We start from the raw sequence: 221,571 nt of genomic DNA on the forward strand, positions 1-221,571 counted from the left end.
TGGATCTGGACTTTATCTAGCTCATCCATACTTGGGCAGTCTGGATCGATGCTACTGAGTTTCTCTTTCTGTAATTGCTATAAGGCTGATTTTGGCGTTTTCATTGCGTTTTTGTAGCAATTCCTTAAGGTGCTCTGTTTCCCTCTGATCTCTCTTACACCTCAGAGAGTTGGGAGCCTGAGCACTTGATGGAATTTAGATGGTACGTACTTCCCCCATGCTATGGATCCATGGCCTACCAAGTATGATATTTATAGGCAGAAGGGTAGTCCAGTACAACGAACACAATTCTAAGGTTGACTCCTCATGCGAAGATGAAAAGGGTGACTTCTCCTAACGTGTGTTTCTGTTCTCCACTGAAGCCTACCAGAATAGTAGACGTCGACATATGCAAGATTCATCTAAGCCCATACCTTGCAAAGCATTCAAGAAAAACACATTATAGATGATCCATTATCGATTAAAATACGCTTAACTAAAACAGTTGCAATACTAAAAGAGATAACAAGAGCGTCATGATGGGGGTTGACGAGCCCTGTGGCTTCATTGTCTATGAAGCGTATTGTCTGGTTGGTGTAAGCATGAGGAGTAGCTTCTGTAGAGTGGGCTAGAGGGTTGGCTGTAATTCTAACACTTCTCTTGGCGATAGAGTGGCTGACTCCACTCACTTCTGAACCTCTTGAGATTACTAGACACGTCTTCGTAGGAATCGGCTGCTCCAGTTCCTTGACTTGGGTGTCTCGATGTGTCAAGGTACTCTTTCCTTTGTCTGTCAACAAGTCGCTAAGGTGGCCTCTTTTCAGCAACTCCGCAACTTCTAGTCTGAGGGCTATGCAATCTGTAGTGTTGTGGCCGTGATTTCCGTGGAACTCGCGCCACTTGGTTGTGTCTCTTTTCTCGTTAGGAGTCTTTGTCTTTCCTGGCCATCTTACAGTACTGCGCATTGATGTGACACTAAAATGTCACATTTGGAGAGCCTAACTTAGACGAATTATTCCTTTTTGAGTGTTATCAATAATATTTTATGTGTTTTTCATGTTAGGTACTTATTTTTGAGTTAAGCATGTGATTCGGAATAAAAGGAGCGAATTATCACTATCATTTCATGTGCCGAAAATGAGAGAAAAAGACTTCAAGCAAATCAAATGACAAGTATAGTCAATGACGAGTCCGACGGTGAAAACGGTATTCAATTCGGAGTTCGGACGGGGAAGATGTGGAAGAAAGAAGTCCGAGGGTATTCTAGTCCTTTGTAAGAATTTGAAGATGTAGAGACAAGGATGGAGGCACTCTCTTGGTTTCTAAATCAAAGCCCAAAACCAAGTCCAAGCCCAAGAAATATTAAGAGAAGAAGAATTGGGTAGAGATTTTATAGGCACCCATTTGTGGTCTAAAGACTTAGTCAAGTTTGACTAAGTCTAGGGTTTTGACTCAAGTTAGAGTAAGGGGTCAAAGGGTCACTATTCATCTTCTTCTTCATTTTTATCTTCAAGCTTGGGGGAAAGAAAAAGAGAAAAAGAGGAGATCTAGGGTTTCAAGTTTGGAAGTTCAAGGGTTTAGAGAGTTAAGAGGAGCTTGAGAGAGAGAGCAAGAGAGAAGGAGGGTGCCGGCCAAGTTGGCCGGCACCACAAGAGCACGGGCTGGACAGCAAGGGGAGCACGGGCAAGTCACGGGAGCACGAGCAGCAGCAGCGACCGGCACCAACAACAACGTGCACAGCAGCTACCCTTCACGGCCAGCACGCGCACGAGCAGCACGCACAGCAGCGACAGCAGCTCAGCAGCTCGGGCTGCAAGCTTCTCCGAGCTCGGGACGCCTTCACGGGATGCGGCTGCGGCTCGGACGTGCATGGGACGCGCGCACGGGGCACGGGACAGCTTGGAATAAAAGGACATGGCCGGATTTTGATGATTTTTTGGCCGGAAACCTAGCTTTCTTGATCGGATTTTTCATGGTTTTCCGGCAACTTTCTTGAGCCGAAACCTTAGGGCTTTTACTCCCCATGTCTTGATCTATCTTCCCATGAAGTTTGATTTGATTTTGGGTAAGAAATCTCTAGAGAGAGAAAGCTTGATGAAGCTTTAATGGAGTTTGGGTAAAAAATGGAGAAGATGATGGTGGTCGCTATGGGGAAATCTGATTTTTGCTCGGGGACACCCAAAGTTCACTATTAAAGGGAAATCCAGAAAATTGCTACGGGGAGATCGACTACACTTAGAGACTCAATTTTCTCGACGAACCTAGCCTCGAGCCACATCGAAAAAGGGGGATTTCTTATCATCTTCTTTTCATTTATCATTCAATCACCATGTTAGCTAAATCAAGTGTGTCGAATATATGAGATGAAATGTGATGAATTCGTGATTATGTTTAATATGATTTGATGTTTTGATTATGAGTTGATGTTCATTTGATATGACTCGGGATTAACCGATTTAGGACGTTTATTTGACTAAGTATAATTTCCGAATATACGTAGTACTTATAGACATCACCTTAGGAGTCGAACATTGCTTGTATTTGACACATTAAATCGGACAATACATAGTTGTAGATTATCATTATAGATTCTCGGACTTCGATACATGAACTCTCGTATTCGGATACTCTTGAAGCATGATTTGAATGTGATGATTGACTTATTATTTGTTTACATGTGAGTTTAATTGTCTTCGTCTAGTTTTATAAACTAGAAGCCTTGATCGTAATCGTCTATTGACACGAACTTTGATAATGCGTACTTAGTTTGATAATCGATGTTTAGTGACGTTTGATCGATTATACTTAGTTTCACGTATTATGCTTATTAGTGTCATACTTGTTCATTCTCAATTCATTAGATGGTGTGTGTAAGTTTGATAGTCGATGCTTAGTGACGTTTGATCGGTTATGCTTAGTTAGACACATGATGCTTAGGATTGTCAATGTGGGTGAAGTTAATTACACTTTCATGTGAATAGATACATAGTATTTGTCATTGTCGATCTTGTGGATCGAAGTAACCGTCTCAATTAACTTTTACCCGAATCAATTCTTACCGTCTCCCAACTCTTGTTCCTCCAACTCTTCTCTCGAATCTCTCTTGCCCGTTTACTTTTATTGTTTAGTTTAGTTTATTTTACTTGTTTGCTTTATTCTCTTATCACCTTATTCAATCCAAAACCCCCGTTTACCTGTATTCTTTTCCTTTTTAGTCTAAGTTAGTGATATCTAGACCGGCGAACGAGACCCTTTCGATATCCAAACTACCTTCCTATCCTTGGATCGATCCCGGCTTTGCCGGATTACTACTTGATACCTCCGCTTGGGTGTGCAACCTTTTCGGGTGCATCAAGTTTTTGGCGCCGCTGCCGGGGATAGGTTTAGTAGTTAGGATAGCGTTAGTTGTTTTGTTCATTAGTTTAGTGTTAGTTGCTTCTTAGACGTCTTTATTTTATTTTGTACTTTCTTAATTTCATTTTTCTTTTAGCTATCATTACAAGAAAAGAGCCAAAAGTGACATAAAGGCGAAGGGAAAGGAAGGAATCGAGAAGCGAAGGAAAAGGGCGAACGAAAGGAGAGGAGCACTCGATAGTATCACATTCTATCTCTTCCTTTTTACTTGTGTGTGATTGTTAGTCTATAAGTGTTTGTTCTCATTTTGCGATTGTGTGTTAGTATCCTTGAATATTGTGAGATCATGGCAAGTTGGTCATTTGATGAGAATGACCTTATGCGAACTCTTTCCAACACTAGTCGACCATCTACAAGTCATCAAGACTACTCAAACTTATATAGGAATGGTCCGACTAGTGATAGGAATAGGCGAGTTGAACCTGACCGACCTAGGATGACCATGGGTGAATATCGACGAATGTATGGAGTCGGTCAGACTCGTCATGAACATGGTTTTAGGAATTATGAGCATGAGGGTAATCAACCCCGTAAGAGTCTTCGAGACTATCAACAAGAATTTGAGATGACCACACCTTCATGTATGAATTTGTCATTTGATGAGGACCGTAGTTCTATTAGTATTGATCGACCACGTCGAAGTCTTCGTGACTATCGACAAGCATATATGAACGGTTCACTTAGTGATGACAATTCCCGACTCGATGATTCCACTCAAAGAGTCGAGTCTAGGTATCTACATGAAGGTAGTGAAGAAAGGACCATGGAGACCATTAGCCCGGTTTGTGCTATTTGTGCGAGCTTAGACCATTTGACCGACTATTGTCCCATGATCCTTGTTCCGCGAGAGTCTTAGTCTAGTTATACTCATGTGCCTTATTACGAGGAGATGTCTGAAGAGACTCTCCAATTAGTTTTAGAGTATCAAACTAGATTCAATCGAGATATAAAAGAGATCACGGAACGGCTTCTCAACATTGTTAATAGACTTGAGTCAGAGCCTATCATCGACGAGGAAGGGGTTTGCGCACCCCAAACTCAAGAAGAGACTATGAATGATGGTGAGGGTAATACACCTAACTCTAGTCTTAAGTTAAATGTCGAAGAAACTCCTGATAGACCTTTTGAGATGGAATTGACCGATGACCCTTGTTGCTCACTCCCTCGACCATTGTCATCTCACCATGATCAGATTACATTAGATTTTAATGTTCAGGATGATAGCTCTAAGAGCAAGTTTGGGGATCACACGTTATTGAACTTTCCAACTTTTACCACTTGTGATTATCTGGATGGATTATGTAGAATGGAAGGTGTTATGCCTAACTTTGAGACCCCCGATGCCTTTAAGGATGTCGATAACATAGTAGTTGAAGAGATAGCGGATAGCTTGTTGGATTACTTACCTAAGGAACTTATGAACCGAAGAGGAAAAAAGAGGAGCAGTAGTAGAGTGTAAGGGCAGAGTAGAGTGTAAGGTTAAAGCAGAGTTCTGAAACGAAGGCATAGGCGTTGTGAAGGGCGTTGTAGAGCCGGCTTGAGTTATAAGAGGTTGCATTGATGTAACTGGAGCTCGAAACCTTAATCCCGTTGATCTTGGTAAAGAGAGCTCAGGGATATTCTCTTGAAGTAGTTGGTTTTTTGTTCTCATCAGTGAGTTCTCTTCTTCCAGGGCTTTGAACTTCTGGGCATTCTCCTGCACTAGGGTTGTGAGAGTAGCTATTTGGACTGAAACGTCGATTGGAGAGGCTACCATGTCATCTGCAATTGCAAAGGTCGTCTTTGATAATTGTTGTCGGGGACCCACAGTGGGCGCCAAATTGTGGACGGGTAGCAAGTCACACGGTTAGAGAGATCGTTAGGTGGGCACCAGCAACTAGGCTTCGGGCCTTCAAATAGACGGGCGAACAGGCAGACGGTCGGTTCTGGTAGTTGGGTAACTGGGTAGGCGAACGTCCTGGTAGGAAATGGGTACGTGTAGACCGACGTCTGGTAGGAAACGGGTACTGGTAACCTGTAGACCTGCACAAGGGAAACAGAACCCTGAAGTCCAAGGACACCGGGAAAGGTGTCGGCCAAGGACCCTCCGACGACCAAATCAGTAACTTAGTTCGATAAAATAAAGTAAATAGATCGAAGATAGAGTTACTAATGATGTTAGTGTCGTTATAGCGTCGGGGTGGCACGACTCGTAGAGTGGTCGAAGCTCGATTCTACGGAATGATGAGTTGGGGAAGCTTCTGGACTACTTGATCAGCAGAGTAGACTTCTGGTTATAAAAGAGTAGGGTTCTGCTTGTGGAAGGGTAGACTTCTGCTTACAGAAGGGTATACTAGCAAGGTATGAGAAAAACGAGAAGCCTCTACAAGTTCTGATGGAGTTTCGTAGTTACTTCTAGCGGAAACCTCTGTCTTAGACTAGCTTAGATCAGAGGTTTGTCGAACGAGGTGACTTCTAATCGGAGCTTAGTATAGAATGAGTGAAGTGATCGGAGTAGAGCTTCTGGAGTGCTAAGTAGAGAATGAGTAAATGATTTCGAGTGAGAGTCAGATGATCTTTTCAAGAGCAAGACTTCCTCTATTTATAGAGTGTAGAGGATAGTAACCGCATGCTTGTTAGATCCGCAATAGTAGGATCCCATTAGACTGTTTTTGTAGCCATTGATCTCTTGAGAGGGAAGGGTAGTCCTATGATACACGTTACCCTAGCCTGTTCCTTGCCAGTAGAAATGGTCCACTACTCCTTTAAAGTAGCGCAAGACTCGGTCTTCTACTATGATTCCAACGTGTAGCGAAATGCTAAAATTGGGCTGACCCAATCTCTAACGACTTGGCCACGCGTACGCACAACTAGCTGGAGTGTGGGTAGATTATCATGGTAGACCATATCCTAGTATGTCAGAAGCATGGGCTTGCGTAAGCATGCTAGACTTTCTGGGCTTACGAGGCGTGTTGGGCGTTCAATGGGCTTCCTTACTAGGTCGTCGAGGCTACTGAAGGCACTCCTCTTATGTAGTGCGAGGGTGGGTGCGTAAGGAAGGCCGAATGCTATTTTTTGCAAATACACTATCCATGACCCATTGGGTATCTTTACCAGTTATTATTAGCTGACCTTTTGGAGAAATAAAAAAATTTCTAAAGTAGAAAATTTTAAATAGGAAATGTAAATTTCTACAAATTTTCAGGGGTATTAAATTTTCGTATAAAAACGACACAATTTATTTATAGTTCCGTATAACAACTTAATAATACTATTTCTAACCCTTCACATCTGATTATCTTTGGTGCTAGAATTTTAGTGGGGTTAGGTAAGACCATTATTAGAAGTAATAATCTTAAACTGGAGATTTCAATATGTGTCAGAGTCCATAACTTCATTGTCCAAAACCAAAACTTTTAAGAGTTTCTGTACCGGTTCCTAGCTATTTTTGTTGCGGTTCTACAATATAAAGACAAGGAACTAGAACCTATAAAATAGTTGGTGCCCAATACTACCCATGCCCCATTGGGTATCTTTACGGTTTCTTATTTTACAATCGCAGTATTTGTCTAAATGAAAGAGGACCGGTAATAATACATAACTAAAACCAATACCTACTGTGTCAGTCAAGGACGTAAAGGAGCCATAAGTGTTGAGTTTGAGTGAACTAGAGGATAAGGATTCCAAATCTTGTTCATCTTTTTTTTTTTTTTTTTTTTTTCGTAATTTGCTTTCTTACCTAAGTGATTGATTTCTTTATTGGAATCGACACTCTAGCAGGAGCATTTTTTGTCTTTTAAAAAAGATTTCGATTGCTGAAACAACTTAAACAATGTACCGTTGTGTTCTTCTCGTCGAGGGCTTGAATTTCAACTTTGGTTTGTTTAAAACTGATTCTGTACGAATAAGATATTAATTTTCGAAGTTTGGATTTAAATATGAAAATATGTAAAATATTTAAGGAAAGTCCCATATCGGGCAATTAAAGGAAGATGAAGGGTTTATAATAAGTTGCTCTCTCATACTATAGTATGAATGAAATAAAGGCTCAACGCTTTGCGTGATTTGCACCGCGCACGCGCGTGGGCGCTTTAGAGGCGCTTGCACTTTGCATCGTCGCTAGGAGCATATGAGTCTTTGTTTTATTTTTATCCCAAAGACAGTACATATGAGCGTTTGCTTTTATTTTTATCCCAAAGACAGTCCGACGGACAAGATTAAATCTAGATTCGACGGACCAGATTAAACCCGTGGATCAGTACCTCCTCCCTTCAAAAGGGTTGTGACTGCTCCCTCCAAATGTGACTCTTTGTCAACAGTCACCTCTCATCTTTAAATAAGCTATAAATCAGACTTCAAACTGACTTCAAATTAAGAGAGTTTGAGGCATTCAAAAGGTTTCAATACTTACTGACGTTCGAAAGATTTTTAGATCCAAGTAACTCTGATCCAGAAAAGTAATCCGTTGTATGCTGGGAGACAAATCACCTATACTGTTGGTACAATAAACATGGCGAATTATTGTCTTAAGGAAAGAGATCACTCGCCCCGGTTCTAATGAAAATAGTTTCTGTTCTTTATCCTCTTTATTAATTTAGTATTTGAAATACAATTCGTATCTGGATTTAAAACAGAGTACTAACAGTTTTTTTAAAGGTTTTATGTTATTTTAAAATACCACTTATTTATCTCTGATCAGTTTCAGAAATTTGTTGAAAGAAACGAGACGATAAAACAATATACAAGTTTAAACAACAATTTTAAGACAATAATTATGATTTGTATACTGAAAGGTGTATTCTGTTCTTCAGAAAAATGGCAAGCAATGTTGAGTCAGGAATGAAATCAGTTGGTCCATCCACTCATGCTGAAAAACCCGAGAAGTTCTGCGTGATTGATTTCAAACGCTGGCAACAGAAAATGTTGTTCTATTTGACCACCCTTGGGTTGGTCATATAGTTAACAGAAAGAAAATCTGTGTTGAACTAAGATGGTGATGTCCAACACGTATCAACAATAGAAGCATGGCACCATTCTGATTTCCTATTCAAGAATTATATCCTTATTTCCTAGATAATGGATTGTATAACGTTTATTATGTTATTGATACAACAAGGAATTATGGGAAACTCTAGCAAATAAATATAAAACAGATACTGCTGGAGTGAAAAAATTTATAGTAGGGAAATTTCTTGAACTTAAGATGACTGACATAAAGTCAGTAATGCTACAAGTTCAGCAATTTCAACTCATATTACAGGAACGAAAATCAGAACATATGGTGACAAGCGAAGCCTTCCAGGTCAGGGCCATGATAGAAAAATTACCTCATGGATGGAAAGACTACAAAAATTATTTACGTCATAAAAATAAAGACATGTCCCTTGGAGAATAATTCTAAAACTCCGAGTGGAAGAGGACAATAGAGTTACAGAAAAGAAGAATGAAAAGCCTTCTTCTGATTCTAAGTTTAATATGATTGAGGGTGGTTCAACACCCAAACCAAAGTATATGTTATTTTTCTTATGTTCATCTACTGTTCTCTATTTTCTTATTTTTCATATTTTTTTACAAATCTGATTTTTTCTTATGTTTCTTTACAAATCTGATTTCTTATTTTATAGTATAGTATAGTATAGTATATGTTATAGTATATGTTATAGTATAGTATAGTATATGAATGATGGACATGTGTTATAGTATAATATATGAATGGTGATCTATGTTCTCTGCTTTTTTATTTTTCTTTACAAATCTGATTTTTTCTTATGTTTCTTTACAAATCAGAGTGTGAACGTATCATTCACATGAGGAATGGGACTACCAAAATCTGGAAAATGTGGGACATAGTTGAAGAAACTGATCCTGATAATGTTGGGAGAACTAAAGAAGTCGCGCACTGTAAAATTTGTGGTGAAAGAAAGATAATCGAATATAAGAATGGAACGAGCGATTTCTTTAGGCATACTCAAATTTGTTCAAAAAAACACAAGGTGGATTTTGAAACAGTCTGACAATGGTCTTCGATAATCGCGTGCACTCAATGATGTTAAAATGGCAAACTTCTGATGAGCTCTTTAGTTATGTTTTAAGTTACATTGAAAGTCATTTTGTTATTAAATGTATGTTGAAAGTAGTTATGTAATTTTCCATAAAATGTGATATTTAGTTATGTTTTAGGCATTGAACCTGATGCCCGGCCGACCGCTGTCCGGCTGGTCCGACTAAAAAAACGGTCATGGACGGGTTTTTTCTCTAAGTAAATTCCGTTTAGTCCGAGCGGTCATTGATGACATGCGCCCGTTCCGCCCAAACCGGGAGGATGGTTGTCCGCGGACTGCCCGTCCGGTCCGATTTCCCACCCCTATCCTGGACCCACTAACCTTGAATTTTTCATGCTTACGTGGTATCTGCGACTATGACTTGTTACGACTTGTTCTCTAATAACCAACACGTCTAAAAGACTTAAAGTTTGACTGCACTATGATTTTTTCTAGTGCCATTTCACTTAACATAAATGGATCCAAATTTGGAGTCAGACTATAAAAATGAACGTTGGTGTGGTTGACTCTTATAAGACGGATTGTGTAGAAAGAAAAGTAGATTTATTGGTACGAGTTGATCTCATCAACTTTTTATTTGTATCCAACTCTAAAATTCAGGCGGATATCGTTTTTTCTTCATTTACGAAGAAATATACCATAAATGATGTTGGATCATTGACTTTTTCTAGGCCAGCGCTTTGGGGAAAGCAAATTAGTTTCCGGGGTGTGAAATTTTAAGGGGAATTTGGCAAAAACTCCCTAAGAAATTATGACTTTGGTTAAAAAGGATTCATCAAAGTTTTTTAGGCTTCACCTCCCTGATGGCAATTATGTAATTTTCAATTTCAGTAAAAAGACCAACCTAACCCTAGTCTAAGAAAATACCTTGCAAACACTTTGCACTGCCTTGCAAAGCCTTGCAAACACCTTGCAGAGCCTTGCAAACACCTTGCATGGTTTTTGCAAACACCTTGCAGAGCCTTGCAAACAAATTGCAGAGCCTTGCGAACACCTTGCAGAGCCTTGCAAAAACTTTGCATGACTTTTGCAAATACCATGCACAACCTTGCGAACACCTTGCAGAGCCTTGCAAAGCTTTGCAAATACCTTGCAGAGCCTTGCAAACACCTTGCAGAGCCTTGCAAACACCTTGCAGAGCCTTGCAAACACCTTGCAATGCCATGCAAATGGTTTGCAAATTATTTTTCGAATTGATTTAACATAAAATTTGTTACAAATTATTATATTTTGTCTAATAGAATGTTGTATCGAAAAACTAGCTAAAACCCCTACAAATTCATAATAGTCATTTTATAAGCTCTAGCACCATCATTTTACATTTCTTCGAAAAACTTCAAAGCTTTCATGAAATTCTCAATTTGAACATAAATACCAATCATGATTGTCCAAGAAAAAATATTTCTCATAGGCATTTCATCTAACAACTTTATAGCTATTTCAACCAACCTAAGTCTTGTATAACCAACTAAAGTTGCATTCCAAGCAACAACATCTCTTTCAAGCATTTTATCAAACAAATTGCTTGCATCAACTATACTTTCACAACTTCCATATAAATCCAACAAATAAGTTTGAACATAAACATCAAAACCAATAAATTGTCATCCATCATTCATAACTCAATGAAAATAAAGCAATGAAGAAGTTGGATTATACCTTGAAACACTATCAAATTCTCCTTCCATTGAAAGTATATAAAACTTTCTCTATCTAGAATTTAGAACAAAAAACTAGATCAAACCCCTTAAAAGCCTCTTCAAACAACAAGCAAATAGATTAAATCACCAAAACCTAAAAACATCAAACCTATCTTATAGCCAAAATCGATTCAAACCCTAGAAATTCTAATCGGCATCGACAATCCAACTCGGTTCGTTCATGAGAAAAACTCAAATTCTTGATTTATTAGTTAGATTATTACTAGGTATTTCTAATTGAATAAAGGGTATTTTTGACTCTTAAAAAGTCGGTGCCTTTAAAAATGTCCTTCAAGCCTATTTTGATAACTTACTTGGGGCCTAGCTAGTTAAAAAGATGGGTTGTCTTTTTAACAAAAAAATACTAGAAATTGGGCCTCCGGCTCAATTTCCTGAAATTTTAAAGAGAATATGTGAAATTTTAGAAATTTTTCGGGGTAACAAGTTGTAAGGGGAAATCAAACATTGCTTCTTCCTCTTCTTCCTCTTCTTCTTCATCCTCTTCTTCTTCATCATCATCTTCAATTCCGGCCACCATCTCCGGCCACAACCACCACCATTTTCTTCCTCCTCTGCCATTGGGTTATGTAGATCTTTGACATGGTATGTGGAGATTACAAGGATCTTTGGCTGTATCAAGAGCAATTGGCGATCGACACTTGAAGCAATGGGTAACAGCAAAACCAGAAACTAACATTCTTAGGATTAACCCAGATTGTGGATCCTAATCTACACATGAAGGCTTAGATTGAGAGAGAGAAAGGGCGAAACGGCTGAAGCATCTTCCACTTGGTCCGACGAACCAAAGAGTAAGTAACAGTTGAGTCCGATTACAGTCTGAAATTTCTTGAATAAAATGAAATAACAAAGCTGATTTTTTTTTCTTTCTTTAATTATTGAAGGTGGTGAAAGATGGGTAGATAAAATCTCATTCCTAAATGGGTTTTAGGTTAAGAAAAGGTTGGGTAAAGCATGATTGTCTGTAAATACCTAGCAGCAGGAACTATAATAAGGCGTTTCTTCTCCACTTGTTCTTCTTCTTCTTCCTATTTTGAGAAGAAGCCATGGTTGTTTGTGGGTTTGGGCAATCCTGGTCAGAAATACCAAGGCACAAGACACAACGTAAACTACCTATACCCTATGCTTCATTCCATCATTTGTGCTCATTCCTTTTCATCTTTGAAACCCCTTACTAACATCAATCTATCTATATCTTTATTTTTGGTGGAAGCAGGTTGGGTTTGAGATTGATTTATTTGCATTTGCACAATCCCATGGAATTTCTATGGATACAGTTCATTGTAAAGCTCTCTTTGGGCAAGGTCGGTTTGATTTCCACTACTAATTTTGGATCAATTTAAGCCTTCATGTGTAGTTTCATAAACACAAAAAGATGATTGAAATTGCTTTCCTTCAACATGTTGAAATTTTTTGCTTTCCCCGTAACATTTAGAAAATATACCGGTCAATTAAATTTGACCAGTTTTTTACAAAGTCTTCACACCCCAGAAACTATTTTGATTCCCCCAAAAAGTTGCCCTTTTTCTAACATGGACTTGAGAGTCTTTACATCAACATGATATGATACATCACCAGGGCCGTGGCTGAATTTTTAGGGGTCCCGTGCAAAATTTGAGTGTGGGCCTTTTGGAAAACAAAAAAGAATTACGAAAAAAAATTTTAGACAAGGTATAGTTTCTTTGTTAAAGGTATTCGTTCTTTGTACAAGATATAGTTTAGAATCTATAAGCGAGTATCTGAATGTAAAATTTTTGTATCGTGATTTTCACATACATATTTTAGAAATTTTTACAATTATTAAATTTCTATTTTTGAAAAACACTTTAAAAAATGGAAGAAATGCAACCAAATAACAAAATTTTAAAAAGAAGTGTAACAGAGTAGAAATAAAGGTTCAATTACCAATGGTATCATGAACATCACAAAAGGAGGGGAAAGAACAAAATTAATATGCAAGTCGTGAGTTTCAAACCTGAGCCACTGGCACAAAATACAGCTACCTAACCATCTCGACCAAGAGACTTCTATTGATTATGTTTGCATCTTTGTACCTATATACGTTAACTGTTAAGACATTATCAGAAATAGGCCCTTTTAGGTGGGGGCAAGTGCAAGCGCTCTGCTCGCACGTGCCCAAACACGGCCCTGTACATCACCAACATACCACTTCTTGAATTGACTAAGTTCTGTGACTATCGTCACAAAACATCTTGGACCTTTAGAGCCATGTATAAACATCTTGAAAGACATCACATAAAGCTTATTCCTACCTCTTCCATATTCAAACATTAGTCTAATAAATTGTAGATTTCAATTTCTATGGAATTGCTGTCTAACCAGTACACCAAGTGGTGTTGGACACGTTAATTCATTATCAGAGTGAGGTTCTAGGTTCATAGACGAGAGTTCTCGATTTTTTTCTCCAATCCTAAAACAACATAACCAATTAACGGTCCCGTCTTATAAGGGGTGCAAATCGTATGTATATGTAACATCACCTATCGATAATTTGATATAACAATGACGCAACTAGTGAAAAAGGTGGTTACAATTCCTTTTGAAATCGGTTTTCAAAATTTTCCCAATTCCTATGACAACAGAACCAATGAATCCCCCCCCCCCCCCCCCCCCCCCTTATAAGGGGTGCACATCGTCTGAAATTACTCATAATTTTATCATATTTCTTTATGATCCATCTCTATCTGTTCTTCTGCAGATCCGTGATACAAGTGTGCTTGTAAGGTTGCGGCCTGAAGTTATCTAATTGCAGGTGGACGCAAGCGTTTTGAGGTTTATGTTTGTACAATGGCTGAAAACGATTATGCTCTAGAAATGTGGAGGCTCCTTGATCCCGAGACACATCTGATAAGCTTAAGGCAACTTGTGGATCGAGTTGTGTGTGTGAAATCAGGCAAGTGGCTTACTTTTAATTAGATAACGTTGTAGTTTGGCACTTTAGCCTGTGTTTGGTATTATGTTTAAGAATTCCAAAATTTGTTATCTGCATTAGTATCTTAGTTGACTCATTTATCCCTTTAAAAATGTAGACTGCTGTTTAGGCGATGACTTTGATGACAAAAGAAAGAAAATAATATTTTATTGATATACGAGTTCTTTGACTTGTTCAAAAGAAAGGAAAAAATGTGGATACCTCATCCCATGGAGATGCCAATCCAACTCATTGTACTTCAGAACGGTGTTTTTTTTACTTTTCACCTCATGAAATCACTCATAATTTTATCATATTTCTATAGTTATAGGTTGCAGAAAATCCTTACGAAATGTTTTTCACAACTGGACGTGTCATCCAAAGATGGCAATGGTGATTGACGACCGGTTAAATGTTTGGGATGATAAGGATCAGCCTTGAGTCTATGGTGTACCTCCATTTGTACCATATTGGGTTCCTCAAATGGAGGTAGTTAGACTTTCTTCGAAGCTTTTTGTAGAGATAATTAATATTTTTAACCTAATACTGGTATTTCCATGGTATGTTCTTAATAGACAGAAAATCCGTTGCCGACCTTACAACTAGCGAGAAACGTTGCAAGCACTGTCAGATCTGGGTTTTTCAAGTAAGTATGCTAGTTAATGTTGTACAGAATAATTGGTGCAATCTTCACATATATATGTATATGTTTGTGTGTGTCTGTGTGTGTATTTATTTCTTTTTGTGGGCATAGTTATCAGTTATCACTCTGTGGTTTTTGACTTTGTTAAGAATATGATGTATTTGGCAGAGAGTTCGATGAGAATCTATTAAGAACAATTTCCCCTGTCTGCTATGAAGACGACACTACAAATTTACCTTCTCCTGATGTTGGCAATTTTTTAACGTCAGAGGTAATCAAGTTGACCATTTTGTATGCAAATGAGTTTGAACTTTGAAACAATACTTGCCCTATTGGTATCTCTATGCTGCAGAATGCTGGTTTTGTACGTAACGGGGTTGTAAATGCACCTCTCTACGAGGGAATAGCTGGTGCTGAAGTTGATCGAAGTTGGAATGTAAGTTCTGAATTTCTTATATCTTCATATGCTTGATGACGTTTTTATTCCTATAACGTCTTACAGGATACAGTTTGGCCTTCGTATTTGATTATCAAATGCAGCAAATTTTTTTCTGCTTGATTAGCTTCATTTAGTTGGTAATCTAGTTTTGATTTCTGAACCCGTCTTGGTAATTTGAGGAAAGTTCCCAACACTAGTCAATTTTCACTTTTTCAGGATCACAAGAACACCACGGTGGATACATCAACACCTTTTGGCAATAATTATCGTGATCCAAGGCCTGGCGCATCTCTACAACCTGTGACCATCTCACAGAATAGTTTTGGGGATGCAGCATATAGAACATTTGCTTCGTTACAGAGTATACCAATAGTACATGACATACCTTCGGACTGTGCCCGTTGTATCCGACAGATGTACAAACCCATCATCACCAGCCGTCACCAAAACATGGCGGCTAATTCGAGAATAATCAAGCACTCGCAATACCTAGAATTCAGAAGACCATATAAACAAAACTTGTAACACCAAATACTTGTTAATTAGGAATACACTTGAGTTGAGCTCCAACCTCGAGGATTCTTGGCACCCGAACTCTGTTATGGATTAATAGTAAGGGAAGAGGTGGATCTGAGTTCGCTCTGCCTCCTGACCCTACTCTGACAAAGAGAGATAGAGTAGGAGGTTTGTAGAAGGGACAACTTTGACATTTAAGCTTTGCCTAAGAGACATGTGGAAGCATGAAAATAGAAATTACGCTCCACCAGCTGGAATCGTCACCGATAGGGGTGAGTTTTTCATGACGACCATGCCAAGTGGTTATCATCAAGGTTTTTTTTTGTTGTTGATGAAATTGTTATCATCAAGTTGGTGTCTTACAAATGAATTTTTTTCCCTAAAAAGGTGATCAACTCTGGTCTCAACCACAGTTTCATTGATTTATAAACTTGCACAAGGTTTGGACCAATCACAATTTATCACCACCTTGTCTGCTTCCATTTGATGACCGGCTATTATATAAGTGTTGACCTAAGCCCTTGCGTTGGGGCTTGGCTCCCGAACCGTACGTGAGCTGCCTCGTACGACTCTTCCTTAGAACTTGAAGATTGCACTGACCTGAGAGTCAGAGTGTCTTTCTTTTTTGAATTGTTAAGCGTGTGCCTCGAACCCTTGACCTCTAAGGTGAAAGATTATACCTCTTGCCACTCCAACCATGAGTTGTTGGCACAAAGTCAGAGTGTCTATGCAGGTAGTTTCATTTCTCATCTGGAATCACCGTTACAATATCAGAAAGAAGTCAAATCAAAATTTACAAAGTTGTTTTCAAAGATAACTGAAAAAATCACTTTTAAACATTATGATCTTACTTTAACTTTAAAGCCATAAAAACAATTAAAACTTCCAAAGCTTAAATGAAGTCAGGAGTGCATCCCACTCCATCTCATCCTAAATTAAGTTCTTTTAATGTTGTTTTCGTGTACTCAAAATAAATGTACTTACCAGATATATCATGTGCCCATAAGGCTGTCTGAATATTCAACATTCGATCCGTAGCTTTATTCAAATTTTAAAAAAATATCCGAAGTTTCGAATACCGGATACATATTCAGGTATTCCTTATCGGGTATCTGCTAATCGAATACGGATACAACAATATCCGATCCGATAAATATCCGTCTCTGATAAATAATATAATAAAAATAAAAATTTATTATTAATAATAATAATATAAATCTTGAGATTTATTATTTAGATTTAATGGTTAAAACTTTAAACATAAAATATAAAATTTGTTTTTGTTTCAGACATGGAGTATAATATCCGTCGGATAATCACGAGAGTTTGATTCAAATGCTAATAACAAACAACATGGGGATTTCAGCGGAAAAAAAAAACAAAAGAAGAAAAGCTTTATATGGCTAAAGTTATTTTTTTTAGCAGTATAAAACCCATTTGATGAAAATAAAGTAACATAAAGTAGATGAATAATTGATTATCACTAACCATTGAACCCACATAAGTTCCAGTTTAATATGATGTTTCCAAATCGAGAGAACTAAAACCATTTGAGCATCATACAAGCTGTGCCAGTCAACCTTCTGGCTGGATACCTCTCCTCAGTAATTGTGACAGACGAAATAAGAGTTATTTTTTGGCAAAGAGTTATTTTTTGGCAAAGAGTTTGTTGAAGGCTTGAAGTCTTATTTTGCTTACTTAAAATGCTTTTTGATGCCTCAAACGTACCATTGCTCATACCTTTACCATTACCAAATCCTCTCTCTCTCTCTCTCTCTCTCTCTCTCTGAGAAATCAAGACAAGAAGGTTAAACATTTCATATCTTAAGGTAATCATCCCTGTCTCTAAATCGTCAACAGGTACTTAGGATTTTTGATGCCTCATCATTTTCGTAAAGAAAATGTTGTTACTCCTAGAAATTTTTTGTAATGCAACTCTTTTATGTGAAATCATTTACCTTTTTTTTTTTTTTGATAGATCGATCACTTGCTAGTTTTTTTTAAAAAAAATCACTTCCTAGTTTTTTTTGTTGCAAGAAATCAGTTAATAGTTTAGCATTTATATCCGATTTTAGTTTAAATGAATCTTTTGTGTATGCTATTGTGTATGCTTCTGTGTATGCTTTTGTGTATGCTTCTGTGTATGCTTTTGTGTATTGTATTGAAGTGTCAAGAAGGTTAAACATTTCATATCTTAAGGTAATCATCCCTGTCTCAAATGGTCAACAGGTACTTGGGATTTTTGATGCCTCATCATTTTCGTAAAGAAAATGTTGTTACCCCTAGAAATTTTTTGTAATGCAACTCTTTTATGTGACATAAGTTACCTTCCTTTTTTTTGATAAATCACTTGCTAGTTTTTTTGTTGTTGAAAGAAATCAGTTACTAGTTTAGCATTTATATGCGATTTTAGTTTAAATGAATCTTAGAGAACTTTGTTACATAAATCTGAAATTTGTCAGAAAAGTTCCTTTAACTTTAGCCTCTGCTGGGAGCAATCTCTGAATCTGCCACCGTGTTAAATCGATCATAAACTTTGAATGCTTCATCCGGATCTAGATTGAGCCTTTGGCTTCTCCTTTACCATTGTTTTTTGAAGATCTCTTTCTCTGTTTAACACATGCAGATGGCTTCACCACCTCCACCACCTCCACCACCACCTGCTAGGTTTAACGGAGTCCAACGGTCACTGCCGGAATACCACAGCAAGAGTCTGCCATGGTGGGGGTGGTTCTTGGTGGCTCTAGCCATCATAGGATCCATATATGGTGTAGTCTTGTGGACCTACCGTCGCCGACTGTTGAAGTTGGAAGAAGAAGCAAACAACCATCGTGCAGCTCCACCAGCACCGACAACCGAAATAGTCAATGTTGAGGCGACGGAGCTAGAGTCAGGCGGGTCTGTCTCCTCGCATACCATACACGTTGGAGGGTAGATGAAGTGGTGATGGATAAGCCTGGAGTCGTATAGTTCCTCGTGTTTTAGTTGGTGTTTTTAGTTTTTGTCAAGTTAGATGCATATGTTCTAGTTCGTTGTTATTGGTCTTGGTAGTTCCTGTTATTTAGTCCTGCTTTCTAGTTGGTCACTAGGTTTAGTTTATTGTTAATTCTAAACCTCTTTTGTTGCTGTGGTGTAATCCTATATGTAGGATTTCTTTTGTTATATGGATTGTAATACCTTAGTGGTCCTGTCTTTATAGTACTGTTTGTACTGTTAGGTTTCATATAGTATCTTGTTAATTATTTTGATTTTACTCGCTTTGCCCATCATTTCAGTCTACTTAAATCGTTTATGCAGGCTAGTTCTGATTAACAGAGGTCTTCTTTCTTGTTATATTTTGTGCTTCTCTGGTTTTTCTTTCCTGTCTTAGGTTTTTCTTCCCTTGGTTTATCCCTGCTCACCTTTTTATTCTTCTTTGGCTTTCCCTGGTTTCCTGTTGGTAAGCTGGGTGTGACCTGCTGGTTTATTCGCTTACTAGACCAACTAATATGTCTTCTTTATAATCTTTTAATAAATTTGGTCGTGTAAATAGCTTTCAAGACTCCTCCAATGTCGTAGTGGGGGACTTATCTTACTTTCGTCTAGTAATTTATTTATTAATATCCATTACCGCTTGAATAATCTTATCCATTCCTCTATTCAAACAACCATTAGTCATACAGTTTGGGGCCTCTTTTGCATGTTTGGACCTCCACAGATCCAACGTCTTCAATCCGTATCTAATCCAACATGTTGTATTGGTGATCTTAATGTCATAAGATCAGAGAAAGACAAATAGGGGAGGATCTAATTACTTTCCTTTTTGAACCAGTTTCAGATTTTCATGCAAAACACATCTCTCTTGGACTTTGGGTTTGATGGTCCTGAATTCATGTCGACAAATAGTAAAGCAATACATCATCTTACAAGGGCGAGACTTGATAGGGTCTTGTGTAACGCCTCATGGTTACTGGAATTTTTCGGAGGCAGGAGTTTTCAGTTTGCCTCGTTACAATAGTGATACACTCCTATATTATTGAAAGTGAAGTTGCAGTGTCAAGCACTAAACACTACAGTCAAATTTGAAGTCTTTTGGACTAAACATCGGGATTACTGGGACAAGTTTTAATCCGAATAGGAGGCTAACATGGAACCATTCTATACAAATTCAAAAGGTGAAGGACTCTATTTACTCATGGAGCAAGCAGGTTTTTGGTGTCTTGTGACATAGACTATCCATTCTGCGTGAAAGACTGGGTGACATCCAATCCCTAACACCTACAGACTTAACTCTCAACAACGAGAGTGACATACATAAACAAATAATCCACTTAAAAGAAACCCACAATCAAAGGTATGACAGAGAACAAAGTCGAAGTGGACTCAAAAATGGCGATCACAACACAAATTTTTCTATTTCACGTCGCTATGTCCCATCGTCACCAAAAAACCGAATCCACCAACTAAAGCTACAGTTGGGGAAGTATCTATCAGAGAAGACGAAATATCGAATGATCTAACATCCCTTTTTCAGAATTTTTTTGATGTGGAACCAATCACTCATCCGCATGTTGAGATTTTAAATGCTTTCAAGGTACTCTCGGAGGAAACTCTTAGCGACATCTCCAGAATTTCAACTTTGAAAGAGGTAAAAGTTGTTATGAAAATGGGATCGTTTAAGAGCCCGAGACTTGATGCCCTTAAAATAGACATGACCAAAGCATATGACAAGTTAGACTGGGGTTTTCTATAAACCATATTAAAGGTTACGGGCACTAGAGGGTGTATACTTAACCTAATTATGTCATGTATCTCTACCCCACGGTTCAAGGTCCAAATAAATGGTAGGTTGTTTGGGGATTTTTAAGCATCCACGGGACTGAGGCAAGGGTGTCCTTATCACCCTACCTTTTCATCCGATCCTCACCTCCCAATCCCTCTCCCTTCTGATTTCTCATTATGGAACACAAAGTAAATTTACAGGCTATAAGATCAACATCGTCAACCCAAGTACTACACATTTTTCCGACCAAATGGTCAATTTTGCAAAATCCTCTATACTTCCATCTTTGGTGTAACTCCAGATATTAAGGAAGCATACATAAACTCCTTGCATGCTCCTGATCTGATGAATGATCAGGCCAGATACATTGGTACTCTTATTTTAAAATCTGGAAACAGAATCCAAAGTTACCGATGGTTAAAAGATAAATTTACCAATTAATGCTTTGTCAGGTCAGAATGCGAAAATGTTTTCCCACGTAAGGAGGATATTATTAATTAAATCAATATTAAATTCTTACTGCAGTTACCCTTTCAGCTTTCAGATGTTACCAAAACAGGTTATCTAACATTTAGAACGAGCAGAGCAGAGTTTTTGGTGGGAAACATGCACAAGACAGTAGTCCATTTCATCTATTGGGACATATTATGTGGTCCTAAACAACATGGAGGTGATCTGGGCATCCGTTCACTTGAGCAAGTGAAAGAGGCACTGATAGCAAAAATGGCTGTTAGGATTATATTGAATAAGTGTTAGAGGAGTGTATGTGTAGTGTAAATGGAGTGTAAGAATAATTGAGAGAATGAGAGGTTTTTAAAAGTTTGTTATGACACCTAAGACAGGAGAGAGAAAGTTTGTTATAACAAACTTTCCTCTTTCTCTGTCTTAACTGACTTCTCACTCTCTCTCTACTAAGGATCGAATGGCTATATATAGCTGTGTAATCAACTTGTTTGGTTAATGAGAAAATCACCATTCACTCTAGTTTCTCTCTCTAAACATCTCTCTTGATCCCTATCTCGTTTTCTCACATGGTATCAGAGCGTCTAGGTTAGAGAAGAAATCAATCAAATCTTCATCAAAACCAAATCAAATTAGCAATCAAATCAGAGAGAACAATAACAATTCGTTACTAAAACTCAATGTCTTCGTCTAATTCAGAAAATTCATCATCTTCAATCTCAAGATCGTTTCAGACCTTGAATATCACCAATTATATCTCAGATAAGTTGGATGAATCGAATTACTTAGTTTGGAAAGATCAATTTGAATCAATTTTGATCAGTAATGATCTTTATGGATTCGTTGATGGCTCGATCATTCAACCTTCAATGTTCATCACTAATTCAGAAGGAAATGAAGTCACAAATCCAGAATTTTTGAGTTGGAGAAAGCAAGATCATCATGTTAAATCATGTCTCAAAGCAACCTTCTCAAAATCGATCTCATCTGATGTTTTAGGTTTGCAAACTTCACATCAGATCTGGAAGTTCATTGAAACAGTCTATGCTGAAGAATTTGAAGCTAAGCAAGATTTGCTTCGTCGACAGATTCAAAATACTAAAAGAGGATCAGCTTCAGTTAGTGAGTATCTTAGAAAACTTAAAACTCTTTCAGATTCATTAGCTGCTGTTAAAGATAAGGTCTCTGATAGAGAGACGATTAGAATCATACTCTCTGGTCTAGGAAAAGAGTTTGATCAATTCGTAATATCAATTCATAATAGAAACGAGCAGATCTCACTTTCAGAACTTCGTTCAAAAGTTCTTCATCATGAACAATGGCTATTGTCAAAAGATCAGGAAGATCAGACAGCCTATTATGTTCAAAACAATACAAACAAAAACTATAGATCCAGTTCATATAAAAATCAATCACAACCTGGTAAAAGATCGAGTTATAATAACTCTTCATACAAAGGAAAAGAGAGATTTGTTCAAACTCAAGGTTCAAATTCTAAAAGGTCTGACAAATCTCAGATCAAATCAAAGTATAACAATGAGAATTCAACATCCAATTCTCAAAATCAACATCAAAAAGCTGTAAATTTCGATTTTACATCTATTCCTTGTGGAATTTGTCATAAATGGGGACATCCAGCTCATAAATGTCGATATAGATATACTCCTTCAACACCAAATTTTGTTGGATTGCATATCTTAGAAGAAAAGAAAGGTCTATCTAGTGATGATTCTGATTCAATACATGAAGAATGTAACCTAGCTCTTGAAGAAGAATGTTACAATACAGAAGTAACTCAGAAAGATACTTCAGCAGCAAAGTGGGTTGCTGATACAGGAGCATCAAGCCATATGACAAACAGTAACAAGGTAATTGCTCATCCTAAGCCTTATCTTGGTTCAAATTCAGTATTGGTTGGTAGTGGAAAGTCTATACCTATAGTTGGATCAGGTGATGCTCATATGGTTACTTCTTCACATGAATTTTCTCTTAAAAACATACTTTTGGTCCCTGATTTGAAGAAAAATCTTCTTTCCATTTCAAAATTTACAAATGATAACAACTGTTCAGTTGAATTCTTTCCTTGGGGTTATGATGTTAAGGATTTGAATACTCATACTATTCTCACTGAAGGACCAATGATAGATGACTTATATCCTATTGAATTTGAACAATCTCCTATACTTGAAGAAGCCTATGTCTCAGACTTAAAAAGTTCTTCAAACCTATGGCATAAAAGACTTGGTCATACTGCTCATGGTATTCTAAAGTCTCTTCATAACTCAAATTTGATTCAATTGGATTCTTCTGAATTCACAAAAGTATGTGAATCATGTCAACTTGGCAAAAGTAAATGTCAACCCTTTGAATTGTCCACAAGTCTGACCCTAAATCCATTACACATGATTCATTGTGACATTTGGGGTCCTTCTCCAATTCCATCCAGTTCAGGTGCAAAATACTATATTCTCTTTGTTGATGATTATAGTAGATTCTTTTGGCTCTATCCTATGAAAGCTAGATCAGAGAGTCTCTCATGTTTCAAGCAATTCAAAGTCACTTATGAGAAGTTGCTCTCTTCAACCATAAAAATCTTCCAAAGTGATGGTGCTCCTGAATTGATAAAGGGTGATTTTAAGAGATTTCTTGATGAACATGGAATCTCTTTGAGGTGTTCCTGTCCTTATACCCCTCAGCAGAATGGGAAAGCTGAGAGGAAAAATAGACAAATCACAGAGATGGGAAACACTATGGCATTTCAAGCTTCTATGCCTAAAAAGTATTGGTTTGAATCATTTGAGACTGCTTCTTACATTATAAATCGACTTCCTACAAAGTTACTAGATGGCAAATCACCATATGAGGTATTATTCTCAGAACCTCCTGATTTTTCAATGTTCAAAGTATTTGGTTCTGCTTGTTATCCCCATTTGGCATCAATTAGACAAGACAAACTCAGTCCCAAATCCACAAAATGTGTTTTCTTGGGCTATAGCAACATTTACAAAGGGTACAAGTGTTTAGATTTCACAAGTGGTCGAATCTATTTTTCTAGACATGTTGTCTTTGATGAAACTTGCTTTCCCTTTTCTGAAATTCAGAGTTCTTCTCGAGCTTCTGTTCCTATTGTGTCTCAGCAAGTAGTACTCCCTTTTGTTAATTCATCTCCTACTTGTGTATCTCCTGTTCCTGTTGCTTCTGTACCATTGGAACAATCTTCAAGTTCATCCTCAAATGGTTCTAGTTCTAATCATCTTCTTGAGCCAACTACTACCTCGATTGAATCTACAGCTCCTCCTTGTCATCAAATGACAACAAGATCAAAATTGGGAATTCATATACCCAAATACTTACCTGATTATGTAGCTCATTTTTCCATTTACCATCCTCTTCCTCAAGCTTACTTGACACTTTTAGACATTCCAACAGAACCTACAACTTATAAACAAGCTTCTAAACATCCTGAATGGTGTCAAGCTATGGAAGATGAGATTAGAGCCCTAGCACAGAATAAAACTTGGACTCTTGTACCTGCTACTCCTTCTATGAACATATTAGGATGCAAGTGGGTTTTTAAAACTAAACTCAAAGCAGATGGGTCTATAGAGAGACACAAAGCTCGATTAGTTGCCAAAGGTTTCCATCAACTTGATGGATTAGATTACTCTGAGACTTTTAGCCCAGTTGTTAAAGCATCCACCATTAGAGTTGTTCTTACTATAGCTGTCTCTTGTGGTTGGATTATAAACCAATTGGATGTTTCAAATGCTTTTCTTCATGGGGTTCTAGATGAAGATGTTTTTATGATGCAGCCCCCTGGTTTCATAGCTCCTGATAAGTCTTCCTTTGTGTGCCACTTACATAAGTCTCTATATGGCCTGAAACAGGCTCCTAGAGCATGGTTCACAAAGTTCTCTGACTTCTTACTTCAATATGGGTTTCAAAAGAGTGCTACAGATCACTCTATGTTTGTCTTTGCTAAAGGAAAGGATGTTTTGATCCTATTGCTTTATGTTGATGATATCATATTGACTGGATCTTCTTCCTCTCCAATTCAAAAGTTAATTACTCAGTTAAGCTCTGAGTTTGCTATGAAAGACTTGGGTACTCTTCATTACTTCTTGGGAATTGAAGTCAATCCTTCTCAATCTGGTCTTCTTCTTACCCAAAAGAAGTACACTATGGAATTACTTCAGAAAGCTGATTTAACAGACTGCAAGCCAAGTTCAACTCCTATTCCTTTTGGCAAGAGATTATCAATCTCTGATGGAGAGTTACTATCTGATCCTACATTTTATAGGAGTTTGGTGGGTGGTCTTCAATACCTAACTATGACAAGACCAGATATTTCCTTTGGAGTCAACTATGTGGCTCAATTTATGCATGCTCCAACACCCATCTTCATTTGGTTAAGAGAATTCTCAAGTATCTAAAAGGGACTCTGGGTGCTGGTCTATCTATCTCACCAGGTGACTTAACCAATTTAAGAGCTTATAGTGACTCAGATTGGGCAGGTTGCCCAGATTCTAGAAGGTCCACTACTGGCTTTTGTGTGTTTCTTGGAAAAACTCTAGTTGCTTGGTCTTCTAAGAAGCAACCCACTGTTGCTAGGTCAAGCACAGAAGCTGAATATAACGCTTTGTCTGTAGCTGCTTCTGAGTTGTTGTGGGTCTCTTATGTGCTTGAAGAATTGGGAGTTGCTTTATCTCCTCCTTTTCAGCTTTTCTGTGACAACCTAAGTGCTAAAACCTTGCTCTGAATCCAGTATTCCATGCTCGAACAAAGCATATAGAGATTGATTATCATTTTGTTCGAGAATTGGTTGCTGCTGGTATGCTCACTTTGGAGTTCATTCCTTCATCTTCTCAACTGGCTGATGTGTTTACTAAGGGTCTCTCCAACCCTCTATTCTCTTCATTACTCCTCTCTTTAATGGCTTTTCCCTCTTCCTCAGTTCAATCTAAAGCTGTTCCTGCTTTAGCTTGAGGGGGGATGTTAGGATTATATTGAATAAGTGTTGGAGGAGTGTATGTGTAGTGTAAATGGAGTGTAAGAATAATTGAGAGAATGAGAGGTTTTTAAAAGTTTGTTATGACACCTAAGACAGGAGAGAGAAAGTTTGTTATAACAAACTTTCCTCTTTCTCTGTCTTAACTGACTTCTCACTCTCTCTCTACTAAGGATCGAAAGGCTATATATAGCTGTGTAATCAACTTGTTTGGTTAATGAGAAAATCACCATTCACTCTAGTTTCTCTCTCTAAACATCTCTCTCGATCCCTATCTCGTTTTCTCACAATGGGTTAGAGACTTTTGACAGAATCAGATGCAGTCTGGGTCAAACTTTTGAAAGCAAAGTACTTTACGAACGATGATTTTTGGACTGCCCCACGAACCACTTCCTCTTCTCCATTTTGGACCTCATTACTAACAACTCGGACCACTTTGCAAGCTAATGTGATATGGTTGGTGCGAGATGGCTCAACTATTAACATAGTTACTGACCCATGGATTCCAGAAGTACCAGGATACAAGCCCCCTCTTATAACAAAGTTACTAGGAAATATACAGAAGGTTTCTGACCTAATTATCACGAACCCTAATAGATGAAACCTAGTAGTTATCGAGTCTTATCATCAGAGGCTTATATCTTCCCCTGAAAGAAGTTCTGGAAAGTATCTGCAGAGAAGCCTAAAATCCAACTATTTTTATATTGTAAAATGATCCACAAGTCCACAGCAGACAGGCAACACTGAGAAATATAAGACAAAGATTACCAAATGTACCTTAGTTATGCCAGGAGAGATCGAAACAAACTTTCACCTTTTTGGAGCTCGTCAAAGATTCAGATATCTGATCTCTCTCGCCGATAATAGAGATCTACAATATACATGGACCCCATTACAAATCTGTTTAAATAAAGGTGACTCCGGTAAAAAGAAATGGCAAGTTTATACTCATATGCTGTGGGAGTAGTGGAAGGCCCGAAATGATCTCATTTTCAATAATAAAACCATCACTACAAAAATCCGTATTTTCCGTGACGGACTATTTCCGACGGAACACTAGGATCCAATGATAAAATACACAAGCTAAATGAAGATGTGATTTAATTCTAACCTCTTCCCATCTTCTTTGTAGTTCAAGAAGTTCCCGACAGCATGCTAGCTAGACACTCTGCATGGTATACAGCAGCTAGGTCTTTTATCATGGCCTTCCTTCTGATAATACCAATCACAAAACAATATTAAATGAACAAAACTAAACATGTTATTGCCCTTTGCAGGATAAAGAGTGCATTAGTAGTGGAGAACACACTCCATTAGGATGGAGAGTTACCTCATATTATTGGTTATTCTTTCCGAAAAATTAAATTTTGGTTTCCGTCAATAATTTCGATTTTCGGCAAGCATATTTCGATATTTCGGTCAAAATAGTTTGAAATTTAATTCCTGACACGTACCAGACAGTGTTATTCAATAATTGTAGTTTATAGCTTAAGCAACGAGATTGCGTTTAACTATTCTTTTCTCCTCATGTTTCTAATGTACTAAACAAGAGATTCTTGGGTATCATACTTGAAGAGATAGGAGGAATTGTAAAGTTAGACTACTGGATTTGAGGACTTTAAGTTAAAGGGAATGATCCCAGTAGAAGTAGGTCAAATGCATTAATTTAGCACTTGTGGGTATATTTTTAACTTATGTTGATTAGGTTCTTTCTTGTATTTTGGACTGGTAAGTAACAATAACTTTCACGGTAGTGTCCCCACTGAGCTAAAAAAGAACTCATTATTCAATGTTGCATACTGAAGTCGACATTATAAAGATCTTATCGGTTTTGAATATTATCTGTTTATGAGTAATAATTTGCATCACCGGAGTTTTTTGTTAATGACAGTGAACCGGTGGGACTCGGTTAGAGTCTCACCCAAGTAACAATCTTGGGAATATCCTTTGAGATATTCTTACATTTCTTGTATATCAAGTCTTTCCTTTATGTATATCCCTTATTATGTAAAGTTTCCTTTTAATTGTAAACCCTAGTAGTATAAATATAATACAAGGGATTGGTATACAACCATCCTGTTTTACGGTATCTATTGAATTGTTTCATGGTATTAGAGCCGTAAACTATTTTACATAAAGTATTGTGGTTTTTTTTTTTTCCGATCTCTAATATCGGTTGTCTTCTCCGATCGCTAATATCGGTTGTTTGTCTGGTTTCAAGTACTCATCTTGTACTTGTTGTTTGGTATTTGGTATTATTTTTTATCGGTGTTCGTATCACTTGTCTATTATTTCTCAGTATGACTGCTCCTGTTGAATCGACTATGTCGATTGGTTCCTCTTCATCTCCTACACCCACTATGGTATCCTTCCCGCAAATCAGTTCCATGATCAGTCTTAAGTTGTCATCCGACAACTATCTCCTATGGAAACCACAATTACTATCCCTATTGGAAAGTCAACAATTGCTGTCCTATATTGACAGCTCGGTTATTCCCCCTTCTACAACTATTCAGACAAATGACGGGTCTCTTGCTATCAACCCTATATATGAATCTTGGAGAAAAACGGATCGACTTGTGTACACGATTCTTTACAGCTCGTTAACTCCGGAAGCCATGACTGAAATCATGGGCATTACAAATGCAGCTGAGGTCTGGTCTCACTTGGCTCAGACTTATGCCAATCCTAGTGTTACTCGTTCTCTGCAGCTTCAAGAAGAAATTCAGAATCTACGAAAAGGTACTGCCTCTATTACTGACTTCTCTCGCACCTTTCGTACACATCTTGAATCGCTTGCAGCTATCGGAGAACCTTTATCAGACCCGAAGAAGGTTTTCTATTTTCTCAAAGGGTTGGGACCCGACTATGCCTCTCTTGCTGAATCTATACTATCTAAGAGTCGTCTCCCGACATTCAAGGAACTTCTACCTATGCTCCAGTCACAGGAAGCACTTCGGACATCGTTTCGATCCTCTCAACCAATCATTGAAGGTGCGTATTACTCTCAAACATCTCGGACTTCTAACCGCTCTCAAAATTCGAGACAACAGTCTACATATCGGTCTCAATCTCCAAATCGTGATCGACGACAACAACCAAAGTTTCGACCCCCTTTAACTATTGATAGGAGGGACTCGGGTTCGGCCAAACCCGTAGGTCCTCCGTATCTCTGCCAATGGTGTGGACGTAACGGTCATACTGCCGACCGATGTTATGACTTGATTGGTCGCCCACAACGAGACTCCTCTCGCCCTGCTACTGTTGCTCGTCGTCCGTCTTCTAGTGAAGCCCATGTGGCTGAGCACACGGTCTCGGAAGATGTTACAACAGCTCTAACTGCACTTCAAGTTACCGATCCCCGAGACCCAGCCTGGTATGCGGACAGTGGTGCTTCTAACCACATGTCTTCTTCTTCTGGTATGTTCACTCATATTACTCCTTACACTGGTCAGAGTCATGTCAAAATTGGTGATGGTTCTCCTCTCTCTATCTCTCACGAAGGGACTCTCACTCTTACTACTTCCCATGGAACCATTACTTTACCTAATGCTCTTCTTGTTCCGTCGCTCAATAAAAATTTGTTGTCCATTAGTCGTTTAACTGATGACTTGGACTGTTTCATTCTCTTCTCTAAGACTGGTTTTGAGTTATTTCAGGCGAACGGAAGGACACTGGGAACCGGCAATAGATGCGGCAATCTTTACATATTAGACTCTTCACACCACTCCTCCTTATTCAATTCAACCTCCATCTCTCTCAAGGCACCTCCAGAAGTTTGGTATTCACGTCTAGGGCATATCTCTTCTCGCATTTTAGAACTTTTAGAAAAGCAATGTTTAATTCAGTTTTCGTCTAAGTCTAGTCCGATGACTTGTACTCCTTGTCAAATGAGTAAAAGTCATCGTCTTCAGTTTAATTTAAATGAAAAACGTGCGGATTCACCTCTTGAACTTATTCATATTGATGTATGGGGCCCCGCACCAGTTCTATCTTCTCATGGTTTTAAATATTACATTATTTTTGTTGATGACTTCAGTAGATTTTGTTGGTTCTACCCTCTTCGTTTAAAATCTGATTTTTTATCTGTCTTCATGAGTTTCAAATCGTTAGTTGAAAATCAGTTTGCTACTACTATCAAAACTCTTCAACTCGATGGAGGAACTGAGTTTTTAAGCTCTAACTTTTTAACCCTTTTAAATAAATGTGGTATTGTTCGACGTTTGTCTTGTCCCTACACTCCGGCTCAAAATGCTAGAGTTGAGCGAAAGCATCGACATATCACAGAAACTGGTCTCAGTCTCCTCTTTCATAGTAAACTTCCGTCCTCCTTTTGGGTGGATGCCTTTCAGACTGCTGTTTATCTCATTAACCGCATGCCTACGCCGGTTCTCCAGGATGCCTCTCCGTTCTCCACTCTATTCGGTAAGTCTCCCTCTTATTCAATGTTACGTACTTTTGATTGTCTTTGTTTTCCTTATCTACGTCCTTATGCTTCTAACAAATTGTCTCCTCGTAGTCTTCCATGTGTCTTTATAGGTTATAGCCCTCACCACAAGGGTTTCAAATGTCTTGATCGCTCTACGGGGCGTGTCTATATCTCCCGTCATGTAGTATTTGATGAGTCTGTTTTCCCGTTTCACACTGGTAATGTTTCCTCCACCTCCACAGACCTCTTAAGCTTTACTGATTTACCAGATTTGGCCTTACAACCAGATCCGACTCCACCATCTGCCTCAGTTGAGACGACATCACCGTCTCAGACAGTTCACCTTGACTCGTCTGTCCCTCTACCCGACTTGGCCAGGTTTGAGAGTCCCAATTTAGCTCCACCACCCTTAGCTGCTGATAATTTAGGGTTGGATCCAGATACTAACCCGATCATTCCACAACCAGAATATGTTCCTCAAGGGCGTGGACCAGACCCGCCCTCTCCTCGGACACCTGGTCCGTTGTTTCCATCGTCTGTATCTTCCCCGGTTCAGTCCGGATGTGGTTCGACTTTTACTGCCTCGTCTACCAGGTCTGGCTCGGTCTCGGTGCCTTCATCTGTGCAACCCACTACTGAGTCATCATCGCAGGCTCTGTCCGCACCATCTCATGGCCCACGGGGATATCGTGATTTGCAACAGTTGCTGGACGAAACGTCTCCTATGGTGGATCAGTCTTATCTTGCTTTACAGGTATTATGTCGTTACCCCATTCCTCCTCGAGATTCTACAATTTTTGGTGATGTTGGTTCTTATTTCTTTGCTGCACTTTCGGCTATTAAGGATCCACGAGGTTATCGTTTGGCTTCTTCTTCCCCTCATTGGCAGTTGGCCATGGAAGAGGAGATGGCAGCTCTTCGTAGACAGGACACTTGGACACTTGTTCCTCGCACCCCCTCTATGAATGTGGTTGGTTGTAAATGGATTTATCGGACGAAACTAAAATCTGACGGGACTATTGATCGATATAAGGCTCGCTTGGTGGCTCAGGGTTTTACCCAAAAACCGGGACTTGACTTTGATGAAACTTTTAGCCCTGTTGTCAAACCCACTACCATTCGTATCATTCTTTCACTCGCAGTTTCCAATAGTTGGCCTATGTTTCAGCTGGATGTGAAGAATGCTTTTCTTCACCGGGAATTACAGGAGGAGGTCTATATGGCTCAGCCGCCTGGTTTTACTGACCCATCCTACCCGGAATATGTTTGTCGCTTTAAGAAAGCTCTATATGGCCTCAAGCAGGCACCCCGTGCTTGGTATGATCGTTTCAGCACTTATCTCACTCGTCTTGGTTTTAAGACAAGCAAGTCTGATACATCTTTGTTTATTCTATCTACCGCTGCTGGATTTGTTTACTTACTTTTGTACGTCGACGATATTATACTTACTGGTGGGAATTCTTCTGTCATCTCCGATATTATATCCTCTCTAAACTCAGAATTTGATATGAAGAATTTGGGCTCTTTGCATTACTTTTTGGGTATTGAGGCAACTCCGAATGAGAAGGGTCTTTTACTTACAAAGTCTAAGTATGCGCTGGATATTCTTAAGTTTCTCAACATGGATGGGGTCAAACCGTCACCGACTCCTTTGTCTTCTGGCTGCCATGTTACTGTAAGTGGGGCTCCCTTCAGTGATCCCACCTTATACCGTAAGATTGTTGGTTCTCTTCAGTATATGACGTTAACCAGACCAGATCTTGCATTCTCCGTTAACATGGCATGTCAGTTTATGCATTCCCCGACTCAGGATCACTTTCAGGCGGTGAAACGAATTATTCGCTATCTCAAGGGCACTATTCATCTTGGTTTACAAATTTATAAGGATTCTTCTAGTACTTCTCTTTTGGCGTACTCTGATGCTGATTGGGCTGGGTGTCCTGACACTCGTCGCTCCACTACAGGTTTTTCTATTTTTCTGGGCTCAAATTTAATTGCTTGGAGTGCGAAGAAGCAGCCCACAGTCTCTCGCTCGAGCTCCGAAGCTGAATATCAAGCTGTTGCTGCTACGGCTGCTGACTTGACGTGGATAGGTTTTGTTCTCATGGAACTTGGTATCTCACTAACTTCACCTGCTCGAATTTTCTGTGACAACAAAAGTACGATTCAGATGACTGCAAACCCGGTGTTTCATGGCAAATCTAAGCACATTGCTTTGGATTACCACTTCGTTAGAGAAAAGGTGGCGGATGGTTCTCTTCTTATCAAGTTTGTTCCGTCACAGGATCAGTTGGCCGACATTCTCACCAAAAGTCTTTCTCATTGGCGTTTCCTGGATCTTTGTCCCAAATTGAATCTCCGGTCCAGTCCGGCGTTCAATTTGCGGGAGGGTAATGACAGTGAACCGGTGGGACTCGGTTAGAGTCTCACCCAAGTAACAATCTTGGGAATATCCTTTGAGATATTCTTACATTTCTTGTATATCAAGTCTTTCCTTTATGTATATCCCTTATTATGTAAAGTTTCCTTTTAATTGTAAACCCTAGTAGTATAAATATAATACAAGGGATTGGTATACAACCATCCTGTTTTACGGTATCTATTGAATTGTTTCATTTGTTTATGGGTGATAATTTCTTCTCTGGTCTGAGTACTTGATATGGACAACTGTTATGTTGAGTTCACGCTTGACTTTGAAATCTCCGTGATGGCGGCCATCCTCCTATGGGCTTCACGGCTAGCCCAACTATAGGCCCACCGGCCTAGAAGTTATATTATTATAAGTTTCCTATTTTATTATTTAGGGTTTTTATGTTTAGGAATATTAGCAATCAAGGAAAGTAATATTAGTAGTTATCTTGTTTCCCACTTTGAGTCTAGTTAGGAAAGTATAATCTCTATATAAGAGAAGTTCAGTTTATCTTGTAAGACATTGAATTGAGTTATAAACAAATCCCTTGATTGCATCTCCTTCCTTTACAGTTATTTTAGTTTATCTTTAGTTATTTCTTCTCTCTCTTCTTAATTCTAGTAATGAATTCTACTTCTTTTACGCTTCCGCAACAATCTACATCAGCTGGTATCATGAGCCTTCAAAATCCTGAAATTTTTTTTCCAACAAATCATCCAGAGAGGAATAAGGTGTTCAAATCAAGACTTACAATCAATAAAAAGGTATGTGATTTCATCATCGATAATGGTAGTGAAGAAAACATGATTTCTCAACGACTCGTTAATGCACTTCAACTACCTACAACTGAACACCCAAATCCTTACAAAGTTGGTTGGATTTCTAATAAAAAAGAATTAGCGGTAAGAACCCAATGCACATTCCCGTTCTCCATTGGCTCTTATTATCGTGATTCAATTTGTTGTGACGTCGTCGATATGGATAATTGTCATCTTATTTTCGGAAGACCATGGATTTTTGACGTCGACGCCACATATTATTGTCGGGCAAATATATTCGAGTTTTCTTGGTCAAACCGTACCCTTAAACTACTACCGTTAACGGAGAAGACCGATCTCTCGGTTCAAACTTCCAACACGGAACCACCACGGCAAGCCACCAAAACTATCACCGATCATCACCAACAACAACAACCGCAACCAACCACCACCGAAACACCGTTTCCATCCATTATACCACACCGAAACCTCACCGATCACCATCACCGAACTCCACCTACACCACAACCGATCACCATCACCGATCACCGATCGATCACCATCACCGATCCCCACACGGAAACTTCACCCATCACCGATCAACACCTACAACAACAACCAAAACCCACCACCGTCACACCACAACCGAAGCCTACCCCTACCGAAATAGCCCCACTTCGCGGCTTCTTGCCAGCAACCAAAAATAATTCCACCACACCCAACCGACCACCACACCCATCCGTTAAACCCCTTCTTGACGAATTTCATGATCTTATACCATCCATCATACCACCTTCTCTTCCACCATTAAGGGATATTCAACACCAAATCGACCTTATACCGGGAGCTAATTTACCAAATTTACCTCACCACAAGATGAGCCCTCAGGAACATAAATTACTCCAGGAACAGGTAGAAGATTTATTATCTAAAGGCTTTATTCGGGAAAGCCTTAGTCCATGTGCAGTCCCGACACTTTTGGTTCCAAAGAAAGACGGTACATGGCGTATGTGTGTTGACAGTAGAGCTATCAACAAAATTACCATCAAGTATGGTTTCCCAATCCCTCGTTTAGAAGACATGCTTGATCACCTCACTGGGGCTACAATTTTTTCCAAAATCGATCTTAAATCAGGTTATCACCAAATAAGGATTAGAGAAGGAGATGAATGGAAGACTGCTTTCAAAACAAAGGAAGGACTTTATGAATGGTTAGTAATGCCTTTTGGCCTCTCTAACGCTCCTAGTACTTTTATGCGTTTCATGAATCAAATTCTTAAACCTTTTTTGAACAAATTTGTGGTCGTTTACTTCGATGATATCCTCATCTTTAGCAAATCAAGAAACGATCACTTGGACCATATTAGAGCAGTTTTTGAGGTTATGAGACAAAACTCACTTTTCATGAATATTCCCAAAAGTTTTTTCTTCTTGGATGAAGTTTATTTTTTAGGTTTCATTATCAGTAAGAGCGGTATGAAGGTTGATCCTGCTAAAGTCCGAGCTATTTCTGAGTGGCTTGTTCCATCCTCTCCGTCAGAAGTTCGTAGCTTCAATGGTTTGGCCTCTTTTTACAGACGTTTTATTCGGGATTTCAGTACGGTTATGGCACCACTTACTGATTGCTTAAAGAAGGGTAAATTTTTATGGGGACCTGAACAGGATGAGAGTTTCTCTACAATTAAACAAAGATTATGTTCGGCTCCAGTCTTGGCAATCCCAGATTTCTCCAAACTTTTTGAAGTGGAATGTGACGCTTCAGGTTTAGGTATTGGAGCAGTACTGTCTCAACATAAAAGACCTATTGAATTTATGAGTGAAAAATTAGGGGACGCAAGACGAAAGTGGACGGTCTATGAATCCGAATTTTATGCCCTATACCGAGCACTACGTCATTGGCAACGTTTTCTCCTCGGGGTAGAGTTTGTCCTATATACGGACCATAAAGCGTTACAAACACTTAACGATCAAAGAACCGCGGACCCTATGCATATGAGATGGATTTCGTTTATTCAACGTTTTAACTTCGTTATCAAGCATAAATCCGGGTCTTCTAACACGGTAGCCGACGCCCTTAGTCGGAGAGCTAGTCTGTTAACTACCATGTCCGTTCACGTTCCGGGGTTTGAATTATTACCCGACCAATATAAAGATGACCCCGATTTTGGTCCAATTTGGGATTCATGCAGTCAAAATCGTTCTTCAGGTGAGTTCTTTATCTCTTCCGGGTTTTTATTTCGTGGTAATCAATTATGTATTCCTATCTCTTCTCTTCGAGAACATATTATTCGTGAATTACACAACGAGGGCCACGTAGGACGTGACAAAACATTCATGTTAGTTTCGGAAAGATTTTATTGGCCTAAGCTCAAAAGAGATGTCTCCCGAATTGTCGAACGTTGTTATGTTTGTCAATCAAGTAAAGGCAAAACACAAAATTCTGGTCTTTACTTACCGTTACCCACTCCGGGAACTATTTGGGAAGATTTATCGATGGATTTTGTTCTTGGTCTTCCCCGTTCTCAGAAAGGACGAGATTCAATTATGGTAGTCGTTGACCGTTTTAGCAAGATGGCTCACTTTATTCCATGCAGGAAGACTGACAATGCTTCCAATATTGCGAATTTATTCTTTTGGGAGATTGTTCGTCTTCACGGGTTACCTAAAAGTATAGTCTCTGATCGAGATGTGAAATTTCAAAGCCACTTTTGGCACTTTTTATGGAAGAGACTCAATACTAAGCTTAATTTCAGTAGTACTTGTCAGCCTCAAAGTGACGGTCAAACGGAAGTTGTCAACCGTTCTCTTGGTAACCTACTTCGTTGTATTATCAAAGATAAAGGTATCAATTGGGAAACCGCTATTCCTCATGCAGAGTTCGTTTATAATAGCACCGTTAACCGTACTACGCGAAAGTCACCTTTTGAGATAGTATACACCTCTCGGCCGAACCATGTGGTCGACCTCGTCCCTCTCCCTTCTATTGCCGAGTTCGACCCTCTTGCCGACACTTTCGCTTCTCATATCTTAGCTTTACATGATGAGGTTCGTCATAATATTTCTTTGGCCAATTCGTCCTACAAGGCGTCCGCCGACCGTCATCGTGTTCATAAAGACTTCAAAGAAGGTGATTTGGTAATGATTTATATTTCGAAGCAACGTACTCCCGTGGGTTCTTTCAAGAAGTTAGGCCAAAAGAAATTTGGTCCTTTCAAGATTCTCCACAAAATCAATGATAATGCGTTCGTGATTGATCTTCCATCAGATTTCAATATTTCCAACACTTTTAATGTTTCCGATATTTATCCATTTTTTCCGGACGAACCAATTTATGAAGACACCAACTTGGGGGCAAGTTGTTCCACGGAGGGGGAGTATGATGGCGGCCATCCTCCTATGGGCTTCACGGCTAGCCCAACTATAGGCCCACCGGCCTAGAAGTTATATTATTATAAGTTTCCTATTTTATTATTTAGGGTTTTTATGTTTAGGAATATTAGCAATCAAGGAAAGTAATATTAGTAGTTATCTTGTTTCCCACTTTGAGTCTAGTTAGGAAAGTATAATCTCTATATAAGAGAAGTTCAGTTTATCTTGTAAGACATTGAATTGAGTTATAAACAAATCCCTTGATTGCATCTCCTTCCTTTACAGTTATTTTAGTTTATCTTTAGTTATTTCTTCTCTCTCTTCTTAATTCTAGTAATGAATTCTACTTCTTTTACGCTTCCGCAACAATCTACATCACTCCGTATGTGGGTCGACATTATAAGAAAACATCAGTTCTCAATATTTTCCAGTAATCGGAAATGAACTGTTATGTTCAGTTCGCATTAGCTGATTTTTGCTATTGCTTACAGGTTGCCTGAAGGAATAACTCCTTGAATCATCACATATATCTACATTATAAAGCGGCCATGATTTGAACAACTCTAAAAGCAGCCATTGAAGGAGGTAAGCCGGTCAAATTGATCTCTGTTCTCTTCAGACATCTATCAGATACTCAAATTCGTTTATCTATATTTGTATTAATTAGCTCAGAAGAGATAGTTCAAGAAATTCAGTACACATAACACAGAGTAGCCAGTATAATCACAGAGTAGCCAGTATAATCGTTCGAGGTAATAATGATTGAATTGGCTTCTAAAAAGCCATTTCGATTGCCTAAAAGCTTCTTTGATGCTGTTAACTATTGTTACGATTACTGAACTTAGGTGTCAGCCATGGCTAATAAAGCACATGATAGAGTTGTATTTAAAAATTTCATACTTGCAGGTACTTCAGTGAAGAAGAACTCGAATAATCCAGCCGAGGTGAAAAGATCACCGGACCCGAAAGACGAATACTGCAAACCTACCCAGAAGAAAGAGATAGGCAGTGGTTCTTTTGAGTTGAGTAGAGATCCAAGTTTTTCTTTTTTTGATGAAATAGATCAAAGTTAGTTGCTGCCTATTTTTGTTTCACTTCAACTAGACCTCCTCACCACTGCCTATAATCCACATTGTATGCCCTCTCATTGTATCCCTAACTTTTAGTAATGAGCTCCAAAAGGGTGAGCATTTTGTCTTCCTTGCTACAGTCCAGAAGTCTTCATGTGTGAGGCACTTTGCTTTTATTAATTTGACCCACATAGCATTCTTATCAGTGAGTAGTCTCCAAGCCATCTTGGCTACGAGGGACTCATTAATTTCTGATAAAGATCTGACGCCTAAACCCCCATACTTCTTTGCACGGTTGATTATCTCCCATTTATGCATTTTATGATTTTCTGTATCATGCCCCCACCAAAAACTTCTTTATTCTCTTTCAAGTTCGTTTTTTTTATGAGAGCTCTTTCAAGTTTGTTGATAATCGTTTTTGGAGCTATTTAGTAACTAGATGGGTAAGTGCAATAAGAACCAAATACCGATTTAATGAGAACTGTACGACCTGCTTGTGACAATCCTGGGGGCTAAAGGCCCCGACGTAATTGTTGTAGGTCCTTGGATTGCACATGGGAGTTGGGACCTCTCAAGACTTGTGCTTAATTTGGGGACCTACAACAGTCACCTGTGGGGCTTTTAACCCCAACCTAAAGATAGTGGGGTAAGCAATATATTTAAACTTGGCCCCATCTAGAGCAAAAGTTTTAGAGGTCGAGCAAGGGTGAAATTTAGAATTTTTTTTGTTAGATTTTTCACAGCGATGTCCATCTTCTCTCGTTTCAGCCGATAATAAATAAATTTATGTGTCTTTGTCTCCGGTCAAATGAAACAAAAGATTAGTGGGTACATTATGAAGGCGAAAACGTTGGGTACTTCCAAAGTGTCATTTTACCTCTACCTTCGGTGGGTGCCACAGATATCCATTGGGGTGGACGTGTAAGGCGTGGAAGTGTGGTGAGCCTAACCCCAGAGATGGGAAGTGGATATTGGCCAGATGAACATTTTGATCATGGTAGTCTTATTGCAAATATGCAATACTTAAATGACCAAAACTTATTAAAAGACGTAGAAGGAAAAAATTTTGAAGACCGATGGTTGTTATTTATATGGTGTGGAATACCAGGGGTACCACTATCGTGTTGGGCAACTTATGTCCTTTCGAGGATCCGGTGGTTGTTAAATTCGATAGAGTTAGAATTTTTTTTTTCTCGAAACATTCTTATATAGTTAGTAAGAATGTCATTTGAATTAAACCACAGAATGAAGTATGTTCAAAAATAATTTTAAAAATCTAATGTTTTCCTGAATCAATCTATAGTGAATTTAAAACAAAATTTTCATGCTCACAGTATTTCAGTGGTGCAATTTAATACAAAAGATAAACAAAAATGCTAAACTGAAGTTTTTGATGGGCCAATCAAGACAACTCTAAAACAGTGTGGAATGTAGAAGCTTAGAGTTTCTCAAAACTCTCCTCGTGGTCAAGCTCTCAAGGCAGAAAATGGGCTGAGTACTAACTGTTGGAATCAGATCCAATCTTGACTCGTCAAACTCAAAAACAGAATGCGTCATTGCATTCGTCTCGTCGAGCTCTTCAACTTAGAACCAAGATTCACTCTAATTCGATTCCGGATGAATGAGAAATTCAAGTCTAAAGCTTTTACGAAGTTTGGCTAGCTAAGAGAGGGACTAAACAAGCAAACGGGAAAGTCCATTTGGGGGCATTTGGGTGAAGCGAGCGCGTCCAGATCTGGACGACTCTCGTTTAACCCGAGCCCATCCGACGGTTGCAAGCTAGATGCTTCGGGATTTCGATCGGACGCCATTGCGGATCCAACGATGGGCGTTGAACCCGTATCGGGCAAGCAATGGGATCTCGCCAGATCTCATCTAACGACCATCTAGTTCGTTGTCGGGACAACTTCGGGTTTACTCCAACGGGTCACGTTCTGTGAAAAATAAGTAGCCAAATCCGACGATCGAGAACCCAACTTACAATTCCAATTATTAAACCAAATCTTTCTCAAGTGTCCCAAAATAAAAGGGATATGTCCCAAAAATTCAATAGATATGTTCCAATTGAAAAGTCTATTCGATTACTATTTAAACAAGTTAAACCCACTTCATTTATAATCCAATTGATTTTCTTTTTCTTCTCTTCTAAATTAGTATTCTTGTGTGTCTAGAATATAATTCTAATTTTAGAAATATTCTAGTATATCTAGGAATTTAGCAGAAAGAAGTCTCCGACTGAATTCTGTATATTCTCTTATTCTCTTCTCTACTATAATCAGTATTTTGGTGTGTCTGGAATGTAATTCTGATTTTAGAAATATTCTGGTGTGTCTAGAATTCTGAAGAGAGGAGATCTGAGTGAAGCTATAATATTCAAGTGTTTAGAAGATCTATTCGCATCAGTCCAAGAGCTCATATTATGTAAGAAGGTTCGCCCGCTTTCAGAATATAAAAGTACCATCTTAAATTCTGAAAGGATAGTCATTGTAGCCCGAAGGCATACACCCTAACTGTTGGTATTGTTACGAGGGTGTAAAATGTCTTAAGAAAAGAGAGTTTATTCTTGGCTCGACTCCATAAATTATTCTTCTTATTTTTTTTCTATCTCGGATAATCCGAAACATGGACTACTGATTAGTCAAAATCTGATTATTGTTTATCTTTCTACAACCAAGAGAAAGGAAGTTCCCTACTTCAACTCAGACTCTGTCTTAATTAAGACGAGACAGAGATAAAGTAAACTCGACACAACCACAGGAACAACACTAACATATGAAGAACTTAGATTATCTCCAATGCAAAACTCAACATTAAAAACTCATATCGCCACGTAGAATTTTTTTATTTTTCTAAAAAAATGTTTGTCCGATGCAAACTCAACTACGAGCTCAAAGATAACATGTCAAGAGTAGAATTGAGATATCTCAAGAGGACATTTCTAAAATGTCCTCTTGAGCAATTTCCAATTATCCAACTCATATATACTTGAATTTGAAGTAGCAGAATTCAAATTTTTGTATATTTCCAAAAGAACAAATTTTGAGTTTTGCATTGGAGTCATGGAAGTTCCCTCTTATTATACATCTTATTGTTTCCTGTCTTCCGAGCAAACAACTTCTCCAACTTTAACCACAAAGAACGAGCATTGGTCTCATTCTCAATATGATGCAACACATTATCATCTGTCCATTGGCTCACCAAACCACAGATTTGGCGATGTAAAAATGTCTACTGAGCATCAGACTTCTAATCGGGTTTCTTCTCATAAAACACCGGAACATGAAATTCCTTCATAAAGAGCATGTCTTCCATCTTATCCTTCCATAGATGATAATTAGCACCATTCAAACTTATCGTTCTACCCATATTTTCCATCACTAACACAAACAAACCAATAACCAAATTATCACAATCCAAAGAACTCTCTAACTTGGAGCTCTGATACCACTTGTTGGCAAAAAATAGGTCGAGTCGACGCAACAGAAATAGAAGTTTTCCCCCTATGTGTTTGTTTTGAGGATAATATGAAGAATAGTGAGAGCAATAAACAAAGAACATAAAGTAAATAAGACAACAATTTTTAAAGTGTAAACCTCCTCAATATGAGAAGTAAAAACCACGGGATTAGTAGTCCAACCAAATCACCTCTAATAAGTAATTGAGTTACAGACTACGCCCTCCTTGTTCCAACGAACAACACCCGAGACATAGACTCCAAAAGGAATCAATCTTAAACACGAAAACCTTCACAAGAAATATCAAAACAACCTAGACCTATGCAGTCTAAAACGATCCTAAATTCACTAGGATTCCAACCACCAATCAACAATCACACCGTACAAGTACTAGATGGACAAATTAGGAATGCATATGCCGAATTTTAGCTCAATCGGAGAAGATCCCGCCGTCGTATTTTCTGAACAACGAAAACTATGCGTGTTGAAAACGTTCAGCCCCTTCTTCTCGCCAACCTCTTTCTCTCTCATTCCTTCTCTTGTGCGTTCATAATTATGCTCTCTACTTCTAAGTAAGATTAAGGTAGTATTTATAGACTTCCCGTTAATCCTAATATCACCGACCTAAATAACAGACCCAAAGAAACTCGAGTTGGGTTCGAGTTTGGCTTACTATAGCAAACCCAACTAGGTTTCCCCACTAGGAGGAAGACCCAACAGATGGTAGTACTAAGATATATGTTGCAGTAAAGGTACTCAACCTTCAACAACAAGGAGCTTAAAAATGTTTCATGGTTGAATGCAATTCCTTGAGAAACATTCGTCCTCGAAATCAAAATCTTGACTGCTCTAGTGTTGATATGAGAAGCAATGATTTCAAAGTTCTTGTTTTTAATTTCATGGCTAATGGTAGCCTAGAGAATTGGTGACGATAGTCTTATAGTCGTCTGGGTAAGTCATGATATATTCTAAGCGTATCATTGTTTGGGTGAGATTTACTATTCGATGCGTATTGAGATCACATGCCAGCCCGATGGGCGATGATGACGAAGGGAGAGTTACGGAAGCTCTTACTGGGGTATTACGTGGATCCATGTGTACATTGCAGTAGTCAAACGTTCGATAAGGCGCCGCCTGCCTACGCACTAACAAAGGCCACTGGTTCTTCCTAGCTGAATAGTAGGTGACCCCGACTGAGGGCGTATTCAGTCGTGATCTTGGTAAGCTAGAATAATTTTCTTGCCATATTGCTTTGCTTCTTGTGCATAATGATATCTCTGCGTATATACATATCACTTATAACTATTGATATATCAAACTGTTGATGTGTGTGGTGCGGGTAGGATGTCTAGGTATCCTACTGAGCTGATCTTCGGGTTATCTCATTCCTATTTGTTGTTGTTCAGTTGCAGGTACTGGTGGCGCGGAGTGACTTAGTTTACTTCGTTGGTTCACATTATGTAAGAATATAATTTCTATTATATTTTCAAATTACGAATTTATCACACGTCAATACTATATATGTATCATCTAGAATAGTTAGAATCGTTCTCTCACTTGTCTGTGATTGTACACATGTAAATGGTATGCACACTATCACTATGAATCTGATGTTATTGATAGGTTGAAGTTTGTGAAAAATGTATGTATGTTTGACAGGTTTTTCAGGTTTGATTTGTTCGATTTATAGATGAGACTCTGCTCAAATTTATTCTTTTTTTTTTGTGAATTGTTCAATTCAAGTTGTTTTTATCTTTATAAAAATTATTATTTTGAGTTACACGTTTTCCGGACATATTTTCAAAAGGTTTAAACTATTTCAATTTTTCGCTGCGTTTGTTCTTGATTTCTAACCCGTGATGACAGTTTTGGCTTGGGTTTATATTTGAAACTAGTTTGAGTTAGAACTAGACCGAGTTTCTTTTATAAACTGCCGAACAAACCGTGATTCGGAACACGGGGCGTCACATTTGTCGCGTCCGTAATTGAAAATTTGTCAACCATATTTGTTTAACGGTTCAGTTCGGTCCCCAAAACCTTGATAATGTTATAGTGTTAGTAAACTAGACAGTTAGTCATTTCTTTTCTGCATTGATTTACATTTCAAAAAGATTCATTTTTAGTCTTTACTTCTTCTGGTTTGCGATAAACTTTCAGAAAATATCGGAGAAAATGACCAAATTAAATAACCTATTAGAACGACTAAAGGAATTCAATCAATGATATTTTTTTCGTAAAAAACTATAGCGTGTTCAAGCAAGCTAGCCCAAGCTTTACTTCCTTCCCCAAAATGAAAAAGAAGGCACATGATTTCAAAATTTTGGTAGATAACTTGAAAGAACTGATTTCATCAAAAAAAAAAACTTGAGAGAACTATTTTAGTAAAAAATGATTTATTTGGGGTCATACGAAGCTAGATTCGATTGCGGGTTACTTAGCTCTATATAAGGTCTAAGCTACTGTCAGATTTCCCCATTGCCAAATGCTAGTGTGGTGTTTGTTTTTTGTTATAGTCTAAATTTTACTCGTCTGACTTCTCTAAATTTAAGGATTGCCGTTTTGGAGAAATAAGAATATTTTCTGAAGTGGAAGACTTAGTAAAAAATTAGTTAACTTTAGTTGACCAATTTATTTTCCAATTGTTAGGGGAAATAATTTTGAGTGAAATCTTTTGGTTTTTTTTTTGTTCCTCAAGTCCACCAACATTTGTTCTCCATTACGACTATGGACGCCGCCAAATAACCATTGCCGACGATCTTTAAATTTTTTTCGAATATTTTTTTCTCTCTCATCCCCCCTCTCTTCTTACCTTTCCTTTTCGTTTCCTCCCTCTTTATCCCCTTTTTCTATTCTCTCTAATTTTTTCTGTAAAAGGAAAAAATTTGCTTCCCCGGAAGTGGTCGTGGGACTGGCCGGGGAAAACCGAAAGAATAAAGTGTCTCGGTTGAACTTCCAAATTTATTTCTAGATCAGAGTGTAACCAATTCTGTAGACTATCATTAGTCATGAAATTAAAAACAAGAACTTTGAAATCATTGCCTCTCCTATCAACACTAGAGCAGTCAAGATTTTGATTTCGATGCCGAACGTTTCTCAAGGAATGGCATTCAACCATGAAACTTTTTGAAGCTCCTTGTTGTTGAAGGTTGAGTACCATCTGTTGGGTTTTACTCCTAGTGGGAAACCTAGTTGGGTTTGATCTAGTAAACCAAACCCGGACCTAAGTCGAGTTTCTTTGTATCGTTTATTTAGGTCGGTGAATTAGGGTTAAGGGGAATTCTATAAATACTACCTTAATCTTACTTAGAAGTAGAGAACATAATTATAAACGCTCAAGAGAAGAGATGAGAGAGAAAGAGGTTGCCTAGAAGAAAGGGCTGAACTTTTTCAGCACGCATAGTCTTCGTTGTTCGGAAAATCCGACAGTGATAATCTTCTCCAATTTTGCAGAGGTATTCCTAACTTGTTCATCTAGTACTTGTATGGTGTGATTGCTGATTGGTGGTTGGAATCCTAGTGAATTTAGGATCATTTTGGAGTGCATATTTCCAGGTTGTTTTGTTCTTTCTTGCTATAGTTTCTTCTTGTTTTTTCGTGTTTGAGATTGATTTCTTTTGGAGTCTAAGTCTCGGGTGTTGTTCTTTTGATCAAGGAGGCGTAGTATGTAACTCAATTGCTTATTATACTTGATTTGGTTGAACTACTAGTCCCGTGGTTGTTACTTCTCATATTGAGGAGGTTTTCCACGTTAAAAATCATTGTCTTATTTACTTTAAGTTCTTTGTTTATTGCTCCCACTATTCTTTATATTATCTTCGTAACAAACACAAAGGGACAAAGGGGGAAAACTTATATTTCTGTTGCGTCGACTCGACCCGTTTTTTCCAACAAGTGGTATCAGAGTTCCAGGTTAGAGAGTTCTTTGGATTGTGATGATGTGGTTATTGGTTTGTTTATGTTAGTGGTGGAAAATATGGGAAGAACTATAAGTTTGAATGGTGTTAATTATCATCTTTGAAATGGTAAGATGGAAGACTTGTGATGAGACATGAAAATGTCTCAACTAGATCTTTTAACTCGGGCTAGTTAGTTCATTTTGAGTAGTTACTCTGATAAGTTAAGTGTTTCTCTTACTCAGGTATTGTCTAAGGAATTTAGTGCGGAAAACAGATAAAAGCGGGCGAAAGACACACTAGGGGTACTATGGTCATTTATGGATTCTGGTAATTTTGACCAACACTGGTGCTCGGGTGAGAAATTGGGTCGAATACGAACCCAACGGCGAAAACGAGAGTCGAATCGGATTCCTGAGGAGCAAGATAGACCAAATCCAAGTTTGGGTCAAAGTTGGAATATCCAGCGACACGTGGCGAAGATCGAGTGGGGAACTCGGAGCAATCCGGACGCAAGTGGTATAACCTCGAGCTGCTCGGGACTAAATTCGGGAATTATAATAGTAGAAGATACCGTGTATCCGAGCATAGACTTTTCGGGCTGATCTCGCTCACATATCCAGATCTGACGGACCTGATAGTCTGCTCTCACATGGCTTAATCGGGAATCGCGTCACAACCTCTTAAGCTACCTCGCGCAGTACTGAATCAATTCTATTTACAGCACGTCCCTACCTGATTCTTCACTCAAACGGTCGTTTCCATATTTATGGGAATATTTTATTCCCTTTCCTTCTTATCTCTCTATTTTTTTTATTGGCCACCGCTTTGGGGAAACCTCAAAAATTTCCGGGGGAAGACGGTGAAAAACCAAAAATATTCAATCCAAACGCACCTTTATCTCTCTTCTTTCTCTTCTTTCTCTTCTTTGGCCAACTCCATTACAACTCACCACCACTTGAAGAGAAGGTCAGTTGTTGTTCTCTTTGACATTTTCACAAACACTTTTATTTGCAACTTTGTTCATACTTTGTTTGCTTATTATATTCAAAACAATGAGTTGCTATTATAATTCAAATACTCCTCTGAACTACCAGTACCCAATGTATAAACAGGATTATGCTGAAGTACAATTTAAGCAATGGATTTTTGCCATGCCCATGCTTTATCATAAGGAACAAGTTCTTTATACAGATCAAAGCATTCACACCTGAAATTAGTTACAACCCATTATAGTGATTCAAGTTTTGCTTGTAATCAACAACTCATTGTTTTGATCATAATAAGCAAACAAAGTTGCAAATAAAAGTGTTCGTGAAAATGTCAAATAGAACAACAACAACTGGCCTTCTCTTCAAGTGGTGGTGAGTTGTGATGGAGGTGGATTTTGAAGTGTTTAATTAGCTGCTATTTTGATCTAATTTATTTGAGAAGTAGGATTTATACGATTTCCTCGGATGGGTAGTAGGGCTTGAGTTGGAGTCACTGAGATGATCATTTTGTTTGATCTTTGACACTAACTATTTCTCTCTCTCTTTCTAATTCATTTTGTTAAATCAAGCAAGAGAGATTACTTATTATAGATCCTTATTTTGGTTTGCCGTCACCCGCACAGAAATCAAATTTTAACTGGAGGAGAGAGAGAAGAATGAGAGAGAAGATTGAGGAAAAAGATAGGAGATAGAGGAAAGAGAGGGATGAAGAGAGAGGGAGATGGGTGACCGTAGTTGTTGTCGCCGGAAATAATGGCCGTCGTAGTTGATGTTGGTGAGAAGGAAGATGGTGGAAGAAGAAATGGGTAGTGTTTGGAAGAAACAAAAAAAATTTGTTTCCACCCAAAATTTATTGCCCCGGACACTTTGCTTATTTCCCCGAAACACTGGCCTTTTTATTATATCTCCTTCTCTTGTTTCCATTAACAGTAGAGATAGAAATTTATTTCTCTCTTAAACACAAAACCTTCTAATAACAGTGATGTAAATGAGGGATTTGGTTGATGAAATATTTCTAGTGAGAAGGCATGAGCTGGTGTATTAACAGAGAAGGAAAGAATGAATGGAGAGGAAGCAAGATTCGGTTAGAGCTGACAAAGGAGAGAATTCGAGATGATATCTTATAACAGAGAGAGGGAAGGAGAGATGAGCAAGATGATTTTTCTAAACATAGAAAGAGAGAAAGATTTCTTCAAGATATTGATAGAGAAAGAAGAGAGAGATTCGGCTGGAAGAATAAAGATAGAGAGAGAGAGAGGCGTTTTAGATCAGATTTTCATAAATTAGATGGAGGTTCGAATTAGAGATAGAGATGAGCTAGAACCGAGATGGAAAGAGAAGAAGACTTTGAAGATTTTCCCACTCAACAGGAGAGAAAGAGAGAAGAATATTTTCTCTCTCTACAATCTTAACAGAGATGAAGATTGAGAAATATTTTCTCAATATAATGGAGATCAATGAAGGGGAGATGGCATGAAGATTTGATTGGTTTTATTTAAAGGAATCTCGGCTGGAAATTGAATCTGAATGGAGATGTTCGATTGATAAGATTTTGAAAGAGATTTTTACAGAGAAGGAAAGGGAGCTGCTATCTTTATGTTGGTCATCTTCTCGGATATAAAAGGGAGAAGAAACAGAACCAGAAAACATTTCATCTTTGGGGGGCAGTAAAACAGGGAGGTTGCTCTCTGAATCATCTTATTCCTCTCAGGGCTTCATTGAATATTTAGAAAGAGAGAGAAGAAGAACAGAGAGAGTTATCATCATCATCTTCATCCCCTTCTGTTCTTATTTTCTTGTTTTGTGAGAGAACAGAGATTGAATAGAGAGAGAGAGAGATTTAGAGAAAACAGAGAAGTAAATTTGATTATCATACCCATTTTATTTCTTCAATTTTCTTTGTGAGAGAGACAGAAAGTTGAGTGGAGTGGATTATTATATCATTCTTTACTGTTCTTGATTAGTATAAAGGAGTAATGTTTAAAGTTTTATCTTCTCTTTATCAGTCGAATTTGTCCATGCTCTGCTAAGACAGAGACTTCATCTTCTCAACTATTTTTTCATCATTCCTCCTTCTTTGTGAGAGAGATAGAGAGAATGATTGATAAAAGAAAGAGAGGGAAAGAAAGTGATTGAAGGAGTACATGTTTTAAACAGGGAAGAGAAAGAGAGAGACAAATAGGAATTTTTCTGTTTGAGAAGAAGGACCTGTTTGGTCCTGAGTGTTGCTGGAAATTAGTTGCTGGAAAATAAGTTTCCTTAAGGGTGTGTTTGGCTGCCATAAGAAAACCAGTGAGAAAAGTTCTGTCTTCCTTCCATTTTCTCTTATTCTCCATAATTAATCTTGTACTATGATTAGCTAACCATCTCTAATCTAGGGTTCATGGTGAAACCATATATGATCTTTTAGAAACATAAGTTATTTGGTTAATTCTCCTAATATGATTCAATGTCTAAACTGTTTTAATTTGTCAAGTCGATTATCTTTTCACTATCTATGCTTTTAGGTTTGATGTATCGTGCTTAGGTTAAATCCTTTGACGATACATACTTATTGATTGATCGATAGTAGTTAAGAAATTCATTTTTTAAATAAGACAATTACAATTTCATGAGTTAAAAACCAATTTTATCGAAAACATCTCCCGGAATTAGGATAGTTCAGTATCCGAAATTCTGAGTTATAAAACGAGAGAATTAGTCAGTTGATTTCGTGTGTTTAAAAGTGAGTTATTTGGTGGATTCCAGACACCCTAGGTCATCTCCCCCCATTTGAGTTCCTTGTATCATTATTTGTTTTATTATTTTGTTTTTTATTATTTTATCACCAAAACCACAAAACCAATTTTCAAACAAAACTGTATGATTTCTAAGTTTTAGAATAAGCTTAACTAGTCTTTGAGGAACGAACCGGTCTTACCGGAATTTATTACAACTTGACACCCGTGCACTTGCGAGTGTAGACCTATTTAGGAAACTTTTTAGGCCCATCAACTTGCTCTTTGTGAAGGAATTTCACGTTCCAGTGTTTTTTGAGAAGAAACCTGATGGAAGATGATGTGGCGTGAAAATGCCACATTTATGTCACTTAACTAAATTCTCAGTGGCGATATGAGTTTTTAATATTGAGCTTTGCATTGGAGATGCTCTAAGGTCTCCATTCGAGGTTCCCACTTTGGTTGACTTTATTAACAAAAAGAGAAGGGGCCAGATATCATGCCATATGTTAGTGTTGTTCCTCTGGTTATGTATCGAGTTGACTTTATCTCTGTCTCGTCTTGCTTAAGACAGAGTCTGAGTTGAAGTAGGGAACTTCCTTTCTCTTGGTTATAGAGAGATAAACAACAATCAGATTCTGACTAATCAGTACTCCTTGTTTCGGTTATCCGAGATAGACAAAAATAAAAAGAATAATTTATGGAGTCGGGGCAAGAATAAATTCTCTTTCCTTAAAACATTTTACACCCCCGTCACAGTGCCAACAGTTAGGGTGTATTCCTTCGGGATACAACGACTATCCTTTCAGAATTTAAGATGGTACTTCTATATTCTGAAAGCGAGCGAATCTTCGTACATAATATGAACTTTCAGACTGATGCGAATAGATCTTTTAGACACTTGAATAGTATAGCTTCACTCGGATACTTCTCTCTCCGGAATTATAGATACACCAAAATACTGATTTCAGGAGTTAAGAGAATAAGATAATAGACAGAATTCATTCGCAGACTTCTTTCTTCAGAATTCTAGATATACTAGAATATTTCAAAAATGGAATTATATTCTAGACACACCAGAATACTGATTTTAGAAGAGAAGAGAAGAAGGAGAAAATGAATTGGATTATAAATGAAGTGGGTTTGGCTTGTTTAAATAGTAACCAAATAAGCATTTGAATTGGAGCATATCTATTGAATTTTTGGGGCATATCCCTTTTATTTTGGGACACGACTCTTGAGAAAGATTTGGTTAAATAACTGAAATTTTCGGTTGGGTTCTCGATCATCGGATTTGGCTACAAATTTTGAACAGAACGTGATCCGTTATAGCAAACCCGAAGCTGTCCCACCAAAGAACTAGATGGTCCTTAGATAAGATCTGGCGAGATCCCACTGCTTGCCCGACACGGGTTGAACGCCCATTGTTGGATCCTCATGGATCCAACGATCGCAATGGCGCCCCACTGAAATCCCAAAGCATCTAGCTTGCAACCGTCGGATGGGCTCGGGTTGAGCGCGAGTCGTCCAGATCTGGCCGCACTCGCTTCGCCCAAATGCCCCCAAATGGACTTTTCCCGTTTTCTTGTTTAGTCACTTTCTTAGCAAGCCAAACTTCGTCAAAACTTTAGACTTGAATTTCTCATTCATCCGGAGTCAAATTCGAGTGATTCTTGGCTCTATGTTGAAGAGCTCGACGAGACGAACGCAATGACGCATTTTGTTTTGGAGTTTGACGAGTCGGATCGAGCCAAAATTGACTCCGATTCCAACAGTTAGTATTTTGCCCATTTTCTGCCTTAAGGGCTTGACCAGGAGGAGAGTTTTGAGAAACTCTAAGCTTCCACATTCCACACTATTTTAGAGTTGTCTTGATTGCCCCACCAAAAACTTTAGTTTAGCATTTATGTTTATCTTTTGTATTTAATTGCACCACTAAAATACTTTGAGCATAAAAGATGGATTCAGGAAAACATTAGATTTTTAAAATTATTTTTGAACATTCTTCATTCTCTGGTTTAATTCAAATGACATTCTTACTAGCTTTATTAGAATGTTTCGACAACAAAAAAAACTTACTAAATCGATTTAACAAGTGACACCACCGGATCCTCCAAAGGACATAATTTGCCCAACACCATCGTGGTACCCCCGGTATTCCGCATCATATAAATAACAACCAACTCGGTCTTCAAATTTTTTTTCTTCTACGTCTTTTAATAAGTTTTGGTTATTTAAGTATTGCATATTTAAGATGACACTACCATGATCGAAATGTTTATCTGGCCAATATCCACTTCCCATCTCTGGGGTTCGCTTCACCACACTTCCACGCCTTACACGTCCACCCCAATGAATATTTTTCGCACCTACCGAAAGTAATGGTAGAATGACATTTGGGAAGTATCCAACCTTTTCGCCTTCATATTGTAACCACCAATCTTTTGTTTCATTTGACTGGAGACAGAGACACATAAATTTAGTTATTATCGGCTGATACGAGAGAAGATAAACATCACTGTGAAAAATCTAAAAAAGAAAATTCCTAAATTCCCACCCGTTCTCGACCTCCAAAATTTTCTATTAGTGAAGTCAGGTTTAGATATATTGCTTACCCCACTATCTTCTGGTTGGGGCTAAAGGCCCCCGGGGTGAACGAAAACTGTTGTAGGTCCCTGAATTAAGCACAAATTGTGAGAGGTCCCAACTCCCATGTGCAATCCAGAAACCTACATCAATTACGTCGGGACCTTTAGCCCCTCCTCTTCAAAAACCCCGCTATATGGGGATGGGCACACGCAACTTTACAAATCCCACTGTCCAAGAAACTTTCTTGACTTGGTCGATGTTAGTGGACCTAGTCAAGTTAAACACACCGATTTAGGTAAGAGATATAAATACCTGATATACATAATCTATAATTGGAAATTGAGGCCCACCGCGAACAGAAATGTTTGTCAAAGGAGAACCAGGAACAAGATTTTTTGAAACTTGCACAAACCCAGGACATAGAGTATTAAAACAACCTGTGGTTCGACCACCATCAGCCTATTGATCAAGCGGATGCACAAAAGTTTCAATTACCACATTAATACATAATAAGAAAAAACTAAAAAATAAGTTTTATTATATTAATTCATTTCAAACTTACCGTCCAATATGTGAACCCCCAAGTACTATTGTCACCAGAAATTTTTGGATTCACCTGTTAAATTCAAATTTATTGAGATAGAGTAACTAAATGTGGCAGTCATGCCAAAAGGTTAAGATGATGAAATTAGCTTTGAGTGGATTATGTTCATCCGTCATCACAAGTCGCAAGTGAAAAGAAATAAACCAAGTGATTATTTCCGTTGAGCTCACAACCCACAATATAACAAGTATGTATGTTTCAGAAATCAACACTGCTAAAAAGTAGCCTGAACAATCTAATAAGGTAAACATTGCACATCACATCCCCCGCGACATTAGTATGACGACAACATGAATATGAAATAAACATTTTACCTTGTTGCAATCACTTTTTATCAGACAAAATAACATTTTCTTTATAAATACACTTACCATCCAACCAAAACGTATCCCTGAATAGTTGTGGTCAGGACCTGAAATAAGACCAATTTCTCCCGTACTATATTGATCTTGGCCCACCTCTGCAGGATTGTATACTGTTATTTCTCCTTTGGCCCCAAAATATGTCTTCCCAGTTTCTTGATAGATTAACTCTGCTGCCTAACAATTTTTATTCATACGAGTTTAGCTACTTAGAAAAACAATAATTGGTTAAGGAAATATACCCGATGTCAAGACAATATCCAAGACTAAACTGCGGCCTGAATATGCCGCCTACTAACTAAAAGAAAAAAATATTGAAACTATTATTTGGTAAATAAAAAGTACCAAAGAATATGTAAAATATTATTAATTAAAGAACAAATACTTACAACTTCATCAGCAACTAATTGATTAGGTTGAAAGGATTTGGCTCTAATTAAATCTTCTTTACTTGTTCTTCGAATCGGAACTGTTCCTTTAAGACACCCTTCCACACGCCTTCTTGAGCGTAATTTCTTACTTTTACTAGTTGGGAAGGAAGTTTTATCTTTCACACCACTTGTGTCTAAACTTGGATTCATCTAAAAAAGATATATTACATCACTTAATAATCATTCACTTGCGGTACAGTTTTTTGTGGTCTCATATAGAGATTATAGAAAAGAAAAATAATGTGAGCTTGTTGAACTTGAATGTACATATAAGTTAAGTTGAGAATGAACTAACCTGGATTTTGTGATTTTTTAGCAAGGGATGATCAAATGCAGGTTGCTTATGAATGTTGACACAATCATAAATCTCGCCCCATTCAGTCTTTTATTATTCATAATAACAAACGTTAAATATAATGTTAGTTGTGTAATAAAAATAACATTTGGGGAGAGAATAATGGAAAATGGGTGGAGAGAAAGAAGTACATGAATAGTTTTGATAGATGGCTTATTCAAAATCTTGAGTTGTGCTTCCAACTCCAAATCTTCTTCTTTAGATAAAGTTCTTGTTAATCCCTCCACTCCTACATGATGAGGACTGAAAGATACAAGAACCAAAAGTACCAATCTTAACAAGGAGTGGACAACCTTTGAACCAATTGGAATATTCTTACAAACACTAGAAGGTGCAGCCATGGATGATTATTTTATTACAATCTTATAACTTTCAATACTATATTATACATATATATATATATATATGTGTGTATATATATATATATATATATATATATAGATATAGAGAGATATAGAGAGAGAGAGATATCTCAATTTGCAAAATAAAGATTTCACAAGATACTAGAGTTTGAATCTAGTATTGATGAATATTTGAGGTGATATCTAGTATTGATGAATATTTTTTATTCCTCCAAATTTACAAAATCTTTAGACATTGATCTAGTTTCCAAGATATGATAGAAATCTTAGGAATAATTAGAATAATATTATTCTCCATATACTTCGTTTCTAAGATTTGATAGAAATCTTAGGAAATATAATAATAACTATATTGTTATAAATATTAGATTTATGGTGGATGACCACCACCAATTGTAACTCCCACCAACCACTATAGGTTTTCCACCATTACTTTGTATTCAAGCTCCATTATTGTGTGCCTATTGGATGTGTAACTCATCTAGCTAAATGTCTATATAAAGAGGTTACTTGCTAATGAAGAAGATGTACCAAACTAATGTATCTAAGTATCAATTTACCAATGTAGAGAATTCTCTCTACAAACATAAGAATACAAATCAAGTTCTTCTTGTCTACAATCTCTTGGTTAATATATTTCCATTATCTTTCTTCTTCCCTACTTCTTTTATTTTTCACAACACGTTATTAGCACGATTTGCTCTATGCCAAAGGGAAGAAGAAATTATCAACTCCTTGATCAAGGTACAAACAAATAATTATATAGGTAAGTTTGGTCAATTGTAATTGGTAAGTTAAAAGGTATGTGGGTTCTCTTTGTTAAAGTTTCAAACTTATTATTTTTACTTATCTCTAACCATTGATTTTGTGATTGTTGAGGCATAGTGAATCATATCAAAAGGATATTAGAGTTACATAGCTGATAATGAAAAATGGTTGGTATTTCAAACTAATATGAATGTAGTGAAATCTATTCTATGGTAAGGTCAAGGTAAGTTATGCTTCAAAAAAAAATGGTATTAGCCTCATAACTAATGTTTATTTTTGTATGAATACATCATAAGTGCATATTTTGTTTTGTTAAAGAAGATTTCTCCAAAGAGGAAACTTAACCACCAGAATTTGATTAAGATCAAATTGAAGCATATATTGTATATGAGATAATCAAACCTGAAGTTTGGTGTGCCTGAAACAAGTCTTCAAATCTCAAAATTTCTACAAGAGTGTGAAGTATAAAATTTCTACGAGATGATAATAAATCAAATCTCTAAAGGGTGAAATTATATACCACTATAAGTTGGTTAATTATCACAAAAAAAATAAAATAAATAAACCCTTGCAAAACAAAATTTGTTTGCTCATTCCTGAAGAATGAGAAATATTGATGTTTTAGTATTGAAAATATCCATTGATTCTTAAGAGATTACAACTGAATTTGTGGTAAGAAAATACTACAGAATATCTATTCAAGTGGTGATAATATCTTCTTTCAGGTGATAGATTGTAAATTCTTGTAAAAATAGAATTTGTTGAATATTCGTTTTCATATTACACCTGAAGTTGTAATAACCAAAGATAAAGTGTTGATGGATTTAATAAATAAAATAAAATAAAATAAAATCACATGAAGATGATATATCTCACATGTAATTAATCACACCCGAAGTTGTGATATTATAACAAATTGCTCACACCTGAAGCTGTGATCAGATAGTAATTTTTCTAACGGAAAACATGATATGAAAATAAAAATCAAATTTGCCTAAAGCAATTGATTTTTCCTTCGTCTTTGTCACATCTTTGAAGTATGTGCTCATAAATAAGACGAAAATCTATCGACATTAGGGGGAGGAAGTCCTATATTCAATGTCGTAAAATACATGAAAATGATCGAGTTTCTCTCATTTGGAATCAATATACGGAAAACTTGTTGCCTCGAGATATTAATATTTTTCACAGCTTAATATGCTTATATCCAGATAAAGGTAATGGAAAATGATCAGAGCTGATCAAAGTGACATATACTCTTTGACACTGAAGGAATAATTTTTCCTCCTGAAGATGCTATCAAATTAGAAATGAATGTGATTTATATTCCTAATAAAATCTCCTGAAGAAGATATGTGAAAAAGAGACACCGACCTTTTACAAAGACACATATATGAGATCACTGAACTATGTATGCTGCGAAAATTTGAAAAATCAAATAAATCATTTCAGACGATGTATTTCTGAATATAGTAGCTACTGGGAGCATATTGATCCGGAATTACTCCTAGTAATATTGGTCAACTTTTGACGAGATACTTTATTACTTGTGGATTTTTTTATAAAATAATTAATTCTTCAGACATGAAGTTGAAGCACCAATTAAGAATTACCCCGAAGGTAATAAAGTAGACATGTGTAAGAAATGTCCTTTAGTCTATAAAGGATTTGGCGTCCACTTATAAAATTTCAATATGAATTACAAATCTCCGAATTATATTATGAAGTATTTATAAATCCTATTGTGACTCCTGAAGAGTTTATCAAAGTTTGACAGTAGAGTATTCAAAAAGATTATTCGAGTAAAGAAAATCTTGAAAATGAACATATTCTGAAATACTAAACGGCTATAAGCTTCAAAGCAACTCATATTGTCTTAACTTATCATATGTCATGGAAATTCAGGTCCTGAAGTACCTAATATAGCTCAGACAATACATTACGTGTGTTGTAATGTGGTTTTAGAAAACAACCATCATTCATATATAAAATGTCAATCGCGTTGTACTCTTTTTCCTTCGTCAAGGTTTTGTCCCATTGAGTTTTCCTTGTCAAGGTTTTAATGAGGCAACTATGCGTATTGAAAATTGTTATAACTTGTTTAAAAGTTGTAGTCTTTTTTCCTTCGTTCAGGTTTTGTCCCGTTGGATTTTCCTGACAAGGTTTTGGCGAGACAACTAGTCATCGAATGATCAATTTAATGTGTGTGAGGTGGATTGTGCATGAAATTTATAATGCACATTGAAATGTGATTAGTACATTGATTTCACAAAATATTATAATTATCTTATCGATGTATATGACAAATATGAATCACTAGAAAGTGAGTTCAACTGAAATCCTAGAAGGATTTAACAAGCTTCAATCGAAAGTATGCATAAACTTTAAAGCATTATATGAATGCAACTTGAAATGTCAAATGTTACTTATTATATTTATTTTATATACAAAAAGGAAGCTGACCATAACAAGTTGAACAATGTCCTCAACCTTCATGAGGGGAAGCAAGTTTATGAAGACACTGGATACTACATTTTCATATTGTACTCTTTTTCCTTCGTTAAGATTTTTTCCCACTGGGTTTTTCCTAACAAGGTTTTAATGAGGCAGATTATGTGTACATAAAAGATGTACATGAACAAAGAATTTGTACTCTTTTTCCTTCACTATGGTTTTGTCCCATTGGATTTTCCTAGTAAGGTTTTAATGAGACAATTTCTGATGTGGTGGACATCCAGGGGGGGTGTTATAAATATTAGATTTATGGTGGATGACCACCACCAATTGTAACTCCCACCACCATAGGTTTTCCACCATTACTTTGTATCCAAGCTCCATTATTGTGTGCCTATTGGATGTGTAATTCATCTAGCTAAATGCCTATATAAAGAGGTTACTTGCTAATGAAGAAGGTGTACCAAACTAATGTATCTAAGTATCAATTTACCAATGTAGAGAATTCTCTCTACAAACATAAGAATACAAATCAAGTTCTTCTTGTCTACAATCTCTTGGTTAATATATTTCCATTATCTTTCTATTTCCCTACTTCTTTTATTTTTCACAACATATATATACATATAGAGAAAAGTGTTCGAGAACAAAGACAATATAGGGTCCTAGGACGTACGTGAATACTATTAGAAAGATCAAAATCATGTGGTACGTGGACGATCAAGATTCAATGCCTTGGAGAATCAAATCCCAACTCTTACACATTAGGGCAACCTTATCTCATATTTTGGACGTGAAGTTACAATACTGCCCTTGGCATCAAACCTCTCTAGCCCACAGTTTAGGGTCCGTTTGATAATTGATACGTGTGAAAATGTGAGTAAGAAAGTCGTTTTCTCAGGAACATCAGTTTTCCGTTGTTTGGTTGGCCACTTTGGATAAGACAATCGATTTCCTAAGGAAAAAAAAGTGTGAAAGTGGTCTAATTTTTTTTCCACCTTTTAGATGGGAAAGTTGATTTCTCACTCTCTCCTCCTCCTATAACTCTCTCCTCCTGTAACTTTTTCTCTCTATTTCTCTCCTACCGTAACTCTCTCTGCTCATCTCTGTCCAATTAATAAATAAAACGAATTAATAAATAAGCTGAAATTCTAAAGGCACCCCTTAAATTCTAAAAGCACCCCTTAAATGCCTAACATTTATATATTGGTTAAGGACCCAATTAATAAATAAAGTCTAATTAATAAACATTTATCTGAAGGCACCCTCCCTAAATTCTAAAGGCACCCCCTTAAATTCTAATGGCGCCCCTTAATTGCTTAACATTTATACATTGGTTAAAGGCCCAATTAGTAAATAAAACATAATTAATAAACATTTGTCTAAGGACAACATAAGGGTGAAAATGTAAAAATATCACATTTTTTACCCTTTTATATTAGTAAAAATATCTTTAGACAACATAAGGGTGAAATGTAATTTGGACAGCATAAAGGTGAAAATGTAATTTTAGTAACATAAGGGTAAAAATGTCATTTTGACTACATGAAAAGTAGATAAAAGTTCTTAATTGAATAATATATTCGTAGAAGTTAGTTGTCAACCAAATAACAGAGTTTGTAATTTCACGGAATAATAAATGACAACCAAACGAAAGAACTCTTATTTCCACGAAATAAATTTCATTGAAGACTTTCCATTGAAACATTTTATTTCCATGAAATAATTTCCCTGATATCAAACACAACCTCGGAGGAAAAGGATTGGAAGTACCAGTACCAGTTGAACACATGGAATAATTTGGCCTGGAACGAGAGTAGGTTTCCGTTCGTACTCTACCAAGTTACCTTCATCTTCCTGTTCTGGGTAACTTATATTTTCTACAACAAGCAATTCTTCTTTCAGACCAATACTATTCTATGCTATACTTGAGTCCTCACTTGTGCTAATCGTTGTTTTCTTGTCTGAATCATCCATGACTACCCCTATGTTCAGATTAGCCACTAGGGGCGTGTGGTGGGGTGTGCGGGTTGTGCACCCGCACAGGGTCCCCCACCACAAAGGGCCTATTTTTTAGAGGGTTATTGGTTTCTGCTTTCGTTCTAATTAAGGACTAGTTGATAAACACACAATCCTTCGTCAACAAAGGTGCACAGTAAATTCGTGAATTTAACTCATGTGGGCATGGGCTGGAAACCCATAGAAAGCCATTTCCTACTCTCGTTTTCTATAAAGGCCAGGAAATATTTTAAATGTCCATTCCACTTAATATTATTTGTACAATTCAATCAGAATTTTAATAGTCAAATAATTTCTATAAAGGCCAACTCTCCATACGTGCTAGGAAATGTTTTAAATGTCCATTCTTCTTAATATTATTAGTAAAATTCAACTATAATTTTAATAGTCAGATAATTTCTTGTAGTATTTGCGTAATATAAAATACACTAGTCACTTTACCCTCTTTGATTCTCATAATTTTCGTACAAATCCGTATCTTGCAATCTTGTTTATTTTTTTTCTCTCTCACTCTATATACAATTTTTCTCATTCGCCTCTCTCTATTGAGACAACTTTATTAGAAAAAATAATTTTTTTTGTTGAAATTATTAAAAAAAATGTTATACCAATCATATAAAGTTGTTATTCATTGAGATTAGATTCTTCCAGGGGAGGAGCTATAGGTGGGCTAAGTCGGGATGCAGCCCGGGTCTTCCCACCTGTAACTTCTACCTTGCGTTGAGTTTTTTTACTGTGCTGCTCGGGTCTTCTCACCTGAATTATACTTATGCGTTGAGATTTTTTACCGAAGTCTTCAGTAGCCCAGTTTGTAAGACAAGAGGTTTATATCCATGAGGTCGTGTGTTCAAGTCCCCTTCCCATAATTATTTATTTTTTCTAACTAGTTTAACATCCACAACTATTAACATCAACAACTATAACATAAATAAAGTTCTTCACTATTTTATGGTTTAATTCTTGTGTATATTTCTCCTCTCATACTAAAATATTTAAGAAAAAATTCTTTTCGGTACAAAGATTCCTATTAGTATTAAACCCAATAATGTCTATTTTGTATAAAAGATAGATATGGATCCAATGATAGAATGATTATGTGCATGGTTTAGCCAAAATTCTAAATTTTTTCAAATATAAATGTGAACTAGCACTATGATTATGATCATTTATGTAATTCGTTTTTTACAAAACATTTTTCAGATATGAATATTTAAGCTATTAAATTTAATCGGGTGCGTATAGAAATTGAAAATTTTCGTGAACCCTCAATATAAGTTTAGCCCGCCCATACTCAAATTCCTGGCTCCGCCTCGGGATTCTTCATTGTAAATTTTGTTTACCTCGCATTTATGTAAAGACCCCGATTAAGTTTCGCCCTGGACCCAAAAATTGTCAGTCATGACCTTGTTAGCCACTGGCTCCTTAAATGAGTTATAACTACTAATCAACTCGTCTGCTGTCCTTGATTTTTCAATTGCCTCCACTGTAGTGGAACTTTGCTGACAACATATGTCCATCTGACTGTGAGTGTTTAGGTAAGAGAGAAGGGAGTGTGTGTGACTTGAAGATTACCTGAATGACCCAAAATTCGTTATTAGTGGTTAGGATTTGAGTACCAATTAAAGGATTTAATCAACAAAAAAAAGTTTAAAGTATTTAGGTGTTGTTTGTTTTTTCATTTGTGTCTGAATCTGAAATTTCTGAATCTGAATTTGCTGAACTGAAATAACTGAATCTGAATATGCATGAATCTGAATACGAGTCAGATGTTTGTTTTTCAAATCTGAATTGTTAGGTCTGAATAGGTTTTTGACTTTTATATCCCTTACAAATAAAAAAATTCTATGTTTGTCCCGAAGTCTTGGTAAAATGAGGAGTATAAAAAGCCCTAAAATTTTAGGGTTTTTTTTCTGTGTTTTGATTTTGAGAGAGAGAGAGTAGATCTCCGTCTCCTACTTCTCTCCCTCACAGTCGTCGGATTTCTCTCTCTCTCTCTCTCATTGAAGACCCTCACCAGATCTCTTCTTATGGAACCAAATACTCACGCCGATTTCTCTCTCTCTATCTAACCGAAGGCCGTCACCGATCTCTTTCTACCTAACGAAATACCTGCTCTTTGGTGGTGGTCGTGGGTGTTTGTGGTGGTCGATGGTGGCGGTCCGGTAGGATTATGGAAACTAGGGTGGTTTGCTGATAATTCCTACTGCAAATAAGTAAATGTTATGGCGGATGGATTATGGAAACTAGGGTTTTCTTCATAGTCCATCTTATTATACCCACCACCCCCTTTCTTATCTTGTCATGTTGAACTGTATATATATGTAAACTTCATCTGATAGCAATTCTATATTGATTGTTCATTTGTTTTTTCATTGATAGAACAACTTTTTGTTTGATGGATACAGTCTTTTAACCTAAAGTTTTGCATGGGTTTTTATGTTTTAGGTTATTACTCTGGTTATGATTATGGTGGTAGTGGTGTGTGGTGTGGTGGTTTTGATTTTGGTGGTGGTGGTTTTATCCGGTGGTGGTGGTTGTTTTAGCCGGTGATGGTGCTGGTGAAATTCTTGAAAGTGGGATGAATTTTTTTAAATCACAGGGTTAAAAATGTCATTAAATATAATTCAGACATTAGGCTTACCTTTCAGACTTGTTTTAAAGTCTGAAAATAATGGGCTTTTATTCAGCCTATTCAGACCTCTAACTGATTCAGAAAAAAATTCAGATTGTACTAAATAAAAAAAACAAACATCTGAAATCTGAATTGGTCGCCAATTCAGATTTTAGATCTGAAAAAATGAAAAAACAAACGGCACCTTAGTCGATCATGTCAATAATCATCTATTAAGATATTGACACGTCGGCTTGTGTGACTTTTGCTCGATCTCTGCGTTGCAATGGCGTTTTTTAGCAACTGCCTGCCTATTTTAGCGGCAACAAATTTTTTATAAGGTGCCTCTAAAAGCAACCCATCCGTTTGCTCTTAGGGAAGTTATATAGGCAATCAAACATGTTAAAGGCAATGAGCTGTTCACGTGAGACTTGGTCAAATTAAGTTGACCGAGCATGGTTTGATGCAGTGCCCAAAACTGAGAGGCAACACTTTAATGAGATTTTGGGCATTGTCAAACTTAACTGAGCTAATCTCTCTCTCTCAAATCTCTCACAGTAGCTAATCTCTCTCTCTTTCCAATTTCTCTCTCTCTCTCTAAGTAATATCCCTTTTTCATGATTCACAGTTGCAGTAGCTGTGAAAACCCTTTTTGAATCAGGTCCAATTGTACCCAAACTTTCTTTTTCACTGGAAGATCCTCTCTAAGAGTACAATTCCTCACCCCACCATCAACTCCCCGATTACCCACTTCAACATTTTCAAATTCTCGACTGAAAATTTCTCTAGATAGTTTTGGAAGTGGACGAAGTTCAGGGGAATCAAGTTTCTGATAGGACGACGAGTTAGCATCGGAGCTGCCATTGTTTCTGGAAATAACACTATCGCAGATCCCATGTGAATTTACTAGCGTACCCAGATAGAGAAATTCAGAGTTGTTATTGGAAACACCAGGTGGGAGAGTCTGGGTACTTTCCTAATGATAGAAACTAGAGAGAGAAGAATCATTTCATTAATCTCTTAATCAAGATGATTCAATTATTACAATCTAAACGAGCTTATATAGCTATCTAGAGAGTTCTGGCAGAGAGAGAGAAGACAAGTTAGTTACAACTGAATAACTAACAAAGTTAGTTATGAATCTGTTTAAGAGTTTGTCACTCATTCTTGCTATAGGCACCACCAGTACTTAGCTCGTTCTATTTGTATGTTTACACCATTGTAACACCATCTTCCACCTTCATCATTTGGCTTTAATACACTTGAGTTACACCTTTAGTGTATTCACAGTCATGCCCCCTCAAGATGATGGGTCGGGCATAACCATCAACTTGTTCCTTAGAGAGAGAAATAAATCTCTCCTGTAGCTTCTCTTAGTATGAACTTGAATTGGATCGACTTCTCAACTCAACAACAACTCTTCAAGACTTCTCAATAGGTATATCCTATTCAAAACTTGAATTGGTCGGCTTATATCTATATAACAAAACAGGGTTGCTTAGTGATGACTGGGACAAAATAAATGCTCCCTTTCGCTGACTAGGATTGCACATGTGTGAAAAGGTTTACACCTTTGAATAATAAAGCACACTCGAATGTAACGAGTGGAGATGAAGAAGGTGATGCTCTCGGTTGATGACCGAGAGAGACTATGTCTCGGTTATAACCGAGAGATATGTGAGAACTCTTGGTGATACCCGAGAGTAGTGAAGCTCGGTTGATGACCGAGTGAAGAAGACAATGTCTCGGTTTGATGATAGCCGAGAGACCGAGAGAGAGTGATGATGATCTTGAATAGATAATCGAGTTGATGAAGAGAACTTCGTGTAAGACCCGAGAAGGAGAATGGTTGATGGTGATGAGAGATAATAGTTTAGGTAAATACCTTGGTTATATTATTCACTTACAACTTGTACATTACATATGATATGAACCTCTTTATATAGGTTTACATGAGAAGAGTTTAAGGTTATCAAAACTTATCTAAAACTAATCCTAAACTAATCTAAATTACAATCCTAATACCTAAGGAATCCTAGTTGTAGTAGGATTCCTATTTGGACCAAGTCCACTCGGTTTGGCCGAGTGGAGTGGACCTTCCAACACTCCCCCTCAAGTTAGAGCGGGAATGGAAGTAACGCCTAACTTGCCAATAATGTTCTTGAACGGTTCTGCCCCAAGTGGCTTTGTGAAGATATCCGCTAACTGATTTTCTGTACTGGTGAAGCGTGTGGCAATGACGTTGTCTTTAATCTTTTCACGAACGATGTGGCAATCTATCTCAATGTGTTTTGTACGTTCGTGGAAGACGGGGTTATCAGCAATGTGGAGAGCGGCCCGGTTGTCACAGTAAACTGTCATCGGGTCAGAGTGATTGATTCCAAAATCAAGTAGTAAATACTTGAGCCATTGTAATTCGCATGTGAGGATGGCTAAAGCTCGATATTCTGCTTCTGCCGAAGATTTTGCAACTGTGGGTTGCTTCTTTGATTTCCAGGAGAGAGGGTTGGATCCCAACATTGTGAAATACCCAGTAGTAGATCTACGGGTTGAAGGACAGCCAGCCCAATCCGAATCACAGTATCCTGTAATATGGAGAGAGCTGTCTGCGGATAAGAAGACTCCTTTATCAAGAGTACCCTTCAAGTATCGTAGAACGCGATGAGCTGCGTCTAAGTGTACTTGGCTAGGTGTTTGCATGAACTGACTGAGGTTGTTTACGGCAAAGGTGATATCCGGCCGTGTAACCGTTAAGTAAAGTAATCTGCCTATGAGACGGCGGTAAACTGACGGGTCTGGTAAAGGTGTACCGTCAGTGGGACTGAGACGTAATTTTTGTTCCATGGGAAACTCAGAAGGACGTGCAGCGGTGAGGCCAGAATCTTTTAAAATATCAAGAGCATATTTCCTTTGACATAGAAATATGCCTTGTGATGAGCGAGATACTTCGATACCAAGGAAGTATTGTAGGCGGCCCAGATCCTTTAATGAAAAGGCTTTATTTAGAAATATTTTTAACTGGGAAATAGCATGATCATTATTTCCCGTGATAATTATGTCGTCTACGTAGACGAGGACATAGATTTGAGTGGAGTGAGATCTAAAAGTAAAGAGAGAATAGTCACTTTTAGACTGAGAAAAGCCACGTTCGATGAGAACGGAGGAAAATTTTGAAAACCATTGTCGAGAGGCCTGTTTGAGACCATAGAGAGATTTATGGAGACGACATACTTTAGACTCCCCCTGAGATGAAAAACCGGGGGGTAATTTCATGTAGACTTCTTCATGAAGGTCGCCTTGAAGAAAGGCGTTATTGACATCCAATTGATGGAGAGTCCACCCTTTAATGGCGGCAAGAGAGAGAAGGACACGAACAGTTACTAATTTAGCAACTGGAGCAAAAGTGTCATTATAGTCTAATCCCTCGATTTGGGTATAGCCTTTGGCTACTAGACGGGCTTTATATCGCTCTATCGATCCATCGGAATTGAATTTAATTTTATACACCCATTTGCAACCGATGGGCTTTTTGCGGGGTGGTAAAACAGTGATTGTCCAGGTTTTATTTTCTTCCAAGGCTGAAATTTCCTTGGCCATGGCCTCCTTCCAATGAGGGGACTTCATTGCTTGAGTGAAGGAGGTTGGTTCGGTAGATGATAAAACCGACGAGAGAAATTGTTGATGAGAGATTGAAAACGAGTTAATGGAAAAATAGTTTTCAAGCGGATATTTAACAATGTTAGTGTTTGAACACACATAGTCATCTAGATGACTAGGTGGGCGGTGGGACCGAACCGGTCGGCCGGAATCGGCAACGACGGAGTCGGATACTCGGACGTCGGATGGGGAAATCGGCAGTGAAGAATCACTGCTCGGTGGTGTTGATAAACTGTCTGCAGGCACAACAGTACCCGGGTCCTCATTAGGAATTCCTGGAGGCACCCCTGATGGGTTAGACGGTCCACTGTTAGGTGGACCTGAAGTCGGGTCAGCAGGGGTGTCTGAAGGCACCCCTGTCGCTGATTGCTGACTCCCGGGGACAGGAACAGCAGATTCATCAGTGAATCTGCTGCTGTCCGCCGGTGTAGTGGAATGATTTTTATCGTTTGTCGGAAAGGCAAACGTGTCGTCGTCGTCGATAGCGATGAAGGGTTCCGGACGCGAGAGAGAGGGTTGTTCCATCGGTGTGGATGACATCGGAAATCGGTTTTCAATAAACGTCACATCGCGTGAGGTAAAAATACGACGGGTGGAGATATCATAGATTCGATAACCCTTTTGTCCGTTCGGATAACCAAGGAAGATGCCGGCGGAAGAACGAGCATCCATCTTAGTTTTGACCAAAGGAATTCGAGCATAACAAAGACATCCAAATACACGTAAGTGTGAAAGATTTGGAGGAGAACCCATGAGGATTTCATGAGGTGATTTTCCATCAAGAATAGGTGTAGGTAATTTGTTAATGAGATAGACGGCGGTTAGAACGCATTCTCCCCAAAAAGAGAGAGGGAGATGAGCTTGAAGACGTAAAGAACGTGCAACTTCAAGAATGTGACGGTGTTTGCGCTCAACAACACCGTTTTGTTGAGGTGTGTAGGTACAACTACGTTGGTGGGAAATTCCCTTTTCAAGGAACCAACGTTGTAGAGAAGTATTCATAAACTCGGATCCGTTGTCCGTTCGAATTGTTTTAATATTACAATTGAATTGTGTGTGAACGTAATTAGAGAAATTCATAATTAACGTATTTGAGTCCGATTTGGAATTCATGAGAAATATCCAAGTACAACGTGAGAAGTCGTCAACAAGGGTTAGAAAATAGCGACACCCGGAGGTGGAGGGGACCGGAAAGGGACCCCATAAATCCATATGGACTATGTCAAATATACTTGAAGAAGTAGTAGTACTATTAGGAAAAGGTAAGCGACTTTGCTTAGAGAGTGGACATAATTCGCACGGTACTTTATTTGATAAAAAATTAAACTTCATACATGGAAGTCTAGAATTAAAATATTGAAAACGTGAAAAAGATGGGTGGCCAAGACGGCAATGCCATAAAACAAAAGACTCATGACTAGAATTATCTCTAACTAAATTCGAAACTGAAAGGATGGGACGCTCCGTGCGAAGGAAATAAAGGTCATCATGAAGACTACCAAGCCCAATCTCCGTCTTCGTTTTTCGGTCCTGAAAAAGACACAAATTATGGTCAAATAGGACGGTACAACGAAGGGATTTAGAAATCTGAGAGACAGATATGAGATTAAATTGAAAAGAAGGGATGTGAAGAACATCCTTTAAATAAAATCTATTCGTAAAATAGATGGTACCAATATGATCAACCTTGACTCGGGAGTCATCCGGTAATCGGACATATAAATCCGGTGGTGCAAGGGAATAAGAAGAGAATCTTGAAAGATTGGAACAAATATGTTTGGCGGCTCCTGAATCAATAACCCATGGAGGATGAGAGGAAGAAGAGTACTTACCTGTGAGATTGATGAGTGGATCCTTGGTGGTGCCGTTAGAGTGGTCGGTTGGTTGCCTATTGCGATCTAATAATGCTAAAATTCCTTGAAATTGCTCATGAGTAAAAGATGACGCTGCAGGCACCCCCGAACCATTATGGTTCATAGCCGAACCGTTAGCATCCATAACCGAGGCAGCCACGGGATCTTGGCGTGAACGGTTCCGTCCACGTTGACCGTAGTTGGGTGGATACCCATGTAGTTTGTAGCACGAGGAAACATCATGTCCATGAATTTTGCAATTTTCGCAAAAGGGTCGAGGACGTTTAGTACGTTGTCTATCGGAACCGTTGAATCGGTTATGTGAGTAATCGTTGGAACCAACCGCTAGGGCAGCAGTGTTAGAGTCAACATTCATGGGGGTAATGAGATTTTGTTGAACCTCTTCTTGCTTGATAAGTGAATGTATGCGAAGAATTGAAGGGAATGGTTCAATTAACAAGATTTGACTCCGAATTGATGAGAACCGGTCATTAAGACCTTGAAGAAATTCCATAGCTCTATCTTGGTTGGTTCTTTCAACCAAAGAGCGACCATGACCACATATGCAAGGCTCGGTGATTAGCAAGGAATTGAGTTCATCTTGAAGAGCCTTGAGATGTGTAAAATACGTTGAAACGTCTAAATTCTCTTGTTTGAGACAAGAAATAGCTCTCTTTAATTGAAAGATTTTAGGAGCATTGGTTTGATGAAATCTATCAAAGAGATTCTTCCATATATCGGATGCCGTCTCATCATATAAGATGGATGATCGAAGAGGTGGGTCTACCGAATTAATAAGCCAACTAGAAACGAGATCGTTACATCGTCCCCATTGTTCTAATTCATTAGGATCGGTGGGTTTAACGATGCTTCCATCTACGAAACCTAGTTTGCCCTTTGCCCTTAAAGCTTTTGACATTCCTCGAGACCATGAGGAGTAATTATCACCGGTTAGAAGTGGTGTAATAAGAATAGTAGTAGGGGAATCCGAATGGTGAACATCAAACGGCCCACTATTGAGAGTAGTATGAATTTGAGAAGTTTCCGAAGTTTCGGGAGTAGTCATGATTCAAGAGAAAAAAAAAAAAAAAAAAAAAAAATTGAAGGCTCTTATACCATGTGAAAAGGTTTACTCCTTTGAATAATAAAGCACACTCGAATGTAACGAGTGGAGATGAAGAAGGTGATGCTCTCGGTTGATGACCGAGAGAGACTATGTCTCGGTTATAACCGAGAGATATGTGAGAACTCTTGGTGATACCCGAGAGTAGTGAAGCTCGGTTGATGACCGAGTGAAGAAGACAATGTCTCGGTTTGATGATAGCCGAGAGACCGAGAGAGAGTGATGATGATCTTGAATAGATAATCGAGTTGATGAAGAGAACTTCGTGTAAGACCCGAGAAGGAGAATGGTTGATGGTGATGAGAGATAATAGTTTAGGTAAATACCTTGGTTATATTATTCACTTACAACTTGTACATTACATATGATATGAACCTCTTTATATAGGTTTACATGAGAAGAGTTTAAGGTTATCAAAACTTATCTAAAACTAATCCTAAACTAATCTAAATTACAATCCTAATACCTAAGGAATCCTAGTTGTAGTAGGATTCCTATTTGGACCAAGTCCACTCGGTTTGGCCGAGTGGAGTGGACCTTCCAACAACATGTGGTCCATTTGCTAACTAGATAGAATGTCTCCTTAGCAACATAAATTTGGCTCATATTCAAGTATTTTAATCAAAACTTTAATTTCATCCTTCTAAATAAATGATGTGTGGGAGGAGGTCTTTTCGGTTTCCCAATGTTAATTTCTTTTCTCTATCACCCTTTCAACTCCTTGAATTAATTTGGACCCTTAATGAGATCAACTTCCCCTTATCTCCAACTGAAACCCTTCGTCTCTGACCTGCGATTTATCTTCCATTCTTCATCCTTGTTGTTACACCCTTCTAATTCCTCACTTTGTTGTTCATTGAATCTCTTCTGCCACAACACTCAACATTGTTCATAATCACTTGAGGCCTTCTGGTTACCTGCTTCGGCAGAAAACCTGTTCATTTCATTCTCATCGACCATTTGGTTATGCAATTTGCTCGAAACTAAGCTCATGTTAGTTGCCCAATCTACTTTTTGCTAATTTTATTTATTTATGTTCTGGTTCTTTGTGTATGAAAAGCAATATTCTCTATAATCACATCTTTTTAACAATATAGGTTTTTATTGTTGTTTTCTGTTTCGAATCTTTTAGATCCGCAATCTATTGTGTAGTTCGGATCTATGGTTTGTACCAATTTCATCTTTTAGAGTTTTGTCTACATGGTTTGGTTTTATATACTGAAACAATGAAAGTGTGAATCCAGATTGGTAGATTATAGTAATTTATTTACTGCCTCTTCCCTCACTTAAATATGAAATGCTTATCCCTATTAATAGGAGTTTTGCTTTGTTTTGTATTTGAAGGAAGGGGTGAAGAAGATTGTTTCTCCATTGAATAGGTGAGCGTGTACATTCTACTGTTTTTGTTATCATACTACTTCCCTTGCTGTTATTCATAAGTTCCCGGAAGACTCATGAATTACATACTTGATGTTATTCATAAGTTCCCGGAAGACTCATGAATTACATATCTAGGAAAGCACTTCACATACTTTTTGTTTGATCAGACTAATGAGTTATTTTGCTTACTCTTTATTGTTATCACATCGTCCTAAAGTGCTTTATGAAGTGTTTTATTTAAGTCCTAAAGCGATGAAAAAATGTGCTATAGAGATCACTTAATATATTATTTGATTTGTATCAATGATGTTGTGCACTCATTAGTATCCGCCAAGCAATTTTTTTGCTTTTCGACACCATGCACTAACTCCGGAATTCGATCTTATTGTTCATTAGTAATAATTCCTTTAATTTTTTCTGCAATCACGTATTTCTGTGTAATTATTTTTGCGTATCTCTCCTTCCTTTTACTAATAACAACCTAAATGATGAAGACTTAATGGTAATCCCTCTTACTTTAGCATCGTTATATGAGTTGATATTATGTAACTTCTTGTGTTCACTAATGCACTCAATTTCATTCTTTATCATTTGATGATCAAATGATACACATCCAGATGAGTCTGCTTTCTTGCATTGTACATATTTTGTTTAGGAACAATCTTTTTTTCTTATTCGCAAATACAACCGTTTCTGCGGTGCACGAGATTTTGATCCTTTTAACTAAGAGCTCGCTTTGGTTAATAGGTTGGTCCCCTTGATCTTTTTTTCATTAGATTTTCCAGTTTTAGTTCCTCGAATGATTTCTTAAAGAGAATATATATGAAACTTTTTCAGTGCGTATTACGTTATTTTTGTAAATAGAATATGAACAAAAAGTGATACTATTCAATCCAATTATCAAGCCCGTCTGATGGGAAAGAGAAGTCGAAGATATGTATTCATGCCCCAGCTCATCGATTTTTGAACTCTCAGCTATGTTTCTAATAAATTCATTTCCTTTCTTGCTTCAAATTTTTCATTCTTTTACCATTCGTACTCTTGTTCAGGGAAAAACATCTTTAATGGTGGAAGATGAAGAAACCCTACTATGTTTTCCTCATTTATTTTTGTATCCTAAGTTTCTAACTTGATTTATGTTTGTTTTCAGAATTTTGGAATTAACCGATCACTTCGAAAGTGGTCCAGGCTGCGAGCAGACAGATATGTGAAATCAGGTTTTGGTAGATTATCATTACATTTTCCTTTCAATTACCCATCAGTTTAACATTCGTAAATTAATTTGATGTGTTGTTTCAGACTTTCAGCAACCTACCACAATTGATTTTACACTAGACTGAAATCAATCAACTTCAAAAACAAAGACACAAAGAACAATTGTCTTAGTCTTGTGATTGAATAAAAGATTCATTTCTAATTATTTATACATATTAAAATTTGAATATGTGTGGTGTTCTTAAGTAAGATGGAGATGAGTTCGGAAACTTTGGAAATTCTCGATTGTAATTCCTTTTTGAGTTCCTAGGAAATCTATTAGAAAAACTGGACCTAAGATATATATGGTTCTTTTCTATGATGACATTTCACACTACACTTAGAAACTCTTCAAGGTACATACTTTTCACTTTCACATGAAAAATGAAGGTTTCGTTTCAAATTTTGTTCTTCTACACTCCAATTGAATTCAATTAGTGGAAATAGTTCTCTTTGGTAACTTTATATGAAACTAAAGATATTTAACATGACAAAGTATAACAAAGGTAATTGCTTCCTCTACTGTTGTACCTTATATTTTTAACTTTATTTGTGATTTTACAGTTCTGGGCACTTGGTGATTATTACTACTCTAATAGTGTATTGTTGTATGCAGTTCTGTTTCGCAACAAATCTAGGGTTTCGTGAATAAGTTTATCTCGGTCAAAAAGGCTCATCTAAAGATGCAAAATTCCTATTATTCAGAGGACAATAGTCATGTGTCAGTACATTTCAGTACTCAACTCTCTTAAACAAGTAACTGGTTTCTCCATTTCCCGTTTTGAATTTTCATGAAAGCACAAACTTAGTTTAGTCATAAAAAACTTTCTCTCCTTTTACAATGTATTCTTCCCTCATCTGTGAGCCTTCTTGGTTCAAATAAAAGTATAATCTTTCTCTCATTTTAGGTGTAAAACTATTGAGATTATTGGAGACGAGTTTTCTCGATTTCCGAAGAGGTTATAAAATAACAATAGTTGTGTGATAATTGAAATCCTTTTGCCAGAAATTTTTCTCTCGGAAGCCAATATACCTGACATTATATATGTGGAGTCTGCAGAACAATTTACGTGATCTCTGCTAGCTTCGAGAGATATTTAGTTATGCCTAAATAGTTGATGAATGGTTTCAAATGTCTTATGAATGTGACCGGTAAAAGGTTGTTCAGCAAGGTACATCACATTGTAAAGTTGTCATTTTTTGCTTCTCTTGAATTCTTGGCTTGAGTTTCACTCACGAACCTTTTCATGTCTAGACACTATAGGTCCTCCGCCCGTTTGTACTCCTAAGGTAAAAATCTGATGTACAGAAACGGTTGCCTTGAAAGAAGGGTACAATACTTAAAGTAGGCATGTGTATATTGGTCTTGATGCAGTTCATCATGCTTTGTTGTAGGAGGATCTAGAAGTTGTTAATGCTGCTAGAGAGCGTAAGCATCTACTGGACATAACAATGCAAGTCTAAAAGTGATGCAATCATCCATTCCCATTTTGAGGACCTGAACCTGATTCTCTTACACTATTAAGGATCATCTTATTACGAGTAGAAAAATTTCATCTGCAAGTTATTGTTCTTTGAAGCATATGTTTTATTTTTGTTTTTTTACACCTCTTGGTTGATACATGATGAATTAGTTTTTTCGTAATGTTGTATATTGATAAATGATTCTTTTAGGTAAGCTGGTTCAAAAGCTGAAGGACCAAACTACAAGCTTACGGTATTTTCTCAAAATAATTTAGGTCCACTTTTTGTCTTAAATATCCTAAGAATTCCATTTTTGTTAAAAAAATTTGTTAAAGCGTGTTAATTTTTCCTTTTCATAATTTTTGTGAAGCTTGACAAATCAATAAAAGAGTTAAGGTCGAAACTGAGTCTTTTTACGTTCAAACACTGAGTCCTCATGTAAGCTTCAACTAAAAAACATATTTTAGAAATAAAAATAAGATCGAAGTATCAGGTGTACAAAAATCAATCATAAAGGTAAAGAAAATGAAAGACAACCTCATTCGAAAATTAAGGTGTAAAATTAATCCGAGGAGCAACTTGGGCAACTTTTTAAAGAGAATGGAAGAAACTTGCATTTCTCTTTAAATACAAAGGTAGTTTTATTTTGGCTAAAAACTATAATTTTTTCTTTTCTTGTAAGACCATAGTTTCACTATCTTGTTTTAGGTCAAGAAGCTTGATAAAAATTGAAATAACACTTACATTTGGAGTCTTCTAACACTATATTAAGAGGTTTTTGCGGTTTTTCCCATTGAAACCACTTCCAAAAAATGCATGCCGCTTGGGTTTAGACTAAATACTATTATAATAGAAGAATTGGTGGTGAATGGTGAAGTTCAATTTTTGTTCTAAGCATAATCTTCAATTTGACATTTTCTCGTCATTCAAGCATTGAGTTTCTCAGTCTTATATTTATCGAGGCAAATGTAACTAACATTGTAGAAAATTTGTTTAGTGATAATTGTGGTAAACCTGCATGATATTCTAATAAGATTGATGCTAATGTTTTTAGTTAATGGACTGATTATAAATTAAAAAAAAAGTCAAATTATTTCTATTTATAGTGGGTGCATTTGTTGTTTCGTGTTTTATCATTTCCATTTACTTAAAAATTGAATTTTTTTTACAACAACTAAGGTGGTTCAACATTTAACCATGCAAAGCACTACAATTCCATGTTCAAGTTGTCTTATGGTGTGACAAAATCACAAGTTAATCTCTTCTTCACGATCTTTTGACGCATATAAGAAATCGTCTGTGCCGAAGGCACGGGTCATGCCTAGGACAAAATAAATGCTCCTAACTGTTTAGTTCAAATCAATCTCACTTATAAGGGACCTTCAACCCTAACCCTCGATCCTATTTGACTTGGTCACCGGAACAGTGGAACGGCTACATAAACGTTCAAATCTCTTCATCTTCTCTTGGGCTCTTCCTTTCTCACCTTAACCATACAACCTCATGTGAAATCGAATACTGTCTGTTCCATCTCTCCAAACGTTTCATTTACCGCTCTCATATTTCCGTAAGTCTCCCCATTCTCTCTCTCTCTCTCTCTCTCTCTCTCTCTCTCTCTCTCTCTCTCTCTCTCTCTCTCTCTCTCTTTCCTGCAAATCAAACTATTCATTCTTCCACCAGTTTCAAATCCAGTTCCCCCAACTTCATCTTTTCAGTGTCTGATTTGTATATTAACAAAAGATAAACCCAATCAAAGTTTTTGAGTTCAACAAATAAGATGTTGTTGAGAAAGAAAATAAAGAGAGGGAAACTACATAAGCACATTTCCACAACCTAAATTTGCTGGCAACCTTGCAGAAACTACAAGTCATCAGTGATTTAACTCGACCCCTACCTATCCCTTCTTATGCCCGCCTTCTGGAAACCACATGGAAATGGGGTTGGTGTCTTAGGAACTAAAAAAGGGAAAAGGGAGGAAAGAAGAAGACATAAGTGAAAGTGCCTTGGGTGTGTATATTATGAATGAAATCAGGTAAAGTAGAGGAAATCAGGGAGAGTATGAATGAAGATCTTAAATCTTTTTAGGATATTTATTTTTCTTTCATATTAACTAATGTTTTTTTTTCCATTTTCATCATTAAATTTGATACTCTGTAAATGGATTTTTTCATCTTTTTCATTTTTGAGGTCATGTTGAATTCATTTGTTCTTATTTTTGTTTCTTTTCTAATCTAAATTATAAGCAGATTTATTAAGTGACATTTGTTAGAGTATTAATTTTGTTATCTGACATTGGATCTTATGTTTTGTAATTTTGGATGAGGTTGTTTTCATGATTCTACCAAAGATCAAATTGATATTTTCATGGATTAAATTAGTATAAGTTTCTATTTTTCTGTCTGATTCATTTGTTTTTTTACTCTGTTTTTGTGTTTCAGTTACTTCAACTACTCAGGCAGTTACTGCATTAAAGATTCTGAGAGAAATAAGAACAACTTTGATCGCGTATATGGGACATTCATATGCCACACATGGATGAATTCAAACTTCTTAACCTTTTAGGTGTTGAAATGGGCCTTCATATGATAAGTAAGACAAACAACACTCTTTGTTTGGTATTGAATATAACTATCTTTTTGCCATGATTGACCATGTAATTATCAAACTCCTATTGAAAGTTAATTTCGGTAGTTTTTAATGTTGATTAGTTTCTTTGTTTCACATAGATTTCGGGTTATTTTTGTCGTTTCGATGATTCCAATTGTTTTGGATGGATAGCTAGGTACATTTGACCAATGAAGAACAAAGCTCCAATACTTTATCATCTAGGTTAAGGTAACTTCATAATAGTTAAGAAATCAAGTCCGCAAGCTTCCCTTGTTACATATTCATTATGGGAATTTCCAGAAAAAGAGAAGAAGAGATGAATATAGTTTGTCCAAGATTTTGGTTTTGTTATTTGAATGATGGTAGTGTTGTCGAAAAACGGCGACTACAGATTTGTGAAGAAATGGGATTTCTCATGGTGCCTGGGAGGCTGGGACTACTGGTTGAAACCTCTTCAAATCGAGGAGTTCAAGAACATATTGCATCACTTAATTTGGAAAAAGATGGTAGAGTTGAAGGGCCAAATTAGTTATGAGAATTCTTCTACTCAAGGAATAGGAGAAAGTGGTTAGGGCCTGTACTAAGTGGAGGTGATGATCAAAACGGAAACTTAACAGAAAAATGAAGGAGCAGAAATGAAGAAGATAATGATGATTGTGGTGAGAATGAGAATGTCGATCCATCAGCCAAAAAGAAGCCTCAGATTGTTTGGTTTGTGGAACTTCACCAAAAATTTGTGGCAGCTGAGGAATTGCCAATGTGTCCTTCCCTTACAAGTAAGAATTTTCTTTATGTAGCTTTTCATGTGTTACTTTTTTTTTTCCTTGTGTCGTTTTTGTTATAGAGGTCGTACTTATAGATACTAGATATAATGAATGTCAACATGCTTCCAAGAGAAAATGTTGCTAGCCATCATCAATACTTCCCTCTTCTTTCTTGTTTTCGTTAGTGGCATTTGGTTTCCGAAAAAGAATTCAAAATATCCAGAACAAATGTCAATTTCGATGATTCGTTGATATTTTCACGAGCACCAAGATTCGTTAAAATTTAGTTATACTTTTTAGAGATTTGAATATTTGATTAAAACTTTATTTTGCGGAGTTGATTTTGACCCACAAGGGTCAATTCGACGATTAGCAGAGTCGTTATTATTTTATATTGGCGGAAGACAAGGATCGGCATTAAAACCTCTTTTAAATAATGAATCATTTTGACAAATTGATTCTTCCACTGATAATTTCAAGCACGAAATGAAACAAGATGCTTTTTTCATTGACATAACTATCTTATTGATATTGGTGCCACAACTATTGATGTAACAAATCATTTGCATAAGTTAAATGTTTGATTCCAACTACTAATCAGGAATAAGTGGTAAGAACTTAAAGCTCAATCACAGTTCATTGTGTTTTATGTTTCCCTTAAATGCACCTTGTTCTTCAGTTGAAACAAACAACTCCTACTATGTAGTCTGATTTATCTTATGAGGCATTTTTCTCATATCAATGCATTAGAAGTAGTTTGTGATACTTCTCAAAGTCAAACTCTTTCAGTTTTACTACACGACTATTCTCTTTTACATTTTCACTAGCACTTTTCTCATATCAATGCTCTAGGTCTTGTAATTTGTGGTAGTTACTTCTTTGACTCTTTAGCCTTTTCTGAATCTATGCATTTACCGAGTTCTTATTCTCTTTTACAACTGTGTCTTAGCTGCAGATTTCTTTGTGGGTACATATAGTTAAAGGGTGAAAAATAAAGTAGTTGATGGACCTAGAATTTTGGTATGCAATGCTTAAAACCCCGGGCACCTTTTGCTCTTCTGCAAGCAGCTCATCTAACAAGATGATTATCGGATGTTGAAATTTGTAGGGTAGTTACTAATTTACCATTCTTGATGTGAAGACCATACTTTTTTTCAAAGCGTATAGCAAAAAGTATTTACAAACAGACTTAACACCCATGTTTTCGAAAAAGTGTTTATTATTGTAACTTATGATGCAAAAGTAGTTACTAAGTATTTTCAATAATTAATTCTTACTTTTGGAATATGTATAGAAATTAAAAACTGTTTATTATTGTAACTTATGATGCAAAAGTATGTCAAAACTGGGTGCTCTGGAATACAACCCATAAAATGCTTGAAGCATAGGATCATGAACTACTTTAGCAGTGAAGATGATGACAACTTTCACAATGGTTTCTTTATGTGCCAAAGCAAGTTCATACAAATTCCTACATAGTTCTCTTTGGATGTTTAAGTACATTTTTTCAAGCTATTCAGTAATGCAACCTCCATAAACAGATTCATTACTTTTTTCTTCAGTAATTGATTATATTTATTATTTTTCTATACTGTTAGTAGTGACATGGCAATCTTTTGCTCCTCACCCCCATTCTTATGTGCACGTATGATGGTAAACTTTACAGTCTTACTACATAATTACAAGGTTTTGATCGTGAAGTTGACTACTTGATTCTAATTTGTTTTATTTGTTTGTTTTATAGGTGATTTTACAGACAATTCGCATGTTAAGTTCACTCCTACAGCAGTAACAAGAATAACGCATCACTTAACAAGAATAACGCATCACTTCTCATAGCCTAATGAGATGAGGCTCTATGTGTTGCAGTAGGATAAACACGCTCTTCACGTAAAAATCTTAAGTGAGGTTGTTTCCACAGGAGACGGACTAGGTAACAAGTCCTGAGTTTTCTCTTTTCCATTGTGTTTCTTCCACTTTTCCTAAAAAAATCATTTTAGGTGTGTATATAATTGACAAAATCATGTGATCCATTAAACGTATTTCAATGTTGATCGTTGTAATGTTGCCTTTTATAATTTCCAGTAAATTGATATTTTGCGTTTTTCTTAGGGGTTATGAATACTTGTTCATCCCAAATGTTTTCTCTCCCGCTATCAAGCGTCATGTACCATGCTTCATCCTAGATATGGAATCTTTTGTTGAGAATGTTATGTTTGTTTAAATTTGCAGAACATGTAGGGACCTAATATAACCAATTTGAATAGGAAGTTGACACACATTTTTCTTCCTGCCTCTACGGCAAAGAGGAGATGGTGGTGGGGAGAAAGAAACGTGTGAGACTGCGAAGTAGATGGAAGAACAGATGATTTTTTTGTTGAATTAAAAAAAAAGACGGTGGTTGGTAATAAGTGATGGTGATGAGAGTAGTGAAGTTGAAGATTGGCCAGTCTTAAAGCAGTACCAATATCCTCAAACATTCTACTTTAATCCAAAATTGCATTAAATGATATAAAAAATTACACTAAATGATGAAAAATTCCAAACTTTGTTGGAGAAGGAAAGATCTTATACCAGAATATAGGTAAATCCCTTTACCTATATTTAAATTTGATTTTTCCCGTGCCAGGGGCACGGGCTATACCTAGTATTATATAAATAGGAGTCTTGAGTGCTTTGTCACCAACATCAACACAACAACACAACAACAACTCTTCTTTAGAGAGAGAGAGAGAGCTAGAGAGGGAGCAAGTGAGAAAGAAATTTTGTTCATAGTTTTGAGCGGTGTTTAATTTTTCAGTCGTCAAAGATCTTGTATAGAAGGTTAATTTCTATACGGTACAATCTTGGGACGAACTTGCATGTTGTGTGAGTCGTCTTCATCTATCCTTCAATAAAGATTTCTTGTGCGCCCGAGGACGTAGGCTTTAGGCCGAACTTCGTTAATTCTGTTTGCATATTTGATTTTGGCATAACTTTTCGATTAATCTTCATAATCGGATCAATTTCTAGGATAGGTTCGATAGCTTCCGCGACGTTTAGTTCTAACACGAACAAACATTCCTTCTGCAATTGAAATTTAACATGGACAGTTTTCGATTGATCTGAACAGAAAAGGGAAAAAAAATTCATAATTGGATAATCAATGAAAGCATCACTTGAATCAATTAACTTACATATTTCTTCATTTGAAGTTTCTGCATTTACCAAATCTCCCTGGACATAATCTTCCTATGTGAACCCCCAAGTACTATTGTCACCAGAAATTTTTGGATTCACCTGATAAATTCAATTTTATTGAGATAGAGTAACTAAATGTAGCAGTCATGCTAAAAGGTTAAGATGATGACATTAGCTTTGAGTGGATTATCTTCATTCATCATCACAAGTCGCAAGTGAAAAGAAATAAACCAAGTGATTGTTTCCGTTGAGCTCACAACCCACAAAATAACAAGTATGTATGTTTCACAAATCAACACTTAACAGGGCCGATAAAAAGTAGCCTGAACAATCCAATAAGGTAAACATTGCACATCACATCCCCCATGACATTAGTAATTTAGTATGACGACAACATGAATATGAAATAAGCAGTTTACCTTGTTCCGATCACTTTTTATCAGACAAAATAACATTTTCCTTATAAATACACTTACCATCCAACCAAAACGTATCCCTGAATAGTTGTTGTCAGGACTTGAAATAAGACCAATTTCTCCCGTACTATATTGATCTTGGCCCACCTCTGCAGGATTGTATACTGTTATGTCTCCTTTGGCCCCAAAAAAAGTCTTCCCAGTTTCTTGATAGATTAACTCTGCTGCCTTTTATTCACACGAGTATAGCTACTTAGAAAATCAATAATTGGTTAAGGAAAATGACCCGATGTCAAGACAATATCCAAGACTAAACTGCGGCCAGAATATGCGGCCAGCGGCCTACTAACTAAAAGAAACAAATATTGAAACTATTATGAATGTCGACACAATCATAAATCTCGCCCCATTCAGTCTTTTATTATTCATAATAACAAACGTTAAATATAATGTTAGTTGTGTAATAAAAATAACATTTGGGGAGAGAATAATGGAAAATGGGTGGAGAAAAAGAAGTACATGAATAGTTTTGATAGATGGCTTATTCAAAATCTTGAGTTGTGCTTCCAACTCCAAATCTTCTTCTTTAGATAAAGTTCTTCTTGACCCCTCCACTCCTACATGATGAGGATTCAAAGATACAAGAACCAAAAGTACCAATCTTAACAAGGAGTGGACAACCTTTGAACTAGAAGTTGCAGCCATGGATGATTATTTTATTACTATCTTATCATTTTCAATAGTATATATATATAGTATATATAGCACAATGGTCTTTTTTGAGAAGGACCGAAGGATTTATCTCTAGATATTCATGATCGTCCTATTTATTTCTAATCTAATGACTGATTTTAAATTTTAGAAAAATAACCACCCACCCACTATTCTCTCCCTCCCACGTTTTTTTCACAACTCTCCCTTAAACATCCTATAATCTCTCCACATGTTCAGAAAATTAGTTACAAACCACCCACTAAATTCTCTTCCTTCCCATTTCCTACTTATTTTCACACGAAATAATGCCGTGGCGGAGGCACGGGCTATACCCTAGTATATATATATATAAATATACATGTACATAGATAGATATAGAGAGAGAGAGATCTCAATTTGCAAAATAAAGATTTCACAAGATACTAGAGTTTGAATCTAGTATTGATGAATATTTGAGGTGATATCTAGTATTGATGAATATTTTTGATTCCTTCAAATTTACAAAATCTTTAGACATTGATCTAGTTTCCAAGATTTGATAGAAATCCTAGGAATTAAAATAATATCAATCTCCATATACTTAGAGCATCTCCAATACAAAACTCAAAAAAATAACTCTATTCGTCTTATTTGTCGAGTTTCAATTGAGATTCTCACTCCTAGGTAGCAAAGATGGAGATATACAAATGCTTGATTTCTATTGGTTGGAATTTAAATATTGATGAGTTGGACAATTAGAGATATCTCAAGAGGACACTCTATTTCTGGAGTGTCCTCTTGAGATATCTCTATTCCACCCTCGACACATCATCTTTGAGTTCTTAATTGAGTTTTGCCTTGGAGATGATTTTTTAAGAAAAACTCAAAAAATCTTATGCGCCACTCCAAATTTCTAAGATTGAGTTTTGCATTGGAGATGCTCTTAGTAGACATGGAAGAAACTATAATGTAGAATCTTGATCATTCTAATAAATATAAATCTATTATATAAAACAGAAGGGAAAACAGAAGGGAAAATGCGGACGGGGACAAACCCCCTTATTTAATTAAGGATAGTGTGTAGAGGTAATTTGGTTTTTATTATGGGGTCCTTTTTTATTTTAACGATCCAGATTGTCTATTATATAAATTAGAATGTTCTTCTCGGGTCAGATCTATTCGGCGCCATTAGATTATATCAATTAATCTTTCCCTCATTCCCTCTTTAAGTTCTCTATTAAGCATAGTACAATAAATCTTTTTAGGCAACAGTTATGATTTAGACAATTAATCTTTTTTGAAAGTTATTAGGCAATTAATATTTCCATCTTAATTTATACTGCCCAAACTTCTACCGCCCAACAATATTTCTCTCGCCCATTATGCCTCTCTCTCTCCACGCTTTCGAAATTCATCTTTCTCGTTTCTGTTTCTCGACTAATTCTCTTATGTTTCTCCAAATCTTTGCATGTAAAGTACTCTATCTTTCTTATGATTTTATTTGATCTTTCTTTCTTCTTTGGAGTCAGTTCTCTCTCATTCATCTTCCTCTTTCTTATTTTGCTTCAACTTTTCTTTGTAGGAATTCACAACTCTTTCACACTCTTAAATTTTAGAGTTTTCTTCAATCTCTCTTCTTCTTTAGCGTAAGTCTTTTTCTTTCCCGTTCCTGTTTCTCGACTAATGCTCTTATGTTTCTCCAAATCTTTGCATGTAACGTACTCTATCTTTCTTATGATTTTATTTGAGCTTTCTTTCTTCTTTGGAGTCAGTTCTCTCTCATTCATCGTCCTGTTTCTTATTTGTCTTCAACTTCTTTGCAGGAATTCACACACTCTCTCTCACATCTTAAATTTTAGAGTTTTCTTCAATCTCTCTTCTTCTTTAGCGTAAGTTTTTTTTTACTAATCTTCCTTATCTAATATTTAATTTTTTCATAGCTAAGATTTCTGAAAGTGAAGCTTTGATATTATTACTTCAACAACAATTACAATATTACAACACTTATTATATAGAGTTTCAGAGAGAGAATAACTGATTAATTTCACTTCCGTCCTTTCTTATAACCGTCTATTCAACACTTCAACCCTCCTCATTCTTCAACCTTCAACATTAGTCCTCTTCTCTCTTACACCCCCCTCAAACAGATGTTCCATAGAAGGAAGGAAAAAAAAATTTGTTGCATACAAATTCAAAGGAGGCAAATAGTACACCTTTCGTAAAGATATTAGCCAAATTGAACACACATTTTACAGACCTTGGGCAGAGTTTATCATCCTTAATGTCCCCAAGATAAGGATAGCAAGTGGACCCCAATACTTTAATCATGTTATAGTCTGGAGTCTTATTGAATAACACTTCATAAGGAGTTTTAAATGATAATACCTTAGATGACGTCTTGTTGATGAGATAAGTGGCAGTGGAATAAGCATGATACCAGAAGTGTTTAGGCATAGATGCTTGAAACAACAATGTGTTCCCAACAGAGGTGATATGTCTGTTCTTCCTTTCAGCTTTCTCATTTTGTTGTGGTGTATATGGGCAAGAACTCCTAAATAGTATTCCACACTTATTGAGATGTGCCTGAAAATCTCCCTTAGCCAATTCCAAAGCACCATCACTCTGAAAGCTTTTGATAGAAGTTGAGAAAAGTGATGAGTTCGTTAGAACTCAATTATTTGTCGTCAATTTACGTCTGTTAGTCGTTGATTTTAATAAACTAATATAATTAATTGAGTTTTTCATGAACAACCCAAAAAGAAAGAAGAAGAGCATAAAGGGGGGCTCTGATGCATGATTTGATACCAAGTGAATTAATTCAGGAAACAAAAGTTAATTTTGGAACTATGTTGCAGTAGAGATATCTCAAAGGGGTGAATTGTAGTCATGACTCATGACTACTTTTCAGGGACTCAGAAATGAAAAGATCATAGTTATCCCAACCAACCCACGTGCATGTATGGTGGTCACCATGGCAATTGAAAAAGATTTACCTCTCTGTTGAAAACAAAAGGGTCCCACCATCCATCACATCACTTTGTGGGTATGATTCATATTTATCCAACTTATTTAATTGACCCAGTCCCCGTCTCCAACCAGATTCCTGGATGGGTTTGTTGGTGAAATTTTGAACCCTAATTTAACCGACCAAGGGGGTGATATAAAGGGCAGTTGGGAAGCAGGAAAGGGGATAATCTCTCAGGAGAAGTTGTCCGAGACTTCCATTATTTGTGAGCATGACTTGAGTACAAAATCGGGTAACAAAGGAGGAGCAAATGAACTAAGAGTTTCGGTGATATTTTTTTTTATTGTTACTTCTCTTTTGTTATCATTCTGTGACTATGACCATGATTATTGTACTCATGGGTTTCTAATCCTCCATCTAGAGAGGATGGTGAAACCCATGAGATTGCTTTTGGAGATACAGTAATAAATTAATTTGATAACTTATTGTTCTTCATGTATTGATTCCCACTTGGTATTTATTATTTAAATTAATTTTTCATTACTCATGCTTTTAGATTTGATATATCATGCTTAGATTAAGTCTTTGATGATCTATTCTTATTTGTTTGATGAGTAATAATTAAACTATGTTAAATGTTAAAACGATAGTGGATACAAAAAGCTAAGACTGTTTTAAAGAAAATATTTTCCGGACTTTAGATATTTCATATTCTAAAGTCTGAGTGATAAAAAAGTGTTTGATTAATTTGTTAGATGTTCTTTCTAAGTATTTCGTGGGTGGATTCAAAATCTCTAGGTTTTTTTCCGTATTGATTTTCTTGCAATCATTTATTATTTTCTCTATGTTATTTAACTTTATCATCAACACAAATCTCGAAGTTTCTTATTCACTAGTTTAGGATTAAAATATAGTTTCGATTTGTCTTCGTGGAATCGACCCGTACTTGCTAGGTCTACACTACATAGACCCGTGCACTTGCGGTTTTTATTACAAAATACGAGTTTATTTTAGCCAATTATTTAGGTTAGTTTAAATACGCATCAAAAAGCTTCTCATAGTGTTTTTGGAAGTGTTGAAAACACCCCAAACTATGAGACCTTAGTTTCATGGGATAAATCCAAAAGAAACTATTGAAATTATCTATGAATAGAATATAGTACCTAATACCAGACTTAGTATTAATTGGAGATGGACCCCAAATGTCACAGTGAATCAATTCAAGTGGTGCAGAGGAAGAGCTTGTTAATGTAGGGAAAGGGGGTCTCTGACTATTCCCTAATTGACATGAAGCACATACATCATAGTCGTCTTTAGAAGAAATGACAATCTGCTGACCCCTTTCCAAAATTGAGAGAACATCTTCGGAGGGATGACCTATTTTGTTGTGCCAAGTCTTAGCCGAAGCACTGACACTATAAGCTTGCTCCAGTGGGATCTCAGATGGACTATCACAGAGGCTCATTGAAAAATCAATACCTATCTCCTTATTTGTTGCAGTTATGATTTCATTTAGATTTATATGATAATTTTGAAACCCAAAACAAACGTGTTCGTGTTTTTTATCTCCTAATCTTCCACACCACCTACCATCATAACTTTTGACCACCTCCGACCACCACCACCACTTAAAATCAACGCCTACTGCCACCAATTACCATTACCAATTTTACCCATCTCCTTTTTTCTTTGTCTCTCTCATATCATCTATCCCTTCCTCTCTATTCCAACGACGGGGATAGTTCACTTTTGCTGGAACGACCAGTATAGTTTCGGGCTTTCCATTCAGACTAGATCAACTGTTTCGGTGAAAGTTCCCTTCATCAGAACCAAGAGAAAACGACATTAATAGTGGTGATTAGAAATAGTGGGTTGTGGTCGAAAGTTATAGCGGTGGAGAGAATGAATATTTATACTTCGAAATTTAAAAATCACCTGGAATCAGTTGTTGTTGCGTGTTAGAACAAATTTATTAATTAGGGTAGAATTTTTAAGTCCCTAAAGGGGCGGGCTGTTTGAATTTGATACTCCAATGTAATGAACTTCACTTCTTTTCTAAGAAGTCGACCGTGTCGCGTCGCCAGTTGACGTATCGAAGGTACAGTTGTAATTTCAGTAGAATCAAGAAATGGGCGCTGGGTTAGAGTTATAAATAGGCGAATTGCCCGAGGAGAAATTTCACCAAAAAGAAGAAGAGGCCGCGACTGTGAGATAGAGAGCAAAACTGAAACCCTCTATAGATTATCAGAAACCCTAATTTTCGAGATAATTTTTTTTAAAGGTTTTAGATCTTGATCTTCGTCAAACATTTTTAATGAATTCTCTAGGGTTTAAATCGGTGGTTTATCATGGAGATTTTTGTTTAGGAGAAGTTAAAATTTTACCCGCCAAAACTCAAAATTTTCAATTTCTAAATAATGAAATTCGCATCAATCATATATCTCAAACGAGTGATCGATGTATTCCGTTAGCAATTTTCCAAACGATTTCTTCATCTTCGATTCTATGCAAGCTGGAAACAAATTCTTCTACTACTACTACTAACGATAAGTCTCAATTGATTCGTCTTCATGCCTCTTGCTTCCATGAACGCAAGGTTTAATCTTGATCTTCGAAAAGAAAACTCTATATAAAAACAATTGTGATATTTGAATGAATTTTGAAATTTTGACATTTTTTTGTTTGGTCTTGTTTTGATTTACAGACTGCTGTTGTGGTTTTTGGAAAAGAAGAGATTCATTTGGTTGCAATGCCTAGTAAGGAGGGGAGATTTCCATGTTTTTGGTGCTTTTCTGTTCCGTTAGGTCTTTATGAAAATTGTTTAGAGATGTTAAAAATCAGATGTCTGGCCATCGTTTTTGATCTTGACGAGACCCTCATAGTCGGTAATAGTATGAAGTCATTTGAAGATAAAATTGGATTTCTTCAAAGTAGAATGGCTTATGAAACTGAACCTGATAGAATTTCAGTAATTTCAGCAGAATTGAAAAGGTATACAGATGATAGGTCACTGCTAAAGCAGTATGTAGATGCAGATAGTGTTATGGATAATGGGAAATTGCTTAGGGTTCAGATGGAGGAGGTTCCCGCAGTACCCGGGAGACAGGACCGATTATTTCGGCCTGTAATAAGATTGCAAGAACGGAATATTGTTCTTACTCGTATTAATCCAGAGGTTAATTAACTTATTATCTTATTTATTTGTTGCAGTTATGATTTCACTTAGATTTTGTTTTTGTGCAGATTGTTTACAAGAATATATCTCCGGTGTTTGAATTAATGCAAATTGATTGAGATAGTTTAGTAAAAACTTGCTTTTATTTGACGTATCTGAAGTGGAATTATTGCTAAATTATAAGTAGACGTTGTACACCGTACTTAACTATTGCTACATTTGTACTGAAAACCCGTTGTTTATTTCATTGGCTGTTCAAATCTGGTGGCACGATTCAGTTTTTCTTTGGCAAATAGTTTATGACCAATAGTAGGTATTGATAAATTATTTGGTAGTTTACAGGTTAGTTTATAAAGATACTCACTGGCCCTTATATTTGAAAACATGTATAATTAATTAACTACTAGTTTAAGTGTTGCTTCCTTGAATAACGGAATCCTCTAGAAATGGTATATGGATTTTGAAAAATTGAGGGACCTTTGTGTGGTGGAAGCGTATTTCCTACTCGGTCTTAGTACGGAGAAATGAGTTTTGCGCGGGTTTGTGATACTTAAGTGATAATAGAATAGTATTAATTAGCATATTACAAGCATGTCAAATAATAGTGTAATTTTGGCAAGTGAATTTGTATGGAGGTTGCCGTTGAGTATATTTGTTTATTTAATCCGACTTCTAACATGGTGTCACCATTATCATGTTGAAGGTTTACGCAACCTTGTTATTTTCTCGAGCCCTTTTTTCCTTCATGTGTTCCGAAAGCACATACATTAAACCATTCTTTACGATTCATCTCTATTGTTCCTATTTTGGTTGTTCAGCTTTGATAAATCAGGGTTTGTTGTCCGCTTTCTAGAAATATGAACTTTAATTTAATCTCAGTTTTATGTTATTGGTCGTAGTGTTCGTCGAACATGTGCTTTTCAGCTTCCATAGCTCGTTAGCTCACTTGTGATATTCATATGATTTATTATCTATCTGTTCTTTTGCAGATCCGTGATACAAGTGTGCTTGTAAGGTTGCGACCTGATTGGGAGGATCTAAGAAGTTATCTAATTGCAGGAGGACGCAAACGTTTTGAGGTTTATGTTTGTACAATGGCTGAAAATGATTATGCTCTAGAAATGTGGAGGCTCCTTGATCCAGAGACACATCTGATAAGCTTAAAGCAACTTGTGGATCGAGTTGTGTGTGTGAAATCAGGCAAGTGGCTTACTTTTAATTAGATAACATTGTACTTTGGCCCGTGTTCGGAATTATGCTTAAGATATTCCAAAATTTGTTATGTGCATTAGTATCTTAGTTGACTCATTTATCCCATTAAAAATTTAGACTGCTGTTTGGACGATGACTTTGACGACAAAAGAAAGAAAATAGTATTTTATTAATATACAAGTTCTTTGACTTGTTAAAAAAAAAGAAAAGAATATGGATACCTCATGTCCTCATCCCATGGAGATGCCAATCCAACTTCATTGTACCTCAGAACGATGGTTTTTTTTACTTTTCACCTCATGAAATTACTCATAATTTTATCATATTTCTATATTTATAGGTTGCAGAAAATCCTTGCAAAATGTTTTTCACAATCGGACGTGTCATCCAAAGATGGCAATGGTGATTGATGATCGGTTAAATGTTTGGGATGATAAGGATCAGCCTCGAGTCTACGGTGTACCTCCATTTGTACCATATTTAGATCCTCAAATGGAGGTAGTTAGACATTCTTGGAAGCTTTTTTGTAAAGATAATTAATATTTGTAACCTAATACTGGTATTTCCATGGTATGTTCTTAATAGACAGCGAATTCGTTGCCGGCCTTACGTGTAGCGAGAAATGTTGCAAGCACTGTCAGGTCTGGGTTTTTCAAGTAAGTATGCCAGTTAATGTTGTACAGAATAATTGGTGCAGTCTTCATATATATATATATATATGAAGAATATAATGTATTCTTCATATAATGTATTTCTTTTCCTGGGTATAGTTATCGCTGTGTGGTTTTTGACTTCGTTAAGAATATAATGTATTTGGCAGAGAGTTCGACGAGAATCTATTACGAACAATTTCCTCTGTCTGCTATGAAGACGACACTGCAAATTTACCTTCTCCTGATGTTGGCAATTTTTTAACGTTAGAGGTAATCAAGTTGACTATTTTGTATGCAAATGCGTTTGAACTTTGAAACAATACTTACTCTCTTGGTATCCCTATGCTGCAGAAGGCTGGTTTTGTACCAAACGGGATTGTAAAAGCACCTTTCTACGAGGGAATAGCTGGTGCTGAAGTTGATCGAAGTTGGAACTGGGTTGTAAGTTCTGGATTTCTTATATCTTCTTATGCTTGATGACGTCATTATTCCTATAACGTCTTACAGGATACAGTTTGGCCTTCATATTTGATTGTCGAAGGCAACTCAAAAAAGTTTCTACTTGATTAGCTTTATTTAGTTGGTAATCTAGTTTTGATTTCTGAACCTGTCTTTGTAATTCGAGGAAAGTTCCCAAAACTAGTCAATTTTCACTTTTTCAGGATCACAGGAACACCACGGTGGATACATCAACACCTTTTGGCAGTAATTATCATGATCCGAGGCCTGGCGCATCTCTACAACCTGTGACCATCTCACATAATAGTTTTGGGGATGCAGCATCTAGAACATTTGCTTCGTTACAGAGTATATATATAGCTTTTAATATCTTTAGTTGGTTATTTCGATAAACATGCATATTGGACGCTTCTTTGTTATTCTTAATTGGCATTATTAAGTATCTTATCCTTATAAGGATTTCCTTCTGCATCTTAGATTCTACCCTGCCTGGAGGTTCTACCAGAGGACATGTGAACCCCTCTGAAATAGATCCTGAAGCAAGGAGAAGATATCTCGCCATGCAGCAGGGACATCTTATGCGGAAACAAGGGTTCAAGAACCCTTTATCAAGACCACTTCCACCAGTATCAGCATTGTCAGGACAGAGTCGTGGAGGCTGGTTGGTTGAAGAAAACTCTGGTACGGGATATTCTAAAAATCGAGCTGCAACGATGGCTCAAGGTGTTAGTGCTCCTCATAAACCGCAAGATTACCAAGCGTCTAACGATATCAGAGAGATTCATACTGAAGGTAGAAAAATCTGTATGCGTCCATCTGCCATATCCACTCAAGTACTGCAGGAGATTGGTCGGAAGTGCGAGACTAAGGTATGGAAGATAACTTAGGCTCGCTGTTCCCTTATTTGTAAGTTGATGTTCTTTGTTAAACATTAATATTGTTAACTAATGCTCTGTAGGTTGAGTTCAAGTTGGATGGGAGCACCTTTAAGGACCTGCAATTTTCTTTTGAGGTCAGTAATATGTAATTTTCTGTTAGTGATGAAGTATTGGTTTTGTCACTTTGTTTTTATAGTTTAGGAAGATGATTTTGAGCACCAACTCTGGATACTCTGAATGAGTCTGTCTTAATATTTCTGTATTTTTGCGATTTCAACTATAGTTGGTTGAAGTACTCGAGTTAATTTTTTCTAATTATGCTGTATTGCTGTAGCCATTTGGAGTAATTCAATTTTATGTTCAATGCTTCTGATTGATTTAGGTATTCTTCAATGGTGAGAGGATAGGCTATGGTAAAGGCAGAACAAAGGCAGATGCCCAAAACCAAGCAGCTGAGGATGCCCTTCACAACTTGGCAGGTAAATCCTAATAATTGAGTATCCTTTATGGTTATCTTTCCTTAATTTGCTTGTCGTAGTCTTTTGGACTCGAAATCTCTTATGTGAATATCCATGGGTACATATCTAACGCATAACAAGTTTCATTAACCTGGTATAGGCTCAAATACTTCCTTAGACTTTCGTTACAATCTTCTAGGACAGACTATTTCTACCACATAACAAATCGTTAGTTGTTCATAAAAAACCAATACCAAATCAAAGAAAGTAGGAAAAATGTTTCAGTTTTGTGTATCTAACTATTTTGTGCATCCAGCATCAGTATATACACTCTGAATTTTGAATAGCACTTCGAAGAATAGCTGAAGCTAGAATACTTATAGCGTTTTGTCATTCACATGTTTTGCTGATAGCCGACATTTGATAAATGGTAATCTATGATGCGTTCTTGGGACTTAGGTTTGTTGATGTACTTGATCATATATCATACATTCATACTATTTTATCCATCTCTCAGTAATTCCTGTACTAATTAGGTCTTGGATCCAGTTATCTCATTACGTAGCGAGCTTCACTATTTAAAAAAAAGGAAAAAAAATTGTCTTCTCTTAAGCGTATCAATTTTTTCAACCAGTTTAACACATGAAGTACGAATGATATATCGCTTTCATCTTAGTGCTTTCCTCTTATTCATAACGTGTATTGTAGTCAAGTGCAATTCGTTTCTGCACTAATTTCATATAAGAATAGTTAGTAAATAAAGGTAGTTCTCTAATAATGCAGGTAAATATGCGACAATTGTTGCACCTGATCCAGTTACTAGTAAAGATTTACGTAAGGGATCCCTTGAAAACGAGAATGGTTTTTTATGGGAATAAGCTGCCAAGAGAACCCGTTATGCCTAGCTTCAGTACTTGTCCGGTGAGTGGTCTTCATAGTGAAATCGATATTATTAGGAATTCTCTTAACGAGAAGCTTACCAGAATGTAATAACCAACAAGGTACAAATGAACCTATTAAGTTTTCTTAGCTTGGAGTTGCTTGAAATGAGCTTCTTATGTCTAATAGTATTATAAGTTATGTTGTATCCATTGCCCAATACTGGGATTTGAATTTGAAGATGTAAGGTGGTGTTGTTGATGTTATTGTTGTCTGGATCTAAATTGATTTTTGAATGTTCATTCTTTTATCTATCTTGTGTATATGAATGGCTAAGTCAACCTGAGGCAAATCAGATTCATACAATAACACCACCTAGGTTAGTAGCCTTTGTTTTTTAAGGCATGTACTCCAACTTGTGTCTTTCACAGATTATCTAAATTTGATTGAGGGATTGGGCCATTGGTCCAAAAAGGGGCCCAAAATGAAAATCCCACCCAAAGTTGCCTAAAAATGAAAGGGAGGTCCAATGTGTCAGTTTGGCGGTCAAAATTACGTAAAAGACCCTTAGAAAATAAAGTATTTACCGTTCATGCCATCGAAAATTACAAAATTGCCATCGAAAATTCTCGGGAAACGATTGTTTTTCTGAAAAAGAATCTGAACAACCCGTCCATCAGAATCTGTACTGTTCAGAAAATTACGGAACTGCCACCGAAAAATTTCCGGGAAACGAAATTTTTTTCGGGAAATTATTTTATTTACTGGAATTTTTTTTTCTGTACTAGACATTTTTGCTGGGCGGGAATTTGAAATTTCGTAAAAAAGTTTGAAAATTTGGGCGGGAATTTGAAATTTTCAAAACTTCGACAAAAAAATTTTGTGACCGGAAATTATTTTATTTACTGGAATTTTTTTTTCTGTACTAGACATTTTTGCTGGGCGGGAATTTAAAATTTTCAAAAAAATTTTGAAAATTTGGGCGGGAATTTGAAATTTCGTTTGAAAATTTCAAAATTTCGAAAAAAAATTTCGTTTGAAAATTTCAAAAAAATTTGAAAATTGGAATTTTTTGTGTATGGGAAATTATTTTATTTACCGGGAAGAGATGGCTTGCTGGGTGGGAATTTGAAATTTCGTTTCAAAATTTCAAAATTTTTTGAATTTTTCGTGTACTAGTAAATTATTTTATTTACCAGTCAGTTTTTTTTTCCTAGAAAACATCAGCATGTCCCGTCCAAGGGCAAGAGGGGAATAAAAAAAAAACTGACAGTTGGACCTGCAACTAATTTTTGGGCAAGAGTGGATTTTTTTTGGGTTTACCCCCCAGATTTTGGACTGCTGACTCAAAAATCCAATTTGATTTTATGTAATCTGTACCTAGTTGATAACTACCTGTAAACCTATAAATATCCATGTATACTTCATTACTAAACACAAAGAAATACTCTCTCTTCAAGCATTCAAGTTGAATTCAAGAGGTGATTTACCTCTTCAGAGACACTCATTTAAATTCCACCCAAGCAAAGCCTATAAACGTAATCCACCCAGCAGTGGTCTATCCCTCCGCTCTTTTATAAGAACCCCAATGGCATTATTGACGTGGGATTAAAATGTGGAAGCCAAACTTATTTTATAACAGTAACATGTTCCCACATTTTAAACTTCTTGACGTGAAATAGATACAAAACTTTATAAATACGAAACGTAGTCTTCCATACACGTACTTGTAAGTAGGGTCGGGAAAGCGGTGCAGAAATTTGAAACCCGGCCCTAACTGCTCGATCCGAGACGACTCGGAGACCGAGAAGCACCCGATTAGGGTGTACTCGACCCATTGTAAGTGTGTAATCTAAATGCCAACTACGTTAATTGTTTAACTATGTATATACGATTGAAAATGTCTAAGTAAGTCAAAAATATTAATCGGTCGGACTCGAACAGAATGTCGGTTAGAGCCTTTTTTTCGTGCCCGTCCGACAAAACTTGGCGGTCCCGACGGGTAGTGTGTGTCTCGGACACCGGACTGCCACGAACACATCGGGCTCGGGTGGTTTGTGGACGGACCTGGGCTCGCAAACCTTTTTCGCACCCGTAGTTATGTCACATTCTTCGTCTGTTGGGATTCCAATGGTTAGATCTTGCAAATCTAAGGTAGGATGGGTGCTGGCCGGTCATGCTCTCCAAGAAATTCTGAAGCTAAAAAAAGCGAGACTTTGACTCCCACATTGACCACCGATTAAATCTTAACAACCACTAACATTATTCCGTTTGAGTGTATATGAGTCATCAAAGAGAGATGGCGTAGGGAGGTTTGCAGAAGGGGCGATCTTGGCATCTGAAGCTTTGCTCTGCCTAAGAGACAGGTGGAAGCATGAAAATGGAAACTACACTCCATTAGCTTGGAATCTTCACTAGTAGGGGCGATTTTTTTTCATGACGACCACACCACGTGATTATCATCAAGCCGGTGTCTTATCACCGCAAGATCTCAACTAGTGATTTTTCATCGCCCTCCAAACGTATGTAAATGTAACAAATTTTCCTAAAAATGTGATGAACTCTAATCTTAAACAATTTCATTGATTTTTAAACCTGCACACTGCACTGACATGTGCGTTGGAGTGTCTTTGCTGGTAGTTTCCTTCTTCATCTCGAATCACCGTTACAATATCAGGAAGAAGTCAAATCAAAATTTACAAAGTTGTTTGTAAAGTTAAATGGAAAAATCAGTTTCCGACGTTATCATCTTACTTTTTTTTTGTTAAAGGGAATTGATAGTACAGAGAATGGGTCTGTCATCTTGGTAGACGGAGACGGAATTGTGAGAGCCGATGTTCATTTTAGAAGGGACATTAACATAAAAGAGTCTAATACAATAAAGTAAGAAGAAAAACACAAATACAATAAGTAAAGTAGTACAACAAAATACCAGAACTGAAGAGGTACATAGTATAACTTCGGTTTGTAGAGCAGTCTTCATTCTGTAGCTTGCAAGGTTGGCATCTCTTCTTGAGTAAGATACCATATTTAATCTTGAGAGTCCGTCTGGTAGCTATAAAGATGAAGCTCGTATCTAACTTCTTGTAACACTTAAGATGGATTAAAACCCAAAATTTCTGGAAGAAACGAGGGTGTCTGCAAGATGGAATCATAGGATGATTCCAGGTTATCCCGCCAGTATTCTTCATGTACATAGACCATATCCGATCGAATTCTACAATGTAGAAACAGTTCAGACACCTGGGAAATGGGATCGCCGTCATAGCCCGAGTATGAATACCCTGCTAATCCGACAAAAGATCGCAATAAAATTACGTAAAGGGGTGGAAGTGAACATGTTACAGAACTTGGATAAGAGATAAATCTATAAGATCACCAAAGACACATGTACTCAACAAAAAGTGAGCTGGAAGATAAGTAACATAAACTGCACGATGAAGATGGATATTAATATACAACGTAGGGTGCCGACCGAGATCGAAGGGAAAATTTAGATATATGCTTTTAATTACTGGTCCGATTGAAAGGCGTAGGTGGCTAGCAAATGAACGATTAATATTCCTAAACTGGTATCGGTTAAAGATGGATGAAACTAGAATGGATGGCCTATCAAATCGATCGTAAGTAGTTCGACCGCATGGAAACTCTATATGACTAGGAGAAGTTATATGATCGCAGTGGACATAAATGTTCAACATGATAAGAAGACTGCTAGATTTTTGTTGCAAATAGAAATAAATTAATAAATGTCAGAATTGGTGGGCCGCCTAGGGCCTTCAAATTTAGGGGGCCCCAGATTTATATATAGATAGTACTTTTGTATGTATTTTTATGCATACATTTATTAAGTTTGTGTAGGCAGTAGAGTTGACATAATAGTTGGTTAAATAACCTAAAGTTAGAGGTTCGACTCCTACGAGTTACAACATTTTTTAAATATATACTCCATATATATATATTTTTTTTTCTGTGAGTTACATTAAATAACAAAGTCTATCAAGTGAAACCAATTAAAGTTTTTTTTTTTGATAATAGCTTTCAAAAATAAAATATTCAGTAACCATACAATGTTCAAGTATCATAAGCAACAGTAGGCTACAAGGAATACTTAAAGTTAACTGAAAGGACTAAAAGCAAATAGCTTAAGTCGAAGGATGTAATGCAGATTTAGCCAATTGATGAGCCTCTGAATTGCAAATTCGGGGGCAGAATTGTAACTCCACATTGCTACTCCTGATGTCATTACGCAGCATCCCTAATTCCCTAGATAAGCGCCACGGTAACACACAATCTCCTTCAGAGAGCATATCCACCATTGATTTCGAATCCCCTTCTAAGATATATAAGCCCAAACCCAGCTCAATACTGAGTTCAAACCCTAATCTGAATCCTATCATTTCGCTGTGGAGGGGCGACACCGCCTGGAATCTGGTGGATTTAGTACCTAAGATAACTCCATTTTCATTTCTAGCAATAGCACCTGCCGCTGCTAAAGGAGGTTCAAAAGCTCCGTCAACATTGATTTTGATAGGAACCTTAAAATACAAAATCATAATATTTAAACTTTATTAACTACTCATGGAAGCTTTAACATACTCCTAAATAAACGAATAACAAAAATCAAATTAAACACACATTCTTATAATTTCTATTTTTCTCTTTTTTAATTTGTTTTCAAACTTCAATCTCACATTTCTATTACATTCTCTACAAAGGTTTATAACACAATTATCGAGATAAGCTTCTTGTTCTTTTAAGTTTTCTTCGTTTTTTATTTTTTGTTTATTTTTAAATTCTTATTACTACTTACTAAAAATGCAAGAAAAAACGACGTTCAAGTAGTATTTGTTTCGCGACTAATTTTAACAACTATAAAATATCAACTCTTACATTTTTTCCAACTTAAAGTGCAGGGGACCTTCGATACGTTCGCCTAGGACCCCCCGAAAGTTAGAGCCGGTACTGATAAACGTGAGAGTTATTACAACAATAATGTCTAATAATAGAGGGAACAACCTCCCAATTACTAGTACTCATCGTCTTCCTTGCCCATTTCGCTAGAGAGTCGGCTAGATCATTGCTTTTGCGGGACAGAATCGTTCCCTGGATGTCTTCTGCAGTACCTATAGTTTCTCCTTCTTCTGTTGCTTTAGTATTAATAATAGTAGTATGGGCATGCATAAATGTCGCTTCGTCATTATGAAAGATGTTACTGATACTTGTCGGTTTCTTAATATCGATAAAGGAGACATCCGTATTTAGTTTGACAAGTGGGTTGATTAGGGGCAGGGGTGGATATGTGTGTAGGCTAACCCAGGCTACAGCCTGACTTCATTCTTAAAACTGTCGGACTAAAAGATAATCAATTGGAGGAATTTGCCTGTGGTGGTAGATGCCAAACCCTTGCGCCCATGAGGACAAGAGTTCGAATCATGCTTCGAGCTTTTAATTTTCCCAAAAATTTATCCTGCTTAGTTTTAGTCTGAGAAGGATAATTTACCTTTTCGTCCTCAAGTTATAACAGAATCCAGATTTTACCCCTAATTTGGAACAAACTAATGTCTTGGCACTCATGAGTGTCTAGGATTTCTTTTTGACCCATCTTTTTCTTTTTCAATTTTGTGCGTAATGTGTTCTTTAATTTTGTTGTTATTACATTTTTCTGTCTTTCACTTTATCCTTCTCTCACCTACACTATATATTTCTCTCCTTTATCGTCTTTCCCTCCTTCCTTTTTTCCCCTAAGGTGTTACATCGAAAGAGAGGGTTCACCTACAATATATTTCTCTTTGTGTTTGTCCATTGATGAATTGATGTTTGTTTGTCGTTTCATGGTCATGTTTTATGAATTATGATTCTTAGTTTCTTATGAGTTATGAATCTTACATAATTATTGCGAATCTAGTTGACGTCTAATTGTAGGTTGACATTGTTTATTGATTCATGTTTAGTTATTTGATTTTTGATTGATACTGGATGATGTTTGATTCATGTTTAAAATTTTTTAGTGAGAAAGTTTACATGAATATGAAATGCATCCTTAAGAATGTATAATAATCAATAGAATGTACCTTTAAATAACATTTTTACATGTATTTACATGCATCATAAGTGGAAACTTAATTTTATTGACTTTTCGATTAAAAAAATTGACTTCAGTGAAGTTAAAGTTTAGCCCTGTCCGAATGGAAATCCTGGCTCCCCTAATTGGGGGTTGCCATGAGGCCTGGTTCTTGGAAGACTATATCTTATCTTTAATATCGTTTAGATTGATGAAAACAAAGATTTTGATGGATTTCAACAAAACAAAAAAAAGAGGAAAAATTTATTTGTGGAAAGTTTCTTGCGGGTTGAAAGCGAGTCGTCCAAATCTAGGCGTGCTCGCTTCGTCCAATTGACCTTCAAACTGACTTGTCCTATTTGCCGCTTTAGTCCTTAGTTTAATCGATCTTCGTCCAAACTTGAAACTTTAATTTCTCATTCATCCGGAACCGGATTCGAGTGATTCTGACCTATAAATTAAAGAGCTCGATGAGACACACAAAAGCATGTTTTGTTTCTGAGTTTGACGAATCAGATCGATTCAAAGTCAGCTCCGCTTCCAACAAAGTTCTCATGTATGATTTTAGATGCCTCAACTTTTGTCTTCAAAATTATAACTAAAAGTTGTCTAAAAGACAATGTTGAAAGAAAATCAAATCCAGTACTTACAGAGTAGTCTACTGTTGCTACTAAGGCACCCTTTTCATAGAAACAAAAAGGAAGCTGCCTTTAGAATTTCCAAAAGCTGCTAACAAATTCCATAAGCTTGGTAATTGGTAGGATGAGGGGGGAAGACCTTGGGTGGCCGTTCCAAGCTTGAAAATATCAATATTTTGGACAAAATCCACTAGTTAAAGATGAGCTTATCGAGCAACGTGCTAATACAACAACCTGTAATTTTGGTATAAAATTTTCCCATAAAAATAACACAATTTATTTATAGTTTCTTATAACAACTTAATAATATTCCTTAACAAAAAAAAACTTACTAGTACTATTTCTAACCATTCACATCTGACTATCTTTGGTGCTAGAAGTTTAGTGGGGTTAGGTAAGGCCATTATTAGAAGTAAACAATTTTAAACTAGGGATTTCAATATGGAACAGATTTCATAAATTCATTACCCAAATCAAAAATTTTAATAGTTTCTGTTCCGGTTCCTAGTTTTTTTTGTTGGGTTCCACAATATAAAGATAAGGAACTTGAACCTATCCTATGGTGGGAACCCAATACTATCAGTGGACGGGTAGAAAGTCACACGGTTAGAGAGGTTGTTAGGTGGGCACCAGCAACTAGGCTTCAGACCTTCAAATAGATGGGCGAACGGGTAGAAGGTCGGTTCAAGTAGTCGGGTAACTGGGTAGGCGAACGCCCGGGTAGGAAATGAGTACTGGTAGACCAACGTCTGGGTAGGAAACGAGTACTGGTAACCTGTAGACCTGCACAAGGGAAACAGAACCGTGAAGTCCAAGGGCACTGGGGATGGTGTCGGCCAAGGACCCTCCGACGACCAAGTTAGTAACTTAGTTCGATATAATAAAGTAAATAGATCGAAGATAGAATTACTAATGATGTTAGTGTCGTTATAGCATAGGGGTGACACGACTCGTAGAGTGGCCGGAGCTCGATTCAACGGAATGATGAGTTGGGGTAGCTTCTGGACTACTTGATCAGCAGAGTAGACTTCTGGTTATAGAAGAGTAAGATTCTGCTTGCGGAAGGGTAGATCTCTGCTTGTGGAAGGGTGGACTTCTGCTTACAGAAGGGTAGACTAGCAAGGTATGAGAGAAACGAGAAGCCTCTACAAGTTCTGATGGGGTTTCATAGTTACTTCTAGCCGAAACCTCTGCCTTAGACTAGCATAGGTCAGAGGTTTATCGAATGAGGTGACTTCTAGCCGGAGCTTAGTATATAATGAGTGAAGTGATTGGAGTAGAGCTTCTGGAGTGCTGAGTAGAGAATGAGTAAATGATTACGAGTGAGAGTCAGATGATCTTCTCAAGAGCAAGGCTTCCTCTATTTATAGAGTGTAGAGGATAGTAACTGCATGCTTGTTAGCTCCGCAATAGTAGGATCCCATTAAACTGTTTTCGTAGTCGTTGACCTCTTGAGAGGGAATCGTAGCCCTATGATACACGTTACCTTAGCCTGTTCGTTGCCAGTAGAAATGGTCCACTACTCCTTTAAAGTAGCGCAAGACTCGGTCTTCTACTATGATTCTAACTTGTAACGAAATGCTAAGATTGGGCTGACCCAATCTCTAACGACTTGGCCACGCGTGCACACAACTAGTTGGAGTGTGGGTAGATTGTCATGGCAGACCATATCCTAATATGTCAGAAGCATCGGCTTGAGTAAGCATGCTAGACTTTTTGGGCTTACGAGGCGTGTTGGGCTTTCGATGGGCTTCCTTACTAGGCCGTCGAGGCTACTGAAGGCCCTCCTCTCATGTAGTGCGAGGGTGGGTTCATAAAGAAGGCCCAATGTTATTTTTTGCCAATACAGTTTGTCCCCCACTCCCTGAGTTAGCGAGTGGCTGACTTAGGGAGTAGATGTAGCTTCAAACATTGAAATCGGGCCCAGATGCTTTGTATTGCCGCTTTGTCTCCCATGTGGTACGCCAGAGTGTTTTGATATGGACTTGAAGAAGAGGCGCAATGGTTGACAGAAATTCGAGTCAAGGAGACCCGTATTTCAGAGAGAGTGATGGATGCTAGATCAATAGACCATGCTCGGAACGCGATATGCAGAGGAGACGGTCCGGTTGACCAGCAAAGAGGAGCGACCTACATGGCGTGGGGTGTCCAGGCTAGGGAGTACGACCCAGCTGGATGGGCAGGGCATGAGCGCCTTGCTCTGCTGGGATGCGCAGGGCAGGAGCGTCCTGCCCTGCTGGAACGTGCAGGGCAGGCACCTCCTGCCCTGTCCCCGAGCAGTTTTCTTCTATGTTTATATATATACGTATACGTGTATTATGTATGTATATACGTGGGGATTACTTGAAGTTTCGTTCCCGAATTCTCGGCTTAAAGTAACTTTAGTAGCGCGACGACCGATATAGCTTATCCGTGTTGATCTATCGCGTGATTAATCTGCCAAGTTCTGCTTCTCATGGTGATATCTTGTGCATAACATTTTTGAAGGTTGTAGATGAGCCGTGTGGCGACGAGACGTGTCAGGCGATGTGGTCCGCTTAATTTACTTTGTCACCCATATATAAGGGGATGAGGGGTTTTGGAACCTTGTTGGTTGCAAGAGTTTATTGGAGCCATCATTGGAGGAGATTTCGGAGCGGATTTTCTGGAAAAAGCTTGGAGAGAGAAATTTGAAGATCTTGAGGTAATAGTCGAATTTTTCTTTAGCGTTCTTCGTATGTTGGTAAAACCTTATATTTTGATCTTCCCAACAACAATTTGTAGCATGTTTTCCATATTTTGATCTTATGGTAGTGTAGGATTCCACCAAGCTACGGTTTTTTCTTGCCATGTTAGTATAGTGAACTTGACATATGCATGACAAAAAATGTGTAACGATGGGGTAGAATCATGCTAGGCTTGTAGTTGCCATGTAAGCTAGGGTAGAACTTTCTTTCCATAACTATGTGGACTAGGGTAGCAATATGTTTGCCTTGTTTTACTCTTGTGGTAGGCGTAGGATTCCACCGAGTTATGTTTCTTGCTTGCCATGTTAGTGTAGTGAACCTAACATATGCATGACAGAAAATGCGTAACGAGGGGGCAGAATCATGCTAGGCAGAAAATGTGTACTTGTGGGGTAAAATCATGGTAGGCTTGTAGTTGCCATGTAAGCTAGGGTAGGACCTTGTTACCGCAACCGTGAGGGCTAGGGTAGCCCTACCAAGCCCCGCTCTTTTTGTGTCCGCCCAAAATTTCGCGTGGGCTAGGGTAGCCATACGTGTTAGTCTCAAGTAAAGAAGACTTTGTGTCTGCTAGGCCTCTTCCCTTTTGGTGGTCGTGAGGGTTAGGCCAGATCTTTGCTGGGAGTAATCTATTTTTACTTAGACGTGTGCTCCGTAGGATGGACGAACGGGTAGACGACTCTTCTAGTGGGTACACTAGGGCTTCGACACAAGGCGGAGTTAGCTCGCGTGCCCCTGCTGAGCGGCCCGATGTGTTAATAAACCCTCCATCTACCATTACCGACACCTGTTGAAGAGAATCTGGAAGAAATACAAGATACCCAAAGACGTGAAGCTCAGAGAGCCTGACCCGTCAGAATTGGTAGACAGTGATATACCTGCAGGCTGGGTTGCTTTATACGAGCATAGCCTTTGGCTTCCAATCCCTTCCTTGGTGTATGACACCGTTAGACGATTCGAGATTCACCCATCCCAACTGATGCCCAATGCTTGGAGGGTCCTGCTATGTCTCGACTGGTTGGCTAAGCCGGGTAGGATATTGGACGAAGAGGATGTATCCGCATTTTATCTCATGAAACTTGATAAAGGTCGGTATCAGTTTCGTATCTGACAAGGTAGGACCCAGGTGGTGTTAGGCTTGCCTTCCAGCGAGAGGCGACGGTACGACTGGTACTTCTTTGCAAAGGTTCTCAGCTTGTTTGATTGGCGTGACGTGTCATGGATGCCTTCGGGATGGAGACTTGCTAGTGAGTGATGTCTATTGTTTGTTTGTCAGTGTTGTGTGAGTTTTGTCGTTTCCTGTTTCACTTGGTCTAAAGGGGTTAGTTTATGCAGATACCGAGCAAGGGAACAAAATCGACTTTGCAGAACGGGAGGCTATTAGGCGTTTCGACTTCTGCCTGACTCTTAGCCCTCTCGAGAGGCATTGGGAGGTCATACTTGGTCATAAGAGAGTTGACCAAGTGACCCTTGGCATGTGCTCTATATTCCTTGCATTTTATTGTTCCATATTCTTGTCTTTTCTAGCTTTTTAAAGTAGTATGGGCTTACTTTTTTTTAGAAGATGTTATGACGAAGAAGAGATATCGTATGCCCGAGGTTGTCATTGCTAGAGAAGCAGCTGTCGTGAGTACGGCAACGTCGCCTCCTCATCCTCTACATATCCGTCTCAAGCCCTCTGCCTCCTCTTCTCCTTCTGTTGCAAGTGTCGAGCCGCTACTTATGACCGTGGCTCCTTCGACGGGTAGTAGTAGCAATGTGGTGCATTTCGAGGTGCCTTCGTCATCGTCAATGCTTCGCGATCCTTCTTTCGTGTCACAGGTAGTCCCTTACTTGCTCATAGAGGAGGACATGCCTGGCTTTACGGAGATGGGGTATGGCGGGACCATGGACTGGTCTATGACCCAGGCTTATCGGGTTTGTACTCCTTCTTTCTTACTTAGGTGCTTTCAGCGTTCCTTGTATTGATTTGTTGTATAACGTTGTGTTTCTATGTACTTCCGTTGCAGGCCTTGTCTGGCATGGGTTATGCTAGGGATCTTCAAGACCAGGAAATTGTCGAGTGGAAGCAGAAGTACTACGCAGAACATCTCCTTGTTGAGGAGAAATATCGCCTTGCTGAGGAGAAAAGTCGTCTTGCCGAGGAACGGGGTCGTCTTTCCGAAGAGTTCAGAGGCAAGTTGAAGGTAAAAGAAGACGAGTTTGATAAGGCGATTGAAGATCATGGGGTGCGGGTGCAGATACATGCAAGGGCCACACTTATGCGGGAGTACATGGCGGGGACGTATCTTACCGAGTGAAACCCGACCGCTACTATTACGCTTGACGACCAACAGTAGGCAGAGGATAAGGCGATTGAAGTTTGCAAGACTGCAGTATGCTTGGTTTCCCATGGAGCATGTTAGACTCTTTTTATGGGATTGTGTTGACAAAGTTGACGTTTGCTTTAACCATGCTTTGACTATGCTTTATTGATGTCTTGCGAATTGGTGAACATTGAGTACAAAAAACCAATACAAAATGTAATGAGTATTAATGTAGTAGGATAAAGAGTGGTGCGCCAGGGCAGCCTAGGGCGACTTGGTGTTTGTGATTCCTGGTTCTTCGTTGTTTTAAGTGGGTAAGGAGAAGCACACATCAGGGTAGCCTGAATCGTCGGCTACTCACACTTTGTTTGTCTTTGGTGGACTTGTTGAATAAATGTTGTCTGTCTTGTGCCTTGTTCAGTAGAGGGTAAGTTGTGTGCTCCACTTTGTTGGGCAGGGATGAGCATGCTAGCAAGGGGGAGGCGTCATCTGGGCAGATGTGTCGAATTTTCTGTGTGAATCGTCTTTTGCCGTCTATGATTCCAACGTGTAGCGAAATGATACACGTTACCCTATCCTGTTCGTTGCCAGTAGAAATGGTCCACTACTCCTTTAAAGTAGCGCAAGACTCGGTCTTCTACTATGATTCTAACGTGTAACGAAATGCTAAGATTGGGCTAACCCAATCTCTAACGACTTGGCCACGCGTGCGCACAACTAGCTGGAGTGTGGGTAGATTGTCATGGCAGACCATATCCTAGTATGTCAGAAGCATGGGCTTGAGTAAGCATGCTAGACTTTCTGGGCTTACGAGGCTTGTTGGGCTCTCAATGGGCTTCCTTACTAGGCCGTCGAGGCTAAGGCACTCCTCTCATGTAGTGCGAGGGTGGGTGCATAAGGAAGGCCCAATGCTATTTTTTGCCAATACACTATCCATGGCCCATTGGATATCTTTACCAGTTATTATTTGCAGACCTTTTGGAGAAATAAAAAAAATTTCTGGAGTAGAAAATTTTAAATAGAAAATGTAAATTTCAACAAATTTTCAGGGGTATAAAATTTTCGTATAAAAACAACATAATTTATTTATAGTTCCGTATAACAACTTAATAATACTATTTCTAACCCTTCACATCTGATTATCTTTGGTGCTAGAAGTTTAGTGGGGTTAGGTAAGGCCATTATTAGAAGTAATAATCTTAAATTGGGGATTTCAATATGGGTCAGATTCTATAACTTCATTGCCCTAAATCAAAACTTTTAAGAGTTTCTGTACCGGTTCCTAGTTATTTTTGTTGCGGTTCTACAATATAAAGACAAGGAACTAGAACCTATAAAGTGGTTGGTGCCCAATACTACCCATGCCCCACTTGGTATCTTTACGGTTTCTTATTTTACAATTGCAGTATTTGTCCAAATGAAAGAGGACCGGTAATAATACATAACTAAAACCAATACCTACTGTGTCAGTCAAGGAAGTAAAGAGCCATAAGTGTTGAGTTTGAGTGAACAAGAGGATAAGGATTCCAAATCTTGTTCATCTTTTTTTTGTTATTTGCTTTTTTCCCCAAGTGATTGATATCTTTATTGGAATCGACACTTTAGCAGGAGCGTTTTTTGTCTTTTAAAAAAGGTCCTGATTGTCGAAACAACTCAAACAATGTACCGTTGCGTTCGTCTCGTCGAGGGCTTGAATTTCAAGCTTTGCTTTGCTCAAAACCGATTATGTATAAATAAGATATTAATTTTCGAAGTTTGGGTTTAAATATTTAAATATGTAAAATATTTAAGGAAAGTCCCATACCGGGCAAGTTAAAGGAAGATGAAGGGTTTATAATAAGCTGCTCTCTCATACGATAGTATGAATGAAATAAAGGCTCAACGCTTTGCGTGATTTGCACTGCGCACGGCGTGGGCGCTTTAGAGGCGCTTGCACTTTGCATCGTCGCTAGGAGCATATGAGTCTTTGTTTTTATTTTTATCCCAAAGACAGTGCATATGAATCTTTGTTTTTATTTTTATCCCAAAGACAGTCTGACGGACAAGATTAAATCTAGATTCGAAGGACCAGATTAAATCCATGGATCAGTACCTCCTCCCTTCAAAAGGGTGGTGACTGCTCCCTCCAAATGTGACTGTTTGTCAACAGTCACCTCTCACCTTTAAATAAGCTATAAATCAGACTTCAAACTGACTTCAAATTAAGAGAGTTTGAGGCATTCAAAAGGTTTCAATACTTACTAACGTTCGAAAGATTTTTAGATCCACGTAACTCTGATCCAGAAAAGTAATCCGTTGTATGCTGGGAGACAAATCACTTGTACTGTTGGTACAATAAACTTGGCGTATTATTGTCTTAAGGAAAGAGATCACTCGCCCCGGTTCTAATGAAAATAGTTTCTGTTCTTTGTCCTCTTTATTAATTTAGTATTTGAAATACAATTCATATCTGGATTTAAAACAGAGTACTAACAGTCTATTTTTTTTAAGGTTTTTTTTTAATTTAAAATACAACTTGTTTATCTCTGATCAGTTTCAGAAATTTGTTGAAAGAAACAAGACGATAAAACAATATAATTGTTTAAACAACAATTGTAAGACAATAATTATGATTTGTATACTGAAAGGTGTATTCTGTTCTTCAGAAAAAATGGCAAGCAATGTTGAGTCAGGAATGAAATCAGTTGGTCCATCCACTCATGCTGAAAAACCTGAGAAGTTCTGCGGGATTGATTTCAAACGCTGGCAACATAATTTTTTTTTCTATTTGACTACCCTTGGGTTGGTCAAATACTTAATAGAAAGAAAATCTGTGTTGAACGAAGATGGTGATGTCCAACACGTATCAACAATAGAAGCATGAAACATTCTGATTTCCTAATCAAGAATTATATTCTTATTTCATTAGATAATGGATTGTATAACGTTTATTATGTTATTGATACAACAAGGAATTATGGGAAACTCCAACAAATAAATATAAAACAGAGACTGCTGGAGTGAAAAAATTTATAGTAGAGAAACTTCTTGAATTTAAGATGACTGACATAAAGTCAGTAATGCTACAAGTTCAGAAATTTCAACTCATATTACAGGAACGAAAATCTGAACATATGGTGACAAGCGAAGCCTTCCAAGTCAGGGCCCTGATAGCAAAATTACCTCATGGATGGAAAGACTTCAAAAATTATTTACGTCATAAGAATAAAGACATGTCCCTTAGAGAATTAATTCTAAAACTCCGAGTGGAAAAGGACAATAGAGTTGCAGAAACGAAGAATGAAATGCCTTATTCTGATTCTAAGTTTAATATAATTGAGGGTGGTTCAACACCCAGACCAAAGTATATGTTATTTTTCTTATATTCATCTACTGTTCTCTGTTTTCTTATTTTTCTTTACAAATCTGATTTTTTTCTTATGTTTCTTTACAATTATGATTTCTTATTTTTCTTATTTTATAGTATAGTATATGTTATAGTATAGTATAGAATCTATATAACAAAACAGGGTTTTTTAGTGATGACTGGGACAAAACAAATGCAGTTGTTTAGAAGAAAGTTATGGTGGATTCAGATATTTAAAATGACAAGGCCTAAAGCCCTAATTCATGTAAGTTTCTGTTGTTATTTTGCTTTGATTAAGCCACAAATTTTGACATTAATCATATATCTGGTTTTATTTTCTTTGATTAAGCTACAAATTTCAGAATTGAAGTTGAAATTAATCACATCCTTAAACCATATTTGAACACAAAAATCAATCACCAACCAGAGCCACTATAAATTTGCAAAATCTCAAAGCACTTCTCAAATTTGTTGTTGTTATATCTAAAAAAATGGCGATTTTATCCTAATAACTTATCTAGATAGATTTAAATCATTTTCGTCTTGATTTCATGGTTGAATTTTGAATACAGATTAGTGGGTTATCTTTCATTTTCGGACACATTTGAGGATTTAGATTACAATGTAAAGAAGCAATTCTATTGGATAAATGTTTGCATCCAGGTTATTTTCATGGGTTAGGCTCGGATACAGAAATAACTCCATTTTGTGAGTGTCATTAGGATTTTGTGAGGTCATTAGGGTTTTACTTTTGGGTTCAACAGGACTAAAGCAGATTACTTGCAACGACAAATCAGCGAAATAATATGGCAAATCTGATATATATGTGTGCAAGCTTATTTGATATTCAGTTAAAGCCATTAGGTTTGCCTTAGATCCTTTCTGATATCTGTCATTCACATGTCTGGTAAATCTTTCTTATTTTATTGGTAAATGGCAATCGGTGGTGCAATCTTTCTATCTATCTTTCTATGTATGTATGCCAATGGATCACTTGAATCTGAGATCTAATTGTAGTTTTTCTTTGATTGCAGAGCCTGAACGTGATGTTTGATGGGTCATGAAAATGTCCCATCAGAGTCGTTTAATTTAGCCAAGTTAGTCAGTTTCGAGTCTTTATTGTAATAAAATGGTTGGTTTTCTTGATTAGGTGTCTTTTGCAGAGTTAGGTGTGAAAAACGGTTAAAAACGAGGAAAAAGATGCATAAAGGGTATTTTGGTCATTTGGAGTCAAGGACATTCTGGTAATTTGGCCAAGGTCAGTGCGTGGTTGAAAAGTAGAGGTCGAGACGAGTCCATAGGAGAAAACGGAAGTCAAATCGGAGTCCGGACGAAGGAATAAATCAAAGTCAAAATTCAGTCAAAAGGTGTTGACTAGCGGGACAATGTCGGGTACGGTTCTGGCGCGCGGTATCCCAACAGACACGTGTCGAAGGACGGAGGCCGGTGTATCCAATTCCCGTGTTAGCGCTAAGCAGCGAAGTGGACCCTATAGGCCTGATCCGGTGGAGCGCGCAGCAACTTAACTTGGTGGTCCTGTTCAAACGTTTTAATCTTGACCGTTGGGTTCCGCGTTTTCAAGATCTACGGCTGCTGACCGTCCCGTCTTTTATCATTATCCCGTGTTATCCGAAGCAACTTAGCTCCGTGCTCCCGGACACGTGGCCTTCTCCCGACCAGCCCAGATCCGTGTCTTATCGAAATCCGACGGCTCCTGTGTGCGCTGCAACTTAACCCCATGCATCCGGCTATATCCTAGCATCTGAGATCCCAGCCAAACCCTAGCCGCCACTAGTCAACCGAATATTTTAGGGTTTTCTCAATTAAGACCCTAGACTTCCAAAACTAGCCCTCATTTTTCCAATTTTTACCATTTGACTCAACCAAAACCCTAACCCAACTCTATAAATAAATCTCTTGCTCCTCCATTAAAGGTAGACTTGCAAACCCTCTCAATCCTCTCTTAGCCTCTCTCTCCCCTCTTAGCCTCTCTTTCCTCCTTCTTGTAGTAGTAAAACTTTAAACCATTTTCTCCTCTTTTAGCCTCCTTTTCTCTCTACCTCTTCTAAACTAAAAACCCTAGCCCCCCCATTTTTTTCTTCTACTTTCTCTACCACCTTCATCTCTTCTCTACATTTTCCTTCTAATTTTTTCTTCTAACCTTCTAATTTCTCCATACCTTCTTATCTAAAATCTCTTCTTCTTCTATCTCTCTTCTAAATTTCTCTTCTTTTATCTTCTAATAAGCTATTATTTGGAGTTTGGGTAATATTCTTGAGACACTTGGAGCTAAAATTGGACATCAAAATGGAGATACATGGGAATATGGATTTTGAACATTCTTGGTGATTTCTTTCCATCAATCTTTTGTAATTCCATTTACTTTATAAATTCAATGAATATTACTTTAGTTTCCATGAGTAGCTAAATTTGTATCTAGGGTGTAGAGGAAACCCATATTTGGGCTTATTTTGAGATATGTTATAAATCAATGAATCCTTATATTGAGCTTCAATGCCTATTGATTGTCATTTCATGTTGATTCTATAACCTTATTATCATTCATGCATTATAATTAGATATTTCATGCTTTTATTGAATTATTAGATGAGATATGCCTTTTAGATAATGAATGATAGTGTAGGAATTTAGTTTTATATGATAGTCAATCAAACATTCTTGATTTTGAATTGTGTTATTAAAGAATATTATCCGAAACCGAATTAGTTCATTAAGCTAGGTTTTGAGTTATAGACAAAAAAGTGATTTGTTGATTGAATGCTTGTCTTAAGTAGTCCATTTATGTGGTGAAATCGAAAACCCTAGATTCTTCTTCTCACCTTGATTTCATTCTTATTAGTCTATTAGTATTGTTTTCTTTCTTTAAGTAGTTTCCAAATCAAATCAAAAATTTGAAAGGGGGTTTTAATTCGAGATTTAGGTAAAATAGCTTGTCCTTTGGAACGATACTCAATCTTATTTTCAATACTATAACTTGACCCCTACACTTGGGGAATAGACCTATTTTAGGCTTATCAATGTGTAACCTATCTATGGTAAGATTCTCTAGAGTAAATGCTCTACTTGTTGCAGATACAAGGAGGAAACCATATGGTGGCAGGGAGTGTAAAGAAAGCTTTAAAAGTAGGTTCTCGACGTATGATTTAATTCGGGACACATGAACTACAATATTCCATAGGATACAAATTTTGATTTCTCGATAATATTGTTTAATTGATTGTGAAGATGTTTTCAGGTTGTCACGGGTGGATATTCAACTCCATTGTCCGTAGGGATTTTGGAAAATTGGTAAGGTAGTTTAATATCACTTTATTCTTTCAACAACAAAAAATATCACTTTTTTCTTTCGTGATTTATACAAAACGAATTCATCACTTACTGTATATTCATTATGTTGTTAATAGTTACAAGTGAACTTTCATTTCAGCACTTCTTGCCATATGTTCATATGTGATCACTCAAATCCTATTCATTACCGGTATTTATGTTACTTTGTTGCCTAGATGTGATCCCAACTGAGACATGAAGACTCCACAAACCCTCCCAAAAAGCTTTTACTATTCCTAAGCTCGAACTCGCGCCTAAGTCGGAGGCCACTCCGGACAGTCCCCCAAGCAATTTCCGACTATCACGATTTCTGTGGTTCTTCAAAAAAATGTGCTTCCATATACACACAGTAAATGATACTTACAGTGAATCAACTATTCCAATTAAACACTTCTCTGAAGAATTGTTTTAAAAAATATGATTTCTCGTACGTTGTAGAAGACAAAGAACCTTTTTTTATTTAAGTTAGTCTCTGGTTTTCACTACCCAGTCACTATGTCTTCATTTATGTGCAGAAGATTAAGTTTGGAGTCATTGCCATCTGGTGCTGTCATTTAGCGAAACATCAAAGTTTTAGGTATTAGTAACTCCTTACTTGATTTTGCAAAGTAATCTTTATTATCATTCATTCTTTGTTATTTTTGTGTTGTATTTGTGAGTTATTGGTGGACTTTAGACGTATTTGGCTGAGTAAATAATTTTTCTAAGATGGTTATAACGTTTTACCTCGAAATTTTCACACTCTAATTGTCAGTTATGAAGACTTATTTATCATTTTAAGCTTGAGTTTAGAAGCCGTTGAGGTCTTTCTCAAATTTTATCCTAAATATTTGAAGATGGTAGACATTAATTAAGGTTGTCGATTTTCTAGAAAGATGAAATAATTAAACCAACACCTATTGCCATGGGTACCAGAGGCAGAAGCTCGAGTTACAGGCAAAACCTATTTTAGCTGATGAAAACTACAAATCTTCGAATAAAACTTCAAATATTATTGTAGGTTTCTATAACATAAAAACTACAAAAACAAGTAGATCATTTTCTCTGATTTAGGTCTCTATGATGAAAGCTAAAAATATGTTTTAGGTTTCCTGATTTCAGTCAGTGCCTCAATGATTTAATAGAACTCTGTATTTTAGGTTTCGATGAAAACTTTAAAACATACTTGATGTTTAGATAGTTTCTTTTTTCTTGTTTATTTTTATAAATTTGTGTTGTGCTTATATGATCTAGGATTGTTCGGATATCAATAGAACTAAAACTATTAGAAAGAATTATCAAGAAAAAAATCATAATTTGAAAAAGATACTGAGAGATTGAAAAGTCACTACTTGTTATGCTAATCACTTATTTTCTTTTCTTATTTGCTATGGGTTATATCAGGTATATGATCGCCCCAGTATCCCAAAAGAATACCGTAGGAACGATATATGTGAATAATAAAAGACCGATGCTTTGGAAACAGAGGAAACTGTTACGGGGATGAAAGTTCTAACGTGACGTTGTGTAGCTACTCAAATTCTACAAACACGAAACTAAAAGAGCCAAAAATCCTCTCACTACAAACATTGAAATGAAAATTTTCCACTTGTAAATTCATTATGACAGCTCGATTAGTCATGGTATTAATATTAATGTAGTTTGAATCTTACTACTTATGAAGTAGTAAATTGGAAATCATATTCGAGCTTCCCTTGGAACTTCCATTTTAGTTTTACATTATTAATCTTTGATCCTACAAGTTTTTTTCTTTCAGGTTTTTATGTAAATGTCCACACGTATGTCGTTCGACAAAATGGCCATGAGATATCTCAAATGTCTAAAATTTTTGTTTTGGTATGTTATGTTTGTTTGTGGTTTTCTATCTTGCACGTTATTTGTTTGAGGTTTTTTCAGTATTTAGATTTAGGTCTTCTTATGTGTTATTGGCATCTCGGCATTTCTGGGTCACTAAGCATTCGTCGGAGTTTCTGGATTTCGCATCTCCTTCGTTATTTGTTACGAATTGACTTTTATTCCTCTGCTCTCTTTTGTTGTGTCATTATCATTATTTTGTTGTGTTCTCAAATATTGTATGATCTTCATGTAAAGCTTTTGAACAGGATATTGTAATTTATGAAACTTGCATGAAGTAGATGATGCTATACAATGGAAAATAGACTAGCTGCTGAGAGATGGAATTTACCAATCTCATTGGTTCGGCCTTTTAACATTGAGTGTCGGTGGAATGGTCCTATACAATGGAGGTTATGATCAATTCGGATGGTTCGCTTGATGACCTACATGCGGGATATGGGGCTATAATCAGGAACTCACGTGGAGATGTCATGGCAGCAGGTACGGCCCAGGTGGAGCGCCAAAACATTTTCGTTCACTAACTCCAATGAGTTGAATTTGGGCTGAAGTTGGCAGCGCAACAAGGGCTTCAAGATATTGATATTGTTGTAGATTCTATGAATATTAAAGACATTCTGACTAAGGAAGACTGTGGAAGAGAGCTAAACAAATAAAGAGGAGGTTTCGAAGTGTGAAGGTGACAAATGTGTATCGGGAATCAAACCAAGCAGCGGACTACCTAGCAAAGATGAAGGTGAGAGAAGGAGAAACTGTGCTGAGTATACAACAACTCCTGCCTGAGTTAACAAATATTATTGATACGATACAAGAGGGACAGTTCGATTGAGGAAAGGGTGCGGTCAAGGCGTCATAACTTTTATTAGTGAATTCAGTTTATTTTTATTTTTGTTTTCTTTCTGTCTTTCTTATTTCGGGTTGTTCCCTTACCCAACTTACCAAGTTAAAAAAAAAAGTAGATGATGCTTTTCTTACCTACCAAGAAGATAACCCAAATTGTGTAAATGCAGTTCAAAAGCAAACTACAAAAGTTCCAGAACTGCAAGCTCTGCGAACAGTTTTCATTGCTTGAATTGCTAAATGTTATGAGCTGCAAACAATTTTCATTGCTATAAGTATTCTTTTAACCACTCTCTTCTAGGTCAGATGTTGACAAAAACTTTTTCCTCTTTATTAACATTGTAGTGGATGTCGATACGTAACTTATGAAAATGGTTAACTCATCTTCTAAGTATTGTTTCATGGTTTATTAAATTATCTCCATTGAATCATTATTATAGATGGAATAGTAATGGACTTCAATATTTTCATACGAATGAAAGGTCATTTGTTTATGTTGCAGTGGCATGGATGTTGATAGAGATGATTAAGTTTTTTAGAAATGTTTTCTTTCTAAAGTTGTTTTATGATAATTCGCTAAGTTGGGTTAATGATTTAACATTATGAGCTCAATCCACATTTCTCTTTATTCCTAAATAAGTTTCATATTTAAGGGCTCGACCACGCTCATAACCCTCATGAAATAGGCACGGGTTATACCTAGTAGTATATGTTATAGTATAGTATATGTTATAGTATAGTATAGTATATGAATGATGGACATGTGTTATAGTATAATATATGAATGGTGATCTATGTTCTTTGTTTTCTTATTTTTCTTTAAAAATCTGTTTTTTTTTTTATGTTTCTTTACAAATCAGAGTGTGAACATATCATTCACACGAGGAACAGGACTGCCAAAATCTGGAAAATGTGGGACATAGTTGAAGAAACTGATCCTGATAATGTTGGGAGAACTAAAGAAGCCGCGCACTGTAAAATTTGTGGTGAAAGAAAGATGATCGAATATAAGAATGGAACGAGCGATTTCTTTAAGCATACTCAAATTTGTTCGAAAAAACACAAGGTGGATTTTGAAACAGTCTGACAATGGTGTTCGATAATCGTGTGCACTCAATGATGTTAAAATGGCGAATTTCTGATGAGATATTTAGTTATCTTTTAAGTGACATTGAAAGTCATTTTGTTATTTTTTTTTTGAAGCCACGGGAATCGATTTCCATTCATAAGTGATAAAAATCACATTGTTTACATGGATGTAATTGTTATTTCTCTCTTCCAACTTCATGAGAGTTGCATACCTTTAAATGCAAAGTACCTCATGAATAAGACAAAAATGGGACTAGACTCTGACGAAAAAGATAGAAAAAAGATGAAAAGATCCTAAAGATCACGGATGAAAAGACCCTAAAGGTCACCAAAATAATTGATAATACAATTTAGGAATACTAATTTACATTCCCGTCACATTCGCCGGAAAACCACCTTTGTTGCCGGAAAACCGCCTTCATCGTCGGAAAACCACCTTTGTTGCCGGAAAACCGCCTTTGTCGTCGGAAAACCACCTTCATCGTCGGAAAACCGCCTTCACCCTAGAAAAACCGCCAACACGTTAATGAAATTCGAAATTGCACACCTCTGTTCCTGAAATCTAAAACAACAAGACCTAATGATGATGATGAATTAAAACAACATACTAGGTATTACAACAAAAAGAAACAGACTAGGAAAATCAAGATAGATAATTATGAACATCTAATACTACTATATGTAAGGATGTACATCAGATCTACATATATCTAAGCAGGTCTAGAAGAAGAAATGATTTCTTAGACTTCCCTTGTTCTTGTTGCACGTCATTTGCTGCTTCTTTTGATGTTCACCCATAATGTTATGTATTTCTCCCTCTATCCCGTTAACCCTTTTCTCTCTCAAAAATGAAAGAAGATTGAAGGGATATAGTTGATTCTATTATGGATATGAAGATAAAGACTTGTATTGGTTATGAGTAGTTGATTTTCATCTTCATTGATGGTGGTAGGTGGGAGGAACGAAAGCAAAAGGAGAGGAAGAGGAAACAGGATAACAGATCTAATCCGGTGAAGGGAGATCCCTTCACCGGAATCCCTAGATAGTTAAAGGTTGTTTTTTATTCTCGAAAACTTAGATAGTTAAAGTCATTTTGTTATTAAATGTAAGTTGAAAGTAGTTATGTAATTTTTCCATAAAATGAAATATTTAGTTATGTTTTAGGCATGAACCCGATGCCCGACTGACCGCTGTCCGGCTGGTCCGACTAAAAAAACGGTCATGGACTGGCTTTTTCTCTAATTAAATTCCGTTTAGTCCGATGGTTCGAGCCATCATTGATGGCATGCACCCGTTCCGCCCAGACCGGAAGGGTGGTTGTCCGCTGACTGCCTGTTCGGTACGATTCCCACCCCTATCCTAGACCCACTAACCTTGAATTTTTCATGCTTACGTGGTATCTGCGACTATGACTTGTTACGACTTGTTCTCTAATAGCCAACATGTCTAAAAAACTTAAAGTTTGACTGCACTATGATTTTTTCTAGTACCATTTCACTTAACATACATGGATCCAAATTTGGAGTCAGACCGTAAAAATGAACGTTGGCGTGGTTGACTCTTATAAGACGGATGGTGTAGAAAGAATAGTAGATTTATTGGTTTGAGTCGGTCTCATCAACTTTTTATTTGTATCCAACTCTAAGATTCAGGCCAATATCGTTTTTTCTTCATTTACGAAAAAAGATACTATAAATGATGCTACATCATTGACTTTTTCTTACATGGACTTGAGAGTCTTTACATCAACATGATATGATAATACATCACCAGGGCCGTGGCTGAATTTTTAAGGGTCCCGTGCAAAATTTGAGTGTGAGCATTTTGAAAAACAAAAAAAATTCGAACAAGGTATAGTTTCTTTGTTAAAGGTATTCGTTCTTTGTACAAGATATATTTTAGAATCTATAAACGAGTATCTAAATATAAAATTTTTGTATCGTGATTTTCACATACATATTTTAGAAATTTTTACAATTATTAAATTTCTGTTTTTGAAAAATGCTTCATAAAATGGAAGAAATGCAACTAAATTTTAAAAAGAAGTGTAACAGAATAGAAATAAAGGTATCATGAACATCACAAAAGGAGGGGAAAGAACAAAATTAATATGCAGACAGTGAGTTTCGAACCTGAGCCACATGCATTGAAGACAGCTACCTGACCATCTCAGCCAAGAGATTTCTCATGAAGAGGTTTGCATCTTTGTACCTATATTCGTTAACTGTTAAGACATGATCAGAAATAGGCCCTTTTAGGTGGGGGCTAGTGCAAGCGCTCTGCTCGCACGTGCCCAAACACGGCTCTGTACATCACCAACATACCACTTCTTGAATTGACTAAGTTCTGTGACTATCGTCACCAAACATCTTGGACCTTACGAGCCATGTATAAACATCTTGAAAGGCATCATATGAAGCTTATTCCTACCTCTTCCATATTTAAACATTAGTCTGATAAATTGTAGATTTCAATTTCTATGGAATTGATGTCTAGTGGTGTTGGACACGTTAATTCATTATCGGAGTGAGGTTCTAGGTTCATAGACGAGAGTTCTCAACTTTTTTCTCCAATCCTAAAACAACATAACCAATTAACGGTCCCGTCTTATAAGGGATGCAAATCGTATGTATATGTAACATCAGCTATTGATAATTTGATATAACAATGACGCAACTAGTGAAAAAGGTGGTTACAATTCCCTTTGAAATCGGTTTTTTAAATTTTCACAATTCCTAAAACAACAGAACCAATGAACCCCCCATAAGGAGTGCACATCGTCGTATGCGTGAGATCACCTCTTGATAATTTGGTGTAACAGTGACGCAACTACTGGAAAAAAGTGGTAACAAATCATTTGAAAAGCGGAATCAGCAGGTTTTATAGTTAGAAGAAGTGTATCGCAAGAGAGAAATCTTGGCCTTTTTTTCAAGTTTTTCAGAAAAAAAAATGTAACTCATTCTTTCTGTCCCCATTATCATTTTGAATGGTCCAACAAAATTAATTTAGAGGATAATTTTGAATCTCAAAATTAATGTTTGTGTTTTTATCTCCTAATCTTCAACCCCATCTACTACTACAACTATCGACTACCACCACGACCGCCACTTAAAACCACCAACCACCGCCACCAATTACCACAACCAATTTGCTCTCTCTCATTCTCCGTCCTCTCTCTATCATTTCTCCTTTCTCTCTATTCCAATGAATGTGATAGTCCACTTTTGCTAGGACGGCCGGTATAGCTTGGGACTTTTCTTTCCAACTCGAGTGACAGTTGCGGTGAAAGTTCTCTACACCAGAATCAAGAGAGAAAAAATTTGGTAGTGGTAACCAGAAACAGTGGGTGGTGGCCGAAAGTTATAGGGGTGGATAGATGTGAGAATGAAGATGAAAATTGGAAGATCAAAATGTTGGAATCGGAGCCAATTTTGGCTTAAGCCGACTCGTCAAACTCAGAAACGGAACGCGCCATTGCGTTCGTCTCGTCGAGCTCTACAATTTAGAGCCAAGAATCACTCAAATCCGATTCCGGATGAATGAGAAATTCAAGGTTAAAGTTTGAACGAAAAACGGTTGAAATAGGTACTGAACTGTCAAAGAGGAACAGTCATGTTAGGGGGCATTTGCGCGAAGAGGACGCGCGTCAATCTGGACGGTCAGCGTTCATCGCGCGGGTTTACGCGCGATCCAACAGATGGCGTTCTTTCCGCGTTCGGGATAGATCCGGGCTAGCATCTAACGGTAGCTGCCTTCATCTGCGGGCATCTCGCGGGCACGCGTAACCGGATCTGACGGCCAGCGTTCCGTCCGCGTTTTCAAGCGCGATCCAATGGCCCAAGATCAAACCGACTATAATATTCAGTTATAGCCCCTGGTTTCGAACAGCTATGTCTTTTGAACCCAAAAGACATTATACACCTATTCAATTCCTATATAAACCCATCAAACCCACTTCATTTTTCATCAATTCAATTCATTCTCTTCTTCTCTTCCCTTCTAAATTAGAGGTTCTGGTTGGCCTAGAATATCTAATTAAAGAAGTTTTTTCTAGAGGTTCTGGATAGACTAGAATATCTAGAAAAGGAAGAAAGAAGTCTCGAGTGAACTTGAATTTCAGAAGCGTCTAGAAGATCATCCGCATTAGTCCAAGAGCTCATAATACTGACACAGGTTCGTCCGCTTTCAGAATATAGAAGTACCATCTTAAAATTCTGAAAGGTTAGTCGTTGTATCCCGAAGGCATTCACCCCAACGTTTGGTACTGTTACGGGGGTGTAAAATGTCTTAAGGAAAGAGAATTTATTCTTGCCTCGACTAAATTAACACCTATCACGGTTAGCCCGAAAGAAGGAATATTAATTATTCTTTATTAGTTTATCTCTCTATAAGTTAGAGAAAGGAAACTCTGTCTAAATCAAGCCAAGACAGAGAGAAATCGACTTATCGATTAATAACCAGAGAACAACAATCTTAAGACATTTTATTATTATTTCTCTGGTTATAAGATATTAATTTGGTTTACTTTCTGTGTGTTTCAGAAAAGGAAATGGCACGAACAAGAACCACTCTGCGAGTTATTCCGCCTAACACAAATAATGGGGAAAAACCAGAGAAGTTCAAAGGAACTGACTTCAACCGATGGAAGTTGAAGATGATGTTCTACCTAACGACATTGGGTCTGGTTAAATACTTAACCGAGGAGAGACCCACCCATGCAGAAATAGAGGATGAGGCACAGCGTACCGCTGAAATAGAGGCATGGAAACAAGAAGACTTCTTGTGCAAGAATTATATCCTGAACAGTCTAGATGACGGACTCTATAATCTATATTCGGTTATAGAAACATCTAAACAACTGTGGGACACCCTTATCAATAAGTATAAGACTGAGAAGGCGGGTGTCAAGAAGTTCATCGTAGGACGATTCTTGGACTACAAGATGACTGATTCAAAACCAGTTATGATCCAGGTCCAAGAACTACAGAGTCTCCTACAGGAACTACAGGCAGAGAACATGATAACGAATGAACCTTTCCAGGTCCGAGCCCTAATTGAAAAATTACCCACGGGGTGGAAAGACTTCAAAAATTATCTCCGCCACAAGAATAAGGATATGAGCCTTGAAGAACTCATCCTAAAGCTTCGAATCGAAGAGGACAGTCGCATTGCCGAGAAGAACTCTGAAAGACTCTCGAATGTGAACGTCGTAGAGACCGGTCCGAGTAAGAAGCGTAAGCATCTGTCTAAAGACGGAGGAAAGCCGAAGAAAAAGACGAGGTTCGGCCTATGCTACAACTGTGGCAAACGAGGTCATATGGCAAAGGATTGTCGTTCCAAAACCGGCAACAGACAAAAGAAGCCGAATGACCAAGCCTCGCTGATAGAAGATACCGAAACTCAGAACCTGTGTGCTATGGTTACTGAAGCCGAAGAAGTGACTGAGAAACTTCAGAACTTGAACCTCTGTGCAGTGGTATCTGAAGTCAACCTGGTTAACAACCAGAGAGAGTGGTGGGTCGACACCGGAGCTACTCGTCACATTTGTGGTGACAAAGGCCTCTTCTCCTCTTATAACGAAATAAGTGAAGGAGAAACCCTGTTCATGGGAAATGACTCAACCACCCAGGTCAGAGGAAAAGGGAAGATCATTCTGAAGTTCACTTCAGGAAAGGAAGTAACTTTGAACGATGTACTTCATGCTCCAGATATCCGAAAGAATCTGGTTTCTGGTTCTCTTCTAAGTAAGAATGGGTTCAAGCTAGTCTTTGAGTCAAACAACTTCGTCTTGTCTAAGAATGGGATGTATGTTGGGAAGGGCTACTTATGTGGGGGGTTATTTAAACTAAATGTAACCTCTGTAACGCCAAAGGCGTCTATTATTAATAAAGTTAATAATTCCGTTTATATTGCTGAGTCTTTTAATATTTGGCATGAAAGACTAGGACATGTGAATAACAAGTCATTAAAGAAATTAATGAACTTAGAGTTAATTCCAAAAGTCGAAATTGATTTAAAACGAACATGTCAAACATGTGTAGAATCAAAAATGACTAAGACATCGTTCAAATCAATAGAACGAGACACAGAACCTCTAGACTTAATTCACAGTGACATTTGTGACTTAAAGATGGTTCAAACCAGAGGAGCTAAAAAGTACTTCATCACTTTTATCGATGACTCCACTCGGTTTTGCTATGTCTACTTACTAAGAAGTAAGGATGAAGCAGTCGATAAGTTCGAACTTTATAAAACCGAAGTGGAAACTCAACTTAATAAAAAGATTAAGGCTTTGAGAAGTGATCGAGGTGGAGAATATGAATCTCCTTTCGCCGAGATATGTGCGAAGAATGGCATAGTTCATCAAACAACGGCTCCTTATACACCTCAACAAAATGGTGTAGCAGAGCGGAAAAACAGAACCTTAAAGGAAATGATGAACGCTTTCTTGATAAGTTCTGGTTTACCTCAGAACTTGTGGGGGGAAGCGATATTATCGGCGAATCACTTATTAAATAAGTTACCCCATAGAAAGACCGGTAAAATTCCATATGAGTTATGGAAAGGAAGGATGCCATCCTTTAAGTACACGAAAGTGTGGGGGTGTCTGGCGAAGGTATTAGTCCCTCCTCCTAAACGGGTCAAGATAGGACCTAAAACTGTGGACTGTGTATACATAGGGCCCGCAATAAATAGTGGCGCCTATAGATTTCTAGTACAGAAGTCTGAAATCGAAGATATACACATAAACACCATTCTGGAATCGAGAGATGCTAAGTTCTTTGAACACATCTTTCCTTTCAAACAGAATTCAGAAGTCTCATCTGAAAGTAGAAAACGTGTAAGAGATGAGGAAGAGGAAAGTCTAGAAACATCTAAAGAAGATGATATGGAAATCGAGGAAACAACACTCGAACCTCGAAGAGGGAAAAGGACAAAGAAAGCTAAGACATTTGGTCCTGATTTTCTAACCTATATGGTAGAAAATGAACCTCGGACTTTCACAGAAGCAATGGCTACTCCAGAAGCTCCATTCTGGAAAGAAGCTGTTAATAGTGAAATAGAATCCATCATGGGAAATCATACATGGGAGCTAGTAGACCTCCCACCAGGTTGCAAGCCTCTAGGCTGCAAATGGATTTTCAAAAGGAAATTGAAAACAGATGGATCTATAGACAAGTATAAAGCAAGACTTGTCGCACAGGGATTCCGACAAAAAGAAGGGTTAGATTATTTCGACACCTATTCTCCAGTTAGTCGAATCACCTCAATAAGAGTGTTAGTAGCTATAGCATCCTTATATAATCTGGAAATTCATCAGATGGATGTGAAAACCGCTTTCTTAAACGGACAACTCGAAGAAGAGATATATATGAACCAACCAGAAGGGTTCATAGCTCCGGGACAAGAAAAGAAAGTGTGTAGGTTAGTGAAATCACTATACGGGCTAAAGCAAGCTCCGAAGCAGTGGCACTTAAAGTTTGATGACACATTATTATCAAACGGATTTAAGATCAACGAATGTGATAAATGTGTCTATACAAAGGTAACTGCTAAAGGATGTGTTATTCTATGTTTGTATGTAGATGACATGCTAATTATGGGAAATAATTTAGATGTCATTAATACAACTAAAAAGATGCTTTCGAAAACTTTCGATATGAAAGATTTAGGGAAAGCAGAGGTCATTCTTGGAATTAAGGTTTCCAAGACGGCTGAAGGGATAAGTCTATCTCAAACGCATTACGTTGAGAAAATCTTAGAAAAATTCAGCAAAGATGACCTCAAAGTGGCGAATACTCCGATAGATCCAAGTATTCACTTAATGAAGAATACAGGGAACGCAGTAAGACAATTAGAGTACTCTCGGATTATTGGAAGTCTGATGTACCTAATGAACTGTACTCGACCAGACATAGCCTACTCAGTTAGTAAGCTAAGTAGATTTACGAGTAACCCGAATAACACACATTGGAACGCCATAACGAGAGTGTTACGGTATCTAAGAAAGACGAAGGAGTACGGACTCCATTATACCACATATCCCGCAGTCTTAGAGGGATATGCAGATGCAAATTGGATATCAGATACCGACGACACTAAGTCAACCAGTGGATATGTGTTTACACTGGGAGGGGCTGCCATATCATGGAAATCTTCGAAGCAAACGTGCATTGCTCGATCGACAATGGATTCAGAATTCATTGCTCTAGATAAAGCAGGGGAAGAAGCAGAATGGCTGCGACAATTCCTTGAAGATATTCCAATATGGCCAAAGCCGGTGCCTGCAATCAACATACACTGCGATAACCAAGCAGCGATTGCACTGGCACAAAGCAAGATGTACAACGGTAAGTCTCGACACATTCGTCGGAGACATAATACCGTTAAGCAACTTCTCTCTGAAGGGATCATAACTATAAATTATATAAGATCCAAAGATAACCTAGCGGATCCATTTACAAAAGGGTTATCTAGAGAGTTAGTAGTTGCATCATCAAAGGGAATGGGGCTAACGCCTAAGTAAATGAGTAAAGGCATGGTGAAACCCTACCTAGATGACTGGAGATCCCACGATCTAGGTTCAAAGGGCAACTGAAGCTATATCCTGACTCGACAGTAACACTGTAAGAGATCTCTATCTCTTACCCATTCCTAGGATGACAACAGTGTTACCTGCGTTGAGAGGTTAAGCATTAAGCTTTTAATTAATCCGAAAACTTAGAACTTGATTCTAACGTGAGGTATAGCAGGATACCTTAGTACGGATAACCTATATGTGTGTGAATTGATGCCGGTTCCGTGAGAAGGTCGTCTAGGCAGACTTCTCTAAAGCACACACGAAATCGGGAATGTTCAGGGCCGAAATGAACACAACCGAGAACCTAAGTTAGTAAGGGATTAGCTGTGTGATAACTATTTTGGATTACAATTCCCAGGACCCAGTTCAAGACGTAAAGTTCACTGCCGTCCTTGTAGACCTGGTAGTTACTCACTAGGAAAGGTTCAAAGTCGAAAGACTACCTTCTTCCGATGCAGCGAAATTCCGCTTATGAGCTCTGTCAGTGTCAGTCTGTCAGTATAGTATGTCTGCATATATCATAGCATAAAAAACCTCAAATTTTCATTCATGTGGGGGATTGTTGGAATCGGAGCCAATTTTGGCTTAAGCCGACTCGTCAAACTCAGAAACGGAACGCGCCATTGCGTTCGTCTCGTCGAGCTCTACAATTTAGAGCCAAGAATCACTCAAATCCGATTCCGGATGAATGAGAAATTCAAGGTTAAAGTTTGAACGAAAAACGGTTGAAATAGGTACTGAACTGTCAAAGAGGAACAGTCATGTTAGGGGGCATTTGCGCGAAGAGGACGCGCGTCAATCTGGACGGTCAGCGTTCATCGCGCGGGTTTACGCGCGATCCAACAGATGGCGTTCTTTCCGCGTTCGGGATAGATCCGGGCTAGCATCTAACGGTAGCTGCCTTCATCTGCGGGCATCTCGCGGGCACGCGTAACCGGATCTGACGGCCAGCGTTCCGTCCGCGTTTTCAAGCGCGATCCAATGGCCCAAGATCAAACCGACTATAATATTCAGTTATAGCCCCTGGTTTCGAACAGCTATGTCTTTTGAACCCAAAAGACATTATACACCTATTCAATTCCTATATAAACCCATCAAACCCACTTCATTTTTCATCAATTCAATTCATTCTCTTCTTCTCTTCCCTTCTAAATTAGAGGTTCTGGTTGGCCTAGAATATCTAATTAAAGAAGTTTTTTCTAGAGGTTCTGGATAGACTAGAATATCTAGAAAAGGAAGAAAGAAGTCTCGAGTGAACTTGAATTTCAGAAGCGTCTAGAAGATCATCCGCATTAGTCCAAGAGCTCATAATACTGACACAGGTTCGTCCGCTTTCAGAATATAGAAGTACCATCTTAAAATTCTGAAAGGTTAGTCGTTGTATCCCGAAGGCATTCACCCCAACGTTTGGTACTGTTACGGGGGTGTAAAATGTCTTAAGGAAAGAGAATTTATTCTTGCCTCGACTAAATTAACACCTATCACGGTTAGCCCGAAAGAAGGAATATTAATTATTCTTTATTAGTTTATCTCTCTATAAGTTAGAGAAAGGAAACTCTGTCTAAATCAAGCCAAGACTGAGAGAAATCGACTTATCGATTAATAACCAGAGAACAACAACAAAACACAAACAAATAAACTTTAAACTTAAAAAAATCACCTCCAATCAGTTGGTGTTACCTGTTAGAACAAATTTATTAGTTAGGATAGAATTTTGAAGTCCCTAAAGGGGCGGGCTGTTTGAAATTGATACTACTAAGTAATGAACTTGATTCACTTTTTTTTTCGGGCTATTTTTCGGGTCTTGTTTAGTTCTTCTTGTAATCACTTTCGTTCTCTTTAATATTAATTCAAATAGTTCAAAAAAAAAAAACTTGATTCACTTCTTTTCAAAGAAGTCGAGGTCCACCGTGTCGCATCCCCAGTTGACATATCGAGGACAGAGTTGTAACTTCAATAGAATCAAGAAACGGCCGCTGGGTTAGAGTTATAAATTAGCGAATTGCCCGAGGAGAGATTTCTAACTCATAACAAGTTTCATTAACCTGGTATATGCTCAAATACCTCCTTGGGTTTTCGTTACAATCTTCTAGGACAGACTATTTCTACCACATAACAAATCGTTAGTTGTTCATAAAAAACCAATACCGAATCAAAGAAAGTAGAAAAAATGTCTCTGTTTTGTCTTGAATGTATCTAACATATTTTGTGCATCCAGCATCAGTATATACACTCTGAATTTTGAATAGCACTTCGAAGAATAGCTGAAACTAGAATACTTATGTTTTGCCATTTCACATGTTTTGCTGATAGACGACATTTGATAAATGGTAATCTATGATGCGGTCTTGGGACTTAGGTTTGTTGATGTACTTGATCATATATCATACTATTTTTATTCATCTCTCAGTAATTCTTGTACTAATTAGGTCTTGGATCCAGTTATCTCATTAGGTAGCGAGCTTCACTAATAAAAAAAAAAGGAAAGAAAACTGTCTTATCTTAAGCGTATCAATTTTTTTAACCAGATTAACACATATGAAGCACCAATAATATATCGCTTTCATCTTAGTGCTTTCCGCTTATTCATAAGAATTTTTTGATGAAAGGCCCAAATTTTGGACCCAAATACAAAAAAAAACCTAACCGGGATTATTAACCCACCCAAAACCCAATAATCAACTAATATCTCAAATCAAACCCAAATACACATCTCTATGCTCAATCCTGACCCAACTCGTATCTCTAGGACCTAATAGTTTCTTCTAATCCCTCTTTTGCCCTCCTATATATATCCAACAACTCTCTCCCTCTATAAGAAACATAAACTTTCTCTCTCCTTAATATCTCTCTTTCACAAACTAAATATTTTTCTCTCTCCATAATCTGTTTCACTTTCTCTCTCTACCTAACACAAACCCAAACCCTCTTTTCTCTCTCGAATCTCACCGACCATCATCTTCTTCGATCATCATCTTCATCTCTCTACAGTCATCGTCTTCTTCAATCATCATCTTCATCTCTCTACAGTCATCATTCTTCAACCCTCTTCATTACCTCTTTCTCTCTCTAAATTTTTTTTTCCAGATTTCTCTCTCTACATAAACATAAACCCTCTTCAAGAACATTCATTATCTTCCTTTATTTTCAATCATCTTCATTCATCATCTTCAATCATCATCTTCAGTCATCTGAGCGACCTTCATCATCTTCTTCGTTTGAGCAACCTTCATCATCTTTTATCTTCAATCATCATCTTCTTTAATGGAGGTTAAAAAAAACTTCAACTCTAGTTTTAGGATGTTTTCATGGTGTTTTCATAGTTTTGTAGAGAGTTAAATATATAGATTTGTAGATCTACTTATTTGAAGCTCCATTGGTGAGGTTGTTCTTGGTTTTAGGGTATTTTCATGGTGTTTTCATTGTTGTTCCGTACAGATTTGTTAATATTAGCAACCACTTCTCGTTTTTTAAGCAACACTTTACAGTTTGTCTAAACATTTTACGGGATGTGTTAACACTATTCCGTACAGTTATGTTAACAGTAGCAACTGGTTCTCGTTTTGTTAAAAATACTTTACAATTTGTATTAACATTTTAAAGGATGTGTGAACATTTTGAAAAATGTTCACCAGAATTTTGTATTAAAGATGTTCAGACCAGTCTAACATTTTCTAAGCATTTTAAGCAGTGCCCAAACATTTGTTAAATTGCAAAGCAGAATTCAATTTAAAATACCTACACTTCTTTGCTGATGAGAGAACTTTTGATTTTGAAATGGACATACTCCGTCGTTGTGTAACATTTCTGAATATATTCTGAAATGGATGAAGATTAGGTAACTTGCATGCTACATTATACATAATGCTCGAGGAACAATTTCTGCAATTCTTAAACATTCTTGAACATGTTCCAACATTATCAATAATGCTCTAACATTATTTGAATTGTTTGAGAAACAATTGTTGTTATTACCTTGCACCCCTAAACATTTATAGAATATCATACCTTTGTCTATGATGATGTCACATTCATCATTTTCTTGCCTTTTTTAGTAGGCCCAGCGGTGGTTGGCTCTTCAATACCTTTGTCAACACCCAACCAAATTTTTTATAAAAAAACAAAATGTCTCCAATATTTACCAAGAACAGAACCCAAAATGTCTCAACATAACCCTAACTTCTTTAACAGAACCCAGAATTCTAGAACAAACCATTCATTTCATCAACAAAGACAAACAACCAAAAATCGAAAACAAAGTACTAAATGTCTCCACAGAAACCTAATTTGCTGATCACAACCCAAAATGTAACAACAAACCCATAATTTCATCAACAAACCTAACCTAAAAACTTGAGAAGAACCATAAACCCCAAAATTACCTTCTGTGAAGATGCATGATTCCGAAATAAAAAACAAATTCATAAATGTTTTATCACAAAACAAAATGTTTTCAACAATCACGAAGAACAACAACTTAAGAGCAAGTTAAACCCCAAAAATCAGAATCAAAGTACTAAAGGTGTGAAACGAAATCCTAATTTTTTTGAAAACAACCCAAATGTCAAAACAAACTCATAATTACATCACCAAAAACCCTAAAACTTGACCATGATCAGAGATAGGAAGAAGATTTTGAGGAAGAACATAGTCGTAACTGTGTGTTAAAGCATCCATCGAAATGTTCGAACACTACTCAACCCAAAATTTTACATCATATCAAGTTTCAGAGGGTAAAAAACCACAAAATGCATCAACACCCGACCAAATTCTTTTAAGAAAAACAAAATCTCTCTAATATTTACCAAGAACAGAACCCAAAATGTCTCAACATAACCCTAATTTCTTTAACACAACCCAGAATTTTAAAACAAACCATTCATTTCATCTACAAAGACAAACACCAAAAAATCGATAACAAATTACTAAATGTCTCCACAGAAACCTAATTTTCTGATCACAACACAAAATGTTACAACAAACCCATAATTTCATCAGCAAACCTAACCTAAAAACTTGATGAAGAACCATAAACCCCAAAATTACCTTCTGTGAAGATGCATGCTTCCAAAATCAAAAACAAAATCCATAAATATTTTATCACAAACCAAAATGTCGACAACAATCACGAAGAACAACAACTTAAGAGCAAGTTAAACCCCAAAAATCAAGATCAAAGTACTAAATGTGTGAAACGAAACCCTAATTTTTTGAAAATAACACAAAATGTTACAACAAACCCATAATTTCATCAGCAAACCTAACCTAAAAACTTGATGAAGAACCATAAACCCCAAAATTACCTTCTGTGAAGATGCATGCTTCCGAAATCAAAAACAAAATCCATAAATGTTTTATCACAAACCAAAATGTCGACAACAATCACGAAGAACAACAACTTAAGAGCAAGTTAAACCCCAGAAATCAAGATCAAAGTACTAAATGTGTGAAACGAAACCCTAATTTTTTAAAAATAACCCAAAATGTTAAAACAAACTCATCATTTCACCACCAAAAACCCTAAAACTTGACCAAGAACAGAGATAGGAAGAAGATTTTGACGAAGAACAGAGTCTCACCTGTGTGTTAACCGCTGACGAACAGAAATTAGGTTTAGGGTTTGATGATTCTCAAAGCAGAGAGAGAACAACCGTATAAGCAGAGAGAGTAGAACCGTAGGTTTTGAAGTTGCTTTTGAAGTTTTAATATATAGAGAGAGTAGCCGGAAACGCTTCGGTTGAGAGGGTAAACGCCGGAAATCGTTTCGTTTGAGGGAGAAAGAGAGAGAGATAGAGACCCCCAAAATCGTTTGGTTTCAAGAGAGAACGTTTTTTAGGGTTTTAGTGTTTAATCAATTTAGAGAGAGAGAGCATTTTGAGTTGAGAAGAATGTTTAATCAAATCAGAATAGAGAGAAGTAGAGAGAGATAGAGATAGAGAGAGATAGAGAGAGAGAGAGAGAGAGAGAGAGAAAAAGAAAGAAAGAAAGAAAGAAAGAAAGAGAGAGGGAGAGAGAGATAGAGGGTAAGGCATGTGGGTGCTGACGCATTGGCAGACTTTTGAGTTAGATTGGGCGGGAAATGGGTGAGGGACATGAGTGGTATGTATTTGTTTTGAGGGGATAGATAGGTAACATCACTTTTTGGGTTTTTTTTTAGATATTATTCCCTATTGGGTTGGATTTGGTATTTGGGCTCCTTTTTTGGGCCTTAGATTTATCCTCTCTATTCATAACGTGTATTGTAGTCAAATGCAATTCTTTTCTGCAGTAGTTTCATATAAGAATAGTTAGTAAATAAAGGTAGTTCTCTAATAATGCAGGTAAATATGCGACAATTGTTGCACCAGGCTGGTTGGTCTCGGGCACAATGTCGATTTTTTTTTGCTCAGAGTGTCGGTAAAAGTTATCATTTAAATTTCACTCAAGCAAAGCCTAGAAACGTAGCCCAACCAAGAGTGGTATATCCCTCAACTCTTTTATAAGAACCCCAATCACTTTTTCGTTTATCATTACTGATGTGAGATTAAAATGTAGAAGCTAGTAAATAAGAAACGTAGTCTTCCATACACGTACTTGTAAGTGTACAGTCTAAATGCTAATTGTGTTAATTGTTTATCTATGTATATACGATTAAAATGTCTAAGTAAGTCAAGAATATTAATCAGTCCGACTCGGACGAAGGGCAGGTTGTCCGTGTGGCTTTTCCTGGCTCGGGCTGTTTGTGGACGGACCCGGACTCGCGGGGCTTTTTCCAGCCCCAGTTATGTCACATTCTTTTTCTGTTGGGATTCCAGCCGTTAGATCTGGCAAGATCTTCGGTGAGATGGGTGTTGGTCGTTCATGCTCTCAAGAAATTCTGATGCTAAAAAAAGCGAGACTTTTGACACCCACATTGACCACCTATTAAATCTTAACAACCATTAAGATTATTCCTTTTGAGTGTACAAGCCATCATATCGGGACGTCCTTCGCCTTATGCCAGTGACCTTTGATTTTATGGTGTGTTTGGGTGAAAGAATCATGAATCCGTGGACTCATGAGTCATTTGGATTCATATTCCACGGGTTCATGAGTCCAAATGATGTTTCTTGATTTGTTTAGTAACTAGTAATAATCGTAGGATTCATAATTATTTTAATTCTTTTTCAACTGCATCTTTAAAGTAATTTTTTCGCTATTTTTTTTTCGAAAAGCTTTATTTCAGAAACAAATTATTTTCCCAAAAAGTTTTTTACGCAAACAGTTTTTTCTCGGAAGTTGTTTTTTTTTCCGAAAAACTATTTTTTTTCACGAAAGCGGTTTTTTTAAGACACCTTTTATTTTCACGAAAACCGTTTTGAACTTAATGGTTTTTGAAAAAGAAACGGTTTTTGAAAATTGTTTATGAAAAAGCAAAACTATTTCTCGAAAAAAACTATCACGATTTCGAAAAAAACAGTTTCTGGAAAAGAACGACTTCTGAAAAAAAGGTTTTCGTGAAAAAACAGTTTTCGGGGAGATACAATTTTTCGTAAAAAAAAATTTCTGAGAAAAACAATTTTCGAATATAAAAGGTTTTCGTGAAAAAACGGTTTTAAAAAAAAAAGGTTTTTAAGACAACGATTTCTGAAGAAAAAAAATACTTTTTCGAGAAAAAAATGATTTTTGGCAAAAAAAGGATTATAAAAAGAATATTTGCGGGAAATAAATCTTCTTAAAGAAATGTTTTTTTGGTTGAAAGTTTAAAATTTGGACTTAAATAATCAAAAATCCTAGCAAACCTTAGGGAGTAGGGTGGGATTAAACTGAAATAATTATGCCACTTGAGTTGAGCTCCAACCTCGAGGATTCTTGACATCATAACTCTTAATGCGTAAATAGTAAGCGAAGAGGTGGATCTGAGTTAGCTCTGCCTCCTAACTTTATTCTGACAAAAAAAGATAGGTAAGAGGTTTGCAGAAGGGACGACTTTGACATCTTACGCTTTGCTTTGCCTAAGAGACAGGTGGAACCGTGGAAGTATGAAAACAGAAATTATGCTCCACTAACTGGAATCTTCACTGATAGGGGTGATTTTTTATAAATTTGCACATTGCACTGACTTGAGCGTCATAGTGTCTTTGCAAGTAGTTTCATTCCTCATCTCGAATCCCTGTTACAATATCAGAAAGAAGTCAAATCAAAATTTACAAAGTTGTTTTCAAAGATATGTGAAAAAATCACTACCCACATTATCATCCTACTTAACTTTAAAGCCATATAAACAATTAAAACTTCCAAAGAAAGTCAAATCTTAAATTAAGTCATGCATCCCATACCATCCTAAAAGTAATTTTTTTTAATGCTGTTTTTGTGTTATGAAAGAATACACAAAATAACTGCACTTACTAGATATACCATGTGCCATACTCAACAAAAAGGAAAAGATGTGCCCACGTTCCCATTATAGTAGAGCTGGAAAAAAAAAATGTGAAATTTGTCACTGGTATCCGAGTCCGTTAAAATCTGCCGGTACCCGAAACCCGAAAGCGGATTTAACCCAACAATCCCGATAAAATAAACGGGACGGACTTGGGTTTTGAAGTGTTATCCGGTATCCCGTCCGACCCCGTCTGTTAATATTTACCCGACATAACTCGCTTAATTAAATTTTAGTTTCGGTAGAAAATTCGGTACCATGAAAATAGAAATAGTTTGGTCTCTTCGAATGAGATATTTTGGTGAAAACCCAAGAGCCTGATACTATGATTTTTAAAGTAACCCCCCGATTAATTCCGAAAATACGAATGAAAGGAGAGTTTCATAGGCCGACCGGCCCGACCCGAGGAAATATATAAACCCAGACCGATTCTCACCTCTACATTAGAGTTTGATTCAAATGCTAATAACATACAACATGGCGATATTTCAACAACAAAAGAAAACGGACTTGGGGAAAAAAAACCAAAAGAGGAAAAGTTTTATATGGTAAAGTAATTTTTTTAGCAGTATAAAACCCATTTGATGAAAATAAAGTAACAAAAAGTAGATGAATAATTGATTATGAGTAATTAATGAACCCATTTATCATAAGTTCCAGTTTAATCTGATGTTTCCATATCCAAAAAACTAAAACCATTTGAGCATCATATAAGCTGTCATTGTTTGCCAGTCAAACTTCTGGCTGTATAACACTCGTAAGTAATTGTTCTTCACATGTAAAACTATTCTGAGATGATAAGAACTTCCAAAAAAAAAGACCTAAGTTTCTACTATTTTTACCCAATAGGGTTATCGTGTGGTTTCTAAGTTCAAACTTGCCCTAACCAAACAGGGGAGAGAAAGCCAGAGAGAGTAATGGTGATCAGACGAAATAAGACAAATTATTAACCAAAACCACCTATTTGACTTGAGAGATTCAGACATGCACAAAAATTGCATCAAGTTGAAATGGGGTATTTTGGTCTTGTTACATACTTACACAGACTGTGTAAAGACCAAAAACCCCTTGCCTTATTAGCCACCTTACTAGTTATGGAGTCTGCGAGGGAATAAACAAGGGTCCCCTAACCATTTTCGTTTGTTGAAGTCTTATTGCTTACTTATAATGCTTTCAAATGCTTGCTTTTGTGTGTATCCGGGTTCTCTCTAAGAAATCAAGAAGGTTAACATTTCAACTCTTGCTCTCTTCTCCTTCTTCTTCTTCTTCTTCTTCTTATCACAAGCTAGATATATGATTGCAATTTGTAACTGAGATATAGTAGCTAATAATCAGGGACGTGCCTAAGAATCAGGGGGCCCTGTGCGAAATTTGATCATGGACCCTTCGTGTAATAAAAAATTACAAAAAAAAATAAACAAATACAAGATAATTCATCAGTCGATAGATGAAATCATAAATGAATACATTAGTATTTTGAAGAAAGTTTCGGCCCTGCTTACTAGGTATATCATGTGTTCACGTTCTCATGAGAGTTTGATTCATGTGCCAGCAAAAGTTTCGGCCGTAACCTAACCTTAAAAATAAAATTCTTTTTCTTCCTTTCTCTTTCTTCTTTCTTCTTTCTTCTTTCTTTTTTCTCTCTCTTCATCTTCTTATTGTTCCCTATCTTTCTTCTCTCTCTCTCTAAACTTCAGGCCGGCGACCTTCATGTTATGTGTTATGTGATGTGTTATGTGTTATGTGGTGTTAATCCAAGTGTTTTTGTGGATAGTTAACGACGTTAGTTAGAGAGGCAGGTGACGTCCAACTAACTTGGGCCGAACCCACCGGTTTCCGTTGCAATCTTTTTTTGACTTCTGTTCCACACCACAATCCTTCTTTCTTCTTCATTAGTTTCAAATTTTTTTCATTGCAACCAAATTAACTGTTACTCTATTATCATTTGTTTCCTTTGTTTGATCTTGAAGTATGTAAATTTAACATGGCAAATATAATTTTCAGTTCCTAAACTAGAGTTTTCAGTTCTGTTATGAGAAATAGAGAACAAAAGAGCATAATCTATCACAAAATTCAAATGATAACAAACAGATTTGTTATCTAAGGTTTTGTTCTCACGGTTGTAGAAAGGACGGACGACCAAGATTGCTCGAAAATTACGAATTGCCAGGGCTTTGCCCCCAAATAGGGTTCTGTTTGAAATGATGGGAAGTTTTGGTTTTGTTTTAGAGTAAAGAAAGTAAACAACGGTAGTTAACAGAGAGAGAAGAAATCTTAAATGAAGAAATAAGTAAAAATAATGACACATAACACATCACATAACACATAACATGAAGGCCGCCCGCAGTGGTGGCCCTGGGCCAAAGCGAACAAAGCGTCGCTTTGGGCCACCGACTTTTAGGGGCCACCGAGACATTAAGATCTGTAATATATAAGAAATCCAACTCTCTAACAAAATTATAAGGGTCCCATTCAAAATAAATGTTAAGTAAAAAGGGCCACCAAATTTGATGATCTTTAAATAGATGGTGGGTCCAACAGTTTGTTTGATTTATGTGAAAGTAGAGTAGAAAGTGTTGATTCAAAAACTGGTGGAGACAAGTTATGATTACGAGAAGCTTACCTATTTAAAAAATGTTAAGTAAACCAAGACATTAGGTTTCAAGCTCCACAATCACGAGAAGCTTTAAAAGTATTGGCGGAGAGAAGTGATGATCCAAAAACAATTTATGATGCCAAAAATATATTAAAACAAGACTTTGAAAATTTTGAATTCCTTTTGAGCATGATTATTTGGCATAATACATTGTTTGCGGTAAACTCTGTTAGCAAAACATTTCAAGCTGAAGATATGGATATTGATGTTGGATTAAAGAAATTGAATGGACTCATTCTTTATCTTGAAGATTATAGAGAAGTGAGATTTGAAGAAGGCATGGTTGAAGCTAAAGAGATTGCCATTAAAATGGGATTTGAAACAACATTTTGGGGAAAAGTATTATTCAAAGAAAGAAACATGTAGACGAGAATGCATGTGAAGATCCATCAATGTCACTTGAAGAAGCATTTAGAGTTAATTATTACATATACATATTAGATCAGACTCTTTCTTCATTTAAGAGCATATTCGAGCAAACTAGAAATACAAAGAAATATTTAGTTTTCTGTTTGAGTTAAAAAAGTTAAACCCCAATATGATGGTGATGTGAGATATTCATGTGTTCGCCTTGAAACCTTTTTCAAGCATAATGAGTCATATGAAATAGACGGACTAGACTTATTTCCTGAACTGAAAATGTTGAAGCGTCTTTTACCAAATGAGATCAAAAGACCAACTGAAGTACTGGATTTTTTGAAAGATATGAAAGGTTGTTAACCGAACACATGAGTTTCTTATAGAATTATGTAAACGATACCAGTTATTGTTGCCTCTGTAGAAAGAAGTTTTTCTAAGTTGAAGTTGATTAAGTCTTATATTCGATCTACTATGTCAGAAGAACGGTTAAACGGGTTAGCTATAATATCTATTGAGAAGGATATAGCTGACAGTCTTGATTATTCGACGATTATTAGTGACTTTGCATCGAAAAATTTAAGAAGAACAAAATTTCAGTCATTGTAATTATCAAAAAAAATTATTTTGTTACACAAATATGATGAAAATATTTTACGGTACTTATCGTTTTCATGTAAGTACATCTACATCTATACGTTTTACAATTTGGTACAAAGGGCCACATTTTCAGACCTCGCTTCGGGCCACCGAAAAGTCAGGGCCGCCCCTGGCCGCCCGGCCCGAAGTTTAGAGAGAGAGAATAAGAGAGATAAGGAAGAATAAGAGATGAAGAGAGAGAAAAGAAGAAGAGAGAGAAAGGAAGAAAAAGAATTTTATTTTTAAGGTTCGATTGTCGGCCGAAATTTTCGCTGCCACAAGAATCACTCTCATGAGAACGTGGGCACATGATATATCTAGTAAGTACATTTATTTTGTGTCTAGTTTGGTAACACAAAAACAACACTAAAAGAAACTTAATTTAGGATGAGATACACTCGTGACTTCATTTAAGATTTGACTTTCTTTAGCTTTTCCATACAAAAAGCCCAATACGGGTTAAAATAAGCACCGGCTTAATTTTGCCAAACGGTACCTGTTGAAATATCTTTCTATATGTTAAGATATCCTATATAATAGATATTAGGAAATATCAAATATTAGAAACTAGTAAGAATTAGGAACTAGTAAATATATTAGTATAAACTATTAAGATACTAGTAAAATATTAGAAACTAGTAAAGTTACAAACTAGTAGTATTGTAACTCTATAAATAGAGTCTTATATTTCTTTTGTAATCCATCAAGGAATAAAACAAGTTCTTTGATCAATTTCAACTTTGTATCAGAGCCAAAAGTCTTAAATTTGTGTTTGGGAATTTATATTGATTGAAAGAGAAGAGCCTTTCATCTTCATCTTGTTTTTCCGGTTTAGCTAAAGTGAAGGGCAACTGATGCTTCCGCAATAATGACTCTCAATAAGGTAAATTCAAATTTTGCTAAAGTTGTTGGTCAATCTGACAAAATTACTTATAAGTGTACACACTGCAACAAAATTGGTCATACCAAAAGTCATTGTTATGAACTATTAGGCTATCCAGAATGGTGGGATCATAATCGAAAGAAAAACTCTAAGAAGACCCTTGTAGATCCAACTGTTAAGCAAGCTTCATCGACGATAGCCACTACAGGTAATGTAGGCAAGACTTCAAATATGTCTACACAATTTTCGAATAGTACTTGGATAATTGATTCTGGTGCTACAGATCATATGACTTTTGATTCTAGACAGGTCTCAACCATAAACCAATCTTCACATAAATATGTCTCTACTGCCAATGGCACCTCAGCCCCTGTTGTAGGGGAAGGACCTATAACTCTAACGAACACATTGAACTTAGACTCTGTTTTGGTTGTCCCATCTTTAGATCATAATTTATTATCAGTGTCTCAAATAACCACCACTCTATTTTGTGTTGTCATCTTTTGGCTTGAATTTTGTGTCTTTAAGGACATCCGGACAAGGCAAACAATTGGTTATGGTGTTAGGCGAGGAAAGTTGTATTACTTGGATTTAGTATCTGAAAGCTCTAATAAATTGCGTCAGGCATTAGTAGTGAACAATTCTGAAATAAAAAATAAAGATGAAATATGGTTATGGCATCGTCGTCTGGGGCACGCCTCCTTTGGTTACCTTAAGAAGTTATTTCCATCGCTATTTATTAAATGCGATGTTTCAAGTTTTCAATGTGATGTTTGTGCACTTGCAAAAAGTCATCGTGCATCGTTTCCGTTAAATTTAAATAAAAGTCCAACTGTTTTTATGATCTTACATTCCGATGTCTGGGGTCCATCTAAGGTTCCTACTTTAGGTGGGGCTCGGTGGTTTGTTACCTTTATTGATGATTGTACTAGGATGACTTGGGTGTGTTTGATGAAATCTAAAAGTGAGGTAAAGTTATTGTTTCAGAAGGTTCATAAACTGTTTAGTACTCAGTACAACGCAAATGTTCAGATACTTCGTAGTGACAACGTAGGAGAGTATATGGATCATGAACTTCAAACTTATTTGGTTTCTCATGGTATTGTTCATCAAACTACTTGCCCAAATACCCCTCATCAAAATGGGGTCGCTGAAAGAAAGAATTGTCACTTGTTAGAAGTTATCAAGGCTATGTTTATCGAAGCACATATGCCATTATCTTATTGGGGAGAAGCACTTCTTGCTGCAACCTATTTAATTAATAGAGTACCATCTAGTACTATTGATTTTAAGACTCTTTTTCAAGCTCTATCGGATGCTACAACTTCTCCGACAGTTTCAAATTTACCTCCCCGTGTCTTTGGGTGTGTAGCATTTGTTCATCTTCATGAGCACCAACGTACAAAATTAACTCCAAGGGCATTAAGATGTGTATTTGTAGGGTACGGTGCAAATCAGAAAGGGTACAGATGTTATCATCCTCCAACTAAACGAATGTTTGTTACATCGGATGTTATCCTTCATGAAGATTCTAAGTATTTTTCACTTGAGTCTGAACTTCAGGGGGAGAAAACTAAGCAGGAAGTTCTGACTCTTGATTATGAAGAAACGGATAATCATGTAGAAGAGAACAAAATTGGATCTAATATTGAAGTAAATTTGATTCCTGAAGAAATAAGTAGAGCTGAAATTGAAATTCCAGAATTACCAACACCTGAATCGGTAATGGAAGAAAGTGTTAATGAAATCGTTGAACAAATTGTGGATTCACATCCAACTGAAGCCGTTGAACCAAGGGTTAGTAATACACCAAACCAATCAATTGTCGAGGATGTTCCTGAAGCACCTTCCGAACCACCTAGGAAAATATTACCGTCGCGTCAAACCAGAGGTATTCCTAAACCGACATATATGAACCTGAGCTATCTAGTAGAGTCAAATATCCTATGACTCAATATGTGTCAGAACATCGGTTGTCAGAATCAAATAAGTCGTTTGTAAATCAATTATCTACTGTATATATTCCTAACAATGTACAGGAAGCCATATTTGATTCAAAATGGAAAGCAGCTATGAATGAGGAGATGAAATCCTTACAAAAGAATGACACTTGGGAGCTAGTTGATCGTCCAGAAGATAAAAATCCAGTGGGATGTCGGTGGATTTATTCAGTGAAGTATAAAGCAGATGGTACAATTGAACGTTACAAAGCGAGACTAGTGGCAAAAGGCTACAGTCAAACTTATGGAGTCGATTACACAGAGACATTCGCTCCAGTTGCAAAAATCAACACTGTTCGCGTCTTGTTATCGTTAGCAACAAATTTAGATTGACCACTACAACAATTTGATGTAAAGAATGCTTTTTTGCATGGGGAACTATTAGAAGAAGTCTATATGGACCTTCCACCGGGATGCAAGATACCACAAATACATAGCCAGAAGATATGTAGGTTGAAAAAGTCATTGTATGGATTAAAACAATCACCAAGAGCGTGATTGGAAGGTTTACAAAGGCTATGAAGGAATTCGGTTATCACCAAAGCAATTCTGACCATACCTTATTTATAAAAAGCCAGAAAGAAAAACTCACAGCACTTATTGTATATGTTGATGACATGGTGGTTACTGGGGATGATCCTGAAGAACGAAAGGCTTTACAGAATTACTTATCTAAAGAGTTTGAGATGAAAGACCTTGGTCCATTGAAATACTTTCTTGGAATTGAAGTATCTCGATCTAGTAATGGAATTTTCTTATCCCACGTTTAACTTTAGATTCCGAATCTTCTGCCTTCTGGTTGGCTAATGAGGTCACAAATTCTACATGTTGTCTACCAAGTTCAGCTGCTTTCAGAGTTACCTCCATTTGCTTCACACATGCGATTACTTGACCAACTGTCGTCATATTTTCAATCACCTCTTTCTGCAAGCTTGTGACTTAGTACGTATGTCACTTGGACATGAAACACCAGGAATATCATTGGTTAATGACTTCCATGCCATTAGTTCATTCTCCAACTTTCTCACATCAAATTGAGTCTCTTGTTGTTTAAGTAACTCGAATTCCGCACGCTCTCTTCGGTCTTTTTCTTCCAATAATTTTTCTTTTAATAACTCATTATTTTGGAACTGATGGGAGGTGAAAATAAAAAGCAAGAAAAAGAAAATCAACTTTTAGTCCCCAATGGACCAAAAACCTTTTTAGATGTATTAAAGTCCGGGTCTTTATAAAATGTTAGAAATAGTTCCCAGAAGAATGTCAAAAGTAACATGGAAGGCACTTACCACAAATAAAGCTTTCAATCTTTTTTTTTTTGTTGAAATCACCATTTGTTATTAGCATTTGTCCACAAGTGATAATTTATCTTCCAAAGTAAGTTCTGAAAATAACCTTAAACCGTTGAAAACCCTCAACATCCTTAAGGTTGACAACAATACGTCGTGGATTGTCATCGGAGACCTTAATAATATTCAAGATATGCAAGAGAAAGATGGAGGCTCTAATGCTACTAACTCTAACATTTCAAAGATCATCTCGGTTTTTAGCCATCTTGAGCTAACATATAAGGGCTATCAAGGTAGTCCCTATACTTGGAGTAATAAACAGTATGGCGAGAATCTCATTCAAGAGAGACTAGACAGAGCTTTATCTAATCTTCCTTGGCTGACGTTATACCAATCCTCCGGTATATCACATTTAGATACTGTAGGCTCTGACCATCTTCCTATTCTTCTTTCTAACACTAACAAAGTTAATAATAAGCCTAAATCTTTCAAATTCCTTCGTACTTGGATGACGCACCCAGAGTGTCATGATTTCATTGCGGAAAAATGGAATAATAATCAAGACATCCAAGAGGAGCTCAAAAAGTTAAGCAAACACCTCGCCAAATGGAATAAAAGTGTTTTTCGGCAATATTGAGATGAATATTAAAGGAATCACAGACAGCTTACAGAATAGTAGTGTTGTTAGAAAGGCCGGGCCGGCCCGGGTTGGGCCCGGGACCGGCCCGTTCCGTACAGGCCCGGCCCGGCCAGTTAGGATCCCGGGCCAGGTTAGCCCGGGTCTGTTGGCGGTCCCGGGCTGGGCCTATAGTTTTGGCCCGGCGGGCCATAACCGGCCCGGCCCGGGAAGAACCCGGATTTCAGCCCGGCCCGGCAGGCCGTTGAGACGGGCCGGGTTATCCGGCCCGGCCCGGCCCGGCCCGTCTCAACGGTCAGATTTCAAATTTTTTTTTTTTTTTTTTTTTTTTTTTTTAAACCAAGTACAAAAACGGCTAGTTGGGGGTTTTTACCATTTTTATCCCCCAACTAGCCGTTTTCTAGTTGTTGGGGGGGGTAAAAGGTGTCATTTTACTTCCCCCCTTTTGTTATAAATATCTCCTCTTCTTTACTCAATTTCCATTCAAAACTTTCTCATCTTCTCTACTTCTCTTAACTTCATCTTCAAGCTCTATATTCTTCAAGCTCTAAAAATTTTCATCTTTATTATTTTACCTCTCATTCTTTAGAACTACAAATATTCAAGATATCAACATTTTCAAGTATTGATTTAGTAATTAAAGAGGACTATTATTCAAGAGTCAAGAAACTAAAGGAATTAATTTGGTTGTCTTGCAAAAGAATGAAGAAACTAAAGGAATTACACTAAAAGACAAAATAGTGACCACTAAAAGTGACACCAATTAATTTGAAACCACTAAAAGACAAACTAATCTAGATAAAGAACTAAGGGAAAAAAAAAGTAATACACAACTTATAGGCTTTATGAAAAGAAAAAGTGTTTTCAAATAAAAAAAAGTTGTGTTCCTAAAAAAAAAAAAAAAAAAAAAAATTTGACCTGGCCCGTTTTTGAAGCCCGCGGGCCGGCCTGGCCCGGACCGGTCAAACCCGGGCCAGTTAACAGGCCCGGGCTGGGCCCTTGTCCTACCAACCCGGGTTGGGGCCCGGCCCGTCACTTTTCAACCCGGGCTGGGTAGGCCCGGCCCGTCAACTGGCCCGGCCCGGCCGGGCCCGGGCCCGGGCCGGGCCGGCCCAGCCCGGCCTTTTTAACATCACTACAGAATAGTAATAATAAGGAGAAGATTATGAGTCTGAGCATACAACTCGAAGAATGGTACAGGTATCAAGAGAGCCTATGGAAGGAAAAATCTAGAAATAACTTCCTTTCGGTAGGGGATAAAAATAGGGTTATTTCCCTAATGGCCCCCTACTTTGTGACCAGCTTCCCGCCTGGCCCCCTACTTTACAAGAAATACCCATATGGCCCCCTTCCGTTATAACACCGTCACTCTCTCTCCTCCATCATGTTTTCTCTCTCTGCCAACTCACGCCACATCATGTGTTACGCCACCTCATCACCTTCTCCGGCAGAGGTCGCCGGCCAGCCAAATTTCCGGCCGGCGACCTTCAATTTTTTTCTCTCTCTAAAAAAAAAAAACAATTTTTTTTTTTTTTTTATTTCTTCTCACATCTCTCTCTCTCTCTCTCTAAACTCCGGCGAAGGGGGTTTCCCTTCGCCGGAGCTGTTCGTGATGAACAGACCTGGTATGTTCATCACGAACAGCAGATCTGTTCGTGATGAACAGACCTGGTCTGTTCATCACGAACGCAGATCTGTTCGTGATGAACAGACCAGGTCTGTTCATCACGAACGCAGATCTGTTCGTGATGAACAGCAGATCTGTTCGTGATGAACAGACCTGGTCTGTTCATCACGAACAGCTCCGGCGAAGGGAAACCCCCTTCGCCGGAGTTTAGAGAGAGAGAGAGATGTGAGAAGAAATAAAAAAAAAAAAAAAAATTTTTTTTTTTAGAGAGAGAAAAAAAAGTTGAAGGTCGCCGGCCGGAAATTTGGCCGGCCGGCGACCTCTGCCGGGGAAGGTGATGAGGTGGCGTAACAGATGATGTGGCGTGAGTTGGCAGAGAGGGAAAACATGATGGAGGAGAGAGAGTGACGGTGTTATAACGGAAGGGGGCCATATGGGTATTTCTTGTAAAGTAGGGGGCCAGGCGGGAAGCTGGTCACAAAGTAGGGGGCCATTAGGGAAATAACCCATAAAAATACTAAGTACTTTCATTCACAAGCCATACAACGTAACCGTACCAACAAGATCATGGCAATTAAAGACAATAACAGTGATTGGCAAGAAGGTATCAACAACATTCAATCCACCTTCACTTCTCACCTCCTCAACATCAACACTACGACGAACACTACTACTGCTCCGAATATCCTCAATCTTTTTCAACATTCCATACTCCAGCCCAGAATAATAAATTTATTACTAGTCCGGATGAAGAAGAAATTAATAATGCTATTAAGGGTCTCAAGAAAGATGCGGCCCCTTGGCCAGATGGGTACCCCCCCTTTTTTATTTCAATCCAACTGGGACACGATTAGTCCCGATATCCATACCCTAGTCCAAAATTTTTTCCACACTGCTACTTTTCCAGCAGAAGCTAACAATACTCACATCTGTCTCATTCCTAAGACGGTTACTCCCCAGACCCATGCAGATTATAGACCTATTAGTCTCCTTAACACTACCTATAAGCACTAAAATCTTGGCAAATAGGCTTAAAGACACGCTTAACCCTATCATTACGCCTGTCCAAGCTGCATATATCCCGGGTAGACAGATCTCAGACAACATTATCATTGGGCAGGAGATCATTCACTCAATGAAAAGAATGAAAGGAGCAACGGGGTACTTTGGTTTGAAATTAGACATGTCTAAAGCGTTTGATAGGATCGAGTGAAATTTTCTGACTGATATTATGACCAAACTGGGTTACTCCGAGCATTGGGTAAGTATGATCTCCAGTTGTATTTCTACTTCTTCGATGGCGGTGCTGATCAATGGTCGTCCTAGACCCACTTTCTTTCCGACTAGAGGTACAAGGCAGGGAGACCCGCTTTCCCCTTTTCTTTTCACCTTAGCCATGGAAGGCTTAAGTTGAATGATTACAGCGGATCTTGACTCTGATAATTTCAAGGGGTTTCCCACCAACAATCCTAACCTCACTATTTCTCACCTCCTTTTCGCTGATGACTGTATTATCTTCGGTCGCGACTCTTTGGACAATATTCACATTCTCAACACTTTTTGTGAGTCTTCTAGGCAAATGATTAACTACAAGAAGTCAAACATCTTCTATTCCAAGAACTTCTCACCCCAAATTCAAGCGTCTTATCATGGGAACCCTAAAAGTGAAAAATGCTTCCACTTCGGAAAAATATCTTGGAGCTCAGTTGTTCATTGGAGCGCAAAAGAAAAAGGTCTTCAACAATATTCTCCAGCAGATCAAACAAAAATTAGAGAAATTGAATCACTTCTTCCTTTCTCAAGCCGGGCGCACTGTTGTCATTTCGGCAATAGCGGTCGCCGTACCCGGGTACCAAATGCAATGCTTCGCCATCCCCAAAGGCACAAGCAAAAGCATTTCAGCTATCCAAAAGTTGTTCTGGTGGGGTAAGTCCAAGGGCATTTGCACCAAAGCTTGCTCTTCTATTTGCCTCCCAAGATTCATGGGAGGTCTTGGTATTTACCTTCCTGAACTTGACAACCAAGCTATGCTTAGTAAACTAGCTTGGAGAATCAAAGTTGAGCCAAATGTGATGTGGGTTCGTTTCCTGAAAGCTAAGTACTTCTCCCGCATGGAGAATCCGAGGCCAGTCAAGCCACATCACTCATGGAATTGGAAGACTATTAGAAAACACTTGAACCAGATTGATGATCTCACTACTTGGGAGGTCCATACTGGAGATAACATCAACATTTGGACAAATAACTGGATCCCCGCTCTTAATACTCCTCACAATAATAGTAACAACTCCAATTTTACTACTGTGTCTCAACTGGTCATGAATAATAATTGGAACGAAGAGGCTCTTACTAGCAACTTCGATAGTTCGACTAAGAACTTGATCAAATCCATTCCTATCTATGGTGGCGGAGAAGATCAAAGAATATGAACTCTAACAAAATCTGGTAATTTTACTGTTAAATCTATGTATAAACATCTTTGCACCAGTATGAATTCTTCTATACCCCATTCCCCGAACTGGAACTTTATTTGGTCTCTTCCGACTGTGCCCAGAATACAAAACCTCATATGGAAATTATGTACCAAAGCTCTCCCAGTGAGACAAAGAATTGGTAAATATATCAACAACAACTTGAATTGCCCTAATTGCAATGTTATTGAATCTATTGAACATGCGCTTCTTCATTGCCCTCTGGCTAGAAATATCTGGTTCTATTATAACATCATTTCAGAGAACATCACTTCGGTGGCAGAATGGATCTTTTCGTGGGAACAAACCTCTCAATATAGCAATACTGCTAACCAAATTCACTATGCTACTATTCTGTGGATTATATGGAAAATTAGATGTTATCACTGTTTTCAACATGAAATAAACTCCCTTTTGCAGATAATAAACATGATACAATCTTTCCCTAAAAATAACATCATACAAACAAACATGAACCAAATCTCACATGGAAAGTGGCAACCCCCAGAATCGACATGTGTGAAAATTAATGTAGATGCTTCCTTTACCAATGTTCACGAAATAACAGGTACCAGCCTTATTATCCATGATTCAGATTCCAAATTCATAGAAGCTCATACCTTTACAACCAGAAGTAGAAATAGCGAGGAAAATGAAACCATAAAATTCCTCAATGGCCTCATTTGGGCGGTAGAACATAATTATAGTAATATCATCATAGAAAGTGACAACATCAACATCATAAAAAACATACAAAATAGCAAACATGGAGTCCAGTGGCAATCCAGAATTCACGTCCAAAAAATTCACGAAGTCAAACGAAGGATCGAAAAGGTGCAATTCAAATACACGAATAGAAAATTCAATTCTCCTGCAGATAAATTAGCTAAATGGGCTAGAAAGAAGAACAAATCGAAGACTTGGAGCAACGTACCTTATTTTATAGTTTCTATGTATTGTGATGACGTTTTGCGTTCTTAATAAGATATTTACCTTTCAACAAAAAAAAAGTTCTGAAAATAACCAAAATTTTGCAATTAATAGTACACAATTTAAAATATCGTACAAATATGATGAGTACGTAAAATACTCCCTTTTCAAACTGTATTTTGTAGTCTTTGCGTGTTAATTTTTGTAGAATAGATTACGTTACATGGTTTTTGCAGGAAACTCCCTAAAATACAAAGAAGTTATTAATTATAAGAAGCTGATGAAGATATTTGATTGACTGGTGATTTGGTGGTTGAAGATTGAATCGGTTCTAAAAATGTAGTTACTGTGAGGTGTGTTCTGCAGTTGGTCATTCTACAGTGGGTGATTCTAGATTATTAGGGACTAAAGAGGAATACTTGGTTTCCTCCCACGTGAATTGAAGGAAAGAAGCAAGCTGGTGGTTTAAATTTTCTCGGGCGCCTATAGCATAACACTATGGTAGTTTTGGCACTTCCCGTATGTTACTGGAAACATTGAAAACCGCGTCCAAATTGAAAACTCCCCAAATTGAAATTGAAGGCGGTTCTCACGATGGGAGTCGGCTGAGTGATTTTTAAGAAGTTTCTATTAAATCAATTTTGTTTAGTTATAAAAGGAGACCACTAGTTCATGGTAAAGCACAACTCCACCATCAATATTGAGTGCAACTTTAGAGGAGCAATACAAGAGACTTATTAGCTTCTTTTGGGGTATAATTTTGGAAGATTGTTGAGCTACAACTGAAGACAAGTTTTGGAGAAAGACGGGAGTAACGGGCTTCATCAAATATCACAAGAAAAGAAAAAAGATGAAAATAAGATGAACTAGAATGAATATAAAATCCCTCTTTCCCTCCTCTGTTTTCTATCTCTTTCTCACTCTACAACTTCTTACCGTTTCACTCTCACAAGAAAAGAAAAAAGATGAAAATAAGATGGCTGAGTCAAGTGATTAAACCCATGTGCTCTCTGTTTCTAACTCTCTCTATCCTTCCCTTCTCTTTCAAAATTAATTCATTGAAGCTCAGAGAAGGAGACCCCCCCCCCCCCCCCCCCCCCCCCCCCAAAGATGAGGTAGTTTTCTCTATTTCTGACCTCTGTTTAGATCCCAACACAGAAGAGTGATTTTCAGCCGACCAAATTTTAAACCACCATAGTGTTATGCTATAGGCGCCCGAGAAAATTTAAACCACCATAGTGTTATGCTATAGGCGCCCGAGAAAATTTAAACCACCAACTTGCTTCTTCCCTTCAATTCACGTGGGCAGGAAACCAAGTATTCCTCTTTAGTCCCTAATAATCTAGAATCACCCCTGTAGAATGACCAACTGCAGAACACACCTCATAGTAACTACATTTTTAGAACCGATTCAATCTTCAACCACCAAATCACCAGTCAATCAAATATCTTCACCAGCTTCTTATAATTAATAACTTCTTTGTATTTTAGGGAGTCTCCTGCAAAAACCATGTAACGTAATTTATTCCACCAAAATTAACACGTAAAGACTATAAAATACAATCTGAAAAAGGAGTATTTTACGTACTCATCAAAATACCTCATTTTACTTAATAGTAGTTGGCACATAAATTTGTGTAAAATGAGTTAAAATTTGTATGTACTAGATAAAGACTGAAAAGTTTGTCATGTGTTATTATTATAAAAATTTGTAATGTGATAGTATATAATTTGACTTGAACAACAAGATTATGTGCTATGTGTTATGTGATGGGATGTGTTACATTTTTTTTTTCTCGATTTAGGATTGTTTCTTCAGGTTTTAAATCAACAAAATTTAACATTTATATTCATCAATTTAAATTTAATATTTTATTAGTTGCAAAATTTATCTAGTCGAACACATCAAGAATATTTTGCACTAAAATCTGTATCCTATTATATACGATAAATATATTCGATATATATATGAAACTTTATCGATATCTATGTGTTGTACATAAAATTTAAAAATATTTGAATTGTGTATTCAAATTAAGAATTAGACTTCAGTGTTCAGAATTTTAATTAAACAGCTAAACTCTTGAAGATTACTAAAAATCTAAATACTTTGGATGTAAATTGCTGAAAAAAAAGAACACGTAGAGAGTGAGATATGTATACCTCCACAAACAGTTGGAGAGCTAGAGAGTTAGAGTGGTAGAATTGGGTTTTAGACAGACACTGTTGGAGAGTTTTGTAGAGAGAGTGAGCGTTGTGAGTTTTATAGAGAGAGTGAGAGAGTTGTAAGAGAGATAGAGAGCAAGAAAGTTTCAGAGAGGGAGAGAGGGAGACAGAGTTGAGTAATTTTAGACCCAAATAGACCAAAAAATTATAGAAACTGGTATTGAACTAAAATATGATTGTGGAAGTGGAAAATGGTATTAAACTCAATATAGAAACTGATGGGAGGTGGGAGATGAAAATAAAAAGCAAGAAAAAGAAAATCAACTTTTAGTCCCTAATGGACCAAAAACTTTTTAGATGTATTAAAGTCTGGGTCTTTTTACAATTTTAGAAATACTTTCCAGGAGAATTTCAAAAGAAAAATGCAAGACACTTACCATAAATAAAGCTTTCAATCTTTTTTTCTTGTCGAAATCCCCATTTTTTCTTTGTTGAAATCCCCATTTGTTATTAGCATTTGATCCACAAGTGATAATTTATCTTCCAAAGTAAGTTCTCAAAATAACCAAAATTTTGCAATTAATAATACACAATTGAAAATATTGTACAAATACCTCATTTTACTTAATAGTAGTTGGCACATAAATTTGTGAAAATTAGTTAAAATTTGTACGATACTAGATAAAGACTGAAAAGATTAAAAAAAAGATAAAGACCGAAAAGTTTGTCATGTGCTATTATTATAAAAATTTGTAAAGTGATATATAATTTGACATGAACACCAAGATTATGTGCTATGTGTTATGTGATGGCCTATGTGTTATGTGATGGGCTATGTGTTACATTTTTTTTTCTCGATTTAGCATTGTTTCTTGAGGTTTTAAATCAACAAAAATTTAACATTTATATTCATCAATATAAATTTAATATTTTATTAGTTGTAAAATTTATCTAGTCGAACACAACTAGAATATTTACTCTAAAATTGGAAGCAATGATATACGATAAATATATTCGATATCTATATGCAACTTTATCGATATCTATGTGCAGTACATAAAATTTTAAAATATTTGAATTGTGTATTCAAATTAATAATTGGTTTATGATGGAATATTAACTCTTAACTACAACCCAATTTACATTATTCATATTACCCCATAGAGATGATTGGCCTCCCCATATGGACATAATCACATAACTATGTTGCGTCCAGTAGGAGCCAAGGCCCCGAGGTACATATATATATATATCTCTTTAGTTGTTTGATTAAAATTCAACAAGACAAAAAGCTCCATCATCACTGATCATTGCCATTTTGGATTCTAATTAAGTTGAAATAGTAATTACTTTCTCAAAGGGTAGAAATGGTTTACACTAGAAAGCATTTGAGTTGTTATCTGTTCTTTGTGATGCTCGAGTTTCTTTACTTTGATGTTCTTCTTTTGATTCTAGCTTCAAGTTTATATGTTTTGACATTGTTTCTCTCTCTAGTTTTAACACATTGGAGTTTCTCTCTCTCTCTCTGTTTAACTATATTTTCTAATTTAATGATTTTAACACATTGGAGTTTCTCTCTCTCTCTCTTTCTCTGTTTACCTATGTTTTCTAATTTAATGATTTTAACACATTGGAGTTTCTCTCTCTCTCTGATAAACTATGTTTTCTAATTTAATGATTTTAACACATTGGAGTTTCTCTCTCTCTTTCTCTGTTTAACTATGTTTTCTAATTTAATGATTTTAACACAGGCAGATGTAGTGGTGGCCAACGGGTCGTGTCGGCACGGAAACGGACCGGCACAACCCGTTTATAAGGCAACACAACACGGCACGTAACGTCGCGTCTCGTGTCGTGCCGACCCGTCACGGGTCAAGCGGGTCGTGGCGGGTCTGGGATTTTAAGCTCCTAGACCCGTCAGCCACAACACATTAGGAACGGAAACACGACACGCCACGGCCCGTGACGTTCCTAACCCGCCACAACACGCTAACCCGTTAGAAACGGGTACTTAATTTACAAAACATTATTTTTATTTTGTTAAACGTAGTTGTTAATTGATAAAATGAATAGTTAATAAAATTATTAAGTAATAAAATAAATATAGATTCTAAAGTTTAAACAAATAGCACAACATTTGACTTGAAAATTATTTAGTGCTTTCTTTTGTTACGTTTGGCAACAACTGGCCTATTAGCCACGACCCGACACGGAAACGACTAGGATCGCCACGGAAACGGCTGGGTCGTTGCTATGGGGGGTTTCTGTGCCAAGACCTTGTAGTCTAGGCACGACACGGCTCAGAGTCGTCCCTGGCGTGGCCGTGGCGTGTCTAACACGCCACGACGGTCAAACGTGCCGTGTTCGCCACGACACGACCCGTTGGCCACCACTAGGCAGATGGCTCCACCTCCACCACAACCACCACTACCGGCAATTGGTCAACACCTTCTCCCACTGGCGGAGCACCATGGCATTGTTCTGCCATGGTGGTTGTGGGTGTTGATCGCTTTATTTATTGTAGCAGTCCTCTACACTATCGCCTTATGGTACCGCCGGCGATCCTTAAGGATGCATGAAACAGAGGAGGAAGGGGCAGCTGCACCACAAAGAACCATTGAAAGGGTTAACACCGGAGGCCCGGCAGAGTTAGATTCAGGTGGCTCCTCTCCCATTGCACCACTAGTAGACCTGTTACAGGGAAGATGAAGACTGGTGGTCTGTCGATTGCAATTAGGTTATAATTCATTAATCTAAAATACTACGTATGACTTTTATTAGTTTTTCAATATCTTATTTATGTTTTTTAATAGTATATTATTATGAATTTCATATCAAGGGTGTGAATTAGTTTTAGAACAAAAAATGATGAAATTGAATTATAATTCATTAATCTAAAATACTACGTATGACTTTTAATACTATGTTTTTCAATATCTTATTTATGTTTTTTAATATTATATTATTATGAATTTTTCGTATCAAGGGTGTGAATTAGTGTTAATATATAGTATCTCTTTCAACAAAAAAAAAAAAAAAGGGTGTGAATTAATTTTGGACAAACTACTTCTGGGAATATTGTTTCAGATGTTAAGGTGAGGATGAGTCAAAAGTTTGATTGAAGGTAAGTATTTATTGTTTAGAAATTTATTTCATGTTCTTTTTGAAATTCTTCTGAGAAGTTTTTTTGGAATTGTACAAGAATTTGGACTCTGGGGCATCTAAAACATCTCCAAGTACTTAGAGTTTTAGTCAATTAGATTTGACCCAGTAACAACTTTGTTTTGGGTTTATATTTTTTTTTTGTCAATAATACAAAAACAACAATAATAAATTATTATTATTAATATATGTGAGAATTAGTTAAAATTTGTATGATACTAAATAAAGACTGAAAAGATTAAAAAAAGATAAAGACCGAAAAGTTTGTCATGTGCTATTATTATAAAAATTTGTGAAGTGATATATAATTTGACATGAACACCAAGATTATGTGCTATGTGTTATGTGATGGCCTATGTGTTACATTTTTTTTTTCTCGATTTCTTTTTGTCTGCATATATACACCATCAACACAAAATTTGTAAAGTGATATATTATTAGATTACAAACCCTAGGATTTCTTAGCGCCTCTTCTAGAGTTCTTTTTGTCTGCATATATACACCGTCAACACAAACTCTAGACTTTTAGTTGAACTGTGGATTTTTTTCAGTCTTTTTTGATGAAATGGATTTTTTTCAGTCTAGAATTTAGTAATTAATGACCACCTTAACCTTATTTAAGTAGTTTAATTGTATAAGTATTTTAAAACTAAATTTTCATTCACTGTTTTATTTAAGTTGGTCAACTCGGAATTTGACCGACCTCATACTGAAGAGGCATGTCTGACAACCGGTCCCAAACGGGCAATGGTCAAATGAATTTGTGACTTTGACTGGACCGAACCCGACAAATTAATTTAATACACACAAATTTTTGGTTTCTGGTTGAGACTGAACAACGAAGTTCAATCCTACGGACAACTCGACCCGACCCATTCCCACCCTCCAGGAAGAAAAGAGCTTGAGAGAGTTTGATTCAAATGCTAATAACCAATGTGGATGTCCAAAAACATAAATAAATTGTTATGGTAAATTTCTTGCACGTTACTTTTGCATTCTGTTGAGAAGCATTCCCCAAATTGTAAAAAGACCCAAGACATTAATGCATTTAAAAAATCAGATGAGTTTTTTTGGGTCTATCCTGCTCTTTATTTTCATGGAAAATGAGAGATGTAGTCCATCTATGTGTACCATCTTGTTAACTAACTCAGATAAGACAAGGGATAAAAGAGTAATTTTGCGAGAGTAATATTACCAACTTACCCCTTGTCTTATTTGAGTTGGTCAACAAGATGGTAAACCTAGATGGTAAGTCTATCGGGCTTGTGTTTTCATCTCCCACCACCTCCCATCAGTTTCTATATTGAGTATGATACCATTTTCTACTTCAAACTATCATACTCCCATTGCACCAAGGGGCGGACCCACGTAGAGACCTGTGGGGTCACGTGCCCCCAAAGGTCCAAAGCTAATCTTCATCTGAGGTAGAGGTCCGATTCATATAAAATAAGTTAACCGCCTATTATAACACCAAACAGATGTTGGCCCATTGGGGGAGAGTGATTGTTACTCGTTGGAGAGCATGAGTTCGATTCCCTTAAACAGCATTAATTTTTGTTTTTGGCGTTTTATGGCTAAATTTGTTTCTACCCCCTAATTTGTAATCGATTATCGTTTGGTCCTTGTATTTCTCCCTTTTTGACTATTTGTTTTCAAATTAGTTTCATTTCCAGTCCTTTTCTATTTGTAAATTCAATGATGTTTTTCCCTTTGACTTTGTTATCGCATTTCTTTTGCTATATCATTATTACGGCTTCTTATATATATTATTTCTGTTTATTTTTTTAAATTTAGTCACCTTTCTCTTTTCTTAGCTTCTTTAAGAACGTAAATGGGGTGATAATTTTTCAAGATTGCGACTCTCATTCTATTGAAATAAAATTTACACATTATTTTTTCTAGAATTGATTATTTATAAAACTATTTATTTTTATTAAGAATATAGTCAGTGCAACTCACAAGTTAACTATACGAGTTGATTGGAAGTGTAGGTAGAAGATACATAAATCAATTGCTTGAACATCATATCGTGATTTTTGGACAATTAAAGCTATTTTTATAATCAAAAGTGCCCTCACAACAAAAAATTTCTGGGTCCGCCACTGATTGCACCACCGGTACACCTGTTACAGGGAAGATGAAGACCGGTGGTCGTCGATTGCAATTAGGTTATAATTCAGGAGTGTGATGTATTAACCTAGAATACTACGTATGACATTTAGTACTATGTTTTTCGATGTGTTATTATGTTTTTTAATATATTATTATGAATTTCATATCAAGGGTGTGAAATTAGTTTTAGACAAAACATCCAAAAGAAAGACAACGAAAAAAAAGACTAAAGACTACCTTCCTTGCCTACTTTCTTGGTCAACATATGGGTTGACCTTGACGAGAGACAAAACTAAGGAGAGGTCAAAAGTGGGGTTAAGTGACTGAGACAACAGTGATTGTATACTTATGTACTTTGTAAATTTTTAATATCAATGATGATGTTGATAGTAGTGACCGATATTAGGGTTGGGTTGTTTATGTGAGACAAAACTACAAGTGAACAGAATATTTGAGTTATTGTTAATTTTTATTTAAATCCTTATATTTTAGCATTATTTATTAAATGATCCTTATAATGCTCTTCTTGTATTAATTTGGTAAAAGAAGAGCAAATAGATAAATAGACTTTCATGACGTACTGCCTATACCAGACATCACTCTTCTCATACTAAAGCCCTTATTTAAGCACATCTTATAGTTTTAAGTATTATAAAATAAAGATTTCAGTCTGGATATTAGAGTTTAAGTATTGCAGGTGACACATATATAATTTTGAGGTGAGTGGAAATTTGGTAATATCTGGAATTGAAGAATATGTATGAATCCTCTAAATTTACAAAATGTTTAGAGCATCTCCAATGCAACACTCAAACTCTAAATCTTATAGTGCCACATAGGATTTTTTAGAGTTTTTCTTTACAATCCATCTCCAATGCAAAACTCAACGTGAATCTCTAAAGTGATGTGTCAAGATTTTTAAAGATCCTTATGAGGGCACTCTAAATTTAGAGTGTCCTCTTGAGTTTCTCTAAGTGCCACATAAGCAAATCAATTAATTTTAAACCAAAATATAGGTTTTTAGAGTTTCTCTTGAGTGTTGCATTGGAGATGGTTTTGAAATAGAGTGTCTCTAAATGGCCAAATAGGAAAGAGACCATTTAAAGATCCATTTTTCGCACTTGACACGTAGGATTTCTAGAGTCTTTCTTGAGTCTTGCATTGGAGATTGAGTCTTGCATTGGAGATGCTCTTAGACATTGATTGAAGATTTGATAGAAATCTTAGGAAATTAGAATAATAACAGTCTCCATATATTTAGTAGATATATGGAAGAAACTATATTGTAGAATCTTGATCATGGACATATATTCTACTAATTACTTACATATATGTAGAGAATGCCCTCTCAACATGAGGAAAGTAAATCTTTAGTGTGTTTTAGGATACAACCTGATAACATATCTCAGAAATATTAGATAAATCGAAAATAGGAAATGAGATGGTCAAACCAAGTCCAATATATTTGAAGATATTTACAAATACGAAAAAATATGTTTTCATGTATTTGCCATACATCTTATAAGTAATTATTGCATACTATTACAATAGAAAGTAGATAATAGCTATCCAATAAGGCAATAATAATATTAGTTACTTGCTACTTGCAAGAAATATAGTAGGTCAAATGCTATATATATTAAAATATATTAGTTTAAACTTTGACTTGATAATGGAGTACATTTATTAAAATTTATTAATTTCGTTTTCAAAACCTTAAATTATTTCCCAACTTCATTTTCCGGTGCAATTCAAGAAACTTAAAAATGACATTCTTACAAACTTTTGCAAGAATGTTTTGACAGAAATAATTCATGATAAATGGAATTTATTTTTTAATATAATTTCGGTTGTAAGCACAAGCTATATTAGTAGCAAGTTAACAATCACCACCGTATCCTCCAAAGGACATAACATGCCCAAGACCATCTCGGTGCCCTCGGTCTTTCGTATCATAAAAGAAACAACCAACGTGTTTTTCCGGATTGTTTCCGTTTACGTCATTTAACATGTGTTGGTCATTTAAGTATTGCATTTTTGCGATAACACTACCATCATCCATATATTGACCTGGCCAAACACCACTTCCCATCTCTGGGAAAAATCTCTCATTTCCACGCTTTACACATCCACCCCAACGAATATCTGTCGCATCCACGGAAAGTAGAGGTAAAAGGGCATTTAGGAAGTATCCAATGTTTTCGCCTTCATACTGTAACCACCAATCTTTTGTTTCATTTGACTGGAGACAGAGACACATAAATTTGTTTATTATCGGCTCAAACCAGAGAAGATAAACATCATTGTGCAAATATAGAGAAATTATTTTGCTAGGGTTGGAGCCATGCCTTAATCATATTGCTCACCCCACTATCTTTACAGACCCGGCTATATGGCGCTGGGCATACGTAACTTTACAAACCCCATTGTCCACAACACTTTCTTGGCTTGGTCGATGTTAGTGGACCAAGTCAAGTTAAACACAGACATAGGTTAAGGATTTAAATACCTGATATACGTAACATCCAACTGCAAATTGAGGTCCACCAGGAACAGATATGTTGTTTAAAGGACCACCAGGACCAGGGACGGATCCAGGATTTTCACTTAGGGGGTGCGGATTTATATACCTAAATAATTTTTTTTTTGCAAACACAATAATTAATAAAATACTTATATTCATTAATTATATTGATACATCAACGATTACAAACGCAATTGACCTCTACGAGAGTTCATATTTTGAAATGTTCGCATAATCGACTCATTGTCAATTTCACTAAAAATTTCTTTTTCAATAAAGACTACTAAACTATCATTTAGCCACGCATCACTCATCCTGTTTCTTAAGCGTGTTTTAACTAGCTTCATTGCTGAAAAAGCTCTTTCAACAGAAGCAGTTGCAACCGGCAAAGTCAGTGCTAAAGTGATAAGCAAATAAACTAGATGATATGCTTTATCCCTCTTAGTTTCCACCAATGTTCTGGCAAGAGCTCCAATTCCATCTAAATTTGAGAAACCATCATTGTGCCTCATATCATAAATGTAATTATCAAGTTGAGAACTTAGTAGCATAGTGTCAAGACTACTGAAATCTGACGGATAAAATTCAGCAAGACGCATCAACTTACTTTTGTCGAAAAGAGCAAAATCTCTAGATGGACTCAAGCATGCCATACAACGGAGCAACTCCGTATTCTTCTCAGTGAAACGAGCATTTAATTCTTGAAGTTGCATATCAATAACGGTATTGAAAATCTCCACTTGATAGTGATACAAGTTTGTAATTTGTTGTGCATTCCTTCTGCTTCTCCCTTGAACTATGTACGAACTGATAGGCCCAAAATAGGTCTATTCCCGCAAGTATACGGGGTCAAGTTATAGTATTTATTATAAGATCGAGTATCGTCCCAAGAGATAGGTAGGTAACTTCAGATACTGACGGCGAGTTTAGCCCAATAATCATAATGTTAATAACTAACTTAGACTAAAACACACACACACCCCACTCATAAGTTTGATGATTGATTTGTAAAGAAATAAGAAAATAAATAAAACTAACTAAACCTATCTAAGAAAGAGGCGAGAAGATATCTAAGGTTATAAAATCCACCGCATAATTTCACTTTATAAAACAAGCACTTAATTACTTAAATCTCTTATGTATTTACTCGGGATCCAATATAATGAACTATTTGGATTCCGGATGATGTTCTAGATAAAACAATTTTATAATTACTAATTCTAATTGTCTTCCTATTAAAGATTCGGATCACTTAACTATTATTCATCATCTAAAAAGCATACTCCATCTAACAACTTAACGAAAGTATGAAGTATCTAATTATGAGGCATGCGTAATGGAAAGAAAATCCAATCCATATAGATAAACAATCAATAGACATTAAAGCACATCAAAGGATTTAATTAATCAAGAACAAGTATTATAAAGATCCAAAATGGGTTTCATTCACAACCTTAGATTGCTAAATTAACTATACATGGAATCTAGAGTGACATTCATTGACATTGTAAAATAAATGAAAATACTAAGAAATTAATGGAAAGAAATCACCAAGAATGTTCAAAATCCATATTCCCATGTATCTCCATTTTATCCAAGATTTGCTCCATTTGTGTTCAAGAATTGTACTCCAAGAAATCCAAGTAATAGCTATTTTATTGCAACCCAAATAAGAAAAAGAAAGAAAAAGAAGAAATTAGATGTAGATAGAAGTTGGAAAGAAGAGATGAAAGAGGATAAAGATGATAGAAAAATATGGAAGAAAGAAGGAGAAGACTATTAATGGAAGAAAGAATAGTGGTATAGAAGAAGTAGTAGTAGAGAAAGATGGAAAAATAATGGAGAAGATAGATTTAGTAGTAGAAAAGAGAGAAAGAAATAGGTGAGAAGAGGGATAGGTTGAGTAGAGAAGAGGAATATTGAGAGGGTTTGCAAGTCTAGGTTTTAATGGAGGAGAAAGGGACTTATTTATAGGTGGGTTAGGGTTTTTGGTGGGTTAAATTGGTAAAAAGTGGAAAGCTGAGGGTCAAAATTGGAATTCTAGGGGTTAAAAGCACAATCTGGTCGGCGGCTAGGGTTTGGTTGGGGTTTCGGATGCTAGGATACAACCGGATCCATGGAGTTAAGTTGCGGCGCGCACAGGAGCCGTCGGATTAAGCCGAGCACGGATCTGGATGGTTAGGAATTGACCACGTGTCGGTAGTACGTAAGCTAAACAGCTTCGGTTCACACGGAATACGCAATAAAGCACGGGATGCACAGGAGCCGTCGGATCTTGAAAACGCGGTAGGTAGCGGCCAAGATTAAAACGTGGAGACGGGGCTACCGAAGCAAGTTACAGCGCGCCACACTGAATCAGGCTTATAAGGGCCATTTCGATGTCCAGCGGAAACACGGGAATTGGATACACCGGTCCCTAGAGCGCGCCACGTGTCCCGCAGAATCCCGCACGCCCGAATGTCTACCGAATGTGTCCCCCCTGGTCAACAGCATTTGACCCATCTTTGACTTTGCATATTTCACTCATCCGGACTCCGATTTGACTTCCGTTTTCTCCTACGGGCTCATCTCGACCTCTAATTTTCAACCACGCACTGACCTTGGCCAAATTACCAGATTGTCCTTGACTCCAAATGACCAAAATACCCTTCATGCATCTTTTCCTCGTTTTTAACCGTTTTTCACACCTAACTCTGCAAAAGACACCTAATCAAAAAAACCAACCATATTATTATAATAAAGACTCGAAACCGACTAACTTGGCTAAATTAAACGACTTAGATGGGACATTTTCATGACCCATCACGAACCATTAAGATCAACAACTTCAATATTATGTTTTTCACAAAAAGTACAAACATTTCAGACCAACGATGATTTGAAGTTTATAGGATTTAGGTTTTAGGGTAGATGAGTTGAAGTTTGTAGGATTTATGGTTAGAGTTAAAGTTTGTAGGGATTTAGGGTAGATGAATTGAAGTTTATAGAGTTTAAGGGTAGATAAATTGAAGTTTGTAGGAGTTTAGGGTAGATAAATTGAAGTTTGTAGGGGTTTATGGTAGATGAATTGAAGTTTGTAGAGTGTAGGGTAGATGAATTGAAGTTTGTAGAGTGTAGGGTAGATGAATTGAAGTTTGTAGGGGTTTAAGATATTTGAATTGATTTTATATAGGTTAGTAGTTAAATTGATTATATTTTAAAAAAATAAAACTAAATTGGGGGGCAGCTAGGTTCGAACCCATATCACACTGGTTCCAAACACTATGGGGCTTGCCATCTCTACCATCAAGCCAATCTTGAACTCTATCAAAACAATGCACGGTCATTTACATATACTTAAAAGCACAGGCACTTCAGAAATAAAACTTAAAATGTAGGTACTAGGTTTCGAACTCATGACCTTCACGTCAAGGACACTTGGGTCCCGTACTTTAACCATTACGCCAGAGTCTTCTTCATATCATCTAAACACATCGTTATATACATATGCACATATACCTACATCTATATAAAAAAAAATTTACTACTACTACTACTTTTTTTTTGGAGGATCCAGGGGGTGCGGCCGCACCCCTCGCACCCCCATGGATCCGCCTCTGACCAGGACCATAGGTTTTGGAAACTTGCACAAACCCAGGACATAAAGTATTAAAACAGCCTGTGGTTCGACCACCATCAACCTATTGATCAAGATCCATGCATAAAAATGACAATTACTACACTAATACATAATAAGAAAAAACTAAAAAATAAGGTTTATTATATTAATTCATTATTTCAAACTTACCGTCCAATATGCGAACGCCCAAGTACTGTTGTCACCAGAAATTTTTGGATTCACCTGATAAATTTAAATATATTGAGACATAGTAACTAAATGTGTCCCCATTCAGAAAACGTTAAGATGATGAAATTAAGTTTAGCCGATTATCTCCCTCTATCATCCCAAGTCACAAGAAATAAACCAACTAATTATAAAAAAAAAGTGGCTCCAATAAGAGGGCCGATAGAAAAGTATCCCAAGTAATCGGATAAGGTAAATATTACACATCATAACCCACATGACATCAATATGATAGCAGCATGAATGTGACATAAGCAGATTACCTTGTTCCGACCGCTTTTTATCATACCAAACAATACTTTTAAGAAAATACACTTACCATCCAACCAAAACGTATCCCAGAATAGTTGTTGTCGGGACCTGAAATAAGACCAATTTCTTCAGTACTATATTGATCTTGCCTCACATCTTTAGGATTATATACTGTTAAATTTCCTTTGGCACCAAAAAAAGTCTTCCCAGTCTCTTGATAGATTAACTCTGCTGCCTAATAATTTTTATTCAATCGAGTTTAGTTACTTAGAAAAATAATAATTGCTAAAGGTAAATGGTCGTATGTCTGGACAATATCCCAGAGTAAATTTTGGTCGGAATATGCGGCCTACTACTAAAATACAAATATTGAAACTATTATTTGGTAAATAAAAAGTACCAAAGAATATGTAAAATATTACTAATTGAAGAACAAATACTTACAACTTCATCAGCAACTAATTGAAGATTTGGCTCTAATTAAATCTTCTTTACTTGTTCTTCGAATCGGAACTGTTCCTTCAAGACACCCTTCCACTTGCCTTCTTGAGCTTAACTTTCTATTTTTACTAGCTGTGAAGGAAGTTCTATCTCTCAAACCAGTTGTGTCTAAACTTGGCTTCATCTAAAAGTCAAAGATTTAAATATTTTAATAGGCATTCCCTTCCTGTTCACTTTTCGTGGTTTCATATATAGATCATAGAAAGAGAAAAAATAATGGAGAAAAGAATATGGCATCTACGGCTTTTCTAGTATGCTAAGGTTGAAAATTCATAAAAAAAAAAAGGTTGAAAATTCTTCTATAATTTGAAGGAGAATAAATTAACCTGGATTTTGTGATTCTTTAGCAAAGGATGATCGAATGCAGGTTGTTTGTGAATGTCGACACAATCGTAAATCTCGCCCCATGCAGTCTTTTATTATACACAATAGCAATCGTCGTTAAATATAATATAAGTTGTGTAATTAAATAACATTTAGAGAGAGAAATTAATAATGGAAAATGAGTGAAGGGAAAGAAGTACATGGATAGTTTTGATAGGTGGCTTGTTTAAAATCTTGAGTTGTGCTTCCAACTCCAAATCTTCTTCTTCAGATAAAGTACTTGTTGATCCTGTTGGAAGGTCCACTCCACTCGGCCAAACCGAGTGGACTTGGTCCAAATAGGAATCCTACTACAACTAGGATTCCTTAGTTATTAGGATTGTAATTTAGATTAGTTTAGGATTAGTTTAGATAAGTTTTGATTACTTTAAACTCTTCATCATGTAAACCTATATAAAGAGGTTCATTCATATTGTAATATAGAAGTTGTAAGTGAATAATATAACCAAGGTATTTACCTAAACTATTGTCTCTCTTCACCATCAACTATTATCCTTCTCGGCTCTCACCCGAAGCTTATCATCATCTCGATTGTTTACTCAAGATCATCATCTTCCTCTCTCGGCTATCACAACCGAGATAGAGTCTCCTTCACACTCGGTTATACCCGAGCATCATCACTCTCGGTCTTCACCAAGAGTTGTTATATAGCTCTCGGCTATAACCGAGACACTCTCCCTCTCTGTCATCAACCGAGAACATCACCTCCTTCATCTCCACTCGTTACACTCGAGTGTTTTATCATTCAAAGGTTTAACCTTTTCACATGGTATAAGAGCCTTCAAATTTTTTTTTTTCTCTTGAATCATGACTACTCCCGAAGCTTCTGAAACTTCTCAAGTTCATGCTACCATTAATAGTGGACCGTTTGAGGTTCACCACTCGGATTCTCCCACCACGATGCCTTCAGCAACTACTCTCACACCGGAGCAATACCAATCTATAATTGCCTTATTGGAACAAAACAAACAGCCCACATCTTCTCATGGTACCACTAAAGACCCTCACGTCAATCTTACAGGTAAGTATTATTCTTCTTTTCATCCTCCTTGGGTTATTGATTCCGGTGCCGCTAAACACATATGTTCGGTTTTATCACGTTTTTCTTCATATTCTCTTGCTCCTCCGGATTTATTTGTTAGACTACCCGATGGATCAAGAGTTAAGGTTCACCATATTGGTTCGGTCTATTTTTCCAATAGATTTTATTTACAAGATGTGCTTCATATTCCATCTTTTCAATTTAATCTCATATCTATATCTCAAATTTCTAAATCTCTTCGTTGTACCGTCTTATTTGACGATGACTTATGTCTTTTTCAAGACCGAACAACGAAGATGGAGATTGGGCATGGTAGTCTCCATGATGATCTTTACTTCCTCCGCACGGAGCGTCAAATTTTTTCCGTTTCAAATTTATTTCAAGATAAACCTAGTCATGAGTCTTTTTCTTTATGGCATTGCCGTTTAGGCAATCCATCTTTCTCTCGTTTTCAATTTTTTAATTCTAGACTTCCATGTATGAATTTTAAATCCTTATCAAATAAAGTGCCGTGCGATATATGTCCGCTTTCTAAGCAATGTCGATTGCCTTTTCCTTCTAGCACTACTTCTTCCACTCATATATTTGAGTTAGTTCATGCCGATATATGGGGTCCCTTTCCGGTTCCCTCCACCTCCGGGTGTCGTTATTTTTTGACCCTTGTTGACGATTTTTCTCGTTGTACTTGGATATTCCTTCTAAGTTCTAAATCGGACTCCACCATGAAAATTAGGAATTTTTCTAATTATGTTCATACACAATTTAACTGTGTGATAAAAACAATTAGATCAGACAATGGTTCTGAGTTCATGAATCATTCCCTCCAAAGTTGGTTTCTTGAAAAAGGAATCACCCATCAACGTAGTTGCACTTATACACCTCAACAAAACGGTGTTGTTGAGCGAAAACATCGCCATATTCTTGAAGTCGCTAGATCTTTACGACTTCAAGCTCACCTCCCTCTTTCGTTTTGGGGAGAATGCGTTCTAACCGCCGTCTATCTCATTAATAAATTACCCACACCAATCCTTGATGGGAAATCCCCTCATGAAATCCTCATGGGTGCTCCTCCGAATCTTTCACACTTACGTGTATTTGGATGCCTTTGCTATGCCCGTATCCCTTTGGTCAAAACCAAGATGGACGCCCGGTCCTCCGCCGGCATTTTTCTTGGCTACCCAAGTGGACAAAAGGGTTACCGTATCTACGACATCTCTACTCAACGTATTTTCATCTCACGAGACGTTACATTCTTCGAGAGCCGCTTTCCTATGGCTTCTCCACCTCCGGCACAAGCTCCTCTCGCCGACCCGTCTCCATCCCTCTCTATTGATGATGACGGAACCTTTGATTTTCCGGTGAATACCGAGCCTCCTCCCGATTCACCGTCCGACAGCAGCAGGTTCACCGAAGAACCCACTGACCCTGTCGTCCCGGTTTTGGATACTGTTTCAGGGGTGCCTCCAGACACCCCTGGTAACACACCTTCGGGGGTGCCGACAGAAAACCATTCTTTCCCTTCGGGGGTGCCTACAGATATCTCTACCGAGCTCCCTGATTCAGGGGTGCCGACAGATTATTCTAACACACACCCCGCTTCAGGGGTGCCGACAGAACCCCCTGTCACCACTCCCGGTTCGGGCTCTTCTCTTCCACCGCCCGCGACCGGTGTTCCCACTTCCGGCGCTCCCGACGTTGACTCCGGCAGACCGGTTCGGTCTCGTCAACCACCTAGTCATCTCAAAGACTATGTTTGCTCCAACACCACTACCGTCAAGTATCCACTTGAAAACTATTTTTCTATAAATTCCTTTTCAACTTCTCATCAACAATTTCTTTCCTCGGTCTTGTCCTCGACCGAACCCACTTCCTTCACCCAAGCAATGAAATCTTCTCATTGGAAGGAGGCCATGGCTAAGGAAATTTCGGCCTTGGAAGATAACAAAACTTGGACTCTCACTAGCTTACCACCCGGCAAGAAGCCTATTGGTTGTAAGTGGGTGTATAAAGTTAAATTCAAATCCGATGGTTCTATAGAACGATATAAAGCCCGCCTAGTAGCCAAAGGCTACACCCAAATCGAGGGGTTGGATTATAATGACACCTTCGCTCCAGTTGCCAAATTAGTAACTGTTCGTGTCCTTCTTTCAATTGCCGCCATTAAAGGTTGGAATCTCCATCAATTGGATGTCAATAACGCCTTTCTTCAAGGCGACCTTGATGAAGAAGTATACATGAAATTACCCCCCGGTTTTTCATCTCAGGGGGAGTCTAAAGTATGTCGTCTCCATAAATCACTTTATGGTCTCAAGCAAGCCTCCCGACAATGGTTTTCAAAATTTTCCTCCGTTCTCATCGAACGTGGCTTTTCTCAGTCTAAAAGTGACTATTCTCTTTTCACCTTTAGATCTCACTCCACTCAAATCTATGTCCTCGTCTACGTAGACGACATAATCATCACGGGAAATAATGATCATGCTATTTCCCAATTAAAAATATTTCTAAATAAAGCCTTTTCACTAAAGGATCTGGGCCGCCTACAATACTTCCTTGGTATCGAAGTATCTCGCTCATCACAAGGCATATTTCTATGTCAAAGGAAATATGCTCTTGATATTTTAAAAGATTCTGGACTCACCGCTGCACGTCCTTCTGAGTTTCCCATGGAACAAAAATTACGTCTCAGTCCCACTGACGGTACACCTTTACCAGATCCGTCAGTTTACCGCCGTCTCATAGGCAGGTTACTTTACTTAACGGTTACACGACCGGATATCACTTTTGCCGTAAACAACCTCAGTCAGTTCATGCAAACACCTAGCCAAGTACACTTAGACGCAGCTCATCGCGTTCTACGATACTTGAAGGGTACTCTTGATAAAGGAGTCTTCTTACCCGCAGACAGCTCTCTCCATATTACAGGATACTGTGATTCGGATTGGGCAGGCTGTCCTTCAACCCGTAGATCTACTACTGGGTATTTCACAATGTTGGGATCCAGCCCTCTCTCCTGGAAATCAAAGAAGCAACCCACAGTTGCAAAATCTTCGGCAGAAGCAGAATATCGAGCTTTAGCCATCCTCACATGCGAATTACAATGGCTCAAGTATTTACTACTTGATTTTGGAATCAATCACTCTGACCCGATGACAGTTTACTGTGACAATCGGGCCGCTCTCCACATTGCTGATAATCCCGTCTTCCACGAACGTACAAAACACATTGAGATAGATTGTCACATCGTTCGTGAAAAGATTAAAGACAACGTCATTGCCACACGCTTCACCAGTACAAAAAATCAGTTAGCGGATATCTTCACAAAGCCACTTGGGGCAGAACCGTTCAAGAACATTATTGGCAAGTTAGGCGTTACTTCCATTCCCGCTCTAACTTGAGGGGGAGTGTTGGAAGGTCCACTCCACTCGGCCAAACCGAGTGGACTTGGTCCAAATAGGAATCCTACTACAACTAGGATTCCTTAGTTATTAGGATTGTAATTTAGATTAGTTTAGGATTAGTTTAGATAAGTTTTGATTACTTTAAACTCTTCATCATGTAAACCTATATAAAGAGGTTCATTCATATTGTAATATAGAAGTTGTAAGTGAATAATATAACCAAGGTATTTACCTAAACTATTGTCTCTCTTCACCATCAACTATTATCCTTCTCGGCTCTCACCCGAAGCTTATCATCATCTCGATTGTTTACTCAAGATCATCATCTTCCTCTCTCGGCTATCACAACCGAGATAGAGTCTCCTTCACACTCGGTTATACCCGAGCATCATCACTCTCGGTCTTCACCAAGAGTTGTTATATAGCTCTCGGCTATAACCGAGACACTCTCCCTCTCGGTCATCAACCGAGAACATCACCTCCTTCATCTCCACTCGTTACACTCGAGTGTTTTATCATTCAAAGGTTTAACCTTTTCACAGATCCCTCCACTCCTACAGGATGAGGACTCAAATGTATCAATACTAACAAGGAGGGGATAACCTTTGAACCAATTGGATTATTCTTACAAACACTACAAGTTGCAGCCATTTGTGATTATTTCAGCACTATCTTATGGTTATAAGTATTATAAAATAAGATTTCAGTCCCAATACTAGAGTTTAAATCTTACCAAGTGACACATATATAATTTTGAGGTGAGTGCAACTTTGGTAATAAGAATATTTATGATTCCTCTAAATTTACAAAATATTTGTACATTGATTTAGTTTTGGAGATTTGATAGAAATCTTAGGAAATCAGAATAATGAGAGTCTCTATATATTTTGTAGATACATGGAAGAAACTATGTGGTAGAATCTTGATCATGGACATATATTCTACTAATTATTTACATACATGTACAAAATGCTCCCTCAAGATGAGGAAAGTAAATCTTTAGTGCATTTTAGTGATACAATCTAATGAGATATCAAAGAAATATGAGATAGATAGAAAATAGGAAATGAGATGGTCAAACCAAGTGTAATATATTTGAAGATATGAAAAAATATGTTCTCATATATTCGCGATACCATATATCTTGTAATTAATATTGAATACTATTACTATAGAAAGTAGATAACAACCAGGGGCACGCACCCCCTGGATCCTCCCGAAAAAAAAATGTAGTAATAATAAATCTTTTTTTATATGTAGGTATATATAATTATGTATAGTGATGTATACAAATGATATGAAGAAGTTCTTGGTGTAGTGGTTAATACACGGGTTACACTTCATCACCTTAGTAAAGTCATGAGTTCGAGTACTTCCTCAGGCATTTTAGTTTTTTTATATGTATGTGTCCTTTGACTGTGTATCAAACTGTGCGTGTTTAAAGATAACAAAAAGTAGAAAACGACTCAATGGTACTAACAATGTGTCTTGTAAATGAGTTACCTTGAGGTAGTGGATTCGAATTCAACTTTTCACATTTTTGATTTTATTTTTGAAATTATTAAATTTAATGATCCTAAATATGGGTGAGCAGCAGTCGTCTTTTTTCGGTTTTGGCTCCTGCTGAAGCCGAACCAACAAGTGTAGGCTTGGCTAAATCATCAGCCGAAGTCGAGCCGATTATTTGGTAGGCCGACATGGTTCGACTTCATTTGGTTCCGCTCAGATGAGTTCGGTTGATCGGTTTAACCGAGCACAATTTAGAGAAAATGGTAAACTAATGTTATTCATTTCATTACATATACCAAAAATAAAAATTAAGAACCCATCATAATTCCACCATTAGATATACCAAAAATAGAACTTAAAAATTCATCGTACTTTTCCGCCATTACAAACAAAAAAAGAAGTAGAAGTGGGAATGCAAAATCTATAATTGTAAGTTATTAACATTTGATGAAGCTTTTGTTGGTAACAAATGAATTGTCACAAGTACTACAAAGAAAAGATCAAGATATTGTGACTCGCATTGATTTTATTGAATCATCAAAAGCTAGAATCCAATATGTACCAGACCATGAGTGGTCATCATATTGGTTTGGAATGTTTCTACTTTTTTTGAAAACATATTTTTATCCGTCAGATTTCGATAGTCTTGACACTATGCTACTTAGTTCCCAGCTTGATAATTACAATTACGATATGAGGCAGAATGATGATTTCTCAAATTCAGATGGAATTGGAGCTCTTGCTAGAACATTGGTTGAAACTAAGAGAGTTAAAGCATATCATTTAGTTTATTTACTTATCACTTTAGCACTAACTTTGCCGGTTGCAACTGCCTCTGTTGAAAGAGTTTTTTTCAGCTATGAAGCTAGTTAAAACACGCTTAAGAAATATGATGAGTGATGCATGGCTAAATGACAGTTTAGTAGTTTTTTTGAAAAAATTGCTTTTAGTGAGATTGACAACGAGATCGATTATGCGAACATTTCAAATCTGAACTCTCGTAGAGGTCAATTGCATTTGTAATCGTTGATGTATTAATATAATTAATGAATATAAGTATATTATTAATTAAAGTGTTTGCAAAAAAAAAAGAAATTATTTAGGTATATAAATCGCACTCCCTAAATGAAAATCCTGGATCCGTCCCTGATAAAAACTATCTAATAATAAGATTAGCTACTTACAAGAAATATTTTAAATCCGATATTACATTTATTAAAATTTATTAACTTAAACTTTCACATGATGATGTAGTACATGGAAGAATCCATATTGTAGAATCTTGAGCATGGACATATATTCTATTAATTATTTACACACATGTAGAGAATGCTCTCACCAGATTAGGAAAGTAAATTTTTTTTGTAGGTTTGAAGGTCGTCGGCCAGAAAATTAGCCCGCCGGTGAAGACGATGAAGTGGCAGAGAGAGGTGATGAGGTGGAGGAGAGAGCGGTGATGACTAATTAGTAGACATGTAACGGTAACGGAAAAAGGAATCCATATAAGTATTTTCGATAAAGTAGGGAGCTACGCAGGAAGCTGATCATAAAGTTGGGGGCCATTTGGGAAATAACCACGATAATAATAGATACTTACAAGAAATATTCTAAATCAAGTGCTACATTTATTAAAATAGATGGTGACTAATATATTATATTATGGACAACCAATTATATTATATGGACAACTATTTTCGTGTCCGGTGCAAGTGAACTATGTTTGACTTATTATGGGTCGAGGTGAACCATCAACTAGAGAGAAATAAATCTCTACAGAGACCCTTGGTTAGCAAGTCAGTTGGTTGCTCCAAGAAATGGAATGTGTCGAATTGTTAACTTGCCTGAAGCTACCAAGTCCCTTACAAAATGATAATCGACCTCAATATGTTTAGTTCTGGCATGACAAACTGGATTAGCAACAATTTTCTTGGCACCTAGATTATCACAATATATCACCATAGGAGATGAAATTGATTGATTCGGCTCAGTGAGAAGATAAGAGACCTAGAGTAATTCAGCAGCAGTGATAGATAGAGCTTTATATTCAGCTTCAGTAGATGATTTTGCCACAGATTGTTTGGAGCAAAGCTTATGTGATTTTAAAATTTGTTGTCTATCTTAACAATAAAAAGACAGTTTGAATAATTTCTCTCTACCTCGAACGACATCTCTAGAGGATCTCATTTAGTGTGACTACTTCTCTTGAATTGCAATTTTGATTTTTTTGAACTTCAGGAAGGTACTTTTTATTCTTCATTACAACTTCGATTCTTCTTACAGTAAGTAGTAATTCTCTTTTGATCTTCAATATTTAGTTTTGATTCTTCTTCATGATTCTTTTGAATTGTAGAAAGATATTTTTTATTCTTCCTTGCAGTTTTGTTTCTTCCTCATTAAGTAAAAATTGCAGTGAATAATCTTATCTCTTTTGAATTACAGATGGTATTCTTTTGATCTTCAGTGAATACTTCTTGCCCACGATGTATTTGAAGAAATGCTTTGTAACTTTTGTTTGTAACTTCACATCTTGCTAAACTATAACTTCACGTCTTGCTAATTGTTTTGTAACTTATGTTTGTAATCTCATACCTATCTCCAAAGTTTTCTTTTATGTTTGAACTCATAAGAAACTGTAGGGACTTTGAATGGATCTTGAGAAGAAAAGAGTTTGTTTTTTTTATGCAAATGTTGACGAGTTTTGAATGGATCTTTTTTGTACAGAGGCAGCTACTACAATTACTACAAATTTTAGGAAGAAAACATACTTCACCTTCAAGTCGGAATAACTTATCCTGGTATATCTGCAAGGTTGAAACTCAAACGGTCATAATAAATTATTTTTTTGTTAATTTTTCAGATGACGGGTACATATGCAATCTTCTCACTTTCTTTGTTCTATTTCCTTTTTTTGTTAATGTATTCAGATTACTCCATGATTTAATCACAGTAATCCAAAACTCTTTTGGTTTCAAATATGTGTTTTGGATTCGTTGTTATATTGGTTTATATTTTATTTTTTCTGACTTATATTGATGAGATTTGTGATTATTTATTCCTATTGATTTTCTATATGATAATCGATTAAAATGTGGTCGATTAGATTCCATAAAATGGAATCTCAAAGTAACTTTTCAATTATAATCTAATCTGTTTTTCTCTTTAATTGAAAATTTTAGGGTTTTAGGTGATCAATTGATGCAGTGAAGTGTTTCGTTTTGTTATCCATCGAGGTGGTTATTTTCGATATTGTGAAGTAACATCTTTTCCTTTTTATGTTTTGGCTCTTACATTTCTCATATTTGCTAAATTTTTGTTTAGTTGGTGTTTACTTTTCACTAGAATTTCTTAATGAAAATCAAATTGGTTTTAAATTCTGAATTTCGGTCTCATTTTTATCCACTGTATCTCAATGTTTTCACTCACTTCTTTCGTACTAATAACGTAATCCAAAGGTCAAGAACGATTGGAGCCTTTACCATACTTTGCTTCCATAACTAGCATCGAAAACTACTGTAGAAGGAGAATCATATGTTGTTTAAATTAGGTATTTGTCATGAAGTTCTATTAAAGTCATGTGATTTCTAAAGTCTGCTTGATATAATCAGTTCTGCTAATTGTTCAGGGTATTGTCTTCAAATATTAGTATCTCGTCATTTCGGTTTGCTTATGGAAGGTAAATACTTGGTTCTTTTTTTTTCCAATTACTGTCCACTATAGGGGTTGACCTTAAAATTTAGACAAATAATTTTTTTTTTTATCGTTGTATGAAATTTTTTTTTATCGTTGTATGAAATTTTTTACTTAAAACTGCACGAAGTTGAAGTGGCTCAAATACTGAAATTTCTATTAGTGAGATTTAATGACGAATTTTGTTTTGATGAAGGATGAACTTAATGAAATGAAACAGGTACTAAAGGCGGACAAAGAAAGAAGAAATCAATCGATGGGTTGTTAGTGAATGTTGTCCCAACTAGATTTGTATCGCTTTACCCAACAACACATTTAGTCGACGTTAGGAAAATGATGACATACCCCAATGATGACTTTCTTATGGTTTTTTTTTTTTTATTTTGTTAAAGAGGACTTTCTTATATTGGATACCTTCAACTACTATTTAGTTTGTATTTTATTTTTTAGTGAAAGTATTCAAACTATCTTTTTATTCTTTACGATATTGAGCAAATGCAACGAATGAATATTAGTGAAATGCGCCAGACCTTTATACTTGTTTCATTGATTCAGAAATTAGAACACTAAAATTGATTTTGTTTTGTTACTTCAAATTAGTAAATAGTAAATTCTGTTGATTCACAGACTATGGATTTACTAGTTGTTCTTTATTTGCTTCATTTGATTCATTGACCCGGAAATTAGAGCACTGAAATTGATTTGTTTTTGTTACATAGAATTAGTAAATAATAATTTTTGTTGATTCATTGGCCTAATGACTAAGTAGTAATTTTGTTCATACCCTGGCCTAATTTCGTTTCTTAGATTGCTATGAATTTTGTTATTTTTTGTTCTTTTATTCCACTAGGACTCTTTCAACCTTCTGATTATTAGTTATATTATTTCATCTACAGTCGATGAGTTCTATCTTTCTAAATTTGTTTCTTTATGCGCTTCAATGTAGCAAATAGTACTTTCTATTTATTCACTTACGTATTTTCATTTTTTATATTGGTCAAATACATTACCGTAACTTGTAGCTTAATAATCTGGTTGTTTCTTTTGGAAGGAGAAATGGAGAAAGAAGAAGAAAATCAGATTGCGGATGCACAGACGAGACCTCTTTGTTAAAAACTTAAAAGTTGGGAAGGTCGTAAATGATCTCCCTGGTCTAACTGATAAGGAGAAGTCGAGGTTCAGATAACTCATGAAAAATCACAACACTCTTTAAGCTCTCCAAAGAAGACAATGTCAAAACTATGTCGACACACAACGATACAAATTTGAAAACCAAAAACGGTGAGAACTTGTTGCTGTAGGAGGTATGCTGTTTCATCCAGTTTCACTGTCTATGATATAGGGGTTAAATCTTATTTTATGTTTCAGCGGGAAGAAATTATGTGAAGGTCCAAATTTTCAGAGATTGGTTGATGTATTGGTCTAGAAAGAAAGAAAGCAAGAAATGAGGAGAAGGAGAAGGTGATCGTGAGGACAAAGTCTGAACCACGATAACATGATTTTTTTTTCTTCCAGTTGAAGCAAAGATTAGATTTAGACTCTCAGTTGCTTCCAAGCCATTTAGTTCAATTGAGGTGCTTAAATTTTGTTAAGCTACACTCTTTTCCGGTTGAATTTTTTTTGTTGTTGAAAGCTTTACGGGTTAAGTTTTTTTTTTGTTGAAGGCTTTTCGGGTTGAGTTGGTATTTCATGGAGTATTTTTTAAGTAACTACACAATAATTCATTTGGTCCTATCCTTAAACTGACCATTGAGTGGTCCTAATATTGTGTAATATATTATACATAGTGGTCCTATCCTCAGCCTTTGAATTTGGCAGTTATCGTGCTTATCACGTCCTTGATGTATCAATATCATTATAACGACTATTGTAGATCGTAGTCAACTTCCAAAAACTAAATAAATAATAAATAAATAAGAACCCTTATGTTAGATGTCTTATTTTCCACTTGTAGAGCTTTTTGGGAAATTTTATTTCATTTCTTTTTTTCTATCATTGTTAAGATTATAATTATAACCTTACAAAAAGTCAGTACTTTTGTCTCTCTACACCTCTTCCTCTGCATCTTGATAATTTTCTGTTTACATAATATTCACATTATATGGCCGTTATTGTTAACGTCTTTTTAAATTTGACGAGTTGAATTACTTGGGATACTTTAGATAATATTCACATAGATAGTGTCTTTTCGACAAATTTCGCCGTGCCGGAGGCACGGGCTAACATCTAGTGAAAAATATAACAGGTAGCTTACAACATATCATGTAACAAAAAGTCCAAGTCAAAATGGTTTCTCATACAAAGAAATATACATCATGCTCTAAGAGACAACACTTTCCAGGATTTGCAACAACACTCTGACTAGCAGGAGTACTAAAAGGGTTTCGGCTGGAAGAGTTTTGTTGTTGAAGAGTTATGTTTAGAAGAAACCCATACTTGTTAGAAGCTTTTGCAGAGTATTACGACCCCATTCAAAATCTGTCTTTACAATATCAATTTCTTCCAATTGAGTATCAATATCAGGTTGTCCTGATTCTTTGGTTGAGGGAAGTTCTTTGTCAAGCTGTCCTTTCGTTAGTTCATTATCAGAGAAAGATTGGATGTAACGGGCTTGCCCACCTATTTCTTCTTTCCTGTGTTTCTGATTTATAAGTACTATACATGAGATGAGCAAGAACAAAAGAGCGAGAACATTTGATTCTAAGGGTTATTATATATGTGTTCAACATTGGAAAGCATACTGTCGTGGGAGTGAAAGATATATTTGGAGGTGGATTCCATTTTAATGATCGTCATACTCTAATTTGATAAGATAAGCAGAAAGTGAATTGGGTTTGTCATGACTACTCATTGCAAGATTCAAGCAGCAACGCGAGACTCGAGTTAAGAGAATGAACACTAGATGTGTAGAATGGAATCAACTGGGACTAACTAGTAATTCTTTTGACCAGAAAATCGAGTTTCACTATAATGCTGACTGAAACGGAAACGAAAACAAAAGACATTATTGATAAAGGAAAAAAAGAAAGATCTAATCAAATAGTTACCTCAGGTTTGATTTTGTCTTCAACTCCACCCGCATCAGCATTTAGCTCGACTTGGCAACTAACAGGACTGTTACTCTCTACGACTTCTGGTGTTTCGACCTTCTCTTCAACTTCATCAGCATCTGTATTTGTCTCAATTGGGGAGCTAACAGTCCTGTTGGTATCACCGATTATTGGAAAATTGTTTTCTGCAGTTGGTATCGTTAATGGAGTTGAGCCTAGACCGAGAGTAGGTTTCTGTGCGTACTCTACCAAGTTAACTTCATCTTCTTGTTCTGGGTAACTTATATTTTCTGCAACAAGCAATTCTTCTTTCAGACAAGTACTATTCTCTGCTATACTCGAGTCCTCAATTGTGCTAATCGCTGTTTCCTTGTCTGAATCATTCATGACCACCCCTATGTTCAGATTAGCCACTGGCTCCTTTACTGGGTTATAACTACTAATCAGCTCGTCTACTGTCCTTGATTTTTCCATTGCCTCCACTGTAGTCGAACTTTTCACCGGCTCCTCTTCTGTCGTCCTCTGAAGTTCTGCACTTCCCCAGTCTTCAAAAACTACAATAGTGTTGCTGGTTTTCCATGTTCTCACAATTCGGTCTGGATCTGGTTGCCAGACGATCTCTCCTGTAGCTTCTCTTAGTATGAACTTGAATTGGATCGACTTCTCAATAGGTATATCCTATTCAAAACATCAATAACGACAGCGTACATAAGAAGTTTAAAAGTCACAGTGAAAGTTATGAAGTCTAGGAAGCGACAACGATTCTTACCAGTTCAACTGACCAGATATGTCCATCCGACCAGTCTAATGGCACTGCATTTGAGGGATCCCAGACACCGAACATTGGATCATCTCCGACGAGAAGAAAGTGTTCGCCGAACAAACATTCTTTCTGTAATTGGAATTTAACATGGACAGTTTTCGATTGATCTGAACAGAAAAGGGAAAAAAATTTATAATTGGATAATCAATGAAAGCATCACTTGAATGAGAAAGAAGAAGAAATCGATTAACTTACATATTTCTTCATCTGGAGTTTCTGCATTTACCAAAACTCCCTGCACAGATAAAGATTTAAACCAACAAAGCAATGAAAGAAAACTCAGGAAAACTTGATGCATTTGACATAATCCATGATTTTCTTTATGGAGGGATGAAGTTTCAGAGAATCCAGTCTAGGGCAACTTCAAGAAACCCAATTTCAGAAAAGATTCCTACTCTGGAATTTTTGAAGAACAAAGGAATCAAAGAAAACCCAAAAAACTTTAGAACGTTTAACCTTTATCCATGATTTTCTTTTTGAAAGGATCTAAGTTTAAGAGAATCTAGTCTAGGGCAACTTCAAGAAACCCATTTTCACAAAGATTCCTAATCTAGGTTTACCAAAAGCACAAATTTGTTTTGTTTGCTAAGACAAATGAATAACTAGAATCACTCATAACAAGATTTGCCAAAATAATATTGTTAGTACCAAAAAGGGGAGAAACTTTCACAAAAGATTAGAAAAAGAACACAATCTACTTTTTTTTTGTATGATTAAATACTAATTTATCACAAAAAGATCTTTATAACTTTAATGACAAAAAGTATAAAATCGGAAAAGTCACCAGTACAAGAATCAAATCATATTGAGAGAAACAATAATATACCTTAATTTTGGAGGAGGAGAAAGATGAAGATGAGAAAGAAATTGAGTGAACCGGTTGAAATTGCAGAGAGATTGAGGTTGATAAATCGACATTGTTACGTTTCTGAAATCGAAAGAAACTTAATTCTTGTTTATTGAAAGGAGATTTTGAAGAAGAAGAAGAAGAAGAAGAAGAAGAAGAAGAAGAGATGGTTCTGTTACAATTATTTCTGTCGAAGAGCTTCGACGAAGAACTCGCTAGGGCTTCCATTGATCAAGCTTAAGAGAGTAACAGTGAGCGTGAGAGATCGGGAGAGTTAGAGAGAGTGGGGGAGTGTCTAGGTAAGAGAGACAAGGGGAGTGTTTGTAACTTGTAGATTACGTGAATGACACTAAATTCGTTATTAGTGGTTGGGATTTGAGTTCCAATTAAAGTATTTAGTCGATCAAGTCACTAATCATATGTTAAGATATTGACACGTCGCCCTTCACAACAGAACTTGTGGGCTTTTGCTCAATCTCTGGATTTCAGTGGCAGCCTTTTAGCAACTACCTCTAAAGGCAACCCATCCGTTTGCTCTTAGGGAAATTATATAGGCAACCAAACATGTCAAAGACAATGTGTATTTCACATGAGACATGGTCAAAAGTCAAAACAAGTTGACCGAGCATGGTTAGAAGCAATGCTCAAATTTGAGAACGTTGCCTTTAATGAGATTTTGGGCATTGTGGAACTTAACTGAGGCATTGCTTCAGTAGACCACATTGCCTCTAACCATGTGTAGAATTGCCTTTGGCGAGTTTAACAAGATTTTGGGCATCGTCTATAAAATCTCCCTTGCTCTTATTCCCTCCTCTTCACACTCTCTTTGGACCTAGTTTGGAGTGGGGGTAATCCACGCTCTCTAACCCAGCAAGAACCAGGCCTAGTCTAACTGTAGTCCGATTGGCCCATCTGTGGGGCGCAAAGAGTGTAGAAAGCCCGGTAGTAAACTGGAGGGTCACCTATATACCCACCCTTTTGAGTAACTGTAGAAGGTCCAGTATAGTGAGATAAGGGATACCTGCCTATAAAAACACTTTAAATATAAAAAATCGACATTTAGAGTCGTGGCTGACAATTTGAGGGTCCTAGACGAAATTTCGTTTTGGGTCTTTTGTACAATAAAAAAAATTACGACAAAATGATAAAAAAAAACTTCGTAGAATGTGTAGTGTAGAGTTAGTGAGTTTTTAAATATGGTATCATTTGCATCGTGATTTTCACTTAGATTGATATTTCTTAAAAAACCTCAAAAGATAAAAGAAATGCACCCAAAATTGTTAAGAAAAAGTATAACGGAGCAAAAATTAAGATTCATTTAACAATTGAACTCCCAATTTAGAAAAAAGAAAAAACAAAAACCTATGGGATTCGAACCTTGTCCATCGGTTGGAAGTTCCCCACTCTAACCAATAGAGCTATTGGTGCTTAAACAAGTGGAGGTTATGGTGCTTAAACAAGTGGAGCTCCCTCTCAATGAGGATGTGGACGATTTATTTTTCGAACCGATGTGGTGTACGCTTTACAAGCTTCCTTTAGCCATCCAAAACAAGGAAGACCTGGATGTGATCTTTGAGAGAATGAGAAAAATAATAGAAATCAAACCCTGAAGTTTAGGGTTCATAAACAATAATGTCATCAAAGTGCACTTTCTTTATGATGTGAGAACTCCTCTACTTGCAGTCATAAACTTTCTGTTTGCCGATAGGGAATGTTCCATCAATATCAGTTACCTGAAATTCCCTGGCGCGATTTGCCAAACCTGCCGTATCATCGAACATCCTCTCGGCCACTGCCCTGAACTAGCTCCTGTCCATGACTCAGATGATGAGGATGACTCAAGTTACGAGCCCATGGAGGACGACGAGGCAGACCCCCAAAATTTCAGGATGGAAGAACCACTTCTAAGGGCACCCCCACCATCTCCTGTTCGAGACCATAACCAAGTTAGTTTGCGGTTTACTACCACGGGCAAAAGAGTTAGACCCGGCTCCTCCCATCTGTCCATCAGTTCATCAGACGAATCCACTCAATCCCCACAGCTTCGAGCTAGGCTGGTGGAAGATGCTGAATCGAGAAGCCTTCTCGAAGAATCCAATGTGCTGTACCAAAGTCTTGAATTGATCACTGCTCAAGGGGCGGAGGGTGCCTCCATACCACCTGCCTAGTCCTGTTTCTTTGTGTTTTTTTTCTTGGTTTGTTGGGTCTGTGTTTTTCTTTGTTTTTTCTTGTTGCAGGTTTTGTTTTTTTGCTTCTTGTTGGTGCCCTGGTACACTCGCAAGAGTTTGTTTTGTCCACTGGTGTGGTTGTGTGGTGGCTCGGTCCCCACCTTTTTGCTATTCTTGCCCAGTGTACCAGGTTAGTTGTGGGCCCCTAAGTGGTTTGGGGGGTCCTTTTGGGTGTGTTCGGCGAGGGTGCCTCTAGCTAGTAGGGGTGCCTTCTCTTTTGCTTTTGTTACATCTGTACTTGGCCTGTTTTCTAGTAGGTGCTTTTAGTTTGTTTTGTGGTGGTGCCTTTTATTTTTTCTTTGTCTTTGTTGCTTCTAGTCTGCGGGTGGGCCTTGGCCTTTGAGCACTTCGGGATGACCTCTTTCGGTCGGGCCCCCTTGAATAACCCGGATCTTGTCCTCTCCACTAATCCCCGCCTGAGCCCTCTATCCATTTTAGCCTGGAACGTCCGAGGGTGTGGAAACTTTCTCAATCGGAAACACCTTTGGACGTTACTTAAAGAGCACAATCCTGACCTGCTCTTTCTCTCCGAGACCAAGTGCATGAATATGAACATCGACCGATTGCTCAATCTCCATAAAAGTTATAAAAAGGTTACGGTTGAGCCGATTAACAAAGGTGGTGGCCTGGCTCTTTTCTGGAAACCGGATTTTGACCTTACTGTGCTCCATACCACTCAGAACATGATACATGTGTCTTTGAATCTTGAGGAACAAAATGAGAAGTTACTGTTAACTGGTTTTTATGGCTGCCCCTATAACAAAGACAAGATCAAACCTTGGGAAGCTCTTCAGAATGTTTCTCCAGATCAGCAAACTCCTTGGTTAGTTATAGGTGATCTGAACACCATCATGTACCCTTCCGATAAAAGTGGCCCTCCCAAACCTATTCCCCTCTTGGCTAGGAAGATAGTGTCCAGCATTCATGATATGGGTCTTCAGGACTTAGGTTTTAGTGGCTCTCAGTTTACATGGTCCAACCGCCAATTCCAGGGCACATTGATTCAAGAGCGTCTTGATAGAGCTCTTGCAAATTTGGCCTGGCTCTCAACATATCCGTCTTCCCGCATTAAACACCTTCCGGGGGTGGGCTCTGACCATTTACCTATATTACTTTCTACCCATCCCCCTTCCCATCTGAGTGCCAAACCCTTCAAATTTCTTAGAACCTGGATGTCCCACCCAAACTGTCAAAATTTTATCCTCGAAAACTGGAACATGAACTATTACCAAATTCAACACAAGCTCAACCAACTTGCTATCAAACTGTCTCAATGGAATAAACATGTCTTTGGTCATATTGAGGAAAAAATCAAAAACCTTACAAACCTAATTCAGGCTTCGCCAAACTCGGAGTATTTATTTCACCTCACTTCCCAGCTGGAGGAGGCTTATTTTCTTCAGGAGAGCATCTGGAAGGAGAAATCCAGAGTGGCTCACGTCCAACTGGGGGATAGAAACACAAAATTTTTCCATGCCAAGGCCATCACAAGAAATCGGAAAAATTACATTTCATCCATCAAAAGAGATGACAATTCGTGGTGCTCGGAAATTTCGGAGATTTCCACTCTCTTCACTTTCAACATCAAAAATATCTCCTCCACCACCTCCCAAACCTCCACTAGCTTTATCAAAACCCTGTTCACTACCCAGATTTCCGCTTCGCAAAACACCATCCTCATTCAAGCCCCAAACGAGGAGGAAATCCGGGCATCCACTTTCTCCCTGAAACCCGAGGCCGCGCCTGGGCCGGATGGTTTTCCCCCCTTCTTTTACCAAACCAATTGGGATACGGTAAAAACTGATGTTATTCAGATGGTCAAATCCTTTTTTCTCACCGCCACTCTCCCTCCATCCACAAACCATACTCATATTTGGCTAATCCCCAAAACCAAGGCCCCCCAATCCACAGCCGACTTCAGACCCATTAGCCTTCTCAACACAACATACAAAATAATCACCAAAATCCTGGCAAATCGCCTGAAAACCACACTTCCGGACATCATTTCTCCTTTTCAAGCCGCTTATGTCCCGGGTCGACAAATCACCGACAATATAATCATGAGCCAGGAAATTTCCCACTCCTTCAAGAATAAACGTGGTGCAAAGGGCTACTTTGGACTAAAATTGGATATGTCTAAAGCTTTCGATCGGGTGGAGTGGCATTACCTGGAGGACATCATGGTTAACCTGGGGTATGACACACTTTGGATCAAAATGATTCATGCCTGTATATCTTCTTCCTCATTGGCGGTACTTATTAACGGTAGACCTGGTTCATCTTTTAATGTGTCTAGAGGATTAAGACAAGGAGACCCTCTTTCTCCTTTCCTGTTCGCTTTAGCCATGAAAGGACTGAGTCGGCTGCTGGATTCCCCTGGTAGCCCTCACAAATTTCTCGGTTTCTCCACCCCTCGGTCCACCTTCACGATTAATCACCTGCTGTTCGCTGATGACTGTATCATTTTTGGCAGGAACACCCTCGATAACATCACAAATCTCATCAACATCCTTACTTTATTTGGTTCGGAGTCGGGTCAAATCATCAACTACAACAAATCCACTATCTTTTTCTCAAAAAACACCCACCCCAAATTCAAAAGGTTAATCACCAAATCACTCAAAGTTCACCAAGCCTCGAGTTTAGACAAGTATCTGGGTACAAAACTGTTCATAGGGGCCAAGAAACAACAAACTTTTGAGCCGCTGCTGTCTCAAATACAGAATAAGCTCTCGAAGTGGCAAACAAATCTCCTCTCTCAAGCAGGCCGCACAGTAGTCATCTCGGCTATTACCGTGGCGGTTCCCCGATATCAGATGCAATGCTTTGCCATTCCAAAGGGCATCAGCAAACGCATAGAGACCATTCAATGGTCATTCTGGTGGGGAAAAACAAAATCCATCCATACCATCAACTGGGCAGCAATTTGTCGTCCTCGTAAATTCGGAGGTCTTGGTCTTCGAAACCCTGCCTTGGATAATGTCGCTTTTCTTTGTAAACTGGGATGGCGCCTTCTCAAATATCCCAACGCGCCCTGGGCCCAACTTCTAAAAGCCAAATACTTTCCAAACATGGCGAAACCCTCTCCACCGAAACAAAATCATTCTTGGATCTGGAAATCGTTGGCAGTACCTATCGGCAAACTTTCGAATCTTATCTTTTGGGATGTAAACAAAGGTACAAAAATCAATATATGGCAGGACTACTGGATCCCAAACCAGGTGCCGCCTCTACAAAACCAGAATAATTGCCCGCTGAGCACGGTGGACCAGTTGATAGACAACAACACTTGGAAGACGGATCTGCTCCAAAGATTCTTTGATGATGAGATTTGCAGAGCAATCCTTAGCATAAACCTACACCCGACAGCAGAAGACGAAATGGTATGGACTCTCACAACTTCGGGTCAATTCACAATAAAATCTATGTACAGGTATTTGAGCAATGGCACTAGGGTTCCCGAAACGATTGAATGGGCGTTCATTTGGAACATCAGAACTATTCTAAGAATCAAACTCTTTCTCTGGAAATGTTGCACCAATAGTCTCCCAGTTAAAGACAAGATAGGTAATTACATAGGCAACAACTATAGCTGTGCCTTCTGCGATAAACGGGAAACTACCACCCATGTACTCCTTCATTGCAACTTTGCTAGGGCTATTTGGTTCCATTACAATATCAGAACGGAGGGCATTGTTTCGGTGCTTGAATGGATCACGAAATGGTCATCGCTGGATGACGATATACTGGAGAACCTAGCAAAAATCATGTGGTTTATTTGGAAAGCAAGATGCGAGAGGTGTTTCGGAAAGAAAGAGATTATGCCTATGCAGCTAGTTCGGCAGATTCAATGCTATGCCACAAACTATCCCGAGATTCGGAATCCTAAAAGTAGTGCTACCCAACCACAGTGGTTGCCACCGCCAAACCCCTTCCTCAAAATAAATGTTGATGCTTCTTTCACCTCCTACACAGTTCCGGCAGGTATCGGAAACATTATCCACGATGCAAACGGTGACTTTGTGATTGCTAAAGCAGAAATCATCAGGGGACAGACAGCGGAAGAATGCGAAAGTATGGCTATCCTGAAGGCAATCATATGGGCGGAGGAGCTTCACTTCAATCACATCATAATTGAAAGCGACAACAAAAATTTGATCATGCATATCCAGGACAGAAACAAGACCATCAACTGGCAGTCACTAAATTACATGGAACAGATCCGCTCCCGCCTCAAACATTTCGAGCAAATACATTTTCAGTTTAGCCCGAGGAAAACAAATGTCCTGGCAGACGCTCTGGCAAAGTGGGGTAGGATACACAGGGTCAATCGGACGTGGCAGTCAATGGAGAACATGAAGCGAGATCTTAATCTGTAGCCCTTTGTTTTCGGTTTTTCTTTCAACAAAAAAAAAAAAAAAAAAAAACCAATAGAGCTATTTTACTTTCATAATATTTTTTACGTTGTTAACACTTACAAACACTTAGAAGAAATGGACCTTCTCCTAGTGGGGGCCCACGGCGGATGCCCTGCCTGCCCCCCTCATTCACGACTCTGATCAACATATATGTAAACCACTTAAAACTAGATCATATAATCTGTAAAAAACTTTTGTTTGAACAACGAGATGAGGTCAACTAGTGGATACGGATAATACTCTGGACGAAGAGAATGTCAAAGTTGTTGAGCTAACAATTTTAGATCTCGAATGTCGTGGTTGTGAAACAATGTCTGAACTTGGTCGAGCTAAAGAACAACTTTCTGTTAGTAATGGCATCAAATAACACCAAACACCAGCAAGAACTAAATGTGAAACCTTAAAATTTTAAGAATTTCACAAAAACAGACTTCACAATGAGCACATCCTAGATAGTTTACCTATTCATAGAATCTAAAAAGTTAACAGAGGTGCTATAGTTAGGAAAGAAAATGACGAAATATCTTTACAGAATAACGTGTTAACCCAAGTTTAAAAATTTGACCAGATCTGGGCCATTCATCTATCAACGTCCCAGATTCAATTATGAAGCTCCCACATCATCTTATCTATTCTTTCACCCACTTTTCAGAGAGAGAGGGAGAGAGTACGGGAGAGAAGAAAATGGGAGAGAGGAAAAATGACAAATTCAGGTTTTCTACTGATTTTTCTCCTAAAATCTCTCTACTTATGAGATTTTTTAGTAAAATTATGATCTTCTTAACTGATTTTAAGATTTTTGCTATTATATTTAAACCAATTAGGGTTTCGGCTAATGATTTTAGGATTTTTTTCTATCAATTTTAAGTTCTAGGTTTTTTTTGCTAATGATATAATGGTGTGTTTGGCTGCAGTATTCCTAAGTAGGATTCCTATCAAAAGTGGGATTTGGTAGGAATCAAGAATCCTTGGTCTACTTGGCTACCAAGAATCCTAGAACTCTTGAATCCTAAGGATTCCAAATTCTAAAATTTGTATTGGACCAAAGTCCCATTCTTACCCCTAAGATTTGTTAGGATTAATAAATTTATATTTCAAACTTAAAATAAAAAAAAAATATTTCCTTCTACGAAATAATTATTTAAAAGTATATTTTTTTCAAAAAATTTGTTTTTTTTTCCCAAAACCCGATCCCCTCCGAAAACCGATTCTTCCCGAAATAACTTTTTTTTTCCCCTGAAAATAGTTTTTTCCTTTTTTACCAAAAAAATCGTTTTTTTTTTCTCGAAAACAGTTTTATTGATAACTGAAATTTCCTGAAAGGGAAAACTATTTAAGAAAAGAAAAATTGTTTAGGAGAAAAATTGGAAGAGAAGGAGTATTTAAGCTTGAAAGAGAAGGAAATGCATAATTTTGCCTTTTATTTGTTGTTTAATGAGTTTTTGGAAGCTAATTCAAACTTCGAAGTTTTTTAATGGAGTTTCAAATAGAGAAAGTGAGAGAGAAGTAGGAGTAGAAAATTTCGTTTTTTCTCTCTCACTTAGGTATTCTCTCTCTCAACATTACAGTCGGAGAATTGAATCTGGGCCGTTCATTTGTTAACGGCCCAGATTTAGTCAAAGTTTCAAACATAAGGTGCCGCGTCATTCCGTGAAAAAGTTTTGTCATATTTTACCGTAACAGTAACATTTCCGAAAAGTTAAACGGCGTCCATTTGAAATTTCTCTGTCCGCAACGATTTCTTCTGTCCCCAAAGCATCGACCACAATGAAGGGTCAAATTTGTGACCAACCCGTAGTTTTTTTTTAGTTTTGAAGTAACCCATTTACCTTCTGAAATTCGTCATTCATCTTTTTCCCTTCTTCCTCCAAGCTTGAGAAAGATAGTTTGATCCTAAATTTATGTATCAACATCAAACTACAACATAGTCAAAACACTCAAGCTTCTAATAAAATAAAAGTGATAATTATATCTGCTCAATTATCACTTATTAAAATGAGTACAATATCAAACATCAATAATATAAGAAGGATAGAATACTCAAACACTTTCAAAGTCGATCTCAAATTTTGAACTACAATAACATGGAAGTCAATTAAGCCAAAATAGAAGAATGAAATAAAGTGTAGATGACATGAAAAGACAGGATGACCCATATAGGCACATACATGAAGAGAGTGACATACGAAACGCGTTTTCAAATATTCAAATACAGAAGACTATAACAAGCAATGCTTACAACATATTCAAATAAGTTCGAGTAGGTAAGAAGAGATATAAATCACAATTACTGACTGATGCTTCATCTGACTAACTTGTAGCAATTGGTTGAATTTACGAACACCCCATGTCGGGAAATTTGATGATTAAGTTGTTATTCAAAGCATATTTGACCCTTGAATTTGATGGAGAAAGAAACAAAGTATAATAAAATGGAAAAATGAGTGAAAGATCCATAAATATCACTCCTAATGGACTAGCAGTCCAAGTCAGAAGAAAAATAAGGTTTAGGTCCAAATGGTCAGAAATTTGTAGGCCCAAGAAAAAAAGGACAACCAGATTTTTAGTGATGCCCTAAACACCCTCCAAGCTTTTTATACACCTATTTCTCTCTCTTTTAACTTTTCAGTTTCTCTCTCTACGCCATTATCTCTCTGCTCCATTATCTCTCTCTACGCCATCAACTTTCAATTTCTCTCTCCACGCCATTAATTTTCAGTTTCTCTCTCTACACCATTATCTCTCCTCAATTTTCTTCATTTCCTCTCTTTACCTTAACTTTTCAGATGCAATAAGACTACTTTTGTATCTAGATTTTTGAGAGATTGGGTTTCTTCATGAACACAAATCAAAAAATTTTTCAAGACCTAGACTTGCTTAGATTTAGATTCACTCTTTTTATAGGAATTGATCACTAACTAGTTTAGGTTATGATCTTGAAAAGGGATTCATTAGTTTTAGAGAGAGATTCATCGCCAAGTTTAGATCTGTTTTTTTTTTGTATCTCTCTAGCAGTACAACAAGTTTAAGATCAACAACAGTTTTGTATCAAAATTATTCTCTAGGGTGAAGATCCGAGAGGGTTAGATCTGGATTCAAGATTGAAAATTTAATTTGGGTGTTGGGTTTAGAACAAATTTTAAGAACAATATGATTTTTGGGGTGTTCGATCTCTATACTTATTCTCCTAAATTCTCTTAATTTTGTTGTTTTCTTTTTTATTATTAAGTGATTTGTAAGATTGAAAGTATTGGATCAGTGTAATCAAAACTGTTTCATTTATGTATATAAAAATTTTCAAATCGACTTGATTATGATACTGGGAAGGCTAGTACATAAACAATTCCTGGTACACAAAAAGAATAAAAATAGGAAATATGGAGAGAGAAAATTCCCAGGCTAGTACATAAAATAATTCCCGGTACACAAGAAAATTCCCAGTACAAAAGTGTCTAGTACATAAAACAATTCCCAGTACACAAGAAAATTTCCACTACCAAATGGCTAGTACATAAAACAATTTCCGGTACACAAGAAAATTTCAAGTACAAAAGTGTATAGTACATAACCAAATGGCTAGTACATAAAACAATTCCTTGTACACAAGACAATTCCCAGTACAAATGTGTCTAGTACATAACCAAATGGCTAATATATAAAACCATTCCCGGTACATAAGAAAATTCTCAGTACAAAGGTGTCTAGTACACAAAAATATGTACAACACAAAGTAAAATGTCTTACAAAATTTCTTTGAAAGTAATTTACGTTTTGGAAAGAATATCCTATAATTGTCCATCATATAAGGAGAGAATGTTTGAGAGAAGGAAAGAAGTTATGTTTGGAGAGGGAAAATATGTTTAAAAAGAAGAAAAAATACGGAGAGAATCAAATCAATGGGAAACTACAAAAAAAATATATGGAAACAAATAAATGAAAAACTACTAAAAATGAGGAAAGTATAAATTTAAAGAGTAGAAAATCATGTATTTTCAAATCAGATACATAAAACAATTCCGGTAAATAAAACAATTCTTGGTACACAAGAAAATTCCCTGTTCAAAAGTGCCCGGTACATAACCAAATAGTTAGTACATAAAACAATTCTCGGTACACAAGAAAATTCCCAGTACAAAAAGTGTCTAATACATAACCAAACAGTCAGTACATAAAATAATTCCCAGTAAACAAGAAAATTCTCAGTACAAAACTGTCTAGTACACAACCATAGCTATTTCTTAGAAATTTCTTATGTATTGAAAATTAAGAAATCGAACATTTGGTATACATATTATTCAAGTCAAGAAGAATGTAACTTTGTCTTTCTTAGACATAATATCTTGTTCCCCAAATGGAACATTTGGTATATGTATTATTTGAAAGTGGATTTCTGGTTTACTAGAGGATTCTCCTCTAAACCCGATATTCTTCCATATACCCAACTTTCTTCAATGTACACAACTTTCTTCCCTGTACACAAATATGTTTCTTGTACACAAATTTATTTCCTTTACACAAAACAATTTCCTGAACATTTCTGATTGTAGTAAGAGCAGTTAGAATGAAATACAAGTATGTTACACATAAATGATTGTAGTATCAAATATCCTATACACAAATATATTTCCTTGAAATTTCTTATGTATTGCAAATTTAAAAAATGTACATTTGCTATACATTTTATTCAAGTCAATAAGAATGTAAGTTTGTCTTTGCTAGTAAATAATATCTTGTTCCCCAAATGGGATATTTGGTATATGTATTATTTGAAAGTGCATTTCTGGTTGTACTAGAGGATTCTCCTCCAAACCCAACATTCTTCCATGTACCCAATTTTCTTCGATGTACACAACTTTCTTCCCTGTGCACAAATATGTTTCATGTACACAAATTTATTTTCTGTACACAAATCAATTTCCTGAACGTTTATGGATAAAATTATTTCTTGTACACAAATTAATTTCTTATACATAAAATATAATGTGCATTATAATATGTATTTACTCGGAATAAACTATCTTCAACTGCTGCTAGGAATTGTAAATACTTATAACCTTTCGGCAATTTTGCCGCAAGGCCGGAAGGTCTGTTTTTCATCTCACTTGCTGATCCTACTTCAGGTCGGAAGGACTTTCCTTTCTTTTTATTACTCTCTCCTATTGTTTCTTCGGTATAGACCGATCGGGTACTTCAGTAGTTTCCGTAGCTGGAGTCTGTAAACAAAATAAACCAGGAACAAATTTGTGTTAGCCATTATAACAAACACATTATAACTAACACTAAAAGTTCAATGTTATTTCATGGACATACATTTTTTCATTACATTGGGATAGGTACAGTGTGTTATTAATTGGGAATAAGCCTGTTTACAATACATGAAATGTTTTACCAGAAATCAATCTTTGTTCCAGTGCATAACTTCATGTATTGGGAATAAAAGAGTGTACAGGAAACAACTTTATAGGAAGTAGAGAAATCAGTATATACCCCTTTAGGTTTCTTACATTCGATTTTTTACCAGGAATCAAGCAATTTACTGGACAGAAGATTATGTACCATTCTAAAAACATTTACTTTGAAAAAAATAATATTAAGTTGCATACCTTCTTCTTTCTTGGGCTTAGGGTTCTTGAGAATAGAGAGAGAGAGTAAACCTACCTTAGGGGTTTTCAATAACAAAAGTTATTTTACCAAGAATTTAGACTGAAAATATTAAGTTACATACCTCAACAATTTAGGGTTTTTTAAAGGAAAAAATACCAGGAACATTAGGGTTTTTCAATAACAAAAGTTATTTTTACCATTTTTAGAGATTTTCAAAAACAGAAAGTTATGGTGATTTAGGTTATATTTAGGATAGAGAGAGTAAATCTACCTTAGGGTTTCTTACTAAATAACCAAACTTGAAAGTTTCTAAGAATTAAGGTTCTTAAATAAAATGAAAGAGGAAATTTTTCAGCTTTAGGGTTGTTAAAAAAATCAAACTGAAAATTTTTAGGGTTCTTGTATAATAATCAAACAAAAATTTCTTTGATTTAGGGTTTTGAAATAAAAATCAACCGAGAAAGATTCTCAAATCAAACGAGAAAGTTAAGAAGAAATGTGAGAAGAATAAACGTTTTTGGAGAGACAAAGATGAAAGATGTACAGATTTAGGGTTTTTTGTGTAATAATGGTGAGAGAGTAGAAAAACTTACTATTTCAAAGCAGATTGTTTGTTGTAAATGGCTTTGTTGAAGAGATTTAAAGCTTTCCGATGGAATTTTGTTGGAGCCGAAATGAGGAAGATGAGTGGGAAGATCCGGTTTCAAATATATTTTAGAGAGAGAGGATGAAATTTCTTAGTAAATGAAAGAAGGAGATGAACTGTTTCCTTAATGGGTCTTTTAGATCTGAGTGGTATATTAGTAAATACCAAAATAAACGAGGTTATTTTCGTCTTTTAACTAAGAGACCTGATGCCATGGACCTGCCTCATATTCCTCTTCTGACGCGGACTGGGTTCCTATTAATAGGCCCATTTTGGGTCTTTTGCCCAACCCCTCTAATAAAATCTACAACAGGAAACATAACAATCACGAGTTACGTTAATAAAATCTACAACAAATTTCTCGCATTATCATATTAGAAGGAGACTTCTAGTTTAATAAAGGGGTAATTTCTACAAAGGTCAAAATAATATTGAAAATGAGTAAAAAAACACAAAACATTTGAAAATTATTATTCAGGTCAAAAAGTGTGCAAATACTAAAATACCCCTTTTTGTCATTTTGTGTAACTAATTTTTTTTTTATTTTTCCTTAAACTTTAGATCGATATAACTTTTGTTTGAGATGTCGGATTTCTATAAAAGTTATATATTTAGAAATGATTTTTCATTAGCTTTCTAACAAGATCCACTTTCAATACTTTTTTTCAAAAAAAAAAATTCAGAAAAAACGTCGTTTTTTCCTTTACGTTTTTCTGCAAACGTGTTTGCAAAAATCAGTTATGCAAACGTGTTTGCAAAAATCTGTTATGCAAACGTGTTTGCAAAAATCTGATCTGCAAACATGTGTTTGCATAATGTAAACTGCAAACATGTGTTTGCATAATATAAACTGCAAACTGTGTTTGCAAAATGTAGACTGCAAACATGATTTGCAAATATTGCATATGTGGTTTCGGGTTGGAGATCTTGCAAACTCGATTTCGTGAAGAAAATTCAAACTCCAATTTATAATCAACAATTTATTACAGTTGGTTTGTTGGGTCCATCATCAATGCACAATCGTAGTTCTGCACCATTACAATCATCTCCAGCACCATACCAACTAACCCCACCCTTAACTAAAAAATAAAGACTATGGTAATGCTACATATCTAGACAACAATTTCATTATTTCTTCCTCAATCTGGAGTAGTGGTACTCCACCACCACCACTGCCACCACCTTCAGCGGATTGAGTGTGATCCTTCAAACACATTTGACAAAAAATCATAAAAGCTTCTCTTGGATAGCCACAGTTAATATAACAAGCCAAAATTAAAGTCCACGAAATCGCATCTCTAATAGGAAATTCATCAAACACCTTTTGTCCACCTTGAATAAACTTACATTTCTCATACATTTGTATTTTGAGACCATCCTATATTCTGAAATATAGTCTTTTGAAACAAACCTTGACTATAAAAAGCTATGTCAAGTAAGAACCAAGTACTAGTTGTTCCAAGAAAATTAAGTCCATGTCTTAAGAAATTGAATCGAAAACAACCCAAATGAATTCTTTCCTTGATCCATTATCATTATAGTCTCATCAAACTTTTCTTGTTCGTATTTGTAATTGTACTTGTAAAACTTTCGACATATCGACAGCTGCCTGTTTAGCATTTTTGGCTACAAGAGCAGTACCACTTTTCTTGTTGGTACTTGTAATACGTTAAAGCAGCTGGAATACCACTAAACATTAAAATGATTCTCCACATAACCAGCTTGAGGAACGGTCGAACCAACCGGGTCAAACTGATAAGCAAGGGAAGGAAAGGCAGCTTTAAAAACAGAAGAAATTATAATCGAGACGATTCGACCAGCCAAAATCCCAAACCCTTGAATAGCAAAAAACAGCAGCAATGAAAGCGCCTCGAGTTTTCTTGTTAGCATATTCAGACATGATCGTTGCTGAAAGTGGGTAGTCACCACTAATACCAAAACCAAACCAGAATCTAAAGAAATAAAAAGTTGTCATAACTATTTTTGTATTACTATGAGAAGATAAACCAGAAGTGATATAACAAAATATCATGAACATCAGAGTTAGCCCGTAAACTCGTTTACTCCCCATTTGGCACTAAACCACCTGAAGTAGCTGACCAGCAAGAGTGCCACAAAGAGCAACTCCATTAACAGCAGAGTTGACATTTAGTGGTAAAGAACCAGGAGGTTTTGATCCTTCTTGGTAGTAGTAGATTCATCCGAGTAAGTCTGTGACTATTGCAATGGTAAAGAGATCATAAGCGTTCGGTGAAAAAACCCATACCAGCAATAACTATGGTAGTGAAATGGTATAGTTGTGTTTTTGCAACATCAAGTGCATTTAACACTTCTGAAGTCTCTCTAGCCATGACTAATCTCTTGATCAACTTCTTCAACTTCCTTCCTAAATACTACTTAAATATCCCGGCTCTTGATCAACTTCTTCAACTTCCTTCCTAAATACTTCTTAAATATCCCGGCGAGCTAGAGGGATCGAAATACTACTTAAATATCTCAGCAAGATTGAGGTGAAATCAGGGGTCTCAACATGAGATTGAGCAGCAAGATTGTAAACCTATTCGGGATTGATGATGTAGATCCATTGGTGAAGAGAAGGGTCTGTTAAATCAACGTAGAGCTTCGAGAGAATTATAAGGATTAATGTAGGTGGTCAAAGTTAACGACTTTATACCAAACAACAATCTACACTACTCAAATACAAAATTTCCAAATATTTTAGTGACTTGAACTAGTGAACACAAAATTCACTTCATTGAGGAATTTCTTCAACTACCTTATGCTACATTGTTTGCTTTTCCTCAACCAACCCAAAATGAGGTTAGACCTTAACCTAGTCTTAAGATACTAAACTATTGAGCTCAAAATCTCCCACAGAAATCATCAATTTTAGTTCAACCCATCTCAAAAATGAGAAACACAAAACAGATAACATGGAAATGTAATCAAATAGAGATGTTTATTAAGAGAAAGAGAGAACCAAACAGAAAAATGAGAAAGGACCTTCAAAGGAACTCCAATTTGAGGAGCATCAAGACCAACACCAGGGGCTTCTCTCGTAACTTTAATCATATATTATCAATAATTCTCTCAATTTTCTCTCATAACTTTGTATTTGTTTCGTTTTAGTATTGAAATTCGAAGATATTCGAATCGATCCATGAACTTCATATCCTTTCTTGAGGGAGAACTCAGTTAGATATAAACCATCTTGACCTGTCATTTAGGTGATCAAAGCTATCATCCTTCGGGGTTTTGTGGATTCTCGGTTAGTTGCAGAGACCATTGTCGTGATTGTTCTTCGCTAGAAATTTCTAGAGAGAGAATGAAAAGTGGAGGAAGAGAATTCATGGGTAGTTCTGGAATAAAAAAGTTCTAAAATGACCTAAAAGATAATTATGAATATTATTTCAAGCATTAAGAACAATTAAACATATTATAATTACACTCTTTAGTTATTTGAAAATTTTAAGTGATTTTTTACTCATTATATAAAATATTTTGACCCAAAAAATCGTTTCCTCTTAATAAAAAGACATGAACGGATTACTGACCTGCAAATTTTCATCCATCTTCATTAAGTTCTGAAAAGTACTTGGTCTATCTCCAAAGAAAGCTATTTCTTTAGCTTTTTCAGATATGTTTTTTCACGGAGATTTATCGCCACTTCTTCTACTAGCTTACCTTCTTTTCTCTGCGAACTTTAACCTATCAGAATCACAAAATAACTCGTTTTTAATCAATGGGACCGATCGACTTTCTTTGATTTCATTCAAGAACCAGATAACTTTGGATTCTCTTGGTTCACTAAACTCCTGGAGCAATTCAGTTCACTTCTGTAAATGGAGTGGAGTTATATGTAGTCTTAGTGACCAAAGGGTCACAGTTCTGGACTTAGAAGGACAGAGACTCGTCGGTTCGTTATCACCTTCATTGGGTAATCTCACTTTCCTTCAGACGATCAATCTCGCATATAACAACTTTCATGGAGAAATCCCAACTTTTAAGGTTGAACTATCTTAATCTGAGTCAAAACTTTCTAAATGGAGAGATCCCATCAAATTTGAGTAATTGTTTGGGTCTCAAAAGCATCAACTTAATCCAAAAAGAGCTTGTCGGTAAGATTCCTTTGGAACTTTCCTTTCTACTAGACCTTCAAGTATTGAGTCTTTCAATCAACAATCTCACGGGAAATATCCCGCCTTCACTTGGCAATATTTCATCACTAACTCGTCTTTCTATAGGAAGAAACAATCTAGTCGGAAGTATTCCGACTGATCTAGGCAGACTCTTCAAATCTCTCAAAATTTTCTATCAGGTTTCATCCCTTCTTCCATTTACAACTTGTCTTCTATGTACATGTTTTCAGTTGCATCTAATCGATTAACTGGAAGCCTTCCACCCAATCTAGGCCTATTGTTTCTGAAACTTGAGATGTTTTATGTTGGAACAAATCAATTTACAGGAACCATCCCTGTTTCAATATCTAATGCTTCGAAACTTGTGGAACTTTATTTCACCAATAATAGATTTAGTGGATCAGTTCCTCAAAATTTGGGGACATTGTCAAGTCTACGTAGACTAAATCTCGGTAATAACGATCTTGGAGGCACGAAATTCAATGATCTCACTTTTCTGACTGCCTTGACCAACTGCTCCAAGTTGGAGCTTTTGGACATAGATAGCAACCATTTCCGAAGTCAATTGCCTAAAAAAGTAGCAAATCTCCTGCTTACCTGCAGGTATTAAAAATAGCAGGAAATGAGATATCTGGAGAAATTCTCAAAGAGATCGGAAATCTTGTCAACTTAACTCTACTAGGTCTAGAATCTAACTTATTTACAGGTAGTGTGCCAACTTCTATTGGAAGGCTTAAAGAGATGCAGGTACGATCTCTACGTGGAAACAAACTTTCAGGTCAAATCCCAACTTCATTAGGGAATCTCAGTTTATTAAGTCGACTATGGTTAGGAGGAAATGAACTTTCAGGGACTATACCTTCAAGTCTGGGAAATTGCCAGAATCTGCAGTCATTACAACTTTTTGAAAATAATCTTGAAGGTATCATACCCGGACAAATTATGAATATTTCCTCCCTAACAATTTATCTCGACCTATCCCATAATTTATTTGAAGGATCCTTACCATATGAAGTGGGTTCGTTGAAGAATCTTGCGAGCTTAGACGTATCGGACAATAAATTGGCGGGAGAAATACCTCAAACACTGGGTAGTTGTGTGAGCTTGGTATATCTTCTCTTGAATGGTAACTTCTTTAGTGGAGCCATTCGGCAGTCTTTGAGTAACTTAAGAGGCATTCAAGAAATGGATCTTTCGAGCAATAATCTGTCTGGCCAGATACCAAGATTTCTGCAGAAGTTAAATCTGTCATTCAACACTTTAGACGGTGATCTACCAGAAGAAGGGATATTTAGAAATGTTACTGCGATTTCAATACTTGGTAACAATAAGCTATGTGGTGGAATCCCACAGCTAAAGTTGCCAAAGTGCCATAATAAAGATTCAAAGCAAAAGAAACACAAAATCGTTCTCAAAGTAATAATCTCGATATCAAGTGTGGTTTTAGTATTTCTGGTATTATTAGTACTCATCTTTGGTAGATTTTATTGGAAAAGAAAGCATCAAGACATATACTTGTTCACATCTCCGTTGTAAGATAAACATTTGAAAGTTTCATACTCAGAGCTGCTTAAATCAACTAATGGGTTCTCTTCGACTAATTTAATTGGCAAGGGAAGTTATGGATCAGTTTACAAAGCTATATTAGGTCAGACAGAAAAAGTTTTCGCAGTTAAAGTTCTCGATGTGCAGAAACGAGGAGCTTCGAAGAGTTTCAAGACGGAATGTGGAGCATTGAGAAACATCCGACATCGAAATCTTGTCAAGTTAAGGACTTCCTGCTCAAGTGTGGACTACAAAGGCAACGAATTTAAAGCTTTAATTTTCGACTTCATGCCTAATGGTAATCTGGATGAGTGGTTGCATCCAAGTGGAGATAATCGAAACAAGTTCAGAAATTTGAAATACCTTGAGCGGTTATCTATAGCCCTTGATGTAGCTTCTGCTTTAGACTATCTTCACAATCACTGCCAAACACCAATTGTACACTGTGATCTAAAGCCAAGTAATGTACTTCTTGACGACAACATGACTGCACATGTTGGTGATTTTGGGCTAGCAACAATCCTTTCAGAAATCAACAATAAAGCCTCGCATAATACTAGCTCGGCTGTGATAAAAGGAACCGTTGGTTATGTTGCTCCAGGTAACTAAATCTATTCAGCTTGTTATCTATGTGTTTATTACAATTATGAAGCTTCCAAGAACAGTATTTATGTGTTTATCTTCGTTCGAAATCGAATAATAGATCATGATCATTTTCAGAGTATGGTGTGGATGGCAAAGTTTCTACATATGGCGACGTGTATAGCTATGGTATCTTATTGTTGGAGCTATTTACAGGAAGGAGACCGACAGATGAAATGTTCAGGGATGGTTTAATAACCCTTCATGAGTTTGTGAAGATGGATTTCCCTGACAGAGTAATGAAGATTATGGACCCGAAACTGTTCTTAGAAGAAGAAAATATCAATCCTATGGACAATGACGAAAACTGGAATAGGTTAGAGGAATGTTTGGTTTCCGTCATTAGAGTTGGGCTCTTATGTACTGTGGAATCTCCAAGAGCAAGAATTAATATGAGAGATGTTGTCAGCGAGATGCAAGTGATCGCAGATCATGCAAGTTCATCCGAATAATAGGCTGGAGATTCCTTTCGCATCTAATTTAAGTTAGTATCGTATCAAATTAGGAACACTTGCTTATGAAGTTCACCATTAAGATTAGGAGCTGTTATATTAAAATAAATTATGATTTCTTTCTATTTCGTTTCTCTAAAGGTTCATGTCTAACATTACAACCTACAACCACAAGAAACTTCTGCATACAAATTTACATCATATTTCCTCTATGAACTTTGAATAAAAAGATCAACCGTACTATTTAATCCATACAAGAGATTCCGATTTTACCTACACAAACTACATATTCTACCAGGGAAATTATGAAGAATGACAAAAAGGAGAAGACCAAAAACATTATTCGAGTCAATGAAACTAAACTAAACCCTGGAAATCAATCAAGCGGAAAAAATAAAAATGAATTATATACAAAGATTTATATGCAATAAATCAAAACAAAGATATTGAACAAGAAATAGACGAAACTCCTACAAATGTGTACCTCATCATCGATCACATTTATAATCAATAAGTTTGGAATTTCTTATAGAACAAGAATGCTGAATAATGGCATGTTTAATCGAGCTAACCGAAGCTTCAAGCTCCTTACCAGATTCAACAAGAGTACACCTGATCTAGTTACAGGTCATTTGGTTGATAACTTGACAGAACTCGTAGTAAAAGCTGATTTACTCGGTGCCATTAGTCAGACCAAGTAAGGTCGGGTTGGCAGGCTAGTTTGACTTTGCCAGATCACGCCGCGGACAAAGTAAAAATTATTTAATAGTAAATCAGCTTACTGTGCTAGCAATAATAGAAAAGAGTAGCATAAGCACAATAGATGATGAATCCAGTATGATTCAAAGTTCGTTCATGTCTTGATTCTTGTTCTTCTCATTATTATTCAAGACTGAATTACTCTTATTATGTGATCTAATGTCATGCAGTTTACTGACTACATTTTCCATTACCATTCGGTCGCTTGGTGAATACGCAGAACAGGAGATACCAATTTTTATCACTGCAACCAAGCATTCCTCGATTCTACTATCTACAGTCCTCATTTTGTGCTCAACTTCAAGTACAAGTGCTTTTTCTTCTAGTTCTCTTGCTTCAACCTCCTCTACCCCATCTTCTGCCATTGCTACTGCTGCTGAAAACATGAGTGGGTCGACAATCTCCATCACTCGATCAGGCAAACCACTTACAGAATAATTGTGAAGATTTAGTCCGTCCTTGAACATCTCATTTGTGGGTCGTTTTCCTGTAAACATCTCCAACAACAAAATTCCATAGCTATATACATCACCAAGGGTAGAAACTTGACCACCCATTCCATACTCTGCAATTTTTCGAATCGCTTAAATTAGAGTCAGTCTAGTAGCAATATCTTGTATTCAAAGCAAATTCCAGTTTAGAGAATGTCTTTTACCTGGAGGGACGTAACCGATGGATCCTCTTAACCCAAGTGATATGCTTTGATTTTCAGATGAACTATTTGATGTTTCAAAGAGGAACTTTGCTAAACCGAAGTCACTAACATGAGCTATTACATCTCCGTCTAGAAGTACATTACTTGGCTTTATGTCACAGTGAGCAATAGGATTCTCACAATTATGATGAAGATACTCTAATGCAGAAGCTACATCGATGGCTATATTTAGTCTCTGACTAAGATTTAAACTCTTCAATCGACCATTTCCTACATCAACTTCTGGATGCAATCTTTGTTCTAAACTCCCATTTGACATAAACTCAAAAATTATAGCTCTAAAGGCATTCCCTTCATAATCGGTACTTGAACATGTAGTTATGACTTTAACGAGATTACGATGTCGAATGTTTCTCAAAGCTTCACATTCAGATGCGAAACCCTTGAAAGCACCCACTTGTTGAAGGTTCATTACCTTCACAGCAACTAACTTTCCATCTTCACCGCTAACTCCTTTGTACACGCGACCAAAACTACCCACACCGATCAGATTGCCGATGGAGAAACCACCAGTCCATTTAAATAGCTCTGTGTAAGAAACAGTTCCCAAATGCACATTCTTTGAGTTGGATGCAGTACCTCCAGCTCTTTTTCTAAACTTTATAATCCAAAAATAAGCAACAAAAGACAGTATAACTACAACTAGAATCCCAACTACTACTGGAACTATTACTTTTGGGGAAAGAAAACTATGTGATTGAGGAGTGGCTTCTTGCAAGCACGCAGGTAGATGTAGTTTTGGTACACCACCACAAAGTTTGTAGTTTCCTAGAATAGAATCGGCAAAAATCCCAGCTTTTGGTACTTCACCTCTAAAATCATTGAAAGAAAGATTGAGGTGCTTTAGGGACGAAAACTTCTCAAGATAGTCGGGGATCTTCCCAGACAACTTATTATTTGAAAAATCCAACTCTTCTATACCTCTTAGAGCACTCAGAGAGTGAGGAAGTGTTCCCTCAAAGCGATTTTGATTCATGTACAGGATTTCCAAGCTTATGCAGTTGCCTAAAGTACTTGGAATTGTACCGGAAAATTGGTTATTCGACAAACTCAGTATCCCAAGATTTTTTAAATTACCCACTTCTACGGGTAAAGAACCTGTCAAGAAATTGTGATTTATGGCCAAAGAAATTGAGAGGGAAGAAAGATTGAAGAACTGAACTGGTATGGTTCCATTGAGATTATTATGAGAAAGGTTCAGAAGTACCAAGTTTTCACAATTTCCTAGAGTAGAAGGTATGCTTCCTCGTAAGTTGTTCATCTCCATGTAGAGCGAATTCAACTTAGACAAGTTTCCAATGGAGGATGGTATAGGACCTGAAAGCTTGTTATCGTTCATATACAACTTCTCTAACTTCTGAAGCCTCCCTATCCCAATAGGGATACTACCACTCAAGTAGTTATAATCCAATCCGAATGCTGTCAAATTGACAAGATTCTGAATCCCTCCAGGTATTCCGCCATAAATATTATTTCCTCCTATTTGGAAAATTTCAAGTTGGGTCGATAGGTTGGCTATCAGTATGGGTAATTCGCCTCCAAGGCGATTATTTGATAAGCCCAACACTCTCAATTTAGTACAATTGACCAAATAAGTAAGGATATCCAAGTCTCTAGTGCCCCCAGATCCAAGTTGATTGCTACCAAAATTGAGCCTGGTCAGTCCCTGTAATCTCCCCAAGCTTATAGGAACAGGTCCACTGAGACGGTTAATTTCAAAATCAAGGATTTCAAGTCCAGATATGTTGGACAACGAAACTGGTATGCATCCCGTGAAATTGTTTACACCACCAGCAAAAACCTTTAGATTAGGAAGAGTAAGGCCTATATCCGGTGGAAGTTGACCCTGAAGATGATTCAGTGCAACAGAGAAGTAGTATATAGAGGAGATGTTAAATATTGAATGGGGAATAATACCACGTAGCTTGTTACCGTAAACTTGAAAGAATCCTAAGCTCCTTAATTGACCAAATTCATCGGGTATGGCTCCTTCGAGATTATTTGTTGCTAGAGAGAGTGCAAATAGAGATGAAAAGTTGCCTATCCAGGGTGGTATTCTCCCAGTAAGATTGTTTCCACCTAGACCAAGATAGAACAGCTTTGTAAGTGAACTCAGCTGGTCAGGTATAGTTCCAACAATATCGTTATAAACTAAGTCCAGAACTCGTAGATCTGAACAGTGGGTCAGGTTTGCTGGAATCTGGCCTGTAAATGAGTTATAAGTCAGATTCAGAAACTGCAATTGCAGCAAACGGCCGACTTCTTGAGGGACTTCACCATGGAAGTAGTTGTCTCTTAAGTTCAAACCAGAAAGAAAGGTAAGATTACCAATGGAGGGTGGTATTGATCCCACTAGTTTATGACTTTCTAAGTTCAAGCTCACCACCCTTCCATCAGAGGGATTGCAAGAAACTCCTGTCCATTGACAGAAATGTATAGAATTATTCCATGAGCTCATGACTTTAAGTGGATCATGAGTTACCCTATCCTTGAATGAAAGCAAAGCAAGACGGTCTGACTCGTTTCCAATAATGGTGGTTGTCCTGATTCTCGATTGTGATAAAGAACTCATGAGAAGAAAAAGAGTGACATGAGTACATAGTGACAAATACATGCTTAATCTCGATAAAAAGAACTGAATTTGGCAAATTCCTTCATGAAAAATGAAGCCCTTTCAAGCTTATATTCATATTTATTAGTTTGAAGATTGATTCTGCTCCACTAATGTGATAATAATACAGCTCCTACCTTAATCAGTAAATTCAAGTTCAGACACCGTTGACACTAACACCAACTTGACTCAGCCTTAAATTGAGTCACCCACCTCTTTATCTTTGATGTGGGAGGTGTCTTTTTTATTTATTTATTTCTGGTAGGCGGTAGTCACTTCTTTTCTCAATTTTTTGCTAGGCTGGGATGGGGAAGATGCATTTAGGTTGGTAATCACATTTACTTTTAACCGTAAACCCTATACACACAGACACAGTATGCTACCATGTTTAATACCTTGGAGGTGATCCAAACTAAAATTCTATACAATTTAGAATTCAAAATCCTTTCTTTTACAGTAAATTTATGGTAAAATTTTCTAGATAAACGTCATATTCAACCATGGGAATTATTCAACTTCAATTTGATTTCTTTCTACATGAATAGGGCAAAACAAATCCAATGCCTATAATCTGATGAAGAACGGGAAAAGACCCAAATAGAAATCAATGCATCATCTAATGAAATGAAACTTAAACACTAGAAATAAATCCAGTAGAAGGAAAATGTCGAAATAGAAATCAATAAATCATCAAAATAAAAATATCACCTGTAAACTTGAACTTCATTGTCCATTGGGTTCATAATCAACAACTTCAGAATTCTGAACAATTCCTCAATTCTACAGAGTCCTCATTCTGTGCTCAACTTCAAGTACAAGTGCTTTTTCTTCTATCTCTCTTGCCTCAACCTCCTCTACCCCGTCTTCTACCATTGCTACTGCTGCTGAAAACATGAGTGGGTCTACCATCTCCATTACTTGTGAAGATTTAGTCCGTCCTTGAACATCTCATTTGTGGGTCGTTTTCCTGTAAACATCTCCAACAACAGAATGCCATAGCTATAGACATCGCCCAAGGTATCAAGATCTTGTATTTAAAGCAAATTTCGTATTAGAGAATGTCTTCACCTGGAGGTATATAACCGATGGATCCTCTTAACCCAAATGATATACTTTGAGTTTCGGATGAACTATTTAATGTTTCAAATAGTTATGAAGATACTCTAATGGAGAAGCTACGTCATGGCTATGCCTATATTGAGTCTCTTTTTAAAGTGGCTATATTGAGTCTCTGGCTAAGATTAAAATTCTTGGGATGGTCATATTCCCTGTCACCTTGTGGATGCAACCGTTGTTCTAAACAAACTCCGATTCGACATAAATTATAAAAGGAGAGCCTTAAAGTCATTCCCTTTAGAGTCTATACTTGAACATGTAGTCATGACTTTAACGAGAATACGATGTCGAATGTTTCTCAAAGCTTCACATTCAGATATAAAACTCTTAGAAGCACCCACTTGTTGAAGGTTCAGTACCTTCACAGCAACTGCGGTTCTACCTTCGTCACTAACTCCTTTATACACACATGCAAAAGAACCCACACCAATCAGATTGTTGATGGAGAACCCTCCAGTCCATTTAAATAGCTCTGTATAGCTAACACTTACCAACTGAGAGCTATTTGAGGTGGAAGTTGAAGTTGGGTTGAGAGATTGGCTATTGATTTAGGGATTCCTAACTCTGTCAAATTAACAAGGTTCTGAATCCCTATAGGGATTCTGCCATGAATATCATTTCCTCCTACCAAGAATCGTTGAAGTTGGGTTGAGAGATTGGCTATTGATTTAGGTATTTCGCCTCCTAGACTATTTTCTTTTGAGGGATAACGCTATCAGACTAGTAAAGTTAGCCAAAAACGTAATTATATTCAAGTCATTGGTTCTCCCTGATCCAAGTTGATTTTTCGCACAAATTAAGCCAAGTTACCTCTTGTAATCTCCCTAAGCTTATAGGAACTGGTCCACTTAGACTGTTACTTTTAAAATCAAGCCTTTCAAGCCCAGATATGTTTGAAAAGGAAACTGGAATGTTTCCTGAGAAGTTGTTTACTCCACAAACGAATAAGATTATATTAGAAAGAATGAGGCATATATCAAATGGAAGTTGACCTTGATAGGATCCTAAGCTCCTCAGTAGACCAACTTCATCTGGTATGGCTCCTTCAAGATTATTCAGTGCGAGTGCAAGCGTATATAAAGAAGAAAGGTTGCCTATCCAGGTTGGTATTCTTCCAGTAAGATAGTGTACACTCAGGTTGGTATACTTCCAACAATGTTGTTATAAGTTAAGTCCGCTTGGCTGTAATCGCCGCAAAAGACCGCTTAGGTTTAAATGAGTAAGGTAAGATTTCCAATAGAGGGTGGTATTGATCCGACAAGTTTCTGGCTTTTTAAGTTCAAGCCCACCACCCTCTCATTAGAAGGGTTGCAGGAAACCCCTACCCATTGACAGAAATGAATAGAATTGTTCCAGGAGTACATTATTGGGATGGATCTTCAACTACTCTCTCCTTGAATGCAATCAAAGCAAGACGGTCGGACTCGTTTCTAGATGCGGTTATTGTGGATAGTGATTTAGAATTCATGAGCAGAAGAAAAATGACATGCATATATAGTGAGCAATACATGCTTAACCTCATAAAAAAGAATCGCAAAGTATTATATTAGCATAACTCCTTCAAACAAAATGAAGCCCCTTTCGAGCTCACATTCATATTTATTAACCTTGACTTTAGCTTTACAAGGTCTCGGATATATTGTACAAGAAATTACCTATGGAGTTGCGAAGAAAAATAAACTTCAGCATGGCTTCTTTTTTTATTGCAGACCAACTATGAAACTTTCTATGAGAGAAAGTTCTCTATATTAGCACAATATTGGGTTCTTGGTTCCCTTATGATATGAAGGACATGGTCTTGGATGAGATGAACCAACAATGACACGAAGGGTCGTGTGCAAGATGGGTCTTCGTCAACTAAGTCGGACCTGATCGTCTATCTCCATGAATTCCAATTCTTAGGAAATCTTCTCTAATGGCACACAACTCCATTACCACATCCATCATATTCATTCTTTCAGCTGCTGATTCGACCGAACAAGCTACACCGATTTTCATTATTGAGTTTAAACACACCTTCAGTTTACCTGCTCGAATTCCATCTCTATTAATGCGTTCTTGAATATCAATTAACAGGCGTTGATCGATCATCTGAAGTGTTATCCCTTCAGATGACATAACCAGCTTCGAAAAACTATGAAGGTTTAGATCTTCTTTGAACATCTCATCTGTTGGTCTTTTCCCTGTAAACATCTCAAGTAAGACAATACCAAAGCTGTATACATCACCTTTTATAGATGCTTCACCACCCATTCCGTATTCTGCATTATTGAAATGTCTGGATTACTATAAGAAAGAGACTAAATTTATCTTGTTTAGTCGGCGAAGTTAATTTCTTTTTTATCAATAAAATTTTGAAGGAAATAGAATGAAATGAAGTAATACAATACCTGGAGCAACATAACCAATAGATCCCTTAATTGCAGCAGATGAGGAGATAGTTGGATTTTGACTAAAACTAGTCGAAATGGTGGTGCTGAGGAACTTGGCTAGTCCAAAATCACCAACATGGGCAGTCATGTCATCATCTAGGAGAATGTTGCTTGGCTTTAAATCACGATGAACGATCGGTGTTTCACACTGATGATGAAGATAATCTAATGCAGAAGCAACGTCGATTACTGCATTTAGTCTCTGCAAAAGATTAAAATGTCTCGGTTGAACTTCCAAATTCATTTCTGGATCAGTGTGTAACCAATTCTCTAGACTACCATTAGCCATGAACTCAAAAACAAGAGCTTTGAAATCATTGCCTCTACTATCAACACTAGAGCAGACAGTCAAGATTTTGATTAGATTTCGATGTCGGATGTTTCTCAAGGAATTGCATTCAGCCATGAAACTTTTTGAAGCTCCTTGTTGTTGAAGGTTGAGTACCTTCACTGCAACAAATCTTTCAGTATTACCATCGTCCCTTAGAACTCCTTTATAAACAGAACCATAACTACCCACACCAATCAAATTTTCTGATGAGAACCCATCTGTTGCTCTGAGGAGTTCAGCATAAGAAACCCGTAAATATTGATGATCAAACGAAGCTTCAGAAGTAGGTTTCTTTCTTGATCGACTATGTTTAATCACAACATAACATGCTATTAAGCAAAGGATCATGGCGACAGCAATAATTGGTGTTATTAGTTTTAGTAGTATAGACTTCGGATGTTTCTTCGGGCCAAGAATAGGTTGGACAACACATACTGGCAGTCTGAGACTAGGAATACCTCCACAGATCTTATTGTTTCCAGTAAGTGACAAGGCACTAGAATTTCTAAAAACACCTTGTTCAGGTACTCTACCTTCAAAAGCATTAAAAGACAGGTTCAATTTGTATAGGAAACGAAGCGACCCTAAATATTCGGGAATTTGACCTGTTAACTTGTTACTTGAAAGATCCAACTCTTGTAGGGATCCTAAAGCACTCAAAGACTGAGGAAGTTTTCCCTCAAAGTGATTTTGCCCCATGTACAAGTGTTCTAAGCTAATACAGTCTCCCAAAGTGCTTGGAATTTGACCACTAAACTGGTTATCTGACAAATATAACTTTCCGACATTTTTTAAGTTGCCCACTTCTAATGGTAAAGAACCACTCAAGGAATTGTGATTAATGGCCAAGAAAAGTGAGAGGAGGGGAAGATTGAAGACCTGAATGGGTACGGTCCCATTGAGATTATTATAAGAGAAGTCTAACAGCACCAAATTTTTACAATTTCCTAGAGTTGAAGGTATGCTTCCTTGTAAGCTATTCCTCTCAAGGTAGAGTGAATTCAAATTAGACAAGTTTCCAATGGAGGATGGTATAAGACCTGTAAGCCTATTATCTGGCAAAGAGAGCACCTCCATCTTCTGAAGCCTCCCAATCTCAACAGGGATACTACCACTCAAGTAGTTACTCTCTAATCCTAATAGTGTCAAACTAACAAGGTTCTGAATCCCCGTAGGAATTCTTCCTTGAATAGTGTTCCCCCCTATAGTAAAGTCTTCAAGCTTAGATGACAGATTGGCTACAGATTGGGGTAATTCACCTCCTAGATGATTATAAGCTAGATTTAAACTATTCAGATTAGTGCAATTAACCAAAGAAGTAAGGATACTCAAGTCTGTCGTTCTTCCTGATCCAAGTTGATTGTAATCGAAATTTAGATTCACTAATCCTTGTAAACTCCCTAAGCTTATAGGAACTGGTCCACTAAAGTTGTTAACTGGAAAATTAAGTACTTCAAGTCCAGATATGTTTGACAAGGAAACTGGAATATTGCCTGTGAAATTGTTTCCGCCACCAGCGAAAACCTTCAGATTAGGAAGAGTGTGGCCTATATCAGATGGAAGTTGACCATGAAGACGATTTTTTGCAACAAGGACGACGTATATAGAAGAGATGTTATAAATAGAAGGAGGAATAGTACCAGATAGTTTATTTTCAGAAACTTGAAAGAATGCTAAGCTCCTCAATTGACCAAATTCATCTGGTATGGCTCCTTCAAGATTATTTTCTCCAAGTGTCAGCTTAGATAAAGATGAAAAGTTGCCTATCCATGGTGGTATTCTGCCAGTAAGATTATTTCTTCTCAGACTAAGAGAAAACAACTTTGTTAGCGAACTCATCTGGTCAGGTATACTTCCGTCCATGTTGTTGTAAACTAAGTCCAAGACTAGGAGATCTAAACAGTGGGTGAGATTGATCGGAATTTTCCCAGTAAATGAGTTATAACTCAAATTCATAAACTTCAATCGTAGGAAAAGACCTACCGCTTGAGGAATTTCACCATGGAAGGAGTTGTCGCTTAGAGTTAAATAAGTTAGAAAGGTAAGATTTCCAATGGAAGGTGGTATTGATCCAACTAGTTTACGACTTTCTAAGTTCAACTTCACAACCCTGTCATTAGAGGGATTGCAGGAAACTCCTACCCATTGACAAAAATGTATAGAATTGTTCCATGAGTTCATGACTTGAAGTGGATCATGAGTAACCTTATCCTTGAACGAAAGCAAAGCAAGACGATCCGACTCGTTTCGAGCAATGGTGGTTGCCGATTGTGAATGAGAATTCATGAGCAGAAGAAAAATGGAATAAATGTAAACTGACCAATGCATGCTTAATTTCAAGAAAGAGAATCAAGAAGTAGTATTTTAGCAAACTCCTTTATGAGAAATGAAACTCCTTCAAACTTATATTTGTATTTTATGTGTGTCAAGTGTCATGTTGTGGGGTCAAAAGACTTTGAACGTCAAACAATTAAGCATTTAAATGAAATTATAGGTGTGAAGAGTTTATTGGCAAAGCATTTAAGTCCCTTGACTTCTTCCGATGAAATTTGGGAGCTACAAACAGCCTCCTTCATTCATCAATTTATCATCCCATTCTCAAGTCTCTTCTGTAAACTAAAGTAAAAAAGTAAGAGAGAGTTTTGATCAAGAGTGTTTTGTATAAGTGTGAGGGTGAGAGTTGTAATGAGATATTTTGTAACCGGGAAGTGCACTAGACTTTGTGTACTGTAACTAGGATATGTTGTAACTTCAAGTTCATAGTGGATTAGCTTGGTGCGGTTGAAACGCAGGACTTGCTCCGAACCTTTATAAATCTTGCGTGTCATTATTGTTTACAAGATCTGGGATATACAAGTGTTATAACTAAAAGTCGCGGAAGCTATCAAACCTATCATAGAAATTGATCCGATTATGAAAATTGTCGAAAAGCTAAGCCAAAATCAAATATGCGAACAGAATTAACGAGGTTCGGCTTTAAAGCCTACGTCCTCGGGCGAACAAGAAATCTTTATTGAAGGATAGATGAAGACGACTCACACAACCCGCAAGTTCGTGCCAAGATGGTACCCTATAGAAATTAACCTTCTATACTAAATCTTCGACGACCGAGAAATTAAACACCGCTCAAAACTATGAACAAAATCTTTCTCACTTGCTCTTTCTCTAGCTCTCTCTAGAAAGAGTTGTTGTTGAGTTGATTGTTGATGTTGTGGTTTGATATGGCACTTAACCCCCTATATATAGTATATCCATCAACTCACTACCGACTATAATAGCGGAATTGGTTTCTAAAAAATTTGGAAACCAAATTGCAAACCGCCTACAACCATTAAAAACCGCCTTGAGTTATTGGAAACGGCCTCTCACAATTCTCCACCTCGTACACAATTTGATACTCTTCAAATTTTTGACGAACACCAGGATACTCCTTGTAAGATATATCTGTTTCTTGTAACTTCATCCGACTGCACCATATGACCATGGTTGCCTACGTACTCTTTTACAGGATCAAGCCTACCGTAGTTCTACCAACCCTTCACATAAAGATTATCTTGTCGCCATTACACCCTTTCGGGCAACTTAACACGAGCCGATTTGTAGCAATTCCAGGCAATGCTAAAACTTGTTACACGTCACCACTTTAGTCAACATGTCCGCGGGATTCTCATCTGTGTGTACCTTCATGAGAGAAACATCACCTTCCTCTATGACATCTCGTACAAAGTGATACCTGAAATCGATATGCTTAGTGCGAGCATGATGAACCTGATTCTTCGCCAAGTGGATCGCACTTTGACTATCACACCATACATCTACGCACTCCTACTTAATCCCTAGATCATCCAGAAGACCCCACAACCACAATGCTTCCTTCACACCCTCGGCCATAGCCATATACTCGGCCTCCGTAGTAGATAACGCAACTGTAGATTGTAACATCGATCGCCAACTAACTGGAACACCATGTAACCTAAATACAAAACCAGTAGTAGATCGTCTTCTATCTAGATCGCCAGCATAATCCGAGTCAACATAACCGCTTACCTGACATGTGTCTCCACCAAAGCACAAACACGTATCAACGGTACCCTTCAAGTACCTCAACACCCACTTCACAGCTTCCCAATGTGTCTTCCCCGGGTTTGCCAAAAACCTACTAACCACACTGACCGCTTGTGAAATATCTGGACGAGTACACCATAGCGTACATCAAACTGCCAACTGCACTAGCATACGGTATACGATCCATATGATCCTTCTCCACCGTAGTAGTGGGAGATTGTTTTCCCGAGAGCCTGAAGTGTGGTGCCAAAGGTGTTGACACCGCCTTCGCATTCTGCATTCCGAATCGAAAAACTACTCGTTCGATGTAACCTTCTGATTCAAGTACAGTTCTTGACCGCTCTCTCTTAATCTCCATTCCCAGTATCTTCTTTGCAGCGCCCATGTCTTTCATCTCAAACTCTTGACTGAGTTTAGATTTCAACTTATTTATCTCCACCATGCTTCGAGAAGCAATAAGCATGTCATCCACATACAAAATGAGATAAATAAAGTCACGTTCGCGAAGCTTTTTGATGTATACACAACAATCATAGTCACTTCTGCGAAAACCATGCTTTAGCATGAAAAAATCAAATCGTTTGTACCATTGGCGAAGGGATTGTTTCAATCCGTAAAGAGACTTCCTCAAACGACATACTTGATTTTCTTTACCCTCAACCTTGTATCCCTCAGGTTGAGCCATATAAATTTCTTCTTGCAAATCACCGTGCAAGAAGGCGGTTTTAACATCGAGTTGTTCCAGCTCAAAATCCCTGTGAGCAACAATACTCAATAGCACCCGAATAGAAGTATGTTTCACGACCGGTGAGAAAATCTCATTGTAGTCGACCCCTTCTTTATGTGCATAACCCTTGGCCACTAGTCTTGCCTTATACCTTGTACCCTTGATCTCGGAAGAATCCTCTTTCTTCTCTTACACCCATTTACAACCAATAACAGACTTACCATCGGGCAATGGGACAACCTCCCATGTCTTGTTCTTGTGAAGAGACTCCATCTCTTCTTGCATAGCAACCAACCAACCCTCTCTTTCCGCCGCGGTAATAGCTTGTTTGAAGGTGACCGGCTCGTCGTCTTCCACCGAGAGTGCATATTCAACCAGATTTGCCTGCCCGTAATGCCTAAGAGGTTTGTCTGACCATAACCTCTGTACCGGCTTATATAACCGTTTCGGCCTAGTGTGTACCGAAACATCCTGCTAATGTTGTTGTAAAACTTGTGTACATTCCCCGTGAACCTCCTCATGATCGGGTTCATTAATTTCCTCATCTCGAGTATTATCCTGATGCTCCACCTGATCATGATTCCTAGAAACCCGTTGGTCTTCGGCTTCTACTTCCAATACTTGAGCTTTAGTGGACCCAACATCACCACAACTAGGTACCGTAGTTTTCGCCATAGCTACAATAAATGACTCATCAAACATCACATCTCTGCTGATTACGAACTTCTTGTCTTCCGTACACCATAGCCGATAACCCTTGACTACTGTAGCATATCCTAAGAAAATTGCCTTCTTTGCTCTATTATCAAGTTTGTTTCCTTTAACATGGTAATAGGCCGTACAACCGAAAATCCTAAGTCTTCCGTAATCTGCATGTTCACCTGACCACACCTCGTAAGGTATGCCGCCATCTAAAGAATAATGTGGAAACCTGTTCACAATATAACAAGTTGTAGCAACAGATTCTGCCCACCAATCTACGCCTAATCCCGAATTGGAGCGCATACATCTAGCCTTCTCAAGTAGTGTACGGTTCAATCTCTCTGCGACTCCATTCTGCTGAGGTGTGTTTACTACTGTCCAGTGCCTCACAATGCCTTCCTGATTACAAAACTCCTAAAATGCCCCATCCGTGTACTCGGTCCCATTATCCGATCTTAACGTCTTTAGCTTTCGACCAGTTTTGTTCTCAACCATTGCTTTCCACACCCGGAACGTGTTGAATACCTCATTCTTATGCTTCAGAAAATAAAGCCAGATAAATCTCGAATGATCATCAACGAATGTAACAAAATACCTGCAACCACCCTTGGAAGGTAACTTTGCCGGTCCCCAGACATCGGTATGTACGTAGTCTAATACCTCTTTGCTCTTGTGCTTACTTGAAGAGAACGTTACCCTGTGTGCCTTCCCGAACACACAATGCTCACAAAATTCCATGCAAGGCTTCTTCATGTCCTTCAACAAGCCTTTCCCGCACATCAAAGATAGACCCTTTTCTGACATATGCCCAAGGCGCATATGCCAAAGCCTCGTACTAGTCGTTGGATCTCTTCCACTGATTCCTACTGCTACATCTCCCGTAATTGTTGTCCCCAAAAGTTTGTATAAATTACCGTAACGAGAACCTCTCATTACCACCAAAGAACCCTTAACGACTTTTATGGAGCCATTCTCTATAATTATCTTACAGCCGTTCCGCTCCAACACACCAAGGGAAACTAGATTTTTCCGCAAATCGGATATGTGTCTTACGTCCGTCAATGTTCTCACCACTCCATCGTGCATCTTGATACGTATTGTTCCGAGTCCCACAGTTTTACATATACTATCATCACCCAGTATAACTGTACCACCATCTATACTTCTATAGGTAGTAAACCACTCCCTATTTTGACACATATGGTGTGACGCCCCTGAATCAAGCATCCACTTATCGGAGATCTTTTCAGACACCTCTGTCACCGAGAAACATTAGTCCGCCTCTTCTGACACATATTCCGCCTCTTGCATCTCTTGTTTCTCCTTGTAGCCTTCGTTCTTTTGCTTCAACTTTCTCTTTGGACAAGTCGCTTTTAAGTGGCCAAGCTCACCACAACTAAAGCACGTTTTCTTGAAAGAGCCTCTAGATTTCCCGCCCTTTCCCTTTCCCCTTTCATTACTCCTCTCTCTTGTTGCAAACAACCCTTGTGCTTGTTCCTTGTCTACTCCACCCGACGTCATACTGCTAGTAGCAACCTTACGAAGGTCATCCGCTAATAACGAATTTCTCGTCTCTTCCATGCTTAGACTGTCACCAACAAGCATTAAAGTTTGAACAAGGTTCTCATAGGATTTAGGTAATGAAAGTAACAATATGAGGGTTCCTCAACCTTAACATCGATATCCTTCAAATCTGAGATAATCCTGTCAAACTTATTCACATAATCCTGAATAGAAGAACCCTCTTCCATTCTACATGTGAATAATTTGGATTTCAAATAGACCCGATTTGTTAAAGTTTTCGTCATGAAATTGCTTTCTAGTTTTAACCACACACTAGCCGCTGTTGTTTCTCCATCTATTAGGAACGCCACGTCCCTCTCAAGACACAACATAATGGTGGCCCGTGCTTCGTGATCTAACTCCACCCAATCCTCATCTGACATATCTCCTGGTTTCTTTCCCGTCAACGTCTTGTGTAATTTCTGCGAGATTAGCAGACTCTTCATCTGCAACCGTCAATAAGAAAAATCGTTTTTCCCATTGAACTTCTCTATTTTATATTTCCCTGCTTTGACCGTACCACTTCTCGATCCCATCTTCTTCTTCGTTCAATCCCAAACAAGGCTCTGATACCAATTATTGTAACTAAAAGTCGCGGAAGCTATCGAACCTATCGTAGAAATTGATCCGATTATGAAAATTATCGAAAAGCTAAGCCAAAATCAAATATGCGAACAGAATTAACGAGGTTCGATTTTAAAGCCTACGTCCTCGGGCGAACAAGAAATCTTTATTGAAGGATAGATGAAGACGACTCACACAACCCGCAAGTTCGTCCCAAGATGGTACCGTATAGAAATTAACCTTCTATACTAAATCTTCGACGACGGATAAATTAAACACCGCTCAAAACTATGAACAAAATCTCTCTCACTTGCTCGCTCTCTAGCTCTCTCTAGAAAGAGTTGTTGTTGAGTTGATTGTTGATGTTGTGGTTTGATATGGCACTTGACCCCCCTATAAATAGTATATCCATCAACTCACTTTTGGAAACTCACTACCGACTATAATAGGGGAATTGGTTTCTAAAAAATTTGGAAACCAAATTGCAAGCCGCCTACAACCATTCAAAACCGCCTTGAGTTATTGGAAACTGCCTCTCACAACAAGAAATAGCTATGGAATTTCGAATAAAAATAAACTTCAGCATGGATTTTTTTAATTGCAGATCCACCGAGATACTTTCTACAAGAGAAGTTCTCTATTATATATAAAAAAAATCTTCACTCCTATATAACGACTCCCATCCTCATGTGAGGGTCATCGATGAAGAATATGAGTTCACAACTTCACATTAGTTTATGGTTTGAAAATTAGTTTTGTCTCCAATACAAACTTGCCTTTAGTCCACCAGCACTTCACAATTTCATTATACAGTTCTCTATTTTTTTGTTGGTAGTAGTTTTTTTGAATTGTTCAGCGTGTGCCTCGAACCCTTGACCTCTAGGTGGAAGATTATACCTCTTACCACTCCAACCAAGGGTTGTTGGCTTTTGTTGGTAGTAGTTAGTTCCTACTGTTCCTACTGGTTTTTTGGCGTATTCTTCTTTTTCACAAAGATATGACAACACCATGACAGTTGACCTTGACTTGACGTCAACCACGGAACTCAGAAGACAAGGATATTGAGGAACTACAACTTTCCAAGACGTTAAATGTAGACTCGTCTGATCTTCTCTTCATCCACTGCAGTAAAGCCACCAACCTTCGGTGCTACTTCGCGAAGACATTTGGGATTCAGTGGTGTGCTCCAAGTTCCCTTCAAAAGATTTTGTAACTATGGAGCAGGCTGGGCCATAGGAGTACTAAGAAAGAACTTTGGAGTCTCATTCCAAGTGCAATAGTTTGGTCCAAATAGAAATTTAAGAACTCAAGTACTTTCAAGGAGTGTAACGCCCCTAACAACCGTGAAATTGAGGATGTCCTAGGCCTCTTATATCACTGGTTTGGAAATTTGTCTTGGGCCAAAAGCCTGACTTCTTTGGGTTTCATTTTGAATTAGGAGGAGATTATGAAGTAAGTTGTACCTCATAATTATTTTCCCACATCCTTGTATTTTCCCCCCTTGCAATAAATATTAATTCAAACTTTTCAAAAAAAAATGTAGACCATATGGAAAGTTGTCTAATTTGATAATGAAGGTGGGATTCTTTTCATCCCTTTAATTTTCTTACTTTTGTTAACGTGAGTTCGAAGGTACTGAGTTTTCAGAATTACAAGTAGACGAAAAATTGTCTAATTTGATAGTGAAAGTGGTCTATTTCAGCGACCCTATTCTAGACTTTTAAACTACGTACAATTGGGTTCTAAATTCTTATGGACCAAATTGGGTTCTAAATTCTTATGGACAATTAGTGGAGGTGTGATTTCCTTCACTCAATCTATAAGACAAAGACAGGACTGTTGACCTTGATGACTTTAAGACAACAAGACCTGGACGACTTGACTTAAACCAAAAAGCCCAAGAAATGAGCTAATGTTCAAGATGAAAGATACTATCATAAAACCAAAGAAACGAGCAAATGTCCAAAATGGTTATAACTACCAGGGTCATTTGGGAAAAGTATGAGGTCAAATACGTGATTGTAATCATAGATGTCAGATTCGGTCATTTAGAGAACGAACTCCGATCTGGCTCGATCATACCCTTTTGAGATTCCAAATTCATAGCTGACAACCATGTTGGATCCTTTGCCGCCTGAGTGAAAGAAGAAGGAGCGGGAGGGATAGAAACAAGTAGCAGAGCAGAAGGGATTGGGTATTTTATGGACAAGAGAACATTTGGTTTGAAAATACCATCCTTACTCCTTGTAATCATGGGGTGAGAATTAATTAGGGAAGGGGCAGTTGTTGAATTAAGTGGAGGATTTAAAGTCTCTGGCAAAGTGGTGTAGGTTGAATTGGAAGCATGGGAAAATGGGTTTTGGGAATTAATAGTTTGAGTTGACATTACAGGAGGTAAGGTGGGTAGTGAAGTAGGTGTAGGTATGTTGTAGGTTGAATTATTGAAGACAAGCACTTAGAGGCAACTAAATCTTATAAAATGAGGAAGAAGATGAATTGCATCCTTAAAGATTTCTGCTAAGTGTAACATGAGTGTCAATACTTTAAGTGTTTTAAGTCTAAATGTGTAAATTCATAACAGAAAGATAACTTCACTTTTACAGCTGTTATCTTTCTGTTATCCCTTTCTCTTTTTACCTTTTAGCTGCTCCATTGTAGAAATACATATAAAAGGCATGTAACCTTGATCCAATGTGTATTGAAAAAACCCTAATCATTTTATTCAACTAGAATCTCTTTATGGTATCAGAGCCAGCGGCTCTTTGAAAGAGAAGAATATTTCCTTATTGAAAACCTAAACTTCAGCAGCCTAATCTCACTACAGATCATCTACTTGGATCAAACAAACATCAAAATCATGGCTGAATCAACAAACACCACAACTGAAGCAACAACCAACATTCAAAACAGAAATTACCTTGCATCATCATCTTCTCCTCCAATTTCAAATATTACCAACTTTGTTTCTCACAAACTAGATAATACTAATTACCTACTCTGGAAAGATCAACTTGAATCCATTTTAATCTCCACTGATTTATATGGACATGTTGATGGCTCTTGTCCTGCTCCTCCAAAAACCATTGAAGTTGGTGAAGAAATTGCAGTCAATCCTGAGTATGTTAGCTGGAGAAAGCTGGATCACTTTGTTATGAGTTGCATCAAGGCTACCCTTTCACATAGTGCTGGACAAGAAGTCCTAGGACTTCCTAATGCTGCTACTATCTGGGAGACTTTAGAAACTTTGTTTTTCCAAGAATCATATGCCAAGAAGGGCCTTCTGAAGTCTCAAATCCAGACCATAAAAAGAGGAAATGATACTGTTTCTGTCTATCTTCAAAGGGTCAAAGTAATAGCTGATGCATTGTCTGCTATAAATTGCAAACTCACTGATGAAGACTTGATAATGCACACTCTGAATGGAATTGGGAGAGAATACAAATATCTTTCAGTTCTTATAAAGAATAGGACATCTGAAATGACTTACTCCGAGGTAAAGTCGAAGCTGCTGCAATATGAGCAAGAGTTGGCTCAAGAAATCTCTGAGGAATCCACTGCTGGTGCTACTGCCTTCTTCACACAAGGAGGTGGTAAACAAGGCAATATTTCACGCTTTACACCTCGATTCAAGGAAGCAGTGCCTTACACAAATGGGAGACAAAACAATTTTCATGAACAAAGACAACCTCAACAAACTCAACTTCAGAACACTCAAGATTTTAGTCAAATGGGAGCAGTTCAATGCCAAATCTGCAAGAGATTTGGACATACTGGTGATAGGTGCAGATTCAGATACAGGAGAAACAACCAGAACAACGGTAATCCAAATCGAAATAACAACAATAGAAACTATCAATATCAGCCCCAAAATCAGAATCAACAGCAAGCCTACTTCACTCCTTATGTGACTCAAGCTTCTAATCCAGCAGTAACTCACTTCTTCAACCCACTAGCTCCTTAATACACCTACTCTTCTCCACCTGCTTTCAACAACACTCCAAATTACAATGTAGGAGAAGCCTACACTAGTGTGAATATCCCTCCTCAACAGGTCGAATGGGTTGGAGATTCGGGAGCCTCTAACCACATGGTATCTCATCCACATGGACTTCAGCAAATTCAGCAGCACCCTGGTTCAGTCATGGTAGGAGAAGGCACCCAAGTCCCAATCACTCATCAAGGTAATACCATACTCAAAACTCCTACATACTCTTTTAAACTATCTCATGTCTTATGTGTACCTAAACTTAAGAAGAACCTTCTCTCCATTGCTCAATTCACTAAGGAAAATAACTGCTCCTTCACCTTTTTTCCGTGGGGATACTTGGTAAAGTCCCTTCTCACAGGACAGGTCCTGCTTGAGGGAAAGGTCAGAGACAACCTCTATCCCATCACCTCCTTCATCAACATCTCTCCTTCAGCCTTTTACTGCTCTTTTCAATCGAGTCTCTCTCCAGACATTTGGCATTTTCGACTGGGACATCCCTCAACAAAGACTACTCTTCAACTTCATTCTTCAAGGCAAATTGATCTCTCTTCTTTGCAGCCAAAGGTGTGCACATCTTGCCAACTTGGAAGAAGTCATAGATTGCCATTCATTAGGAGCTCAAGAATTACCTCTCAACCTCTTCAACTTGTTCACTGTGATGTGTGGGGGCCATCTCTGGTTACATCCTCTGATGGGTTTAGATATTACATCATTTTTGTTGATGACTTCTCTAGATTTGTTTAATTTTATCCAATGAGATGTAAATCTGATAGTGTTTCTTGTTTTAAACACTTCAAATCTATCAATGAAAATCTATTATCTTCATCTATTAAATCTTTTCAATGTGATGGTGCTCGTGAATTAATTATGGGAGAGTTTAAATCCATCTTAGATACAAATGGCATTACCCTTAGAGTTTCTTGCCCTCACACCCCTCAACAAAATGGCCTTGCCGAGAGGAAACATAGACATATTACAGAGGTCGGCTTGTCTCTCTTATTTCATGCCTCTGTCCCTTTAGAGTTTTGGGTAGAGGCTTTCTCTACAGCTGCCTATTTGATCAATAGGCTCCCCACACTCACCCTTGACTCGGTTTCTCCATTTCAAACTCTCTTCCATAAGCCCCCTGATTACTCATTTCTTAAAGTCTTTGGTTGTCAATGTTTCCCTTACTTAGGCCCCTATAGACCTCATAAGTTAGCTCCCAAGTCCATTCCTTGCGTGTTTTTAGGTTATAGCAACCTTCATCATGGCTACAAGTGCTATGACCCCATCTCTCATAAAACCTACATAAATAGACATGTCATTTTTAATGAACTTGTCTTCCCCTTTGCCAATTCATCATCTTCCTCCTCCAATTCTCCTACCTGTCCATCCTCCACCACTCAACTTCTTCCTATACCTTACCTTCTTCCTACGTCTCAACCTACATACCCATGTCCTTCGACACCTTCTCTTTCATCTTCCATGCCATCTCCTCTCTCGGTTTCACACCACCCTTCTCTTGCTTCCACTCCATCTCACAACTCATCACCTGCCCCCACTCCTCCACCTTTACCTCCTCCTCCTCCTCCTCCTCCTCCCGCAACTCACCCCATGAGCACTAGAACCAAAACAGGTTCCATCAAACAAAAATCTTTTCCTGACTTCATTGCTCATTACACTTCACTTCCAAAAGAACCTAAAACAATTAAGCTAGCTATGTGAGAGGCAGTTTCAAAATACTTGGTTTCTAATTTGGCGGTTTCTAAATTTTAATTTGGTAATTGGTGAGAAAGGAGGTTTAGTAATCCTTTTCCAAATTGGACTCAAATTGCTCATAATTGGAAACTACCCAAAATTTAGAAACCCATGTTCCTATTATTGGGCTTGTTATGACGGTGGATATCCTATATAAATAGGGGGTTTGAGTGCTTGTAATTCACACCAACACAAGCAACAACAACTCTTCTTTAGAGAGCTAGAGAGAGCAAGAGTGAGAGAAATTTTTCATAGTTTTTGAGCGGTGTTAAATTTCTCGGTCGTCGAAGATTTAGTATAGAAGGTTATTACTATACGGTACCATCTTGGGACGAACTTGCGGGTTGTGTTAGTCGTCTTCATCTATCCTTCAATAAAGATTTCTTGTTCGCCCGAGGACGTAGGCTTTAAAGCCGAACCTCGTTATTTCTGTTCGCATATTTAGATTTTGGCTTAGCTTTTCGATTAATTTTCGTAGTCGGATCAATTTCTAGTAAAGGTTCGATAGCTTCCGCGACTTTTAGTTATAACAATTGGTATCAGAGCCTTGTTTGAGATTGAACGAAGGAGAAGATGGGATCGAGAAGTGGTACGGTCAAAGCAGGGAAATATGAGATAGAGAAGTTCAATGGGAAAAACGATTTTTCTTATTGGCGGATGCAGATGAAAAATCTGTTAATCTCGCAGAAATTACACAAGACGTTGACGGGAAAGAAACCAGGAGATATGTCAGATGAGGATTGGGAAGAGTTAGATCTCGAAGCACGGGCTACCATTATGTTGTGTCTTGAGAGGGACGTGGCGTTCCTAGTAGACGAAGAAACAACGGCGGCGGGTGTGTGGTTAAAGCTAGAAAGCAGTTTCATGACGAAAACTTTAACGAATCGGGTCTACTTAAAATCCAAATTATTCACATGTAGAATGGAAGAGGGTTCTTCTATTCAGGAAAATGTGAATAGGTTTGACAGGATTATCTCAGATTTGAAGGATATTGATGTTAAGGTTGAGGATGAGGACCAAGCCCTCATATTGTTACTTTCATTACCTAAATCCTATGAGAACCTTGTTCAAACTTTGATGCTTGTTGGTGATAGTCTAAGCATGGAAGAGACGAGAAATTCGTTATTAGCGGATGACCTTCGTAAGGTTGCTACTAACAGTATGGCGTTGGGTGGAGTAGACAAGGATCAAGCACAAGGATTGTTTGTAACGAGGGGGAGGAGTAATGAAAGGGGAAAGGGAAAGGGCGGGAAATCTAGATCTAAATCTAGAGGCTCTTTCAAGAAAACGTGCTTTAGTTGTGGTGAGCTTGGCCACTTTAAAGCGGCTTGTCCAAAGAGAAAGTTGAAGCAAAAGAACGAAGGCCACAAGGAGAAACAAGAGATGCAAGAGGCGGGATATGTGTCAGAAGAGGCGGACGAATGTTTCTCGGTGACAGAGGTGTCTGAAAAGATCTTCGATAAGTGGATGCTTGATTCAGGGGCGTCACACCATATGTGCCAAAATAGGGAGTGGTTTACTACCTATAGGAGTGTAGATGGTGGTACAGTTATACTGGGTGATGATAGTATATGTAAAACTGTGGGACTCGGAACAATACGGATCAAGATGCACGACGGAGTGGTGAGAACATTGACGGACGTAAGACACATACCCGATTTGCGGAAAAATCTAATTTCCCTTGGTGTGTTGGAGCGGAACGGTTGTAAGATAATTATAGAGAATGGCTCCATAAAGGTCGTTAAGGGTTCTTTGGTGGTAATGAGAGGTACTCGTTACGGTAATTTATACAAACTTTTGGGGACAACAATTACGGGAGATGTAGCAGTAGGAATCAGTGGAAGGGATCCAACGGCTAGTACGAGGCTTTGGCATATGCGCCTTGGGCATATGTCAGAAAAGGGTCTATCTTTGATGTGCGGGAAAGGCTTGTTGAAGGACATGAAGAAGCCTTGCATGGAGTTTTGTGAGCATTGTGTGTTCGGGAAGGCACACAGGGTGACGTTCTCTACAAGCAAGCACAGGAGCAAAGAGGTGTTAGACTACGTACACACCGATGTCTGGGGACCGGCAAAGTTACCTTCCAAGGGTGGTTCCAGGTATTTTGTTACATTCGTTGATGATCATTCGAGATTTGTCTGGCTTTATTTTCTGAAGCATAAGAATGAGGTATTCAACACATTCCTGGTGTGGAAAGCAATGGTTGAGAACAAAACTGGTCGAAAGCTGAAGACGTTAAGGTCGGATAATGGGACCGAGTACACGGATGGGGCATTCAAGGAGTTTTGTAATCGGGAAGGCATTGTGAGGCACTGGACAGTAGTAAACACACCTCAGCAGAATGGAGTCGCAGAGAGATTGAACCGTACACTACTTGAGAAGGCTAGATGTATGCGCTCCAATTCGGGTAGGCGTAGAATGGTGGGCAGAATCTGTTGCTACAGCTTGTTATATTGTGAACAGGTCTCCACATTCTTCTTTAGATGGCGGCATACCTTACGAGGTGTGGTCAGGTGAACATGCAGATTACGGGAGACTTAAGGTTTTCGGTTGTACGGCCTATTACCATGTTAAAGGTAACAAACTTGAGAATAGAGCAAAGAAGGCAATTTTCTTAGGATATGCTACAGGAGTCAAGGGTTATCGGCTATGGTGTACGGAAGACAAGAAGTTTGTAATCAGCAGAGATGTGGTGTTTGATGAGTCATCTATTGTAGCTATGGCGAAAGCTACGGTGCCTAGTTGTGGTGATGTTGGGTCTACTAAAGCTCAAGTAGTGGAAGTAGAAGCCGAAGACCAACGGGTTTCTAGGAATCATGATCAGGTGGAGCATCAGGATAATACTCAGGATGAGAAAATTGATGAACCCGATCATGAGGAGGTTCAAGGGGAAGGTACACAAGTTTTACAACAACAACAACAGGATGTTTCGGTACACACTAGGCCGAAACGGTTATATAAGCCGGTACAGAGGTTAGGGTCAGACAAACCTCTTAGGCATTACGGGCAGGCAAATCTGGTTGAATATGCACTCTCGGTGGAAGACGACGAGCCGGTCACCTTCAAACAAGCTATTACCGTGGCGGAAAGAGAGAGTTGGTTGGTTGCTATGCAAGAAGAGATGGAGTCTCTTCATAAGAACAAGATATGGGAGGTTGTCCCATTGCCCGAAGGTAAGTCTGTTATTGGTTGTAAATGGGTGTACAAGAAGAAAGAGGATTCTTCCGAAATCAAGGGTACAAGGTATAAGGCAAGACTAGTGGCCAAGGGTTATGCACAGAAAGAAGGGGTCGACTATAATGAGATTTTCTCACCGGTCGTGAAACATACTTCTATTCGGGTGCTATTGAGTATTGTTGCTCACAGGGATCTTGAGCTGGAACAACTCGATGTTAAAACCGCCTTCTTGCACGGTGATTTGGAAGAAGAAATTTATATGGCTCAACCTGAGGGATACAAGGTTGAGGGTAAAGAAAATCAAGTATGTCGTTTGAGGAAATCTCTTTACGGATTAAAACAATCCCCTCGCCAATGGTACAAACGATTTGATTTTTTCATGCTAAAGCATGGTTTTCGCAGAAGTGACTATGATTGTTGTGTATACATCAAAAAGCTTCGCGAAGGTGACTTTATTTATCTCCTTTTGTAAGTCGATGACATGCTTATTGCTTCTCGAAGCATGGTGGAGATAAATAAGTTGAAATCTCAACTCAGTCAAGAGTTTGAGATGAAAGACATGGGCGCTGCAAAGAAGATACTGGGAATGGAGATTAAGAGAGAGCGATCAAGTAAGAAACTTTACTTGAATCAGAAAAGTTACATCGAACGAGTAGTTTCTCGATTCGGGATGCAGAATGCGAAGGCGGTGTCAACACTTTTGGCACCACATTTCAGGCTCTCGGGAAAACAATCTCCCACTACTACGGTGGAGAAGGATCATATGGATCGTGTACAGTATGCTAGTGCAGTTGGCAGTTTGATGTACGCTATGGTGTGTACTCGACCGGATATTTCACAGGCAGTCAGTGTGGTTAGTAGGTTTATGGCAAACCCGGGGAAGACACATTGGGAAGCTGTGAAGTGGGTCTTGAGGTACTTGAAGGGTACTGTTAATACGGGTTTGTGCTTTGGTGGAGACACATATCAGGTAAGCGGTTATGTTGACTCGGATTATGTTGGCGATCTAGATAGAATACGATCTACTACTGGTTATGTATTTAGGGTACATGGTGCTCCAGTTAGTTGGCGATCGATGTTACAATCTACAGTTGCGTTATCTACTACAGAGGCCGAGTATATGTCTATGGCCGAGGGTGTGAAGGAAGCATTGTGGTTGTGGGGTCTTCTGGATGATCTAGGGATTAAGCAGGAGTGCATAGATGTATGGTGTGATAGTCAAAGTGCAATCCACTTGGCGAAGAATCAGGTTCATCATGCTCGCACTAAGCATATCGATGTCAGGTATCACTTTGTACGAGATGTCATAGAGGAAGGTGATGTTTCTCTCATGAAGGTACACACAGATGAGAATCCCGCGGACATGTTGACTAAAGTGGTGACAAGTAGCAAGTTTCAGCATTGCCTGGAATTGCTACAAATCGGCTCGTGTTAAGTTGTCTGAAAGGGCGTAATGGCGACAAGGTAATCTTTATGTGAAGGGTTGGTAGAACTACGGTAGGCTTGATCCTATAAAAGGGTACGTAGGCAGCCATGATCATATGGTGCAGTCGGATGAAGTTACAAGAAGGAGAAATATCTTACAAGGAGTATCCTGGTGTTCGTCCAAAATTTGAAGTATATCAAATTGTGTACGAGGTGGAGAATTGTGAGAGGCAGTTTCAAAATACTTGGTTTCTAATTTGGCGGTTTCTAAATTTTAATTTGGTAATTGGTGAGAAAGGAGGTTTAGTAATCCTTTTCCAAATTGGACTCAAATTGCTCATAATTGGAAACTACCCAAAATTTAGAAACCCATGTTCCTATTATTGGGCTTGTTATGACGGTGGATATCCTATATAAATAGGGGGTTTGAGTGCTTGTAATTCACACCAACACAAGCAACAACAACTCTTCTTTAGAGAGCTAGAGAGAGAGAGCAAGAGTGAGAGAAATTTTTCATAGTTTTTGAGCGGTGTTAAATTTCTCGGTCGTCGAAGATTTAGTATAGAAGGTTATTACTATACGGTACCATCTTGGGACGAACTTGCGGGTTGTGTTAGTCGTCTTCATCTATCCTTCGATAAAGATTTCTTGTTCGCCCGAGGACGTAGGCTTTAAAGCCGAACCTCGTTATTTCTGTTCGCATATTTAGATTTTGGCTTAGCTTTTCGATTAATTTTCGTAGTCGGATCAATTTCTAGGAAAGGTTCGATAGCTTCCGCGACTTTTAGTTATAACAAGCTATGTCTATCCCCGAGTGGTGGTCAGCAATGAAAGAGGAGTTCATGGCTTTGGAAAAGAATCACACTTGGTCTTTGGTACCCTTCCATCCCTCCATGAATGTACTTGGGTGTAAGTGGGTCTTCAAACTCAAACATAAAGCTGATGGTTCAGTGGATAGGTACAAGGCTCGGCTAGTGGCAAAAGGCTTTCAACAACAAGACGGCATTGACTTCCATGAAACGTTCAGCCCAGTAGTTAAGATAGCAACTGTAAGGACAGTGCTCTCCCTTGCTCTCTCTCACAATTGGTCCATTAAGCAGTTGGACGTTTCCAATGCTTTTCTCCATGGGGAGCTACAAGAACAAGTTTTCATGAGTCAGCCCCCTGGATTTGTTGACAAGGCAAGACCTTCTCATGTGTGCCTTCTCAAAAAGGCCCTTTATGGTTTGAAACAAGCTCCAAGGGCATGGTTTGCCAAATTTAGTGGTTTCCTTCTTCAATATGGCTTTCAAAGGAGTATGGCAGATAACTCCATGTTTGTTTGGTCTTCTCCACTTGGTAAAATGGTTATTCTCCTCTATGTCGATGACATCATCCTCACTGGTTCAAATAATGAGTTGTTGCACTCTCTTACATGTGCTCTTAAGGTTCACTTTGCCATGAAGGACCTAGGAACGTTGCACTACTTCCTTGGCATTGAGGCTGTTTTCTCTTCTCATCCAACCTCTCTCATGCTCACCCAAAACAAATATACCCATGATCTTCTCTCCAAGACAAATATGTTGGATTGCAAACCCATTGACACACCTGTGGCCTCCGGTTCTAGACTCTCCATTCATGATGGAGACCCATTTGAAGATGAAACTCTCTATAGAAGTACAGTTGGTTCACTTCAATATTTGACCCTCACAAGGCCGGACATTACTTTTGCTGTGAATTATGTTTGTCAATTTATGCAAGCGCCTACCATTCTCCATTGGAAGGCTGTCAAACGAATTTTGAGGTACATTCGAGGGACTCTTGGCCAGGGGGTCACTCTGAAGGCTGGTACGATGACTTCCCTATCTTCTATGGCTGCCTACTGTGATGCTGATTGGGCAGGCTGCCCTGACTCAAGAAGATCCACCTCTGGCTATTGCACTTATATTGGGCAAAATTTGATCTCTTGGTGCTCTCGTAAGCAGCCCACTGTCTCTAAGTCTTCTTCTGAGGCCGAGTATCGTGCAATGTCTATGGCAGTCTCTGAATTATTATGGTTGTCATATCTTCTTCGAGAATTAGGTGTTCCAGTCCCTTCATTCCAGCTTCACTCTGACAATATGAGTGCTCATTGCTTAGCTCGCAACCCAGTGTTCCATAGTCGATCGAAACATATTGAAATTGATCATCATTTTATTCGAGAACTAGTGGCAAAAGGAGCTCTTCAATTAGTCTTTGTTCCCTCTCAATTTCAACTTGCAGATATCTTCACAAAGGGCCTTGCTTCTCCGGCATTTCTCTCTCTGAAAGGCAAACTAATGTCTTAATCTCGACATTCGTTTGAGGGGGGTATATTGAAGACAAGCACTTAGAGGCAACTAAATCTTATAAAATGAGGAAGAAGATGAATTGCATCCTTAAAGATTTACTGCTAAGTGTAACATGAGTGTCAATACTTTAAGTGTTTTAAGTCTAAATGTGTAAATTCATAACAGAAAGATAACTTCACTTTTACAGCTGTTATCTTTCTGTTATCCCTTTCTCTTTTTACCTTTTAGCTGCTCCATTGTAGAAATACATATAAAAGGCATGTAACCTTGATCCAATGTGTATTGAAAAAACCCTAATCATTTTATTCAACTAGAATCTCTTTATGAATTGGAAGAGGTGGGTAAACAAACAAAAGGATTGGAGGGAGTTTGAGAAGGTGATGAGATTGACTGGTCATTATGATTTAGTGAGGGAGTATTGAATTGACCGTTAGGTCATTATTGATGGGCAATGGGGTAGGTTGGGCTGTCTCAATACATGGAGAAATTGGGCATGGGTTGACAAATCAGTAATAGTTGGATTTGACAGAGGGAAAGATATCAAGAGTCTGTTGCATATCTTGGATAGAAGAGAAGAAATAAAGAATTTTGAGAAATTACAAGTGCACCAGATGAAGAAGAAATCATAGAAGAAAAGGGAAAGTGATCTTCATTAAAAACTACATGGCGTGAAATGTAAACACGACCACTTTGAGGATGAAGGCAGCGGAATCCCTTATGAGAACTACTATATCCCAAAAAGACATATTCAAGACTGCGAGGAGAGGGTTTAGAGGTGGAGTAGGGACGAAGCCAAGGAAAGCAAGAGCAACCAAATGTTTTTAGGGAAGTATAATTTGGTTTAGATTTAAAGAGAGCTTCCCACGGACTAAAAAAATTTATGGAACGAGTTGGAAGGAGGTTAATGATGTGATTAGCAGTAAGAAGTGCTTCTAACCAATATTGTGAAGGAAGTTGGGTCTGAATCAAAAAAGTTCGAGTGAGGTCAAGAAGATGATGGTGTTTTGATTCAGCCACCCCATTTTGTTCTGGGGTATGTGGGCGGGTAAACTGGTGAGTAATTCCCG

At 37.4% G+C, this 221,571-nt stretch overlaps 9 protein-coding genes, 4 long non-coding RNA genes and 3 pseudogenes across 33 annotated transcripts; 7 read left to right on the forward strand and 9 right to left on the reverse strand.

Annotated features, from left to right (window-relative positions):
* Positions 1–425: 425 nt before the first annotated feature.
* Positions 426–944, reverse strand: LOC147565438 (uncharacterized). Its single transcript, XM_086651745.1, has one exon. It carries the CDS (start codon positions 942–944, stop codon positions 426–428), a length of 519 nt encoding a protein of 172 aa, XP_086507871.1.
* Positions 945–11,547: 10,603 nt separating this feature from the next.
* Positions 11,548–16,068, forward strand: LOC147565439 (RNA polymerase II C-terminal domain phosphatase-like 2). Of its 2 annotated transcripts, none has more exons than XM_086651927.1 (9): positions 11,548–11,943; positions 12,037–12,256; positions 12,369–12,456; positions 13,872–14,066; positions 14,410–14,573; positions 14,660–14,730; positions 14,896–14,998; positions 15,080–15,163; positions 15,383–16,068. In XM_086651927.1, the coding sequence occupies exons 5-9, from the start codon at positions 14,568–14,570 to the stop codon at positions 15,689–15,691; spliced, it is 573 nt and encodes a 190-aa protein (XP_086508053.1). In that variant the 5' UTR covers positions 11,548–11,943; positions 12,037–12,256; positions 12,369–12,456; positions 13,872–14,066; positions 14,410–14,567; the 3' UTR covers positions 15,692–16,068. The 2 variants fall into 2 exon arrangements, with proteins under 2 accessions (XP_086508053.1, XP_086508054.1); XM_086651928.1 differs by having other exon boundaries at positions 14,416–14,573.
* Positions 16,069–17,138: 1,070 nt separating this feature from the next.
* On the forward strand, positions 17,139–18,935 carry LOC147565440 (uncharacterized). The gene is made up of 2 exons (XR_015237258.1): positions 17,139–17,511; positions 18,309–18,935. It is a non-coding gene; the product is annotated as an uncharacterized LOC147565440 (long non-coding RNA).
* A 1,716-nt stretch (positions 18,936–20,651) lies between these two features.
* On the reverse strand, positions 20,652–106,558 carry LOC147565441 (uncharacterized). The gene is made up of 3 exons (XR_015230202.1): positions 105,206–106,558; positions 26,203–26,607; positions 20,652–21,171 (listed from the first exon to the last, which is right to left on the reverse strand). It is a non-coding gene; the product is annotated as an uncharacterized LOC147565441 (long non-coding RNA).
* On the reverse strand, positions 50,971–53,718 carry LOC147565442 (protein neprosin-like). Its single transcript, XM_086667729.1, has 7 exons — positions 53,480–53,718; positions 53,289–53,375; positions 52,952–53,143; positions 52,572–52,739; positions 52,159–52,212; positions 51,909–52,055; positions 50,971–51,464 (listed from the first exon to the last, which is right to left on the reverse strand). Exons 1-7 carry the CDS (start codon positions 53,687–53,689, stop codon positions 51,096–51,098), a joined length of 1,227 nt encoding a protein of 408 aa, XP_086523855.1. The 5' UTR covers positions 53,690–53,718; the 3' UTR covers positions 50,971–51,095.
* On the forward strand, positions 68,854–72,514 carry LOC147565443 (uncharacterized). 2 transcript variants are annotated; one of them, XR_015237264.1, is made up of 5 exons: positions 68,854–69,188; positions 69,540–69,574; positions 70,726–70,792; positions 71,446–72,001; positions 72,225–72,514. It is a non-coding gene; the product is annotated as an uncharacterized LOC147565443 (long non-coding RNA). The 2 variants fall into 2 exon arrangements; XR_015237263.1 differs by having other exon boundaries at positions 71,446–72,514.
* On the forward strand, positions 73,606–77,773 carry LOC147565444 (uncharacterized). Its single transcript, XR_015237266.1, has 4 exons — positions 73,606–74,325; positions 74,732–74,882; positions 75,072–75,676; positions 77,409–77,773. It is a non-coding gene; the product is annotated as an uncharacterized LOC147565444 (long non-coding RNA).
* On the forward strand, positions 84,942–90,946 carry LOC147565445 (RNA polymerase II C-terminal domain phosphatase-like 2). 2 transcript variants are annotated; one of them, XM_086651925.1, is made up of 12 exons: positions 84,942–85,514; positions 85,623–86,093; positions 87,083–87,293; positions 87,646–87,803; positions 87,891–87,961; positions 88,126–88,228; positions 88,310–88,399; positions 88,621–88,765; positions 88,895–89,286; positions 89,376–89,429; positions 89,678–89,774; positions 90,537–90,946. In XM_086651925.1, the coding sequence occupies exons 1-12, from the start codon at positions 85,233–85,235 to the stop codon at positions 90,629–90,631; spliced, it is 2,169 nt and encodes a 722-aa protein (XP_086508051.1). In that variant the 5' UTR covers positions 84,942–85,232; the 3' UTR covers positions 90,632–90,946. The 2 variants fall into 2 exon arrangements, with proteins under 2 accessions (XP_086508051.1, XP_086508052.1); XM_086651926.1 differs by having other exon boundaries at positions 88,313–88,399.
* LOC147565446 (uncharacterized) lies at positions 105,874–111,885 on the forward strand. 9 transcript variants are annotated; one of them, XM_086651929.1, is made up of 6 exons: positions 105,874–105,974; positions 106,744–106,755; positions 108,748–108,853; positions 108,966–109,018; positions 109,573–109,634; positions 110,441–110,757. In XM_086651929.1, the coding sequence occupies exons 1-6, from the start codon at positions 105,885–105,887 to the stop codon at positions 110,541–110,543; spliced, it is 426 nt and encodes a 141-aa protein (XP_086508055.1). In that variant the 5' UTR covers positions 105,874–105,884; the 3' UTR covers positions 110,544–110,757. The 9 variants fall into 9 exon arrangements, 5 of the variants coding, with proteins under 5 accessions (XP_086508055.1, XP_086508059.1, XP_086508058.1 ...); XR_015230198.1 differs by having other exon boundaries at positions 105,875–105,974; positions 108,966–109,023; positions 109,573–109,665; positions 110,441–110,569; XM_086651932.1 differs by having other exon boundaries at positions 105,876–105,974; positions 108,966–109,023.
* Positions 111,886–152,624: 40,739 nt separating this feature from the next.
* LOC147565447 (protein neprosin-like) lies at positions 152,625–166,158 on the reverse strand. Its single transcript, XM_086651760.1, has 10 exons — positions 166,041–166,158; positions 158,391–158,479; positions 158,195–158,279; positions 158,041–158,061; positions 157,825–157,938; positions 157,730–157,740; positions 157,433–157,600; positions 157,057–157,110; positions 156,806–156,949; positions 152,625–152,987 (listed from the first exon to the last, which is right to left on the reverse strand). The coding sequence occupies exons 1-10, from the start codon at positions 166,156–166,158 to the stop codon at positions 152,625–152,627; spliced, it is 1,167 nt and encodes a 388-aa protein (XP_086507886.1).
* A 3,913-nt stretch (positions 166,159–170,071) lies between these two features.
* On the reverse strand, positions 170,072–173,114 carry LOC147565448 (uncharacterized). 4 transcript variants are annotated; one of them, XR_015230204.1, is made up of 6 exons: positions 172,586–173,114; positions 171,955–171,994; positions 171,706–171,866; positions 170,934–171,614; positions 170,253–170,519; positions 170,072–170,206 (listed from the first exon to the last, which is right to left on the reverse strand). XR_015230204.1 is itself a non-coding variant. In XM_086651936.1 (5 exons), exons 1-5 carry the CDS (start codon positions 172,832–172,834, stop codon positions 170,472–170,474), a joined length of 1,179 nt encoding a protein of 392 aa, XP_086508062.1. In that variant the 5' UTR covers positions 172,835–173,114; the 3' UTR covers positions 170,072–170,471. The 4 variants fall into 4 exon arrangements, 2 of the variants coding, with proteins under 2 accessions (XP_086508062.1, XP_086508061.1); XR_015230203.1 differs by having other exon boundaries at positions 170,253–170,527; XM_086651936.1 differs by having other exon boundaries at positions 170,072–170,519.
* A 13,618-nt stretch (positions 173,115–186,732) lies between these two features.
* Positions 186,733–187,974, reverse strand: LOC147565449 (inorganic phosphate transporter 1-4 pseudogene; annotated as a pseudogene).
* Positions 187,975–190,232: 2,258 nt separating this feature from the next.
* LOC147565450 (putative LRR receptor-like serine/threonine-protein kinase At3g47570) lies at positions 190,233–192,518 on the forward strand (annotated as a pseudogene). Its single transcript, XR_015230205.1, has 2 exons — positions 190,233–191,787; positions 191,907–192,518. The product of XR_015230205.1 is annotated as a putative LRR receptor-like serine/threonine-protein kinase At3g47570 (transcript).
* On the reverse strand, positions 192,463–197,663 carry LOC147565451 (uncharacterized). 5 transcript variants are annotated; one of them, XM_086651940.1, is made up of 4 exons: positions 197,074–197,445; positions 196,083–196,169; positions 193,695–195,833; positions 192,463–193,604 (listed from the first exon to the last, which is right to left on the reverse strand). In XM_086651940.1, exons 1-4 carry the CDS (start codon positions 197,090–197,092, stop codon positions 193,123–193,125), a joined length of 2,727 nt encoding a protein of 908 aa, XP_086508066.1. In that variant the 5' UTR covers positions 197,093–197,445; the 3' UTR covers positions 192,463–193,122. The 5 variants fall into 5 exon arrangements, with proteins under 5 accessions (XP_086508066.1, XP_086508067.1, XP_086508064.1 ...); XM_086651941.1 differs by lacking the exon at positions 196,083–196,169 and having other exon boundaries at positions 197,074–197,663; XM_086651938.1 differs by having other exon boundaries at positions 193,695–196,169; positions 197,074–197,372.
* LOC147565452 (putative receptor-like protein kinase At3g47110) lies at positions 197,280–198,810 on the reverse strand (annotated as a pseudogene).
* Positions 198,811–199,002: 192 nt separating this feature from the next.
* On the reverse strand, positions 199,003–202,705 carry LOC147565453 (uncharacterized). Of its 2 annotated transcripts, none has more exons than XM_086651942.1 (2): positions 199,872–202,705; positions 199,003–199,742 (listed from the first exon to the last, which is right to left on the reverse strand). In XM_086651942.1, the coding sequence occupies exons 1-2, from the start codon at positions 202,570–202,572 to the stop codon at positions 199,339–199,341; spliced, it is 3,105 nt and encodes a 1,034-aa protein (XP_086508068.1). In that variant the 5' UTR covers positions 202,573–202,705; the 3' UTR covers positions 199,003–199,338. The 2 variants fall into 2 exon arrangements, with proteins under 2 accessions (XP_086508068.1, XP_086508069.1); XM_086651943.1 differs by having other exon boundaries at positions 199,003–199,759; positions 199,872–202,619.
* Between the last annotated feature and the right edge of the window lie 18,866 nt (positions 202,706–221,571).

The sequence above is a fragment of the Eschscholzia californica genome, unplaced genomic scaffold, assembly GCF_041429995.1.
Source record: "Eschscholzia californica isolate CP2 unplaced genomic scaffold, dmEscCali1.0.p SCAF_1, whole genome shotgun sequence".
NCBI classification, from domain to species: domain Eukaryota; kingdom Viridiplantae; phylum Streptophyta; class Magnoliopsida; order Ranunculales; family Papaveraceae; genus Eschscholzia; species Eschscholzia californica.

Bases quoted from the DNA above. Each gene is read 5' to 3' on its own strand.
- LOC147565438 (XM_086651745.1), bottom strand. From the start codon at position 944: ATGCGCAGTACTGTAAGATGGCCAGGAAAGACAAAGACTCCTAACGAG.
- LOC147565439 (XM_086651927.1), top strand. The intron at 14,731-14,895 runs GTAAGTATGCTA...TGTATTTGGCAG, and splicing joins GTCAGATCTGGGTTTTTCAA to AGAGTTCGATGAGAATCTAT. The intron at 15,164-15,382 runs GTAAGTTCTGAA...TCACTTTTTCAG, and splicing joins AAGTTGATCGAAGTTGGAAT to GATCACAAGAACACCACGGT.
- LOC147565442 (XM_086667729.1), bottom strand. From the start codon at position 53,689: ATGGCTGCACCTTCTAGTGTTTGTAAGAATATTCCAATTGGTTCAAAG. The intron at 52,213-52,571 runs GTAAGTGTATTT...TGAATTTAACAG, and splicing joins GGATACGTTTTGGTTGGATG to GTGAATCCAAAAATTTCTGG. The intron at 51,465-51,908 runs GTATTTATATCT...CTCTGTCTCCAG, and splicing joins TTATAGATTATGTATATCAG to TCAAATGAAACAAAAGATTG.
- LOC147565445 (XM_086651925.1), top strand. From the start codon at position 85,233: ATGAATTCTCTAGGGTTTAAATCGGTGGTTTATCATGGAGATTTTTGT. The intron at 87,294-87,645 runs GCAAGTGGCTTA...CTATATTTATAG, and splicing joins AGTTGTGTGTGTGAAATCAG to GTTGCAGAAAATCCTTGCAA. The intron at 89,430-89,677 runs GTCAGTAATATG...TGATTGATTTAG, and splicing joins ACCTGCAATTTTCTTTTGAG to GTATTCTTCAATGGTGAGAG.
- LOC147565446 (XM_086651929.1), top strand. From the start codon at position 105,885: ATGACTGGGACAAAACAAATGCAGTTGTTTAGAAGAAAGTTATGGTGG. The intron at 109,019-109,572 runs GTAAGGTAGTTT...ATTTATGTGCAG, and splicing joins GTAGGGATTTTGGAAAATTG to AAGATTAAGTTTGGAGTCAT. The intron at 109,635-110,440 runs GTATTAGTAACT...GGGTTATATCAG, and splicing joins GCGAAACATCAAAGTTTTAG to GTATATGATCGCCCCAGTAT.
- LOC147565447 (XM_086651760.1), bottom strand. From the start codon at position 166,158: ATGGTGATATATTGTGATAATCTAGGTGCCAAGAAAATTGTTGCTAAT. The intron at 156,950-157,056 runs GTAAGTTTGAAA...CTTGATCAATAG, and splicing joins GGGCGTTCGCATATTGGACG to GTTGATGGTGGTCGAACCAC. The intron at 152,988-156,805 runs GTAGTAGTAGTA...CTCTGTCTCCAG, and splicing joins CTGGATCCTCCAAAAAAAAA to TCAAATGAAACAAAAGATTG.
- LOC147565448 (XM_086651935.1), bottom strand. From the start codon at position 172,834: ATGGAAGCCCTAGCGAGTTCTTCGTCGAAGCTCTTCGACAGAAATAAT. The intron at 171,615-171,705 runs GTAAGAATCGTT...TGTTTTGAATAG, and splicing joins ATATCTGGTCAGTTGAACTG to GATATACCTATTGAGAAGTC. The intron at 170,528-170,933 runs GTAACTATTTGA...CTTATAAATCAG, and splicing joins AAGACAAAATCAAACCTGAG to AAACACAGGAAAGAAGAAAT.
- LOC147565451 (XM_086651937.1), bottom strand. From the start codon at position 196,368: ATGTATTTGTCACTATGTACTCATGTCACTCTTTTTCTTCTCATGAGT. The intron at 193,605-193,694 runs GTAAAAGACATT...GAAAAATTGCAG, and splicing joins CATCGGTTACGTCCCTCCAG to AGTATGGAATGGGTGGTCAA.
- LOC147565453 (XM_086651942.1), bottom strand. From the start codon at position 202,572: ATGCATTGGTCAGTTTACATTTATTCCATTTTTCTTCTGCTCATGAAT. The intron at 199,743-199,871 runs GTATTGTATTAC...TCAATAATGCAG, and splicing joins TATTGGTTATGTTGCTCCAG to AATACGGAATGGGTGGTGAA.